The following is a 288,358-nucleotide window of genomic DNA, read 5'->3' on the forward strand; positions in this document are numbered from 1 at the left end:
CAGCCTCCCACTGGTGAGACCCTTAGGTACCCGTTGGCCCTCGCATGGGTGGCACAGCCCTCCTTGTTTTAGGGGAGAGGGCACCAGCCACAGAATGTGACGATTAAGCTACTCTGAGGCCCCAAGGAAAGGGTGTGCTTTTCCCCGTGACTAACATGCAATTATGGGCAAGTGGACATTAGCCACAGCTACCCTGGTGGAGCTCAGAGCTAAGAGTTGGTGGAAGGATTAAAACAGTGGGGGCAGACAATGCAGTTTTTCAGGAACCTCAGAGTTTATTCTTTATTTTGAGCCTTTTTCCTACCTCTTTATATGCCTTTTCTTTTATAAAAGTGACAGAATAGTTGTATTTTCTTGTCCCCAAAATTATTTAAAATGTTACTGGTGTCTGGGATCCCCTGGTCTGGGACTGACTGGCCTCCAGCACTGGATGAGGGTGCATTGTTTCTATCTCATGTCTCTAAATCGGGTTGACATACGGCCAGGGAGTCAAATCTGGCCCGCTGCCTGTTTTTGTAAATAAAGTTTTATTGGCATACAGCCATGCTCATTCATTTACACTGTCTAGCTGCTTTCAGCTGTGATAAGAGTTGGGTAGTTGTGACAGGAACCACATGGCCTACAAAGCCTAAAATATTTGCTGTCTGACCCTTTTAACGAACATTGCCAGCCCTTCCTGGAAATTGTACTCAGAAGAAGGCATGCATTTGGGGAGGCAGCAAGTTTAAATTAAATGATTCTCAGGTGTTAAAAGTCAAGCCCGTGGTGGTTGGGGGAGCTGTGACTGGCTCTTTCAGAGCACTGATGGCTTGTTCGGGTACTGATTACATGATGAGAGTCCACTGACCTCATGTTTGCATCTCTTGTGCCTTTCTACTTGTGTATTATGCCAGTGAAAACATAGTCAAACAGTGTTGCCTCCCATTGGAGCCTAAACTTAAACTCCATTTCTCCTAGACATTAATGAATGTCAATCTTCACCGTGTGCCTTCGGGGCAACCTGTATGGATGAAATCAACGGCTACCGGTGTGTCTGCCCTCCAGGGCACAGCGGCGCCAAGTGCCAGGAAGGTATGTGGGCCAGACCCCGGCTGCCCGTGTGTGTGTGGGGGGGGGTGGGGGGGGTGCTCCAGGCACTACAGTCACTACAGTCCCCATTTTGGCCATGAGTAGGCATTGTGCTCAGGGGGTGAGCACAGAAGGGACATGTGAGGACCAGAGGGAAGGGGACACTTTGAGAGCTCCCCGGAGCTGTGATTATGCTGTGTAATAAGCCATCTCTGAACTCAGTGGCTAAGACACGTGTTTATTTGTGTTCATGGGGCTGCAGGGCGGGCAGAGTGATAGGTGCTGTAGACTGGGCTCAGGTCTGTCCCTTGTCCCTCCTCCCTCCTCCCCCTCCTCCCCACCCCGGCACCATCAGCTGTGTCTGGGACACGTTATTTTTCTGGCAAAGGGCAGGCTTGCAAGAGGCAGTGTGCTCTTCAGCCAACTGGGAGACTCTGCTTACCACACATCCCCTGACGTTGCCTTGGCTACGTGGCCATGCAAAAAGCCGGTAGGGGAGGGAAGTATACTTGCTCTCCTGGAAGGAACTGTTGTCACGTGACAAAGGGCAGGGGTGTAATCGCTTCCTCACTGAGGGAGTAGAGAAACGAGATCCGTCCACCGGTAAGGGAAGTCCTTTCACTCAAGCGTCTCCGCCTCTCAGTTTCAGGGAGGCCTTGCATCACCATGGGGGGCGTGATCCCCGACGGGACCAAGTGGGATGATGACTGCAACACCTGCCAGTGCCTGAACGGAAGGATCGCCTGCTCTAAGGTGGGGCGCGGGGGCTGCCCAGGTCACCTGGGTCCGGGAACAGCGGGTGGGCGTTTCTCCTGAGCTGCCTACTCCCCTCTCTCCCCAGGTCTGGTGTGGCCCTCGGCCTTGCCTGCTCCGCAAAGGGCACAGCGAGTGCCCCAGCGGGCAGAGCTGCCTCCCCATCCTGGACGACCAGTGCTTCGTCCGCCCCTGCACGGGCGTGGGCGAGTGCCACTCCTCCAGCCTCCAGCCCGTGAAGACGAAATGCGCGTCTGACCCCTATTACCAGGAGAACTGCGCAAACATCACCTTCACCTTCAACAAGGAGATGATGTCCCCGGTACGGAGCTGCTTTGCAAGTCGGGGTGGTGTGTGGGCTGCTTGTCCTGAGCGGGGAGCCTCTCATGCTAGGATTGAGTTCTCTAGCCTCATGTCCGGTCTCACAGCAAGGTGGGGTGTGCATGTCTCCTAGGAAACGTCAGCCTTTCTCCTCCCAGTATCTTACTCGTGTGGACTTTTCAATATTGTTCCAGGGTCTCACCACGGAGCACATTTGCAGTGAGTTGAGGAATTTGAATATTTTGAAGAACGTGTCCGCTGAATATTCAATCTACATAGCTTGTGAGCCATCCCCTTCGGCGAATAACGAAATACACGTGGCTATTGTAAGTATACGATCCATCCACACTTCATGATTTGACTGCAAGGTAGCTAGCACACTTCATTTAGCCAGGAGCAAATAAATACTTTGGAAGAGAGCTTGCATACATGTGTGTTTTCAAGTAATTTTGAACAAAAGTACAAAATAATATTGAATGGAAGCTGGCATTGAAAGAATAAAAGGTTTTTAGTTTTTAAAAAAAAAATAAATGAAGAAATAAAAAATGTTTTATCACGTAGAAAGAAAAGCTCCTGTGGAGTTGTTCCCAAGCCCTGCAGACTGAGCTTTTTGTTTTTGTTTCTTCCAGTCTGCTGAAGACATACGGGATGATGGGAACCCCATCAAGGAAATCACTGACAAGATCATAGACCTCGTCAGTAAACGTGACGGGAACAGCTCCCTCATTGCTGCCGTTGCGGAAGTGCGAGTTCAGAGGCGGCCCCCGAAGAACAGAACGGGTGAGTGCCGGGTGGGAATGGTCCGCTTCCGGGATGGCTGCCACACGGATCTCCTCGCGCTGCCCAATCAAACCCCCAGGCTCCGAGTTACCTGACCTCCCCGAGGAGCTCCCGCCACCCCACTTAACTGGCGAGGAAACAGACCCCTGGACATGACTGAAGTCATGGGGCGATGGGCATGTGCCAACAGGCTGTGCTCTCACAAGCGGGCACCCCTGTCGCGCCTGCACTGTTCCCAGATCCCGCAGTGCCCTGTGCACAGAGCATTGCTGTGCTTTGGGCTCTTGGCTCCCGGTGTCTCTCCTAAGCCCCTGAGATACTGGCTTGATAGCTCGATGGCCTGCAGTGCGTCCAGACTGCCCTCCCCTTGGATCCTGAGCATTTAAGTTCTAGCGTGGCGAGGAACCAGGCTCATGACCACTTGGGATTGGAGCTGTCTGCGCTCAGATGGGCTTCTGATAATTCTGAAAACCAGAGTCCCCTTGCCTGAACCCTGCGCTGCTCTCTCTCACCAAGTTGGGGAATCTGTGGGAGCTGCTGCTTAGCTTAGTCCCTCTGGAGACACAAGTGTCGGGGTCTCCAGGGCCCAGCACGGCTGCTCAAGCTGTGCGTTGACAATATGCAGTTGGGAAAAGGGATGTGTCCCCACGGTGCCCCCCTGTAGGGACCAAGGTCAGAAGAACCAGTGCTGGTGGCCTTTTGTTCCGAGAGTTAACTGGTTTTGGGGGCCTGCCTTGCAGATTTCCTGGTTCCTCTGCTGAGCTCGGTGCTGACTGTGGCCTGGATCTGCTGCCTGGTGACGGCCTTCTACTGGTGCGTGCGGAAGCGGCGGAAGCCCAGCAGCCACGCCCGCTCGGCCTCCGAGGACAACACCACCAACAACGTCCGGGAGCAGCTGAACCAGATCAAAAACCCCATCGAGAAGCTCGGGGCCAACACGGTCCCCATCAAGGACTACGAGAACAAGAACTCCAAAATGTCCAAAATAAGGACACACAACTCGGAGGTGGAGGAGGACGACATGGACAAGCACCAGCAGAAGGCCCGGTTCGCCAAGCAGCCGGCGTACACGCTGGTAGACAGAGAGGAGAAGCCCCCCAACGGCACGCCCGCCAAACACCCGAACTGGACAAACAAACAGGACAACAGGGACCTGGAGAGCGCCCAGAGCCTAAACCGCATGGAGTACATCGTATAGCAGGCGGCGGGCGCCACTCCGCCGCTAGGTAGAGTCCGAGGGCATGTGGGGCTGTAGTTCTCTAACTTGTCTAGTCCGGGCCGAGGCTGTTGATGACTTAGAATCCCTGTGTTAATTTAAGTTTTGACAAGCTGGCTTACACTGGCAATGGTAGTTTCTGTGGTTGCCTGGGAGGTCGAGGGCTGCATCTCACAGCTATGCAAGACCCAGGCCCAAGTGCCCCCGGGGGTGAGGGCACGGTCCCCGTGGCTGACAGTCCTGGGACCAGGCGCCCAGGAGAAGGCCTGGCCCCGGGGCCTCAAGCTGCCACTTGCGCCAGGTGTCCCGATGGTGATGCAGTCTTAGGAGCATAGTTTTATTTATATTTATTGACTCTTGAGTTGTTTTTGTATATTGGTTTTATGATGACGTACAAGTAGTTCTGTATTTGAAAAGTGCCTTTGCAGCTCAGAACCACAGCAACTATCACAAATGAGTTTATTATTTATTTTTTTTATTGTATTTTGTTGTCGGGGGGCGAGCGGGGGGGAGGGGGGACTTTGATGTCAGCAGTTGCTGGGTAAAATGAAGAATTTAAAAGAGGAAACGTGTCAAAAGTAGAAATTTTGTATAGTTATGTAAATAATTCTTTTTTTTATTAATCACTGTGTATATTTGATTTATTAACTTAATAATCAAGAGCCTTAAAACATCATTCCTTTTTATTTATATGTATGTGTTTAGAACTGAAGGTTTTTGATAGCATTGTAAGCGTATGGCTTTATTTTTTTGAACTTATTTTCTTACTACGTGTTGCCTATAAGCCAAAATTAAGGTGTTTGAAAATGGTTTATTTTTAAGGCAGTAGATGGGCTTCTGTGCCTGGAATACTGGTGGAAAAAAATTTTTTTTGACATCAAGATGTTTAAAACACCTTCTAGAGCATCACTTTAAAACATGTTTTCAGGACTGACCGAGGCAGTTTCAGAATTAGTCTAGAACAGGTTTTTTGTTTTGTTTTTTTCTGCTTTAGACTTGAAAAGAGACAGGCAGGTGATCTGCTGCACATCCGTTTAAGGGAACAAGTTGAGTTATATGATGTAAACGTAGCCAAAATGTGAGTGGTTAAATATCATTAAAATGATCAAATTAATTGTGTGGAGTTGGAAGCACACCAATCTTATTTTGTAAATTCTGATTTCCTTTCACCATTCGTATGTAATGCTGAACCACCTGTAGGTTTGATTTCTGTTATCTACTGCATTTAGGGAGTATTCCAATAAGCTAGTTGAATACTTGAACCGTCAGATGCCCAGTAAGATCACTGTGTAGGTTGCCGTAGAGTACACTGCCTGCCTTAACGCGAGGAAATCAAAGCGCTCTTCCGAGGTTTAAGATCCAGAAGGCTTACAAAACAGTCATTTTGTTGGTTCACCATGGAGACCTTGAAGATACTTTGTATTGTCCTATTAGTGTTATGAACATAAAAAAAATGCATCTTTGATGTGTTGTTCCTGGCAATAAATTTTGAAAAGTAATATTTATTAAATTTTTTGTATAAAAACATGGAAAGTGTGGCCTCTTCTGAGCTTACGTGGTTTGGCTCTGCTGTGCCTCTGGCGGTGATAATGAGGGGCTCGGACCAGGAACCCCAAGCCTTTTCAGCCTCCAGATCCCCCTGCAGTGAAGCCTACCTGGGGGCCTTGTCATTCAACCACAAGCGTGAGTACTTCCTGAATAAACTACTGGGTCAGTGGTCTGCAGCGTGGAGGAAGCGTGAGCGCTCTGTGCGCCAAAAAGTTTTTTTTAAAAAAACTTGGAATTGGTGTTGGGGGCTGAAGAGGGAGATTTAATGCTTTTTCTCCGGGTGTTTGGGCTCCCTGGGCTAATTTAGTAACTTCCTTCCATCATGATAGACCCTTTGTGCACACTGATGCCTCCAGGATAGCTCGCTCCTGGGGTCACGGCCCATCTATTTAGTCATCACTGTGCCCAGGAAGTTGGCCTCGCCACACCGCTTTGGGTGCCAGGTGCCTGGCCTTCCAGAGGTGAGCTGTTCAACCTGGTAAGGGCAGAACTCGGGTTCTCACTTGTGGCTGCTGGGCCAGAGGACAACATGGCCCTGCCCCCGCCTCCTGGGTGGGGTAGGGGAAGCTTTGCCTCTGGCACCTGCAGCAAAGGATGAGCTGAGGTGATGTACCTGGACAGCTTCCAGCAGCTGCTCGGGAGTTGCCAGGAGTTCCCTGCTTCTGGGTAATAAGCCACATTTTCCTTCCTGTGGGGGGAGCTGTCCCCAGTGCTGCCCCGTTCAGGCCACCCACCCTCCAGGTTCCATAGCATAGCTCCACCTGGAGAAACCCACTCGGAATGGAGAAGCTGACAGGCATGTCTCTTCATTCTTGGGAAGCTGCTGTTTCCTCGAGGCCAGGAATCGTCTTCTCTGATGGGCATTAGGAGTGGGTGGTGGGCTTTACATACCCCGTACTCCTGGTGCCTGAACAGAGTCCTCCATCCAGGGCAGTGCATTTTGGCCAGTTGGGGAGGCAGCCCCAAAGGAGTGTGGATTTCTGTGACATCTCCCTGATCCAGCACAGCAATACTTCTGCCACTAATCTCTGCTGGTGAACTGCCGGTTTCTGCGAGGTGGGGTCAAGGAGGGACGTGCTTTCCTGGTACGGACCGAGTCTGGTCTCGCTGTGCTGAGCTCAAACCATCCTGGAGCAATACCGTGCTCCGGTGGTTTGTAAACTTGGAGCATGCAGGACCCCAGCATTCCTTGGATAGTTACCAAATGCTTTCGTGCCAAGAAGAAAAAAACACAACCATTTAATGAGCCTCTGCAATTCTTGATCCCAGGAGGGAAGTGATCTTGGAATGCACATGTGCCTTAAGGAGCCTTCTGTCTAGGACACACTACTCTGTGGGAAGGCAGAGATCAGGCCCCTCAAAGCCTGGGTCTTAATGGTCAGGATGTTTCTTCCCTTTCACCTCGTAGAAGGAATCAGACAAGGGAGCCTTGGTTATCGAGGATACAGGGAAGGGAAAGGATGGGACTCAACACCTTTCCTATTCCCCGCCCCCCACCGGATGTTCTGGGCCTTCTAAGCAGGCCCTGCAGGAAAACTCAGCTCACTGAAACTCCGCATGAGAAGAATACACCATGGAACTCCAGGAAAGAATAAGCTGGAAGACAATGGTTTTTAGATAGGAAACTGTCCCGAGGTTCCAGACTTCCATATGTAGAATCAAATAGAGAAGGGGGAAGGGTATATCTTAATTAACAAAGCCCAATGAGACAAGTGATGATCCTCAGCATAATGTGAAAGCAGCAATGCATTCCTCTTAAATGCAGATTCCCAGGCCCGGCCCGTGATTCACCAGGAGTGGGGTACAGTAAAATTTAAGCACAACTCTACTGAAATACTAAAGTACAAGCTCTTCATTAATTATAATGTTTTTCCCCCTTGTTAAACCGAATTAAGTAGCCTGGGAGCCAGTTTGTTGCTAAATTGCCACCTGACATCATTTTTAAGTAAAATAATTACACTGCCCCCTGAGCAAGTTGTGGTCTAAGTGCCTCGTGTTTATGGACTGATCTGAGGGGTCAGAGAGTCAAAGTTGTCTTATTTGGGGATATTTCTCAGGCAGCAAAGGAACCAGAGTGTGGGCTTCCCCCATTTCTAAATGGTGGACACCTGTCTGTCCAAAAATGCGCAAGCGTGCAGCTAAAAGCCAGTTGCCTTTAAAGAAAAAAGGATTGCAACTCGGGCTGAGCAGTGTCCCAGCATTTCCGTTTGGACTGTGGGTCTCTTCCTTGCCTCTACTGGGAATGAGAAAGGAGTTCAGAGGTTCCTGGGCTGGGAAGACACAGCCCGTGGGTTATGGGAAGCCTCCTCCTGCTAATGTGTATTTATACTTTGTGAGCTCTGATTCATCCGAGCACTGAAACAGAAATCTGCTTCCTGAGGTTCTGTTTTTAAATAGATAGTTTGCAAAAACAACAATTATTTTTCTTAACATTTTTTCCCCCACCCCACAAGCAGCTAAACATCCCAGCGCGGGCTATGTCAGTCTCCAGCAATGCCAACGGACCGCCTGGTATTCGGAGGAGGCAGAAGGGTGCCCCGAGGCACTTGTGTGGGGTTCTGGCTCTACCAGTCTTCAAAGTTTAGAAACCATTAGGGCAATCTGGTTGCGTCACTCCAAAACTGCGAGATATTTCTGGGAGATGTTCGTTAGAAATAACGAAGGTCCCTTTGTGAACAGTTGCCTCCCGCGGTGGTTAAAAGTAGCAGCAAGCGGGGTGATGCTCCCGGGGCCGCCCGCCGGCAGCAGAGGGCCCGCTGGCCTGCGTGTGCCCTCCGAGATCCTGTGGAAAGGCAGGGTGCCCGCACTTTGGACAGCTTCTACCTGAGTGACTTGCTCCTGCATGCCTGGCACCACGTCCTGGCTTGGAGTGTTTCTTTCAAGTCCCAGGCAGCTTTTACAAGCCTTAAATTATGTGTCATTATCGCTGGTCCGGTATTAACCTGTGATATGCAAGTCGGGAAAATTAATTTGGGGAGTAAAGGCTCTTAAATCCAATAAGAACCTCGAATGGAGGCCTGCCCTCCGCCTCCCCGCACCCTAACCCAGCCCCTCCCACTGCAAATGTCCACACCGGGGAACCCAAGGTTTGAAGCATCCAGAGCACAAAAGCAGATGCCAGCAACATGAAAGCAACAGCTTTGTTGTACAGAGAAGCCTGGCAGGCTGGGGTGGGGTGAGGTGGGGTGGGGGAAAATTAGGGGGGCTCCTCTGAGATGGAGGGGAGCTCGGGTTTGCAGCTGGCTTCCTAATGAGTGTGCAGGCTGCCACAAAGTGTCCTTGATCCAAGCCCTGCCTCCCCTAGGTTCTGAGCAAAAAGTGACATCTTTACAAATCTGAAAGCAATAGGTGTTTTCTGAACCAGAGGCAGATTAAGCCTGGCCCTTTGTAGGTGGTTCCTTTGTTCTTGATCAGCCTCACATTTTCTTTTTAGTTTCTGCTTCATAGAATGATAAAAACGAAGCGCAGGAAAAGGGGTTCAGAGAGGAAATCCATGGCCCCAACTACCCCGCCCTGCGCAGGTGCAGGCACACACCACACAGGCATGCTCTACAGGAGTGCTCGGGACAACGCACTGGCTCCAGGGAATCGCAGTTATAGCTAGGCCTCTTTCCCACATCCCATACCCACTCCTGCTTCCCCTGACAGGGTACTCCGGTCATCACAGGAAAGTCACCCGACCACTCAAAATACTAAAATCCAAGCAGCTTGAATGTGAAGCCCACCAGGTCCAGTCAGTGTACCAGTATGTGTGTGTGGGGGGAGAGGGAGGGGTGAAGGGGAGGATGGGGGCTGCAGATCTGGGAGTTCTGGAAATTGCCTGTGGGCAGCTCTACTTCCTCCACCCAACACCCCCAAAAGCCAGCTCTTCCACACAAGGATTGGAAGCGTGTCCCACGAGTCATCTTTGACCTATTGTCACGTCAGGGTGGGCCTGAGTTCCAGGGTATGCAAAATTTCCAATGCGCTGAGGCACCCACGCTGCACAGCTTAGGGAAAGAAAAAAAAAAAAAAAAAAAAAAAAAAAAAAGACATCCTGGAAACAGAAACAAACCCTGCAAGTTCAGGACATTAACAATCAGATACTCTCAGGGGGCTCTCTCTGGCTTTGCTGGGATGGTTTCTGGAAGTGCTTTTGAAAGGATCCACAGTTTAACACAGAAGAGAAGAGCGGCAATGGAAACTACCACAGGTTTGCACAAAACTAAAGCAAGCATGTCTGCGAAGTAAAGGAAAGGCAGTGATGGGGCTGGGGGCGGGGGGCCAGGCCTCGCTACAACCTCCGGCTTTCCCCTCCGCCAGAATCCTGTTATTTCTGCGCTTCCTGTGAGTCCTCAGGCCAGCACTCCTTAGGAGAGGTCCCGCACGTTTCCTCAGTGCGCCTGCCTCCACGTGGGCCCGGCCAGCCGCCAGGCAGCCTGTGCCCAGTGGTCAAGGGCACGCACCCTGGAGCCAGGCTTCCTGGAGTCCACTTGGCAGCTCTTCCTTCCAGGTCCCACCGTCGGTCGTTCTGCCTGAGCTGCGCTGGGCTCCCCCACGTGTGGCCCCGCAGGAGTTTCTGGGCTTCGGAGTCGGACAGACCTGGATTCTAGGCTCTGCCACTTACCAACTTGGGGAGGTTTTTCAAATTCTTTGCGTCTCAATTTGCTCATCTGTGAAATCTCGGTAGTGAGCGAGTGCCCCTGTTAGTGACCGTGAAGAGGCCTGGAGGAGGGAGACATGGCCGTCCTCAGCGTTTCTCCAAGCATCCTGTGATAGGATGGAGAGGCCGCTGAAGGATGGCGGAATCCAGCTAGATCCCAGTGACAGTGGCAGACAGATCCCAAGGCCCGGGCCCCATCAGAAAAGGGCTAAGGACTGTTGGATCTGGTGCTCATGGAATCCCAAGGTGTTAATTCCGCTTGGATACTCCCCATATTTTAAGGCCACTTGGATTCATGCCTGGTCTCTAGCTCTTTGACCAAGTATGAATCCAGGTGGCCTTAAAATATGGAGTGTATCCAAGTGGAGTGGACCTAATCACAGGAGCACTTTAAAAGCAGGGCATTTTAGCCCTGGCCGGTTTGGCTCAGTAGACTGAGGGGTCCGGTCAAGGGCAGTACCTCGGCTGCAGGCTCCATCCGCTGGGTCAGAGTGAGTGGGGGAGGCAACCAATCCACGTGCCTCTCTCACATTGATGTTTCTCCCTCTGCCTCTCCCTTCCACTCTCTCTAAAAAAATGAATGGAAAAATATCCTCGGGTGAGGATTAACTGCAAAAAGGCAGAGCTATTTCTCTGGTCACAGAAGTCAGAGAAATTCAGGAGGGTGGGGGTCTCCATTATCAAGATGCAGGGGCCAGTGGCGGTCTAAGAACAGCCTCTGAAGGCTGAGCCAACTCCCAGTCACCAGCCAGCAGGCAGGGGGGCCCACAAGGACCTGAATTCCGCCAACAACCTGTGGGAGCCTGGAAGGGGATATTCAGCTGGTAAGCCTCCAGATGAGGACACAAGTGGCTGATAGCTCGGTTCCAGCCTGTGAGACCCAGGCAGAGGACCCAGCTAAAGGGCGTCAGAAACTGATAATCAACTTGTATTTATGGTAACTTGTTAGGCAGTAACATCAGACAAGCACAGGCCTCTTCCAAAGAGAGGCATACCAGGCTGCGTCTTGTGTAGGCACTACATTTGGTTTTGACTCTACAGATGATTGGCTTTTCCCCAGATCATTTCGGTGCCTCCTCCCAGCTAGCAGGAGCTCCTTCGGGACAATCCTGAACTGCAGGACTGCAAGGAGACCTAGTACCCAATTAAATCCTACCACAGTGCAGACAGCTCTGTGAGTGCAGCTGGTTCTCTGAATGATAACAGGACGTAGTCCTTTCTTTTATAGCCATGCCTCCCAATAGTTCTATAAAATTCGGCAAAGTAAGGTACGCTCTGGTGGCTGGCCTTGAAGACCTCCAGGATACTGTCTCAGGCCAGGTTTTCCTCCTTAAGAAACATACCATGGCAGAAACCGGTTTGGCTCAATGGATAGAGCGTCGGCTTGGGGACTGAAAAGTCCCGGGTTCGATTCTGGTCAAGGGCATGTACCTTGGTTGCGGGCATATCCCCAGTGGGGGGTGTGCAAGAGGCAGCTGATCGATGACTCTCTCTCTCTCTCTCATTGATGTTTCTAACTCTCTATCTCTCTCCCTTCCTCTCTGTACAAAATCAATAAAATATATTAAAAAAAAAAAGAAACATACCATGGACTTCTGATTTTTTAATGATGTTTTCAGTGGATTGGAGACTTTGTAATCTCCCCTCCCCACCCCCTACATTGAAGTTCCCTCCTTGGTGGTCTTCACTGCACAGTGGCTACTTCCTCTGGGCTGCAAGGAGCTAAATGCCAAGCCCCACTTTCCCCCACCACCTCCTCTCTTCTAAGCTTGCCCTTGTATGATGGGCAGCTGGCCTTGATGGACATGCATAGCCGGTGTCAAAATGGAAGGCTCCTCTCAAGGTCAGTGAGCTCTCTCAAGGAGTTAGACCTTGGAAACGAGGAACAGTAGCCAAAATCATTTCTACCACCAGGACCCAGAACATGCGTTTTGATAAAGTGGCGCTGAGAAACTCTGTCTTCAAGAGAAAGCAAGGCCAGTTTGATACAGACAGTTCACAGATGGATGCGTAGTTTGTCATAGAAATCTGGAGTGAGACCCAGAAGGTTCTCCCAGCTGGAGATTCTTATTAGCATCAAAATAAGAGCCCCAGCAGCAGGGCCCCTGAATGTCGGACCCAGAGAGCCCCTCCTCCCAGGGGTGCTGTCACACCCGCTGGGCACTCCTCACTGGAGAGCCACTGAAGGGGCTTTCCCAAACCCAAGGTGCTGCCCGTGCGGTCGCCGCTCTGCTCTGGCTGGTCACCGCGCTGAGCAGGAGGCACTGGGAACAGGCTAGCCAGGGAAGCGTTTTAAGAATGTCTGCTGCCCAGGCCCCAACTCACTGCTTCATTACCGGAAGGTCCTCCAGGCTCCTCTGACCTGGACACAACCCAGACGTCCTGCCTAACCTGTCCCGTCAAGGCGGGAGGTCGCTGAGGTGCCATTCCGTCTTCTCCCTCTGACAGCAGCAATGGATGGCCGGTATTAATCCTCCCAGGCACCCACGGTGGGTTTGGGAAAGAGCCCCGTGCATTCTTCTCACCAGCTGAGCATGTTGAGGAGGAATGGCAAAGGCCTTAAGAGCCAGTGGGCCTAACAAAGTTCCCAGTCCATCCATCACCTGCCTCCTCCGCAGAGGGCCCGCCAGCCCAGGCTCAGGCCAGGCAGGTGGGAGAGGGCTGCATGGCAGTGAGGAGGTCAGAGCCGTGTCTGTGCTAGTCTCCTGGAGTCTGTGTCCATGTGTGCTGGTGTGTGTGTGTGCGCTGGTGTGTGTGTGTGTGGGTGCTGGTGTGTATGTGTGTTGGTGTTTGTGTGTGCTGGCGTGTGTGTGTGTGTGTGCTGGTGTGTATGTGTGTTGGTGTGTTGGGGTGTGTGTGTGTGTGTGTGTGTGTGTGTGTGTGTGTGTGTATGCGCGCGCTCGCGCGCCCTTCTAAGAAGAGAGACAGGACTACTAACGGAAGAGCCGGTGAGAGGGCGTGGGAGACTGAGAACTTATTTATAAAAGCTCCTCTGCCCTAAAGCAAGTCAAACTCCCCGCTGCGGAGCTGCTTTTTCTTCCTCCCTTTGAGTCCTGTGTGCTGAGCTGACCTCCCCGGCAGAGGTCAGCGCTCGGCTCACCCTGTGTGCACCCGGCCTTCTGGGGCTCGGTCTCCTTAGAAGCCTGAGGAGGAGAGAATTCTTCAGCTCTGATTTCTGAGAGAAAAGCTGTAATAAATCTCGAGAAGCTGGTCTTTTTTTTTTTTTTTTTTTTTTTTTTTTTAGAAACATATATGTTATGATCTTTTGGGAACTGGAGAAAACAAAAAGCAAACACGACTGTACATCACCAGAGTCCCCTCCCACAGCCAACCTCATCCCCTAAAATAAATCAGGCTGCGGAATGAAGGCGGCTTTAAGAAATGTAACTGAACTTAAAATACAAGGTCAGCATCTCATCCTAGGTAATCCTTCGGAGGATGAGAAATTCTCCTGGTTTTCCCACAGGGTTATTTCAGATGTGCTTTCTGAGCCAAACTATTTTAAAAGCATTCATTCTTTTCCTGCCCTGCCAAATGCAAACTTGAGATTCACATGCACTTTTTGAGAGCTTATTAATGATATTAATGATCATGGATCAAAGGCGAACCCCAGACAATTATTTAGGTGCTTTCAAAACTCATCTTCTGAGGGAGGGAAAAACTTCAGTGCTGCGTGTGGATGAGGAAGCTGTGGGCTGGTGCGCTGGGCCTAACGCAGCATAACTATGGCAAAACATAGCACATCTCTCTGTCTGGTTAATCAGTGCACCCATTGACACGGTGTCACCAAAGCCTTTCCTATTCGTGAAGCAGATACACTTCCAATTTACAGAAAGCACCCCTTCGAAGGGATACTCAGCTCTCAGCAGACCCTGCCTTTTTGAATGTCCAGTGTTCACACACACACACACACACACACACACACCCCACTACACTTTTATGCAATAGTTCAACAATGGCTTTTGATTAGAATCATTACTGGAGGATCTCTTAAAACTTCCAATACCCAGGCCATTATTTCAAGGATTTTGGTTTAAGCAGAAGCTACACAGGTAGCTCCAATGAACCTGTTTCTAAACAGATGGAGAAATTATCACGTGGGAGCTGTATGTTTAACTCAGAACTCCACAGTGTGGCGCTTAAAATGTTAGAGATCATTTTATTCGACAAGTGAAGAAACTGAGGACGTTTAATGATCTGTCCCCAAACACACAGGCCAATCAGCGGCAGAGGCAGCTGGACTTAGGGTTTGAGCCCATCTTTCGTGCTCTGATCCTCAGCCCAGGCCGAGGCCCTGGGCCGAGCATCTTCTCTGTGGGCGAGGCCACACGGCACGCCGCCACGCTCAATACAGGAGGAAATGGTCTTTGCGTCATCCATTGCCATGGTTCTCAGCATTCCATGCCGTTATTCAAATAGATTATTCCAACCTGATATTGAAATGCTTCTGAAACATTATGTACAGGACCCGAGGGAAAATATATTTACAAGCAACCAGAGAGGCCTGGGATCCTGTCATAAAAGGCAGTGGGGAGTCGGCCGGGACTTCACTCAGTTCTGAATAAGGACGAGACCCATGTAGAAAATGGAAATGAATCCCCTTGGGAAACGTCAAGATTCTCTGGAAAGGAATCAAGGTCGCATTCTTTAACCCCTCACACGAGGGTCTATCTTAGCTCACAATTGGGAGCAGAAGTGGGAAATCTGAGTTGTAAAGACCACCCCCAAATCTTAGAGGCCAATTTAATCACATCCCACGCAGGGCTTTTAAAATCTAAATCTTTAGGACCAATAGTTCAAACTCAGAGCTCCTTTAATTATTTTAACCCAGTATTCAAAATCTCAGACTTGCTTCACTGAGGAAACAAAATGTCTCCAGCGCATAGAATATAATTTTAAATAGCGTGCTCAGAAAAGGGTATTTTAGAGTATAGTCCTTGTGGTTAATTAACTTATTTTGAAGAAAAGTGATACACATAAATTTTTCTAAACAATTTTCCTTTTTATTCATAAAACAGGTTCATTTCCACTACATACTGCTTTCATCCCCTGGGCATGTACAGCTATTGAACTCATCTAAACAAGTGAGAGGACAAGGCCAATGTTAAAGACGAGCTCCCTGGGCTTACTGCAGTGTCTGGCTGTCTAAGTTGACTGAAGAAAGTGATTTTGGGGATCTGGTAAATCATTACCTACTGTCTCCTGACATGATGCTTGGGGGTCAAGTGTATCAACATTTTTGATAAGTGACTGTAATGGCAATTATAAGGTAGCACATGGTGATATCATGCTGCACATAATGAAACTTATTTAAATGTAATTAAATTCAAGCCCAGTACTGAGTAGTTCTCCACAATTAGAAGTAATAATTTCACCCACTCAAGTCTCCTCTGTCAAGTTACACATAGACATATATGTGTTCCTTGTCTTGTCGAATAAATACAAAACCCCAAATGAGAAGATTCAGCAGATTTCTGAGAATTTTAATTATATCATTAAATTGTAATTCCAATAACATATATGGTTAGATTTCTGTTCTGAATAATTAAACTGGATTAACTTCATGTCACAATGCTTAATTTATTTTGTACCATGGAAGGCTTTAAACCATTTAATAGAGATAAGCTTAATTTTAATTTTTTTTTTCTTGCGCCAATGTGGTTCAATTCATTAGTGTTTCAGTAACAAGAAATGAATTATCTCATCTTAACAGACCAAGCATGGACATTTCCTCATAAGAGAAATAGAAGTGACTTCCATATTCAAGTCATAGCATTGCTGAGCAGAGAATTACTAGTTCTTAGGAAAGCCACTTGTTACCTCAAAAGGAGGGCGTGTCACGAGAATTTTGTGGAAATATTACAGTGGGGCCTGCCAAGAAGGAAAGCAAGGAAACAGTGGCGACAGTGTGGGCCCAGGCCATTCTCCTGGGCAGAGTTTCCTTCCCTTCCTGCTCTGCCCTCAGCAAGTTCTTTCTGAATCAAAGACCACTAAGTGCACAGCAATTCACGCTAAAATCCACACATCGCACCACAAACAAACAATCACTTTGTTGTCCCCAAAATATATCTTGCGATACCTCGTGCAGAGACGCTATATTCTCCATAAATCAAAACATAGAGGGGTTCTGTGACTCTTGCTTTTTATAAAATGAGAAACATCTTCCTACTTTTTTATAGTAAAAATAAGAACAAAAAAAGCTTCAGCACTCTCTCTCCCAACATTTGCTCGTTGGCATTTAACAATTTATATGCATCTCTCTAAATTTATCAATTTATATGCAATCCCCCCAGTGGCAAAGAAAAGAAAAAAATGTGTTAAGAAAAATCACAGGCTATTCTGACATTTCTTGTTTATGGACATAAAAAAACAAGCACCACAATGTAACCAAACAAAGCAATACCTAACACCAATCTGTTAAAAAGTTATTTGAAAGCACATGGAGGTGACCTAGAAGTCACGACACTGAGAAAGTTAAGGAGTTCAAAGTCATAACATTAATCAAATTGGATCCATGTTTCTTCTAAGCATCAGAGTTACTATGGGAACTTGAACATATTCACACACACACACACACACACACACACACACACACTAGTGACCCAGTGCACAAAATTCATGCACATTACAAGGGGATTAATTAGAGGAAATAATTTAATATTGCTATTTGCCCTTTCTCTATAATAGAAATGTCCGAGATGAAAGAAAATTCGTAAAATGTATATGAAAACCTTCCTCCTGTCAGAGTCTGGGGCTCACCATGGAACCCAGAGTCAAGTCCCTGCTTACCCACATGCACCTCTAAATCATGTGAGACCAGACCCAGCAGCACCCCCAACCCCCAATTGGGCTAGATCCAGATCTGGCCAGTCCTACCCTTGTCAAGCTCTGCTGGGCAGGGGACATAGCCTCAAGTCCCCTAGTCCGGCACCAAGATGGGAGGCATGGCTTGAGGTCCCCCAGCCAGACTGGGGCATCAAAGACCTGGTTGGGGAACACGGCCTGAGATCCCCTGTCAAGCCCCACTGGATGGGGGATATGGCCTGAGGTCCCCCATCAAGCCCTGCCAGGAAGGCGAGGGGGCACAGCCCAGGTCCCCCAGCCCAGCACAGGGAAGGGGGTATAACCTCAGATCTTCTTTTAAACCCTGCTAGGTGGGTGTGCAGCCTGAGTTCCCCTGTCAAGTCCAGCTAGGCAGGGGGGCATGGCCTGAAGCCCCCTATCAAGCTCTGCTGGGCAGGGAGTGCGGTCTGAGGTCCCCTAGTCTGGTGCCAGGGTGCGGGGGGCACAGCCTGAAATACCCTATCAAGCCCCACCTGGTGGGGGTGTGGCCTGAGGTCCCCCGGCCTGGTACTGGGGCAGGGGGAGCAGCCTGAGGTCCCCTAGCCCGGCAACAGGACAGGAGGCGCACCTTCAGGTCCCCTGTCAAGCCCCACAGGGGCAGGGGAGGGGGCAGCCTCAGGTCCCTGCTGATTGCACGTGGGTGCAGCCATATTTGTGATGGAGTGATGGTCAATTAGCATATTCCCTCTTTATTAGATAGGATACACACACACACACAGACACACATTTAATCTGGGTTATTATGTAAGTGGTTGAAGGCCACTTTTTGACTAAGTATACTGATAGGGTCTCAGATTTTCAGTGGCTGAATTACTAAGATTATTACAAATATCAAAACACACACCACTCCTAGCAATAGAGAACTCTTCATTTCCCACCTAATATGCAACAAGAATACCTGGCAGCCATTTTCCCTTTTGTACTTCCAAATATCCAAAGAATCACATGGCCATTCTAGTAACAGGAGCCCCAGGGGGCTTTCAGACATGGAGAAGAAAAATGTTCAGGGGCAGAACTCCCCAAACACATGCTGAGGTGCGGAAGTGGAGGCGGCAGGGCCCTCTAATCCTGTTAAAACCCCGTGTGCACGATGGCAGCGAGAAAGACCATGTCCAACTGCCACCAATGGTGCCATTTCCCTTTTGCATCACAGTACCAGTTATTCACACAAATACACCAAACTCCAAAGCCAAGACTTGAAAGAAAACCATTAAAAATATAAGAATGGACTTTAATCATCAGGCCCGGATTAACTAATGAAATAAAAACTTCTCAATACAAACTTTTTCTGGTGCTTCGGGTTCAAACACCTCCTTCTAGTTCTAAAGCTACTGTTCTGCAATGGCTGTCTTTATTCTAGACTGTTCCAGGGAGCTTACTGTTTCCTGGCTTATCGCCTGGTCATTGGTGACACCTTTGATGAAACTGTCCCAAAACTTGTTTCTGTTTAAGAACTCTCAATAACACTGTGGTTTTGTCTTTTTTTTTTTTTAATATATATTTTATTGATTTTTCACAGAGAGGAGGAGAGAGGGATCGAGAGTTAGAAACATCGATGCGAGAGAATCATCGATCAGCTGCCTCTTGCACACTGGGAATGTGCCCGCAACCAAGGTACATGCCCTTGCCCGGAATCGAACCCGGGACCTTTCAGTCCGCAGGCCGACGCTCTATCCACTGAGCCAAACCGGTCCCGGCGGTTCTGCCTTCAATGAAGAGCAGGCCTAGCTTCCTGGCCACTCTGCGAGAGGCCTACAATGGCCACAGAAACCCACGCTCTACCATGTGCTCAGTTGTGCATTCTGTGCAGTGTACCCCTGTTGATGAGCAGAATCTGCTCACTGGGGTCCACATTCTGTTGGGCTTCCTCTTCTCCTATAGAATCCTTTCATTGGAATGAACTGGGGGGAGGAAATAAACTAGGAGGGAAGAGGAAAAGATACCAGTGGGCAGAGCCATGCTCCTAGTGGGGGTGGTGAGGATGGGACCACAGGAAGGGGACAGGTTTCCAGGGTTTGGAACATCAAAGGAAGAGCATCTATATCCATAGACAGGTGTGGTGACCATGACTGAACTTCATGACCCAAAATGGTTGCTGCTTAGTGAGTCTTCCCCTCCTATACAAGAGGGCAAGGAGATGTGGGGAGGATAGAATGAACCGAGAGAAACCACTGATTAATCTTAGACATGGACTTACACAGTCTGTTTCCATATTCTTACATTTTGTTGGGGTTTTTTCTGCTAATTCCAACACTTCTGGGAAGATACTGATTCTGCTTGTTACTGGGGAGGGGCTACTTCAAAGGACCACCCAATGTTGAACTGAAAAAAAGATGTAGTTGATGGGTGCTTTGAAGATGATTTCTTCCCTACTTTAGAATGAATTCAGTGAAGAAAATCTTGAGTAGGTGTCCATCCAAAGTTAAGTTGTGGCTATGAGTCATTACGTAACTTTTCAGCCAGCCCACTGTAGACATTAGTGGGTACGACTGCAAATCGAAGACTCCTGTTTTGAAATTTAAACTGCTGTGAAGACTTCCAAACGGGAAACAGGAAACCCTGGCCATGGAGTTCCCTGTGGGTTCTAGTCCATCCTACACCTAACCAAAATCTTAGAGGTAGTGGCAAGGATGGGCCTGAGCTACAAGCAAGAACAAGGCTCTGCCCGTGTCTTCTAGCGCTGGGCCAAATTACCTGTGAAAGGTCTTGAGATTCTTAGGGTAACAGCGGTCTAGGTGCTGTGGCAGCCATAACACCTAGGAACAGTGACTCATGCACTGAGTTCAAGTGCTTTACAAGTGTGTACGTGTCCGCATGTGGTCCAGCGGGTGAGCAGGAGGCCATGCTCACCAGGCTGGTGGAAATAAATGCTAGGGAGTCTCCAATTAGCATGGTGGGTCTGGACTGAGCATGTTTCAGAATCCCTCAGAAGGTCTGGGGTGGGGCCCAAGCTCTGCGTTTCTAACACATTTTCCGACAATGATGCTGGCGCGGGACTAGCTGCTGAGAACCACGAGCCTGCTCCTGCCCGGCCCCTCTACTCAACCAAGGAGCAGGAGGATACACTGCACCCAGTACCGACATGCCATTCTTTTTTTATTGATTTCAGAGAGGAAGGTAGAGGGAGAGAGGGATAGAAACATCAATGATGACAGAGAATCATTGATCAGCTGCATCCTGCACGCCCCCTAGTGAGCATTGAGCTGGCATCCCCGGGTTGTGCCCTGACTGGGAAATGAACTGTGATAGGTTGATGCTCAACCACTGAGCCACACTGGATGGGCTTTGTGGAGTTCTTCAGGAGTAGGGTCGTCTCTGACAGTGAATGGATGTTTATCATTAAAATAGTTTTCTGAAGGCAGTTACACAGTTTGATGGGAAGGCAGCCATGTTGTTAGAACAAGCAGATAGGCTCCTGGAAGGGACTTCTTTGAAAGCTAACCCCAACAAAAAGATACATTTTTCCTTTTTAAAAAGTCATTCTAATTCCTTTGAAATCACAGCATCTACACATACTTCTCATTTTTCGCAGGTTTGGCCACTATATCCCTGAACCACAACTTTGCAATCCTCTTTAGTAAGTCAGTGGCCTCTTTCGGACTTCTTCCTTTTTTTGCCTGGGCTGCCCTGGATTGTAGCTAATCTTTCAGTGTTGGTGGTTGAGCCGGTTTGGTCGGCCTTCCCTGGCTCACTTTTCATAAGATGTCTGGAGGAGAGATTTTCCAAAACATGCAACTCTTCATTAGACATGGCTTTTGCCAAATCCTCTTTCAAAAGTAACCCCGGATCTGACAGCTCTGATGTTGGCAAAACCCCGACAGCCTGGCTTGTTCCCACTCTCATTTCTCGCGGGAGGAATCGATCACTTCCAAGAGAAACTCTCTTGCAGTGGACGGAGCCCTGCGCAGAGCCGCGGGGCCTGCGTTTCTGCTGTGCTCGGGCCCCTCGTGGACTTTGTTTTGGACCCGGTGCTGCTGACTCACAGCTCCAGACAGCGCTCCCACTTCGAAGCCCCGTCTGTAACCACGCCCCAGGATGAGGTTTGTGCTGGCTGCCGGTGTCCTCTGGCTGGGTCTGAGGAACATGTTCCAGCTTTTGAACAGAGAGCTCCCAGTGGCTCTCAGCTGCCTGTGTGCAATCCTTTGCTTGCCCCGAGGACTCCAGAGAGGCACTGGAGGAAGCCTGGCTGTCACCTCTTCTCACTGCCATCTCTGCAACCACTGAGTCACTCGATGTTCCCACAATGTCCCTGCTGCCCTGTGATTTGCTCATGATGCTGCTTTTTGTTTCAGCTCTTTTCATGCTAAAAAAAAAAAAAAAAAAAAAAAAAAAAAAAGACTTTGTTTTGTAATGCTGTAATGGCATGGTTTCCTCCAAATTCCCCTACCACATTTCCTATGCCTGAAAAAGGCAGGCATGCACTGCCCCCTTCTCCCTATCTCCCGGCAAATCTAAAAGAATCCCCAAGTCTATGTTTGACTGCAGACTGGAACAAGCAATAGCCTCACCTTTTCCAATACACTGGGACACACCAGGGAACACTTTATTTAATGATCACTGGGTTATTGATAGAGTTCATATTTTAACGAAGGCAGATAGGTATTCATTTCAGATATTAAGGGTCAATTTGATACATTAATCTCCCTCCCCCAAAGTAAATGCTCATATACATCCAAAGCAGAGGTTGTGTTTATGTATGTCTCTATGTGTATGTGTACAAAAACATGCTTATACACGTATAGACACACACGATTTCTCTTTGTAAGTAAAATAATCTTCTGGAATTTCTCTCAGGCCATTTCAAGGTATTACTCAAATATAAGCACCATTTAGCTGGTGTCAAGGCTTGTTCATTAACCATTGGAAACAGGATTCAGTTAATAAACCTTGAAATGTACTGGAAGAAATTCCAGAGAGTATGGAAGGATAGAGAATGGAAACAAGGCAGACAAAAGAGAGTGTACACACACACACACACACACACACACACACACACACAGAGGCACACACCTTTTCTACAGCAGACAATGCAAATCTCACAGGTTGAAAATTACTTTGAGGGAGAGAATAAAAGCTTCATGGGAAGAATTTAGAAACTAGAGACTGACTTCAACATATATTTGCAGGCCTGTGAATGGCAAGAAATTGCTTAAACCACTGAACTCAAAACACTGAAGCTAAAATATTTATTTTGGCTAAGCTTTAGTCTGGAGAGAAATATATAGATTCATGTTCATACTGTTGCTTTCTGGGGCAGGAGGATTATGATAATTACGTTAGGGTCGGAACAAGCATCTTAGAAAAGGAATGCCTTTTTTTAGATCTGTCTGTAGTCACTCTGAAAGTTGAATGAAACACACCACCAACAGGTGCTTTTCATCTTCAAAGCGCTTGTAATTAATTAGTCCTTGCAACACACCTGTGAAGCAAGGCTTCGGTTCCTGTTGTCCAGAAAGCAGGAGAAAGGGAGTCAGGAAGGTGGAAGAACGAGTATGTGACTTAAGGTAGGCTTGGTGCCAGGGTCTGTGATTAAGTCCCATGTACTCTTGTTGGACTCTCCATTCCATGTCATGTGTTCACACACACGGACAGTCAGACACGAGGAAAAGGAAACACAGTGGACTCACATTTCTTTCAGAGCTCTTCTCTTGCGCTTTGCACTGGGAGGAAGTGGACCCTCTGCACACTCAGCAAAATAACCAGACACTCCATGGAGAGCTCTTCCCGTCTATTCAAAAGATAACAAAAGTTCCAACAGAAATATAATAGCTGAACATGAGAAAAAAGCCATTACACTCTCAGCCTCCCAGTGAACACACTTGTTTTTGTGAGGACTATATGAAACTGCTTAGTGTGAGGCTATTTGAATTTTTTAAAATCTAGAACTTTTTGGTAAGTTGTCACTTCTTTTGGGCTCTCAGCATGCACACTTCATACATTAACAGGCACCACAAACTTATAAGACTGTGATGGAAAGAATGTTGATTCTAAACCATCTGGGGACCCTTGGCCAATACACGGAATCTCTGAGCCCAAACCATGCTGATGCCCAGAGCCACAATGCCAGGCAGCAGCGTGTTTGTCGCTCTGATCTTCCAGGGAGACCTGGTGGTGCAGAGGTCTGAACCTGATTATATTATACCAAGAACTCCCCACATTTCCTCTTGCTATGAAAATACAGAATATGGCCTTTGCAAATACTCAAGAATGCATCACGAGGTAAGCCTTCTAACACCGGTCCTTTAAAAACTAGAGTTTGAGAATCTTGGCTACTAAAAAAACTGGGAGTTTTTTGTTTTGTTTTTTTCTTAAATGAACAGCATCACTATGGCATTATATAATTTATAGAGTATCGAGTATCTGTCTACCTATCCTTATATGTTCCCCTAGAAGCATCAAGAAGCAATTATAAAGTGTGAAAAACTCCCAACCTTCACCAATGTGGACTCGTTTCCTACTTTGGAATCATTTTCTTTTTGTTAGCAAATAGATTATTCAGACAAAGCATTAACCTCTCTCATTTTATGGGACACCACGTACCCTTCTCCATCAAATGCCACAAGAAAATGTTGCTGCCACAGGAACAGTTTTGGTAAATTATCATGAGGTCCTGGCTTTAGACTTACACTAGAATTAACCATGACAGCCCCATGGAGCCTGGGAGAGCCATTGGTGGAATGCCTGGGTGTCCCACATCCCATCACTGCCCTGCCTATGGTCTCAGGCCTGGACCAGCATCACCCAAAGTCATATCCAGGACAACTTACATCAGTTGAAAGAGTTAGTGAACAAATTATTACGGATCTTTTTGGATTATACTGCATTTTAATACTTCTCCCTTTCCCCCCTCCTAGGACTGACTAGTTAACCAAAAAGAACTACAGTTTGAAAGTTAAATGAGAGAGATTGAGATTTATGTGTGAAACACTTCTAAACATGCCCTGTAAGTACAGTAGATTTCCCCCTTACAACCACACCCTGTAAGTGCTGTATTTTCAGAGCTGAACAATTAACATAAGGAGCATGAGTCAGGCTTTGAACAACTCTGTGGGAACCAGAAAGCCTTTTGCTATTAGGAATGATGTAAATTCCCCAAGGCTGGAAGAAGTCCACAATGGAAGGCAGACAGGGTCATAAATAACAACAATGGATACTGCGGTGAGCACAGAGAGTTGGATGCGTGATCGTGACACTTCGAGCCTCACACTGGCTTCAATCACACTCACATGTATTTATTGTAAAACTTAGTTTGAAAAGCACTATGTATTTCCTATGGGAACTTCAAAAACTTCTTAAAGAAACAGGAAGATCCCCTCTCATCCCAAAGTCCTCAGATGACAAACAATGGGGGAAACATCCTAGAAAGAAAAAGGACAAGAGAAAAAGTGAGGGAGTGACAGACGGAAATGTCCAGTTCAAAAAGTGTAAAACCTGTATCTTCCTTTGCAAAAAAAAAAAAAAAAAAAAAAAAAAAAAAAAAAAAAAAAAAGGAAAGAAAAAGAAGAAAGAAAAGAGGCAAGGCAGGCTCACACAAATTAAAACCACATTTGACAATTTGTTGAAGGAGGCATATTTACATTTGTATGAAGACTGGGTGGGCAGGGAGAAAAAGATTAGGCTCCTTCTGCCCTTGAACTGTCAGGTCTCATTAGGAAGCTCTCACTCTTGCATGTCTAGGGTCAATTCATTCCCTTTGTCACTAACTCGCAGCCCTGGTGCCTCCCAGACAAATCCTCCAGAGGAAGCACTACCACCTGGGAACCGGACTTCCCAGGCCAGTCATCCTGATTACTAACAGCTTCTCACATCTGGCATCAAAATGAAATTCATGGCTTATCCAGAGGCAAAACTCTCAGGTGCAGACAGTGTGCTGGGGTTATAAGTGCCTCTCAGGCATCCCTGGGTGACACTGCTCCTTTCTGGATTCTGCCCTGACACCTTCTACCAAGAATACAGAAAAACACCAACATAATTAAAAAGGATACCAGTCGGCCACCCAAAGCACCCCATGGGTATTTAAGAAACAGGTTAACCAAGATGACCTTTTTGGGCCTGCATAAATGAGTCCTCACAACCTGGAAGCTAGCTTTGAGTCTGCCAAGGAATAAACTTCTGCAAATGTTATTTCCTAGGGCAAGGCCACCAGCCCCAGAAGGAATCCAATCTAGGCATACCCTCCGTGGCAGCTTGAGCAGAGCAGGCAGACTCCCAGACAAGTGATCAGGCCTTGCCCCCTGCTTGGGGATGCTCCGGAGACCAGGTAGGCACCCTGAGGTAGAGGACAGCCAAAGCACACGTATCCCAGTACAGGTCCAAGGGGGAGGTGCAGCAGGTTAGAATCAAAGTCTGATCATGGCTGACATTATCCCAGGGCTGTCTGGTCTGACCTGAGAAACACATTCTCAAATTTCTGAACAGAAAGGACCGCAAGGCAGCTCCACCAGGGTGAGCTGGGCAACTAAGACTCACTTCCTGCCTCTAGTCAGAGCATGAGCTAGGTTGAAATGTAATTATAAATACTGGTTGATACTCAAGTTACAAAGGCAAGTTGGAAATGTGGATAGATCCAGGCATTCATTCCACAGTGACTTACCGAATACTATTTTTTAACAGAACACTGTTGAATTAATGTGGGACTGGGGGAGAAGCTGGCCTAAGAAGACATAAAGCACCTGCTCTTGAGTTTATTACCTCCTCTCAGAGTCCATAAAACACAGCTGGGCTCCCAAAAGCTAGTGAGAAGACTGGCTAGCAGACTCAGTATTGGAGGCACTAACAGGTTTTCAAAAAAATAGATTCCCGGAATCCATCCTGGAAGTTCTGATTCACAAAATCTGGGGTGGGGCTAAGAGATCTATATGTAGGTTCCTAGGTAATTCAAGAACTGCTGATTCACTTGAAACAACACTCAACCGAGCAGAGAAACGTAACGAATGTAAAATGGTACAATGAGACAGCATTTGCCAAGTGTGGTCCAGTTACCTCAGACATCAAAATCAACTGGGGCGGGGGGGGGGGGGGGGGGGGGAGGAGGCTTGATAAAATGTTCTGGGTTCTCCCCCAAAATCCACTGTGTTCACCTCTCTGGGGGTGACTTCAGGGCAAGGGCATTTTAGTAAAATGCCCCAGTGATTCTGATGCCTAGCAGAATTAAACTTCTGTCCTAAAGAGACCAGGATGAGACCAGCAGAACCACTGATCTCTGCACCAGGCACTGTGAGGACCCTATGGAAAAGGGCACAGCCCACAGAAACCAGCCCTGCTCTCATGAAAACACCCTCCCAACGAATAAGATAAGAAACAAATAAGCCTGTGTTAGGTGATGGTGACATTAGGAAGAGAATAAACCTATCATGGGGTGCCCTTTTAGATGTGGTCAGGGAGGGTGGTGGAAGGTAACAAGGTGAGCTTTACCCAGAGACCCCAGTGGAGAGAACAAGCCAGGTAAACATATGGGGCAAGGCATTTCAGGCAGGGAGAAGCATGAACACTCATGCTGTGAAGACAAAGAGTGCCTGGAAGCAGGGAAAACAGGAAAGCAAATCAGAGGAAGGGGTCAGAGAGCAGGTTAGAGGGGTACGTGTGTGCGCGAGTGCACATTAGTGGTAGTGGGGGTAGCAAATTGTGTATAGTTTTTTTTAAGGATGGCACATTTTATTGTGAAGAAGTAATGAAATACTACTCAGCTGTAAAAAAAGAAAGAAATCTTATCCTTTACAACAGCATGGATGGACCTGGAGATTATTATGAATCTAATGAACAAAATAAACTAATAAAACAGAAACAGAATCATGGATAGAAAACGGACTGATAGCTGTCAGAGGTGAGGGGAATTCAGGGTTGGGTGGAAAAGATGAAGGGATTAAGCAAAGAATAAGCAAATAAGAAAACCCTCATAGACACAGACAAGAAGATGGTGAATATCAGAGAAAAAGGTGATGGGGGGACATAGATGAAGGTAAAGTGGGAATAAAGGGTGATGGAAGGAGCCTTAACTTGGGGTAGTGAACATACAATACAGATGATGTATTATAGAACTATATAATTTTATTAACCAATGTCATAAATCTATATCATTTTATTAACCAATGTCATCTAAAAAAATCAATAAAAAAAAGGGGGGAAAAAGGATTATCTTGGGTTCAGGAGAAAGACAAGGTGGAAGCAGGGATACCAGTGATGAGACCACTGAAATAGTCCACTCAGAGATGATGGGTCTTAGGGGAAGGTGGGGATGGTGAGGAGTGGTTAGATTGGAAATAAAATTTGAAGAGAGACCCAATAGAATGTGCTGATCTATCCTAAATAATAAAAGGCCAGTGACCATAACAGCATAACAATCAGAACCAACTGACCAGTCGCTATGAGGTGCATTAACCATCTCTTAGTCCCTCCCCCGAGCCCACAGGCTCCGATTGCTGGATGGCCAATGGGGAACCATGGGGAACCAGGGTGGGTGGCAGTAGGGTGGGACTGGAAACTGGCAAGCGAGAGGAATGGCCAATCTCTTGGTCCCTCCTCTGGGCCCATAGGCTCCAATAGATCGCCAGAGGGTGAACGGGGAATGGGGGTGGGTGTTGGCGGCGGGGCGGGACTGGGGACTGGTGAACGGGTGGAAGATGGCCCTGATTGCAGGCAAGGCCTAGGGACCCTACCCATGCATGATTTCATGCACTGGGCCTCTAGTTGAATATAAGAGTTGAGAGAAGAAAAAAGGTAAAGATGACTCCAAGATCTATGATTTAAACAACTGGATGATGAAAGTTACCCTTCACCAATCAGGAAGTATAGGCTCAGGGAAGTGGAACAAGATATCAATTTTAGGTATGTAAACAAAAGTTAAGAGTCCTCCTGGACATCCAAATGGAGAGACTGAGCAGGCAGTTAACATACAGGCTGCAGGCAGAGAGAGGTCTGGGCTGCAGACACAAAGCTGGGAAATAAGCACAGATGATATTTAAAGACATCAGTCAAAATGAGCTCCACTAGGGAGTGAGTCTGGACGAGAGAAAAAAAAAAAATGTTGAGAATGAGGAGGATTCGGGAAAGGAGACTGAGAAAAGAGAAAATTCAAGATAACAGGATGTCCCTGGAGGCAAGAGAAGAAAGTGCTTCATTGAAAGTGACAACTTGTGCCAAACTCTGCGGAATGGTTAAATGTAAAAACTGATCATAGAAGTTGACTCGACAAAGGGTGTTTTTGGTCAGCTGCTGGAACCCAAGCCTACTTGGATGGTTTCAAGAGTGAAGCAGAGGCAAGTGGAAACCAGAACTCTCCAGTGCAAATGTATCACGCGTGGTATATATAACTTTAAGTTTTATATAGACCCATTACAAAAGTAAGAGGAAACTCGTAAAATTAAATTTCAATAATCATATTATTTATCTCAATATATTAAATATCATTATTATAATGTATAATAAGTTTAAAAAACCGAGATATTTTGAATTTTATACTGACTTTGAAATCTGGTGTGTATTTTATACTCAGAGTATATCATCTCTGACTTGCAAAGTGGCTGGAGTGTTGGCCAGCACAGGTCTAGACAATACCTTTGAAGGGTTTGCAGTAAAAAGGAGTAGAAAAATGGGCTGGGAGCTGGATTAGAGGAGGTGGCTAATGGAGAGTGAGTCAGTGATGACTGAAACAGGCATTTGGAGAGATGTGATCAGCTACCGTGTGCCAACCTCTGACTGTGTGTCAGGCACTGTTTCATGGACTCACCAATGTTGCCTTCAAAACAACTTTGTGAAGCAAGTGATTTATTATTGCCACCCTCCAGGGACCTGATTCAACATAAACAAACAGCACGGGTGACAATGCCACGTTCATCTGACCAACAAGGCTTCTGCTGGGAAACTCTTGGGACCCATGCTGAAGCAACTGGCTGCAGGAGTTGAGACATCCAAGTTAATCTGGGTTGAAATAGAAAGGAGCATATCCTAAGGACCATGATATCATGCTGCTGGTCACTGCAAGCTCCCCGTGTGTGCCCTGTGACAGCTCACTCCAACCACCCTGCCTGCCAGTGTGGGGCTCCTAGAGCCTCTACAGCACAGCTAGAAGCTAATCCACCAAACGCTTATTCCAGGATTGCAGAACATCCTGCCTAATAGGAAGGCAATAAAGGGAGGAGGGGAAGAAAGCTCTTCAATGCTAGTGAAGATTTTTCTCACGGCAGTACTTAATGCAGTAATGCTGTGGCACTCTCAGCCCTTGTCTTTGGAGAATTGGATCTACTCATGGTCATGCACATGAGTTTCTTTTAATTCTGTCTTATTCAATTAAAAATAATTAATAATGCAACCAGAATATTTTAAAAGTAGGTAATTCACAGAATATTAGCCTTAGGTCATATTCATTACTGTTTCTGAATTCCTTATGATCACATCTGCTGAGAATGTTATACCCAGAGTTGATCAAATCAGGTTAACACCTGGGGGGTGGGTGGTGAAGCCCAGAGGTGAGGGGGTGGAGGAAAAGGTATGGCGCTCCTTGATTGTCTGTCCCAGAGCCAGTTTCTCAACCCCCTGATGGTTGGTTTCTCATCTACCTTTCAGGGTTCTTTGGGAAGTTTAAATGCGGTGAGGTATATGAAGCACACTTTGGAAGCTGGAAAGCACTAAATACATTTGAAAAAGAAAACCCAAAACCTACACAAACCATATGGGGTTTGTAAGAAAGCAAAGGATGCCTTGCATTTGTAGAGAACTTATATGATTAAAGTCCTTTAGCCCACATCTCAGCGGCGTCTTACTGAGTATTCGGCAACCAGGTATTGTCTCTGGTTCACAGACGGAGGAGACCCAGAGACTAGGTTTCAGGGCAGCACAGGCAGCTAGGGCAGCACTGAGCTGAGAGGCCTGACCCTGCACAGTGTTCTCCACTGTGCCCGGTGGGTCACTGCTGTGGTGGTTAGAGATGGAGCTGCAGAGAGAGCATAGGACTTAGTCGTCCATGGGTCCAGCTCCCTCTCAGTCACTACCTCACTGTGAGATATGGATAAGCCACTTATGTTCTCTGGGCATCAGTTTTCTCATCTATAAAAAAAGGAATGGTAATATCTTGGTAGTGGACACTCCTTCACTTCCTGAAAATAATATTCAGGCCCTAGCTGATTTGGCTCAGTGGATAGAGTGTATGCCTGCAGACTGAGGGGTCTCAGGTTCCATTCCAATCAAGGGCACATGCCCGGGTTGCAGGATTGAACCCCAGTGGCAGGTGTGCAGGAAGCAGCCAATAAATGATTCTCATCATTGATGTTTCTCTCTCTCTCTCTCCCTCTCCCTTCTTCTCTGAAATCAATAAAAATGTATTTTAAAAATAATAATACTAAGATTTTTCTTCTGGAGAATCATGTCCCAACTGTCCATTCAATGTCCACTCATTTCAGGAGGCCTTGTTTCCATGCCTGACTCCAGAAGTGGGGCTGTGACCCAGTCCAGGCCAATCAGAGTGCAGAATTCAGGAGCTACAAAGACATGCATGACCTACAGGTGGCATGGGAAGAGGCCCACTCTCTTTTCCCTTGGGCCTGGAGCTGCCAGAACGACTACCACATACAGGCTGAGAATGAAGCCAACACAGTAAAAAGCAAACCCAAAAGGTGGTGAGAAACAGTATTGGTGATATTCTTTGTGCCTCTGATCAAGCTATACTTGAATCCTGGACTTTTGAGGTACATGAGCCACAAACCTTCCTTTTTTGCTAAGCCATTTTAAGTTGGCCTTCCTGTCCCTTGAAAACCACATAGTTCAGGACTGATACAATCTCTTCTCAGGTTTGTTGCACTGAATAAGTTATTGTATGCAATGGCCCTCTGCAAACAATAAAGCTTTTACAAACAATACAAGCAGAGTAAAAGTAATATATTATCAGCTCACTTGGTGGCCAAAAATAATAATAAAATATAAAGCTGGAACTACTTTCAATGCTTTTTGACTTTCTATTATGGCAAAAAGAAAGTTATTTTTGAATGCTAGCGGGGTGCTTAATGATTTTCAGGAGCATCAGTGTTCTGAAATGTGGCGAACAGTTGAGTAACTTAGAGAAAAGCAGCCCAAGTAGAGCAAGAAATAGGACGACGACCTACATGTTAGATGGCAGGTGACCATGCAGAAGCCACACATCTTAAAATGAGGAAGAGGTCTCTTTCCCAAATTTCACTTCTGGTATTTTCTTAAATTATTTGATAATGAGTAAGTTATGGGATTGGAAAGGGCAAAACAGGTGGGACTGGATAATAATGAACAATGAAAAGAAGTAGAGAAATATATAAGTGTATCTACTCAAAAGAATTAAAGCAAAAAGAGGTAATGAAAAGGTAAGCGCTATCTCGTGAATTCCACTGTGAACTGAAGTTGTTTTCTCTAATGGCGATACCGATAGAGGACATTTGTACTGAGATTTAAAATAAAAACCATAATTCTTTCATAAAGATACCCTTTTCCCCAATAGGATAACTCTGAAATATAGTCCATCTGGTAAAGACAGAATGGAATGCTTATTTATTTTCATTTTATTTCCTTTTATTTCCCTGTTTTCAGGACAATGACTTATTTCCTACCAAACAAAACCCTCACAGTTTTTAAACGCGTATTATTTAAAAGGGGGGGGGGAGGGTTCAAGTACATGTAATATTTGAATACGTTACAATCATTATTTGTTTTGATGTTCTAAGTTAAGGTGACCAGACGTCCCCCTTTTCCCTTTTGGCGGGACAGTCCCAATTTCCAACAATTTGTCCAGCTTCAGCCTGCGGACTGAAGGGTCCCAGGTTCGATTCTGGTCAAGGGCATGTACCTTGGTTGCGGGCACATCCCCAGTGGGGGGCTGCAGGAGGCGGCTGGTTGATGTTCCTCTCTCATCTATGTTTCTAACTCTCTATCCCTCTCCCTTCCTCTCTGTAAAAAATCAATAAAAAATATATATATTTTAAAAAGTAAAAAAATAAAAAATAAAAAATAAAATAAAAAAAATAAAGTGGCTAAATGAAAAAAAAAAAAAAAAAAAAAAAAAAGCACTGGGTACAGGGACTAAATGAGTAAATGGGTAAATGAGTCCTCATTAGATTCCCATGAGGCAGATGTGACCTTCCCCATGTCAGAGACGAGGTAACTGGTGCCCTATGAGGCTGGGTCGTCTGCTCAGTTCCTACAATGAGGGGCAAGGCTTTCGGAGAGGAAGTGGAGCTCAGCCTGCTGAGGCTGCTGCCCTGTGGGTTAGTAGGTACTCTACCGGTGTTTTTTTTCTCTTTAATATATTTTTTAAAGTTTTGTTTTCTCCTGAATTGATGACTACAAAACTGTCTTGTTGTAGGTCTAGGGAAGAGCAAATAAATAGTTGCAAAAATGTTAATCTAAAAATCATATCAGTGAGAAAAATCAAGGAAGTTATTTTGTAGGAAGTACACATTTCACAGGGATTTTCCAGTTTATATTCACCTACCCTCAAAACCCTAAAAATAAATCCTCAACAACCTTAGGCCCCACAGTTGGGTCTCTTGTGCCATACAAGTGTGACAAAATTTGGGTTTTTAGAAAAATCATAGGTTTGGGGCCAGCGCTTCTTAAAGATGAGAAAATTTACTGGCCACTTGAGAACTGAATGAAAGCTATTCAACTTTGACTAGAAAAACATAAAAATACATATAACTTTTTTTTTTTCAGTTTCAGGGAATTCATGAATCATAGGTTAATAATGCGCAGTTTAAAAGTAGAAGGGAAATATCTGTGAGAAATAGAGAGAAACTTAATGGGAACTGCCCCGGGCAGAGCTAACCCACCTTTGGGAGGGAGGGGTCAACTTATTAAAAAAATAACGCCCTCACAGACGCCAGGGGTTGAAAATGCCAACACCTGCAGGAAGGTTGCCACCTTCATTCAGGTGATAATCTTTTCCCTAACAACTCCTGCTGGCGGAGCATGTAGGTCTGCACAGGATGGGAGAGAAGAGGTGGGTGAGTGTGGAGCCAGCCACACAGGTAGCAGCTGCTGACCTGCTCACCAGGGAAGAGCTGTCAGAGTTGGAGAGAAGATGTCACGGATAACTGTCTTATTTCAAAATTCTGTCCAGCGCTGGCCCGCTGCCCAGGGATGCAGAGGCAATCGCTCTTCTTACTCCCCTTGAACACAGACAGCAGGACCCCCCTTTTTCCCAAACTCCAATCTCACCAGTCTGGGAACCTCACTGCATTTATGAGACTGTTTCCTTGGGAAAATGAGTACTGAATTCTAAATCATCTGTTCACTAATGAACTTTCCAAACATAATCCAGTCGCATGCTGAACTCTGTGCTGTCACTGTGGGTGTTCCGATGATCACGTGTGCTTTGAGGAATTCGGGCCTGAGAAGTCTGCTGTCTCCAAATTCCTATGTACCTTAGAGAAGTTAGTGGGTCCTTCCTCCAAAGCCATACCTCACTGGGAATCCATTGGCAGCCACTGGAAATGAAAGGCATTTTAGCTGGGCGGTCTCTATTCTGCCCCCTCCTCTGGGTGTTGGTTAACAGAGTTCTCACTGAAGGTCACATATTTATGCTCTTAATATTATCCCCCTGGACTACTGCATTTCATCACCTACTTGCTGGCTAAATAGGGTTTTATCATTGAACTTTTTGGTTCTTCCGTTTTTATAGCTGCAAAAGGAATCTGAGCTGGCAAGTGAAGACAAAAAATGAAGGTGCTGAGCCTCTTGGTAAAATATGCACTGATGAATATTATTAGATATTTTTCTCATCTCTAGCAGGGAAGAATAGCAATCTGCTAATCTGGTATTGATGGCATTTAAATTAACCCCTCTTTGGAGATAATGGAAATTGTGATGATAATAATTAATACTGTATAAGTGCTTTAGAGTTTACAAAACATTTTTATATTCATTATCTCACTTGATCCTTAGAAAAAGCTGGGAAGGCATCACTTTCACCTTTGCTTAACAAACCAGGGACTAGTGTTCCAAGAAGCCAAAGGATTTGTCATCCCGTGGGGGAGAGCAGAGGCATCAGTGGTCAAAGCAGGCCTTTTACTTTGAAGTCTGATCTCATTTCCACTTGTTCTATTCCCCACAGTGGTTTTCCTAATTCGATCTATCAACCAAGTGGTCACCAAAGGGAGATTAGAGGTCTCTGCATAAGCAAAGGTACATTATGGAGAGAAAAGCACAAAGGAGTAAAAGGCTCAGATACATTCTATCCTATTTCAACTCAGCAAAAGGGCAGGTTCCTGTGGAGCCTAGAGGAGGCGACATGAACCATCTCTTTTAGAAATACTATTGGCTTAGCATTTAGGAGAATTTTATTATTTAAAAAGGAGAACAAAACCTTAGGTGACTAACATACAAGCAAAGGATAGTCCATCTTTAAAAAAGTGATTTCATCTGAGAAAATTTTCTTTTTATCTTCTCCGTCATAGCCTAGAAAAAAGGTTCTAGATAGACCAAGCCAACCAAGAATAATTTCGTCTCCACCACCAGCATTTCATTAAGATCATCCACCTGTACTGCGTCCACATAAGGGCAGGTGGGTGACAGCGGATGCTATAGCTCCATCCCTATTCAAGGAAAACTGCCCATCTATTGGCCCTTCTCGGGTGTGGCCCTAATCTGTTCCACAACTACTTGTTAACAGTGTGTTCTGACCCACAGCGCGAGCCACAGCTGACTGAAAAAGGGAAAGGCAGACAGCACAGGGAGGCAGCGGGCAGGATGGAGAACATCAGTGTAGTCCTGTTGCTATGGTGGCAAAGAAGCCTGTGTCTAGAGAAGCCCCTTGTCATGTGTACCCCAACACTGAGGCCCCATGAACACACTCAGAGCACGCCTAGTCCCCGAACCTAAAAACCTAATTAGTACAATCCTGGTCAATATGCAGAATAAAAAGGAGCTCGCTTCACACACTAAATTTCATGAAACTACCAGAAGAAAATATTAGTAAATATTTATCCAATTAAAAAAAAAACAACAACAAAAAAAAAAAACACAAGCCACCAAGATCATCTAAGGCAGTCATCATTGTGGAAAACAAAATTGAAAGCATAGACACTTACCACACAGCAATGTCATGAAAGATAAATTTTAAACTCACTAAAAGTCACTTTTCTTGCAATGTAAGAAGTTTTCATACAATAAGGAGTTTGTAGAATACAAAAATATGGATAGAAAAATGGATACAAACAGAATTCACAATGCAGGGGTCCTATTTGAATTAAATACACACTGACCTCAGTTATCGAGCACGAAGTATGGCAGGATACAGAATAGATCATTAACAGAGGCTATCTTTGGATTGGGAGTTGTGGACAATTTTTACTGTTTTTGTATATATTGGGATTCTAAACACTTTTGCACAATTAACATGTACAATTTTGGTAAGCAGTTATTAAGTAAAAACAAAAAAAACAAAAACTAAGTTCAAAACACTGTGGGAAATGTGAAATATGGAAACTGCCTCTTCCCACTCAAGGAACATTTCTTAGTGCTTCAGGCAGCTCCTGTTTATGGCTCCCATGTAATTTACCACCAGCATTGTTTAGGAAATACAATAAGATGAGAAGAATGGAATCTTGCAAAGACTATATATATATATATATATATATATATATATATATATATATATCAAGAAAAACCTGGGGGGAGAAACACTGCTTATTTAATTTTTTTAATAGAAAAAATGAGTTACTTTTTCTTGAATGATCTGATTTATACTTATGGAAAATTTGTCATATGAAAGTTAAATATTGATAATTATCTCATTATGTCATATGAAAGTTAAATAATTATCTCATTGGGGTGCATAAATTAGTGCATAGTCAAATTGGTTAAGTAGTTTATTTCTTGTATTCTAAAAACTTAAAGACTAAAATTTCTACTTGTTATAATTTCTATTTATCTTTCCTAAGGTAAAATATACTCTACTCCGATTTTCTTCTAATCACAGTTTCTTAATCTACAAGGAACGTCCTCTTTTGTGCAAAATAATTTTATGGGTTTTATTTAGCAACATTTTCATTGCTTCCTCTGATAGAAATTCAGTGTGAGAAAGGATTTTTGAGGTAATCTGACATCCTCCCCTTGACTGAGAAGAGGGCTAAGGCCCTCAGAGGCTCAATTACGCACAGCTGAAAAACACGAAAGCCAAGCTAAAAATAACCCAGGCCAGGGTAGTTTATTGCTTCTTTAGTCTCATTTTCATTTCAATTATATACTCCTAAACTAGAGAGAGAATTCTTTAGTGTTAAAAAGTAGTGTGACTTAAGAGATGTGTTCAGTTAAGTGCTGGTCAGGACGTGCCGGTAATCCCAACTACATGATGCCACAGAGAGGACACAGGGCTGTGTGGCTGCGGTACTTCTGCACAATCTTGACCGTTATTTTCACAGACTGGGCACAACACACATGAACCTAAATATCTTCTGTGCAGACTCACTTGTCACGTTTTAAATTTCCAGAAGAATCAGACTCTTACAGCTTAAGTTTAAAAGAAGGTAACTTAGAATTTTGGACTTGGCTTCTAAAGGGCAGACAGGAATCCAATTGAACCAGGAAGGTTCAGAATGGATACATCTTTAAGAAAAAAAATGAGACTCTTGTTTGAATTACATTTTTAGGTCACGAGGATAACCTTCAGTGCCCTTGATCTGCCCAACTGTAAGCTCCTTGAGAGTAAGAGCACTTTCTTATTTTTCTTAGTTGCCCCAGGGCCCACCCGAGCTCCTAGCATACAGCCAGTATTCAGCAAATTATGTAAAAGGGTATGGTAAGAACAGATGGGAAGGGTCTCAGGAGACTAGGAGTGGCTGTAAGCAATGCTCTGTGAGACAGTAGCTTTATGCTGAACCTGAAATGTTCCAGATATACACATATATAAATAATTTGTGGTTATTTAACAATAAATTATTACTTTGTAAAGTTACTGCTTTGGTTATTATTGGTTATTTATTTTAATAAAAAAGTAATGAAAATAATAAATAATTTTGAATTTCCCAAAGGTTCCTGGGCTTTACATATGAGAAAGAAGTTTCTACACAGGGACTTGGATTTGTGAATATGAAAGAGAATATTGTTGGAATAAAATAAAACTAAGAAATTCTATTCCATGCTCTTCATATTTCTAAGGGAAAGAAGGAGAGGGAGGAAAAAAAAAAAAAGAGAGAGAAAGGTACAAACTCCCGAAATGACTCCCCAGCTCCATTTCTAGCGATAGGTCAAAAATTGAACCTACAAGAGTTTCAAGATTTCTTATGAGAAACTGTAGTAAGAAAAATACAATGACTCATCTCATAATAATGCCCTTTCTTCCCAAAATACACATCACAATTCCCACATCCCTGGCACAAGAGCACGCGGTGTGGAGCTGTTGCAACATGAGGTAGCTCCCTGCACCAATGTCCCTCCGTGGACAGTGGGGAACAGACCTCCCTGGAGCTGCAGGGGTCAGGGGGCAGCAGGCTGTGCTCATTCTGCACCTCTCCCTCCAAAGATGGGGATCACTCCCTTTGTACTGCTTTGTCTGCAACAGCGGTTCTTTTGTGCAGCCGCCTTTTTAAGAATGAGGAGCTGTGTGCAGCTGGCTTCCTTGTGCACAGCAGTTCTGAATAGGCTCCCCCAGATTTCCCCACCAACTGTCACTTAGACACCGAGGACCAAAAGGATAGAAGAAAAAAAAGAAGGAAAGGGAATCTGCGACTCAAGGCTACAGCATGAGTGAGGTGCCCAGGCAGCGGCTCGGTACTGGCTCACGCCTTCTGTAGCTGGGAAGAGAGTTCAATAAGCAGTTATAGAAAAGTAACTGAAGCTTATTGCCAAAGAAGTACCTCCAATACGGCTCCTTAGGAAGCCAATCCCTCAGGCCTTGCCTAGTGAGATGTTCCTTGAGAATAACTACCAAGAGAAAATGAGGTGGATCCTGCCCTGTGTCAAACAGCAATGTAAACTGATAAAAGATTTCAAAGCTCTATAGAAAACGGAAGTTCAGAGAATACTCACAGGAGAGAGAACGGGGCATCACTGGCTTTGGGCAACTGAACTACTATTGTAGAATATAAGGGAATAAGCATGCCACCTCTGCACAGAAGGCAACTCTGGGAGGGAAGGGCTATTTATTGACCCTTAAATAGATGGGACAGGAGGGCTCTGCAGAGGCAAATATCAATGAAGATAGAGCTCCAAGACAAGTGTAGTGGAAGGACTGTTTTGTGGTTAGCTTGGTGGTCCATCTTCTTGACCTGGATATTTTATTGTTTATAGGGACAAGCTTGAAAGGTGGTAGACTGGAGGCCTGTGAGAAGGGAGAATGTACAGGTGAGAAGGCCAAGCACAGGTACACAGGGCCTGAGTCCAGGGATGGAGCTGCATCAGGCTTAGTTGACTTGTGTGGGTGCGGATGGAAAATGAGTGAAGGTATGGTCAGAGGTGGGAAGAAAGGGCAGCTGAAGAGACCACATCTAAGAGAATTACTCAAAACAGTGAAAGATCCTCATGATGTAAATGGCGTATTTCTTATAAGCTAACTTGGTGGACTCTGATAGTATTATCACTAGATGTCAGAACATTCTGAAGATAAAAACAAACAAACAAAACCTGTACTGGCTCAAGTAAAAGGCTCAGACTAGTCAACTTGTAAGAATGAAAATTCTTAACATTTAGAAAGTCCTTAAGATTATAGGACTTATATGACAGCAGCTATAGAAAACTTACATCTGTATAAATATCAGTGCCCCTAAGGAAGATAGTATTTCAGTTGTACTGAGATGTTTTAATTCAACCTTAATAATTTAAGTATCAATATCATATATCATACAAGATCTCATTTATTCTGTATCCCATCTAAAATAAATGATACTTTCTAGTACACTTAATTGTTTTCTTAAACCATAGGTCAATTTCTTCATTGCTTTGAGTTAGTTAAGTTATCCTAACATATAAAAACCCTGGGTCCGTCACAACTGGAGGCTCGACAAACTGGAAGTTAGTCTTGCAGTTGCAACCCAGCACTGACTGCTATGGCAGCAGGCGCGGTGACCCAGCACTGACTGCTATGGCAGCAGGCGCGGTGACCCAGCACTGACTGCTGAGGGGGCTGCGAATCAGGCCTGGAGAGAGGTCTGAAGAGATAAGCAGGTTCTGATCTGTAGCCTCTTTGGTAGCTGTTGATCAGCACTTGCCTCTCTCTTTCTCTCTGGGCATGGCCAGCAGCCGCACCTCCATTCTCTCTAGGCCTCCACCAGGGCTGATCAGCCTCATCTTTCTGATAGGCCCAGAGATGCTGACTGGCATAGAAACCAAACAATCAGAACCAAAACTGGGTGAAGTGTGAGGAGCCAATGGCTGCATAGAGGTGGAGCTTTTGATACTGGCATAAAAACTGACCAATCAGAACCAAATCTGGTCAACTGTGAGGATCCAATGTCTGCCTAAGAGGCGGAGCTTTTGACACTGACTGGCATAGAAACTGACTATTCAGAACCAAATTGGCCAGCAAAGGAGGGTAGTTAGGGGTGAGATCAGGCCTGCAGGGGAGGGCAATTAGAGGCAATCAGGCCAGCAGGGGAGGACAGTTGGGGGTGAGATCAGGCCAGCAGGGGAGGGCAGCTGGGGGCAATCAGGCAGCAGGGAAGCTGTTAGGTGTTAATCAGACTGGCTGGGGAGCAGTTAAGGGGTGATCAGGCTTGGCAGGCAGGTGAGCGGTTGGGAGCCAGCAGTCCTAGATTGTGAGAGGAATGTCCAAGACTGGAGCGGGTGCATGTTGGGCTAAGGGACACCCCCCCCACACACACATGAATTTCATGCACCAGGCCTCTAGTATTATAATATACTTGTTTGCCAATAGCATTACTTTTAGTATTTATTAATTTACTAAAAAATTAAAATTCTAAAAATATTACAAACTATAAAATTTTAATACTTTTCACCAAATTTGCTTCAGAGTTTTATTGATATATGAAGAAATTAGGGTCATGTTGGCTTTTCTGATGCGTGTATTTGCTTCAAATGAAGCACCTACATTTAAATATAAGTTCTCTGCCTTTTACTTTTTCTGGGTCTCCATTAACCCTTATTGCCTCTAAAATACTCTCCCTAAGTATTTATTTAAGATGAGATTAAGAAGTTGTTTTCAGACGGTATGGGTCAAATTTCAAATGTATTAGAAATAAACATAAAGGGTAAATTAATAATCCCATAAATTATTTTAGAAGCATAATCATGTCATATACTTCATACCCAGGTTAATGTCAGCTAGATTTTTTTTCATCTGTTAAAGTTTTACAACGTATATCCAAAAATATGAAAAGGTTTGTACAGAAGTAAGTTCAGATAGACTGGTTGTGTGGCCAGCAAGAAAATACACACACTCACATACAAAGAGACTCTCTCCAGTGCAATATTACTGAAGTTTTCTATATCTATAATACTTGTCTGAATAGTGATCTCCAATGAAAGAGTAACAGGATGTGATGGAGCTTAAAACTTAGCATGAGAAAAGAGGAAGAAAATGAACTCTATCAGCTAAGAAATAACACACTGGGGAAAAGTACTGGTTCTCATGAAAATGTCAGTGATTCACCATGGAATAAAATTCAAAAGCCACTGACCCCAATGAAAGCTTCCAGTGGAAACACGTGGATTTTGCTTCATTTCATTTAAAGACTTTGCTTTATTTAATTTAAATACTATCCTAAACACCATCACAGTTTTTATAAAATGTTGCTTTCTCATTTAAAATGGATATGGAAAAAAATATTCCTGATCAAACTAAATTTCCAAGTGGTCTTAGTAGTATCAAGCAAAACAGGTAGGACATATTGATCACTTAATGTATGTTCCTTAAGACATACATTAAGTGATCAATAGCCAAATCACAACAAGAAAAAATACTTAAAAAATATTTTACAATAATTCAATATTTAAGATTTGCTTATAGAATTTTTTCATACATACCAATTCTTCATTCTGCCTTGAAAGATCACAGCTGAATGCAAGCTGACTTACACAGACCACAAATCTATCAGGGAATACACGAAGTTCTGTATAAAATGAAGAAAACCAAATTACTAAAGGCATCAAAAACCTATGAACACAGAACTGGGTGATCCCAGCTTTGTAAGTTACAGCAATAAGCATATAATGTATGAGACACAAATATACCCTCCCCACCTTTCTGTGTTTGCCGACAATAGGGCAGGGCATGCACAAAGCTTTAGGGAATGCAGAGGAGGCTGCAAATAGGTCCATCTGAGCCCTTGGACCATTCTATCACATGAAACCCCCAGGCAGGGTGTGTCAGTTTGCTGTGTTCTGTTCAGAACTTACATTTCAGAAACAGGATCAATGTTTCTAATGTGTGTGCAGACTTACATAGAACGAGGAAGAATATTAGATAAAATCTGAAAATGTGACTTGTGAACATTCTTATTAGTTTGTCTATCATATCCTTGGTTAACTGGTCTTAGAGAAGCCCTAAAATGGAGGGCAAATCTCAATCTGAATCAGGCTATGAGAACAGCAGTTTCATTAATTGGGAATTAGTGATCAAATTATTAAAAGGAAGTGGTTAAATATGCAATAGTAAACATGATACAACTACACCAGTTACAGTAATCTAATTATTATAGCCTCTTAAAGCAAAAGACTTCTGGGTGGGGAAGGCTGAAAGAATCACAGAACTGAACTCAACATTCAATGAAAGGAATATAAAATGATAAATGCTATCTGTATCTCTATTTCTCTCATCTGTCCGTCCATCAGTCAGCCCATCCATCCATCCATTTATCCACCCACCTACCCACCTATCCAGCCTTCACCTATCTCTGGAGTGATGTCTGAAGTGATGTTTAGCTGAAACTAACGATGTATTTTCTGAGTGGCTGGGGAGGGTCTTCTCCTCCCTTCTCTCTACTTGGTTGTACTGCTAGAATATTTATAATACACATGTATCACATTTATGACAGAAATAAAGCCATTTTTCTAAAAGAGAAAACTTCCCTCTTTGATGTGTCCAATTAGTTTAAAAGACAGATGTGAATCAGATAAGTGAAGCCTTTTATACACATTGCACATTCCCAACAATGAATGACAATGTGAAGGCACTGACTAAATTAATAGCATATCTCAATCTGATGTACTTGGAAGCCAAGAAGGAAGGTGTCAATTATGCAAACACAGAACTTAAAACACAATTTACGCCTTTCACACTTCAATTATAGCAAAATCCCAATGAGCTGATATTCCAGTAACAGCTCTCTCTTTACCTCTAACCTGGACCACTGCTATCTCCCTGGTGACTACTCTTTCCTATCCCAATTTATTCTACTAAGTGCAAGCAAATTAACAGTTCTAAAAAGCAACTCCACTTACTGTGCTCAAACTCCTATCATGGCTCCTTAAGGCCACCACATACTATGAAAATATCCAAGACCCTCCATGATGGGACCTAACCTGTAGTTCTAGTCTTATCCCCATTAGTCTTGCTCCTATAAAAACCTCCATTTCTAGAATTCTGGGCATACTTTGACCCCTCATGGATACCATAGATGGCGAGGTGGCCAGAAATGAGCTTTGAAAAGCCAGAAAACCAAAATTATCAAAGCAGTTAGTATTTATTCATTAATTCTTAAAATATCCTATTGAAATAAGCAGTGTCTGGCTTCCCACTTTATGGAAAGGGAAACTGAACCATAAAATGTATTATTTGGCACTCTCCCTCTCCCCAATATCATAACACTGAAATACAACTTGTTGGAGGATCAGAATTAAAATTCAAAATGATCAGTTATATCAATTATTAGTGGAACAGAACCAGAATTCAAAGTTAATCATTCTATCAAATAATTCCTCTGTTCTGTTCTTCCCTTTCTTCCTCTGAAAAATAAGAAGGATAGAACATTTTGGTGCCAGGTGTTGTGCAAATAGAAAGCAACTGTATCCCTTTACTCTAATTAGGGCATATTTGAGATTTTCATTACTTTAATCCTATCTAATAAAAGAGTAGTATGCAAACTGACTGTCACTCCAACACACATGATGGCTTCCCCCAGTAGTCAAAGATGTTTGCCCCCATGTGAACACAAGATGGCCTGACCTCCACAAGATGGCCAGCAGGGGAGGGGAGTTGGGAGGCACCAGGCCTGCAAGGGAGGACAACTGTGGGCGATCAGGCCAGCATAGGAGGGCAGTTGAAAGGGACCAGGCCTGAAGAGGAGGGCAGTGGAGGGGGACCAAGCCTGCAGGGGAGGGCAGTTGGGGGGCAATCAGGCTGGCGGGGGAGCAGTTAGGAGGTGATCAGGCTGGCAGGCATAAGCAGTTAGCGGCAATCAGGAAGGCAGGCAAGTGAGCAGTTGGGAGTCAGCAGTCCTGGATTGTGAGAGAGATGTCTGACTGCCTAAGAGATGTCTGACGGGCAGTCAGACATCCCTCGAAGGGTCTCAGATTGGAGAGGGTGCAGGCTAAGCTGAGGGATACACCACCGGGCCTCTAGTATTTAAATAAAGTAAAGATTTAGGCAACAGCCACCCCTACCAGAAAGGGTAGCGAGGCTGCATTTAACAGATAGAGGTTAACTGGCATATATTACTAAGAGAATTGAGTAACATGGACAGCCCCATTAAGAGAGTAATATAGTCAAGTGACACTGAAAGTTGAGAAATTACGGATAATTATGAAGATTCCAAGAGAAAACCTCCATACAGTTAATTTTTAAAGTCCCTGTTTCATAGCTTATATACTAAAATCATGCATGGAAGTTGAACTAGATTTTCTTTCCAATGCTCAGATCAACTTTGAGAATAGTCGTTAGCATCTGACTTTATTGTTGTTGGCTGGATGAGTTTAACATCATTTCCTCAGTGGACATCTTGACTTGGGGAAAATGAGGGGGAAGCTGGCCTGGTCACACACCTAGGAAAGGCTGGGAAAGCATTTTCTTGTGCGCACACTTGCTCCACATCCCAGGGCCTCGGTGTGCACAGACAATGATGAAGTGATTCATAGTTTGCCTGCCGGTGAGTCACTCGGGAAGCTCAATGAAAGTGCTGAGATGCAGCAGAAAAGCACAGTGTAGTGTGGCCCAGCTCACTGTTCTCAGGCAGGCAATAAACAGCAAAAATGGAAAAAGAAATAATCACATATTTTGGAAATACTTTTACTTAGTACTTCAATTTCATAAAGATAACAAAGCAGGTAGGGATCATCATTCCTTAATTACATCCCCTTTCAAGGGCAAGCTAGCTGTGCAAAATGCCTGACAACCCAAGAAACCAGTTTCTTACCAGGACTCTGTGAACCCCCAAAGCAGCGAAGGCGGATCCCTCTCTTGAGGAAATAGGCTGTGATTTGAAAGCCATAACCTGTAAAGTGAAAGAGGACTTCATTAGGTTAGAAGCTTGTTTGCACTGAGTCCCCTGGGCCAAGTCCAGTGCCTGCCATCCAGTATGTATTCAATAATTATTTAGCAAATGAAAGAGTACAAGAATCAATAAAGGACCTCACTTGAGAGAAAGGAGTGAACATTAAAATCTTGGCTCTTCTAGGAGGCCTGGCCATAGCACCTGGGATGGTCCCTAGTCCCTGAAGTGGCTCAGTCACTTTTATCTATAAAGTGGAATAAATAAGGAGGTCTGACAGAGGCCTAAAAACCAGGCCCTTCACATGGGGCCATTAATTCAGGCTGAGTTAATACATAGATCTTGGCCACCTTCTGAAGCTCATTATTTATGAGCTCACAAAAAGAATCATTTAATACCTATTTGAAAATGTGTATATTTGGCTATAAATAAGTTATTCTAAATCAAGTATAGCAAAACATTTATATACTAGTAGGATGAGATGGAAAAAAAAAATGTGAGGGGAAAAAAAAAGTAAATTCTTTAATTCATTAGAATGACCTAAATGAAAAAGACTAAGACATCAAGTACAGGCAAGAATATGGGCAAACTAGATTTCACATACCCTGTTTAAAGAAGTACAAATTGGTACAGCCACTTTAAATATCTGCTTTAATATCTTAGCAGAACTTAAGCATGAATATACAGGTGTTCATAATAACACTTTTTATAATAGTCTCAATCTGGAACCATTATGAATATCCATCAATAGAAGTTTTTAGTAAAAAAGAAGGGGGAAGGAGGGGATAGCCACACAGTGAAATACTACACTGTCCCTAAAAACGAATGAGCTACAAATACAGGCCATATCAGAAATAAATCTCACAAGCATAATGTTAAGTGAAAGAAGCCTGGTCCAAAGGAGTTCATCCCATCTATGAAGATGGAGATATCGCCATTCATCTTATAGGGTGGCAATAGAATTTCAGGTGATGCACACACAGAAAATATAAGCAAGTCCTTCCCTCCCTCCCTCCCTCCCTTCTTCCCTCCCTCTCATCTTCATTCCTTTCCTCCCTCCTTTCCTCCTCCTTCCTCTCCTCTCTCCTCCACTTCGGTTCCCTTCCCTTCCCTCCTCTCTCCATTCCTCCCTCCCCTGCCAGCCCCCATCCAGTTATAAACTACTCTGTTCGATGACTTTACTGAGATTAAATAAAAATGTTCCCATTCACATGGTGGAATACTTGGTGGAAGAACCAGAAATGAAAGGCCTGCCAAAGAGGGGTAAGAAGCCTCAAGTTCTAAAACAACCTCAGAGATAACATTTTATCCACAAAATTGGAGAAGCCAGGAGTTGTAAGAGGTAGTTTCCAAGACCATCAGCTTCTCCAAAGTCCATGACTCTAAATGTGTTGAAATAACTTGTACATGATGAAGAACACAAAGAAGTTTCCACTTTTACATTTGGTAGCCTTCTAGCACTCCTGTAGAAAGATCAGGAACACCAGTGACCACAGACTTGATGTTCTGTCTACGTAAATATGGTTCTGACAGCACAATTGCTTTAGTCACAGGGATTACAAAATAATAGTGACATCTATGATAGGGTAATCTACAAATTAACTGAGATGAATTTTTTCCTAACACACTTCAAACAGATTGCATTTTGATTACATGTTTTCTCTGCTTACCCTGTCAAAATATGCAAACCGTTGGCATTATTCTGAGTGTTTCTAAACAAATACTTCATTCCTCAGGTCACTGAGAAAGTGGAAGTGACCACCATATCTGTTTATTTGTACTACTACTTCTGAGGTGAGGGATATTGCAGGAGAGAAGTCCTTTACAATTTGGGATTCACACACACATAGAAAACTTTAAAAGTGATCTAAAACATAGTGATCTAGTCCTGGCCAGGTAACTCGGTTGGAGTGTCGTCCTGTCAGAAGGCTACTGGTTTGATTTCCGGTCAGGGCACATACCCAGGTTGCAGCTTCAATCCCCAGTCAGGGCACATAAGGGAGGTGGCTGGTTTCTTTCTCTCTCTCTCTCTCTCTCTCTCTCTCTCTCTCTCTCCCCTCCCCTCCCCTCCCCTTCCTTCCTTCCTTCCCTCCCTTTCTCTATCCCCTTTCCACTCCCTCTAAAAATCAATAAACATGACTTGGATAAGGATATAATAATAATAATAATAATAATAATAATAATATCTATCATGTAAGTCTTCCAAAGGACGGAATAAAAAAAAAATAATACCATGCACCCCAATGTTTATAGCAGCACAATTTAAAATAGCTAAGATTTGGAAACAGCCTAAGTTCCCATCAACAGATAAGTAAATTAAAAAACTGTGGTACTTCTATACAATGGAATACTATGCTGCTGTAAAAAAGAAAGAACTCTTACCATTTGCAACAGCATAGATGGACATGGAGAGCATTATGCTAAGTGAAATAAGCCAGTCAGAGAAAGATAAATACCACATGATCTCAATCATATGTGGAATATAATGAACAATATAAACTGATGAACAAAAATAGATCCAGAGACACAGATGCATTGAACAGACTAAATCTCAGAAGGGAGGCAGGGGAGAGAGAGGGTGGGTAAGAGATCAACAAATGGACTTTATGCAAGCATATAAGTATAACCAATGGACACAGACACTGGGGAGGTGAGGGCATGTGCTTGGAAGTGGCAGTGGCAGGGGAGAGGTCAAGGGGGGTAAAGAGACATATGTAATACTTTAAACAATAAAGAATTATAAATAAATAAATAAATAAATAAATAAATAAATAAATAAATAGAGTAACCTGTTAAGTATACGTATATTTTTTAAAAGCAATACCTAACTCATTCTGCCTTTGTTGGCAGGTCATACTTAATGCTTATAGTTCTCAGTGATTAAGATTTAGATGACATGTTTGAAATTTTAAAAATATTCCCTGTACAAAATCTCTAACAATAAATATTATTATTAGGAAGAGGCTAAATTTAAAGGTGACTATAGAAGCTACAGCTATGAGTTCAGGAAGCCTGGTATCTGGAGATACCTCTTGAGTGATAACTAAATCTTACTTGGTCAGCTGAACAATAAAGTTCCAACATGGCACATTCCCCTATAGAACAATAAAGCAGTATAAGAATAATTCTAACTAAGTGATTTATTACTGGAATTACTAGCAGAACTGAATTTATGAAAACCTTCCCCCCTATACTCCTCTCCCTCAGGATAGAATTATGTTAAAAGGAATAATTCCTAAACTGGCCTCTTGGTTTGGGTTCCATGGAAAAACCTGCCTGGTGGCCCCTAAAATAGAAATGGCAAATTTAACATGTAAAAGAATTTTTGCACTTGCTTATTCCAAATTCCCATGGCCATAGGAAAGTTTATTGCTTAAAGAGAAACTTAAAGAGAGATTGAATACAATAGATCCTTGTGCCAGTTCTTATGGCAAACAAATCTATATATATAAAGGCCTAAGTAACTGCTATGACTGAACAGAACGACGGGTCGTCCAGTCACTATGATGCGCACTGACCACCAGGGGGCAGACATGCAACACAGGAGCTTCCCCCTGGTGGTCAGTGCACTCCCACAGTCAATCTCCCATGGTCCCTCCCCCCAGCCAGCCTGTCCCATCATCCGCTGTTGCTAAATCATTTGTAGATTACCAGCTCTTGAGTTGGGGTTTTGTATGTAGTAGAGCAGCTCTCTCCCTGCGATCTATTGAAAGTCAGCCTTCGACACAAGGGTCTGTTTCACTCCCGTCCTCTCCCTTCCCTGGGGGCTGCCCACCCACCGTGGTAGTGGTGCGGCAGTGGGGGGTGGGGGGGGCGGTGGCAGGGAAACACGTAGTGGTGGGGCACTGAGGGAAGCATCAGCGTCCATTCCTTCCATGCCCGCGCGGCATCACCTCTTCTCCCAATCCCGCCATGGCCTTCTGGCCGGGGTTGGGATGGGGAATCAGGGGTACGTGGTGGTGGATGCAGCCCCTTTCCCAGGGGGGGAAGAGGGCCAGCTCCTTCCTCATGGGCGGCGGCCAACCTCCCGTGGTCTCTCCCCTGGCTGGCCAACCTCTCACGGTCCCCCCAACCCCTACCCTGTGCACAAATTCATGCACCAGCCTCTCATTTTGACATAAAAACAAAGATAAATCACTGCTGGTGAAACAGACTGAAATGGAGTCCTTAGGGAAAAGTATTTCATTTATCTATTGATAATAGGCAGTGATATGTCGATAATCTTCTGTCTTTGCTCTTTAATGACAGTGCAGAGTTCAATAGGCCACTGAGATTTTGTACTTACTCAGGGCTGAAGCAAAGTTCCACTATTTTTTAAAGCTAAATAGCAACTTGGCAGAGAATACAGGAGACCCTTTGCTTTCCTTCTAGGAGCACCAGCTCCCAGCTTGCTACAATGGTGTTCCAAAGGCACAGATCTCCTATTAGTAGGAGATTGTGAGGCTGGTGATGATGGGTGGGGTGGTGGGGGAGCAAAATGAAAATAAAAAATGATAGACTTTTCATTTGAAAACACCTTGATAATGGTATTCCAAGATTTTGAGGCACTTGTAAATCATATTTAAGTACACATGCCTTCTTGCTAGTAATTATTGTAGTCCTCCTAAGTCTGAAAAGACTGGCTTTAGAAACAAAAGAGATTGAGGTTAAAGGGAGGACAGCTTTGTTGTGGAAGCATCTTTCCACCAAGAATCTTCAGGTCTATGTATTTCTAGAAAGAATTTATATTCCTGCACTGTTATTGTCACAAGACGTCCAACACAAGCAAGAGTCCATCCTCTACCCTGCCTCTAAGCATCCTCCAAAGTCCCTATGCTTCCTGCATTCCATGATTTGTAAAGCGCTGTTTCTCTCCACCTTTCTACAATCTCTCAACCCACCAAGAAGCCCAAAATAACCAGTTGCCACATTATCTTTCTTTCTTTTTCTTTTAATAAATTAACATTTTATTGGCAGTATCTTTTTGTTGTTGTTGCTGTTAATCCTCACCCGAAGGTACTTTCCCATTAATATTTTAGAGAAAGTGAAAGAGAAAGAGAAAGACAGAAATATATGTGTGAGAGAAACACATCAATTGGTTGCCTCCTCCACGTGCCCTGACCAGGGCCCAAGAGGAGCCTGCAATCAAGGTGCGTGCCCTTCACAGGAATCAAACCTGGCCCTTTGGTCTACAGGCCGATGCTCTATCCATTGAGCCAACCCAGCTAGGGCCCACATTAACTTTCTTCTGGCTCACCTACTTATTCACCAAAGAACTTTATCCAAGAAAAAGAAGAGAGGAGGGGGAGTTAGTAATACGCATGAAAGGAAGAAAGGTGATTCATGTATAAGGACAAATCGGAGTTCTTCCGATATTTTATTTCATATTCTAAAATAAATGACTCCAAAATGGCTTATGAAAAACTCAGAGCCTCTAAATAGACAGGTAAAAACAATAATAGCAAAAGAACACAGTAGATGGAGTTGAACAAATTCCAGCCTGGCTTAGCAAGGCAGTAAATTAGTTTTAAGTCATATTGTGCTCCAATGAACAGTACATTTTAAGGGAGTGGTCATTTGGGGGGTTTGTTATAGTTCATAATCCCAAGACACTGAGAGCAAACGTCCAACATGGTGATTTTGCTGTAAAGCTATCCATCTCACTTGTTTTCCAGGGGACTTATGGCCAAGGAGACCTGAGCCTCCCACAGCTGTGCGGGAGGTGGTGGTGGTGCGGGGGGAGTGTTGTAGTATGGTGGAAAGCCCTCTCCCATGGCTGTAATGAGGTCATTCACAGGGAGCCTGGGAAAACACCTCCAGGTGGCCTGGCAGGTGAGCACCCCTTCATAGTGTGCTCCACCCACCACCATGTGGTGATTTTCCCAACCACAAGGCAGGCTCAAGAAGACCCCCAGTGTCCCACAATACTTCTCTCCTTGAGGTGACTGTGTCAACAGTATCATCATTCACAATCAAGAAAAATTTCAAACATCCAGAAAAGTAGGAAAATAGTGCCAATAATACTCTAAAATTCACCATATAAACCCAATAATGGATAATATTTTGTAATATTTCTTAACATATTTGATAAGCCATTTCAAGACAGACATCATGACACTTTACTCCTAAATATGGAAGCATAGACTTCCAAACAGGAAGGACAGTCTCCTACGGCATCAAAATACTGTAATCACAAGTAAGCATGACATTATTGCTCAATCAAAAAACTAACCCATATTCAAATTTCTCTAACTATCCCCAAAATGTATATTGCTGATTTTTCTCCTGAACTAAAATCAAATGAAAAGCTATGCAGTGCATTTGGTTATGTGTTTTATACCTCCTGTAATGTTTTGTTGTTTTTTTTGTTTGTTTTTTTCATAACTTTGACATTTTCAAGAAGCTAAATGACCCCTCCCCACTCCAATTCAGGATTAGAATATATATGTTTAATTTCAGTGGCCTAAATATAAATGTTCAAGGTTGTCTGCTCTTTCTGAAGGCAGCCACTTATTAATTTTGAAGACTTACTTCTTTAACTACTGCAGGAAACTGGCAGATTTAGACTAAAGCTATAGTTATAATTCAAAGTCTAGAAAACAGAATTAGATCTTAAGTTTACAGATGCTTAAGTTTTTAGCAAAGGTAAGCTTTACCTAAGTGGACTGGGTTGTGGTCTCATACTTCTTTTAAGGAAGGCCACTTGGTGACAATCAGATGACTGGGTGCTGACCTGGAAGCAGCTTGGTACTGCATGCCAGACAGTTCAGACTTGTGACTGTGTCCAGTCTGAGGTCATGAGTCAGTTCTCATTCTCTATCTGAAGATGTGGGTGAGATTTAATAAGAAGGTAGGATGGAAGAAGCTGATATTTACCAGTAATATACAAAATATTTAAAAGATGAAGAATATGAATGTTTTAAAGCTATTTTGGTCAGAAAGAATGAAGTTATAACTCAGTAGTTTTGAAATTGTGTCCACTGGGAGAGTTATACCTGTCCTTATCAGGAGACCAAGGGTAAAGAAAAGGAAAGTTTAGAAAGTAAAGAAGGCTAAGTGTGATGCAGAACTTTTGAAAAAGCCTTGATGGTGACCTTTGAAACATATATAGGCACAAGTATGACCTTCGCCATTGCTGGTGATGGTGGGGTTGAAGGGTTGTTCTGGGAGAACCAAAAAACAAGAGTCCTTTCGTAAGTTTAAGAATACACACGCAGGATCCCAGTAGAAGGCCACAATTGGGAAACAATTTGGGTGGCTAAGTGGACTCTTTGGTCCTGGCCTAAAAATTTCACTTATTACCCAAAACAGTCAAAGATTCCAAAAAGGTTCCCTTGAGAGGGCATTTCATGTCCTTAAATAAGGACAGTACTTGACTCTGAGTCACAATAAAGCTATGTTTCTTTGATGCCAAAACAAATGGGGCAAACTGGTAAGCTCCATGAAAAAAAGAAACCTGTAAACAAAATAATTACTTGAGGCCAAATTTACTTAGAAAAACACATTTTCTGCCTTTCACCTCACTGACTTTGTATATAATATCACTGACCACATGTGCTATTAATTTTATTATCTATAGGATCCATCACAGAGTGATAACACAGAATGAGAAAGCTTCTCAGAGAAGACAAAAATTTGAATAAAACAAATTCAGAAATTGTCACTTCAGATTTCTTTCCCATATTACTTTCCTACTTTTTTTTTTTGTTTGTAAAAATATGCCCTTAACATTAAATATAAAAACCATGCTTAGATCATAGGCAAGCACAGATGAACTGATATTCAAAATGATGGTTCCCACTATCATAACTCTGCCAGACCATGCATAATAATGGGCATAATACTGTGTAATTATAAAATTCAAAATTATCTACAAAACCCTTCACTCATTTACACTAATAAAAGAGTAAGATGCAAATTGAATATACCTTTGTGACGCCCACCAGCCAATCAGGAGTGATATGCAAATTAATCCAACAAAGATGGTGGGTTAATTTGCATACACAGGCTCCGAGTGGCCAAAACGCAGGCGTTCTGCACCGCACTAGCCACTCAGGGCCTCTGGGCAGTGTGGGAAGTCAGAAAAGACCAATAATGGATAATATTTTGTAATATTTCTTAACATTTTTATTAAGCCATTTCAAGACAGACATCATGACACTTTACTCCTAAATATAGAAGCATAGACTTCCAAACAGGAAGGTCAGTCTCCTACGTCATCAAAATACTGTAATCACAACTGAGCATGACATTATTGCTCAATCAAAAAACTAACGCATATTCAAACTATCCCCCGATAGTTTGAGAAAGGAGGCTCTAGCCAGAGCTAAGGCAGTGCTGGCAGCCAGGGGAAGGAAGGCCCATTCTTGCACAAATCTTCATGCATCAGGCCTCTAGTCTTTAAATAACTATGCATAAAAGGAACAGCTTTTTAATTAAACTTTGTACATGAGGTAGCTGTTTGTTTTTAACTGCTGGCTGTTTAAGCAGGCTCCTCTGAAACAGCTTTCAAACTTCCTGTGCCTAAGATGGGGAACATTGGGTGAAACCCAGGTGGCTTTCCTGTCTTGCAGAGGTTCATTCCAACTCTGAGATTCTCTAACCGTGTGCAGTGAGAAAGGCCTCAGTTAACACTGACTATTCTAACAGAATCACGGGATTAACCATCATCAACCCCAATGAATTTAATATAATCACGGTGTTAACCATCATTACCCCCAATGAATTTGCATTAGTGAGTCTGAGCGAAAAGCAAAGGCAGTGCCAGCAGCCAGGGGAAGGAAGGAGAAAGATTTCAGGAAACACTGACTATTCTAACAAGAATCATGGAATCACAGCACAAAAAAGATCTTTGAGAATCATCTAGTCCACTTCCCACTTGTGAGCCAGGACCATATTTAAAGCATGCATATCCTATATAATAATATGCAAATTGACTGAACGGCAGAACGACTGATCACTATGATGTACACTGTCCACCGGGAGGCAGACACTTAATGCAGGAGCTGCCCTCTGGTTGTCAGTGCGCTCCCAAAGAGGGAACACTGCTCAGCCACAAGCTGGGCTCACAGCTGGCGAGCGCAGCTGCAGTGGCAAGAGCCTCTCCCGCCTCCACTGCAGCACTAACGATGTCCGACTGATGGCTTAGGGGAACGGGCCTAAGCCAGCAGTCAGACATCCCCTGAGGGCTCCCAGACTGTGAGAAGGTGCAGGCCAGGCTGAGGGATCCCCTCTTCCTCCTGAAGTACACAAATTTTGTGTACTGGGCCTCTAGTTTTTTTTGTGTGTTTTTTTTTAAATTTTTTTATTAAATTATTATCTCTGTATATATACCATTGCCTCCCTCCCCCATACATGCCCTCCCTCCCCAGAGTTAGTTTTTTAATGTTATTAAACTCAATGGGGGTGATGATGGTTAATAAGATTATATATGTTTCCAGTGTACAATTCTATGATACATCATCTGAATATTGCATTATTCATTCACCACAGAAAGTCAAATCTTCATCCATTACCATGTATATGACCCCTTTACCCTTTTCTACTTCTCCCCACACCCTTCCACTCTGTCAACCACCTTTTTAGACGAGATCAGGTGCGTTCAGGGTGGTATGGCCGTAGACGTCAACCACCTTTTTAAAAGCAACACTAAAATGTCAAATGAGAAGATGCCACACCTACCCGTGTGCAACTCCATTTCTCCTTTACCATCTGAATTAAGGGGCAAACTTCAAAGCTTCAGAGGTAACAGGAAAAGGCTATGTCCTGACTAGAAAAACTAGAGAAAGCACACACCTGGTTTAAAGGAGGTGGTGCTTTCTGAACTCCAGCCATCAGCTGATTGAAAACTAGGGCATAAGGTACCAGATTTGGGTCCTTTCCAGAAAAGTTGCAAATTTTTAAGTGAAACCTCCCAGATTTTAAATTAGCAATGAATTCAAATTTAAAAAATATACTGTGCAGTCCAAATAAAATATTTCTGAGGGTTGCTTTAGCTTTGTGCTGTCAGTTTGCAATCCCTAACCTAAATTTCTCTCAGTATAAAGTTCATTTTCTTGTGTTTTGTCCTAGACAGAGCTAAAGGAAAATTGGCCACTACCAAATGTTTGAAGATAGGTAATCAGTTTCAATCTAATCATGTAAACCTAGGTCCTTAATCTTACTACAAAGAACATGTAAATCTGTTTCTTTTATGCATAAATCTACATTTAATCATCTTTCTGACACTTCTAAAACCTGACAATAAAGATACACAGTTATGGAAAGATTATATACTATTTTAGAAAACATTTATTATATATGTGTAAGATCTATATTTTTTAAAAATCGGAAAACTTACATTAATAATAATAGGACTTGAAAAGATTAAGGAACATACCATGTTCTTGGTTACAATGGCAAACTGTTATAAAGATGTGAATTATTCCCATATTTATTTAACAAACATGTACTGGGTAACTATTATGTACCAGACAATACCAATCAAAATCACAGGAGGAGGTAGTAAAAATTCTAAAATTCATTTAGAAAAACAAATAAATAAAAATAGTTTATGGAAAGAAATTCAAAATAAAAAATGTTCTTTTTCTAATTAAAAGAAAAATAGACAAAAACAAAAAGGTATAAACAGAAAGTAAAATCATCAACAATCCAACCACCTGGAGATGGTCACTTTGACACCTGAACTTTTGATATCCTCCAGATCTTTGCTCAAGATATATAACCACACATATTATTATTTCTTTTTAGAAAAAATGGAGTCACATAATGCTGCATTATAATCAGGACTGGGGACTCCAACAGGGCTGAGAGGACGGGTGCCGCCATCTTTGTGATGGAGTGACAGTTACTTTGCATATTACCCTTTTATTAGATAGGATGGTGGCTGCTTTTTCTGCATCTAGTGAAACTATTATTGCTGTCCTTTAATTTATTAAAGTTATAAATTCTACTATTAAGCTTTCTAATGGTGAATCAAATTTGCATGATGTCATATTTTTTTTTTCTACATTGCCAAATTTGGTTTGCTAAGATTTAGTTTAGGATTTCTGCTTTTATGTTTGAATGAGATTGACTTGTAATTTTCCTCTTTTATTGTCCTTATCTTGTTTTAGTGTCAAGCTATATCACCTCATAAAATGTGTTGGAGGTGTTAACTCTTATTCAAATGTATAAAATTGGAACTATCTAGTTTTTAAATTTTGGGAGAATTCACCTAGTAAACTATCTGGACCAGATACTTTCTTAAGTAGTTGTCCAAGTTGTTTAACAGGCTTTATTCAGGTGTCCTATTTATTCTTAACTTTTGTTTATACTTTTCTATGAATTTTTTCTTTGTATCTAAGTTTTCAAATTTATTAGCATAAAGTGTTTTATTAGGTTTTATTGGTGTTTTAATTTCCATTGACTTTACATCTATTTCACTGTTAGTATTTAGATTTCTAATAATTCTCTTCACTACCTCCACCATCCCCTGCCCTCCCGCCCCTAATCTTGATCTGTTTTCTACTTGAAAATTTATTTTGAAGAATAACATTTTGACTAAACAAAAGAATCATTTTTATTATATATTTTCTGAATAACTAATTTATTTACATAACTTTATTTCCCTTCTCTATTTTCCTTGAGTTTATTCATTTATTCTTTATCTAACTTATAAGCTAGATTTTTAACTCATTCATTTTAAGCCATTCTTCTTTTATAATATGAGCATTTTAAGGTTACAAAATGCCCCGTGTAGGTATGCCCTGCAAGTATTGGAAAGTAGTCTTAAAATTATCATTCCATTTTAAATATTTTCTGGTTTTGATGAAGATTTCCATATATTGTATACAAATATGCTTTTGAATTTCCAAAAGTACATCTTTAGTATTAATTTCTAAGTTAATTTTAATCGTGGTCAGAGAATGTAGTCTATCTGTATGGTCATATCCTTTAAATTTTTTTGAAGCTTGCTTAAATTAACAATCTAATGTGGGCTAGTTTCATAAAAGTTCTCTGTATGTTTGATAAAAATGGGCATTCTCTGGTTGAGTTCAGTGTTCAAATTATGTTCATTACTTCAAGCTTATTATTTGTTTTGATAAAACCTTCTATATCTTTTTTATCTGCTTGATCAATTAATGAGAATGGGTTGAAATCTCTCTTTATAATGGTATACTTATCAATTTCTCTTTAGTTTTATCCATTTTGCATGATATTTTTAGAAATTGGATTACTTGTATATAGGTTTAGAATTGTTATATCTTCAATGAATTGGACCTTTAATCAATATACAGTGGTATTCTTTATCTTTATCTGTAATGTTCTCTCCCTTACAGTTTTTTATTTGATGCTAATGTATCTGTTCCAGCTTTCTTTTCAGTAGTATTTATCTAATAAATCCTTTTTCTTCCTTTCACTTTTGACCTTTCTTAGGTTTTACATTTTAGGATGTAAAAAGAGATTTTTAAATTGCCCACAAAAATTTTTTTTAACAATCTAGTCTTACAATATTTGTCTGTGATTATCAATAAATATGGGTTAATATCTAGTAATTATTTTGTTATTTCATTTTCTATGTGTTCTTTTTTAGATCTTTTATTGCCATCATTTGGGTTGGTTTATTTGTTTTTCCTTCCTTCATTCCATTTCCTACTTCTACTCTGAAATTTTTATCATCTCTTCCTATTCTTGCAGTGCTTACACTATGATTTTTTAAATATATATGTTTTGCATATTTTTATTTATTTCTTAAAGGAAGGGAAAGGGAAAGAGAGACAGAAACATCAATGATGAGAAACATTTATCAGCTGTTTCCTGCACACCCCACACTGGGGATCAAGCCCACAAACTGCACATGTGCCCTGACTGGAATCGAACCACAACCTTCTGGTTCATAGGTTGACGCTTAAACACTAAGCTAAGCTGGCCAGGCTATTATAACTTTGAACATTCATATTTGACCTAAGAAGTTAAAAATTAGTCTACATTTTTATCCCCCTGCAAAAAAGTCAAGAACTAAGAATGCTTTAATTCCATTATACATACCTTGGCCCCACTACATATCGGCTAATACTTTCCAGGATTTTAGTTTTATCTGATTTTTATAAATCCTACAAATTATTCATTTTTGTTTAGCTGCATCTATATGCTTATCTTGTTCTTCGTTCACCAACTGACTGTCTCTCAGTCCTCTTCTTTGAGAGCATGTCCTGCTTCCTGGAGAATATCCTTTGGAAGCTCTTCAATGAAGTTTGGTGACTAGCAAACTTTTCCAGCTTTCTATAATCTGAAATGCCTTTATTTCACCTTCAGTCTTAAAAAACAATTTCACAGAATATAGAATTCCAGGTTGACAACTATTTTTTCTCAGCACCTTGAAGAAATCGTTCTAATGTTTTGGCTTCCATTCAAATTGTTAATTGATTTTTTTTTTTTTTTTGGCAGTTTACTACACATGTTTAAGATCTTTTTAAATTTTTTTATTTTGCTGGGATCTGTTGAGCTTTCTTAAACCAGAGAATACATCCTTCACCAATTGTGGAGAGTTGTCAGTCTTTTTCATTTTGATTCCTGCCTCCAATGCCTTTTTTACTGTTCTCCTTAAACTCTGATTTTTCTTATGCTGGATCTGTTTTCTCCTCTCCTAATTTGCCACCCTGACAGATACAATATTGCCATATCCTATTCCAGAAAAAAAAAAATACAAGAAAACAACTCTAATTTAACAGCTCCAGGGGGGCTGTTAAATTAAAGAAAGCACATTGTGTGTTTCTCCCAAGCCACACTCCTGTGTTGGCTTTCTCAGTAGGCACCAGATTACAGATTTGTGTTTAGTACTTTATAGTGGCTCTGTCCTTCATGACATGCCAGCCATGCTTTCTGTTCTGATGTAAATGCAGCCTGTTTTCTGTTCTATATTTTTTATTCCTCATTTGTTTAATAAACATTCCTCTCAGTATTGTCACAGGTTTTTGGGATTTGAAACCCATTTTATAAGGTACTAGGTCAAGGTCTTTCTCCCATTTTTGATGCATTCACACAAGTCACAGATGAAGACATTAAATATTTCCAAAGTTTATCATCAATTCTACTGTCTCTTCCAGTCATTTAATAAACCACTGTGAAGTTCAAGTAACCATCTGCTAGTACAGTGTCTTCCCAATTCCAAATCATGAGTCCATTGCCTATATCTAAGACCCTTGGGGAGCTTGAATGTCCAGAGCTGGGGTCTTTTACAACAGATACCTGTATCCCCATTACCGGGGAAGCTGATGTAGATCTGGGGTAGGTGCCAGAGAACTGCATTCTTTTTAAAGAGCTCAAGGGATTATGATGTATATATTGTAGAAGTAACTGCTCTAACTCTTATTTATTCCTGGTAAAATAATAGGAAAATTAGTAGCAAGAGTCTTGGCTAGCGTAATGGTGGTACTTCACAGAGTTCTTATAAGACCAAAACAAAGTGCAAGCTCTGAAGTGAATGTAAGAGAGAAATTGCCCTAGTTCCTTAAACACAAACAAATAGGCCTTTAGCAAGAGTGCTATAGCAACAGTGAAGAAGCATGGGAAGAAAGTTAATTTCTAAGGCACTCAAGGCCCAAACTACCAAGGCAATTTAAGAGAAGCCAATGCATATTAGCTCAATTATTATTACACCTCTGGAGGATTTCAAAGAACAGGTCTCATGCCTTCTTTGTTTTCTTATCTCTCTCTCTTTTTAAAAAGCCTGTTAACCTTCCTTTTCACACACAAAAGAAATCACCACATACTTTTCGTTTTTTACCTTCCACAAGTCTTTGGATTTCATATAAATATATGACTTGCTCACATGTAAAATTAAATAGGAAAGCAATGACTTAGATCTTAATTAAGGTGCTAAATCAGCTCTCACATTTACTCACATTAATTCAGGTTTTACTATTTCCAAACACTACCTTGATATTCTTACCTGCCTAAAAGAGGCAAAGTTTAAAAGAATATGTAAAGGGGTCTTTTAAGTTTTGTTTTGCTTACAAAGTATTTACTGATAATATATCAATATAAAATAAACAAGTCTAAAATACAGATTAATAAAAAAGACCATAAAACAGAAACATCATTTTTATCAGATACAGATAATATGAAAGTAAAGAGAGGCATTATGTGCTGCCCAAGGAGATGCAACAGGAAATACACCCCATCTACCACAAAGTATTCTTGCACAAGAAGCAACAACAAGGGACCTGACCTCATCAAGCCTGTGGATCTAACTACAGTTTACAGGAAATACAGGGGCTGGAAGAATATGTTAATACCACCATGCAGATGCAGCCAGCCAAACCCCAAATGTGGGAAATTCCAGAGGACACTTGACCCAGTTTCTTCAATCAGTAAACAGCAAGAAAAAAAAAAAAATCAAAACCGGAGGGGCGTTCCCCCAGGTTCAAAGAGATATTCATCTATGGCAGCGATTTTCTGCTGGTGTGCTTCAAAGAATTTTAAAAACATGCAATACGTGGTTCTTTAGTCAGGGGCACTGACCTCTTCTCTCTTAGATTGTCAAATAAAAAAATGACAGTCAATATCACAATAGCTATCCTGTGTGAAAGAATCAAAATTATACCTATTTTCTTTTAGATCAGCAAAAATAATACATTTTTTTGTGTGCCACAGAATTTTAGTAATTAGTTTATATGCACCATGAGAAGAAAAAGGTTGAAAATGGCTGATTTAAGGTAAAGAGAATAAACTAAATAAAATAAATGCATGGACCAACCTTGTCTACACCGTGATTTGAACAATCCAACTATAAAAGAATTGAAAAGATATATTCCGAGAAATTTTTTCTCAGTGGTACTTTGATCATTGAAAAAAACTATATCCTTCAGAGCTGTATATATTGAGTCTTTTATATGTAAAATAAGATGATATCCATGATTTAGTTTAAACCGATATGGGGAAGAGTAGGCAGGAAAAAGCAGGTGAGAGTATAAAATGAAATAAAATTGGCCATATGTTAAAAATGTGACCCGAGGTGATGGATAGGTAGGGATTCATCATGTGATTCCATTGTTGTATGTACTTAAAATTTCTAGTAAGTTTAGAATTGAAAGTGAACATTCTTTTGAAGAGGGCTTAATTTTTAAAAAGAAATATCATCATTAGATGAAAACATTAAATGTGATGCATTTTTTTCTTTTAAATATTTGTGTTAATATCCTTCTTCCTAATTCTCAGAATATAAATCACAATTAAAGCTTGCTTTTCTAATTTGCTAACTTTGAAAATAATATTTTACAAGAAATGCAAAAGTATTGTTTGTTATGTTATGAATCATAATTATAATCTTTAGAATAATTTTTCAAAGTAGATAACAATGATAAGAAAACCTAAATAAGAATGATCAAATAAGTGGTTGTAAAGCTTTCATTTTTTTTTTTTTAAGCCTTAAGTAAGCACAGTATTGTCTTTTCAATAGAACCAATAACTTCACATTAATACCAATGGCATACTTCACAGATCTAGAACAAAGGCTCCGAAAATTCATCTGGAATAAGAAAAGACCCCGAATAGCTGGAGTAATCCCAAGAAAGAAGAGCAATTGGAGGGGATTACAATACCAGATATCAAGCTATATTACAAAGCCACTGTTCTTAAAACTGGCTGGTACTGGCACAAAAACAGACATATAGACCAATGGAACAGAACAGAGAACTGAGAAATTGACCCAAGCCATTATGCTCAATTAATATTTGACAAAGGTGGCAAGAGCATACAATGGAGTTAAGACAGTCTTTTCAAATAAATGGTATTGGGAAAATTGGACAGATACATGCAAAAAAATGAAAATGGACCACCAATCTTCACCATTTACAAAAATAAACTCAAAATGGATAAAGGACTTAAACGTAAGACAGGAAACCATAAAAATCAAGAAGAATCCATAGGCAGCAAAATATCAGACATATGTCATAGCAATATTTTTACTGATATTAGCTCCTAGGACAATGGAAGCTAAGGAGAAAATAAACAAATGGGATTATATTAAAATAAAAAGCTTCTGTATAGCAAAAGAACCCATCAACAAAACAATAAGAAAGCCCACTGCATGGAAGAACGTATTTGCCAATGTTATATCTGATAAGGGTTTAATCTCCAAAATTTATAGGGAACTCATACAACTTAACAAAAGGAAGATGAACAATCCAACCAAAAAATGGGCAAAAGACCTAAATAGACCCCTTATGAAAGAGGACATACAGAAGGCCAAGAGACATATGAAAACATGCTCCAAGTCACTGGTCATCCCAGAAATGCAAATCAAAATGACAATGAGGTACCATCTTACACCTGTCAGAATGGCTATCTTCAACAACTCAACAAATGACAAGTGGAGAAAAAAGGAACCCTCTTGCACTGCTGGTGGGAAGGCAGACTGCTGCAGCTACTGTGAAAAACAGTATGGAGTTTCCTCAAAAAACTAAAAATGGATCTCCCATTCAATCCAATAATCCCACTTCTAGGAATATATTCCAAGAAACCAGAAACAACAATCAGAAAGGACATATACATCCCTATGTTTATAGCAGCACAATTTATAATAGCTAAGATTTGGAAACAGCCTAAGTGCCCATCAGCAGATGAGTGGATTAAAAAAACTGTGGTACATCTACACAACGGAATACTACCCTGCTGTAAAAAAGAAGGAATTCTTACCATTTGCAACTGGAGAGTATTATGCTAAGTGAAATAAGCTAGTCAGAGAAAGATAAATATCACATGATTTCACTCATATGTGGAATATAATGAACAACATAAACTGATGAACTAAAATAGATCCAGAGACATAGAAGTATCAAATAGACCATCCAATCTCAGGGGGAAGATATGTGTGTGTGTGTGGGGGGGGGGGGGGGAGGGGGGCGGGGGGTTGAAAGATTAACCAAAGGACTTGTATGCATGCATATAAGCATAACCCATGGACACAGTCAGTAGGGGGTGGGGGGTGATGGCATGTGCTGGAGGGGGAGTGGGAATGAGGGAGGAGAGGTCAATAAGGGAAAAAGGATTCATAGGTAATACTTTAAACAATAAAAAATTAAAAAAAAAGAATACGTCACCTTGAGATTCTTTAACTACTAGTGACCCAAGTTGAAAATAAAACTAATTTTAGCTATAGGTATTGGTATACCTATAGATACAGATATGTACACTTTGCAAACTCAAACTATATTAGCAACCTGTTAAGTACGGAGTAAAAAGTACACCATTCTATATCAAAGACATTAAAAATATAATATAACCTTGTAGTAAAAAAGGCACATCTCTAAAAGCTGAATCTGGGGCATCTGGTAGGTTGAAATAAAGGAGACCTTCCTGCTAAAAACAAAGACTCTAGATAAAAGAAAAAACACATGTTTAAATAGGTACTTGAATTCAAGAGAAATTGAAATATCAAGAAAATACCAAGAACAAAGAGGAGCAGAGTAAGAAACCAACAGACCAAAGGTCGAATGATCTATAGAGAAGTGTCAGAGCTGATGCACACCAGTGGGGACTAAAGCTGGAGCTGCCTGTGTCCCCACCAGCCACAGGAGTAGACAGTGCTCTGTCACTCCATGAAAACCCCCCTCCCTCCACTTGCATATCTTCCTTTTTGCTGTATGCTGAGCATTTACCACCTCCTGAGGCTCAACAAAGTGTCTCATATATCATTACTGTGAATCTCCCAGCTTCCTAGATATACATCCCACAGAACCACTATTCTTCACGATTCTATCACCATCTTACAAATGCAAACATTTTCAAGGTACCACTCAGCTCTCAGTTACTTGATTGAAGCTGAATATGCTTCCAGTCACGGCTCCCCCTTCCCTTCATTGCTGCTCTCTCTCGTCCCTTGTTTCACTGGAAGTCCACACGGTATGAGGCCTTTCCATGGTATGAGGCCAAGAGACATATGAAAACATGCTCAAAGTCACTGATCATCCCAGAAATGCAAATCAAAACAACAATGAGGTACCATCTCACTGGTCATTGGAAACTGGACCCTGAAACGTATATAATTATATTAACCAATGTCACCCCAATAAATTCAATAAATATCGAATAAATAATAAAAATAAATAAACTTTAAAAAGATCCTTAACAATAAAAAGAAAAAGAAAATACTGGACACTCTGCACTGCTTTGGGGTCTCTGAAGGGGAGTCCTAGTGATGGTAGTGGTCCTGGAGCAGCTGTGGGTTTCAGCAATGCCCTCCCAAGCCAGAGCACACATACTGCATTTCCTTCCACCTCAAACACTACCTCCCATCCCCCCCGCCTGCCCTCCCTGGCATTGTGCTTATCTCCGTTTTACTACATTTTTGCCTTCATCTTTTCTCAGTGGCAGATTATTCCCTCCAACTCTTCCACCATGAAGGTTCCACAAAAAGCTAAATATCACTTTTTCTCAGGGTTTTTCTCAACACCAGCCTGCCCACACCCCCCTGTCATAACCTCATCCCCCAGCTTTCCCAGTCATCTACTCAAGCTTATGCTCTGGGCCTGTGTTCCCCTGTGCACCTGTTGACACCCTTTCATTCGACTGACTTCCATCATTAAACCCCTCCCCATGCATCGAATCAAGTCTCACTTTTTCTCAGCTTTCTTCTCAAAACACAGCTTTTCTACAAAAAACATATCTAAGCTCAGGTTAAAAAAAATAAAAGATTCCTCAGAATGTCAACGTTGTTAAACAAGTTTGGGCTGCACAACTTTGTCTGGGAATTACATGTTAGTCTTATAACATAAATTAAATACCACACTGATGATGAGCTGTTACTGAGGGAGCAGGTTGGCAGCATGCTGAAGTATTTCCATGTAAGTGAGGGATTGTACTCTTTGTGACCCTGAAAATAATCTCAGTGGAGGAGTTACAGGGACCAGTGCGCAAGGAAATGGTTACTTTTTTTCTTTCATTCTGTCCAAACACAGTCATCCAATCCATGTTAGCTGTGTACCTACTATGTACAAGTACTATGTGAAGCCCTGGGTGTGCCAAGAAAACTGCTCTGCTCCTGAGGCCTCACCTGAGGTCAGAGGGAGGGGCACAGGAGTTAAAGGATGATAGGTACAACGTAAGTGCTATAATAAAGGCATGCATTGGGGCTGTGGATGCCAAGAAAGGGCATGCCTAATTAACAAGGGAAAGTAACATGTGGAGTATGGTATAGGGGGATAAATGGTGATGGGGGGAAAATAAAATAAAGAAAAAGAAGACAACAAGGGAAAGGAACAAAGTAAATTGAGAGAAGGGAGAGCCCCAAGGAAGGGGAACATGTAAGCAGAGTTCTAAAGCATCAGGAAGATTCTTCCAAGAGGACTGAGGTTGGAGGGCACGCTAGGCTTGTCTGTGTAAACCACAGACAACTGCTGACTCCTAGGAACCCTGAAACGAAATGTGAGGTTTAGAGTTCTCAACGCATAGGAGGATGGAGAGAGATGGAGGATGAGGCTGGAGGAATAAGCAAAAAGGTTCAACTTTAAGCCATAATCAACTTCGCAAGCTAAAATAAAGGATTTTAACAGGAGCTATTGAGACCCACGAGCACCACTCATGATATTATATAAATACAGATAACTCACTGTTGTTTTTCTGTTAATGTGAAGACCTTATCTATAGTGAGGATTGGTTTTTCTCTTAATTGATTTGGTTAAAATGAAATAATTATAGCTGATACATTTCACTTAAAGCCTTAGGAGGGAAAATCTTTTGGAAGAAAAACGTTTGTATTTAATTACTTCGTTAAAAATCAGATGTTTATAACACTTTATAAAACATATTCTTCTGGGAAGAAAATAGAATAGTTGTGTTGAAAGAATGGGATGAGGATTTAAAATTTACTACAAAACCACAGTAATCAAGATAGTGTAGTACTGACATAAGGATAGACATCAGAAATACAAATGAGAATCAAGAAATAAATCCTCACATTTACTATCAACTGATTTTTAAAAATATATATTTTATTGATTTTTACAGAAAGGAAGAGAGAGGGATAGTTAGAAACATCGATGAGAGAGAAACATTGATCAGCTGCCTCCTGCACACCCCCTACTGGGGATGTGCCCAATCAGCAATCAAGGTACATGCCCTTGACCAGAATCGAACCTGGGGCCTTTCAGTCCTCTATCCACTGAGCCAAACCGGTTTCGGCTATCAACTGATTGTTGACAAGAGTGCCATGATAAGTAAATGGGTATGGAAGAGTTTTTTCAACAAATGGTACTGGGCCAACTGGATCTCCACATGCAAAAGAATAAAGTCAGACCCTAACCTCAAATAATATACAAAATGAACTAAAAATGGATCAAAGAGCTAGATATAAAAATAAACTTTGGGGGAAAAAAGGTGTAAATCTTCATGGCCTTGGATTGGGCAATCAAAAGCACAACAATAAAAGAAAAGACAAAATAGACATCATTGCCCAGCCAGGGTGGCTCAGGAGTGTCAACCCATAAACCAAAAGTTCACTGGTTTGATTCCTGGACACAGCACATGCGCAGGTTGCAGGCTTGATTCCCAGTAGAAGCATGAAGGAGGCAGCCAATTGATGTATCTCTCTCATCAATGTTTCTCTCTCTGTAAAACCAATTAAAAAAATATCATCAATATTAAAGACTTTTGCCTTTCAAAGGATACCATCAAGAAAGTGAAAAGACAATCCATACAAGAGAAAAAATTTGCAAATCATATATTTGATAAGGAGCTTATACCTAAATTATGCAAAGAATTCCTACAACTAAATAATAAAAAGATACTCCAGACCATGGCAGGGTAGGTCAGTTGGATAGAGCATCGCCGTGATATGCCAAAGTTGTGGTTTCAATCCCTGGTCAGGGCATATATAGGAATCAACCAATAAATGCAAAAATAAATTTAAGTTTCTCTCTCTCTCTCTCTCTCTCTCTCTCTCTCTCTCTCTCTCTCTCTCTCTCTCTCTTTCTCTCAAATCAATTTTTTAAAAGTTAAAAAAAGAAACCCTAAATATGGACAAAAAATTTGAAAGTCCATTTCTCCAAACAAGACATACAAATGACTGATAAATATCTGAACATATGCATTATCCATCAGCAAAATGGAAATACCACTTCACACCCACTAGGATGTCTATAATCAAATTGACATATAGTAAAAAATGTTAGCAATAATGTGGAGGAAATGAAACCATCATACACTTCTGGTGGGAATATAAATTCCTCAATATACTAAAACATGGAGGCACAAGATTACATAGAAATTCCATTATTAGGTATATAATTATGAGAAATTAAACATATATCTACTCAAAACCCTGTACAAATGTTCATAGTAGCATTATTCATAATAGCAAACAGTGGAAACAACCCAAATGTGTATCAACTGATAATGGATAAACAAAATGGGATTAACCATACAAGATCATATTATTTGGTAATAAAAAATAAAGTACTATGATAAATGGTACAACATGGACAACCTTGAAAACATTATCCTAAGTAAAAGAAAATGTTACAAAGAACAACATATTATATGAATCCATGTAAATGAAATGTCTAGAAAAGGCAAATTGATAGATAGAACATAGACTAGTGGTTGCCTAGGCTGGGGGGAGGGGGAGAGGGAAGAGGGGGAGTTGGGGGAAAAGAGGGAATAGCTGCTAATGGGTACAGGATTTATAGAGTGAAGAAAATGTCCTCTAAGTGCTGCTAGTGATGGCTGTACAACTTTGTGAACATATTAAAAAAACATTGAATTGTATACTTCAAATTAAAAAAAAAAGAATGGGACGAAATGTTTCTCAGCTAAATGGGATGGGAACTGTCAGTGTTCCGCATTCTTAAGTCAACACGGAAAATGATGCTTTCCTCTAACTGAAAATCTCTCTGAGACTTGTAAAATGGGATAATATGATCAGCTGATCACGCTGGCAAACACCATATAAAAAAGTCTCCTCATAAGAGGACTATTTATAAATTTTGTACACTGTTGTTATTAAGAAGTTAGTATTTTATTAAACTTAGATAAAGCTTACAAAACGCAAAAATCTTAATCTTCCAAAAGTTTGCATTACCTTGAAAGGAAACCCAGAAGCTGTTTTATTTTTCAAATACTAGTACATCTTATAAAGAAATATTTGCTAAGTGTTTCAAAAATGTTTTCTATTTAAGAAAAGCCTTTATAAGTCATTCTTGTAAATAATGAGAATTTCTTTTCCCTCAAGGGAATAATTTCTACTTCAGTGTTTCTAAGAATATACAGGGTTAAAACCCTGTAAAACAGATTTTTCTCACAGTTGGGGGAGAGCAAAACACCACAAATAGGAAACCAGACAGCTAAAAGGTCAAAACACTACACTTCCAGGTCAGACTTCTGGTTGCAATTAAGTAACATTCCTTCAAATATTTGTAAGGAAATCATATTTTGGGTGTCTCCTTTCAGGCCTTGTAACTGGTATTTTCTTTAGTAGCAACTTACATTTGTGGGTATATCCGTATTATTTATCAGTACACACAGAGATACACAAGCATACACATTTTTGTGTACATACACACCGATCTCTGACCCAGGAATTGCAAATTGATCTTGGCCTCAAAGCTAAAACTAGCATCTCTCCTAGGCATTCATTTCTTATGTATGAGATTATGGGGAGCTAGTGTGCTTTTTGCTTAACGTTGACATAATTTTCTCAAGACATTTCACAAAATAGGTTAAGTCAAGTTCCTCATTAAATAAATAGTTCATGATCAAAACGTTAAAATAAATTTGAAACTGATTGGCGTTTAGGCTCCAGGTAATAACAGCACTGTGGTAGAACAACAAATATAAACAAGCTCCACAATTAATGTACCTGAGCAGTTATTAAATATGCCTCTACTCAACTCCCTGGGAACAGCCCAGGGGCTCACACTGCTTCACAAACACCCACCTCACTCAGAAATCTGTGGCCAAATCACTGAAGAACAATATAAATGTCTACTGTACCAAAGGGAATGGAGGCTCCCTGCATAGTTTACAAAAGTTGTTACAGTGACTATAAATTAGTTTTGATTATAAACAATTGAAGTGGTGAACTAAACATGGTAACTTCAAAAAATATAATTTTAGATTCTCCACTTTTATTCTAAATAATTCAAATAATTAAGGAGCCAGGTTAGGAAATTTGAAAATTAAAGCTCTCTGGTTTTGAGTCATCATTTGGGTTGCAGCCTCCAAAATTCCCAAGAGATTTCATTAGCAAACCTCAGTCCCAAAGCATTAAACCAGTGTGTTCTCCCACACTAAGGCCTGTTCACTCATCCTCTGCACCCTTCAAAATTAAAGGTTCTTATAGATATTTACTCCGCTAGATAACTACTATCTATTTGCTCTCTCAAGCTCCCTGATGGCTATTAATATTAGCAATGTGAAACTCATTTATTACGAATTTTAAAATCTTGGCATTGTGACTGGAGAGGCTGGCCAAAGGAAAGGAATGTAAAGTATCAGACAAGCTAGTTAGTGCTATAGGGCTCTTCCAGACATGGAGGGCTATTGCTATAGTGTAACGAAGACAGACCTCTCGAGAAACAAGCAGTGCATGCCAAGGTAAATAGTTTCCACTATACCTTGTCATGCCACACATTAAAAAATTATATGCCACGCCTCTGAGAAAGGGCGGCAGCTTTATGAGTAGTGAATGTGGTGAGGAAAGCTTTTATCTTTGTATCTGTCAGATACAGGAGAGGTTTCCACTTCTTAAAACTTTATCTGGGATATGCCAAAGGAAAGTATAATCTTGTAGGAGGTCTATCTTTTTTGTGCCTCCTACCCCTCATCTGCCTTTACCCCCTCCCACTCCCCCCCAATCCCCCCCCCCCCCCCCCACACACACACACACAGGCACACACAATGTGGCAGCCAAACCATTCAGACAATATAAAGCCAGTGCCCCAGGGGACACATTCCCAAAATGCTGGAATAAACCACAATATTCCCTGGGTGAAGTGGGAGAATACAGGCCTCCTACCTGGCTGTCACCATTTAATTATCATGCTAAAACAAAGAGATCACCAATACAATGGCTTACCACAGCTCTGTGATCAATTTAATAAGCTGGTGACTTCCTCTCCATTACTTCTCCCACTTCCAGCAGGGCAGAGTTGTCACCAGCTCTATTTGACCACAAACAGAATTTGTCTTTGAAATATCTAGTAATAAATTGCCAATCTTCATTATGCTTCAGAGAGCTGTCAGGACAACTCCTAAAACAAAAAGTTTGCAACAATTTTAATCATAAAGATTTTTCTAGAATCCAAGTAAGTTGGATACTAGACATTTGGTGAAATTGTCCTGAAATTTCCAGTTATGGAATATGCAGAAATTTGGAAGCAGAGTTTGGATGTAAATGTGAACAAGCCCAAGCAAATTGAGAATAACTAGGGTTGCATCATCATAAAAGCCCCAACTGAATTGGCATTGCAATTTGAAACTAAGCAATGGCAATATAAATTTTGTTTTATGAGGGAAAATGCTTGTCTTTCTTATGTGTGGGACTGGGTTTAAGGGAGAAGGGTAGAACAGGAGAGAAAGCAGATTACTCACAGGTCAGCAGAATCAATCTAAAAAAGTATATACTAACATCAAAAAGGTCTTTTAGCTGCTTCAAATCGATAATCTCTTGGTGTGATGGAAAGAATCCTAACCTTTTATTTATTTATTTTTTTGAAGCTTTGTACATCAGGTTAGTGTCTCTGTGTGTTTTAATTTCTTGTAAAACTAACAAGTAAATAAAAAATCATTCTGCAATTCTGGCAATACCCATAACAGGTGACTATAACAGGTGGGAATCTTACCCCTAAAAGTTTAGGTATTTTGTTTGCATTTGTTGGAATAATTGGTTAGCTAAGTCTGTCCAGTTTTTGAGAATGCAAAGCACCTTGAGTTGTCATTGCTTCTTTAGCACACTTTTTGTAAAAAAGCACAAAACTTCAAGTTTTACAAATTGCCCATTCCTGGAAAAATAATCTTTGTGAAACTGACACATTTACCAGAGGGCTTATAGGCACTTGCTTTCATTATTGCCCTTTTAAGCTTCTCATGTGTGGATGAAAGGCTACAAATGTTTTGATTGAGTACATTATGGGAAGAAATGTAAATAATAACCAAAGCTATTAAAACAGATGTGTAAAGAGAAAACACATGTTTCCACTGTGCCCTAGGATAGGTCTAGTGCAACCCGTTTCTGTTTGCAAAGAACTGTGAATAGGAAAAAGCAATGTCTAAATATTAAGAATAGTTACCAGAACATCAGATAATTGAAAACCTGTTGTGCTGTTTTACTGTTTATAAAACCACATGAAGACCCAGTTCCTCCTCTCACAGCCGAACACGGCGACTCTGAGAGGCAGCGAAGTCCCTCCATTGCTGTGCCTGTGACTGGGGTGCAGAGCGACAGGGACAAATGCCAGCACTCCATGGGAACGGCGGACACACACCACAAGGGGCTGTTGAAGTTAGTCGTGTTTGTCAAGGGCTTTGTCAGGGCGACCAGTTGTTGAAGATACAGCAAGTTTCACTGCTGTTAACGTGGAAGAAAAAGAGGATACTGTGAATGGGTGAGGCCGGAGCTAGCTTTTCACTGTCCTCTTGGAAAATGCCTGATGGTCTAGGTGGAGGAAGGGCTGGGCTCCAAAAGAAAAGTGTTTCTCTTCCAAAATTTATTTTAACTAGGAAAAGGCCCTGTTTTCAGTGGGCTGGGAAAATAAATACAAACCAAAACCAACAGTCCATATACAACTCTGGGCCCAGGGGGGCCACTGAGGAGAAGCGCTCACAATCAGGCCTGTGTCTGAAGAGCAGAGAGAAAGCTTTCTTTGGCAGGTACCCGGCATCGGGTGTGGGGGAAGGAGGGGAATGTTTCGCAGACAGAGGGAAGAATAGGAAGAACTTGCTTGCTTTGGCAATTCTCATCTTTTTCTTCTCTTGTTCTGTGCACACCCACTGATTTCCTAACATGGTGGTAATGTGCCCCACCGCAGAATGCTGCGTGGGTGTCGAGGAAGAGAGAGGAAGCCTGGTAATTTAGGCCCGGACATTTGCAGAAGATACCTTGGATGCCACAAAGGAACGAGCAGACAGCTACACACTTTGGCCAGAGATTTAAGCTAAGATTTTAGAGGCGCTTTCAGAAGAAAAGCCAAGGGAGGGGGGGAAAGCCACTGCAAACAGAAACCACAGTACCCAGGAAAATTTAATTTATTTTATGGCATTTTCCAAAGGGCTGGGTTTCTTAGATGTTAACTACAAGGAAAAAGGTTATACAGAATAGGATAATAGGCAGTAAAAAAAATATACTGCTCCACAAACACAAAAATGTAGTGAACCCCTAGTATCTAGACAATGCATTAAAATAAGCGTTTGGAGCTGGAAGATGAGCTCTGTTTTGGAGTCCATTCTTCCAACCTGTGATCAGAAAACAGAAGCCATAAAATCTAAAACAAAGGTGCCCACATGGTAGCTCAAGCAGGACAATGTTCCTGGCTTCCCCGTGTTCATGGAAAGACAGCTTTGTCTTCCTGATTAGAGAAAAACTGTATTAAAAGAAAACATACACATACATTTTCCCATAATAGGGATATCAAAGCAGGGAAGACAAACCAGACATCAGACAGGCATGTTTTCATACTGCCTCTGACACTTACTAGTTATGCGGACCCTGAGCAAGTTGCTGGGACTCTGAATCTGATACGCCTCCTCAGTACAGGGTTAAGAATGCTGGCTGGAAAGGGCAGCCCAGAGTTCTGCCACGGCTCTGTGGGAGACCCAGCAACCCAGCAGGTTGAAGGCCAGTCACATAGTGACAGGTAAGTAATGCTCAAGAACCCATAGGATGTTCAGTCCCTAGCTGCAGAAAAGTCAGAAGGTATTAAAGCTAATCTTACACTGGGGAGGATGTGGTTTTGACTTTCTGAAACCAAATGAGAAAAACCATTTAAAAATCTGTAACTCAGAGGCCACTTTCACCTCTGACTGTTGTTAAAGGGGAAATAGATGTTGCAATGGCAGCATGCCCCAATGCCTTGGCAAACAAACATGTGACCAGTGAGTAGAAACTACCATTCATTCCTTTACTCTTCCAAAGTTAAGTGCGCTCCTCCTGAGTGACAGGCTCTGCATGGGGTGCTGGACAGGACAAGACCCTTACCTCGGGGAGTCAGGAACCATGAGTGCTGCTACTGTCCAGGGAAGACCAGGCAAGTGGGAAAGGAAGGTCCAGCTTCCTGAGAAAGACCATGTATGGAATCAGAATAGGCTCTTCAGGGTAAGTAATAACCGAGCTCTTGCCTGCAGGGTAACGAGCTGGCTCATTGGAGTGGGAGAAGACGTAGCAGCATGTACAAAGGTCCAGAGGTGAGATGACATGATGTTCAAGCCTGTCAGTTAGGCTCAGTGACAAAGAAACCCCTCCCCATATGGAAGAGAGGCTCCTCCTGAACTCAGCTGTCCGCAGGTCCAGGCTCAGAGCTGCCCCAGTCTCTGGGTACTGGGCAGCTGTTTGTCCAGCATTCTCCCGAACAGCCCGATAACTCGGTGACTGACCCTGGGACTAAAGTGTTTGCCACCTCCGTCCTTACAAGGTCATTTTTATGCTTGCTCAATGGGAGGGCTGTGGGGTCCCTCTGCTGGAATGCAGCTACAGGGTTCACGAGCTGTACCCCGGCCAAGCATACCTACCTAAAGGATGCTAGGAAGCAGACAATTGGTGTGCATGCTGATCTATGTAAGATTGTCAACCTGTGCCAAGTGACTGCCCTGTGTTCCCAAGGACCCCCTGCATAATGATGGAAGCCCACTGTAGGGAGAGCACTGCTACTCAGAAACAGTTCTGAGTGGACAGCCATCTTGGGAGTGAGGGACACCCCTCAGGGAGAGAGAACTAGTTGCTGTGAAGGCTGATGATTAGGACAGGTGGGTTGTCTAGAGACCACCAACAAGAGTGGGTGTATTACCTGGTAATGGAATTGCCCCAAATTTGCAGTCAATTAAAGCCCATGGCTGAATAAGACACTTGGTCCACTGGAGAACATGAGCCTATGGAAACCTTGGTAGAAACCTAGTCAGTGGCTTGACTCAAGACATTTTCAGCTTATTGGTTTAGTGATTATATCCACAATTCAAAATAAGAGGGAGAAGATACTTGGGTCCTACTCCAACTGTATATCATGAGCTGAATTATGTCTCCCCAAAACATGTGTGTTGAAGTCCTAACCCTCAGCGCTTTAGAATGTGACTGTATTTGGTATAGGATCTTAAAAGATAGTTAGATTAAAAGAGGTGACTAGTGTCCTTTTAAGAAGAGCAAATTAGGACACAAACATGTATAGAGGAAGAGTCATGTGAAGACACAGGGAGAAGGCGGCCATCCGCAAGCCCAGGAGACAGGCTGAGAAGAAATCAACCCTGCCAACTCCTTGATCTTAGACTTCCAGCCTCCAGAACTGTGAGAAAATAAATTTCTGTTCTGTAAGCCACTTATCCTGTGCGTGTTTTTAGTATGCTTTTATTGATTTTTTTTAGGGAGAGAGAGAGAAACATTGATGAGAGAAAAGTTAATTGGTCGGCCAAGTACCGCATTCCCCCTACCGGTGACTGAGCATGCAACTCACCAACAGGGAATGGAACCCGTGACCTCTTGGAGCATGGGACGATGCTCAACCTACTGGGCCACACTGGTCAGGGTGGTCTTTTATTATGGCAGCTCTAGCAATGTAATACACTGTATAATACAATAGAAAGAAAAAAAAATCCAGACCTGATGAACAAGGTCCTGGCTTGGACTACCAGAAGGAGAGCCATAGGCTCTCTCACCAGACCCTGGTTGAAGGCAGTTCTCAGACCCATGTCTCTCTGAATGAATAGAGCCAGGCATCCCTCAAGTAAGGAAGTGTCAATAATCCTGCAGGTACATTTATAAATCTTCCATTTGGGACCTACAGCTTTCCACCAGGGTAACTGCACAGTGAGAAAAGGGCAACACCCAGAAGTTTTGAGGATGGCTGGGCATTGGCTCTGGTAGAATTCTAATTCTTGGGGTTCCTCAATGTCACTGTGTTCCATTGAAATTTAGTTAACCTCAACATGTGTAGTTGTTTTCTCAGTTGCTGAGTATATACTTGGAATAGATTTATTCTGATAGAATCCACACTTGAATCCCATTTCTCCTGGAGGGAGTGCTATTATGGTAATGAAGGATGGGAGGGAAGTCTCTGGAGTTCCTCTCTGCATCAGAGCTGTAAAGTAGAAGCAGTACTAACCCCTAGGAAATCAAAGAGACTGTGCCACCATCAAAAACTCAAAATATCTAAGAATAGTTTTTCATATACTTTTCTTATTTAACTTGCCTCTTTGTCATAAGTAGAAGACAAATGATATTAGAGAATAATGATGGAGTAATGCAGATTTAATTGCACATCCATTCTTCTAGAGGTGGGTGGTCTCTCAACTGGAGCACTATAGTGCCTCACATCAGCAATACCGAGAGGGTAAAATCTGATGATTCTATCTCAATGAGCAGAGAACTCAGAAGCAGGTTGCTATCTATAGAGAGAATACCACACAGTTTCATTGTATGCTTCATTGCTCCATTAACATTCTGCTTCAGTAACAAGAGTAGTCCACAGGGACCTTGAATATCTATCTCACTACCTTATAGGCTATTGTTCTGGTCTACTACATTAAGGGCATATGGTAGGACTTACAGAGAAGGAGGCATGTATTCTAGATATCATGGTAGGACACAGGCATGTCACATGGTGATAAATGAAACCTATGAAAATACAGTTTCTAAATATCTAATGGTCTGGAGCATGTGAGAGAGTACATCTAAAAGGTAAGTCAAGTTTTTGCACCATTTTCACTACTAAGAAATAAGCACAAACACTGATGGGTATGTTTGCATATTTCTCTGACACATATACATGATCTGAAAGATTGGGTGACCAGTTTACTAACAGAGAAAAATCTGTGCCTGATTAATCCAATGGCTTTTCCCAATAGATGGCATCATCCAGAAGTGAATGAATGCAATGATATAACCTCACTTGGCACGAAGAAGGTAAATCTGTCAAGGTGGCAGAATAGTGAATAGTATATTTTGGGTCCACTGGGGCCCCTAAGGAGAGAGTCTCTCCCCCACCCATACACACACACATTCATAGGAAGAAACTCAGAAGAAATGGTGACAAGACGTTGAGAAAATTAGACAGAGAGAAAATATTTGTATCTTATGTAAATATTCTCCAAAAGGCTCCATTAAGGAGAAGTTCTTTTATGAGCTGAACAAGATGACCTGCCCTAGCCAGTCTTTTTCCCCAGCTGCCCACTTACCTGCTCAAAGGGCTCATGAGCCATGTGGCCACGGTGGAGAGAATGCTCGGGCTCAACAACATGGACTTAAACTCACTAACGCTGAGCTCTGCCAAGTGCTCAATTTTTCAGCAGCAGCAATTAATGTGATCCTCCCCACCAGCTCTCATATCACAGAGAGATGGACCAGTAGAAGTGAGTGGATCAGACTTTTTCATTACAAAGAAGGCACTAGAATGGAATCTTATTCAGGATTTGAATGTGCCCACTTTACCTGCCATGTTTATGTAAGCCACAGCATCCATGGACTTACTGCAGGTCTCATTCATCATGACCACCACAGTGCTTATAACCAAGAAACTCAATTTATGAGCTAAGGCAGTGGACTCAAAATTCAATGAGCCTACTGAGCAATCAAGTAAGGTTCAATGCAGCAAGGTCTACTGAAAAGTTAGTTATGATACAAATGGCAAGGCACGACCTTGTGATACTTGGATTAATATATACACTGAGTGGCCAGATTATTATGATCTCTGAACGCATAACAATCTGGCCACTCAGTGTATATCCTATGTAATAAAAAGCTAATATGCAAATTTCCCCCTCGATCAGGAGTTCGACCAGCAGGCAGGTCGGCCAACTGCCCATGTCCCTTCTTCCTGGCCAGGCTGGCCAGACTCCATCCATGAACAAATTCATGCACCAGGCCTCTAACACACACACACACACACACACACACACACACACACACACTGAGTGGCCAGATTATTATGACCACCTGACGTTTGTAGGCAATTAGCCATACACTGCATCGTATGGGACATGGAAGCCAAAGGCCTGTTCGAGCACCTTTGGTGTCTGCAGTTACCAAGATAAAAAATTTCCAATTCGCACAGGAACACAAGGATTGGACAGTCGAGCATTGGAAAAAAGTCATGTGGTCCGGTGAATCAGGTTTCCAGTTGCATCATGAAGATGTCAGAGTGAGAATTTCATGGAAACAGCATGAACGCATGCACCCCACATGCATGAGTACAACCCTTCAAGCTGGTGGGGGCAGTATTAATGGTTTGGGGCATGTTTTCCTGGCATGATTTGGGCCCTTTAATTTGTGTGGAACAACACCTGAATAGCACAACACACCTAAGTATCATTGCTGATCAAGTTTATCCTATCATGTTGATGGTGATGGCTTCTTCCAACAAGACAATGTGCAAAGCCATGGTGCTCATATTGTGCAGGAGTGGTTTCAAGAGTATGAGGGAGAGTTTACCTTGCTTAGGGTGGCCCCACAATCACCAGATCTCAATCCAATTGAGCATTTATGGGATGAAGTTAAAAGAGCCATCAGGCAGCTGGTTCCGTAACCATCAAATCTCACAGAACTGGACAGTGCTATTCATCAGGCATGGAGTCAGATTCCTCGCATCACCTTTCAACATCTCGTGGAGTCAATGGCAAGAAGAATCGCTACAGTATTGAAGGCAAAAGGTGGCCAACAAAGTACTGATGGGGTGGTCTTAATAATCTGGCCACTCAGCGTATTAACATACTGTGACCAACAGAACAATGTGTTCTCTTGGCTAGAGTACATGGTTCCTGGAACAGGGAATCAAAATGGGAAGTGACTAAAAGGTAATGAGAAAGATGACAACCTCACATAGGCCGGGCCATGAAGGCTCAAATCCCTCAGAAATAAAGGTCTGTATCACTTTGCCAGGTAAGGAATGCCAATTAGCAGACTTATTGGCTAAGGACAAAGGAAATATGAACTAAGTATTAAAAGAGGAGAGATATAAAAACTAGCTCTTTATTTTATGTGCTGGCTATAGATATTACAATGGCAGCATCTTCCTATACTGTCTTCCTTGCTGTATCATGTATATATTCATATATTAACTAAGTTTTTGACTTTATGTTTCCTTACTATTTTATTCAAGATATGTTGACAATCGTTAACTTTATGATCAGTCAATAAGTTAACAAATACAGGCTGTGAATGAACTAGTAGAAGAATAAACATCACTCAGAAACCCTAGACTTAGAGCTAGGACTTGGGACTTTGGGTTATCTCTCTTGGAGGAGATGTTGAGCACATTTTCTTGTAGTTAGGAGAGTTATGTCATTGGCAATAGTTTGCTATTGTTTTAAAGTTTATTAAAGAGGAAAACTTCTGTGAATATTTGTAACTAGTGGCTACTCACCTCAAATTTTTGACCATCCTCTCCCTGAATTTTGCTAACTTTCCACATTTGTAAGTCCCACTTTTCCTAAGGTAAATGACAATTTTTTCACATTCCCTGCATCATCTGCAACTAGGGTACAGCCATAGGATCTGGTTTTGCCTTCCTTCAGAAGGAGCAGCCAGGGCTATGGCACGTGACAGGCAGTCAATCTTTTGCTGACTGGGGGCAGCGGCTTACCCCTGGTCCTGAGCATCACAGACAGCAGCTGGAACGGTGCCTGTACCAGAGCTGTGTCCACCGTGGGGCTGAGGCTGTGCAGGCTGCGTAGCTTCAGAACGGAGCTGTGTGGCCCTCCCACAGGTTGATCCTGTGAGCTACCTAATACCTTCATCAGCTTCTTCTCTAAAGAGCCAGACCCATTCTGCTTAGTCTCAAGCAGAAATGAAATTAAATAAAAGATATTAGGCAACTAAGGTTCCTGACCACAAAAGATTTTAAGCTGGAGACTATCACATTTTGTTTTTTAAAGGACACTTTGGCAGCAGAGTATGTGTAGATGAGCTGGAAGGAAAATCAGGAGGCTGTGGCAGGAATTCAAGAGCTGTTAAGAAGGGCCTTGACCAATGGAGCAACAATGGGAAAAAGAGAAAGAGATTAAGAAGAAAAAGACAAATAACAAAATGCAAAGGTGAGCAAGGGCTATAAATATGCAGGCCAGTCAATTAATAAATAAAAACAGAAACATAAATAAAAATCAAAGAGTAAGATATCTTTTTTAAATTTTGGTGTGCCAGACTTGCAAAAATTAAAAATACTGGTAACACCCAATACTGGCAAGGCTAAGGGGGAAAATATTAAAGAGATGGAATTGACAGTGAAGTCTTTTTAAAAACTTTCTTACAACATTAAGTTTTGCTGAATCTACTGGAATAACATTTCAGGGGGCCTAAAACAGATGGGATCACTAGCAAATATCTGTGCTATGCTTTTGCTGATTAGTTTATTAACAGTCATTGTATTCCTTTAAATTATAAGACTAACGAAATGGCCTCACAGCCATTTATACTATTTTTTAGAAAGAAAACCCAGAGCATAAAAAATTACTTTTATGAGCGTCATCAGCAAAATTATCAGCCTTCAGCAACATGTGTTAGATATCTGTGCCATGATGAGTGAGGTATATTATTGTTACATGTATTTGCCATGATGAGTGAGGTATATTATTGTTACATGTATTTGCCATGATGAGTGAGGTATATTATTGTTACATGTATTTGCAAATGATAAAGGTAAAAAACACGTGGAAGTGAGAAAAAGATATCCAATTTATACAAAAGCATGAACCACCCACAATCATCCAAATCACCAATACAATAATGACAGCTCTTTCTAGTTTTAAGGATCATGAGACACAGAGCTGAACACTGAGGAGAAACAAGAAAGGCTTATGGTTGGCGGCTTTGAAATTGCTTTGAAAAAGACACTTAGGTAAGATCATTGAAGCAGCTAAGAAGAGGCAGCTAGATAAATGTTTAGAGATGTCTCTGGTCCTCTGAGGAAAGAGTAAAAGGATGTATTCAGTTCCTGTTTGGTTTTTTTGTGTGTATGTGTGTTTGTGTGCAGCTGTTAATAAACAATACAAGGTGGCGGTTTATTATTGTGTCTGTACACTTCATCCCTGTGAGTGCGCAGGGCCTATAACATGAGGAGCTTTGGGAATAGCAGCCTTGTGGTAGAGAGGGTAAAATAACTCATCTTTTACCTTTTAGAAATGAGTTACTTTAGTATGAGGTTAAGCACTATAACCAAAAGCCCAGTTATCTATTTATGCCCTTGAGTTACAGGGTGACAAATAATCCATCTTAACCAATGAAAGGGAGGAAGAAAGGCAGGTAAACTGCTTATAACACAATATGGCAAATGTTATAAAAGTGTTAAGTGCCAGAGAGGGGGAAACTGAAGAAGACTTTGGAGAAGTAATATCTGAATTGGGTCTTCAAAATTAAAAGAAAAAAAGTTCCAGACAAAGGAGAAACATGTAAGAGCAAAGGCATGGAGGGATAAAGAATGTATATTTGCAGGAAATAGAAAAGCAGCAGGAAGAGACAAAGCCAGGACAGGTAGGTTAGGGCAGGCCCTGACCTTACTAGGAAGAGGAAAGATATAACCATGTATGTAATATATCATCTGAACAAACACCAGGAAATGTGCTCCATGGTGGAGATATACTAGATAATATAAGAGACAGAATCTGTCTTTGGTGGCTCATACATTTGCGGAGAGATAAGGCAATAACCAAATAATGTGAACAAAAGTTCAGAATGCTCGTGGGCCTGGAACAAGAAACCTGTCAACAGGATAAGCTCCCTGAGGAATAGACTTTGAGCAGAGAGCTGAAAGAAGCATAGGGGAAGGAGAAGGGGAAGACAGGGAGCAAAGAAAGACCCCAACATGAGGAGAAGAATGAAGCTTTGGAAGAAAGAAATTACGTTTGCTAGAGTTGGATGAGGAACAAGTGGTACAAGATGAGGCTGGAGAGGCAGCTATCCCAGAGATCTTGGTCTTCATCCCGGGAGCTTTGGGGAAATCCTGAAGAGATGCACAAGATTAGACCTATGATTTTAAGGGATTACATCAACTGAAGTGTTGACAGCAGGAGAAGCACTGGCCACAGCACATGCAAGGAAGCCAGCTAGGGAGCTGCTGCAGTTGTCCGGGTGAGGCAGCACAGAAGGGGACTGGCTGAAAAATAAACATCAAAAGACTTAATTAAGAAGTAGGAAGGAGAGGAAAGATGATGATTTCATACAAAGTTTACTTTCAAAGAGGGACACTTAGCCATTTTTCTAAAGAGGGCTGCATTAGCATCATCCTGCCTCCTCCTTCTGGTAATCCGTACCTCACTACAAGGCAAGGCCAGCATTCATCATGCTGGTGGTCATTGATCTCAGAAGCCTCCATGAGGCAAATAAAGGTTTCTCTTTGTTTGGGGTTGTAAGTTAAGTAAACCAACCCCAAGGCAAATGACAAACTGAGAAAATCTTTTGCAATATATGTAACATGCAAAGTATTAATATCATTAAGAAGCTCTTACATGCCTATAAAAATATGAACTTCAAAATAGAAGTTTGAAAATATGTACATTATCAGGATGTTCATTGCACCATGGTTTACCACAGTAAAAATAAAATATCAGATGTATCCAAATGTTCAACCAAAAATTAGAGAATGAACACTTATACTATGCAGTCATTAAAAATGATGATGTGGCCGAAACTGGTTTGGCTCAATGGATAGAGATTCGGCTTGGGGACTGAAAGGTCCCGGGTTCGATTCCGGTCAAGGGCATGTACCTTGGTTGTGGGCATATCCCCGGTAGGGGGTGTGCAAGAGGCAGCTGATCGATGACTCTCTCTCATCGATGTTTCTAACTCTCTATCTCTCTCCCTTCCTCTCTGTACAAAATCAATAAAAATATATTAAAAAAAAATGATGATGTGGTCTTCGAATGGTCAAAACAATTTTGAAACACTGATAACTACATCAGAAGACTCATACTTCCTAATTTGAAAACATACTACAAAGCTATGGTACTAATAAAAAAGCTATGGTACTGGCTTAAAGACAAACATATAGACCAATGGAATAGAACAGAGAGCCCAAAAATAAATCCTCATGTTTATGATAAAATGATTTTCAATAAGGCTGCCAAGAATATTTCAAGAGGAAAAAGACAGGCTTTTCAACAAATGATGCTGAGGCAAGTGGATATCCACCTATGAAACTAGACCCTTACTTTAAACCTTAGCTAAACATTAGCTCAAAATGAATCAAAGACCTAAATGTAAAAGCTATAAAACTCTTAGAAGTAAAAATAGGAAGAAGCTTCATGACACTGATTTAGCAATGATTTTTTGGCTATGACATCAAAACCACAGGCAACAAAAGAAGAAATAGACAAATTAGCTACATCAAAATTAAAAACATTTGTGTGTCAAAGGACACTATCAAGGGAATAAAAAGGCAGCCCTAGTTGGTTTGTCGCAGTGGATAAAGTGTTGGCCTGTAGACTAAAGGGCCCCTGGTTCAATTCCGGTCAAGGGCACGTACCTTGGTTGCAGGCGCCTCCCAGACCCAGGCCCTGATCGGGCTCATGTGGGAGATAACCAACTAATGTGTTTCTCTCATATTGATGTTTCTCTCTGTCTTTCCTTCTCTCTTCTACTCTCCCAATGTAATCAATGGAAAAATATCCTTGTTTGAGGATTAATAAAACAAAAAAAAAAGTTAAAAGATTTTTAAAAAAGAGAGAGAATAAAAAGGCAACCCAGAGAATGAGAGAAATATTTGCAAATCATGTATCTAATTAAGAGATTAATATCTAGATTATATAAAGAACTCCTATAACTCAAAAACAAAATAACTCAATTAAAAAAAAAAAAAAAAAAAAAGCAAAGGAGCCCTGGCCAGTTTTTCTCAGTGGTTAGAGCATTGGCCGGGGGACTGAAGGGTCCTTGGTTGGATTCTGGTCAAGGGCACATGCCTGGGCTACAGGCTCAATCCCCAGTAGGAACTGTGCAAGAGATAGCTGATCAATGATTCTTTCTCATCATTAATGTTTCAATCTCTCTCCCTCTCTTTTCTGTGAAATCAATAAAATATATTTACACCATACACAAAAATAAATTCAAAATGGATAAAGGACTTAAACATAAGATGGGAAACCATAAAAATACTAGAGAAATCCACAGGCAGCCCAATCCCAGACGTATGCCGAAGCAATTTCTTCACTGATACTGCTCCTAGGGCAATGCAAACTAAAGAGAAAATAAACAAATGGGACTATATCAAAATAAAAAGCTTTTGCACAGCAAAAGAAACCATCAACAAAACAACAAGAAAGCCCACAGCATGGGAGAACATACTTGACAATGTTATCACCAATAAGGGTTTAATCTCCAACATTTACAGGGAACTCATACAACTTAACAAAAGGAAGATAAACAATCCAATCAAAAAATGTATCTCACACCTGTCAGAATGGCTATCATCAACAAATCAACAAACAAGTGTTGGTGAGGAAGCGGAGAAAAAGGAACTCTCCTGCTCTGTTGGTGGGAATGCAGACTGATGCAGCCACTGTGGAAAACAGTATGGAGTTTCCTCAAAAAATTAAAAATGGAACTTCCATGTGACCCTGAGATCCTATGTCTGGAATATACCCCAAGAAGCTAGAAACACCAATCAGAAAGGATATATGCACCCCTATGTTCATAGCAGCACAATGCACCAAAGCTAAGATTTGGAAACAGCCTAAGTGCCCATCAGCAGATGAGTGGATTAAAAAACTCTGGTACATCTACACAATGGAATATTATGCTGTGGAGAAAAAGAAGGAATTCTTACCATTTGCAACAGTATGGAGGAAACTAGAGAGTATTCTGCTAAGTGAAATAAGCCAGTCAGAGAAAGATAAATACCACATGATCTCACTCATTTATGGAATATAATGAGCAAAAAAAAACTAATGAACAGGGACATATCCAGAGACAGAAAAGCATCGATCAGACTGTCAAACCTCAGAGGGAAGGTAGGGAAGGGTGGGGGTAAGGAGGAGAGATCAGCCAAAAGACTTGTATGTATGCATATAAGCCTAACCAATGGAAATGAATACCAGGGTGTGGGGGGAGGGTAGGGAGGTGAGCACATGAGTGGGGAGGGGGTAATGAAGGGATGAGGACAAATATGTAATACCTTAATCAATAAAGAAATTTAAAAAATAAAAATAAAAATGGGCAAAGGTCATACACAGGTATTTCTCCACAGAAGATATACAAATGGCCAAGAAGCACATGAGGAGATTCTCAGCATCACTCCTTATCAGGGGAATGCAAATCAAAAACATAATGAGCTATCACTTCACATCTATTTGGATGGCTATAATCAAAATATAAGAAAATATATGTTGGCAAGGTTGTGGAGAAATTGGAACCCTCGTGCACTGTTGGTAAGAATGTAAAATGGTGTGGTCACTATGAAAAACTGTATGGCAGTTCCTCAAAAAAGTCAAATACAGAATTACCGAATAACCCAACAATTCCACTTCAGGTGTAGTATATACCCAAATAATAGAAAGCAAGGACTCAACCAAATATTTGTATACCAATGTTCATAGCAACATTATTCACAATAGTCAAAGATGGAAACAACCTAACAACCTAACTACTTCACTGACAAATGAGTAAACAAAATGAGATGTATATTATTATATACAGTCATGCAATGCCTAATGACAGGGATACATTTTGAGAAATGTATCCTTAGGTGATGCTGTCATTGTGTGAACACCATGGTGTACTTATACAAACGGACATGATATAGCCTGCTACTAGAACTACATGTGCTTTACCTTTGTATGACTGGCAGCACAGTAGGTTTGTTTACACCATCATCACTACAAACAAGTGAGTAATGTGTTACATTTAGAGGTTAGTGGCTATGACACCACCAGGCAACAGGAATTTTTCAGCTCCATTAAAATCTTACCAGAGGCGTGGTGCACGTAATTTGTGCATGGGGAGTAAGGGTGTCCCTCAGCCTAACCCTCTCCAATCTGGGACCCCACAGGGGATTGGGCCTAAACCGGCAGTGGGACATCCCTTTCACAATCTGGGACTGCTGGCTCCCAAATGCTTGTCCGCCTGCCAGCCTGATCACCCCCTAACCATGCCCCTGCCAGCCTGATCAATGCCTAACTGCTCCCCTGCCAACCTGGTCGCCCCTAAGTGCCCTCCCCTGCTGGACTGATTACCCCTTAACAGCTTCTGCCTCGGCCCCCACCACTGTGGCTTTGACTGGAAGGATGTCCAGAGGGATGCCCTAAAGATGTCTGGTCTAATTAGCATATTACCCTTTTATTATTATAGATGGGACCATCATCAGATATGTATATGTGGTCCACTGTTGATCAAAATGTCATTATGTGGTGCATGACTGTATATTTATATATTAAATATATATTTATTTACTAGTAGTTACCAAATATATATAGATTAGTAGAATAGTGGTTGCCAGGAACTGGGGAAAGAACTAATGAGTGATTATCATTTAATGGGTAAAGAGTTTCAGTTTAGAATGATGAGAAAGTTCTAGAGAAGGATGGTGGTTACAGCTGCACAATAATGTGAATGCACTAAACACTGGTATTGTATGTACTTGAAAATAGTAAAAATGATAAATTTTATGCTATGTATAGTTTACCACAATAAAACTAAGTTTTTTAAAATGGTGATATACATGTCTTAAAGGACTTCTATATTATGGAAAAATAGGTTATAATACTGTTTGTACAGTAAGATCACCTTTCTGTTTAAAAAAAAACTTCTTGCCCATATGAGCCCAAGAAAAGTTTTGATTTTCATCTTGGGGCTAGAGCTGTGTTCCCTATGTGTGAGGGAGGCTGGGAAACTGAGTATTTAGCTTTCTTCACTCAGCAGGAGAGGAAGGATGGGTGGCAGACCAAGCCACTTGCCACACCAGGGATGGATGTCCTGAAACCGCTGTCCCTTTTCCTTTTGTATCAGTTAGCAAGTGAGACTAGCACATCTGCTCAGTGCAAAGAATCCTACAAAGATTGCAAGCTCCTATGGCTTTTCTCAAGATTTATACTACTTCTAAGTGAAAAATCAGAAAGTATCATCTAAACAATGTTGTTTAGGTAAACTTAATGTCTGCCTACTTATAAGCTGTGCCAGGTAAACACTTAAGATCAAGTATCCCTTCAACGTGGGGTATGTAACACCATTCCTTTCCTAAAGAGACATGTGCAGTAGTATAATCCAGTTCACAGTGCTCCAGCAATGTCCTCTAACTGTACTTGTACCAGAAAGAGTGCTATAAAATGCCGACTTAGTAAAAATCTTAAAAGCACAACAATGACGGGCCGGAAAGAAGTGGGCTGGGAGTCAGAAGAACTGGGTTTGAGTTCAGGTTTTGCCACTTGCCACCCAAATATTCTATCATTCATCATGTTACTGAATCTATGTAACAGACTCTGGGCTATGTACTGGGAGGAGAAGAGAGGATGGAAGTGCCAAATATACAAGATAATCTGTCCTCAATAACAAGATCTTTTATTTGGGCAAGCCCCTTCATCTTGGAGACCTTCAGCTTTTTCATCTATAACTCAGACATTACCAATCTCAGTGTTTTTAGGAAATAGGGTAATGATATTTCAACCTTAGTGCCCTTGACGTTCCTGGCCACTAAGACTTTGCTGTGTGTGTGTGTGTGGACTGGGGCGGGGGGGAGGGGGGGGTTTTGAGGAGGGGAGAGGGAGTGTTCTATGCATTATAGGATATTTAGTGTATTTAGTGGCATCCCTAGCCTCTACCCACTAGATGCCAGTAGTTCCCAGGTCACCGCTCCCACCCAGTTATGACAACCAAAACTGTCTACAGACATTACCAAATGTCCCCTGAGGCAAAATTCACCCTAGTTGAGAACCTCTGAAAGCGGTGACATATATGAAAACATTTTAAAAAGCACAAAGCTTCAAATCAAATCAGCATTAATGTAAATCTATTTGTAAGATTACTTCTAAAAACAAAACAACAACAACAAAAAAAACCCTTTTAGAAATTTACAGTTTCCCTGGGAATGTTTTATTTTCTATTTTCATATATTTTGCCTACCATTAAAAACCCTTCAGGGCTTTTTGGCTAATTTTCTTTATCCAAACAAAGCATCTTCACTAGAACACATATTTTAAATGTATCACTTTACTAACATGACAGTCAGAGTCAAACATAATTGTCATTTCTACAAAGCAGACATTTTATCCAAAATTAAAGTGCTCTGTGCCTACCTTTTAAGGACAAGGGACTGGATCTTGTGAATTCTGTATTTGAAGGCCTGTGCTGTTTACGAACTTCCAAGTACTCTTTAACTCTTGAATTAATGGTTTCTTTTAACAGTAAACAGATTTCCTATAGAAAAATTAAAAATGAAGAGATAACTTTCTGATTTAATGCAATGCAAAAAAGTCAACATCATGCACATTAAAAAGTTAACAGTGAACATTTCATTTTGTTTGCTTTTTAAATTAGCTATGAATGCTGATAAGAATGTTTTATATACTCATAGACAATACTGGAGATGCAAATTTGCTACTGAGGTTTGTCGGCCCATTCTGTGATCTATGAAATTCATTTACTTTTTCTTTTCCTTAGTTTCACATTTCTAAAAGGAAGATTAAAAACACCTCAATGTAAAAATTAGAGTACAAGCCCTGTTCGATGTGGCTAGGTTGGTTGGAGTATACTGAAAGGTTGTGCGGTCAATCCCCAGTTGGGGCACACAAGAGAGGCAGCCAATTGATGTATCTCTCTCACATGGATGTTTATCTTTCTTTCCCTTGTCCCCTCTCTAAAATGAATTATAACAATTTAAAAAAAAAACAAACTATAGTGACAAGGTGATGAAATCAGTGAGGTGAAGACTATTTTCATGTAAATATCAACCAGTTCTAATGAGACACTGAGAGCCCCAAGCAAATGCTCACTATGGCTAGACAGAAGACTGTGGCAGAAGGAGCCAGGGAATATTCAGAGGGAACCCTGACACCAATCCACTCAACGGGGCAGCCCCCAGGGCTTACAGTGGGAATACATACAAGGCACCAGATCCTCCAATTTGTTCAATAGGAACCAGAAACTTCTATTTTATACAAAGTTTTTTATTTTTCAAATGTGGTTCAAAAACTTAAAATCTAAACACTGCCATTCATTAGTTTCTAGCCTCAGGTTTACAAATCTACCAAAAAAGGGAAAGGCATTGAGTAGTGAGTTGAATAGAGAACTGGAAATCAATAATCTGATTTTCTTCCATACTCTTGTTGATAATACTGTATATACTCATTTGCACTACATTCACCTATTAATGATTAAAATAATTTAACTTTTCATATTTCTCTAAAGTAGATTCATATTTATTAGGTAACAGAAGCTCATGGTTTTAATTCAATGTCAATATACCTTACCACAGCAAATTTCTATAGCTGTCTATTGTTTTATGTATCAATCCTATATAATAAAAGGCTAATATGCAAATCAACTGAATGGGGGAATGACCGTCACTATGATGCACAGTGACCACCAGGGGGCAAATGCTCAACGCAGGAGCTGCCCCTGGTGGTCCGTATGCTCCCACAGGGGGAGCACTGCTCAGCTAGAAACTGGGCTCCACTAAGGATGTCCGACTATGATGAGCAGGCCTAAGCCAGCAATAGGACATTCCCCAAGGGCTCCCAGACTGTGAGAGGGCACAGGCCAGGCTGAGGGACATCCCCTGTCCTCCGAAGTGCATGAATTTCGTGCACCTGGTGTTATTTATAAAAAAGAAAAACAAAACTTTAAAAGTATAACCATGCACTGGGAAGAAACTGTCCACATTAGCCATGCTAGCAGAAAAATATAATTTAATGTAGGAAAAGGGAAAAATGCAAACTAATCTAAATTTCTTAGATTAAGACATGATGCATAAGGACTGATGATTCTGGTTCAATTCCTATAGACTCTGAAGAAGGCTCAGAGTTGCCGAGGTCACCTCAAACCTGTTCCACTGGTTTCTTGCAATGCCATCTCAGATTAATCTCTTAGAATCTTTATAAATTAAAATAAGAACAAGGTTTTAAGTTGCTTCTAAGGGCAATGAGAGCCAAACTTGACTTTTACTGTAAACACATGTACTTCTCAAACAGTACAGAAAACACTAGATTTAACTCACACATGTGAGCTTTTAGGTAATATACAAACTGGTCCCCTCTCTCCTGCTCTCATTTTGCAGCCCAAAGATGCAGTGCCTTGTGGAATACAGAGATATTCGCTTATAGTTGAGTGTCTTGGCATTGTTCACCCAACAGAAAGGCTGTCTTGCCTCATACTGTTGTTTTAACAATTAAAGAATTTTGCTTCACATGCAGGGTTCAACGATGACTGAGCCTGAAAATATGTCAAAGACATACATGGAAATAAAGATTGTTAAAATTTGGCCATAAATGCCCTATAAGGCTAGAACTAAAAATAGCATGACAAAAAATAAAGCAAAGGCCATACACACAAACTTTCTCCCTATAGTTACGGGGCTTTCCTTCAATGAGTCAGGTTTGACGAATGGAAGGTAGACCACGTGCAATGTAGTCAAGATACCCTAGTAACTGACCACACCACACTTAGCAAAGCATTCTCTTCAGAACCAGAGCAATACAAGAGAAGACAAATTCCCAGTGAAATTGGAGGGGCAGATGAGAAGACCAACTTACATATGTATCTCTAGGCTAACAGGGGCTCATGTTTGTTTTTTCAAGTTTACACATAGAACAGTTTGAGTTCAACTGTTTGGGTACACAGACTACTTGTGCTGGACTCAAAATAAACATATGTTTAATACATGTAACTAGCTCCTTTTTCTGAAAAGGAAGTGCATATTCTTAAAACCTTTACTATATAAAGTGGCTGTTAAAATGCAATCAAATTGATTGCTCATGAAATCTCAAGCATGAGATAGATGACCTAATGATAAAAAAATGAGAGCACTGAGACACTGAACATAGGCTGAAGCCATATGGTCCTTTTCTTGACTAGCTTTTCTCCCTACCACCTTCATCCCTCCATGTTTGTCTGTGTCCGTCTGTCTCTCTCTCTACAGACACACACACACACACACACACACACACACACACACACACACACACACATTATCCCAGAGCAACTTTTAATGTCAGGGAACATACATTAAAGGGAACATACATTAAAGAAATTTAAAGGAAGTTCACTTAGGGAGCAAAGCCCGGCTTGTTGGCATGACTTGCCTTCTTGCAGTTGCCACTGCAGCAAGGTCTGCAGGTCCAATCGTGCCCTGAGCATCTTTGCTAAGTCATGCCCTGCTGCCCGGATATAGGTACTAGGAGGAGTGGCACAGCTGCATGTGGCACCCTGGAAAAATCTAGCCTCACGCTTTGGTGAGGAGGTGATTCATATACCCACAGCTTTATTTTAAAGCCTTCCAAATAAACTGACTCTTGGCAAAACTGACTGAATATCAACAGAAATGTCTAAGGCTGAGGTGGTAAAGTTGGGAGGATTATAGAGGGAAATATGGATTCTAGATTGTTGTTAATGTATGTCAAGTCAGAAGTCTTTTAGGGGAGGTCCCCTCAGTCACTTTGGTGAATGAACTGTTTTTCATTGAATCATGGGGACATGCAAAGCTTGGAATTATATGAAGGTGAGATGTAGTAGGAGATGCTGGCCTACTAAATATTAAGTCTGGATGAGAACAGTACACAGTTATTTACCTGAAGGGTAAATCCCATCACTCAGGATCTTGTGCCTTCCTTCTCCCAGTTTCAGACCACTACATATTATGAAACTATGACAGCAAAGTCCCCTGATAATTTTATCATCTTTTGATTGAAAATGTTCTTTTAGGGAGATTTTTCCCCCTCGTGATCTCCAAAAACTAATTGAAAAGTTATCACAGTAAAGGTGTGTGTGTGTGTGTGTGTGTGTGTGTGTGAGTGTGTGTGTGTGATTAGCACTAGTGTCTTCTCCAGGCACCATCTTTTAATCAAACTTACTTTTATTTCTAGCTCTAAGGAGCTTTGTGACAAATAAATACCATTACACAAACTGTGTATGTAATAATTTGAAAGTTACTTAAAGGCCATTGATTGCTTCGCTGTCCGGGCTCCAGTAACCAGTGATCTGAAGAAGGAAGCACAGCACGGGATGAGAGTTGATGCACCTTCTGACCCTCTTCCCAGGCAGCACTTGGGTGGGGAGCATATAAGAGCCTGGAGTGACTCAGACAGCTCTGTGGAACCCTTTCATTGCAGATGAGGAGGCCGAGGCCAGGGAGGTCAGAATCATGCTCCCAGTCAAACAGCTATTCACTTTTCTGCCTCACCATCCCTTAGCGACTGAGTGTGGTGAGAGAAGGAACACTGTGAAACATCTCTGCACTTGTTGTCACAGGCTCATGCTAATAAGAGGATAGTGGATGATAAAAGTGCACTAGACTGGGACTTCGCACAGGTGTGACAGATCAGCCTTGTGTGAGCCCCCACACCTGCACCAGGTGCTGGGTCCATCTTGCATAACCAGTCAGATTAAAACCCCTGCTTACCTGCAATAGTTACTTTAACTTCTTCTTGTAATACTGAGTAACCCTTCCCTCAAAACAAAGAGGTAGGAACTTTATGGATTAAATGACAGAGTAACAGATGAAATGTATGGACATGTCAGTGTCTGAAGGAAAATAAAACAGCAAGCATATGTCTGCCATTGGGAAGTTAACACCTATTTTTCAAGGGTAAAATACCACTCAATATTCTCGCCCACCAATTAAAATAAAAGCTTAAATATTTCTCCTAGCAATGGCTACTTGCATTTAGATAGTGAAAAGTCTTGTGGTACCTCTTTGTTCTGTTCAGAAAACCAGCTGGTGTCTTTGTTTGATCCTTGCGGTGAGATGTGAAGATCCACCAGGACAGCAAAATCCCCGCACTGAAAGACAGTGATGGCAGAGTCAGCGCACACCCAGCAAACGATGAGAGGAAACCACACAAATTCCTATGTGGCTGCTCATGAAATAGCAACCAAGTACACTACTAGACAGAAATGTTCAGAGCGGGCAGGGCTACCACTCATAACCTATTACTCTTTGCAAGCTTAGTATTTATGGTAGGAATGCTAAGGAGAAGTGTCATTTTAAATCAGGATAGAAAAGACAACATATTTATCTCTGGGCCACGCCTTGAGGGGGATGCCTAGGCAGCCAGTGGCAGTTGGAAGACTTTCAAACACTGAGAAGTAAAATAGGTCAGAATTAGGTGGGCTCCAGGAAAGAACGAGTCTGTGGACAGCCAGCAGAATTCTTTCTTCTAGCTAGGGGAGAACAAATATGTAAGCTCCTATATTTTTAGGCAGACAAAAGGATTGGCAATGACAATGAATCTTGGAATAGAAATAGAAGCCCAAATGGATGAAAAGAACCAAGGAGAGGAAGGCAGATGATGAATGACAGTTATCAAAACTACAGAGGTTTCATTCACACCCTACAACTGTGCACAAGGCCTGTCTTCTTTCTTATTCTACTAGAGGCCCAATGCATGAAATTCATACAAGAGTAGGCCTTCCTTCCCCTCTCCCCCTCGCCCCCTGCTGCCGGCACCAGCTCCCATCTGGCACCCACAACAAGGGCTTCCCTTGAAGCCCCGGCTTAATCCAGAAGGTCGTCTGGGAAGGACAGCTGGTCTAATTAGCATATTATACTTTTATTATTATAGATAGGCTAGGGCTGTGTGGCACTTGTGAAAAAAATGGAAATATTGTATCTGCATTGGTTAACAGGCTAGCCAATAGCCATACGTGGCTACTGAGCACTTGAAATCTGGTTATTGTGACCCAGAAGCTAAATTTAAAATTTTTATTTGGCTTTACTTTGGACAGCCACATGTAGCTAGCAGCTCTGTGACATAGCTACAGATTCTGTGAAGAGCTGTAGCCTTAGAAATCCTCAACCTTAGGAATAATTTCTGAGAGTCTCAGGATAACTGTGGAAGGCCTGCCTTAGAAAGGAATTGAAGACCAAGACTATATAGGTAGAGGGTAGTCTAAGAGGCCCAGCGGGTCTGTTTATGTCCCACAAGAAAAGAACACTTTTGTACGTCTTTGGTTAACAGGTTTTATTTGTTTTTATTTTAAATGCTGTGTGATAGGTGAAAAGAAAGTATTTTCAATTAATGGTGTGAGAATACCAACTACAAATATGGAAAAAAATAAAACGACACCTACCTCACACCATACACAATAATTAATTTGAGATGGATCACAGACCCAAACATAAAAACCAAACTATCTTCCTGACTTTGGGGTCAGAAAATATTTCCTAGACAGGACTCTGACCCAGAAAGCACTAAATATAGAAAACAAAAGGGTTCAATTAGACTTGTCAAATTTTAAAACTTTTGGCCATCAAAAGACACCATTAACAAAAGAAATATGTGTGTCATAGACTGGAAAAAATACTCATAAATACATATATCTGACATAAAAGATGGGCATTCATGCCCTGACCCCTGTGGCTCAGTTAGTTAAGTATCCTCCCATACACTGAGAGGTTGCTGGTTCGATTCCTGGTCAGGGCATATGCCCTGGTTTATAGGCTCAATCCCCAGTGCAAGAGACAGCCAATCAATGTTTCTTTCTCTCCCTCTCTAAAATCAATAAAAACATATTTAAAAATTTTAAAAGATGGGCAAATAAAATATGTAAAGAACTCCTACAAATTCAACCAACCAACCAACCAAACAAAAACCCCCACAAACAACACCAACTTTAACAAACACTCCACAAATAAGAAAAACAAATGGCTGATAAACAGATGAAAAAAGTGTTCAACATCAGTCATAAGACAAATGCAAATTAAAATCGCCAAGAGATAAAACTAAATACCTCTGAGAATGACTACAATTAAAAAGACTGACATACCAAAACTTGTTAATGATGTGGAACAACCCAAACTCTAACACATTGCTATGGGAAATGTAAACTGGCCAACAACTCTAGAAAATAGTTGGTCAGTTTCCTATAAACATACATTTATTGACTGACTGAGCCAGCAATTCTATCCTATGTATTCACCAAGAGAGATAAAACATGCGCGCACAAAAAGACTTGGAAGAAAAGACTTGGAAGTGTTATTCATAATAGCTCAAGTCTATCTACAGGAGTAGATTCATTCAATGGATATATTCATTCATTCAACTAAACTACTGAAACACTCAACATGAACTAATCTCTAAAACATAATATTAAGCAAAAAAAGCCAGGCTAAAATATATATTGTAGGCTTCCATTTATATAAAGTTCTAGAACAGCAAAACTAAATGTATGATCAAAGCAATCAGAACAGTGATTGCCATAAAATATACACAAACACATAATGAAATACATTAAAAAACAAAACAAAACAAAAATCAGAGTGACTGCCTAGGTAGAAATTGACTGAGAACAGGCACAAGAGAACTTTATATGGTGATGGGAATGTGAAATATTTTGATAGCATATGTGCCTAAGATCAGTTCCTTCCCTTGTATAGAAGTAATACAACAATAATAAACAATGTTTTAAAATGCTGAGTAAAAGTATGTTCATATTTGTTAACAGTTATTTAAAATATAAGTATTATGTCCCTGAAAATGTGTGGGTATTTTGGGAGAAACCAAAGTGAAGCTCACTGGGTATATATCATGAGGTATGCTGAAAGTTGATCTCCCCTAATGTCAAACGGTACAGTGTGACTTACTGCACTGCAGTTCAGGGTGTTGCAACAGGCATTTTAGTTTAGTGAAAGAGAATCTTGAAATGGGATTAAGAAATATCAGTGGGTCACATGGTAAAGTGAAGTATTGTTTTGTGAAACTTCTGTAGGAGTGTACTGAGTTATGATGTAAAGCCCATTTCTAATTGTGGGCTGTGGTCAAAACTGTTTGAAAACCATACTCAAATATACTGTTATTTTAAAAAATTCCTTCACAACAGTTGATTACACATTTAACCTTTCAGGAGTATGCTGCCACCAGGTGGAGGTCTTTTGCCACAACTACATGATCTTAGCAAAGGGTTATTAACCTTTCATATGCCGTGAACCTCTTTGGCAAGCTCCAAAGCTGATAAAATTTGCTCTGAAAAATGTTTTTAAATGCATGAAACACAATGAATAGAATTTAAAAGAAAACCAATTTTACTGAAGTATGATTATCCAAATAAAAAAAATTTGTGATATAGTAATGTATGTAGTTATTTAAGGCATTGGCTCTTGTGAGCTAGAGGTGGGTATAACTACTATAAATTCAAAGTATAAACATAAGCTATATATTCAGACTAGAGGCCTGGTGTATGGAATTTGTGCACTGGAGTGGGGCAAGGGGGAAGAGAGCTCCTGCTTTCAGCAGGATCTGGCTGAAACCAGCTCTCTGTCATCCCCCAAAGGGTCCCAGATTGTGAGAGGGTGCAGGCCAGGCCAAGGGATCCCACAGATGTACGATCAAGACCAGGGAAGGACGTGGGAGGTTGGCCAGCTGGGGAGGGACCCAGGGAGGGCTCTAGGGCGTGTCCAGCCCCTCTTGCTCAGTCCAGATCTGCCAGACCCCAGCACCAAGCTAACCTACTGGTTGGAGTGTCTGTTCCCTGGTGGTCAGTGCACATCATAGCAACTGGTCAATCGGTCGACTGTCTGCCCACAGGTAGTGAGTGTACGTCATAGCAAGTGGTTAAGCGGTTCTAGCATATAATTAGTATACTAGAAACCCGGTGCATAAAATTCATGCACAGGGAGGGTGTGTCCCTCAACACAGCCGGCACCCTCTCCAATCTGGGACCCCTCGAGAGATGTCCAACTGCCTGCTTAAATGGGCAGTCTTTCCTCTCACAATCCAGGACTGCTGGTTTCCAACTGCTCACCTGCCTGCCTATCTGATTGCCCCTAACTGCTTCTGCCTGCCAGCCTGATTGACACCTAACTGCTACCCTGCTGGCCTGATTGCCCCTAACTGCCCTCCCCTGCTGCCCTGGTTCCCCCCAACTACCCTCCCCTGTAGGCCTGGCCACCCCTAACTGCCCTTCCCTGCAGGCCTGGGTCCCCCCAAACTGTCCTCCCCTGCTGGCCTGATCACTCACAACTGCCCTCCCCTCCTGACCATCTTGTGGTGCCCATCTTGTGTCCACTTGGGGGTGGCCATCTTGTGTGTTTGAGTGATGGTCAATTTGCATATTACTTTTTTATTAGATAGGATTACACTTTCAGTGGTTGAACTGGAGACCAGATGACTGACGTTTAACATATTAGGCTTTTATTATATAAGATATGTGCCACAACTATGTGCCATATAATATGAAAAGAGATTTGGTTTCTAATGGTGATAAATATTGCTAATACTAATGTGTTCTGAATACTTAACTCATAATAAAAAATACATTTATTAGAATTTGGTCAAAATAAAGATGTTAACTTTCTTTCCCACCCAAGTTCATGGGCCCTGTGAATTCTACCACAGGCCTGCTGAGGCTCCATGGGTTGCCGACCGAGAGCCCCTCCAAAGCAGTGAGGTGTGCCTCAGATTTTGCTAGTGGATGCAAAATGTAATGTAACACATTGTAGGGGTTGCTTCCCCTTCTTCATTAGCAAAAATAATTTTTTAAAATAGTAAAAACAAACAAACAAACAAACAAAACACAAACGTGATGCTTCAAAAATCTCTACTAATACTATGTAATAGTAACTTTCTAAAGAATTAAATAGCAAGATCCAATTTGGTGTTTTCTCATCATTTTGTAACTTTGATCACAAATAACTTAGTGTAGGTTTGATCATAAACAGACTGATTAGAATGGCTTTTTAATTTTTTTAAAATAAATCATCGTCTTACTCTGGTGCTCAAACTTTCCCAGGATTTCTGCCAGACTCCAGCGCGGGGCAGGCATGCAGCCCCTCCCCCACAGCAGGCTCTCCCTCTGCAGCCAGTTCTGAGTTCTCCAGCAAGCTCTCTCCAACTCCCACACTAATCAGAGGTATTTTGCCTTTCTAAAGTTCCTGCTCTCAGAGCTTTGCTGCTGCTTTTCTCCCAGGAGTAAACAGAAGTTGGGGAAGAAAAAAAAAAAGAAGCCTCTTACTATTGCCAGGAGCACAGCCTCTCCTCCTTCTTAATTAGGAGGTTATTTCTACTCTCAGAAGATAAACTCTCCAGCTCTCTTGGGGGGGAGGGTGGGGGAGGGAGGAAGCGACACACTAGGCATCACTTCTTTCTCAGGCCAGAGCTGCTCTTTAACACATAAAGGCCACTCAAAAGAGCTGCACCTCCCAGGCCCTGGGTTATGAGTAAGCAAACCAGGGTCAGGTCCAGCTTCTAGCCCCCTCCACCCAGAAGTTTCAGTCAAAAACCTGGGTATCAACCCTAACTCCTCCCTCTTCCTAACCCTCCATACTTACCAAGTCTTCCAGATTTTACTTCTTAAAGAGTGTAACATACCCCTCCTCTCTTGTTCTGCATTATCTCCCACTTGGAATACTAAGGCTTCTCTTAATGCCCAATCTCCCACTGTCTCCCCCTCCTCCTCACTGCTCTTGGGCACTTGTTGTTTTGCCCTTGGCTTCCAAAGCACTGCAATGCTCCTGTGCTTAGTGAATTCCTATGCAGCCTTGAGCCCTAGCAAGAGTGGGGAACTTTTCTGAGTGGCCTGCCCCGCTCTCCTCTGAACAGGCGCATGCTTCATGTGCTCATTTATTTCCCCATTTAATGGCTGTCCCTGTAGGGGCTTCCCCTACTAGACTGTTACCTTCTTAGTAAAGATCAGGTCCACACCTCAGTCAACTCCACATTCCAGAGATTAGCACAGAATGGACTCAGACTAAGTGCTTAATATTTAATGAAAAGGCCCTGGTTAGTGTTTCTCAATGGTTAGAGCATCAGTCAGCTCACCAAAGGGTCTTGGGTTTGACTTTAAGTCAAGGGAAGTTACCTGGGTTGCAGGTTAGTTCCTAACTCAGGTCAGGGCATGGGCAGAAGGCAACCAATCGATGTGTCTCTCTCTCACATTGATTTTTTTTTTCTCTCTCTCTCTCCTCCTTTCTAAAAAAAAAAAAAAAAAAAATATATCAATGGAAAAAAATATCCTTGGGCAAAGATTTTTAAAAATTTAATGAAATTGAAAGGAATGAAGGAATGAAAAAAATGACAGGGCAAAGGAGCTCTGAATTTTGGGCAAACCACAGCGTTATCTGCAAACCGAGGGCTCTGAACTCATTCTAGTGACAAGGCCATTCTGATTCAGCCCAGGACACTGATATGTCCCAGAACAACTTCCTCCCTCCTCATTCTGGAGTGGCGACAACTATGTCATCACCAGTGACAACCAGTCATTTTCCATATTTTGAAAAAAAGGAATACAAGAATCCTAGGATTACCTCATCCTAAATCCACGGCCAACCAAGCATGTTGGTGATTTTTTTCCTACCTCTTCCCTAAGAATTTCAAAGCTGCAACTTAACTTGAACTATTTCCAAGTCTTCAGAGGTGGACTTGTCTTCTGATTTTACATTAGATGTAAAATGAAAGTAAAATGCTAACATGTAGACATCATGAAAGCAGGTTCAGGACTCTGAGATATATGGAAGGTTTCCCATAATCTCTCATTCATTCATCATTCATTCACTCATTCTCCATTGACCTTCATAGGGGCTCATGGCAAGACCCCAAGGGAGGTATGGATAGCAACAGAGCACTGTAGAAAGTGTGATCACAGCACACACCCAAGGGCCAGAGGTAGTCGAGTGGCAATGGTGCCCAAGGGAGGCCAGGGAAGAGGGCCTGAAGTCTCAGCTAAATCCTGAGGAAGAAGGCAAATGGTGGAGGAAGAACAACAAATAGCACCCATATAGGAAAAGAGGTCCTAATAGCTTGGGGTACTCTGGGGACAGAAGAGTTTGATCATGCAGAAACAGAGCAAGAGAGAAAGCCAACCGGGCCATAAGGAGCCCTGGACAGGCCAAGGGGCTGATAATACCTATGTGCTGTAGCACACTCTCAGGTAGGGGTGTGGAGCATGGTCTAGTGGGATGAAATCACTGGAGCAGCCATACAGGTTTAAAGCCACCATAAGAACCCAAACAAGAGTCAATGGAAGGTGATCCTGAAGTGAAGAGGAAAGGGCAGATATGAGGGATTCTCAGAAGAGAGAATCAGAGGATGTGGCTGGGTGTGAAAGGAGGAAGAGCAAGGCTGACACCCAAGGCAAGTGAGTAGTTTCAGCCATGCCCATGCGGTTGTCCACAGGCAGCTCATCCATATGGGTCTGTTACAATTGTCACTGGCATTTTACACACACCTGATCTAAGAATTTATGGCAGTTTATATTTAAAAGGCAAATATTACAAAGGAAATAAGAAAAAAAATAAAACAGGGTAAAACCAAAATGAAGCCAGTGATAGGTTTGCACAAAATCCCAACTGTAATCCTAAGTCTCTGCAGCATTTGGCTCTGAGTTTGCTAGTTACAAATGTAAAAAATGAAAGGCCAATTGGAGTCCATAAGATGAGAACAACCTGGTGCTAAGAATAACTCAATAATTCTTTTTTTTTCTGTTTTAAAATTTTTCTTTATTAAGGTATTAAATATGTATCCTTAACCTCCAATTGCCCCTCACCCCCCACTCATGCCCTCACCCCACTCCCTGTTGTTTGTGTCCACTGGTTAGGCTTGTATGTATGCATACAAGATCGTTCTTAATACTAAATCTAGAAAGATACTTCTTCTGAATGGCTTCATGACTTTAGAAAGAACATGAAATACTTTCATAGCAAAACAAGAATGTATATTAGGGATTGACATTAAAAAGTCACATGGTCTTTAAAGAAAATTTAGTACTGTTGACAGAGCACCTGTGTTCCAGGCTTGTGCTAAGCTTTACCTATAGTATTCAGTTTAATCCTGGCCACTAGCCTGTGAAGGAACACAACTACTACTCATAGTGGAATCAGAGAAGGTAAGGACTAGACCAATATTACATAAGCAGTAAAGGACAGGTCCAGGACTCAAATCCAGATGTTAGAATCTAAACCTACTGCCATGCTTTACTTTGAAGAAATATTCTCTCTGTGGAAAGAGACTCAAAATTCCCTTCCAGACTCCATGGTGGGGGCACTCTTAAGGCTGTACTTGGGAACTAGCCCCTATTCCCTCTAGGGGGAGCAATGGCAGCCATGCTTGCCCATTAGCACCAGGTGACTGAACCAAGGATTCTGAACAGGGTCCCTCAGCTCCCTGAACTGGGCAACTTGACTGCATGCTTGACAGAAGGCACAGAGACTTCAGGTGCTGAACCTGCCACTGTGGGGTATTCTGTTGGAATAAGAGTGCAGTGCAGTGGCAAGAGCCCCACCACAGAGAGAAAGGGGTGAGAAGAGTGGTCAGAGAGAAAATGAGAAAGAAGAGGGGGGAAAGAATGCAGAAGAGGCCCAGCAATACCACCTGGAAGGTGGGGTAGGAAGAGAGGTCTCCTAATATTAACAATACTGCTCAGAGAGTTAAAGTCAATGCAAATATTTTGCCAATTTAACCTCCTTGGCCTGTTCCTCATTAAAATACTTGCCCAAGAAATCCAAGCTTGGAGTTTATATTCAAGAAAAAAAAGAGAGAAAACCAGCATACCTTTAGGATGACATATACAATAAACCAGCTGACGGTCAGGGGATGGAAGAATAAAGAGTCATTCTATTGGAATACACTATATCTACCCGCAAAAACTTGCTAAAGGTGAACAAGTTGGCAATAACAAGAGTTAAGATTTCTTGAGCACTTGTGTACCAGATACTGTGTGTCAAGCTTTTTCAGTACCTTATTACATTTCATTCTCATGACAACCCAGAGAGGCACAGAAGATGTCCACTCAGTGTTCTGGAAACATTGGGAGACTGAAGAGCTCTCTTTCTCTCTAGAACAGTGGTCGCCAACCTTTCGGACCTCACGGACCACCAGTTGGCGACCACTGCTCTAGAAGATCCCTGGTGATCAGGGATGACTTTTGTTTGATGTGGTTCCTTGTCAACCTGGCAAGGCTTGTCAGGCTAGGTACAAGAAACACTCTTCAGTCTTAGTAACAGAATCAGACACAGCCTGAATCTGAGATCATGGCACCTAGAGAAAGCCCTCTGATGACATACAGGAGACTGGCCCGGCACAGAAAGTTCAAGCGGTGAATCTCTTCTGGCCACTCCATAGTTTAGAAGGGATACACCACCTCCCTTCTGGGGGTGTCAGTTTCCCTCTGTGTAAAAAGAATGAACACAACGAGATCTCCTTCCACTTGCCTTCCTCTTAAGATCCTGGTTGTGCTTTGGTTTGCAACCATTTGCTTGGATTCTCTTTGTTCACATGTTTGCCCTCTTATCTATACTAATAAAAGCCTAGGTGGCATCTCGCCCTAGGCATCGATCAGGCCGGCAGGGGAGCAGTTTGGGGGTGATCAGGATGACAGGCAGAAGCGTTTAGGGCACTCGGGCAGGAAAGCGAGCAGTTAGGAACCAACAGTCCCAGATTGTGAGAGGGATGTCTGACAGTTGGACATCCCCCGAGGGGTCCCAGATTGGAGAGGGTGCAGGATGGACTAAGGGCCACCCCCACCCAGTGAATTTTTTGCACCGGGTCTCTAGTAAAGATTATAAAAGAGCCACACAGAGTCTAGCCCCTTGTACTGTCTTATATTGGTTCACTATGGGGCACCCAAGCACAGTAGTAAAATCCATCATTGTTTGGAATAGAGAACAGGAAGGCACATTTCCTGCTGTGCTGATTTCTGAGCATGATTTAGACTTTGCAGCCAATGACAGCAAATGCCTATCACATGGCAAAAAATCATGGTATAAGCCTGTGGTCGGCAAACTGAGGCTCGAGAGCCACATGCGGCTCTTTGGCCCTTGAGTGTGGCTCTCCCACAAAATATCACGGCCTGGGTGAGTCTATTTTGAAAAAGTGGCATTAGAAGTTTACGTTAAAAAATTTGGCTTTCAAAAGAAATTTCAATCGTTGTACTGTTGATATTTGGCTCTGTTGACTGATGAGTTGGCCAACCACTGATATAAGCCATGAAAAAGGAAAACAATGAAGTTGGCTGAGGCAAAAATCTCAGCAACCGGTGGGCTCTTCCAAAGCATCCTCCAAAACTGGCAGGCAGCACTAGGCTCTCCTGTGCAGCACAGATTTTATTCGTGCCTCCACTCTGGAACTCCTCACAGGTCATAAACATCCATCTCCATAAGCGGCCTTTGGGGAGACTCTGCCTTCTGTTACCTTTGGGCTGTCATTGCCTAGAACGGGACCTGGCACACAGCTGGCAGTGAAGAATGTTAAGTGAATAAAACAATACAACAATGAAAATGACTTAAGTGTCTGCCTGGCCTCTCTCTAGGAGGGATTACCACTACCCTACCTCCACCCTGTCCTCAGAACAAAAAACACTGCAGCTTCAAGCTCATGGTTTACAACTAAGGTTGCCTCGCCTATGCACAGAAGGCTTTCACCCCAGAAAATGGGTAACGATGTCCACTGCTCCATACCATATGGTTATTTCTCCACCTTCCCATCAGATGGGACAAGCTGCAAAACCTGGATGACAATGTGAATTCAGATCTATTAGAGGAAACCTGTGGGCTTCTTTGGTTGCAAATAGGTGACTATTTCTTTGAGCTCATGCCTTTTCTCGTTGAAAGGGATGCAAGGGGAGGGTGTGACTTGTCTGAACAAAAAGGAATCAAAAGGGAGTGTCTCTCTCTTGTTGGTGCCTGGTGTAAGACTTGACTACAGGTCAGGGATGTATACTTTTCTAGTCCCTTGTTTGTTTTTCTTAACAGATTTATTGCTATGGTTGGGAAGAGATTCTACATGGGTAAGGAGCAAATCACAAAGGAATGGGTTTGATGACAACTCCTAAAAGGACAAATAAAGAGTGAGACTAATGCCCTTCAGTAAATGGTCTCTGGTTTCCTACTACAAGGGTTTTGTTTTGTCGTCACCCCCCACCCCCACCCCCGAAGATGCATTAAAAAAACAAACACAAAAAAACCTGATTTTTAGAGAGAGAGAGGGAGGGAGAGAGGAAAGGAGGGAGAGGCAGATAGTGAGTGAGGGAGAGAAAGAGAAAGGGAAAGGGAAAGTGAAAGGGAAAAGGAGAGGGGGAAGGGGAGGGAGAAAGGGAGAGAGGGGAAAAAAAAGAGAAACACTGATTGGTTGCCTCCCATAGGCACCCCAGGAATCAAACATACAACCCAGATATGTGTCCTGACTGGGTATTGACCCCCCAACCTAGGTACGTGGCCTGACTGGGAATTGAACCTGCCACCTTTTGGTCTATGGCAGGACACTCCAAGCAACTGAGTCACATCAGCAAGGGCAAAAGTTTTTTGTTTGTGTTTTTTTGTTGTTTTGCCTAGAGTGCTCATAATGTGGCTCAGAGTCTTATGTATAAGATTTGAGAAGGGAATTTAAATGCTGCTAGAAATAAAGCAGACAATTAAGTGGTTTTATGAAGGGATGAAAATTGAACATATGCCACTGGAACTTTGGGTAGAATTTGAGACTGGCAAAACCCAACCCTACATCAGAGTGTAGTTAGGACCAGGCCCTCATTCCCACCCTTTTAACATAAGAAGTGGCTTCATTTTTTCAGATACTTTCCCTAATGATTTCCGAGACATTATTCTTTTAAATTAACCCGAAAGACATTGATGCTCAGGAGATGGGCCTGTGGGTGTAGAGAGCATGTGCAGCACTATGGCTTGGGGGCAGGATACACCTGATTTCAAACCCTTGCCCAGCACCTCAGGGCTCCAAGTCACTGGAGCAAAGTAAAATTGTAAAATGTAAGTCCCTGCAATGTTAAATAATGAAAACACCTAATGGAATGTTGGTGTTTTTTGTTTTTTGTTTTTTGTTTTGTTTTGTTTTTTCTCTAAAGGTGTAATTTGTCTCAAATTCTAGGGCATTTTAAATGAACTCTGAATTGTCAGTTCTATAAGATTTACACACATATGGGGCAAAGGTTCCCACCTATTCCTACTAAGAGCTAATAAATGCCTCATAATTCTTTTGCACAGTTTTACTCTGGCTACAAACTGCTTCTTAGAAGAAGAGCAGATGGTTTGAAATCACACCAGATTACAAGGTGAAAATATAAATTTTCCTCAGATATTTCTGCAACAGAGAACATGAAATGAAAAGATAACCTGCTTTTCAATTATGATGTACTTGTCTATATAGAACTTGTGCTGACAGGGTCTTAAGTGGCTAGAAAAACAAGCAACATTCAGACCAGTCGGCCGCATGTTCAGGACCAATTAGGACCATTTAGAAATCTGAAAATGGAATTTGGTTAACAAGAGGGATGTCAGTCCCCACAAATTCTACTCCCAATTTTATCCAGCATTTCTTATCAAGAAACTTTGGGCTGTGGGTTTGAATTGTAAGAAAATATTCTTTTATATCCCTCAGAATCTTGATATGCTTCTATGTTAAGAAGAACAAAAGAAAAGCAGTACAGCCTCTAAGTTAAAGAAATTTATGACAAATTATAAATGAATCACAGTGAAAAAGAAAAACTAAACATCCCCCCAGTGATCAATGCTTAGAATTCATGGACTGTTCAAAAGTCTGGTCAGACTTGAGGAGAGATTTCTTAAAAAAAGAAGGGGGATAAAAGACAGGTAGCACAATTTTTCTACCTCCGAGGGGTGGGTGAAGTGGGAGGTAGGGGAGAACCCGAGAGTCTTTGGTGCATACACTGGGGATTCTGTGTAACGGAAAGAAATCGTTTTAAATGTAAAATAATTTAAGGAATCCCCACATCAGTAACTGTTCTCTGGAATCCTCTCATCTACTTTCAAATATACCAAAGAAACCTTGCCAGGCAAAGCTGTGACAGGCACTCTGTTCAATCCAGTTGTCTTTTTTTCTTTTTTCTTTTTTTTCTGGAGCATTAATATTGTGTAATTACTGTTGATAAAGGGGCTATATGTGCTCTTCTAAACTGGGTAAGGGCAGCGCTTTGATAGGCCAATGGAATCGGAGGGCAAATGGAATCGACATACATGGCTGCAAACCAAAACACAACTGGAGTAAAGGCTTCTTGGGGTCTATTACACATGGAAAGTTTCCACTTCTGCAGGGCTTACAGTTACCAGACCCTCAAAGAGACCCAGCTCAGGCAAGTGCCAGCCCCCTCTCCATCCCTGGCCATGCTATCATCCTGACTCTGTTCAAGAAAGCCCTGTGTGTGCTACCTGACAGGCTTTCTGCCTGGGAAGTGATCTGCCATGGGAGGTAGTGTGCTCACCACTCAACCAGAGGATCAAACTGTACTGACATAAAACATGTGAAAATGGACAATCACATCAATACTGCAGTGTTACCACAAAACACTGGTCTAGTTGTAAGGAGTGAGAAAAAACACAGAAAGAACCTGCTACTGACTTAGCTGCATTTTAATGATAGCCACCTGGTTACTGGTTTTAGTTTTTCAGTGCACTCCTAATAATGTTGGCTCAGTGACCTCAAGAATCAGAGAGCTTGTCTTCTAAGAGATAGTTTAACGTATAAAGCATGGGCTTTAGAATCACACAGATGTGTGTTTAAACCCTGGCTGTATCTTGCACTGGCCATATGGCTTGGGACAGTTTCTCAGGCTCTCTCATTCTCAATCCTCATGTCAGTACAATGGAGTAATCATGCCTGTTCCCACAGCGATGTTGTTAGGACTACATTCAAAGAAAAAAAAAAATTAGAGTGCAGTAGTAGTTAACAAGTAATAAATAACTAATAAATTGGGAGTAGTTAACAAATAATGACACGGTCCTGGTTAGCCCACTAATGAGGGTGGTAAAATTGACCAGCGCTGTCCACTAACTCTCTACGGTGAAGGAAATGTTCCATATTTGCATGCTGCCCAATACCTCAGCCACAAGCTGAGCACCGGAAGTGAGGTTATGTGAATTTTGAATTTTGTTTCATTCTAGTTCATTTAAATTGGGTTATTAGCAATTTTTTGTTAATTAATTTAAATAGCTACATGTTGCTAGTGGCTACTATAGCAAACAGCATAGGCACTTCCTTAAAGTGAGTCTGCTTCAGAAATCCTGGTTCTACTATTTTGGTGAGAAAATAAAACCAAAAGAGCAAACAACATTGGGAACCCCAAAACAGGAAGTGCCGGTGATGCAAGGGGGTTCCCCTCCCTCAGGGAATTCCAGAAGCCTCCTCTGGACTGCATGTGAGGGAATGATAGGGACTTAACCTGGGAAAGTTCTATGAACTTTACCATGGACGCTGCTGATCCAATAGAACTGTTTTATTTAAAGGTGTTTTCCTTGTAAAGAGAAAATGAAGCAATAAAAACTGTTACTGCCAATTAGAGGATTACGAAGTTTAAGTTTCCCTTCACCTTTCACCCCTTTCACCACAACCCTGCTTTATCAAATCAGAACACAAAATTCAAGAACTCCTGAAATTATTATTGCAGCCACTGTAACTACTGCTAATCCCTTGGCGTGCTGAATTTCCCTTCCACTCTGCCGGGCTTCTCCAAGCTCAGGAAACAGACCTGTAACCACTTTCATCACTGCTTCATCAAGTTTCTACAGAATGAGCAGGAGTTCAAAGGGAGTTTTAACCAATTCATGCCTAAGGCAGGAAATTGAAATGCCAAGTGGGACAGAAGAATGTTAGACAAACACAGGTGAGGTCAGCTGGTGAGCGCCCAGAGTTTCTTCCCCTGACCCACTTCTAGGGAACTACAAAGAGCAGTACAGGGAGGTAGCTAATGGGTCACAGGACTTGTTTAGAGCCACCTCTACTTTCCTTTTCTAATTGAGTGCTGGGAATAACACCCTCTTCAAGGACTGCTCAAAGGGGAACGTGCTGGGACAGGAGACCACTGACGAAATAGCTTCAGAAGCTGAAGATTATTAATTAAGAATATTGTGAGTGAGGTTGAAAGCTTAGGTGGACCGAGTGGGAGGGACACCTCCGTATCAGCTGCTACCTACACACTAGCAATTAGGCCTCAAGACGGCTCTCAGTGGAAAGTTACAGCTTGCAGGCATTCCTCCTTGGATCACTGAAGAGTCTCCTGAGGCGAATGAACTCTGAAGATGGTATCATTAACTTTAGAGTAATATTTCCTACCTCCACTATGATGTACCCTTGATTCTCAGGATTCAATGTCTTTAAGCGCCCCTACCCACTGCCTGAAATAATGTTTCTCAGCCTTGAGCGTGCATGAGATTCATCAGGAGAGCATGTTACAAACACAGATTGCAAAGTGTTACCCCCAGAGTCCATTTCACAGGCTGGAGGTGAGGCTGAGAGTGCACATTTTCTAATAGAATCCCAGGTGATTGCCGTGCTCCTAGTTTGGAGACCACATTTCGAGAAGCAATGGCCTAGAAATAAGTTTGGCAACCATGAGGCCTATTAGAATTACTTGGAGAATTCTGAAGAAACACTGGTCACTCACCAGCTGACCTCACCTGTGTTTGTCTAACATTCTTCTGTCCCACTTGACATTTCAATTTCCTGCCAATTAAGTCAGACCCTGGGATGGGGCCTGGACATCAGTACATTTTTATAGCTCCCGACCTGAGTGTAATATGCTGGCTGGGGTGAGTACCACTGTAGAAAACTAGATCACTTTCAAACTACTTAAATTTAGAGACTACACATACTCTTACAAATTAGAGATAGGGAGGCAGATCCTGGCATCTGCTTGATTGCACTCACCCTTGGTGGCGATATTTCGCTAGTTATTTTTCTCCCACAAACCAAAATATAATGATCCTCCTCAGACCAGCAACTAACTATTCCCCCCTCTCCAAGAATTTTCTGAAGGATTACTAAGAGCAACTAAAGATCTATAAACTGATAAATCCACAGATCTATTAGCTGATAAATCCACTAATCTCTTTAAAACGTGGTAGGTAACAAGTGTTACATTTTGAAATGAGAACCCTACAACGAGATTAGTAGCAGGTAACAACGATTTTTAAAACTTTTAAAATCACCTAGCTTCTTTCTTCCTCAATCTTTTTTCTATTCTTCTCCAATTCATTTTTCTTTTTTCCAAATCAGATTCTACTTTTCCCCGTATTTACACATCTTCCACTGGCCTGCTTCTATCCTTCCTTCATCATCTCTCTTTTAATACTACAAGTATGAAGTTTAGAGTTAGTTATTCCTATGAAATAGTTTTATGATGCCTGTTCCCAATTTAACAAATAGGGTAACTAAATATTTTTCTTCCTGAGAAACAAGAAGCTAAATTAAATTATTTCTGGTATGTACCTCCTGAAGAACTATGCCTTGGGCATTAGGCCTCAATAGGAAACCTATTCCTCACCCTGAATTCCTCAAATTAAGGAATCTTTAGGCTAAAATACACCATGTGCCACATATCAGCACCTATTGATGAAGTGTGACAGTGCAGTTTACCTCGTGTAATAAAGCTAAAGAAATATATATTACCATAATCTAGAACTGTGGTTCTGAAGCAAAATCACCCCACCTTTCCCTCTCCCTCCCCCAACCCCTCCCAGTCCACCCCAATGTGCAATGTCTGGAAACATTTAGAGTTGTCAAGACTGGCATCTAGTGGGACAGATTCCTGGAAAGCTGCTAAATACTGTACAATGCATAGCATAGCCCAGACAAAGACTCATCTGCTCGATACTGTCGTTAGTACCTAAGTGGAGAAACCCTGCTCTAGAAATTGCTACATGAAAGCTGCTGACTTCTCAGGTACTGGAGAATTTGCAGGGATCAAAGGCCAGCCACCAGGAGGAAGAGCAACAGCAAGAGGAGCAAATGCTCTAGAGTTAAAATAAATAAATAAATAAATAAATAAATTTAAAAAAATAAAAATAAAAAACTACAAAATGCCCAGCAGAGGAGACATTTGGGGCTGCTGCACATCCTCCCAACACAAAAAGGGTCCTCTTGGCCTTGACCTTGCCAGACAATATTAATGAGGGCCTTTTTCTTGGGGTTAAAGATTCAATTTGGTAACAGAAACAATTTCATTCCATGATTCACCACCTGGCCTACTGACAGACTATACCCACTCTATAAAGCATTTTTTAAAAAATATATTTTTTAATTTTTTAATTTTTTACTATTGTGATGAAAAACATAGCATACAAGTTTCCATCTTTTTTTTTTTCAATTATAGTTCATAGTCAATATTATTCTGTAATAGTTTCAGGTGCACAACATAGTGGTTAGACAATCATATACCCTACAGAGTCCTCCTATATTTCAAGTAACCCCCCTAGCCCATAAGTAGCTATTACAATATTATCTCATCCCTCCTTCTCCCATTTATCTCTCCCAGGCCACTCCCACCCTCCCAACACATGCCCTCACACCCCCCCCCCCACCTCCCGGTGTCTATGTTCATTGATAATGCTTTTATGCATGTATACAAGTCCTTTGGTTGATCTCTTACCTACCCCCCTAAACCCTCACCACCACCTTCCCTCTGATGTTTGACAGTCAGTTCAATGCTTCTCTGTCTCTGGATTTATTTTTGTTCATTAATTTACATTGTTCACTATATTCCACAAATGACTGAGATCATGTGGAATTCATCTTTCTCCAACTGACTTATTTCTCTTAGCATAATGCTCTCCATGTCCATCTATGCTATTGTAAATCGTAAGAGTTCCTTCTTTTTTATAGCAATGTAGTATTCCATTGTGTAGATGCACCACAGTTTTTAATCCATCTGTCTTCTGATGGGCACTTAGGCTGTTCCAAATCAAACACAAAAATATACTCAAAATGGATAAAGAATTTAAATGTAAGCATCAAAATATCTGACATACATTGTAGCAATATCTTTACTGATACAGTTCCTAGGGCAATTAAAATTAAGGAGAAAATAAACAAATAGGACTACATCAAAATAAAAAGCTTCTGCATACAAAAGAAACCATCAACAAAACAACAAGAAAACCACTGCATGGAAGAATATATATGCCAAAGTTATCTCCAACAAGGGTTTAATTTCCAAAATTTACAGGGAACTCATACAACTTAATAAAAGGAAGATAAAAAACCCAATCAAAAAAGGGGGGAAAGGACCTAAATAGACACCATTTGAAAGAGGACATAAAGAAGGCCAAGAGACATATGAAAATATGCTCAAAGTCACTAATCATTCAAGAGATGCAAATCAAAATGACAATGTGGTACCATCTCACACCTGTCACAATGGCTATCATCAACAAATCAACAAATGGCAAATGCTGGTGAGGATGCGGAGAAAAAAGGAACCTTCTTGCACTGCTGGTGGGAATGCAGACTGGTGCAGCCACTGTGGAGAACAGTATGAAGTTTCCTCAAAAAATTAAAAATGGAACTCCATTTGACCCAGTAATCCCACTTCTAGAAATATATCCCAAGAAATTAGAAACACCAATCAAAAAGGATATATGCATCCCTATGTTCATAGCAGCACAATTTACAAAACTAAGATTTGGAAACAGTCTAAGTGCTCACCAACAGACAAGTGGATTATAAAGCATTCTTATATCACTTTTAACTTTTAATAAGGACTAAACCAATAAATGAAGGGAGGAATGCAGAAATTCTGAACAGATATTATAGAAACAGACTATATCATTCATTCTTTTGTAAAAATCTAAATGATAGCACTGCCCATTCTCTTAAGAGACAGTTAACTAAACATTTTTATTTCGGCCAATTTGCATAGAGGTCTTTGCATAGAGGTAGATGGGTAATACTTAAGGAATTTTCACATGCATATTAATATCATAACAAGATCATGACTATTAGATGTATGACCTGTGACTATTAAATTCCTAGAAAAATTAAACTGATTAATAGAACCATGATAGCAAATTGATACATCTTAAAAAGATCAACATTGTGTTTAGATTTTTCTTTTTAAAAGTATGGTAGCCAGCTTTCATTTATGATATCTTTCAGGTTTTAAATGCCAAATAGTTACTTAATGGCACATTAAAATCTAAATTTTAAATGGAGTTATATTTTAAAAGTGCTTAAACACATTATAAAATAGTGTTTCCATTCTAAGTATTAACTACAGGGTTGATTTAAATAGCAAAGCCCACTTTGCTTTTGTGTCTTCTTAGTGTTTTCCCAGTTAGGGAGGGAAAGAGGGATTGGTAATCAAAGATTAATTAGAAAATAATGAGCACCAGTAGGAAAAGGGGAACTGTTCTTTAGTTATGGTATAAACCACCATGGCAACCCTATATTTCCATTGCCCCTCACAATGGAGATATCTTAACCTATTCTTTTTTTTTTTTTTAATATATTTTATTGATTTTTCACGGAGAGGAAGAGAGAGGGATAGAGAGTTAGAAACATTGATGAGAGAGAAACATCGATTAGCTGACTTCTGTACAACCCTCACTGGAGATGTGCCCGCAACCAAGGTACATGCCCTTGACTGGAATCGAACCTGGGACCTTTTAGTCCACAGGTCGACACTCTATCCACTGAGCAAAATTGGTTCCGCTGAACCTATTCTTAAATGTTACCATGTAACATAACATCTCTAAATTATAAATTGTGTAAATATGCCACCAAGAAACGCTAAAGTGCCCCTATTGAATATGAATTGTTTATTCCAGGCCTATAACGTTCTGTGCCCTAATTCTTCAGATATATTAGATACTAAAATTTTATTTAAACCACATTCCTGACATTTGCTGCCATTATCAATAATGCAGTTTCACACATATTAGCTAATGAAGCAGCCAGACAGGGTTTCATAGGCAGAAAAATGGCTGAAAGAAATCCTTTTTGCCAAAGAGAAAGTACCCAAACTGTGGAAAATGATATGAATATTTAAGGTAGTCCCCACAAGCCAAAACTGGGTTAGACCCTCACATGGTTCCAAGGTCTGAGTATGCATTACACAATTTTAAATAAACATTCATTTCATTATAGGGATTTATGCCAAATGGCAAAGCATGGTTGACCAAAATGAAAAATGAGCTTGAGTTTTCTTTCCTTATAAAACTCAATACATTTGTAGCATTAGCCCCTTACCAGAAGAGGGCAATGGTGGCCTGGCTGGCATTCCTCACAGCCACGTCAGTTACCTGCAGTCAAGGTAATCCTCCCAAGAGAATCAGACCTTGGGAAACTAAAGACTGCTGGTTTCTGAGTATCACACATGCAAAGACACTAGGCTATTTGCTTTTCCTTTTTCTTAACAGGCCATCACATCATCATTCCAATATTTCCAATTGATTATGTAGAAGTACCCCTCATTCTAACCCAAGCCACACAATTTAAAGTTACTATCTCCTCCTGGTCATACAAGTGATAAAACTCTTTACATTCCCAAAACAAGAGTGTGCTTTTGAGATTTCCGAGTGGAGAAGACTATTATGTAAAAAGTACGCTAGAAGTCTGCAAATCGGAGATACCATAAGGGCCATTCTAAATTCAGGATTCAAGTTCACTTTGCAGACCCCTTTTGTGTTCCAAGTTCATCTTCCCAAACAGCACTTTTCCAGCTCCTTCACCCTTTTCTAAAGAAAGCATACTCCAGCCTCCTCTCTCTGACATACCATTCACTCTCTTACAGGCTTACACAAAATTTTCTTTTTAAATACATTTACTTCTAATGAAGGATTTTGTTTTTGGTTAATAAAAGTTCAGACAAGTAGTGAATGGGAGGGGGCCAGGGGTTGTTGTAATAGGAGTTGGGAGGAGTGGGGGGGTAGTGCATGAAACACCGGTGGGGTTCTAGTCTTCTCTCCTAGTTTGCGAATCTACAAGCCTGAGGACAAAACCTCCTAAGTTCACACCTTGATTTCTCAACCTGTCCAAAACTACACATCCTCCCAGTCCCACTCCTTCTCTGTTCCGGCTCAGCCTGTCCATTACTGAGATCTTGACATGTCCCTTTCCTCCACAGCCACATACAACCCATCACAACAGCTGTGTTCTCCCTTCTCTCACTTCTGCCATCCTGGCCTCCTGTCCAAACCATGGCCTTTTCCCTCCTGGTCCTTAACAGCAAGTCTCCCATGATCTCCTAAGTCAACTCACCTTCAATCTGTTACCAGCATGGTCAAGCTGATAACTTTTTGATGGGCCTTCCACTGCTCTCAGAGAAAAAGATAAATTCCTTATAGTGGCCTGTAAGAGGCTAAGGATACATCCTCGTTTGCTCAAGTCGGACTCATTTTATGCCTTACTGTCCAAATATAATTATTAATAGCAGCCCATTTTATTCTGAAAACGGTTCCAATTTTCATGATAACCTAGAAGGTCTTTTTAGCTACAAGCCTCTTGAGGTCTGGCTCCTGCCACCTCCTCCAGCTTCATGTCAATCAATCTACTGTCACCTGCACTCTTTTGCTGGCCTTCATCCATTTTCTTTTCTTTTTTTTTTTTTTTTAAATATATTTTATTGATTTTTTTACAGAGAGAAAGGGAGAGAGATAGAGAACTAGAAACGTCAATGAGAGAGAAACATTGACCAGCTGCCTCCTGCACACACACACACCACCCCCCACCCCCACCCCCACCCCCCCGGGGATGTGCCCGCAACCAATGTACATGCCCTTGACCGGAATAGAACCCAGGACCCTTCAGTCCGCAGACCGACGCTCTACCACTGAGCCAAACCGGTTTCGGCCATTCATTTTCTTAAAAGCACACCAGACACCCACCCTGTGCCAGAAGGTGAACACAGATCAGAAAACAAAACAAAGTGGACATTGGCTCCGCTGGAAGGTGCTCCCCACTCTACCTGCACCCACCTCCCCCTGCTCTCACATAGGGCCTTCCTTTGGCCTTGCCTCAATGCCTCTTCCCCGTAGAGCCATTCTGAAGGCTCCAGAAGAGGGTGTCCTACCTTTTACCTTGCCGGCAGCATCACATGCCACTCTTTCAAACAATGGTTCAAGACTGCAATTTTTCCTGCCAGATTCTTCAGGAGATGAAGAGGTCTATGTCTATTTTAGCTAATTACTGAAACCCTGATTCTTAGCGGTGTGTGTGGTCCACAAAAGGTGCTCAATGAGTGTGCCGCAGGAAGAAGGCAGGATGTGCAGGCCCACACCTCAAATGGGCCAGCTCTCCTTCCTGGGCTCTGGTATGGCACTGATGGTGCCTATATTCTCAAAAATCCCCTATGATCTCGGTTTCTGGCCCTGCTCACTCTAGGCCCGAGGCTCAAGCCTGGTCAGAAGGGTCTGGCAGGGATCAGAAGCCCCCACCTGCTCCATCACTGTCACCCCTGCTCAGCTGGGATGCACTGTGTGCTCTGCACAAAGACCTCACTCCCAGCAAAGGGCTGGAGGAAGTTTCACATGGCAAACTAGAGCCAAAGGAAAAAGGGAGGACAAGGTGAAAACTGGACAAAATAGAATTAAAGGCTAAAATGGTTCAAAGGAATGGGGGAGGGGGGTGTTACATATAAAAGGATCAAGCCATCCAGAAGACACAACTCACAAAGCTTCATGTACCTAACAGCCTTCTTCCCGCTGGAGTGACCTGTCCAATCCCCTCTCCTTTTCAAAGGGGAGCTCTGCTTTATTTGCACAAATACAGGGCTTATCTGAGCAGTTTCCCCAGCGGCTTTGAAATATTGATGTTTCCTCCTCTTGACATAAAGTTGATTGTGGCTTATAAAAATCCATTTTTCCCAGCTATACCCACCTTATGGGGGCAGTAAAAAGGTGTAAGTCCCTATTCGAGACATCAGTTATTCTTGTTATTCTTGAGGGGGAGTGGGGTGAGGTGGGAACTAAAGACTGCCGTGTTTTATGAAAGAACTACACTGACAACATCCTGAAGCATGCGAACACCATATCCTGGCCTTACGTTTGTGCCAGCAGGTGAGGATGCCACTGTCATGCCTTTCCACCCGATCAACTTTCCCCGACAGAGGACCCTGGGATGTACTCATTTACTGGGGATGCTGACAGCAATCCTTTGACTCTTTTTTTTAACTATTTTAATCAAACTAAATATACATAAAAGTTCTAAAATTCTTTCACAGCATAGTGAATTACTTAACTCTTCCCCTCACCTTGGCACACATGACTTAGACCGTGGTCGGCAAACTGCGGCTCGAGAGTGTGGCTCTTCCACAAAATACCACGGCCTGGGCCAGTCTATTTTGAAGAAGTGGCTTTAGAAGAAGTTTAAGTTTAAAAAATTTGGCTCTCAAAAGACATTTCAGTCATTGTACTATTGATATTTGGCTCTGTTGACTAATGAGTTTGCTGACCACTGACTTAGGAGTTCACTGCATTCAACTAGAGGAACACCTGGATGACTCAGAGGAGACATGGAGTTAAGGGGGGAAAAAAAAAAAAACAAAGGCAGGGACGCAATGCAGGAAACTGTTACATGGCAATAGGAAAATTAAAGGAGACATTTAAAAGAGAGTATTTTAATGATTGAGGATAAAAGCTATAAACAACATAAAATATCCTGAGAATCGAATGTAACAGGCAGCATACAAATGCAGATAGAAAAACACTGCAAAACCCGCTCCTCTAAAATGCCCCACTTGTTTCTGTTTCAAAGCCTTTACACCTGCTACTACTTGGCCAGAACTCACTTTTATTAGATTCCTGGAGATGTGCTTCTTCTCTGCCTCTCTTGGATGTCCAGTAATTTTACTTTATTTTTCAATTATAGTTGACATTCAACATTATAGTAGTTTCAGTTGTACAGCATAGTGGTTAGACATTTATATAGCCTACAAAGTATGTCTCCCAATAACTCCAGCACCATACGGTTATTACAATACTAGAGGCCAGATGCATGAAATTCGTGCAAGGGGCTCAGCCTTCGCAGCCCCAGCTTCGCCCAGAAGGTCGCCCAGAGGGTAGTCCGGAGGGTTGTCATTCTGCTGTGTGGTCTAATTAGCATATTAGCTCTTTATTATATAAAAGGAGTATTGAGTAGGTTTCTTTTGCTGTACTTTACATACCTGTGACTACTTTATAGCTGCCAATTTGTATTTTTTAATCCTTCACCTTTTCACCCAGCTCCCCAGACCCCCTCCCATCTGGCAGTCATCAGATTGATTCCTATATCTATGAGTCTCTTTCTGTTTTGTTTGTTCATTTATTTTGTTATTAAGATTCCACATATAAGTGACTTGGAGTTCAACTTGAATGCTGTTCCTCGGAGAGGCTCTCTGACCATCCACTTCCAGTCACGAGTCATCAAATGACCATCTTTTATTTTCTCCAGCACACTCTTCGGTACCTAAAATTACCTTTTTTCTTTCCTGTGCAATATCTGTCTTCCCTGACTAAAATGTACCTCCATGAGACCAGGGACCGTAATAGGCTTATTCAAAATTATATCCCCGCAGCTGAGAACTTCCTGGCACATGGGAAGCAAGCGATAAATATTTGTTGAATAAAAAATATTTAAAAACAAGAAGAACACAAGAGTCACAGAGGACCGAACCCACTTCTTTCAGCCCATATCAGATCAAGGAGGCAAAAATAAATACAACACAGAGGACACATAACAGATGATGTTGAGCTACCAGCTACAAATCAAACTGTACACTGAAAACAGGGTACATATCATCTACCATCTTCTCAAGCACTCATGAAACAGTCTCTGTATCTCTCGGTCTAAACATCCAGTTTCCCAAATGAATCTGAACTTCCCTGAAAAGGCAGAGCAGGGTGAGGGTCTGATCCCATGACATGATATAGCAGCCAGGGTGGGGGGCCTGATTCCAGAAAAGGAGTCAAACCGCAAGCGGAGTGTCTGCCCAGCATGAATTTAATAAGCTCCTCATCTTCACATCAATCACAGTGCTCAGTGGATTCTCATGTGCAGTTAAAAAGAGACATGATATAGAGAGAGAAAGAAGGACTTCTGCAATACTTGCAACAATAAAGATACATTTTAAAATGTTTAAAAGGGAGAGAGATGATATAACCTAGTTGGCCAGGAACAAACCTAAATACGTGTTTAAAGCTGAGGACTCCATAAATATGTGCTCCTTAAGCCATTGATGTACTCACTGTAGAAAACATGACAAACTGTGTTAATCAGGGCTCTGCCTTTTTATTTTTATGTAGAATCCAAGGCAACATTGGTTCTTTTGAAAAGTATGAGTAATTGTTCTTTATTTTCTCCCTTAGAGTAACTTTAGGAACTTAAACCTCTCCTTTAAAAATGTGTTTCAATAACAAAATTAGTGATTTTATCTTTCAAATCAAAGTAGTTTTTGAAACAAGATGAGAAAAGGTTTATAGCTTCTATACCAAACACTTACTACACTCATGACATAAATAATTTATAGCAAGATGGTTGCTTCTCAGCAGCAGGCTCAAATTCCTATTTTAATCAAAACTGATTTTCGAATCTTATTTCTCAATTTACATGTGGTCAGGGAGCATCTTACCACGTGAGCTCTCAGGCTCCTCCATGGAAATGGGCACTCTTCCCAAACTCCTAAACTCCAGGACGCTATTAACCACTGGCAATCATTTTCTTCTACCCTCTGATGCTCTTCAACTCATCAAAGGTTAACGTCATGGCGGCAGCTTCAGAGGGAAATCAAAAGCACAAAGCCACAAAACACCCAGGGTACTATGTTCACTGATATTTCCAAATGTGTAAACAGACCTCACAAAGCAAAAAGCTCAAAGATCCACTGAAACATCTCAACAAATAAACTTACACCAGAAACATAAAGACTAAGCAATAAACGAAAGTACCAAATTTCCAAAGCAGTATCAGTAAGACTGCTTTGCCTGAGTCTGGGATTACACCGGAAAGCCTTTCCACACTATTTTTGTTTCCAAAAACAGTATTTACTCACTTCCCTGCAGAAATTTTTAAAAAATAATTTTCTTTTACTCATTTTTATTGACTTCAGAGAGAAAGGGAGAGAGAGAGAGAAGCATCAATGATGAGAGAGAATCATTGATCAGCTGCTTCCTGCATGCCTCCCACTGGGGATCAAGCCTGCAACCTAGGCATGTGCCCTTGACTGGAATTGAACTCGGGACCCTTCAGTCCTCAGGCCGACGCTCTATCCACTGAGCCAAACTGGCAAGGGCTCCTGCAGAGCTTTTAAACATTTTTTTCTTTACAAAGTGGCTTTTCTTAAATGTTAACAGTGTCTTAGCCTCTTATAACTGGCTCTCCAAAATGGATTCCTAAAACTTCAGGTAAGCATTATTCTCTAGATCAGGGGTCCTCAAACTTTTTAAAGTGGGGGCCAGATCACGGTCCTTCAGAGAGCTGGAGGGCCGGACTATATGAACTACTAATTCCTACTGTAACACCTCGGCTGCGCTCACTGCCCAAAAAACCTGGCGGGCCGGATCAGACTCCTCTGTGGGCAGCATGTGGCCCGCGGGCCGTAGTTTGAAGACCCCTGCTCTAGATGGACTGAGTACTGATAGGAAGCTGGCTTGCAGCAGAGAAAACTGGCCTCTTCACAGTGCCAGCTCTGCTGGTCCACATCCCACACGTTGCTCCGTAGGTGGGAGCTCTGTAGACTGCGCATGGTTTTGGCCTTCTCCATTAATGAGAAATAAAATAAATGCCAGGGGAGTCTCTTCTGAGGGCAGAGACTCAAATGGCTTCCCAAACTCATGAAATTCTCCTGGCATTGAGAATAGTGCTAATTTTGGCTTAAGTCCGTTTATATCCAGGTGGACTAGAATTGAAAAGAATATTTTATATGATAGCAATTATGGGAAAGGGGCCTTAAATTTTCAATGGTTTTGGTGTTCCTCTTTTCTTAGTGATGTGGAATTCTAACAAAACTAGGATTTAAAAAAGTGAGTGATCAGAATCAATTTTCAACAACAGGCCATTGATTTTATTGTGTTCTACCACAATGCTGAAGAATGAAACATACAATCAAATTATAAAAATTCAGTATCTCTTATTAGCATGATAGGAAAATTACATCTACCCATTCCTCCTAAAACTGAACTTTTAATAAAGCTGACGCAGTGAAAAAAAATTGAAACTATTTTTGTTAGACACCATATCTAACCTTATTATTACAAAGCAAATAGCCCCAGAAATCCTTCTAAACAAATCACGAATATAGCACCATATATTTTCCTTGCATAGGTCCAAATGAAGTAACAAATACTACCATGTTTGTAAGTCCTGTACATAAAGGAAAGTTCCAGGGGTCTCTAAGAGACTCAAATTTGAGCTAGGTTGCATTTGGTCACATAGTTAGAGGGTGTCTGAAAAGTTTGCATCTATGTTTAGAAGAAAAATGCCAAATTGCGAAAACATCTAGCATGACCAGTCACACATGTCAGCCCTGGGCAACATGACTAGCAGGCTGCATACTGGCCAGCCACTCCAGTTGAAATGGTCTTCATGTGGATTCAAGGGTATTTTTCTTCTGAGTCTTCAGACAGGGACTGACAGGTCTAAGTCCCCTTCCCTTGTCCTGGTAAATAAGGAGACAAGTGGGCTTACACCAAAGACCTAGTGTTGTAAAATAATATACTTTTCCAGGAGTTTTTAAAAAAAGAAAAAGTCCACAAATATAGCAAGGCCAATGAAGCTTAAGTGCACAAGCTCCTTAACTCTCCCAAGTAACCTAAGTAAAATAATTTTCTACCTCACAACTGTTAGTTGGTTTGTTATTACTCATGAGCATCAGATGAATGGGAGGAAAAAGAAGGAGCAGTAGGATGAGTGACTACGGAAAGTACAAATCCCACTTGAATGACTCAATCACACCATGAAAATTAATTACATTTAAAAAATGATGATGTTCCCATGAAGAGCCCAGCTCTTGTAATAGGCACAAAGCTTTTAAAAATCACTTCATGCTCTTTTGTTTTGAAATCTTTTCAAACTTCAGAAAAATTGTGAGAATAGTACAAAGATGGGGAATTTCTTAACACATTTTGAATTATCTTCTAAGCCTAAGGACTTAAAACTATTTTTAATTAGTTTCAAAGGTTAAAAATAAAATCTACTTTGACCTGATAAATGAATTACAGCCATACGATGAATTATTTGGGAAAGGTAGAACCACCACATCTGTCAACATTTTCTTTTTTAATTGAAACATGAAAGATAGAGGGTGACATTTGCAACCCTTCCCAGGAGTGCACAGATAAGGCAGCTGGAAGATATGTGCAATTGTAGAGGCACCAGCTGTATTTCCACCCTCTCTTCCCCACATGAAAATACAAGATGAAATGCAAGCAAAAAAATGTTATTATATTAATGGATAGTCTTAAATGCGTTGCCAATCTTTTCTTTTCTTTTTTCTTAGTAAAGAAATCACTGTCAAATTTAGGTCCTTTATTTATGATAACAACTTGTCTAAAACACATTGCACTATAAAGAAACCATGGACCTCTAACCGAGGTGGTAAGTATGGATTTGTAAATTATTATTTCTTATTACTAAGTCCCAGAGAGACTTATAAGAACACCCTAAAGAAATCATTTTTAATGTAATCAAGAACCCTAAAACAAATGAAAGCAATAAAGCATTTCCGAAGCCTGAAAGAGTACCTTCCATTTGCTTTGCACCTCATTAAAGGGGATGGAATAGAGTAAATTTTTAGGGAAAAAATTAAAGGGGCTCATGTTGAATAAATTGAGAGGATTTTGTAGAGAGTTCAACACCTGGCTTTACCAAAGGGTTTGTATTTGTATCATAAAGCCACTGACACACTAAATGTCTGCTCAAAACACTTGTGGTTCGTAAAGCATGAAACTAGTCCTTTGCCTAGCCCTCACTGCACTTTTCGCCTCTCAGTGCTGGCCCCATTGTGCATATCCTAATTTCCAGACCCTGTGATTGTCATCCTATTTAGAAAAAGAATCTTTGAATATGTTATTAAAGATCTGGAAATGAAGAGACCATCCCGGGTTATCTGGATGGGCCCCAACCAATCGTAAGTGTCCTTATAAAAGGCACACAGAGAAGGCAGACACAGAGATGAGAAGGTGATGTAGAGATGAAACAGAGGGATGTGGCCACAAGACAAGAGAGCCAGCACACACCCGAAGCCAGTACATACAGAGACTAGGTTCTCCCATAGACCTTCCAGAGGGAGCATGGCTCTGACTGCTTCAGACTTGATTTCAGACTTCTGGCTTCCAGAACTGTGAGAGAATAAGCCTCTGTTGTTTTAGTAACTTGTTATGGCAGCCTAGGAAACTAATACAGAGGCCTAGTAAAGACATCTCAGATTTTTAAAAATTGATGTTTCAACCAACAGAGCCATCGAACCAGAGCTAATAACTTTTTATCATACAGGATAAACATATACATGTACCCACACTCTCACTCACACACATCCCCACACATACATACGTACATACATACAGATAACTAACAAATATCACCCTGGGTCCAATGGGGAAGATGAGTGCAGAAGGCAGAAACTAAAGGCATGAAACCAGTTAAGTGGCTATTACAGAATTTGGCAATTTATTAGATAGGATTCTTATTTGGATCTGTTAAACAAAAGGCGATGACCTGAACAAAGACAATGGATGGCAGAGATGAAGAAGGGAGAAAGGAGGAATGTCCAAGAAACTAGCAAGTGTGACAGGGCAGGAAATCAGAGTTCTAGACACACCGAGCTCCAGACACTTGATGGAAAGGCTTCCCCTGAGAATTTAGACTAGATGTACTTATTTGAGGTCATCGGTGTACTGGTAATGACGGAACTAGGAAGGAAAGACACCTGGAGACAGTATACAGAATGAGAGAAAATAAAGGTTTGGGGCTAAATGTTACCTAATCTTTACCAGAATCTTAAAATATGGGCAAGCATGAACCATAATCCCATTTATGAGAGCAGTAAACTGAGGCTCTGGGAAGATAAGATCAAATGGCGAGTAATTGGTGGATGCCCATTCTCCTTCTCCACACAGTCTTGCTGTCTTCTGAACATATATATCTTGCCTAATGCTTTTATAGCTCTACTACCATTCTGCACCCCCACAGGTCAAATAAAAACTTAAAAGCAGCTCACAAATATATTAATTATTTTAAACATCAAAGACATTTTTATGTGTATAGTAAACTGAATTTCCAATTAAATGTCTTTCCTATGACTATTTTCTCATCACCACTGAGTGGGCCCCTGGGAACCCTGTGTGTTCTGACTTCATCACCAGGCTTGGCCATAGCTAATGGAATAGTCATTTCATGTTTCTCAGCGATGTGGAACTACAGCAAGGTGGGTGGTCGAGAGTGTCTCCCCCCATGGCCACGCCTGTAACGTGTAAACCTGGGAACTGTGGGGGCTGCATCAATCTGAGAAGAACCAAGCTGATGCCTCTAGAGGAGCAGACAGGAGGAACCCTGCAGAGGGCCTGCTCCCCCCCCCCTCCCCTGGAGCTCTGTGAGCCATCCCTGTAACTGGGTAATAAATGCCAATGGACACAGCCAGTCCACTTTACCGACCCCATGAGGCCTGCAGCTTTCTTCCCTCCCACAGCACTGGGCCTACCCAGGCCTGCTGCCACCAGGCCTTTCTATTTTCTCCATGTTCCTAACCAAGAGTCTTTGGGCCATGGGCCTACTGGCCCCCCAGCCAGCACTGCAGGCTCTATGTTAGACGAGCCAGACCAGCCCTCCCAGGTCCATGCCAGGCGGGAACAAAAACAAACCACCAAACACCACTGCCTCATGCTGATTCATTAAAAAAAAAAAACACACACACAAAGAAAACTTCATGTTCTGTCCCATCCTTTAAAAGCTGATTTAACAGATCCAAATAAGAATCCTATCTAATAAAAGAGTACTATGCAAATTCCCAGATTGGAGAGGGTGCAGGCTGGACTGAGGGACAGACCCCCCTCCCCCGTGCATGAATTTCATGCACTGGGCCCCTAGTTAATTTATAACTAAATGATAATGTGAGTTTTTGGTTTATATAATGAAAGGTAACTCTTATTAAGATGTCTTAATCTGCTCATGGTTCTAAAGCTCAACATGAGCTTTGCACACAATGCATCTTCCAGCAGACAGTTCCAAAGTATCATCTGCAACAAATTCTGCACCCAGTCAGTAAGGCAGCACTGGGCGCTGGGGCCAGGCACTGTGCAGGTGCAGGTGCTGGGGAGGGTGATGGGAATAAGCAGCTGTAGTCACCATCTCCCTTGAGAGTCTCACTTTAGAAACAATTTATTAGAGTTTAATGTAACATTTTAAAAGGTGAAGGGACTATTACCTTATTTAATCCATAATTAATTAAGCTCTCCCCATATAATCACATCTCTATAGATAGGAAGACATAAATTCAAAAGTACTTCACTATATCCACACAAGAGATCAGTTGAAGGGTGCGGGGAGAAAAATTTAGCCAATTTAACAATTATCATGAAAACCAGTTAAATGTGATTTAAATGAATTCAACTGGCTTAAGTGCCACTTTATCATTAGAAACAATTTAATATAAATCTCTACCAGGAGGAGGAAGCTATCAACCATTCCCATCTCTCAGGAACTATCACACATCTGTGGCAGTGTTTCTTCCAGGCAGATCTGAGCTTAAGATCTGTCTGGCCAAGGAGGCAGTGACCGTGGGCCATGGATGCATCCAGTGCCAAGAGGTCTGATGCAAAGGAAGTACTGGACCTCTGTATGCACTTGGGGTTCAGACACATACATGCAGGCACATCTACCAACATCAGGGGAGGACACTGGGTTGGAGACTTATAAGCTAAATGGCTAGTAAAACTGCAGGGTGATTGGGTCCAGTGAAAGTTTATCAGGTTTAGTCTGGTGGCTGTGACCTGCCATCCTACCGAACTCTGTATTCACAAAAGGCCTGAGCAATGCTGGGGTGTGATCCCTTCCCCACCAAGGGAGTGTGCCATGGGGAAAGAGAGAATTTCCCATCATGATTTTGCAGCTGGGTTATTGTGACACAGGTGGGTTTATGGATTAAGAGCTTCCGTCTCTGTGAGGAAAAAGACCAGTAGCACCTGCCAGGGCTCACAGGAGAGCACAATGTGAGACCCTGCCCCCTAAGGAACCCACATGTGAGTGGGGGGATGATATTATAATTGGGGTGAGCCATGTGAGGAAAAACAGGTCAATTCTGAGCAAATTCAGAGTTTAGTTTTATGCACTGTTACTGGTACCCACAGGCCCAGGAGGCCAGGAACCACGTATCTCCTTCCCTCCTTCATACTCTCCTTGCTTCCTGTTGAGTGGCCTGGGGGGTGGGGAGGGGGAAGGATGGGCTCCCGCTAACAGGACATCTCCATTCTATGGGGTGGGGGCTTTAATAAGTCTTGAAAAAAAAAAAAAAAAAATCTAAAAAGGTAACACTAAGGGAGAACTAATAATTCCATCACATTAACTGTAACCCAACCTACATGTTCTACTGACAGCAGATCAAAACAGACGTTTTACAGTTTCAGCTTCTTAATAATTATCTCTAATGACTACATGTCACAACACATTTAATCAAACTTCAATTCAGCCTCCCTGCACTGCTGAGCACACCTATCCCCCCTCCAGCTGCCACTCAGTCTACCTTGGTGATCTCCATCACTTGCCACAGGGGCTTCTTCCTGTTCATGACTATGATTAGTGGAAGATCTAATTAGTCAATTTACTGCACAAGGACTTGATCAGCCCCCAAATAAAGCTGCTCCTTCTTGATATCAAACTTGCAACCTTTTGGTGTACCGTACCACCTTCCAACCAACTAACCCCCCTCCAGGGCTATGCCATCTCTCGATATCAAGAAGGAGCAGCTTTATTTGGGGGCTGATCAAGTCCTTGTGCAGTAAATTGACTAATTAGATCTTCCACTACCTCCGCAGCAGCACTAGAATGTTGGACTGCAGGCTTTCACATTGATTGGTTGCCTCCCGCATGCTCCTGACCAGGGCTGGGAGCCTGCAACCAAGGTACGTGCCCTTAACCGGAATCATACTCAGGAACCTTCAGGCCACAGACGGACTTTCTATAATAGCATTAAATGATGTTTATTCTTCAGGTCTTTGCTAATTATACAGGCATTCCTCAGGTTACGTCGGACTCGATGTATTTCATTTTGTGGTTACGTCGCCATCCCCCACTTATTTATAAAAAGAAAAACAATTCTGGCATTTTGACATATGTGTTTTATGTTTTTTATTATTTATTTACAAATAAAGGTCAGGAATTGTTATTTTTATTTTTATTTTTTTTAACCATTTCTTTTCATTACTGCTGTGTATGTGCTCCATGTGAGTGAGATAGGTGCTTATGTAGGTGGATTCCAACTTAATGCGAAAATCGTGTTAGGTCGCACCGTAGGAAAGGATCTCTGACATAACCCGAGGACCTGCTGTATATTTATTTTTAAAAATAATTTTCTCATCTCTTCCCTTAGCTAACTGGCACTTCTTACTACTTACAGTGAGCCTATCTCTAGCATGCCCCCTGCTTCTACTTTTAAATGTTTTCAGTTTAATTGTTGTGGCCTACCAAGCCAAATAATTAAGCCTTTCATAGAGTTGTATGTAAGTGAGGCCAACCTGAATGAAGACAGATGTGGTGAGGAAAGTGCCTGAGCTTCAGTGGCCATATTTTAGGATGCAGCATCACTTTTGGTCTTTTCCTGGTAACTTTGGTTTCTAGGGTTATAGTCCTAATGAATAAGACTGTGTTCTGGGTATGTAAGCTATTCTTAACTTAAAATTCTTATTTGATTTTAATTCATTTTCAGTAGCCATGAGCAAGAAAATGAATACAAATTAGCTTAAGAGAATTCATAAGGGAACTTATTAATCTGGCACCGGGTTCCTCAATTGTACATAATTTCTGAGAGAAACATTCATGCTGAACTAGGAGGAAGGGGATCCAAGGCAGAGGAAAGGGGAAGGAAACGCCTAAAGAAGAGCCACAGGAAGTCTCTGGAAGATAGTGATCCTGGACAGCAGCCAGCCTGGAATGAATGAAGAGAGAAATTCAGGAGAGATGACTCTCAGAACAAAACAAAAAGAAAGAAAAAGAGGGAAAATAAAATAAAGATTATCTGTGGGGTCTGATTATTGGGAGAAATGGAATGACAGGGACTTTATAATGACCATTTCTTAAAATTTTTCTTGATTTTTTTCCTTAAGAGAGGAAGGAAGAGGGGGAGGAGAGAGAGTCAAAGAAAGAGAGAAAAGGGAGGGAGGAAGGGAAGGAGGGAGGGAGCAAGGGAGAGAGGGAGGGAGGGAGGGAGGGAGGGAAGGAGGGAGGGAGGGAGGGGGAGACCATTAATTGGATGCCTCCTGCACACACCCCAATCAGGGACCAAACACACAACACCTCAGTATATGCCCTGACCAGGGATCGAACCTGTAACCTTTTGGTGTACTGGAGGACACTCCAACCAACTGAGCCACACCGACTGGAATGACAGGAATTTTAATGAGCTACTGGAGAGTGAAGGATGGATAGAAGAGAACAAGCAAATGAAAACAAAAAGGGGAAGGATAGGAATTAGCTCAAAGGAAAATAAAAATTATACCAAAAAAAAAAATGAAATGTAATCAGAGCCTACTACTTGGCTTAGCAGTAAATAGTCATAATAATATAAAATATTATCATAACAAAAACACAATGTGGATTTATATAAAAATATCAAAACTAAATATATTGAATTTGATCAATACTCAAGAAATCACCATATAAGCATGCTATTAAGAAATATGGCAGTAGACAGTTTTGCTCAGTGGATAGAGCACCAGCCTGCAGACTGAAGGGTCCCAGGTTTGATTCCCTGTAGGCGCACGTGCCTGGATTGCCAGCTTGATCCCCAATAGGGGGTGTGCAGGAGGCAGCTGCTTGATGATTTTGTCTCATCATTGATTTCCTATCTCTCTCTCCCTCTTCCTTCTTTTCTGAAATCAATAAAAATATTTTTTAAAAGAAATATGGAGGTTAAAATAAATAAAAAAAAAACTGGTAAGTGTTTAGAGTGATCACTTCTGGGAAGCAGGAACAGAGGATCACTTCTCGTACAGGAAACTACAGTCTTTCTTTCAAAGTCTATAATGTGATGCCAAGACACTTAAATGGGGGAAAATTAAAAAAGGAAAGAAAACATATGTTCATACAGATGTGCTGGGACAACTGGGTATCCACATATAAAATAAATGAAGTTGGACACATTCCTTAAACCATATATAAAAATTAACTCAAAATGGATCATAGACCTAAATGTAAAAACTAAAACTATGGAACTCTTACCTCCATATCTAATGGTTCATAGATATGCTACCAAAATGACAAGTGAAAAAAAAAAAAAATAGCCGAAACTGGTTTGGTTCAGTGGATAGAGCATCGGCCTGCAGACTGAAAGGTCCAGGTTCGATTCTGGTCAAGGGCATGTGCATTGGTTGCGGGCACATCCCCGGTAGGGGGTGTACAGGAGGCAGCTGGTCGATGTTTCTCTCTCATCAATGTTTCTAGCTCTCTATCTCTCTTCTTTCTTCTCTGTAAAAGATCAATAAAATATATTAAAAAAATAAAATAAAATAAATTTAAAAAATAGACTTTAGCAAAATTAGAAAACGTTGTGCTCCAAAGCACATAGAAAGTGAAGAGACAACCCACAGAATGGGAAATAATATTTTCAAATCATATATCTGATACTAGAAGCCTGATGCACAAAATTCATGCACTTGGGGGGGGGGGGTCTCTCAGCCTTGCCTATGCCCTCTCACAGACCGGGAGCCCTTGAGAGATGTCCAGCTCAGGGCTTCTGGCTGAGCGGCGCTCCTGCTGTGGGAGCACACTGACCACCAGGGGGCAGCTCCTGCATTAAGCATCTGCCCCTGGTGGTCAGTGCGCATCATAGCAACCGGTCATTCTGCCATTTGGTTGATTTACATATTAGCCTTTTATTAAATAGGAAGGTCCTATATAATAAAAGCCTAATATGCTAAGTATCCAACTGTTTGTTTGACCCTTCAACCAGTCACTATGATGCACACTGACCATCAGGGGGCAGATGCTCCCACTGGTAGGTTAGCTTGCTGCTGGGGTCTGGCCAATAGGGACTGGGTGAGATAGGCTGGACATGCCTAAAGCCCTCCGGGGGCCCCAACTGTGTACTGGTGGGGTCCCTAGCCTGGCCTGCACACTCTTGCAATCTGGGACCCTCAAGGGATGTTGGAGAGCCGATTTTAGCCCAATCCCCACAGAACAGGCTGAGAGACCCCACAGGTGCACAAATCTGTGCATCAGGCCTCTAGTCAGAATATAAAAGGAATTCTTATAACTCAACAATAAAAGGACAAACCAATTTAAAAATGGGCATTAAATCTCAACAGACAGTTCTCCAAAGAAGATAAACACATGGACAATAAGCATATGAAAAGATGCTCAACATCATTAGCCATTAAGGAAATGCAAATTAAATTCACAATGAGATACCACTTCAAACCACTAGGATAACTATAATCAAGAAGACTGACAATAGTAAATATTGGCATGAATATAGAGAATATTGGAACTTCCTGTATTGTGGTAGGAAGGTAAAATGGTACAGCCACTTTGGAAAACAGTTTGGCAGATTCTCAAAAAGTTAAACATTCAGTTACCATATGACCTACCAATTCCACTCCTAGGTATATAACTAACAGAAATAAAAACATACAAGTGTACATAAAAACTTTTGCACAAATGGTTAATAGTGGCATTATTCATAATGGACCAAAAGTAGAAATAATTCGGATGTCTATTAGCTGATGAATAGGTGGTCTATCCATACCATGGCATATTATTCAACTAGAGACCTGGTGCACAAAATTCGTGCACTGGAACGGGGGCGGGGGGTTGGGGGGGAAGAGGGCGTCCCTCAGCCCAGCCTGCACCTTCTCCAATCTGGGACTCCTTGGTGGATGACCGACTGCCAGTTCAGGCCCAATCCCACAGGAATCCCACAGAGATTGGGCCTAAACCAGCAGTTGAATATCCCTCTCACAATCCGGGACTGCTGGCTCCCAACCACTCGCCTGCCTGCCTGCTTGCCTGATTATCCCTAACTGCCTCTGCCTGGCAGCCTGATCACCCCCTAACCACTCTCCTGCCAGCCTGATTGAAGCCTAACTGCTCCCGTGCCAGCCTGACTTCCCCCAACCACCCTCTCCTGCCAGCCTGGTAACCCCCAACTGCCCTCCCCTACTAACCTGGTTGTTCCCCACTGCCCTCCCCTGCTGGCCCAGTCGCCCACAACTGTCTTTCCCTACTGGCCTGGCGGCCTCTAACTGCCCTTCCTTGCTGGCCTGGTTGCCCACAACTGCCCTCCCCTGCCAGTCATCTTGTGGTGGCAATCTTGTGACCACAAGGGGGCGGCCATCTTTCGCGAGGTGTGGCAGTCAATTTGCATAATACCTCTTTATTATATAGGATAACACAAAGGAATGAAGTACTGATACATGCTACAACATGGATGAACCTTGAAAACAATATGCTAAGTGAAACTACCTAGTCACAAAAACCAAACAAACACATTTCTGTGTACTTGAGATGTACAAAATAGGCAAATTTACAAATAGACTGATGTTTGCCTAAGGAGTGGAACTGCTGGACTAGGAGTGGGGAAGAGGTGGGACAAAAAAATGAGGAGTGACTGGTAATGGACACAGGGGTTTTTGGGGCGTGATAAAAATCCTGTAAAATTACATTGTGGTAATGACTGTATACATATGTGAACTAAAAACCACTGATTATACACTTTTCATGAAAGAACTTTATAGTATATGAATTACATATCAGTAAAGCTGTTTGCAAAAGTCTGTAAGGGAGTGGTTCTTACACAGATGTTTGTCAAAGCTCATGCATCTGTACACTTAAATGGCTTCGTTTGATAGTACGTCAATTATACCTCATTAAAGTGGACTTTTAAAAAATGTCTTTAAAGCAATCTATAATAATAAAAGTGTAATATGCTAATCAGACTGGATGACCTTCTGGAAAAAGCCAGGGCTGTGAGGAAGTCCAGGTTCCGGATGCCTGCCGGCAGTCAGAGGGAAGCCTGGGTCCTGGGTGCCAGAGGGAAGCCGGTGTGGGCAGCTGGGGGAAGGAAGGCCCACCCTTGCACAAATTTCGTGCATCGGACCTCTAGTAATTTTATAACAGTGAATTTAGACAAATGTTACTTTCAGAACACCAAACAAGAAAGAATGTTAAACTACCTTTCCATGGCCAGCATTTATCACCTGTGCTAGGCAGATAGGCCTCTACCGCTGGTTGAAGAATAGCCATCTGTCAGAGGGACAAGGCTCAACTTCTAGCATGAAAGTAACCATGTCAGTTTAATTAACATTTTCCTAAAATTAGCAAGTGCACCTACCTGGCAGAACTTCTATTTTTTCCCCCTGAATATAATTATTAATTATTAAAGTACTACTATTTATTCTGTTTGCTTTTGGCAGGAATATAATTTCAGCTTAAAACCTTTTAAAGTTCGGTCAGGAAGGACCTTGGGTATCAAATCCCTTACTTTGCAGATGGGGAAACGACTGAGGCCTAGAGTAGTTAAATCATTTGCTCAGGATCACATTGGTGGTGAACTTACAAAGCAATAACCAGACTCCGAGCTGATGAGCACCTTACAGGTCACTTAGCACCTCCAGAGACAGTGGCTCCATAGTTAGCACATATTGAGGGCCTTTGAAATGCCAGGCACTGCACTAGTACATGAAATGCTCTCCCACCTTATCCCTCCTATCAACCCTATGAAGCAGGGACTATGTATTACCCATCTGTACCTCCTGAACTTACTGATGAGAAATTAGGTGCTAAGCAGTTAGTGAGCAATCTACAGTCAAGAGACCAGAAAGAACAGTGCCAGGATTCCCACTCGGGCTTGTCTCTCTCCAGAACCTGAACTTCTCACCAGAAGGATATGCCCACTCCCTTAAAGTAAGCACTTTACATTTTCATTTCTATTTAATAAATGCTAGCGTTTTGCATTTCTAATATTGGAAGATACTTACAAGCATATCATTTCTGTTTAGAACATCCTGTTTCTCCCTACCTTGCATACTATTCAATAGTAAAGTTCTGGCATATGTCTATCTTTTGTTTGAATCTAGTCCCTTTTCTTCTCTCTTTCTCTCTGCATTTCCCCTTGTCAAGCCAGACTGAGGGGCACAGCAGTACCCCTGGCCTTTGACAGTGCTGGGTGTTAGAACCTAGCAAGGCATGGACCACATAAGGACAGACATTACAGAGCAGTCTCTTTTGTGTGGTATATATGGAAGCAAAGAATCAGTAATAGATGATGGCACAGCACTGAGAGAAAAGATTGGTTTAAACAATTTTATAAATTCTTACAAATGCTCTCTCAATGGCTTGACAATTTAAAGTGATCAGAATGGGCATATCCATCTCCTCCCATGCTTATTCTCAGTTATTATTTTACTTAAACACATTAGTCTATCTGGTTTTAAGTTGCAGGCTGACCTAAAAGATAATCTTAACCTCAAAATAAATCTATTAAATATTGTATAGATTGAAGGGAAAGAAAAGAAGAGCTCTCTGCGAAGCAATACCATATTTGGTCTCAGGAATCCACTGGGATGTAAAACATAGACAAAATTATGGGCCACTTTAGAGCAAAGCTGTAACTGCCCAGACATTTTTCACTGTTAAAGGGAAAGGCAGATAAAAGGCAATGGAGACGACCTAAACTACTCTGGGATTTTCTTTACTAATGCCAAAAAATTCCTTCTAAAAAACAAGGCAGCAAACTTACTACTTAATGTTTGTCTCACGGCTGTCTTCAGTGGGGGGAGCTTTGGAGTTTTTCCTTCTTAGAATCATCTTGATGGCAAAGAGCCATTAAGCAAGAATCTGACTTGTTATAAAATATCCCAGAAGTGACACATGCAAACAAACACACATCTTAGAAGGCATAATGTTCATTCCTGAATGCTGCCAATGTATGGGAATTTCTCTTCTGGAACAGGCCCCAGAGTCAGTTTATAAGCCTCACAGTCATACCTCACTTTTGCGCAGTAACATTAACTAATCTATCTACTGTAGTCAATAGCTTGTTATTTTCTCTGAATCAAAAATCTAAATCTCCCCTTGAAGATTAAAAACTTGCCAATATCTACATGTTGTGTGTATGTGGATGTACATGTGCACCCACCCATCCAAACAAGGCACTTCCAAGGCCAGGTACCACAGTGCAGATAAACATAGCCTCAAGTAGCAAGAAAGAGATCTCAGGTGACTAACACCAAAATCAGGTGTAAAGACTTTACTGCTCTTAAAATATCGGCTTTAAAGAACAAACTGGCCAGGTAGGTAGCTCAGTTGGTTAGAGCATCATCCTGATATACCATGGTTGTGGGTTCAATTTCCAGTCAGGGCACATATGAGAATCAACCAATGAATACATAAATAAGTGGAACAATAAATCAGTATTTCTCTCTCTCCCTCTCCCTCCCTCCCTCTCTCTCTCTCTCTCTCTCTCTCTCTCTCTCTCTCTCTCTCTCTCTCCATACTCCCTCCCCTTCTCTTTCTAAAAATCAGCAAATATCCTGGGTTGAGGATTTTTTAAAAAGAGAACAAAATCATTGATATTCTGACACCAAACAGAGCTGAAATGATAATATGTGCAAATGTCTTACATTCTCAAGTACACAACATAGTTTTCAAATTTTTTTTAAAAAAAAGATACCATTCAAGTATAGTAATCAGGAATGTGAACTGATGAGCTATGCTTATGATATGAATTTTATTCAGAAGACATCATTTCCTTCCACATAGTTGAGAAATATCAGTCTCCTAAGTCCTTAATTTATGCACATTATAATTGAAAGTGTTTTGACTGGAATTCATTTGGAGTAAAGAGCCAAGACTATTTTAAATACACCAAAACAAAAGAAAGTGGGTATTTACACTACTGGATGTGTCCTTGGTTTGTTTGTTTTTTAATATGTTTTTTACTGATTTTAGAGGAGAGAAAAGAAGAGAGAGAGAGAAAAAGATAAACATTGATTGGCTGCCTCCTGCAAGTCCCCTACTAGGAATCGAGCCTACAACCCAGGCATGTGACCTGACAGGGAATCGAATTGGCAACCTCTCAGTGCATGGGAAGATGCTCAACTTACTGAATCGCACTGAGCAGGGGAGTTCTTGTTTTAATCAGTCTTCTGCACTTCTGAAAGCAACTGTATCATTTCAAATGCACACCTGTTTTACCAGGAACAATTCCTTTAAAAATGCTATAACTTCGAAATAAATGTAAATTCAATTTAATACAATACACATCAACATTTTTTCCTATAAAGATAATGGTATTTTAAAAAACATGTCAAGAGGCATCAAATTCAAACAACCTACATTCCCATTCCTAATCAAAGAGCCACAAAGACCTGTGTTCAGATGCTGATCTTGCTGCTAACCCCATTCATAATCACTTAACCTGTCACACAGCGGATGCACCATAGTGGTGGATGCTTCTCCCCAACCTAAAAGTATTAAAGTGCAGAAATGCACAAAGCTCTAGGCTAATAGTCCCCTTTATTTCTATTGCTCTTTTTTACATTAAAAATTACTTTCAGAAAATGCTCTTTGTTTTTAAGCTTATAAGCTTTCAACCCTTCAACGCTGCTTCGAAGAATTTCTCTCAATTTGATGAAAGTTAACTTGACAGTGAAGAAATATTTTTACCACATTAAGGCCCCCGTGTGGCCCATTAAAAGTGTTCAGGATTATTAGTACAGTTATTAAATGTTTAATGCATTATACAGAGGGTGATCTTTCCATGCTATGAAAACTTTAACTTTGGTATGCTCCAACCAGAATGCTCAAACATGAAAGCTAACTGTTTGCAGATTTTTGCACTTGGTGCCCCAACATCACTTAACATGTGGACTACAAGAGAAAACTCAGCTAAGAGCTTAGTAGAAGAGAGAAAAAAAGTTGGGCAAGAGTCAGGCAAACAGGAAACATCCTCTCATTTGTCCTGATGCCAAAATGAACTTAGACAATTGTCCTGGGGCAACGCTGAAAGTCTGGGAAAACACACCAACTCTAATACACCTCGAAGAATACATGTTAAAAAGCTGGGGCCAGGGGGCATACCCACTGGGTCTCCACTCTCATCTCCCACTCCTGGGAGGCATTTTATTAGCAAACCTACAGGCACCATTCTTAGTACTTTTTTTTTTTTTTTTTCCTGAGTGAGTAGTTCCCAAAAGCTCAAAATGATTGTCCATATTGTGGTTAGGGTCACTGCTCTGGAAACTATACAAAAAAATACCACCCAGAAATAATAAGAGTTGATGGGAATTATTTTTAAAGATTTCCTTTTGGCACAGGTTTATCTAAAAAAGGCAACTCCCTTTAAAAATTATATGCAACTTGATGTTCTCTTTAAATCACTGAGCTAGAAATATAGGGGTCTAACCTATAAGAGTCCAGAGACGGTGGACTCTCTCCACTGCCCAGGGAAATGCACATCTGTATTCCCAGGCAGATGCAATGCTGAACACTAGCTTCTTTACTCAGCTGCAGAGGAGCAATAACCAGTGAGAAACAAAGCCAGGATTCTCTTGTCCTCACCCTTCAGCCCTGAGTAGGCCAGAGGCAGTTCTCATGTAAAAAGTAGGCTCTAAGCCCTCCTCAAACCCTTTCTCTCTCAAAGTCCAAGGATGCCCTAGGTCCACCTGGTATCTTTTCCCTTCAAGTTCCTCTAATGCCCCGAGGCTTCTGCCAACCAGAAGCCTAAGGATTTTGCATTTCTTTTACTCCCACTGAAAGGTCCCACCAAACACTCGCTGGCCTCTGTAATGTTCATACTTAAGATGAACAAGGTGGGAGGTGACCTCTGTAAAGAGCACAGTTCCACCTCATCCCAATCTTGTCCTGCTTACATTTGACTGATTTATTAGATTTACTATTTTATACTTGACCATCCTTAGCGCTTGGGTTCTGGGGTCAGACAATCCAGGTCTGAATCCACATCCAACAACAACCATTAGCTCTGTGACCCTGAACAAATTTCCTAATCCTCTGTGCTTTAGTTTCCTCATCAGTAAAGTGGGGATAATAACCATATTTAACTCATGGGATTAGAGTATATTTCCTGAGATAGTGTAGATGAAACCCTCAGTGCAGTGCCCAGCAATAGGCACTACCACAAAAAGGTGGGCCATGGATACTCCTCTGGGAGGTCTCTGTACCCCTCCCTCCCGGTAACTCCTTCCATCACAGGAATCTTATGGAAAGGTCACCTAATACAAAAAGATTCAAAATAACTGAAGGACAGAAAGCAGAGTTTCTATCTCAGCTTAGTCTCATTAATAACCTTAAAGTAACATAACACTAGGGTAACAAAATATTAATTTATTGACCAAGACACTTTTGAAACTGAAAGGGGGTGCTGTTAATAATTATTCCAAAATTACTAGGACTGCCCTACTTAACACTCACCTGGAAACACTTTCTCATCCTCAAGGAAAACCCATTAAATGCAAACTATGATCCAGGTTCCAAATCCAGCTGCTGCCTGTTTTTTGTAAATAATTTTTTACTTGAACACAACCATGCTCATTTGTTTACAGACTGTCTATGTCCGCTTTTGTCAACAATGGCCCAGATAAATTGATGCAACAGACTATATGAGCTGCAAAGCCTAAGATATTTAGTATCTAGCTCATAACAGAAAGAGTTTGCAAACCTCTCTTCTAAGCTCAAGTAATTCTGAGACCCTGCCTTCCAAGCCCACAGTCCTATTTGTGTGTTATTCTCTGACAAGAATAATATAGCAAATGATTTCTCTTCTGATAAGCATGGATTTTTATGTGGTAACTCCATATTTAAAGTGAAACTAAAAAATTTTATCAAAAACACAGCTTCCTGCCAAAACCGGTTTGGCTCAGTGGATAGAGCGTCTGTCTGCGGACTGAAAAGTCCCAGGTTCGATTCCGGTCAAGGGCATGTACATAGGTTGCAGGCACATCCCCAGTAGGGGGTGTGCAAGAGGCAGCTGGTTGATGTTTCTCTCTCATTGATGTTTCTGGCTTTCTCTCCCTCTCTCTTCCTCTCTGCAAAAAAATCAATAAAATATATTTTTTAAAAAATACAGCTTCCTCATGGGCACCAAGTTTTCAGAGGATTCTGTCTAACTAGGAAGAATCTGAAAGTAGGAATACCTGAGCATCACATTTAGGAATATTACTGTATGTGGAATGTTCAAAGGAACTCAACTATTTAATATGGTTGTGCTGATAATAATAAGTATATTAATTAATAAATCTGGTAGATCAGATTTGGGGTTGGGAAAGACAGGACTGTGGCTTTGGGACGCAGGAAGGGCAGTCACCTGAAGCGCTGGAGCCAGCATGCTGTGGTGACTCCGTGCTCTGCTCCTGGGTGAGGCCCCTAACTGGGGTCCTCACCTTTTCCGAGTCTCATCTCTGAAACTGGGGTATAACCAACCATCCTCACAGGCAGGTGCAAGCAACAAATGAGATGGAAAGTGCCCAGCTGCTGTTGCTGCTTTAATTAAGTTCATAACTTGTTTTACTGTTATTGTTGAAGAGCTAGGAGACGTATTCTGTTGACAAAATTAAACCAACCAAGACTAGATTTCTGGTATGCAGATTTCAGCATCACTTAAGGCAAAGTCTTATCAACTTCCTGCCTGCCTGGTAGTCAGATGAACAGATGTTCTCATAACGTGGAGAGTTCCAAATCCCTGACACTGCCCCCGAATTGGCGTGACACTAAATAGAGAGGATGCAGAGGGGACCACAGAAGCGTGATTCATTTGTACTGAATGACCTCAATGTTTCTTCCTCTGTGACTATGTTTAAGAAAATTTTAGCTGTGCCTGAAAGATGAGTGCATATCATCTTATTGATAAGGAACTATGTCAGCAGATGGTTGCAGATATTTTATGTTTTAAAGCAGTGTTTCCCAAACTTCTCTCATGATGAGAATCACCTGGTGGAGTTGTTAAAACACAGATTCCTGAATCCCAACTAAGAAGTGCTAAACTAGAATTTTTGAGAACATATAGGTAAAATTGCATACCTAACTTAGTGCTCTGTATATAAAATCTGTCTTAGAGCACTAGTTAACTTAGTGCTCTGTATATAAAATCTGTCTTAGAGCACTAGTTAAGTATACAATTTTACCTATATGTTCCCAAAAATTCTAGTTTAGCACTTCTTAGTTGGGATTCAGGAATCTGTGTTTTAACAACTCCACCAGGTGATTCTCATCATGAGAGAAGTTTGGGAAACACTGTTTTAAAGGATCATCAGCTACTCAAAACAGAATAAGAAAACAAGCTGGTTCCATTTTGCCAGAAAGGTGAATGGAAAGACAAGAACGCAGCATCAATGAGTGCCACAGTCCTGGTGGATTACCACAGGAAGTGTTCTGGTCCCGCACAACAGACCCCGTGGTTTTGGCTGGCAGGATCCTACAGATGCACACTGTGCACAGTTCCTGCTGGGTCCATTCAACCTGGGCCCATTGATAATTTGCCAGGTGCCTGAGGGTAGGCCTTGGCTCCCTCTTACCACAGCCTGCCTCATCGATAGTGGACCTGAACAGGCTCCGACTCACTGATCAGGGCAGCTGGGAAGATAGCCCACTTTATAAAGGGCCTGCAGCCCCAGCTGTGTTAGCCAGGATGAAAGATAAGTGTGGCCGCAAGGAGTCTAGACACATGCACTCCTCAGTGCCCTAAGGGATTGAGGGTTATTAATTCATAATTTTAATACAAATCAAGAGGTTTATTTATTTTGTTTAATGAAGGAGCAGGAAAAGGAGGAGAAAGCATGAGCTTGCTATAGAAAATCAGCTGAAACACTGAAAATAAAGCCACTGAGGCTGGTGTGCCTAAGTAGATAAAGGTATGTGGACTACTAGCACACACACACAGTCTGTGTTTTCTTCTTGAAGTATTAGTATAGATGTATTTTCATAAGGTTACTGAACCTTCCATGCCACCCATCTCAAGCCCTCTCCCCCAGCTTGGACAGGCACTGGAATATATATAACTGCTACTCCTTTGTGTGGTACTTGACAGTTTAGAAAGCACAGCCGAGTACAGAAACTAGTATGGTGAGTAGTTCTACCCCCATCTTGCAGATGAGGAAACAGGCTCAAAAAAGGTGAGTGACTTGGCCTATGACTCATACTGAAGAAGGTAGCAGCCTGGGCTCAGTGGTTAGTGTCACCCCAGCACAAAGGCTCCAGGGTTCGATGCCCAGTCAAGGGCATGTACCTGGGTTGCATTTTCCATCCATGGGCCCAGTTGGGGTGTGTGTGAGAGGCAATCAATCAATCAATCAATCGATGTCTCTTAGTGAACATCTTTTCAAAGCTGGAATCCTCAGAAAGGGTAGGGGAAGAATGAAGTGGAGAAAGAGGGAAGCAGGAGCGTTAGGCCCTTTCCCAGACTTAATTTCCTCATGCTATTCTCATGCCAAACCTGCTGGATATGTATGATTTTTCCTCAGAGTAGCAAAATGGGGTCAAGTCCAAGATCATACCAGAGCTGGCTGACAGCAGGCTATATTCCCTACTCCAAGGTTGTCTGAAAAGCGGATATGGAGGCATCCAAGTAAGAGAAACTCTAGGCAGCTCTGCACAGGATGAGGTGCTCACCAGCTTTGAAGAATGGGGTGTCAGAGCCCAGGCAGAAGCAGTGGCAGGGGACACAGTGAGAACTGACCAGGGAGCAGTCAGTGGGATGGGAGGAGAGTGAAGGGATGAGACAGTCAGGAAAACATAGCACGGTCTCTTAACAAGTGACCTCAGACACAAGCTTATCCACTGCAGCAGGCGGAGTCAAAGTTCTAGAAAACCAATGTGAAAGCAGTCACAGGGAATATACTGATCAGTGCCTTGCAGTTCAGTCTTTGATTTGATGGAAAGAGGAGGGAGGAAGATGTTCAACCCTAATGAAACAAAAGCAGCTTAGCTTCTGAAGCAGCATCTGCCTCCTCTCCCCCTCCAAGCCCAGCCACCCACCTGCATGGCCATGCTCTCATGCCACCTGATAGTACTGATCCTTCTGAGCCCCTTTCCATGTGCTTCTCAGCAGTTTCTAAAAGTCCAGCTGGAGGCAAAGATCAGAGTTTGAATCTCTGTTGGAGATTCCATGTCCCCCTTCCCAGGTGACATTGGCTGCGAGGCCAGCAGGATGGGACTACAACGGCCATGCAGCTCCTCTGCCGTCTCCCTGCCATGCTTCCTGGTAACAGTGGCCACCTTGCCGCATCCCTGGGCCAGAGGCTCTCTCTTGATTTCCCTGCAGGTGCTGTCTGCAGGTGCCATCTGTAGGAGTCAGAGAGAATGAGCTATGCAGAACTGGTCATTAATTCCAACTCTACCAAGTGATAGCAGAGTCTCAGTTGCCCTATCTAAAAATGGAAATACTGATTCTTATCTCAAAAGGTTGTAATAAAGATTCAATGAGATTGCATCTGCTAGAAACTGGTACTTTCCATGTAGCATGTAGCAGTCATTGAGTAAACATTATCTCTGAATTTTCTCCCTCTTCACCCAACATTGGGGATGTGGACTGGCCTGGCATGACGTGGGGCACACAGGTAACAATCATCTCCCTTCCCTCCTTCTCCAGCCCTTCACTTCTGTTCTGCTCTGTGTCAGACTTCATTTCAGAACCTGATAAATGAACACACAACACTCATCAACAGCAACCACATTCAATTATTAGGCACGCAGTGTGGGATTACAGCTTAAACAATGACTGTGTTCTGAGCCCACTAAGAATGACTGTATTAAAAATTAATTCTAAAAATATTTTAAACAGAAAAAGAATAAAGCACAGTTTAGTACTGTCTCTATATAAATCAATCTGATGTGGCCAGTTTTTCCCCCTCCAGCACTGGAACAATCACTTTCTTTGGTTAAGCTGGCTTGCATTTAGGGGCCAAATGGTTAAAAAAAAAGTGACCCTATAATATCTCTTTGGTGGCGCCATACTCAGCCTTGTGAGGTGTGTGGTATTAGAGTGGGCCATGCAGCATCTGTCTATTGTGTCCAGGGAAGTTTACATTTGGTTTCTTATCTCGCCTCTCTGACCAGAATTGCTTCTGCCCTTACCCCTGCTGTCCCAACACCACCACTGATACTATTACTCCCTCCACCTCCTCTCCCTTTCATCATCTCGACCATTAGTAGTAATGGCTCTGAACTCAGACTAGGTTCAAATTATGACTCCAGCATTAATTATCTGCGACCTTGAAAAAAATGAACTATCATATTTGACCTTGAATTTCTTCAAAAGTAAATGCATAACACTTGCCTCGAAGGATTACCTCATGATAAACTCCAATAGCAGCATCAAATACATAACAAACTGTGAAATCCACTACAGGGATGGCACACATCAGGAAAATGACAGTTAACATTTTGACTATTTTCTTCTTTTGAAAAAAAATACATAATTTTTAAAAATATAATTTTAATATTTAAAATTTTAAATAACTTAAAGTGAATACTAATTTGTAAAAATAATTTTATCAGCATTCTGGAAATTTTATAAATTACAGAAAGAAAATAATAAAAAGAAAAAAATGGAAATCTCATTTTGGAATATTTCCTCTCCAGTCTTTTTCTCTTTAAACTTTTTGTATAGTGCCGGAACCGGAACCGGTTTGGCTCAATGGATAGAGCATAGGCCTGCAGACTGAAAGGTCCCGGGTTCGATTCAGTCAAGGGAATGTACCTTGGTTGCGGGCACATCCCCAGTAGGGGGTGTGCAAGAGGCAGCTGATCGATGATTCTCTCTCATCGATGTTTCTAACTCTCTATCCCTCTCTCTTTCTCTCTGTAGCAAATCAATAAAATATATTTTTTTAAAAACTTTTTGTATAGTTAAAATTATATTGTATAAAATTTTTATACTTTTTCCCCCTCGCATTTAAATTCTGCCCGTTTGAGTTAATTTTGTGACATTAGGCTCAAAAATAACCAGTAACTTTATCAATACTCTTGTTATTAACAACTCCAGGTATATCAGATATATTTTAATGGCTCGATAATACTCGATTACATGGCAGTATCAAAATTTACTCATCAAACCAACAGTGGACTAGCTGTTAACTATTTTTGGATAAACCTTTGTCTACACTAGGGGTGTCGAACTCAATCAGAGAAGGGGCCAAAATCTAAAATCCAGCCTAAATCTCGGGCCGAATGGTTTACTGAACAGTCATAAACTGACAATGTCATAAACTGACAGCGGAGTGCAGTGATGACAGCGCGGTGCGGGCCACATTGCAAGGCCTGGCGGGCTGGATTTGGCCCGCGGGCCTTGTGTTTGACACATGTGGTCTACACAGTAACTAGGTTCCAAACCACTTTTTCTAACCAGTAAAAATCTGGTGTTCACTAAGGTGATAGCCCGGCAAGCTTGGGAAACAAGGCGAAAGCTGTGCCACTCACCAGCCACCATGCTCAGATACGTCTACCCAACCGGAGAGCACCTTTGACCATGGTGGCTAGACTGTCCCACGGTGGGAACACTGCTCAGTCACACAGACTCCGGGATCATTTTCCAATCAAGGCTTTGTTTTCTTCAGCTGTAAATCTAGAAGCTGGAATGAGGTTATTTCAATGTTACCCACCACCGTTATAACTGGTTTGAGACAAAAAGAATAAGCTTTAGAGACCCAGCAGTGACTTCCCTCAACAATTTTAGTCGGATTTCTCTGATGTTGAATCACAACCGGAGGCCAACCATCGCAGTTACTGAGAGGACTGTGGCCTGAACCCTCAGTCTGACCCTGTGGGAAGACTCTCAGGGAAAGAGAAATGAAGGCCAGCTTGGCGTGGAAGGGAGAAGATGAATCTAATGCAGAGAGTACATAATGCTTACAGAGCCACACGGCAGCACTGCTTTTAGCATGGGCTATCTGTTAGAAACCACATGTCCAAACGTGTTTGCTGGTCAGCATCAGGCTGTCAGGCTGGGAAGTCTAACAGACTCCTTGAGTGAGGCCCCGAGGCCCATAGAGAACCCTCAGCTGAGAGCTACTCACTTGAGTCTTCTTTGGCCTCACCCAGAATTTACTTAATTTGATTATCTGCTTTCCCAGGCCACAGCAGATGGGAATCTCATAAGTTAGGAATGAGAAGTGGGACAGAAAAAGAGTTACAGAGGCAGACTGACCGAGAACCACAAGGGAGAGTTGGTGGCTGATGGAGAAGGAGGACTGCAAAAGTGAGCAAAAGCAGGCAGGAGGGTAATTTTAGCAAAGCAGTCCGGGGTCACACTGTGTGACAAGCTGTTGGTGGCCCCTGGGAGCATTAATGGATATAGCTACTGGTGTTCAAAAGAACATCATTTAAGAAGATGGGGAAATCTAAATCTGCAAGACATTTAGTTTAATTTCCATCAAAAGTGTTTCAAATAAAAAAGGATAAGCTTTAGTTATCTGGAAGAGTCGCCCATATTGAGTATCTTATCTAATGATGATACCAGGAGAAAAAAACAAATTGATTCAGGACAAATCATGTTAAAGGATGCCCGTACAAAGGAGGGTTTTTAGTAGCATGGGGGAGACTTGGGGTGAGGTAAAGGGGGGCAAAAAAAAGAGAAAATGGGAGACATCTGTAATATTGTAAAAAAAAAAAAAAAAAAAAAAAAAAAAAAAAAAAAGTAAAGTAAAATATAAAATAAAATAGGAGGGTTTTTCAGGGCTGGATGGTTGGAGGCTCGGCCCATATTGGCATTGTGCCCAGCACTGTGTTAAGCCCAAGCTGGGAGCTCGCTGAGCAGGGCTGATGCTCCACAGCAGGATCCATATGGGCAAGCACTACTGCTCACTGGCCAGAAAGTGTTAGGCCACTGTGCCTGCCACTCAGCCCCTTTGAACACATTGGCTCGCCTTCCTATTTTCCCCTTCCCTAGATGCAAACCAGAAGCACAGGATCTGCTGTAAAATTATTGGGCCAATTCACGACATGGTACTTGGGAAAGCAAATGACTACTGTAATTAAAAAGAACTTTCACACACACACACACACACACACACACACACACACACACTAATTTTACAAAGGCTGGGGAAAAATATGCCAAAATGGTAAGGGCTGTAAACTCTTGGAGTTTGGTATATAAGTACTATTATATTATTCTTGGGTATGTGTAATGTGTGTGTTTCCCAAATATCTAAAAAAAACAAACAAACAAAAAAAACAAAACACCACCACCAAAGATAATAAGCTTCTGTCTCCTAGAAGGTACGACACTAAATCATTTGTCCATGTGTCCATCTATTCCAGCGATTTTCAACTTCTTTCATCTCAAAGCACACATAAAACAACTGCTAAAATTCTGCAGCACCCCAAAAAAATATATTATACTTTATGCTGATCTGACCAAAAAAAAAATATAATTTTAATTCATTCACACCGAACGGCTACTATGTTGGCTGTTGTCCTTTTTTGTATTTGAGGGAAAAGAGGTCAGTGCCCCTAACTAAATAGTCAAGCACTGCATGTTTAAAAAAATTCTTGTAGCACACAGGTTGAAAATCAGTGATCTATTCAAATACTTCCTGCTTTGCTGTGCCTCATATCAGCCAGCGCAGGCTGAGCCGCTAGGGCTCAGTGGTGACAGAGCAGATAGAGTCCCAGCCTTTGTAAAACTTCGGTACCTCCATGTGGCTTACTCTGCATTCTTCTTCCACGTGAGATCTGAGTAGACAGGTAGAAGGGAGTGTTTCATCTCATTCTACATTTTGTTTTACTCAGAGTAAAACATACCCCTAGCCCCAGCCCACAGGACCTTACCTGAGAGACCTCCTCCCTCTCCCACCCACTCCCCGCTTCTCCCCACTTTCACATGCAGCACAGTGGCCTCTTTCTTGTCTTAGGCCTTTTGTCTTTGCCTAGCACTCCCTTGCCTAACTCTTCATGACAGCCTCTACAGACCCTTTGGGTTTTCATTCAAATCTCACAACCTCACTGAAAGGCCTTCTCTGCATATCTATGTCTGAAATGCCAATCCTGTCATGCTATCACGCCATCAGGCATGCTCTCGTATTTATATCCTTAGTATGTGCTGATGTCCCCACACTCTCCTCCCCTTGCCCACTCCTCTCCAGCCACACTTAACCTTCCTGCTATTCTCACACACACTGGCCTCCCACGGGCCTAGAATATCTCTCCCAGACACCGGGGAGCTGACTCCCTCCCCTCTCCAGCCTTCTCACTGAAGCTTCCCTGGATTACGGATTTAAAACTGCAGCCTGTCAGCTCCCCCTGCAAGTCACCCCTTTCAGATACCTTTTATCTTGTTTTACTTTACTAACACACTATATAATTTAAGTATTTATTACTGTTATTACCCATTGCCTGTGTCCTGCACTAGAATATAAGACCTGCAAGAAAAGAAATTTGTTTGTTTTGTTCACTGACCTAAATCTCAACATTGCCCTCAGTAAACATCCGATGTTGAACAAACCCATTTCAGAGCAATCACAAATATCATCCTTCTTGTGTACCTGATTACGCATTTACTGTTTTCCCCTGAGACAGCCAGAGAGCAAAACCAAGCACCGCGAGGCACATCCTGTCTTACTTAATCGGCATGCCCAGAAAAGAAAAAAGAAATCTGACACACTGAGGTGCTCAGTAAATATTTGAAACAAAAGACGATTCTGTTAGGCTGGATCCAATGTAAGTTTTTCTATAAAAGGACTTCATGGCAAATTCAGCTACCCATTTTCCTCGATTCCTTGGAAGAATCTAAGCCATCTGAGAAGGAACCATTATTTTAACTAGCATAATCATGACACAAAAATAATTATTTCACTTATTCCACATCCCAAATTTGGAAGTCAACTTCAGACTGTAATTGCTGCCTAAATCCCAGTAGTAAACAAACCAGCTTTGCATTTTATATGTTACCATGAGGCTCTCCAGGTTTGCTCTTTCCAGCCAAAGAAATGTTGACACAGTTGCACACCAAGTTTCAACATGCTGATCATGTTAAAATAGTGCACAAGAAATATTTTTCCACTTTATAAAAAGCCAGACTGTTTACATGCTTAAGTGGCCAGAGACTTTGCTATCTGTGTGTGGTCCTGAAGTTTCAATATCATAACCAGGAACACCAAGTGGAGCAGCATGCAACAAACCAGTTGATGTAGTTCCACGGCCAAATTCGGAATCAAGATGTTACTAACATCATAAATGGGCAGGATAAATTAGCAAGAACTAACTCATAAATGGGTAGATTAAAGGAGAGAGGGGGCTTTAAAAACCTAATTTCTAAAGAACAAAAATAAATTTATATAACTGGGTTGTTTACACATATGTAATACAGAAAAAAAAAACACATATATGTTTTTAATATATATATATTTTACTGATTTCAGAGAGGTAGGGAAAGAGAAATAGAAACATCAATGATGAGAGAACCAATGATCGGCTGCCTCCTACATGCCCCCTACTGAAGATCGAGCCCACAATCCAGGCATGAGCCCTGACTGGGAATCAAACTGTGACCTCATGGTTCATAGGTTGATACTCAACCACTGAACCATGCTGGCTGGGCAGAAAAACATATACTGAGAAGAAGAGGTAAAGAGAAAGAGCACGAGAGAGAAGATAGACATAGCTCCCAAGGTCTTCGGCCTACAGATTTCTAGTCAAGATCATACTCAAATATGGTGAGCACAGTATTAACTACAAGCCCAGAGTCTAGTGACAGACAGATCTAGGAAAGGGTTCCCAAGCACAGGCCTTCACAGGAACATTTGGGAAGTGAGAGGCATTACTCAGGCTTGGCCCAGTAGCTTCACCCCAAGGCCATGTGCTACATCCCAGGAGCACTCATCAGAGGAGGGGCCAGTTCCCAGCCCGGCCAGAGGAGAAAGAAGAAAGACAAGCCCTGCCTCCTCTGCCTTCCCCACTTCCCAAGTAGCACTAACTTTGGCCTACAATAATTCAGTCTTTCTCTAAGCTAGAAATAGAATTTAAGCAGGGGCTCCACCCTGTCCAGACAAGATATAAGTGAAAAAAGACCTCACAGAAGGAAAAATTATCTACATTTGACAAGCTGAAGACATGCACACATTCCCAGAGTTGAGGGTTCCTGGATTCTGGGCTGTCTGCATTTATCATTCCTCTAAGTTCCCAAATGCTTCAGGTTAGTGAGGACTGCTGGTTCTCACATTTTTAAAATCTCTCCACTTGAAGAAAGTTCTCTGTACACTTTGTCTAAACAAAAAAATAAATCACTTAATGTAAGCAGGTTCATGTTGCAACACGAAATGCCATTTCCCATTTGATTGCCAAATGTACGAATTGTTATTCTCAGTTGACTGAATAAGTAAAAGAATAGTACTTTATTGCAATCCTTTCCCCCCACCCCGGGGAATTATTATTTTTCTTTCTATAGTCTTCCACCATTACACGTCAGAATAGTTTTCCTGTTGCTATGACAATGGTGCAAATAAGTCAACTTTAAAATTCATTTTGGGGGTATGGAACTGCCACATTTCCAGCTACCTAAGCCAGGCGGGGTGTGTGCTGCAAGCTCTTCCCTGAAGACAGAGGATCATGGCCATTTAACTGACTCCCCTCCATTGTAGTCACCATCCTTCTGGCCAGAAAAATCCCACAAGCCTCTCAGAGATCCCTTTCTACCTGCTGAGACTCCTACATACAGATCCAGTATTGGTCTCCTGCTGTGTAAGATAGGTGCCTCTCAACTGCACCAAGTACCTGTAGTACCTCCCACTTGCTACATAGCAATGCCTCAGGAAAATGATTCCTCTAAGGTAGGGGTGTCGAACTCAATCAGAGAAGGGGCCAAAATCTAGAATCCAGCCTAAATCGCGGGCTGAATGGTTTACTGAACAGTCATAAACTGACAATGTCATAAACTGACAGCGAAGTGCAGTGATGACAGCGCGGTGCGGGCCACATTGCAAGGCCTGGCGGGCTGGATTTGGCCCGCGGGCCTTGTGTTTGACACATGTGCTCTAAGGAGTCCTGAGAACACCTCCAGAGGGGCAGGATAGAGCACATGTGTCAAACACCTTTCTACCACTTCCACTGTTCTGCTGCAGCCTTCCCAACCTACCTCACTGGATACCCAACATCTCTCACAAGGGACCAGTATTACACCTGCAGGAGGGTAGTTCTACCTGTATGTCCAGGGAATTCTCCATTCACAGTTAATCTGCCCATTCTCCCAAGGCTCCTGGATCTCAGGAATAGAAAATATACATGATTCACTTAACTGAATCCCACTCCAGGGTCTGAAGATGAAAGACCAGAGTCTCTGGATAAGCCAATCAATAAACACAAAAAGTATTTAGAGACTCCCAAGGCTATAAAAAAGAGGTCAACTCTGCTCTCTTCTCTTACAAAAGGTGTAGACCTTCTTCCTCATAGTATGGTGGGTTGAACTCTGTCCTCCAAAAAGTTATGTTGAAGTCTTCATTTCCAGTACCTGTGAATGTAACCTTTTTTGGAAATAGGGTCTTTATAGATATAATCTAGTTAAGATGAGGTTAGAAGGCTGCGCTCTTAATCAAATATGCCTAGTGTCCTTTGAAGAGAAGATAGACACACACACAAAGAATACGGCTATGTGATGACGGAGGCAAAGATTAGAACGGTGTATCTACAAGCTAAGGAATGTTAAGGATTGCCAGCAAATATCAGAAACTAGGAGAGGGAAGAAAAGATCCACCTCTACAACCTTCAGAAAGAAAGCATGGCCTTGACTATACCTTGATTTCAGATTTTCTAGCCTTCAGAACTGTGAGACAATAAATTGTTGTTTTAAGCCACCAAGTTTGTGGTGCTTGGTTATAGTAGCCCTAAAAAACTAATACAAAGAGCAATCTCTGCTTTGAGCTACAAAAAGAAGTCACGACATTTGTGAATAGAGGACACCTCCATTCAATGGAAGCAAAGCCTCTTGTGAAAACATGTGGCATATACATCAGATCCTCCAGAGGAATGGAGTCAGCAGCCTGGCCTAAACGTCACTTTTACAGAAAATAGCATGTGTGGTTTCTTCATAGCACCCCAGCACTTTCTGGCTCACACTTTCTAGATTGTTTCAATAGTTCATCCAGCCCAGCCCGACCTGTAGGCTTCCTGTATTTAAAATCCACCCGTTAGTCACCTGCCAGCTGTTAGGAGACTCAGTAGCTACTTCTCTCCCCTGAAGAGCTCTGGAGGCAGCGGGCCGGGAGACCGAGGAGCTCCCAGGAGGAGTGCAACATATACAGCCGTGGGTCCCACTTAACCCTTGGCACACGGAAGGGCCCCATAAAACCAGTGACCCACGGTTGTATTAATGCTGGCGGGGCAGGAGGAAGGGGATGTCTATCTGAGGCAGTCCAAGGCACTGTAACTACAAGGACCAAATGCATAGTCACCAATGCCAAGGTCAAACAGCAATTAAGGTAATACAAACCATCCAGTGTAAAGAGCTAAAAGCACATTCTGAAGGGCTGCTAGCACACTATGGCAAAATCACCAAATATTTACTGAGCCCTTACTATGAAACAGGCATTATTTTAGGTGTTAAGGATACAGTAGTGAATAAACCAAGTAAGAAAATCTATTACTTTTCATTATAATGGGACAGACAAAAAAAAAAAAAAGTAAAATACATTCAGCATTAGATGACGCTGGGGATAAGGATATTATCAGATTAAATGGGATGGTCAAGAAAGGCCTCAGAGAGGAGGATATATAAGGAGGGTTATCTAGGGGCAGCGCATTCTAGGTAGTGGGAGTAACACAAGCAAAAGCCATGAGATGTAGACTGGAACCTGTGAAGAATAGCAAGAAGGCTGATGAGCTGAAGCCCAGTGGACATGTGGGCACGCATGCTCTTGCATGCCACAAAGAGATCACAGAGGGCTTGAAGACATGGGTTTTGACTGGGGGAGTAACATGACTGATGTGTTTAACAAAATCATTCTGGCTGCCACATGGAGGGTAGGCTGAATGGGAGGCAGGGGCATAGGCAGGGAAATCAGGTATGAGTTAGTGTGACAACTTTGCTAGCACCAAGGATTATAACTTTTGGCCAATGTGATGCAATTATTTAGCTCCCCTTCTGAGTATCTATACTAAAATAATTATAATAATAATAATAACAATAACAATAATAATAATCTGCTACTTCATCTTCATCCTATGAAAAATCTGCCCATTCTTTGATTAGTGAAACTACAGGCAAATCAAAGATCACAACTATGTTTATTTAAGGAGAAATGGCCTTGCTTATTCATCAGAATTCTGTAAGCAGTTGTACCCATTACATTTTTAAGAGAAGTCAAAACCTTCAAAAGCAGAACATTTTCTAAAATAACAAAACATTAATTTTTTTTATTTAAGTTCTCTGGGTTTCAAACAGAAATGAGAAATAAACTTTTCTTCACGGTGACAACAATTCTCACTTCACCATCAGACCTTGTAAGTCTGCTTGCCTTGTAAGCAAGTTATAACCTGCCATCTGACATGACCACCATCTCTTTGTGGCCATATACTAAGTCTTAAGCCCTTTGACAAAGATGGTCTTTGGCAACCCTGCCCGTTAACCTCAAGAACAAGAGGAATGGCAACAATGAAGAGGAGGTAAAACAAGGAGCCTTCTGTGGACAGAAGTATGTCTCAATGAGCAGTTATCCCCCAGGAGGAAAGCCATCATTGTGGTACGTGAGCACTTCATCCCTAGAAACTGAGAAAGGGTCTGCCCTAGCCAACTTGTAAGTCTTCAGTGATGGCAGACTCAATATAAGGATGAGGTCAGCTCCTTTTTAAAGCTCGAGTTCCTTCTACTTACTAGCATCTTTTTTGACAGGGCAGACCATGTGGGGGAGGGGAAGGGGAAGATAAATAAAATTCACATGTAGATAGAACCATTAATAGAAATGTTTCTCCATAGGCTAAGAACATTAGCTCTGAAACTGACAACTAGGAGAGCAAGGGACTGTCTTAGTGTATTTGTCAGTGTTCTTCAGAGAAAAAGAACCAATAGAATGTGCATTTGTGCTTGTGAATAGAGCGAGAAAGATTTATTTCAAGAAATTGGCTCACGCAATTGTGGGGGCTGGCAAATCCAAAATATACAGGGCCAGCCGGCAGACTGGAAACCCTGGGAAGAGTCCATGTGGCAAGCCTGAGTCCAGAAGACAGTCTCCTCAGGAGACCGCAGTTTTTTCTCTGGAGACCTTCAAGTGACTGTAGCCCACCCACATTACGGAGGGTAATCTGCTTTACTCAAAGTCTATGAATTTAAATGTTAAGCTCATCTAAAAAATATCTCCACAGAAGCACCTAGAATGGTGCTTGCCCAGACACTGGATACTATGGCCTAGCCAAGTTGACACATATAATAAACCATCGCACACAGTTTCTCATCTTAAAAAAAAGGTCAAATGTCACAAGATGACTGTGATTGTGGCGCTTATATGACATTCAGTGCATAAAAAAAGGTTCATATATAGTCATGCTAGCCACCGTTATCATTATCACTGCTACCACTACCACCAGTGTTTATATAGCAACTGTACCTAGTAACTGTAGTAGTTTCACCTCTTTTGCCACTAACAATGCAAGTACATATGGTAACTAGTATTTTATGTAGAAACTTTATATATATGTGTGTGTGTGTGTGTGTGTGTGTGTGTGTGTCTAAAACATATGTGTGTGTGTGTATATATATGTGTGTGTGTATATATATATATATATATATATATATATTTATATATATATATATAACAGTAATCTACCCCCCCTTATCCATAGGAAATATGGTCCCCAATGGATACCTGAAAGTTTAGATAGTACCAAATCCTATGTATACTGTTTTTTTTCCTATAGATACATATCTTTTCACTTACAGGAAACATTTTACGGCATCTCTTTGGCATATCCAAGTTGCCAGCATCACTAATTTTATGCTTTGGGACCATTGTTAAGTAAAATAAGGGTCACATTTATACAAACACTGTGATATTCATCTGATAACCCAGATAGCTACTAAGTGACTAACCGGTAGGCAAAGGCAAGATTCACATCCTGGGCAGGATGAAGCAGGACTGCATAAGATTTCATCATGATACTCAGACGGGCATACTATTTAAAATTTATAAAATATTTATTTCAGGAATTTTTCATTTAATATTCTTGACTCACGGTTGTCATTGTGTAACTAAAACCACAGAGTGTGAAACCATGGATAAGGGGGGACTACTGTAGGTATAATTCATGTAAACCAAACCACCAACTGACCTCATCACACATCCTCAGGCCAGTGAAGAAGAGAGCTTAGGCCAGTGGTTGGCAAACTGTGGCTCTGTTGACTAATGAGTTTGCGGACCACTGTCATATACTACTCTTTACCTCTTTGCACACAGTTGCCTAATCCTCATAGCTTTCAACTACATGGTAACATTTAGTCTAGCAGTGGTTGGCAAACTCATTCGTCAACAAAGTGACAAACCACGGCTCATGAGCTACAATTTGCCCACCACTGGCCTAGGCCAAATGAACTTGTGAAAATACAGACTGGTTCCAGTGCTATGCTATACTATCTCCCCCTTTCCACTCCCCACTCCCCACTCCCCACTCCCAGGCATGACCTTAATCTGATGCCAGGGTTTGGAAGCATCTTTATCAAAAACATGACACCATAAAATAAAATTGGCTATAAAATAGAATCTTGAAATAAGTACCTGGTGTGCAGGGCAAGACAAAGGATATACTGGTAGACCCTTAGAAAAGTCCAGCATTTTCTCACACAGAAGAACATCATAGATGCAGGCCTTCGCCTTCTATCCCAGAACTCAAACAATAATGTCTAATAAAGGGGCAATTTTTTAAATAGTCATGTGGTCTCCTGACAAAGAAGTGTGCATTTCTTAAATTAATCATCTAATAATTGTACAATAACCATGCTTTAACCATGGTTTTCTTTTTTCATTTCTGACATGTGCCATTTCCTGAAATCCAGTTACTGAGTTTAACTGTATCTTTGATAGAAGTCATCATCCCCATTTGCCATATTTACTCTTTGAGATCCACTTAAATCAGATTATAGTTTATGATGACAGTGCAGCATTTGCTTTTCATTGTTTTGACTTTTAAAGAGTTTTAAAAATTTTAAATATATCTATCTCAAATCAAATAAATTTTATGCTACCTTCTGTAAAAGGGGGTAAATAATGCCTTTGTTCTCCTATGCAATCATGCTGTCTAGCATTTTCAGAGAAAGCAGAAAATTTATCTTGTCCTTAGGTGACATGAACCCATTAAGCCTTGAACAACATGGGGATAAAGGGCAATGACCCCCACATAGTCAAAAATCCATATGTAACTTTTGGCTCCCACAAACTTAACTACTAATAGCCTACTATTGATCAGAGGTCTTACCAATAACAAAAAAAAGTTGATTAACACATATTTTGTGGTATATGTATTATATACTACTAGAGGCCCAGTGCAGGAAACTCGTGCGGGGGAGAAGGGGGGATTGGTGATAAGAGGAAAGGGTCCCTCAGCCCAGCCTGCACCTTCTCCAATCTGGGACCCCCTCAGGGGATGTCCACTGGGATTGGGCCTAAACTGGCAGTCAGACATCCCTCTCACAATCCAGAACTTCTGGTTCCCAACCGCTTACCTGCCTGCCTGATTGCCCCTAACCACTTCTGCCTGCCAGCCTTATCACCCCCTAACCACTCCCTTGCCAGCCTGATTGATGCCTAACTGCTCCCCTGCCGGCCTGATCACTCCTAACTGCCCTCCTCTGCCTGCCTGGTCACCCCCAACTGCCCTCCCCTGCAGGCCTGGTCACCCCCAACTGCTCTCCCCTGCAGGCCTGGTCCCCCCAACTGCTCCTCTCCCCTGAAACCTGGTCATCCCCAACTGCCCTCCCCTGCTGGCCTGGTCATCCCTAACTGCTCTTCCTTGGAGGCCTGGTCACCCCCAACTGCCTTCCCCTATAGGCCTGGGCGCCCTCCCCCCCCGCCAAATGCCCTCTCCCGTCAGCCTGGTCACCCCTAACTGTCCTCCCCTGCAAGCCTGATTGCCCCCAATTGCCCTCTCTTTCAGGCCTGGTCCCTTCCAACTCCCCTCCCCTGCTGACCTGATCACCCACAAGATCACCATCTTGTGGCAGCCATCTTGTATCTACATGGGGGTGGCCATCTTTGACCACATGGGGGTGGCCATCTTTTATTTTGGTGTGATGGTCAATTTGCATGTTACCTCTTTATTAGATAGAATATTCTTATAATAAAGTAGGTTAGAGAAAATATTTATTGAAAAAAATCTGTGTATAAGTGGACCCACACAGTTCACACCTGTGTTGTTCAAAGGCCAATCATACTTAAAATATGTTTGAATGTTTCCTGTGTCAGTAATACAATTAAGAAGATAAAAAACATTGATTAACTTACATAGAAATTATCATATATACATAGAAACTCTTTTTTAAACAGTAAATCATTTAATGAGTCCAGAATCAGATTATTGATTTACAATCAATATTTTGTTTTACTGAATGAAATTAATCATCTAGAATTAAGCAAAGTATACTACATGTTTAAAAATATTTTAAAACAAAAGTTAAATATTGCTTGTGACATCTTTGTTTGAATTTTGTACAAAATGTGTGGGTGCATACAAGTTGTGTATATATGTTTGAGTACCATAAATAGCGTAAAATGTACTTTATTTTAAGTAGAATCAAGACTTAAAGATGGGTAGTGTCTCTTGCTTAATTAAAGACAGTAAGTCTCAAAGGTCCAAGCCACATAAGATATTAAGAACCAAGGGAAAAAACTTATATTATACCCACATTGCTTGTCATTAAAGAAATTAATAAGTTCACTAAATAGTAAAAACCAAAAAAAAAAGTGTTCATAGATATATCTAGTTAAGATAATAATGATTACTACAAAGATACAAACTAAGAAGCAACAATGTCTTAACATCTAAAATATGTACTTCATTTTTAGCTGTAATCACCTCGCTAAGAACCTATTGTCCAATTGCTTTCTTTTTGCTACTTAGAAAAAAAAGAAGCACGTAAGAATAATCATTGTTGTAGTCTACATATACCAGGGAAAAATTATATGATCACAAACCAAATGTGTCTAAAGCAGGAAATTTTAAAAATTAGATAACTTTTTAAGAAGAATCTTAATCGTCAATAATATTGTAATAACTAGATATGGCACCAAATGGATACTAGACTTATCGAGGTGACTCACTGGTACGGTATATACATATCAATCACTATGCTATACACCTGAAACTTATATAATACTAGAGGCCCATTGCACAAAATTTGTGCAAGGAGCTTGGCCCTCGCAGCCCTGGCTTCATTTGGAAGGTCATCCAGCTGTCCAGTCTAATTAGCATATTATGCTTTTACTATTATAGACTGTATATCAACTTAAAAATAAACTATAAAAAATTTGATATAGACTCTTAAAAATGTGAATCCTGACAGAAAATCACTAGAATTAGTGGGGTGATCATAGTGTAAGGTATAAAAATGACAAATCACTATTATCTACACAGGAAACTAATATTGCAAATATAATATTGTATATCAACTATATTTAAGTTAAAAACAGTTACAAAACAGAATTATTGTATGATCCTAATTTTAATTTAAAAAATATTTATGTTATTCCTGACCAGTTTGGCTCAGTGGATAGAGCGTCAGCCTGCGGACTGAAGGGTCCCAGGTTCGATTCCTGTCAAGGGTATGTACCTTGGGTGCGGGCATATCCTCAGTAGGGGGTGAGCAAGAGGCAGCTGATCGATGTTTCTCTCTCATCGATGTTTCTAACTCTCTATCCCTCTCTCTTGCTCTCTGTAAAAAATCAATAAAATATATTTTAAAAATTAAAAAATAAAAAATATGTTAAATATTAAAGACAAGATGCTAAGAATAATATATCTAATTAACACATATGCGTTATTTTAATTTTCTTCCTTGAATTTTTAAACTTCCAAATTGTTTTATAATATACATTTGTGACTTTTGAAATGATAAAAAATAAAATTTCTTAAAAAAAAATAATAGAAAAATAAATAAATAAATAAATAAATAAATAAATAAATAAATAAAATAATAATAATAGGGCTCTGGCCAGTGTGGCTTAGTAGCTGTGCATCAACCCATGCACCAGGAGGTTGCAGGTTCGATTCCAAGTCAGGGCACATGCCCAAGTTGCAGGCTTGATCCTTAGTAGGAGGCATGCAAGAGGCAGCTGATCAATGCTTCTCTCTCATCAGTTTCTATCTCTTCCTCTCCCTTCCTCTGTCTGAAATCAATTAAAATATTTTTTTTAAATATAGGAATTAAAATGTGAATCCTGAAAATTAGGAACGTAGCCTCAATCACAACATGGTGCAAGGTTCAACTGTGAGTTCTGACTTAAAAAAAAAAAAAAGTTTGCTTCAAGTTTCAAATAACCTCATATAAAGATTACACAGTAAGTTCTAATTTTGTAGCATACCTGCGGCAATGATCAATTTTTTAAAACCATCCAGAAATTATGACAATGATAAATAAGGCCAAGTTCAAAACTCAGATAACAATGTCATGAGCCAGAATGGGTGTGAAATAAGCAAGAGGTGGGGTAAAGGCATGGACTTCCTCCATGAACAGTGGGAAGTTTCATTCTGCAGAGTAATGGGAGAGAGAACTCCTGAGGCTAGATTGGGTGGGTTGGGGAGGGACTACTCAGAAAGAAAAATGCTAACAGATGAATATTATCTACTTTCATAGGGAGTCAGGAGAACACGAACACAGCCTTGGCAGTGGAACAGCGGTTCCCACTGGCTCAGCTAAAAGATTAACATCTATTTCACTGCAGGATAGATGGTCTGAAATTACATTACCTATTTCATAAATCTAAGATGCCATCAATTATAAGGTATATTATTATTTTACATACCACTAAGAAAATAGTATTGCCAACTAAAATTAAAAGGGCTTACCATGAATTATAGATGTATCCCAATCTGAAAGATTTTAAAACATGAAATTAATGAAACATACTCTATGACCTGGTTCTAAAACTCTGCTGGAGAAGTCAAGATAAGAGAGAGCTGGTTTTCAGGGAGAAGAGGCAATTTTTTAGAAAATGCAAGTTGAGGGGTAAGGATTTCATACAGAGGGCAATGAAGGAAAATTAAGCGAAGAAGAAGAAAGAAGAAAGAAGAAAGAAAAGACGAGAAAGAAGAAAGGAGAAAGAAGAAGAAGAAGCCATCATTCACACCCATTCAATCTGAGCCTACAAATCGAAATTCCAAAATATATGCAGAATTCTAATGTTAAGAAAATTAGGCAACAAAATTAAAGAAAAATAATTTTCTACAAAAGTCCAGTAGACTTAGAAATAAGTATGTTTGAGAAGTTTAAAAAGATAAATAAAAGCAGTTTTCATTAAAAATATCCTACCTAATAAAAGAATAATATGCAAATTGACCATCACTCTACACAAGATGGCTGCCCCCATGTGGACACAAGATGGCCACCACAAGACGGCAAGAGGGCCGTTGGGAGGGATCAGGCCAGCAGGGGAGGGACTAGGTCTCAAAGGGAGGGAAGTTGTGGGTGATCAGGCCAGCAGGGGAGGGCAGTTAGGGGTGACCAAGCCGTCAGAGGAGGGTAGTTGGGGGTGACCGGCCTGCAGGAAAGGGCAGTTGGAGGGGACCAAGCCTGCAGGAGAGAGCAGTTGGGGGGGACCAGGCCTGCAGGGGATGGCAATTAGGGGTGAACGGGACAGTAGGGAAGGGCAGTTAGAGGCAATTAGACTGGCAGGGGAGCAATTAGGCATCAATCAGGCTGGCAGGGGAGTGGTTAAGGGGTGATCAGGCTGGCAGGCAGAAGCGGTTAGTGGCAATCAGGAAGGCAGGCAGGCAAGCAGTTGGGAGCCAGCAGTCCTGAATTGTGAGAGGGATGTCTGACTGCCCGTTTAGGTCCGATCCTACCAGGATCCCAGATTAGAGAGGGTGCAGGCTGGGCTGAGGGACACCCCCCCTCCCCCTTGCACAAATTTCATGCACTAGGCCTCTAGTTAAAGTATAATAGAGAACAAAACAAAGAAATACCAAAAATACAAATTAGAAATCTTAGAAAATATTTTTTTTAAATCTTCAGACAGCATGAAGTCTGGATTGAAGTAAATTAACAACAACAGTGAGCTAGTAGACAGCACTAAGGAAGTTCCCAGCATATAGCACAGAAAAAGAGAAATATAAACACATATGTTCAAAGAACACATATATCATGGAAGACAATTTGAAAAACTGCAAAAAGGCAGGAATGATTAAATGATAAGGGTTCCAGTAAAGGGAAATGGAGGGAATGATTAAAACACACACACACACACACACACACACACACACACACACAGAATACGGTGAAGAATGTTCCAAAATTGAGGAAATGATTCCTCAGATGAAAACACCTTTGGGTACAAAGCAAAAGATAAATCCATATCCCAATACATTGCAGTGACACCAGAAAATATCACGGATTAAAATAAGTTGTGAATCTTAAATGTTATCATGGTCTTATAGAAGATTTCTAATCAGTAGGCAATGGAACAGTACCTTTATAATGCTCGTGGAAAAATCATGGTTGACCTAAAATTTCATACCCATGTAAAGTACCATCCAAGATACAATGCAGAGTAAAGGCATGTCTGACATCAAACAGTTAAAACAATGTACCATCCACAGACCCCTACAATTTCTCACTTAAAGGAATTTTAATAGATACCCATCAACTAGAGGAAAGGCATGAAATACCTGAAGCAATGAGTCCAGATATTGATTTTGTTAATAGTTTATTAACTTTTAGAGAGAAGAAGAGGGAGAGGGAGAAAGAAGTATTGATATAATTGTGCAACAGCAATTGGCTGTCTCCTGCACACCCTGTATCAGGGATCGAGCCTACAACACAGGCGTGTGCCCTTGACTAGGAATCAAACCAGCAACCACCTGCTGCATACGATGATGCCCAACCAACTGAGCACATCAGCCAGGTTCAGATATTGATTTTTTAAAATGAAACACACACACACACACACACACACACACACACACACACATATTCATATAAACACCTTCTGCTTGAAAATATATATATATATATAAATTTAATTCATTTTGTATTAAAAAAAACTGTGAAAGTTGCCCAGTGTTTAATAAAATGTATTAAATTATGCTCAAATATACAAAAAAGATGGAAATGCTGAATAACTTTAGAATTTATTAGAAAATTTTAGAATGAAATATGAGTGAGAGTCATTGTACATGGTCTGACCTCAAACCCCATTCTCAATTTCTCTCCAGTTTCCTTCCAGTTATGAAAGATTCAAGGCCCAGTTCTGGCCAAGATGGAAGTCCCTTACACAGTACGCCCAGAAAAGCGTTTGTTTTTCTGACAAAAAAAGGACTCCTGTGTACACACATCTTTCTTTGCCTATTTGCCCTTACCCAATTTTTCCCTGCCTGGTACATGAATGTGATGCCTGGAAGTGCAGCAGCCAGCTGGCAGCCATGAAGCAGCTAGAATTAGGAAATGCCCATGAGTTAGAATGAGGGACCAGAAAGCTGGAGTGAGTCTGGGTCCCAGATTTTGTGTTGTGCAAGAAAAATAACTCCTATTTGTTTATGCCTCACTAGTTGAATTTTCTGCTACTTATAGCTGGACATTATTTTAAGTATTCGATATAAGGAATTATGAATAACTGTACAAGAATACAACTACTATATCTGTATTCCAAACCAGAAAAAGGGACTTCAAAGGGAAGGAAACATGAAAAAGTTTTGATTACTTCAGCAGAAAGGAGAAAAGGGGAAGATATAAAGAAGTTTTAAGCAAAAATATGCAGGAGTTGAAATAAGTTGAGATATATCAATATTTGCAATAAGTGTAGCCAATGTAAAGGTACAGATTATTACACTCCACTTGACAAACAAAACAAATAAATTAAAAAAGCTATATGCTTCTTACAAAAAAGAAGATGCAAAGAAAAAGTAAGAGAAGCAATGCTTAGCAAATTTTAAACAAAATAAAAACTGATAAGAATATTAATGCCAAATAAAATATTATCTTACAGAAAAACCATTAATTATCACTGAAGATTAATATGTGATGGTCAAAATAGAAAAAATACAGAATGATAATAAAACAATCATGAATTTATTTGTATTTAGCAGCAAAATATATGAAACATAAACTGACAAAATTATAAGGAGAAAAATGACAAGACTATTACCACAGTGAGAGAGATACTATCAGAAACTGAAGAATCAGGCGGAATATTTGAGTAATAAAATTAATAAACTTGATCAGCCATTTAAATAAGACCCTGCATTTAATAAATGAAGAATGCTGATTATTTTCAATTATACATGAAACATTTACAAAAACTGACCAACTACCAGGTCAGGAAGGATGTCTCAACAAATTTCCAACAATTGCTAACATTCAGACTGCATCCTCTAACCATAATGTAGGCAGTTAAATAATAAAAAAGCACTTGTTTGAGAAATTTAAGATGTAATCCTAATGAATCAGGAATTAAAAAGGAAATAACTATGAAAATCACAAAATTAACAATGATGAAAGTACTACATTATCAAAACGTATAGCATGTATTTAAAGTGATACTTATATGTAATTTTATACCTTTACATGAAATTTTTAAGAAGGAACCAAATTTTAAAAATGAAATAAAAAAGGAACCAAAATAAATTCAATCTACAACTTGGACATTCTTCACACAGAAAATCTAGCTGCTGGGGGGAAATCTGAAGTGATTTAAAATCTCGCCACACTGGTTAATGGTGAAGACAATGGGACAAAGTCCAAAAGCTCTCAGGGAAAGATAGACCAAGAACGTTATACCTATTGAAGTTGCTGGTTCAGAATATACACAACAGGAAGGCATATGTCAAAAAGGAAAAACTAGAACTCTCAGGGAAGATGGTACCAGGAGCCATTCTTGAAGATTATTCTATGTGAATAACTACAGCTCATTGAGAGGTAAACAAAGAAGGTATAGTAAAGGTGAAGGGACTAGTGTCAAGCATGAAATCCATCTACACAAGATTAAACAATGCCATAATTACAGGGGGTAAACATTAACATGCTTAGCTGCATAAAATTGTAATATAAAATACAGAGAAGGTGAGAGACAAATAGGAGAAAATATAAAAGCATCAATTCCTTCATTTTCTTAAAGAGAATGATAGATACTGTCTATGTTTGGCAAAATGGTATGAAATGTCCAAATTGGAGAATGAGTGTCACTAACCATTTTATTAAGCATTTCAAATATAAATAATTTGTTTTTAAGAGTCCATTAAATGTACAAGTGATTAAAGCAATACAATAATCAAGTGCCAAAGTCTAAGGATTTGCTATTTTTCAAAATGGAGTCAACTGACGGCAATGTGACCACACATTCTATTTCACCTGCTTTCCACTATATCGTTCTGAATGGGAAAGAAAGGGGTGGAATTACAAGTAGCTTGCTTGGAACTCTCCATAACCCTGGATACACCCCTGTGAATGTGTGAGGCATGTGAAAGACATCTGTGTTATAGCAGAAAACAAGTTGAAAGCCACTGAATCGGAGCATTCAAATCAAATAATGAATGCAAACTGGACTCTTGCCAGGAGAAGCTATGTTCCCAGGAAGAAGGAAAATTGACAGAAACATTTTAAAATAAACAACCAAACAGCAATAAAAAATCTAAGGCACTATTAGTCAATAACTTAAAACTACAGATCCACCAAGCTTTTTAAACATCTATTAACTAATAGCAACACTGATGGGTTAGGTTTCAAGTCCTTCCATTCTTTTTGGGTCCTTTGGAAAAGGCACAAAGGAAGAAATAAAATGCCAAAACACTATGTCTCCAGGGAAAAGGCACTGGAATTAACAGAGCTGGCAAATTCACAACATAAGTGACCAGCCCCACCAATGTGACCAGCCAGAAGAATCTATGAGACTGTGAATCTTAATCTAAAGGGGGTAGTTTTATTTATTTCCATCTAAGTTTGACACCATAGGGAGAAATGTTATAGGAAATCACAAGGGCAAATTAGCTGAACATCTTCTTTGTCACCACTGTTGTGCTGAAGCCAGTGCAGAGGCCTAGAACCAGCATAAAGACAGACCAGGCATAGAACCAAAAGTGGAATACTTTAATTACTATACTTTGTTCAGGAACAAAATAAAATTATAAATAGTCATAAATGATGAATGCAAATATTTACACAAAGAAAGTTTTAATCTTTAAATAAGATTTTCACTTTTTAAAAATATGTTGATATTGATTTGAGAGGGATAGGGGAGCGGGGACAGGAAAGGAGAAGAGGGAGAAACAATGATGTGAGATACATTGATGGACTGTTTCCCACACACACCCTGATAGGGGATTAAGCCTGCAGCCTGGGCATGTGCCCTGACCAGAAACCGAACTGTCAACCTTTCAATGAATAGGTCAGTGCTCAACCAACTGAGCCATATTGGCCAGGGCAAGATTTCATCACTTTAAATAGTAAAAGCATCTCCTTTCAAAACACAAGATGTTTTTAGGTTCACTTGATAGAGACCATTTCTTTCAGCTTCTTACAGAGATACTTTTCCAAGCTGTGCCATTCTTTATGATCCATACAGTGATTCATTGGAGCCATTTTAAAATGAATATTAACACTAAGGACAGTTTTTAGGCCCTTCCCTGAGTTCTAAGCTATGAAAGAGAAATGGGTGGGGTAATATTAAGAAGGAAAAAAAAAATTGAAATCAGACTGGATTTCCAAGAGTGAGACATCATGCATGAAAACACTGCATGTGTTAAAACATCTTCAGAAGATAGCACAGTAATTCTTGAAGAAACAGATAAGCTTCATTAAACATGTGATTAAAATTATTACCTTTACTTTGACTGAATATGGTCCTCAAGTTAACCTATCCTTTTCATTAAGGGGTACAAAGAAAATAAAAGAACCATTAAGGTCCACCAAGCCCACATTCCACCATGGTTAATCCCATTGTTTTTAAAATCTCTCTTTAGACCTAACTTTACAGACCCCTTGGTCTTTTTGTCCCAGCAGATGGAGGAGAGGGAATATTCTAGTAAATGAAAAAGATATAAGAGAGATATGAAGAAAATAGAACATGAGAGAGCCTCAGATAGAAGTCAAGCGGTATCAACCATTTCATTTAACATGTTTTAAAGATTTCCTTTCTGTAGTCCAATTAAATAATAATGTTGTTTTTTTGTTGTTGTTTTTAAGAAAGGAGAGGTATTTTTATACTAGAGGCCAGATGCACAAAATTTGTGTGCAGCGGGTAGGGGCCCTCAGCTCAGCCTGCACCCTCTCGCTGTCCAGGACCCCTTAGGGGATGTCCACCTGCTGGCTTAGGCCCAATCCCAACAGTCAGACATCCCCCTCACAGTCTGGGGCCCCTCACCCATTACTCCCCACTTACAGCAGAGGCGTGAGAGGCTCCCGCCACCACTGCTGAGCTCACCAGCCATCAGCCCTGTTTCTGGCTGAGTGGCGCTCAGGGTGCACACTACCACCAGGGGGCAGCTCCTGGGTTGAGCGTCTGCCCCCTGGTGGTCAGTGCGTGTCATAGTGACCTGCCATTTTGCTATTAAATCCATTTGCATATTAGGGTTTTATTATATAGGATTACTTACCTTTCTTAAAAAGCTTAAGGCACATTTTTAAAAATTACCAATCTAATATATAAAAATCCTGGGTCATAATGACCAGTAACAACTGGAAGCTGACTAACCAGAAGTCAGTGCTGACCCCACTCCCAAGCAAGCAGTAAGGGGCAATCAGGCAGGTGGGCAGAGGGGTTAGGGGTGATCAGGTAGGCAGACCAGCAGTTAGGGGTGATCAGGTAATGCAATGTAATATAGGAACTAAGGGAAAAGAAAGAGAAAAATAAATCTACAGAGAAGGTCCAAAGGTAGCATTATTTCAAGTGCATCTTATAAGGAAAGATAATGATGAAAATGTGAATGAATATTTCCTCACTCTATTCATCTAGGACAGTGGTCGGCAAACTCATTAGTCAACAGAGCCAAATGTCAACAGTACAACGATTGAAATTTCTTTTGAGAGCCAAATTTTTTAAACTTAAACTTCTTCTAATGCCACTTCTTCAAAATAGTTTCGTCCAGGCCATGGTATTTTGTGGAAGAGCCACACTCAAGGGGCCAAAGAGCCGCACGTGGCTCGCAAGCCACAGTTTGCCGACCACAGATCTAGGATAACACCAAATGCAGTCTCAATGTTGATGCATCAGTGGACCCCGCTGTAATCTACTGACAAGTCAAAAAAGAAGACCAACTCCATGAACACCTTGACTTGACTGAGGTCAAAGTCTGGTATGAAGAACACTCCACAGTGCACAGGAGAGCTACTGTTTACTGAAGTGAGGCATCTAGCAAATACCTGAGGGGCCTGTATCTATGTGGCAGGTTCCTTTGGGAAAACTAGAATAAACTGGTAGATGTCTAAAAGAAATCATTCTAGAAATCTAAGGAAGAAATGACACCCAAAATATGCTAACCCCCCAACCAGAATATATCTATGTGCTTTTAAGTGATAATGTACTTTGGTTGTACATTATACAGGAACTAGACATGCTGTCACTTGTTTAGTGTGTTAATTTGGAAGAGACAGCCTTGCCCAATATTTAACTTAAAGGAAGTATAACCAATGACTCCTGAATGAAAAGAGCAAAATTGGGAACTGAAAAAAAAAAAAAAAAAAAAGTACTCTGTGTATTTTGGCTATATTTGGAAATTTAACAATAACTTTGCTGGAAAGTGTTTTTTGAAATATTATTCATCAATTTTATAGCAGGAAGATCCTGACATCATCTACTCTCAGACTATTTTACAAATGAAGAAGCAGAAGTCTAGAACATTAAGAGGTTAGCTCCACGTTTTGTGGCATTTTGGGGGATCAGGCCTATATTAATTTCTTGGGGCTACCATAGCAAAGTACAAAATCTGTGTGGCCTAAAACAACAGAAATGCATAGTCTCACAGTTCCTGAGCCTAGAAGTCCAAAAAGAAGGTGTCGCAGGGTGGGTGTCTTCTGAGGATGTGAGGGAGAATCTGCTTCATGCTTCACTCCTGGTTTCTGATAGCAACACACATTCCTGGGCTTGTAGAGAGCTTTCTCCCAGTACCTTCACATAGTCTTCACTCTGTGTGTTTTTGTGCCCAAATTTCCCCTTTACATAAGGTGACGAGTCATATTAGATTACCGCCACCCTAATGACATCATTGAACTTAATAACCTCTTTACAGACCCTATTTTCAAAAAATGATTGCATTCTGAGGTACTGGAACTTTGAACTTTGGCATATTTTTTTTTGTGGGGGAAGTAAATCAACCCACATAGGACTATGGGAGAAATCTGTTCAGAAACTGAACAGAAACCAGGCCCCCCACCTCCACGCCAGCAGCCTTTCTTATTTACAACATTCTCCCTGCTTCTGGCACATACTGCACATTGTGGGGTCCACAGATGACCGGCCCTATTTAGAAAGTCAGATATGACTTCTCTCACCCACAATAAACTGTTATTTTGCAAAAGCCAATGACACCTTCAAATGTAAGCAAAGGGAAAACATCATCCCACTTGGTCACTAAATGTTCACCAATGTATTTTACCTTCTTCCCTCACAAAAATGCTGGAAATATTTCTGTAGTAGACTGGTCCTCACCTCTGAAATGTCTACTGTGCAGAGGAGAAGATTACATGGAAACATGACTGGAAGAAGAACAAATTAAACGTATTCTCCTATCTTATGCAAGCCCAACCCTCTTACGCATCTTTGCCTGCACAGAAAAGGAAATGCGTGTAGAATTTCCTTTGGTGAGAAGAAACCTCAAGGGCCTTGGATTCCCAACAGGCCTCGGTTACTTTCTGCCACCCAAGTTACACAGCCAGTGGCTGGCTAATTAACAAAGCAGGTCAGAGGCAAGGAGGCCCCAGTTCACTCTCGTTAGTGCTTCATCCTGGTAGTGGCATCCTGCAGTGGCTCTGTTCTAACTATTCAATCATCACCCTGCTGCCTAAGCATTCTTGAGTCTGAAGGTAATTGTCATACCATCTCACCAATTTTCATTATAAATTAATGACATCTGTATTATGGAGTCATAAAAATGTCTATCCAAAGAACTGTTCTGACAATTACATGGAACTGATTTCCCTAAGTGGCCCCTTAATAAACACACGCCCGCCCTTTTCCATTAAGGATCCTGATCTACAGCTGGCCTTAGAAAACTGGGAATTATATGTTTTACTGCACAAGATCTAACAAGTTATTACAGTTTCAAACATTTTTTGAATAATTACGGGCTGACAGAATTAGACTGGATGTTGTTTTTGCTGTTGTTGTTTTTAACCCTCAAAGAGCTATTGCCTTAAGGAATAAATATTTTTCTACAGTACAGGACAAAGAGTTCAGTCCAGGCTGGAAGGGCGTGGGGCTGCTCTAATCCAAACCTTTTTGCTAACTAGGACACTAAGGCCCACACTGAAGTGAAATAAAAATCAATGATGAAGCGAACTAAATCAACACTTTATTATTCCCTTCATTTGATTATTCAAAAGGAACAAAGAAAGTTCGAACACAGAGATTCAAGCATGACTCTGTTTCAATAGAATTTTTTTTCAGACTAGAATCCTTTCAAATTTTTAATGTTCTGAAAAATACTAGGGTTTAAATGTTCTGAGAAATACTAGGTTTGAATGTTTAGTGTAACTAGCTTGATGCTAAACACTATTTAAAGGACTATTAACTATCTCCAAGTTTAACATTTTGTAAACAGTAACATTGAACGGCACTGTTTAAACCTCTCCCTGATCATTTATCCCAGGAAAGATGCAACAATTCTGATTTATTTTATAAGACCTGATCACCTTTCCTACCAGCATTCCCTCTATCAGCAAATTCCTACAAACCTCTGACTGTGATGCTCATGTCCATACACATCAGCCCCCCAGGCCTCATTTCTCCTCTGAGCATAGGGATTAAAATTTTTACCGGGAAATTGCAAGGATTAAAAGAAAACACATAGAAAATGCCTGGCACACAGGTTATCTGCCTTTTAGTTTCTCCCCAAACCTTTTCCTCTCCACTCCAGCAGCATCTCATTGCTACCTTTGTGACTGTCTAACCCCAACACCCGGGAGGGGTATTTCTTTGCCTCTTAACTGCATAGCACTTGGTATCCTACATACAACACACCCTCAATGAATTTCTACCTGAGCATTTCAAATAAAACATTTGTCTTATTTGTAAGACTCTGTTAGACTCCCTATCTAGTAAAATAAAAAGTGAGGAGTTGATCATTATGTTGCTTACCATACAAAAAAAAACAAAACAAAAAACACAAATATATAAACCTTCTTGAATATATATGTTTCTTGCACATAAGAAATGCAAAAAAACAGCCAAATTATTCACATGGTCAATCAATAACTTTAACGGTGAATTTGCAAAATTTTATCTAATAATTTATTGGTTCAAGAACCCACTGATTCTGTGATGCCCAACAAAAGAAGCCCATTCTCTACTGTTGGGCTTAAGAGCTCATGGGCAATTGGAAGCCACTCTTTTCATCCAACTCTATTTCCAGTTCTTCCCTCAGCTTCAGTCAGTCCTTTCTCTTCATAGTCCCACACACAAGCCATTCCCAAGTACAAAATGCTATTGGTCGGGGATTCAGTATACCCACTTGGGTACCAATAACTCCACAGGCTTTTCTGAGCAGTCCTAGTTACCACCTTCTTCAGTTCCTCCTCAGACACTACGTGGACAATGTGAACACTTGAGATTTTACATGGGGCCTGTGTTACTAGCTATCTTTTTCATATGTGGCTTAATCTCCTAACTAGAATGTACGGTTTTGAGGCTAAGGACTACATCTTACTTATTCTTTCATTCAGTTATGTATTAAATATGTACAGGGATAGCCACTATGGAAAGCAGTATGGAGTTACCTTAAAAAATTGAAAATGGAACTGTCTTATGACCCAACAATTCCACTCCTGGAGATTTATCCGAAGAAACCCGAAACACTAATTTGAAAGAATATATATACCCCTATGACTGTTCGCATGTTTTTAAAATAAGAGTGTAGGAGCCAATGTTGCAAGATATTAAAAGTAATGGGAATATGGAATTTGAGAGTGAGAATACGGAAATTTTTTGTTTTGTTATGTGTTTGAGATTTTTTTATAAATTTCCTAATGGGGTAAATAAAGAAGTTTACAAAGAGTCTGTAAGTTATATGGTATTGATTCTTATTTTGCATCCATAGTAGCTGACTACCCAGATTGTCCTCAACTTTCCTGGGAAGTAGCCATAGTCCTACCCACTTGTTAAGGTCTCCCTAACTTCCAACCCCAAAACCAGGTCAAGATCTGGGCAGAGGCCTTAGGCAGGGAAAATATATATCTCCCTAATCCTAGTACTTGGGTGGTTTTCTCTTGCTTCTACCTGACTATGGAGGTAACATACTTTTTCCTCCAGGATTGACCCCTCTTCCTTCTTTGCATACACTCTCACCTCACCACACTTGGTAAGCCAAACGAGTTCAAGAATCTCTCCCTTGACAGGGGCACCCAGCCTCAGAAGAGCATGGATCATTAAGGTTCTACAAAGGGCAATGGGGCCCAGAACTGACCTTTGACTAACAGTCCTCAATGCATCTTTTTCCCTAAAAAAACTTTTTTTGAGGGCAATAAAAGAAGAAGAATCATGGGTTCCAGGATCCTCTCTTTAATCAATACACCTGCCCTGGCTACTTCCCAAGATAATATGTTTTAATATGGTTAGTTATATAGTTAATAAAACTTTAAAAATTATAAATCACTAATAAGTAGTCATTACTGGACAAGGGCAATTCGAAACCAGTCTTTTTATAAGACTGCAGCTAGCATTTTCAATCTTCATCAAAGTATACAACCTTCAGTAAAAGATCCCAGGCTTGAAACCTGCCTTTTCCATTTTCTACCTCCAACTTGAGCAAAATACTCAATTTCACTGCCCTTCACATCCACGACCCGCCAACAGTAAGGTGTAGTTAACAATACTGAGAGAATTAAATAGGATGTGTAAAAACATATATTAAATAGGAATATTAAATAGGATAATATGTGAAAAACTTAGCAGGTAGCCAGTAAATGTTAGTTTCCCTCTTGGGCTGTCACAAGATCTTTTAAAAGAGAACATATAATTTTAAAAAATCACAACACATTATATGCAACTGAAATGAAATACCTGAAAAGAATAGGAGGGAGCCTACATAATCTTAAAACTGGTTTGCTTCCCAATCTGATTACTGATAACTAAGTTTAGTAAATGTTTACTAATTACCAGGCATTGGGTTAGACACTTTTTATGTAGCAATATTATAAAGGTTAACACTTATATCTCCAGCTTGGAGAGAAAGAATCAAGAGCCCAAAGGTAGAAAAAGTGGTGGGGTCCATCTGACTACTGTGTAAAACCCCAACAAGAATTCCCTGCAAAATAAAATCAGAAATCTAAGGCATACTGGTGGTATCTTCAAATCCTAGGTAACCAAAATCAAGTTTTCCTGACAACTTTTTGTCATGTGAAAATCCACATTAAAGCCCTAATAAGTTATTTCTAATAATACTGCTTATAACTTACACTGAAGACTAAAGAAAAGAGCTAGGTTCTTTTGGATTGGTGAAGGAGGATTACTAACAGTGCTGAAATTTGGAAAATTCAGCTTAAATTCACTTAAAGAATGCCAATTTCACATAGTACCAACCATTTTTTTCAAATTGGCCTTTAGCTGGTTTAAATTACTTAATTTAAAGTTTCCCTCAATATTGAAGATGGGTGATGACTAGGCACATCAATGTTCATTATACTCCTTCCCTTTAATAATTTTTAATTTTTCCATAAAAAAGATTTTAAGTCTATATACACACTTCTCCTATGACCCCTACACAGAGAGGCTGATTCATGTAAATTTATAGACACCCTTCTCTGGATAATTTTAACTTTTCCTAAAAATAAACATTCCAGTCACCACAAGTGAGGGGGCAGCAGCTCAGAACGCACTGTCATGGCAGATGGCGAATCAGTCATTGTGGGAAGTGAAACAGACTCAAGCAGCATTGGAGCTGATACAGCGACATCTGATTCCATCAGGCCATCTTTGAAAAAGTAAGCATTTCATCAGCTGTTCGAAGACTTTGCACAGTGGCTAGCAGCACCACTTGGTGACAATCAAACATACTAAAGCTACAATGCAATTTCTGTTGTTTCATACACTTGAGGAAGTACAAGTGGAATGCTGAGTCAAAATCAAATATGCAGACTCATAGCTAACTAGTGACTTGCTAGAATGGATTCAGGGCTTCAGAATTTAAGATTCAATGTCAGATTCATGCTATTGAAGACTGGGTTCCCTCCACACTCTGAATGTAATGTATAGGTTAGATATTCAGAGATTCTAGTAGAATGACATGCTCTTTGATACTTTTCCTGATTATTGCAATATTATATTATGGTTTAATTACCATAACATACACACACTAAAGAATGTGAACAACCTACAAATGCCTCAACATGCACACCAACAATAAAACAAGTTGCCAACTGTAAAGTAAAGCTATAATTATGAGCATCCTCATCCCCAGTAACCCAGAGAACCTTCTCAAGGGTCAGATTATTTCAGCTACCTCTTGAATGCCCCTGAGGCCTCCCTACAAACTTTAAGTACTCATTATTATGTTCTGTAAGAAGACTTGTCTATGGGATTGCCAAGGAGAAACTGTATAGCAAAGTCTCTAAACCATAAAACACTACTGTATTAACTTGTGGGGTAACCTATGCCCCTTTTTCTGACAACTGCTATGCCCAATAGTGGGCATGAGCACAGAGAGCCATTTGTGCACTAAGGGACACTGCCCGTGCCATAGTCATTAGAACAGTCACCTCCAGAAGTTTGCTTATTGGGGCAAGGTACAGCAATCTTGTAAAATATGTAATTGAAAGGTGAGGAGCCATCCTGATCTTTGTACAATGTGCACAGGAGAAACCAGGAGAGAAAGAATGACAAGTAATACTTAGAGACCAGGACTCTGCTTCAAAGAGGCACACAGTGGAGCTGCCATGGGCAGCCAAAAGCTGTCTCTAGGACTTCACAAAGCTCAGTGCCAAGGTACTCTGGGATACTCCCACTCCCTTATCATAAAGTATTCTGATCTAGTTCTGGGAGTTTGCACAGGTTTGTTTCTTCCTCCAAAGAGTCTTTACTAGTACCAACCCAAGAGAGTTCTTATGTCCCTAAATAAGGTACTAAGTTCTCTTGGGCAACTTTTCAGATTCTCACCTTCTACTCCACAGGAATCTTCACCCATTCATGAAGGAGCTGGACTACATCAGCACTTTTCAATGTATTCTATGCTCCTTATAGAACCCAGTTAAACTCTATTGCAGAATCTCAATACATCAAAAGAATAGATAGCAACTGAGCCACTCAGGGATGGAGATCTGGCTTGGGTCTTCATGGGAACCTGGCTTTCAGGAAACACTGCTGGAAGCCATGAGGGTGATGCTCTCTGGGGCCCATGGCTCTGCCTGAATACCTTCATTTTAGAATTGAATAAAAAAACCAACCTGCAATTAATGTCTTCCACTACTGTTATCTCAAATCAGGTAACAAGGACAGTAAAGGAGAAAGATGCTATCACTTTCTGAGTGATGACTCATTGCTAAAATGAACAATAATCTAATAAGTGAATTTATATTAAAACTATTTAATTTACCCTATATAACATAGATACAAAAGCTCAGAATGACTGTCACTTCCCAAAGTGCATGTCAATGTTAAGGCCCTGATTCAAACTCAGGCCTTTCTGCCTCCAAATTATTTCTACTATATAATATACAAAAAAATTCTTCAAATAAAAATTCATAGAATTATAGAAATGTAGGACTAGACAGATCCTAAGAAACTCCATAATTCAAAACGTCATTTAATAGATAAAGGAACTATCTAGTAGATAAAAGAACTATTGTAAGACAGTCACCAACAATTCCTCCTCTCCCATTAAGAGGTGGAATCTATTTCCTTTCCTCCCGACCTTGTTGGAGACCTAGATCTCCTTACTGACCAAAGAATATGTTGGAAGAAACAGTTTGCCTGTTCCAGACACAGCCTCATAGCTTCCACTGTCATGTTCTCTGGGGAAGCCAGACACCATGCCATACGGGAGCTCAAGCTAGCTTCTACTGAATGACAAGACAGTGGAAGTCCATGTTATAAGTGGACCTGTGAAGAGACAAAAACATCATGGAGAAGAATGGAACATGTGAGTGAAATGTTCTTGAGCTCTCTAACCCAGTAATGACTTGAATGCATCCAAGCAAGTGACCCCAGCCAATGCCGTGTACTAGTAAAGCAGAAAAACTACCCAGCTGGATCTTCTGATCCATACAATTATAAACAGGCTGGTAACACAACAATAGATCACTAAAACAAGAGATGTTAACTGACCTGTTCATAGTCAGGAACCAATATCAAGCACTAACATCTAACCCCCTGACTTCCTTCCAGCCCCAGCCACCTGCCACTGTAGCCCACTGAGAAAACTGACACACAAATAGGGCACCCAACAGATTGATGCCTATGGCTTTGCCACAACATTCAATTCGGAAACAGATCTGAACAAAGTTACTATATTTGTTTGTTTGCGCCTCAGCTATGCAGGGCACTCTGGCACCTCTGTTCCATTAACTTACTGCTATTTAAAATTTGACACATTAATTTCTCATTGCAAATCCCCCTAAGGATAAGAACAGACGATCATCAGCCTTGTCTGTGTCTAGTGCCTAACCCAGGGCCCTGCATGCCAGGGATAAATGAAGATTTGCTAATTGACACCTCCCACATGAAAAGAATTAGACTAGTCTTCACTCCAAAGAATTATGAGGCCATGAACAAATAAGATGCTAAGGCCAAGTCCCTCTAATACTATACAGAATGTCACCATAAAATAATTACTGAGGGCCTATAACAGGCACAAAATGTTATTTTCCAAAACACTTCAGAGCAGTATGTCTTTGATTATTAATCTGATGCTCACAAGAAACCCTGTCAAACATATGGTGCTATTATTGAAGAAATGGATGTACAGAGAGGTAACAGGATTCACCCAAAGTCATAGAGTTTTCACAAGTAAAATCAAAATGTGAATTCAGGAAACCTGACTAAAAGTTTGATGTTAACTCCATATTATAGAATTCTTCCCTCAAAAACCTAATAATCCAACTTTCAAGTACTATTTTTAAAAATACACAAAAACCTAGAGCAACATCAATGAGATATAGAGAATCGCAGAAATTTAGAACTACACATGATCTCAAAATTAATCCATAAAATATAGAGTTGGTCCTTGAACAACATGGGTTTGAACTTCACAGGTCCACTTATAACATGGACTTTTTTTTTCAATAAACATGTAGTGAATTTTTCTGTTAATGAGAACTGTGATGCTAGGCCGGGCACATGCCTTTCCAGAACCTATATGATGCTATACCTTTGTGAACCAAACAACATAACATTCTTTCTTAGCTCACAAAGTGAATGTGTAGGACCACTATTAAGAATTCATTACCTGTCCAGCCAGTGTTGTTCAGTGGTTGAGCATGGACCAATGAATCAGAAGGTCATGGTTCAATTCCCGATCAAGGCACATGCCTGGGTTGTGGCCAGATTCCCCAGAGAATCAGTGATTCTCTCTCATCATTAATGTTTCTAATCTTTCTCCCTCTCCCTTCCTCTATGAAATCAATAAAAAAAATATTTTCTTAAAAACAACTCATTACTTGATGTTTCTACTAGTCCTAAAATCAGAATTTATTGTCACATGCTACTCACATTTGTCACATGCAATAAAGTAGTGTATACATACACACAGTGGCCTAGTTTCCAATATTACTTAATCATGGATATTCCAAGGTTACTACCAGAGAAGCATCTGAAGGACATAGGTGAACACTGTGCATCATTTTACATTAGTTAGCTAACATATGCATTGCTGCACACACAGGCTATTTCAGTGGAATATTATTTCCATGGAATTCCCAGCGATTGTACAATGCAAGGACACTCTGTCAGTCTCCAACCCCACCTCTTGATTCTTAACCTAGCATCCCCTAAACCAGTGTTTCCCAACCTTCTCTCATGATGAGAATCACCTGGTGGAGTTGTTAAAACACAGATTCCTGAATCCCAACTAAGAAGTGCTAAACTAGAATTTTTGGGAACATATAGGTAAAATTGTATACTTAACTAGTGCTCTAATACAGATGTTATATACAGAGCACTAAGTTAGGTATGCAATTTTACCTATATGTTCCCAAAAATTCTAGTTTAGCACTTCTTAGTTGGGATTCAGGAATCTGTGTTTTAACAACTCCACCAGGTGATTCTCATCATGAGAGAAGGTTGGGAAACACTGCCCTAAACTAACAGTAATGATATAATAATAATCAGAAGAGGTGAGGAAGAAGAGCAGTAACTAATAACACTGACTGCAGGAACTTGTCCCAGGCCCCCTACAGACTTTACTGCTAGGACCAGGGCTGGAATGGGGTCCCAAAGCTTTCTAAAGAGAAAGGGGATCCTCACTGTCAGCCCATCAATTCTGGTTCCTGAATCTGGAAGGAAAGAATGCCAGAGGCTGTCTGGGTCACTCTGAGAATGCTTTCTCTGAGGCCACTTTGGTTGGTCTGGGTTGTTGCGGATTGTTTTTTCCTGCTGCAGTTAATGGTGTTGTTTCCTGGTGAGAAGAACTGTCAGACAGAGCAATCTAAAAATTCACAGGCATTACAGGCTATGGATGAGAGCATGCACACAACTTCCTGGCAAACAAACACAGGCATTTAGGATATCAGGATAATTTACGAATGAGCCAGCAATTTAAAAAGCCCTTCAGCTGCTGTGCTTCCTTGCATCACATTGTCTGCAATTACTTTACAAAACATGGAACAATGACGCCCTCTACAGCCCTCAGAGAGAATGCAAGGAACTTACTGAGTTCCCCTATCTGTGAAAGATCCTGTCTACTTTCCAGCTAAAAATTATCTTTTACTCTAGAATAAATTAAATAACATACAAAGTACATGCTTTCTATAAATGTTGGAAAAAATTAAAGTATCAAGGTCTAACACTAAAGTGCTAATTAAGATAAAATATAATAATGCCAAATAGTTAACATTATTATACTGAAAAAATTTACTTTCCTAAAGGACATAGGGACACAAACTCTACACATTGTCATTTTCTATCAACAGAAGCTATTTTCAAAACTATTACTTAAAATATTTTCAAAGTGGCACTGTGGACTCCTAAAAGGAGAAATAGTTTCAGATGGAAAAAATTTTTTTTTAATATACCACAAATTGAAGATTACAACATTCTCTGTCTGGAAGTGGGGGAAAAAAAAAAAAAAAACAACCAGTAAAAATAATTCTAAGCCTGAATGACTTCCCTGTTCTCCATGAACCATGAGGGAAGAAACTTCTCAACTTTGTAATAATGAAAGTGGGGGGTTCTGACACCTCACAAAATGATTACACAAAGCATATGTGGATACAAACGAAGCAGCAGCGGTCCTTTTTCTCAGGGAATATGGTTGGGACAGTGTGTTGTAAAAGCTTATGTGCATGTGTGTATATACTGGAGAATATACCTAAAATATGATAACATAAACTGTACATAATGGGTAAAGGAACAAAGTGAGAGGGTAATAAATGTGGGAAAAGTTTGGATCATGTGTCAAAGGGAAAGTGAGTCATTAATCAAGCCTGGACAAAGCTGATGGGCAAAGACTAAGAAGAAAAAAAAAGAAAAGAAAAAAAAAAAAAAGGGCGAGAGAACAGGAAGAGAGAAAACCACAGGTCATATGCTGCAGGAAAGGCAAATGTACCAGTTTCATAGGAATGGGTGGGCCATGTTCCCAAGTTGCAATTTGAAAACATGGTCAAAGTTAAAGAGGGGAGGGTAGTTTGCAGAGTACTTTAAATTGAGCTGGAGAGTCTGGATTAGATTTGATTAAACAAAAGGATTTACTCTGAGAATGTAAGCAAGAAAGCAACATGATGAAAATGGTGTTAAAAACAACACATTATCCTGTCACTTGTCTGGATAAACTAAAATGGCAGGACAAAAAAAAGGCATAGAGTTTAATGCAGTAATACAAGCAAGAAGTATGCTAAAGGCTGGGTTTGTAATAAAGGAAAAGCAGCAAGACCAAGATACTCTACAAAGAGTGGCTGCATTTGTTAGATTATGAATACAGAACGACGACACACCATAATTTGGCAAGCCCAGGCTGTCCGAGGATAGTACCAAGACGTTCAAAGCAAAAGTCAGTTTAGAAGAAAACTATGCCAAAGTGAATTCTTGGTTTGAGGTTTTAGGGATCAATTTAGGCAGAGACTTCATGGTGGCAGGTAGCAAGTTGAAGCAAAAAACAGAGTGAGAAGCCAGAGCTGTAGTTAAACACTTGCTCATCATGCAGAAAAAGAATAGATGAGCTTATACACATAGGAAAGAAGTGAAAAAATAAAAGCCCAGAAAATTGCTTGTCTGGCCAGAAAGGCAGAGAGAACACTTGGAAAAGAAAATTTCCTTTCAAGTTCAACAAGAACTTTGTTTTAAAGTCATCAGCACTCAGAGCAAACACCCTATTGAGTGAGAAGGTACCTAAAAGCTTCATGCCTGAGGCAGAATTAACTGGGTAACTATTGGTAAACTATTATGAATTGTATTTCGATTCTATCAGGTAATCAACATACCTGTAGTTGAACAGTTTCCAGGCTGCTTAACGTCACAGAACAGGTAACATAAAGTTGGGGAAAAATACCAGCCTACTTAATTTTGAGCATGTCATCAACAACTAAGCAAATTCTTACTGGTTGTGATGTCTTTAAAACTCAAACCTCTCCAAGGAACACACAGAATTAAGAAGTAACTGGAATATGAACAGTTTAATTACTGGGAAAATAAATACAGAGGTGCTTCTTTCACTTTGAAAAGTTTCACAAAGACATGTAGTGCCTTTGTAAAAACAATCTTAGGGATAAAGACAGCAAGCTCCTCAAACTCATTTCTATCTAGTAAAGAATTAAACCATTTAAAACTTTTATGGCTTATTCTGTTAGGACACGCCAGTCTTACTGTCTTAAATTTTAGTAGAAAGGCATTACCTAGAACTCAACTGATATAAAACTATTTGCATAAATCTTTTTTCAATAATAATACGCAAAATCAATGCCTCTATTTTCAAATGAGCACAGATGACAAAATCACATTCCCCTTTAGGTAACTGAAAACCTAGGACACAGGATTGAAGTCATTCATTGAGACAAACCAGCAAGACAAAAGCTCATTTGCCATTCAACTTTCTTTCCGTGGAAGTTCAAAGCATTGCTTTTCACTTTTACTTTTATTATAAAGGGGAAATCACTGTCAATTCTTGTGCATATTTCTCTTTTTGTGGTTGTTCTAAGGAATGCAAAGACTAAGGTTAACTGGAATTCAGAGCAGAACATAAAACTATAATTGCTGCAAAGTAGTGGAAAGAAAAACATAAATAGGAAAGATTCAGGGAGATTTTTAAAATGTAAAATCTCTCCTCTCCTCATTAACATTAATAAAATCTGAAACCTGTTATTTTAGATTTAGAAAATGACTCACCCTTCCTACCCCAAAAGTCCAGCTCCCCACCCCATCCCAACTCCCATCCTCTAATAAAAAGTGGACAACTATCAACAGCAAAAGTTAAAGCTCTGAGTCTCCTGGAATGGGTGGGAAGGAAGAGGAGGGGGTCATTACACATTCCCTGTGGAAGAAGACAAAGCCAGTCCACATTCCAGGGAAATCTGGCTGGTCCGAGTTTTTCCTAAATACAGATTGGCCTGTCACTAAGCCAGGCTCTGTAATCTTCCCAGGCTGCCACAGCTAGGAGCGCCAGGAATCCCTTCTAATTAATCAAGCCCTCTCAACAAAAATTTTCCCACCCACAATAAAGTGGACTGGGGGGAGGGGGGAGGAGGGAGGGAAGCAGCAGAGCAAGCTTTGTAGCCAAAAGAAATTTAGACTTTGGTATAATACCTAACTAATCCAAGAAAACAGATGCAGGAAGCAAAGGAAATGATCTGCAGAGAGAGAAAATGAGGCAGGAACCTTTCATATTACTGCTTTGCTGGAACCCAAGTTGAAAATTTAAAATCATAGGAGTGAAACCTGGCAGCATTATATACTTTTAAAAATACCTTCAAAGCAGGGAATGGACCCATAAACTTTTGAGAGGTAGACACCATGCATATTAATTTGACACTTTTGACAGTAATTTATTACTGAAGTTTATTTTCTTTTCATTAAAGCTTTGTGTTTTAATGGATAAAAGTCCATAATTAAGATTATTATATGTCACGTCTATTTCTTGCTTCCACTTGCAAAGGAAATGACCTTGCCTTGGCCTTACCAATTTACCCGCCCTTGCAGCCACTTTAACCCAAGGTAGCGTCATTGAAAGTTTACTGTGACAAGGTGCAAGAAGGAAGGTGTCCAGAAGGATTTTTGCATACTTGTGATATAAGGCTATGTCCAATAAAGCTGATACTAGCTATGTGCATCACGAGATATATTTACATAATGAAATCAGCATTTATACATAAATATTTCAGACTTGGAAGACAATGAGGTCTTTGTTGCTACTATTTAATTCTGCCATTGTAGCATAAAAGCAGCCTGAGACCATACCAACAAATGGGAGTGGCTATGTTCCAATAAACCTGTATTTACAAAACAAGCAGCTGACCCTTGGCCCCTTATCATTTTGGAAAATCTAAAACACTACAGTGGGTATAGGGCTAGAATTAAGATCACTAAAGAGCCTTGGGGAGACTTGTCTGCTATCACCACTACTTTCAACTGAGAAAGGAGTCACTAAAGCACGTATAGGATATCTCCCTGTCACAGCTGCAGTGGCTCAGAAGTCAAGAGACCCTGAAAGCTATGGTTCCAAGGATACTCTCTCATTATTGCCATTTCCTGGAATTCTGGCCTAGCAGAGTGGAAAGCCAGAACCAAAGCAGTTTGGGGGCAGCGGGAAGGGGGAGGGGGCAGAAATGAGGGAAGGAAAGCCCTCTTACTTGCAAGAAGGTCAGAAGACCTTTCTTCATTTGAAGGATTTGAAGGGTAGATAATTAATCCCATTCCAGGGAAAGAGAATAAACAACTGAGATGCAAGTGACAAACTATTTGGCATTCACCTAGTTTTCTGTTACTTTGGGAGCCATGCTGTAAGTAGTTTTGAACTCAATCAAAAGTAGATGAATCTATCTATATGCAAATTTGCATAAGTTAATTCCATTTAAATTTTATTTAGCCATTTAATTTTTTATCATAGTAATGCATAGCAGATTAAAATGACATCAAAAATAGGTTTTGCCTGGCCGGTGTGGCTCAGTAGTTGAGCATGGACCTATAAACCTCGAAGTCGCAGTTCAATTCTCAGTAAGGACACATGCCTGGGTTGCGGGCTCAAGGCAACTGACAGATGATTCTCTCATCATTGATGTTTCTATCTCTCTCCCTTCCTCTCTCTGATATCAATAAAAGCATCTTTAGAAGCAAATGAAAAACGAAAGTTCAGCAATGAAGAGAGTTCTGGGTTGGAAACCATTATCCTTAGTGGAGAGGATTGGTCCACACCCCCAGCGGCTGCTGTTGAGAAGGCTGTTCTGAATCTGATCCTCTGTACATGATCTGTTTTTCCATTGGGATCTTCTCTGTATTCCCAGTGTTCTGAAATGTTAGGATAATGTGCCTTGGTACCACTCCTTTTCATGGACTCTGTTGGAGTCACACTCACAGCAACTTTCAAAGAGAAACTCTGTGTCCATAACAATGGAAATTTTTATTGTATTATTTCTTTCATGATTTCCTTTTCCATTACTTTGTTTTCCTTTCTAGAACGCTAATTTTCATATCCTCTCATCTTCTTGTGATTTCTCCCCACATTTTTATCTATAATCTTTTTGTTCTACTCCCTGAGCAATATTCCTCAACCATCTTCCCATATTTAACTGAACTTTTATTTCTACTAAGCACTTTTAATTTTCAAGAGCACTTTCCTATTCTCAGGAATTTCCTTTGTTTACAAAATCCTGATCTTGTTACATGGTTATAATTGTTTCCTTTATTATTCTGAGAATACTAATTATAGTGTTTAAAAGTCTTCTTTTGCTCCCTAGAATCTCTCTTACCCTCTGAATTTCCTTGTTCACTTTTTCCTCTTTCTCAAGTTTTCCTTAAATCCTCTGGTGGTATTCATTTGAACATCATAATAATAATAAGCCAAGAGAGCCAAAACCGGTTTGGCTCAGTGGTAGAGCGTTGGTCTTCGGACTGAAAGGTCCCTGGATCAATTCTGGTCAAGGGCATGTGCCTTGGTTGCGGGCACATCCCCGGTAGGGGGTGTGCAAGAGGCAGCTGGTTGATGTTTCTAGCTATCTCTCTCCCTTCATCTCTGTAAAATATCAATAAAATATTATAATAATAATAATAATAATAATAATAATAATAATAAGCAGCCAAGAGGTGTCATGACCAAAAGGACAAAACGACCGGTCACCAGGAGGTGCATGGAGCACCTCTCAGCCATAACGACCTAACAACTGGTCACTATGACACCCATTGTGGCCGGCGAACTGCCCAACCTCGCAGCCCCTCCCCAGTGCCAGCCTGCCCCTGATCAACTCTCCCACCCCATCAAGAGCCAGGCCTGCCTGCCAAATGCCCCCTTCTTTCCCCCTGCCCCCCCAGCAGTGCCCCATCAGCCCACCCCACCAGGATAGGACTTCAGCCCCTACCACCCCCCTGGGGCCGGCCTGCCCCCGACCCCCCCTACCTCAGTAAGGGGTGGGAATGGGTGACTAACCTCCTGCAGCCCCTGCCTCTGGCCACCCCACCCCTGATCACACCCCACAACTCAACAGAGGGCAGGGCTTGCCAGCCAACCTCCTGCAGCCCCTCCCCCTGGCTGGCCACACCCCAAATGGGCCTTACCACCCTGATCAGCCCAAAGCCCCTCCCCTGGAAAGCCCCACCTTTGATCCCAACCCCACCTCAATAGGGGGCAGGCTGGCCGGCCAATCTCCTGCAGCCCCTCCCCACCTGGCTTCACCCCAGATCAGCCCCTGTACCCCGATCAGGGGCAGGGCTGGCCGGCCAACCACCCATGGGACCTCCCCCAGGATGCTGGCCCCCAATAGGCACCCCCCACCCACCCCATTCAACCAGCCCACAGTCCACAACCCTTCCCTATGGCTGGCCCTATCCCCAATCCACAGTGGTCGTGGGACAGCAGTGGCCAGCTGTGAACCCTGTGTCTGGCACCCGTCGGTCAGCTGAGCAATGCTCCCACCAGGGGGCAGCTCCTGCACTGAGAGAAATTTATAGCTTTAAGTGCATATATTAGAAAATAAGAAAGGCTAAAAATAGATGATTTAAGTGTCTGTCCCCTGGTGGTCAGAGCATGTCATAGCAACCAGTCGAGCCAGTCCATCAGTCACTTAGGCTTTTATATATATGGACTAGAGGCCCGAGGCACAAAATTCATGCAAGGGGCTCATTCCTCACAGCCCCGCCTGCCTCAGCCAGCCCTCACAGCCCCAGCTTAGTCCTGAAGGTCATGCAGAAGATCGTCAGGTAGGTCATCTGGATTTTGGACAGCTGTTCTGCTGTTCGGTCTAATTAGCATATTAGCTCTTTATTATATAAGATGATTTTCTAACCACTATGCTATATACCTGAAACTAATATAAAATAATATTGAATATCAACATTAACAAAAACTACAATTTTAAAAAATAAATAAAAACATTGAACTCATAGAAACAGAGTAGAGAGATTGTTGGCAGGGGCTGAGCAGTGGGGGAAATGGGGAGATGTTGGTCAAAGGTTACAAACTCCCTATTATAAGGTGAATAAGGATCTAAATGTATAGCATAGTGATTACAGTTAACAATGCTGTACTGTATATTTAAAAATTAAAAAGCTTCAATATTCTCAGCATAGCAACAAAATAATTATGTTAGGTGAAGGATGTGTTAGCTTTATTGTGGTAAACACTTCACCATATATATGTTTATCAAATCATCACACTGTACACCTTGAACTTAATATTTTATGACAATTACATCTCAACAAAGTCATCACTTCTTTGAAAGTTTCAAGCCTGGCCTTCAGAATGTTTGAGAACCAAGATAGCTTAGAGCTGGTATCCTAATGCCCCAAAGGGACAGAAGAAAAAAGGGAGTTGGGAATGAACCCATTCTAGTTAAGCCCAAAGTTGTAAAGAACTTCAACTTTCAGTTCTTCACAAAATGCCCGACACACAAATAAGTACTCAATTTGTACATATCCTCCTATACTCTCTGGTTCATATGGATGTTTGTCCATAAATTCTTAGATTAGGAACTATTCGATAGAGCTTCTTCCTTCATTTTCTTGAGAAACTGCAGCCTTCATGGAAATGAAAAAAAAAAAAAAAATATCTCTGCTCGCTGTCCAGGGGAAGCAGCATGGAAGCTTGCCATCTATCCAGGGCCTTGGGAGGAGGGAGGGGAAGGGAGAAGACCCAAAAATTACTAAAACACCAAACTTGTGCCAGACTCTGTTTTGAGTTGTAAAGTTATACTACACACAAGGTGGTGAAATCCAAAGCCATGAAATTAATATAAAACCTAGTCCAAAATCATAGAAATGCCAAGGGCTCTAGCAGAAGTAAACTTGAAACTACTCAACTGCTCTGTGGGGCCAATAGGTCTTTCCACCCATGTGTGTGTGTGTGTGTGTGTGTGTGTGTGGCTGTGTATGTGTGTATACAATTAGAAATTACACAATAAGCAAGCCAATAACTTCAGTGACCAATTTATTCCACACTTCATAAATAACAGTGAGAATGATAGAACAATCCCAAACAGACTATGAAATAAATTTAAAATTATGAAGGACTTAAGAGGAGGAAATGGAAATATGTTGAAAAAATAGAACAAGTATATAAAAAGAATTAGCAGATTTTGAGTTATAAAAATAACCAAATACATTCTGAAATGAAAAAATGCAGTCACTAAAAATAAACAAGTTAAAGAGTAGATTAATAGATTAAATACAGCCAAAACCGGTTTGGCTCAGTGGATAGAGCGCCAGCCTGCGAATTGAAGGGTCCCGGGTTTGATTCCAAAGAGAAAATGATCAAGATTTTCCACAATGAATAAAAACTTGAATCTTTCAAATGAAGATGTACTGGTATATCTCACCCCAAGCCAGATAAAATGCAAGTCTTTATCTTGATATTTAATAGTAGAATTGCAGAGTATCACAAAGAGAAATAAAATCTTAAGAGCAAACAGAGAAAAGACAGATAACCAAGAGATGAATCACAATGAGGCTGACAGCAGATTTCTGTGGTAACTAGTCTCCACAGATTACCCCACCAAGCTTCCCCTTCCCTGTAAGTGCATACTGCTTCTCATATCAAGAGGTGCAGCTTCCCTGGGGCTGGGTTAGAATGCGCTGACCAATAGAATGCCGCAGAAATGGGATCTGAGACTTTGGCTGTCATAAGAGGACTGGCAAATTACACTTCTTTCTTCTTGCAACTCTTGCTGTGGGACACCATCTTTCAAATCTCGGCCACCAAGTTAGAAGAAGCCCAACTCATGCAGAGTAGCCACACAAATGAGAACTAGAAGGGCAACAATTTACAGCCCCAAGTATGATTCCACACACAGCCAAGTAATAACTGTGAGTAGTCATCTTTGGTGGTCTATCTGAATTGAGTCCCCAGATAATTGTAGCTACAGGCAACATCAACAGGAGAAACAACCCCACTGATACCAGGCATCTTATAGAATCATGAGAAAGAACAAAATGGCTCATTTTTTAAGACACTAAATGTAAATTTTAAATTTATAATTAAAACATTTTTCAGTTGCAATAATAGATCTCAGAAGATAATGGAAAAATATATCTAAAGTGTTGAGGAAAAATAATGCTCAACCTAGATTTCTATAACAAACTACCTCTTTTTCTAGAGTAAGATCAAAAGGTATTTTTAGACAAATAGTGTAAGTTCACCACTTAATAATCTCTCACAGAGACAAATACTACAGAACAATTGGTATAAGAAATGACTATAAAAAATGACTATAAGCAATAAAATTTATAAGTATGTTGTAAATCTAAATAAGCACTGACATGCTAAAAAGATACAATTATAATTTTAAATAGTACCTGACATGGTTAACTAATTTGACTATTTTGGTGTTTTGAATTCATACTAAATAAAATAGTAGCATTGAGAAAATGCCCTAAAAAGGAACCAATATATATGAAAGCATCTCTGAGACCTTATACCCACTATTTATCAGTTCTTCCTGCCTCCTTCCCACATACATGATCCTCCCACGCCTCCATACCTGAGAAGGTCTCAGCCCCAAACATTAAGGGATAGAGAAGAGACACTTGTAAGAAGAAAGCAAAAGAGGGCAGCCAGGCAAGAGAACTCTCCCCTAGCATTCACCGGGTGCAAAATTTGATGCCTAGTTTTTCATTTTCATCTGCTTTGTCAGAATAAAAAATTATGTAATGGACATACAATGTGAATGATAATTTTTAAAATTAAGGACCAAGTAATGCCTTTTGGTCAGAAGCCGGCAACTCCCATAATCATATAAACTACAAATTTTCTCCCCTCTTCTAATTCTATACATGAAAATTTTCAATCCCCTATTTAAGGTTTTCAGTAGAGAACCAAATGTAAAGAGTAGAAAAAAAAGTTCAGAGCTTCTACTTCCAATTAACATAGAACTTAGTTATACTAGAAAGTGATTAATTGTTTTAAAGAAGACTATTAAGCATTACTTACTTTAATAGCAAATTTCTTTGACGCCATGGCTTACTGATTCCAAAGTAATTAAAGACCTTTAACAGAAGAAAAAAGAAAGTTAAAAGTAAGTATATAAAAAAATCTGTCTATTTAAATATTACACAGGAGAAAGGTTGGCTGAATAGTCAAATATCAATAGGTATTTGCAAGATGAATGTTCACTGATAATTAGTCTTAACAAAAATATTACATTATATTAGTAATTTTAAAACTGCCCACAAAGAAAAACACAGACCCAGATATGTTCTACCAATGTTTGAAGAAGAATTAATATTAATCCTTCACAAACTCTTTAATAAAACGGAAGCATAAGAAAACCTTCTCAAGTCCAAGAGGAGCAAGTGAGCTGATTGGCTATGTGGTCATGTCTTGGAGACCAACAGAACTTGCAGCAAGGCTGACAAACTGACAAAGGAGCAGATTGCAGAATTCAAAGGAGATTTTTCACTATTTAATAAAGATGGTGGTGGAACTACAACAGTGGAATTGGGAACTATAATGAGGTTTCTTGGACAGAATCCCACAGAGGCAGAGTTATAGGACATGATTAATAAAATAGATGCTGAGGGTAACAGTACAACTGACTTCCTGAAACTTTTGACAATAATGGCGAAAAAAATAAAAGGCGGTGAAGAAAAAAATCAGAGAAGTTATCTGTGTTTGATTAGGATGGCAATGGCTATGTTAATACAGCAGAGCTTCAACATATGATAGACACCTTGGAGAGAAATTCACAGATGGAAAGGATGATGAGATGATCAGGGAAGCAGATATTGATGGTGATGGTCAAATATACTATGAAGAGTTGTACAAATGATGTCAGCAAAGAGACAACATCTGTACAGAATGTGTTCAATTTATTGTACAAAATTATTTATTTGCCTTTTCTTTGTAACTTATCTGTAAAAGGTTTCCCCCTACTGTCAATAAATATGCATGTATAGTAATTAGAACTTCATTCCTCCATGTTTTCTTTGTTTATTTTATTATCATTGTCCTGAAATCTTATTTTAAAAATGTAAAATCAAGTCCTGGCCAGGTAGCTCATTTGGTTTAGCGTGTCGTCCCTACAAGTCAGGGTTGCAGGTTCAATCCTGGATCAGGGCACATACAAGAATCAACCAATGAATGAATGCATGGGTAAGTAGAACAACAAATCAATGTTTCTTTCTCTTTTTTCCTTCTTCCCCATTTCCCTCCCTCCCTCCTTCTCCACTCTTCCCTCTCTATCTAAAAATGAATAAACAATAAAATAATTGATCAAATAGCATGATTCTTGTGACTTACTCTGGATATACCTAAATCCTTCTGCACACCTAAACTTAGGTGGAGTTGGTCAAATGAGGGAACATCTGGGTTACCTTTTTCTAAAGTTGTTTCTTTAGAAACTGCCAGCATGTTGTTGAAGTGTAGGGTTGTAACTCTTCATGGACTATGGATGGTCAACAATATGTACTTAAATGTTGCACTGTTGCAACAGAGGTGTATTATCTAGGTACTTGCATGCTATTTTTTAATACTGTGGGCCCTATACCAGAAACATTTTCTTTTATTGTTACCTGCTTTTTAAACTTTTTTTAGCCACTTTAAGAAAATCTGCTTATGGCACAATTTGCTTCAAATCTCTTTCAAGTTGTATATTTGTTTTCCACTTTAAAATTTTACCCAATTTTACAGCTTCCTCCAAAAAAAAGAAAAACTTCTCAAATCATTCATTCTATGAGACTACTATTATCCTGATACTAATACCAATCAGAGACATCACAAGATTATATACCAACATTTCCTCATAAATAATTGCTTGGGGTTGCAAACAGGCCCGTGGCATCCCTGCCCTGGGCTGCGATGAAGCAGCCCCCGGTAGAAGTGGCCACCAGCAGAGGCACACGCAGGCCTGCCCAGTGCTGACATCATGCTGCCTGCCTGCATGGTGCTGTCTGCGTGCGTCCCCGCCCAGTGCTGAGGTAAAGCTGCCTGCCCGTGTCCCTGGCCAGGGACATGACACTGCCTGCCTGTGTCCCTGACGTGGGATGTGGCACTGCCTGCATCTGCCCCCCACCCTCACCAGCACTGAAGTGAAGCTGCCTGCCTGAGTCCCTGTACAGGTACGTGACACTGCCTGCCTGTGTCCTTGACCTGAGATGCGGCACTGTCTGTGTACACCCCCCCCCTCCCCCCCAGAGCTGAGGTGAAGCTGCCTGCCTGTGTCCCTGACAAATAGCAATATTGAAATCTTTCTTCTAATTAATTCCCTTTCAATGTGCATGAATTTTGTGCACCAGGGCACTAGTATAAAATAAAAGCCTAATATGCTAAGTGTCTCATTGTCTGGTTAGTCATTCAACCAATTAGGTGTAATATACTAATGATATGCTAAGGTCGCTCAACCAGTCACTATGGCGTGCACTGACCACCAGGGGGCAGATGCTCTGACTGGTAGGTTAGCTTGCTGCTGGGGTCCAACCAATCAGGACTGAATGAGATGGGCCGGACATGCCCTGGAGACCTCCCATGGTCCTTCCTTGGCTAACCAACCTCCCACACCCCTCCCCAGTCCTTATTGTGCACCGGTGGGGTCCCTCAGCCTGGCCTGCACCCTCTTACAATCCAGGATCCCTCAGGGAATGTCAGGGAGCCAGTTTCAGCCCGATCCCACAGGCCTGGGTGAGGGACCCCACTGCTGCACAAATTCGTGCACTGTGCCTCTAGTCATATATATATATATATATATATATATATATATATATATATATATATATATATATATATATATATATATATATTGGATGGAAACGGAAACAGATCCATGTTGGGGCATATATCACAGTAAAATTTCAGGCATTGGTGACAAACAGAATCTTTAAAAAGTGTTGGGGAGGTGTAAGGAGAGAGGTGGGGACAAGAGAATATTTGGCTCCAAATTGCCCAAAGCACCTCTGTAAAAGGACAATAAATAAAATATCTTCAACTTTCTGAAGAAAATTGTTTCCAACCTCTGATTGTATTTCAACATGGGGGGGGGGGCATTTTTAGATATGCAAGGTCTTAAAAACTTTAAGACTCAGGCTCCTTCTCAGAAAGCTACTAAAGATGTGCTTCACAAAATGAGAAAATTAACCAAACAGAGAGGAAGATTCAGGAAACAAGAAGGCTGAGACAGGCAAAAGGCAGAGGAAATCCTAGGATCTCATGGAAGCAGATCGCTGCATGAGACAGTGGGGCTGGACCAGGAGAGAACCATCAGTGTAGGCAAGAGCAAGCTGCAAGGCTCTAGGGAGGAGATGCATCTTCAGAAGTATCTGCATGCCTACAGATGCATTTTAAATAACTGGTAAAGAATATAAGATTGAATTAGGCCAAAACCGGTTTAGCTCAGTGGATAAAGCGTCGGCCTGCAGACTGAAGGGTGCTGGGTTCGATTCTGGTCAAGAGCATGTACCTTGGCTGCGAGCACATCCCCTGTAGGGGGTGTGCTAGAGGCAGCTGGTCGATATTTCTCTCTCACTGACATTTCTAGCTCTCTATTCCTCTTCCTTCCTCTCTGTAAAAAATCAATAAAATATATATTTTTTTAAAAAAGATTGAATTAGGACAGCTGCATGGAAAGCTAAGCAACTGAATAATAACAGGGCAATTATTGATTCCAGGATAAACAAAAATTGTACAGAAACTAAAATGTAAAGAGTACTTCATACACAGCTACATTACAACCAGCATTTAAAATCACGGTAACACTAAATTTTGACCTAAACAGTATTATGAGGATAGGAAATAATGGTGTGCATTTGTGTATATATGTGATGGGGCACAGGAATTAAACTGAACAACAGCTCCCTTTGATGTTAATGGAATGTTTCAGAGGGCCTAAAACCAATCAAAAAACAAAACTAAAATAAACGATAACCACAACAGAACTAATAAGGCAGAAATACAGCAAGTGAATTAACGATATGGAACCAACTCTTAAAGGCAAAACTCTCCTCTCACTTGAAGAGCAAGTTGAAAAGAGCTGATATGGAGGAAAGAATGGGGTGTGAAGAATACCATAACTCATAAGCCTTGTGCATGGAACTATCTGCCTGTTTAAATTGTGTGCAGATATTTTTAAAGCAGCATCGTCCAAGAGAAATACATTGCAAGCCAGAGACATAATTTTCAATTTTCTAGTTATCTGCAGTTGATAAAAAGGTAAAGAGAAATGGTAAAATTACATTAATACTTAATTTAATCCAATAAATTCAACACATCATTCTAGCATGCAATCAATATAAAAATATTTACATTCTTGGTGGTTTAGCTCATTCTCTGGAATTAAATGGGCATTTTATATTTCAAGTATATCTCAATTTGGACAAGACACATGCAATGTGCTCAATAGACACTTGTGGTTAATGCTACCATAATGTTTGAGAGCATTTGGTTTAAGAAAAGCACTTATTTCTGTGTCCCAGATTACTTACTTACGGAACAGGAATAGTAATTTTTAACTCAAAATTATTAAAAGGATTAAGTAAAATGACAAATGAAGACCCAAACATAAGCATTTATAAACACTAGCCCTGGGCAAATGTTAATAATTACTATTACCTAGTCAATGATGATTTATTTTTAATCTAGTAATAATATTTTATTCTAATTCTTTAAGTGGAAAAAATATTTTTATCTAAGCCCCAAATCATTTTAATTATTTATTTCTATTCTCTAATTAATGTATCTGATTTAGAAAAAAACTTGTTCAACTTAGCAAGTCCATTTAGACACAGGACTCAATGGAAAAACTAAGTTCCTGGGAAGTGGAACATGTATTTGAAAACCACTTATGAAGGTTGTCCTGAAAACTTTAGATAGATCCTTAAAAGCATATTATTTGAGCCTGGTAAACATGAAATTAATTCTCTTAAATATATTAAACTGGGTTTAAATAACTTCTGCTAAGAATTTAGGGAGTTCATTACAGGGGGCACTTGGAGGATACAAAAATGGTTCAGCTAAAAACAGAAGAGTTTTGTCAACAAGTACCCAACCAAAGCTGAAACATGTGTGATCTAATTATTTTAAATTACATACTAGTTTTCCCATATGTCCTTCCTCTTCCGAAGGACAGGTTGACCACAATCAAGGCTGTGGCAAGGCTTTCAGACCATATCTACTGTTAGATAAATCATGGGTCATGTTATAGTGAAGGTTACATTTTCAACTTTCGAGAAGGTTTTAGTAGACTCTTTAAAGTGCACTTCTTCTTTTTTTTTTTTTTCCTTTTTTTTAAATTGGTAAAGAGAAGCTGCATTTACTTTTTAAGAAAGGGATCCTTCAAAAAATATCGTCCATTTTTAAAACTGTAATCTGTAGGAATCTAGGACCTAAAGCATATATTTTATACAAATTTACATGGTCTGCTAATGTAAAATAGGCTGCATGAGAAAAAAAAAATATATAATACATTTGCATATTTTAAGCCATTTTTAAATATTATGTGGCATTCCACCTCTCAATATGTATAAATTTTTTCATTTCTTTCTATAATGTCTGGAACCTCAAAAAAAAAAACCCCACAATTTTAGGACAAAAAGAGGCCTTATAACTACTTCTATTCCAAGTCATGCCATCTATTCCCCAACTGAAAACCTGGGGACCGGGCAAGGGTCTCACAACTGAAGACCAAGGGCGAGAGAAGATCTTGTCAACTCTCTGAGTACAAACTAGCACCACCTGTCACCTGCAGCACTGCCAAGGTCAATTAGGCACCACATTAAAAAAAAATGAAGTAGATATCTACCTAATGCATCTTTTACTGTCCCCAAATCTCACATTAGGACTTCTTAAACGGAAGTCAAAGCACTGAACCTATTTCTACGTATAAATAACATTTAAGCCACATGTATCATGAAGTCAAAGTAGAGAGACATATAAACATGCAAACAGAAGATCAAAGTGCTTTGTATTGAAAATAATAGGCAACAGATCACATGTGTGGTTTACGTTTGGGCCATAAATGTGAGTTCTTCAGTATATAATTTCTTTCCTCTTTAAAATACTGATATTCTAACATTCATTTAATGAAAAAAAAGTTATTATTAGCTTCTGTATTAGGTTTTAAACCAGGGAACATCTTGAGATTTTTCTAGACTTGTTTTACTGATCACTAGAAAGTAAATGTACAAGCAAGTATGCGCCTTAAAAAGTTACTTTGCTAGGCCCTTAGAGTTGCTTTCAGGAGGGAGCAGCATGCTCAGTGCCTGGGGTTAAAAAGCCTTGCTATCAGAGCTGCCAGTTCAAGTCTAAATTCAGGGAAATTTTTATTTTATTGCATGTTTTTCAGAGGATCAAGACAAACTCCAAAAAGGTGAATTTTCCAAATATCTAAAAGCAAATGACTTTCATAAGCATGCTGACAAGTTAAAGTATATTATAAATCTCATTCTCTATTTCATCATTCCTGAGCCCACGTTCTCTGGCCAGAAAACAGGCATTCTTTCACAAAGAGGAGACTTTGATAGCGTATGACCCCACCAAAAATATGTGTGCATGCGTGTCTTTAGTAGAAAGGGAAAGATCCTAAGATCCTTGAGAAAATTAATTTGGGGAGGGAATGGAAGTAGATTAAACATCACATGATTATCCTGTCATTTAAATACAAAGCAAAGATAAATTCTAATAAAGAAAGTCAATGACCTTCTAGATTATTTGGTGGGAAAATCCAATGTACTCTGAAATTCACATTTGTCTTCTTCTTAGCATTGCTGGCTTATGTAACAAAAGCCAAAGCAGTCCAGAAAATAACTTCAGATTTCTAATCTCTGGATTTTAAATTTTATCAAGAAAATTATTATATTTCCGCCAATCATCTTTAAAAATACTTTCATTGGCTATGGGAGCAGAAACTGAAAACAACAAAGGCACAGGACTTCTGAAGAAGTAACTATAACTCAAGAATGAGAAATCATTTCATTCCCTTTTCCCTATCCAATTTTATCACCAAAAAAATAAAAAACAAAAGTATCAAGGAAGGAATTATAAACTTTAACAAAATATCAAGGAAAAATGACAAATGAGCAAAGATCTTGCTGGTGACCGCCCAGATAAAGTTTGAAAAGGCAACTTTAGTATAAAAAAGAACCACCTTTTCCTATTATTCTCATGGTAATTTTGAAAGCCAGCTTATAAAAAAAAAAAAAAAAAAAAAAAAAAAAATAGAAACAAAACTGAGAAGCTCTAACAATGAAGCAGGATAATGCAAAATGGCAAAAATAAAAATTTTAAAATTTGGTCTTTTTTTCTTTTGTTTTTAAATGTTGATCAAATATTGAAATACCCTATCATGATTAATTCCACAGAATAGTCCTTTTAGTCACTCTAGACCCTTTACCCAGTCAATTGACCCATGATCTGGGCTTTCCCTTCCTGATGTACCCACAGAAAATCCCCACCCAGAACTGTATAGGATGCTTCATAATAGACAATGTCTACTTTTTAATGTTTGTCAGAAACAAACATAGGAACCACCATGAGGGACAATAAAGTCCTCAGACTCTAGTAAAATAGACATGTGTTCAAATTCTGCCCCTTCAGGTGACCTCTGACAGGCTATTCAACTCTTTTAAGTCTGTGGAATTTTTTATCTAAGGGGTCCTGTGAGGATTATGTGAAATCTGATATTAATATTTGGCCCAGTGCCTGGGCTCAGTGAGTGCTCAGTCTCTGTTAGCCATCCTATATAATCCTATATAATAAAAGGCTAATATGCAAACTGTCCCCTGGGTAGTTTGAACGACAGGGAGTTTAACTGCTCTCTGTGATGTGCACTGACCACCAGGGGGCGGCTCAGAACAAAGGAAGGCCCTGGCCAGTAACAGGCAGCCAGGGGAAGGAAGGCCCCGATTGGCCCTGATCACCGTCTAGGCCTAGGGGCCCTACCCAGGCACAAATTTCATGTACTGGGCCTCTAGTAATCATCAACACTGAGAGCACAAGAAGACAGTACATAACCAATCCAAACCCCACTCTGATAACTTTTCCAGTCACTTAACCACAGCAAAAAGTTTCTAATAATCAGTAATGCAACGGTCTTAAAAATCTAATCCTTTCAATGCAAAAACTCTAGAGATGGAGAACAGATCATTGATTACTGTGGGTGGAGTAGGGGCGCGGGGGGTGGGGGGGGGGTGTTGATGGAACTGTTCTGCATCCTGATTGGTATGGTGTTTATACAAACAATGCATTGGTCAAAACTCATGAAATTTATACCTAAAAGAGTAAATTCTATTACATGTAAATTAAGAATATTTTTTAAACTGCAAAACAAAAAAATCCCAATCATTTTTAACTATATATTAAACCAAAATAATAACACAATTGAACTTTTAAGTACCCAAAATACTGTAACTGCAATATTCTATATATTATCCTGTAACTAACATAAGGCCTATTCAATTTTAGTTACCAGCTGTGATTTATTCAAGCACAAAATGTGAATACCATAATAAACACAAGGCATTGCTTTGCTAAAATAACAGCAAAAAGACTTTGGAAATGTACCTACATCAATCAACATTAGATATAAGTGGTACTCTCCATTTACTGACAAAAGGGAGTTTTATAGCATTAGGCTTAACTTCTTAAGTAGGTTACTTAAGGTACATGAGTTATTATTATCAATCCCTAAATAGTAATATAAAAATAGTAAACTTTAAAGATTTAATAAACCTTAAAATGATTAGAAATGTACACATCAAGAGAGACACCCACTAAAAAGTCAATGCATACATTTCACATTTTCAAAAAGGCCATAACATGTTTCACTCAGAAAACAATTCATATATTGCGCCAAGGTAAAGTCCCAATACAAACACATTTTAGCCCTATCATCTTCTGGTTACATTGTAGGTCGAAGATTTGGCCACCAAATAATTACTTTTTCCCCCCAATTCAAATAAACTGGAGAAGAAAAAGGCAATGTGAAATTAACACTATGAAAAGTAAGAACCACCCCAGTGCCCCTTAACTGGTGAAGGTATAAACAAATTATGGTATATCCAGGCAATGAAATACTGCTCAGCAATTAAAAAGGAACGAACTATTGATACTTACAAAAACAAAGATGGCTCTCAATTATGATGGGTCAGAGAAGCTCCTCCAACATCCAACCACCCCAAAAAACAGCTTCTACAATAAGATTCCATTTAGATAAAATGCTAGGAAATGCAAACTTATCTAGTGACAGAAAGCAGATTAGTGGCTGCCTAAAAGACAGCAGCCAGATAAGTAAATAAATGAATGAACAAATGAATAAATAAATGAATGATAGGGGCCTAAAGGATTACAATGGGCAAGAGGAAACTTTTGTGGGTGACAGATACATTATTTTGATTATGCTGATGGTTTCACTGGTGTATACATGTAAACCACATAAAATTGTACAATTCAAATATGTGTAGTGTACTGTATGACAATTATCCTATATAATAAAGATGTAATATGCAAATGCTCGTTATCTTTTACATGAAACGTAAGGACTGACCAAGTAACAACCGTAAAGACTGGATCACAGATCAGGAGGAGGGTGGGGCAGTGAGCTACAAGAGTGTGGTAGAGAGCTACAGGAGGGGGCAGGGCAGCAAGCTATAGGGGCGGCGGGTAGAGGAAGTTACAGGAGGGTGGGGCAGTGGGCAGAGAGCTACTGGGGAGCTACTGGTGCATGGATTTGTGTGCAGGGCTACTAGTAGCTCAATAAAGTTGTTTAAAAAGAAAACCATTAAAAAAAAATACATCTTCCTGGCCTGGTACAAGAATACCTCAGAGATAACACAGGTTAAGTTCCAGACCACCGTAAGAAAGCATGAATTACAATAAAGCAGGTCCTAATCTTTCTACCGATGAAGGGTATTGTCTTCCATTTGTAAAAAACCTAAGATCTGAAGCAATGAATACTGCACGTATGAAATATTGTTCTTCCCTATATTCACAGCATGTAAGTATTCAGTACATTTTGCAACACTCAAATGTGTCTAAATAAAAATAAAAAATAAAAACAGGGTCTTCATTCTTCTTTTCCCAATGAATAGATGGAGGAAGAGGAGACAGAAAGGCTGGACAACTTGCTTAGGACATAGAAAAATAAAAGCAAGTTGATTGATTACTGAAAAGGTGATTTACCACATTCCCAGTCCAATTATCTTAATTGCCTTCAAATTCCTAATTAAAGTAAAATCACGTAAGGGAGATAAAAATCTAACATACAACAACATGGAAAATGTAAAAGTCATTTTCAGTTTCTCTAATACCTTACAGGTTCCTTAATTCCATCCACAGGTCTCAACCTCTGCTGACAATGGGCTGGAATCTTTAAAAAATAATAATAATAATAATCTACAAAACTCCCCAGGTGATTTTCATGAATAGCAACATTAAAGCTCGTGAGACAAATCAGATTTAGACTTCTCATTAAAGCAAGGCAGAAAAAAGCAAGGAGCCACAAAAAATATTTGATAAACCATGGCCCAAAGTTTTTCAAATCAATATTGAACGGTTGAATAGATGCAGGCCAATATTTAATAAGTTAAAAGTAAAAATGTGCACATAGGTTTTGTCAGAACAGAATTTACATAACAACAAATCAGACAGACAAATTCTCTTCAACTTTTTAGAATGCTAAATTGATATATATTTGAAACATATATATATATATTTTTTTTTTTTTAATTGATTTCAGAGAGGGAGAGAAAGACAGAAACATCAATGATGAGAGAAAATCGTTGACTGGCTCCCTCCTGCAAGCCCCTGAGGATTGAACCTGCAACCCAGGTATATACCCTGACTGGGAATCTAACTGTGACCTCCTGGCTCATAGGTCCACACTCAGCTACTGAGCCGCTCAACTACTGAGCCATGCCCATCGGGCTAACTGGGTATCTTGACATTTAGTTGATGAGCTACAAGCACTAAGAATGTGCCATATATCTAATGTAATGAACTGACAATATATTGTGAACTGTTTAAGCAGCACAGGTTGAAAAAGGCTATCTGTCCACATCCTGAATGAGTGCTTCCTGCTCTTTAGGATGCACTTTTATATATATATATATATATATATATATATATATATATATATATATATAGTATATTTTATTGATTTTTTACAGAGAGGAAGGGAGAGAGATAGAGAGCTAGAAACATCGATGAGAGAGAAACATCGACCAGCTGCCTCTTGCACACCCCCTACCGGGGATATGCCCGCAACCAATGTACATGCCCTTGACCGGAATCAAACCTGGAACCTTTCAGTCCACAGACCGAAGCTCTACCACTGAGCCAAACCAGTTTCAGCTAGGATGCACTTTTTTAGGGAGATTCTGACTCAGCGGGTCTCAGGATAAGGTCTAAGACTACATTTCTAACAAGTGACGGTGATGCTGCTGGTAAGTAGACCACATTTTGAGCAGCAACTTGATTACTGGTTGTAAAATTAACCAATTGGTCTACAATATGGTTATGCCTAGGTTCCAGGAAATAAGTGTCAATACAATTTATTCCTAGAAAAAGATGGGAGGGGAGTTGCAAGGGGGATGGATAGGAGAAGGAGCAAGTGAATACTTAAATACTTGTCTGGTCTAGCAGTGTGAAGAAGGGCAGTATACAGGCACCTCAGTTCATTGCACTTCACAGGTGTTGCGTGTTTTACAAGTGGAAGGCAAGACCTTCCACCTGCAAAATGATTATGGCTTTATTACGGATCTGGAATCAAACCCACAATGTCTCCTAGGACCTAGGTAAATCTGTAGTATTACTTGCCCCAACACAGTAGCTGTCAAGGTTGACAGAATGTAAACTCCATTAAAGAAAATGTTATTACTATAGCATTCTTATGGTACTCAATAGAAGTATTAAATGAATGAATGAGTATGTACAACCTGAATTTATGTCACAACCCAAAAACGTTTGGGAAGGGGACTATTTTGTACATACAGATATTTGGCACAGTAAACTGACCCACTTATTATAGTCCATTTTGCCCTAAAAAAAATAATAATAATAATTTTCCAGACTAATACTTCCAACTTTAAAGTCCAAGCTTCCTGCACCCTAATGTTTAACATCTTTTTAGCTCTTTGAACACAATAAAGAGAGATGGAAGCACAGGAAGAAGGATTCAGGGAAGAAAAAAAAAAATGGGAAGAAAGGGACAAACAGTTCAGTTCAAGTGACCTAACATCTTAGGTTGCCAGGAGTCCCAGGCTCTTACCTATAATGGTGGCAGGGTTTGGGCTCGGGCTTTTATTGGTTTTGTTACTGTCCAGGGTCACTCGAGAAGTAGGGTCTGGCTTTGGGAACTCAGAGTAAAGAGGCAGCAGGCTCTGAAACAACCTTCAGAAGCTCTGGAGGCTCAGCTTCGGGTAACTTTCTCTGCCCAGGGTCCCCCACGCGACAGGGACCGCTGCCACCGCCCCAACCAGCACGGTCTGCGCAGCCGCGCTGTGGGCTTGAAGCCACTGCCAGGACTTAAGATGGCGGCGAAACACCAGCCGACGAGCCTGGGTATCGCGAGGAGTCTGCCCAAAAGAAACATGGCCTCCGCTCTTGATCTCGCGGCTTTCAAGAAAGAGTCCAAAACAACAACAACCGCTGCAAAGACTGGCTCTTTAGAGCCAGGGAATGATTGGCAGGTGATGGGAATGATTGGCAGGTGATGAATCACGGTCACCCACACGGCTGGGAATGATTGGCAGGTGATGAATCACGGTCACCCACACGGCTCGATAGCGGAAGTGATTGGAAAAAATAAAGGGGGACATTTCTATGGTAGTGTTTCTTGGCAACGGACGCTCAAGGATGGAAAGATTCTTCGGGATCTTTGGGGAAGATTATAGAGAAGACAGGTTTGAAAGCAAAGGTGGCTTTTACAATGCGGGATACACTTTAAAATAACCATAAACGTAATTTCCTTAGAATGGTAGAGAGGTAAAAGTTTTGGTAAACGGAAAAGCAACTTCTCTAAAGCCCTCCATAGGAAGGGATGAGGTTAGAAGCGGCTGCACCGCGCATGCCCGCTTTCCAACCCAATCCACAGAAATGGTGATTAAGTCCTGTTCTCCTGGTTTTCTAGGCAGCCGTACAAGAAGGCGGGCCATGGGCTCTGAACGACAGAATCAGGAGCTTTGTGTTTGGTCAAACCAGGGGGAGGGGCACTGAGAATCGTTTACTACTTTTTTTATTCATTCAATACGTGCCTCTTAACCACGCGCCGTAAAGAAGGTGCTGTGCCAATTTGCTACGATATTTAAGTTTCTCAATTTCAACAATCTGCTGAGATTGATGCTGACTAGGCCACGCCCCTTGAGAGTGCCGCTAAGAAACCCGCCCTCCATTCTTTCCGGCCAGGGCCGCTGCTTTCTTGGCTGAGAGCTTTCACTAAAACCTGGAGAGCGGAATCCCGGGGGAGCCGGGTAATCGCAGAGCTGCGCATGCGCCATCTCCCGGCGCGGGCGCGGGTTGCCTGGAACGGTGGCTGCTTCCGCGTGCGGTTCGGCCTCTGGGGGCTGCGGTGGCCGCGGCCCAGCGAGGCGCGGCGGCTGGCGGGCAGGTGAGAGCAGCGCTGCAATCTTAGGTGGAAAAGCCAGCTTTCCACCCGGCGGAAGAGAGGGCCGGGGGGCGGACAGGTGCCTCCTCCCCGCTCTCCGAAAGGTCAGCGGTGACCTCCCGGAAGGATATTTGGGGGCGGGGATAAGGACGGAGCAGGCTGCACCGAAAGCTCAAGACCTACCTTTAAAAAAGCCACAGGCTGTCAATGCTCCTCGGTGGCTGGAAGGTGGATGGGAGGCGTGTCCCAGGGTCCTGGGAGAGCTCCCGGTGCAGAGAGAGCCTCCCCGGCCTCCTGTCTCTGCAGGGCCGCGCCGTGAACGAGGTGGAAGCACCCGTTGCCCCAGCGCTGCCCCCTGCCAGCTGCACCCTGTGCCCCGGTCCCTCCTCTCTCGCTGGGACGGCGCTGTAAGCCTGTGTCTACCTGGGAGGTGGACGTGGACCTCACAACTGTGGTACAGCGAGCGTGGCGGTGCCAACCGTGTGAAAGCAGTAGCAGCACTCAAGGCGCTTTGAGGTCACAGGGATGGAAATCTTTTCGAGGTGGAGACCGCCTGAGGTCGGCTGCTGCTTTTCCTCAAAGGGGACCATGCCCCAAATCCTGAATACCGGCAGTTCCATTCATTCATTAACATTGCCAGTTTATCTGTAATGTATATACACACTTTGAATAATGACAAAGGCAGTGTTTACTAAAATGCATTTCATTTTCAAAGTTGAACTGTCACTGTTAAAGTGTGTATACATTTTGGGGGGACACTCTGTATATATAGATTATGTAATATATGTACACTATAGTATAATTTACATATACTTACTATATACACTAAGTGGCCAGATTATTATGATCTCTAAATGCATAATAATCTGGCCACTCAGTATACATATTTATTTATTTATTTATTTATTTATTTATTTATTTATTTGAGGCCCAGTGCATGAATTTGTGCATAGGTGGGGTCCAGCCAGCCTGGCCAGGGGGAGGGGACATGGGCAGTTGGCCGGCCTGCCTGCTGGTCCAACTCCTGGTCGAGGGGACAATTGGCATATTAGCCTTTTATTATATAGGATATAACTGAGTGGCCAGGTTATTATGCTTCAGAGATCATAATAATCTGGCCGCTCAGTGTACATAATGCTGAGTTAGCAGATACAGCAGGGACCAAGACAGGCATGGTCCCTGACCACGTGAAGCTTATATTCTAGTGATGGGAAAAGAAACAGTCAACAAGTCCATTGATAAGTGAACGAGATATTTCCACGTTCTAGGTTGGGTTACCTAGGAAGCAGGCTCTCGGGAGACTTGAGGGCAGGACGTTTATTAGGAAGGGCTTCTGGATCATTAAGAAGAAAGCAAGCAGGATGGGGTGGGTCGGAAAAGGTGAGCTGCAGTGCAGTCCCTAGGAAGGCCTGTCTCACAGGAACACTGGTGCTGCGTTGGCCCTTCAGAGTTGTCCCAAGTTGGAGGGACGGGCTAAGGCTTTCTACCCCTGCGTTGATTGGGCAGCCATTGCCCTGGGAAGGGGGCATAACCTCAGGTCTCTTTAACCTAGTCCCATGGTCTGCAAACTGCGGCTCACGAGCCACATGCGGCTCTTTGGCTCCTTGAGTGTGGCTCTTCCACAAAATACCATGGCCTGGGCCAGTCTATTTTGAAGAAGTGGCGTTAGAAGAAGTTTAAGTTTAAAAAAATTGGCTCTCAAAAGAAATTTCAATCGTTGTACTGTTGATATGTGGCTCTGTTCACTAATGAGTTTGCCGACCACTGGCCTAGTCAATCCTGGAAGAGGACTGGCCTCCGGGGGCTACCTCAGCACTCCAAGGAGCCAGGGAAGTGTCTCTTTCCTAAGGGGGTCAGGGTGGCACTCTAAAGGTGGGGCTTTAGAGAAAGGTTCTTTTTTTAATCCTCACCCAACGATATTTTTTTCATTGATTTTTAGAGAGAATGGAAGGATAGGAGGAGGGGGAGAGAGAGAAACATGGATTGATTGCCTGCCACACAAGTCCCTACCGGGGTTGGGGAACTTGCAATCTGTACATGCCCTTGACTAGGAATTGAACCTGTGACCCTTTGGTGTGTGGGCCAGTGCTCTAACTACTGAACCAAACCATCCAGGGCCAAGTAGGTAACATCTGAACTAACAGCTGAAGTACCAGAATGAGCCATCTTGTGTAGAACAAAGGGAACAAGACTCTCCTTCTCGCTATGCACTGAGAATGTAGCAGAGAAACAAAACATGGTTGCTGCCTTCTGTTATAGTGGGTGGCAGTTACCACTTTTTACAGATATTGACTCCCTGCTGTAAAGATGGAGTAAGTAAAAAACGGATTGGGACTAATTCAGAGGAAGATAGTGACGCTGAGAAGTAGAGTTCTCAAAAGTTAGTCAATTTGGTAAAGACTTTTAATCTACATTTTATTTTCTCCTTCTATACAGCACTTAATTGTGTCTTATTAGGATTGTGCCTTTCTTTTCTCAAACCTGTATTCTCTGAGGGTGGGAACCATGCCTTATTCATCTTGGTAGTCTCTTTCTCCCTCCCCCCAGTTTAATGTCTTGCTAACACCTAATAGATACTAAGTAAACATTTGAATAAAATTAATCTCATGCATATTTGAAGTGAAAATTAGTAGTCCCTAAATGATAAACACTGTAAGTATGACTGTACTTGGATCTGTCTTTACAGTATTCCCCAGTTTTATAAGTTATAACTCAATATTAATTGAAATATTAAAAGATACAGTAGCTTTAGTCAAACAGGAATCTCCAGAAGTACCTATTTTTATAAATGATTTGTATTGAAGGTAATATACTTCCAATAATAATAATAATAGCTGCCATGTATTTAATACTTCCCACATAATAGACACAGTACTAATAAATACACAAGTATATATGTAGTAGTCTTCATTGTGTAGCCCTATATTACAGATTATAAAATTGTGGCAGCAAAGAAGTAATTTGCCCAAGATCATAACTAATTTGTGATGGAGATTAGACCCTGATTCCCTTCATTACTCAAAGCTTCATTACACTAGGACTCTGATATTTAATCAGTAGGCAGCTTTAACTTTATCAAGGTTTATCAGAGAAACAAATATGAAATTATTCACCATCTTTGCTGTGCCCTTGAGTTTTCCTGTTTTCTTCACAATTAGCTTTCCTGACTCTCACTTTAGAAGCTTAGATCCACCTCACGCTAATCAAAAGAGCCTCAAAGACCTCAGAAGCTCTCTCTCTCTCGAGAATCTGGGTGTTTTTATTGACATCTAGACTAAGTGAAACTATGCGGAGAAGTGGGCCTCCTTCATGGGGACCACTTCCCTTAGCCATTTCAGTTCTCTCCTGTTCTTTCTACACTCCTGGTTGACCCCGTAATATTTTTTAATAATAATAATAGATAACATTCACTGAGTTCAGACTAAGTGCCACATATTGTGCTAACTGCACAACCACCTCATGATTAGGAAATCATTCTCATTTTTTCAAATGATGGAACTGAGGCATAGTGAGGTTAAGTGGACTCATCCAAGGTTACACAGCCAGCTGTTGAGTGGTAAAGTAGAGGTTGAAAGCCCAGGCGGCAGGATTCCACAACTCGTTTTAACCACTACAGGACAGTGCATTCTTACTAAAATGTTTGGTTGTGTCTTACCTTCTGACGTTGGTATGCAGGAACTATTATAGATCCTGATGGGTGTTTATGCTGTACTAAGAAATTTAGAGTACAGTTTCTAGTCAGATACATCACTGAAGGCCTTTAAGCAAAGCAGAAACACAATCACATTTGTTTGGGGGGAGGCGGGGGAGAATGGTGTTTGCAAGATGGCCGTGTTAATAGTGTAGAGAGTGGATTAGTGGGGAGTAGGCTAAAGCAATGGTTCTCAAACTTCGGCTTCAGAATTACCTAGAGAATTGGTTAAAAGACAGATTACTGGACCCCACCCTAGAGTTTCTGATTGAGTAGGTCAGGGGCAGCCCAAGAATTTGTATTTCTAATGAAGTTCCCGGCTGATGCTACTGCTGCTGGTGAGGGGGACCACATTTTGAGAACCACTGACTAGAATTAGCCAGGAGGTCATGTGAGGTAATGAGGACTGTGGCTGTGGGGAGAAGTTACATAAAAGAAATGCCCTGTCAAGTGACAGGACTGTGTGACTGATTGGATGAACAGTATAAGGAAAAGGGTAGAGTTCACTTTATCCAGATTTCTGAATTGAATGGCCTGGTAGATAAAGCCTTTTTAAAAAAAAAAAAAACCACACAAAAAAACAACAACAGGAAATGCAGATTAAATAGCATTTTGGAAAGAAAAGAGATTCATTTTTACATAAGATGAATTGAGACTGTTGGCACAGTTAGGTAAAGGTGAACAGTAGCAGTCGGAGATGAGAACCTATGAGCTGGAGCTGAGGATTCAGGACTCTTAGTGGACGTGTGATAGCAGAAGCTTTGGGTGTGACTGAGCCTACCCAGGAAACCAGAACACGGGGACAAGACTACCAAGGAGGGATCTTTAATAAGTGTGAATAGGTAAACGGAAGCCAAGGGTCCATTAAAGGAGACTGAAACAGAATAGACTAGAATCTTAAGTACTTAAAGGGTTTCGAGAACACATCAAAATTCTTAGATCAAATAAGGGGAGAGATTGGTGATCTTTACCGTAGTAATTTCCATGGAGAATGAAATGAAAGCAGATAACTTGGGTTTGAAGATAGAAGGAGGAAGTGACTGGGGGAAAAAATCCCTTATTTGAAAGGAATCAGAATCTATAATAGCTGGAAGGGAGACAGATAAAAGGCAGCCGCCTTGGGGAGTCTGTGCTTGGTTCTTTTCAGGGGAGAAAAATGGTCAGGTTTTGCGGAGGGGGAAGACCCATTACCAGTGGGAGGTGAGGGCCACAAGAGAGGATGGAGGAGTTAAAATCTGTAGACAGGAGTAGAAAGTGGCACTGACTGGAGCATAGGTAGGATAACAGGTTCTTCCTCTGACACAGCGAGGAAGGGGGTTAAGATGAGAGCTGAGGTGGGTGGGTAAACTGTGGGGACAGGAAATTGAGGATGCTAATACCTAGTAGCCACAATTTCCTCTGATGGCTGGTTATCTGCAGAAACAAAGGTGAAAAGTACAATAGAAATCTCAAAAATGACGAATACAGAAATTAGCCCTTTAGAAAGTCAGAGCTGACGAGGGGTACATAAAGTCCCTGCTGTAGCATTATGGGCCCAGTCAACTGCACATTTAATCTGGAACTGTCTGGATATCTGCATGATACCCACTCTCCTTTCCCCCACCAACCCCAGCATCCAATAGCAGCTAGATATAAAAACAGGGAAGGGATAGAAAGATTCTCATCAACTCTGTAAACTTTATAAACTCTAAAAACTCTATAAAGAACACTTCAAGCTTTTTGATAAGACACTGGCTGCCAGTAAACTGATTTTCTCTACTTCATTAGTTGTTAATCATTTACTCTTTGTTCACATTATGAATTGTCAACTATTAATAAAGGTCCCATATAAAATTCATGATGCTATTTGTTTTAAATACATTGATTATATGGTAATGGAGGAGTGGGATAGCAGAGACCATAAAATACTTATGCACAACTGTTTTGACCTGTACTGTACTCTGTGACTATCCCTGACCCACTTCTGACTAGGCTGTGCTGTCAACAGCTCAGCTACTGAGTGAGGGTCAAACTGACCATGGATGGAGGGGTGGAGAAGATGGTTAGATTTTACTGAATGTAAACTTTAGAATTCAGGTATGATCCATTTAGTTCATCAGGAGTTGACAGTAATGTTTTTAGTGTGTGTTTGTAGACGACCAGGAAAGTTCAGCAAAATATTTTTGGTGATGTAGTTAGGGGAGGAAGGAAACTTGTTCTCTAGCTGTCAGTTGAATAGACATGAGACAATATGTAGTCCTTTCTAATGTGTACATACATACACACACACAAAATTGAGGATAAAAACTATTTTTAGCATCGTCAATTGAAATTCAGGAATGAAGAATTCACAAAGTAAATGTTGTTGTAAAAGAAAGGAAGAAAGGCATACAATTTCAATAAACCTCATCAGATATCACAAGAACTGGGTTAATTGTTTAACAGTCTGTCTGGTGTCTTCATAATTAAAGTACATTGGGTGGAAGTTTTTAAAAATATTCAAATACTTGAAGCAGAGCAGCCATGAAGACATAAAAAAAAAAAAAAAAAGAATCTGACAATGTGTTAAAAAGACCAGCAGATGGCGCCCAGCAACCCAGTAGGCAAACAGACCCTTTTACAGAGTATTTCCTGCGTCCAGGTTGTTGTAAACTAAACGTAATTTAGTAATGCTAATAGCAATATGTGGTGGTTTTACTTGACTTAATGCTACATAGGAAGAGTAATCTGATAGTTAATGTCAGGCTGTTCAGGGAAGCGTAATTGTCTTTTTGCCTTTCACCTTACTGTGCAGTACTATTACCAATAATAGAAATAATAATATCTACAAAAAACCCTTCATTTAGCTTGGAATGTAACAAGTTGGAGAAAGCCTGTCAGAGGCCTTAGTGGTGGAAATTGAGGAGATAGTAATCTCTGTAATACAAATTAGGGGGAGAGAAAGTTGCCATTGTAGACACAGTAATGCCTTAACTTTAGAGAGTATTCGTGGTCAGAAGCATATGTCTCAGTGTTTTCCTTTCTTGGCCTTCATCTGTACTCAGAAAGATCACAGTATGTTAGTGAGGGCGTATAACAAACTTCTCCCCTTTCTGTTCATTAATCTGGTGCTATTCTGAACCAAGAATTAAGCTAAAGAAAACTGAACTGAATTTAGTCCAACTAATCAAAACTATTAGGAAGTCCCAGATGTATGTTTGGGGGAAAATAGACTTTTTTGCCCTCTCATTTTGGACAAAGTGGCACAAGATTACAGTTAACCTCTTTTATACCGGACATAAGAATCAAAAGAACAAGCCAGACTTAAAGCACTGGAGAGCTGACCTCCGTGACAGTCACAAGTATGCATCATGCACTTAGAATTTTCTTCTGGTCCATCATCAGGCACTGGAAATTCTAATTGACTCTTTCTGCCAAAATTGAGACACTGATTCTTAACTTTTGAAAGTTACCCAATAGAATATCAGCTATAACCTTTCGGACTCGAAATCTAAGCCCAGTGCCACAATTAACTGAACATTAATCTTGCAATCAATCATTTAGCATTTCCTCATTTCTAAAATAGTCTTATAATTGCTAGGAAAACAAAATAAAAAATATTGAAAACTTTTGAATAATGTAAGGTATATTTTTTAAAGAAGAGTATAAGCATAATCTGTGTTAGATTGCCTCTAACATTTTCTAAACAAAGGGCATTTCAATGTATAAAACCATAAATGTTTTTCTATTTTACTTATCTAAAAATGCCTAATTTCATTTGTTTTGGTGCTCTACATCTTCCTTAAAGAGTCCCATACCTTCTGTTTTTATTTGTTTGTTTAGGAGAGTGTTGAAAGAAGATAAAGGGGAGTGGCAGATACACTACCAGAGGGTAAGAAGGAAAAATTATCTTTCTGCTGCCAATTCTGTTGCTGCTTTACTCCAAGAAAAGCTCAATGTATGAACTACAAGCACTAACGTTAGGGACCAGCCTGCCATTGCTCATCAAACCTGATTATATTGAGAACCTTCTTGAGAATGTTTGTTTCAGACTCGGGAATCTCTGGTGCCCATAAAATAGTTCTATATCACTTGGAATGACTTGCTAAGTGTTTTGAGGGAAAGATCATCTCAAGATAAATTTTATAGGGTGTCCCCAAAAAATGTATACACACACTTTGAATAATTATTAAGTCAGTGTTTAAAAGATACATTTCATTTTCAAAATTGCTACCAGCTACTAAAGTATATATACATTTTGCGGGGAACACCATAACTTAATTTTCCATTCCCACATTGGATTTTCCAGTTTCTTTGTTGCTCTGCAACATGAAACTTTGCAAAAGTCAGCGTTTTAAAAATAAATTGTAAGTTTATTTGAAAAATGAGTTGTTAAAAAATCTGGTTGGTTCTTATATTATCCTAAGAAGCAACAAACAGAGTCTATGAGCCTGGGCTCCAAAGTGTTTACAAAAATAATTACCGCCATAATGTATTTAGCAATAAAACATTGAAAAAAAAAATCTCAAATGTCTATCAATCAGTGACCTGTCAAATTAGCATATCTCCATACAATCAAAGGCTTACAGCTGTTCTTTGGGGTAGAAAAGATTACAAAACAGTGTGTATAATATATTTTTGTTAAAACCAAAGAGATTATAGATGAGTTTAGCTTTCTTTTCCTATTTCTATATTTTCTAACTTTAAAAAGTAAGTTTGTATTATATTTATTAGAAAAGGGCAGTGATGCTAATGTTCATTTTGAAAAATCTCACAGAAGAATTGAAAAGTAAAAAAGAGTTAAATCAAAATTGTATCCCCAAAATGTATTTAAAAGCTCTGTAAGAGGATATGACTAAAACAAGGAACATATTATCTCACTGACTACATTAAATGTCAGATTTCAAACCTTTATTATCTTTTTCTTAAAACTAACAGTGCCTTGTTTAGTCAAGTCTATTGTGTCTAGCCCTGGGAAGTTGGTTATTTAAGCAATAGAATACATGTAATGTCCTGGAAAGCTATTACATGAAGAAAACAAAATAAATTAAGACTGCTGTCTTATTTTAAGAGTGCATCTTGCTTGGTGGAGATGGGCTGTTATGGTGTGAAGACTCTAAAAGTACTTTGTAAAGTAAACCTTATAATTTTCCAAGACTCTCAAAGGAAAACAGAATACTTCTCAGAAAATAATTACCAGCTCCCTCACCCTCATTAGCCAAATCAATGTGAGATATGGAGAATTTGAAGAAATAATTGATTATGCATTCAAGTAATTAATCATTAAATCAGTCCATTATTTATTAACCAGAAAGTGCTGTTCTGGGCCTTAGTGATATTTGGCAAATAATGAGTTTTCAACCAAAATAGGTACTGATTCCCAGGCTTTCCTAAGCCTAAATCCTGAAAAAGATCATTAAGTTATTCTAAGGTATAAGAAGAATAAACTCTAAATACAATATAAATAAAATGGAATGCCTCCTTTGTCCTTAACCCATGGATGACCCAGAGATTCACTGAGCGCAGGAAAATAATTTGAGACTCTTCTCCAGGAAGGTTCGGAGTACATCACATTCCGGGGATTTACATGGAGAGAATAGTACCACTTTCCCAAACATTGCTGTTTAATTTGTTGTGGATTTTAGTTATTGAGTTATCCCAACTTTGACATTATAGCCTTTTAACCAACTCACTCTTTTCTATAAGCTATTTCCTAAAAGTTTATAATTCCTGATAAAGCTGACTAATAGTATGTTAGTGATCATGGAGAAGTAAATGGTGCATAGCAGAAATGCTATCTATTACAAGTACTGTGACTCAATAGCCTCATGTTGAGAGTGACATGTTAAAGTAACCTCTTAGGTATTGAGAAGACTAGATTTGAATGACAGTCTCTTCTAAATCTTTTATTCAAGGTATTTTGTGGACAAAAATGCCACATATCATTCTACACAAGCCAGATGACTGGTGTAGCACCTGTCTCTGTCCTCTAGGAAGTAATCCTTAGAATACTCCCCTCATTGGTTCAAACTAGAGGCCTGATGCACAAAGATTTGTGCAAGAATAGACCTTCCTTCCCCGGCTGCCGGCACTGGCTTCTCTCAGGCATCCAGGACTCGGGTTGCTTTGCTCTGGCTGCCGCCACCACCCACCGGACCCGGGCTGAGGTGGTCAATGCCACCTCATGGCGACCATTTAGTCGTTTTGGTTGTGATGCCTCTTAGCCTTTTATTATTATGATCATCCAGTGCCTCCCCCAGTTGTATTATTTATCCTCAAACATCAAGTGCTCCAAAGGCTTTTACATAGTGGCTTCAATGAAATGTAATTATGACACAGTTTATTGTGATTGACTTTCTCCAAAAATAGGACATAAGCATGTTAATAAAAGGTGTGGTCTCTAAAGGTTGCACCAAGTGTGAAGGCTACTAAAGTAATTTAGAAAAGGAAAAGGCCAGCCCAGCCAGCGTGGTTCAGTGGTTGAATGTCAACCTTTGAACCAGAAGGTCACAGTTCAATCCCAGGTTGCAGGCATGATCCCCAGTGTGGAGCGTGAAAGAAGCAGCTGATCAATAATTCTCATCATTGATGTTTCTATCTCTCCCTCTCTGAAATAAATAAAAATATAATTTTTTAAAAAGAAAATAAAAAGACCATAAAATACTTTCAGTTACAAAGTAGGCCATGCTTTCTCCATCTAATAGTTTAAGTTTAGCAACAAAGTCCTTATAAAACTGGACTTTGGGGAGAAATGGTTTGGAATTTGGATCTTGGGGAGAAATGGTTTCTAATGGTGGGAATAATATATGTACATAGATATTAACTCCTAAGTTTTCTCTTTATTTTTAATATATGTGCACAGAATACAAAGATAGTTCAGATATTTAGCTCACTGGTGTTATATTTTATAATCTGGACTAAAGGGAATAAGTAAAAATTGTGTTCAGATATTTTTCTAATCTCATTCAAACAAATTACTATAAGAGATTTCATGATACTGAAATTTATATACATGCAATTGAACCTAATTCTTGATATATCCCATAGATGGTCAAGCAGTCCTTATTGTTCTGTGCTCAGAAAAGAACTTAGAAAGTGGGTTCCTTCACATCATCCCAAGTTTCTAAGCTGATCACTAAAACCTAATGAGTATCTCTGAAACAGTGGTATAAGGAGTCTTTTGAGGTTGTCTAGACTCAAGTTCCCAAACCCAACAGATTATCAGAAACAGACTACTGGCCTCACGCCACACTCCAAATCAAAGGCAGGCAGGAAAAAAAATCTATTTTAAATACTAACAAGCTTTGTAACCACAAGCAATTTACTAACCCCAGTTTCTTCCTGTAAACTTGAGTTAACAGTAACCTCTGTAGGGTAGAGTTATTAGTAATGAAGGTAAACCACCTAAAATGCAGTGGTTCTGCATGTAAATGTGGAAATGGTATTAATTCATCCTAATTTATAGAGTGCAAGCCATAATTTTTTGGCTGCAGTTGGAATCCACGAATGACTATCCCAGTCTCAGTTGAAATACCGTCACTCACATTTGTCAGAATGCAGAATCTAAACTTTTATTGCATACGTAAGGAAATTATATAAAGAAAATTATGTCCATGCATGAATGACTCAAAAGATTCATATCACTTTTCCAACAGGTAATGATGCTCCTTTATAACTGTTGACTAAAGTTTAGTAATGCTTTCTAGGCTTCCCAAATCTAATTTCTGCTATCTTTTTAGGTCTATAACATATCTCAAAAGTTAATTAACATTGCCGAAACCGGTTTGACTCAATGGATAGAGCGTCGGCTTGGGGACTGAAAGGTCCCGGGTTCAATTCCGGTCAAGGGCATGTACCTTGGTTGCGGGCATATCCTCAGTAGGGGGTGTGCAAGAGGCAGCTGATTGATGACTCTCTCTCATCGATGTTTCTAACTATCTCTCTCCCTTCCTCTCTGTACAAAATCAATAAAATATATGTTTTTTTAAAAGTTAATTAACATTGCAGTATATTGTAATTAAAAACATTTAAAGTCAGCTTTTATTAGAGTATAATATTCTGCTTGTGGTCGTTTATAGATGTAATTTGAAGGAATGTTTTGGTTTGTTCGCTTTTAACTCTTAACCTTTCCTTAGGTTCACTGATGCTGAAGTACTATGGGCGTTCAGAGCTTCTGGAGAAACTACAAAGTTCTGATTGTTATGGTGCCTTTAATTGGGTTCATACACTTGGGGTGGAACAAAATCAAAAGCAGCCCTATATTCCAGGTACCTAACAAGGACAACCTTCCTGTGCCAGATAGTCTGGCACTTTCAAGCCCTCCGAAGGACCACATCCAAAAGAAATAACAGGTTGCATTCTTCAGGTAAGACAATTTAATCTGTAACCGAATAGTATGTTTCAACCAATGGTGTGTTCCAACAATGGGCAACATTATCTTTTTAAAAGTATAGAGTTCTGTCAAAAAGAGCCTAAGTTGGTAAGTTACCTGTTGATTTTATTATCCACAGGCAAATATTATTCTGTAGTTGCTTCTAGAAAAGTTTCTCCCAGAGACTTTTGACACTTATCTGGCAATTCATTTAGATGAAAAGAGAAAGGGCAGTCAGTCCATTACTTGTCCTGACCTTTTCCCTAGCAGTGTCACCAGGATCATGAAAAGAGCAGTTGTCTTCTTGCCATCAATCCATTCCAGAACATACAAACCTATAACTTGTATATTATTTCTTTTCTTTACTATTATTATTTTGTTTTTTCCCAAGACAAAACTAATTGTATTCATTCCTTAGTATCTAATGTTTTTGCTTCAAAATAAGTTGTTCTTTTGAGAGTCAAAACACTTTCAATGATTTCTTTCCATTTTATAAAGATATTAACAGCCAAAAGATGTGGTTATGGTCTCACTACCACAAGACTGTTGATGTAGCTGCTAACTTCATTCCACTGAAATTCTATAGTACATATCACCATTATGTACTGAAAATATTTTCACTGGAGAAATTATTTTATTGATCAAAATTTCTGTTGTGATGTGGTGTGTGTGTGTGTGTGTGTGTGTGTAAATAAATGTATGGAAGTCACTTCACTAAGGTTTCTTATAAACTTATTTCACAGATATTGCAGACTCTAAACTAACCATTGAAATAGTTAAGTACCTTAGCTGTTCCTGGCATAGGATGAACATAGATTTTTTTTTTTCCTCTCCTTATACAGTAATAAAAAAAAGATGACTGTAACTTTATCACAGGGAGAAAGCTGGCCATCATTGTCTTTACTTTATTTGGGCCTAGTTGCCATGATTACAGCCTTTAACTAAATTGGGAGGTGTGGTAAACAATTTAACACTCCACATTAATATTCTTTCATTCTCTTCACCTCTTCTTTGCGATCTTCACATTAACCTTTTTGGTCTGTGCTCAGAACTTCGATGAGTTTTATTTATGCTAAATACTGTCCAAATGGTTAGCATAGTTAGCATGTTCCTGAAAATAATAATTGGCTGAACCTTCCTTCAAAGCACCAAACCTCGACAGATAAGGTCCCATGGCCTGAGATTTTGATTTAAAGTGCCCGATTTTATGCCTCACAGCACACTACTTATTGCCTTGTTAAGGAAACTGGTACACTTGGAATATAAAACATTTTATGGCATTTAGAGTCTTTGCTATTGAATTGCAAATCAGAGCCTATTTTTCTCTGTGATCTACACATTTTCTGGTTTTTGTGCTTATTGTAATTAACCAAAGTTTTGAGAAGGATTAGTTGTAGGACATTAAAATTGAAAATCACTGATTGATAGGGTAAAACTGCAGAAAATTAGCTCTGACTATAGTCAGATATTTAAAACATGGTTTGTTCTTTGATTCAATATGTTGTGCTAAACATAGACTATACATTGGAGCCTCTGCAGTAGGAATACTAATAGTTACCTTGTCTTCGTAATTATATACAAGCAAGATTGGATATAAATAAATGTACTTCTAGTGAGACCCAAGGTTTGCAAGGAAACCAGAGTTATAGAAAAAAACAACAACACACCATATAAGATCTAGATATAATAGAATAAGTACATTTGGGGCTTTTTTTAAGATTCAGAGATCAAGTTCTATGAGTTTCATAATGTAACTTTTCTCTTTTAGAAACACATCATATTCAAAGTACTGTAAGCTTTCTAAGTGTGTTGTTCCTTCCAAAATCATTTAATGTCAGCACTTTTTTCCCCAGAGGTTTTCATTGAAAAATAAAGGAGTGGATGTGTAGTCTAAGTTGATTTATCTCTTTCATGTTGAGCCTTGTGCCAGTTGGTAATTTCTTTCTCTAAAGAAGCAACAGAGTTTAAAATAAATGATTAAACTATAGCCTATAAAGTGTTTTGGAGTCATTTCTTTAAAATGCTTTACTTTTATATCCTATAGAAAGAAGTTTTGAATCGGAGTTTGATATTGAAAGAAGAAATGAAAACCACCAGTTGGATTAGGAAGAACTGGCTTCTTGTTGCTGGCGTCTCTTTCATAGGTGTCCATCTTGGGACCTACGTTATACAGTGGGCTGCAAAACAGTCTGTAAAATCTCAGTCCGGAAGCAAACAGAAGAGTATCAAAGAATGAAGTAAAATAAAATTTGAAATTACTATGTCATTCAATCATTTCATGCTGATTAGCTTCATAAACCTGAAGCTATGTAATTCTATAATCACAATGCATATCATTCTCGAAGAATACTTTTCTAAAATGTTAAAATAAATAGAAAGTTATGGTTAACAAAATAAAAGCTGTCTTCACCAATTACCGCCTGGAGTGAGATGTCTCGTTTAGAAGCTAAAAAGCCATCCCTGTGTAAAAGTGAACCGCTGACAAGTGAGAGAGTCAGGACCACGCTTTCTGCCTTGAAAGGCATCGTAGCCTCATGCTATGGCCCTTTGGGTAGGCTGAAGCAGCTGCACAACGGCCTTGGTGGCTCTGTGTGCACCACCTCCCAGTCGTCCACCCTGCTCGCTAACCTTTCCGTCTCTCACCCCATCTTAAAGATCCTGACAACTTCTGTGCAGAACCATGTGTCCTGCTTCAGTGACTGTGGCCTATTCGCAGCCATTCTCTGCTGCAACCTGATTGAAAATGTTCAGAGATTAGGCTTGACACCCACCACTGCCATTAAATTAAATAAGCATCTTTTGAGCCTCTGCACCAGTTACCTCAAGTCGGAGGTCTGCGGTTGTCGAATCCCAGTGGACTTTAGTAGCACTCAGATCCTTCTCTGTTTGGTACGCAGTGTATTAACGAGTAAACCTGCCTGCATGCTCACCAGAAAGGAAGTAGACCACGTCAGCACTCTGATCCTGAGAGCCTTTTTGCTTACAATCCCAGAAAACGCCAGAGACCACATCATTTTAGGAAATAGTATAATTGTACCTTTAAAAGGTCAAAGAGTTGTAGACTCGACTATGTTACCTGGAATACTTATTGAAATGCCAGAAGTTCGATTGATGAAGATACTGCCTGTCAAAAAGTCAGATTCCCTCAAGGTGGCCCTCTTTCGTGTGTCTTTATCTGGAGACCTTTCCGATACTGGAGAAGGAACTGTGGTGGTCAATTCCGGGGTTTCTCTTGAAAATGCAGTTCTAGACCAGTTACTTAACCTAGGAAGGCAGCTAGTTAGTGATCACGTAAATCTTGTCTTGTGCCAAAAAGTTATCCACCCATCTCTGAAACAGTTTCTCGGTGAGCATCGTGTTCTTGCCATAGACAGAGTTGGAGTGGCTCTGATGGAACCCCTGAGTAAAGTGACAGGTAAAACACTCAGTTTTTGTCCCTGATAGTAAATAAATCACACTTTTGGGGGGCAGAGATATTTCTGATATGTGTCACTGTTAACATCATGAAAAACTGTAGAAGCTGCCAACCTCACAGCATATATTAGTATCATTTCTGGCAGCAAACATTTCTGGAAAAGATCTTATATGGTTCACTTATTAAAGATTGAGTGATTACGGTTATTTTCTATGTATTGCCCAGCTCTAAAATGTACTGCAGAGTCTGTTAAAGTCTAAAACTTAACTGTCAAATATTTTACGGATTATTGGGAAAAGCAACATCCTCAATCATAAGGTCTCTCACAATTTACACAAAATTCTTCTGTTTGAGTTTTACAAAGTTCTTAAGTCACATTGTAACTCAGAAGGTAATTTTTCAACTAAGATATTGCTTTTTCTTCCTTCTTATGTAACTCCAGCAAACAACTGTACTGCCTAAATAGTGGTGCCTAATTAAGGGTGTATGAGTTCTAGCTTTAAATATTTCCAGCTGAGCTCCTTGAAAGCCAGGATCATCATTTACTTTTAGAGCTTATAGCAGGTCTGGTACACAGTAGGTGTTCTAAAATGTTTGTTGAATTGACTGTGATATAGTAACTTGCAGAATTATAATGGAAAAATTCACTACATTTCACAAACTCAGTCAATTCAAAGTATTTCACAAACTCAGTAAATTCAAATTCAAGGTTGACATTTACTTACTAGAGCCAAAGAAAAATGACAAACTGAAAGTTCCTGATTCAAGCCACTTTTCATATATTTCTTCAACTACATTAGAATCTGTCAGAAAGATGGTCATTTTATTCTGATTGATTGTATTTTTTAAGGCATTAGATAAACCATTGTTAAAGTTCACTGGTTTTTCTCTTAAAGTCATCAAAAAGGAGAATTATGCATGTCAAGTAATGAATATATAACATCTCTGGGTTACTACCCTACCTTTGTAATACTGTCAAATGCTTGTCAAAGAGGAAATTTTTAAATAATGGAAATAGTTCTCTGGAATTCATTGTTGATATGAGTCAAACTCATATTTGCTGGATTTTCATAAATGGGTAATTTCCAGTTATGAATATTAGATATTACAGATTATTTAGTCAGTATAAAGCATTTTCCCACAAAAAATATCATAAATAGGCAATGAGTTTCCACATCAGCCTACAATTGTTATTTATTCCATATTCAATTAGAACATAGTATTAATAGCCAGAGCTTTAGTATTAGATCTTGGGATAAGAAACCTTTTGAGACAGAAAGGTGAAATACATTTGGGGCCTAATTCATCTTCCAAGATATATCTAGGTTAACATTACCTCCTTTCTCCCACTATGTAGCTATTTACATAAAAGCCCTCTACTGATGATCTGGGTTAAATAGTGGGGATATTATGCATGAGCAGATAGTGGAGTTAACTGTGCATGGGTGATGTGTGTGAAGCTTGTTATGGCTTACAGAGCATTTTTAACATTGGGTTTATTTGTGAGATAGATATAATTCCCATTTTTACTCATATGGGCAAGCCCACTCTGAAAAGTGGCATGAGTGGCTTATTCCACCTCCAGTGGAGTAAGCAATAAAGCTAAATCCTTTCACTATAGATTCTCTGTTGTGTTCACCATGAGAAATCATACAAGATGAAGGTGTTTTATTTTCCCATAAGTTTTTGTGTTTTTTTTTTAATATACGGTAATTCAAATATCCCTTATTCTTTGAGGCTTCAGAAGTGTTGAAGAAAGGATATTCAAGAAGTTAAATTACTCAGAGATTATTTTCTGGGTTCTTACAAATTTTTTGAGGTGGAAGTGTTATAGACACTATTGTTTTAACCCTATTGGTTTGAAAGAGGAAACTGAGCCAACGGAGTACGTTGCTCAATTTTAGTCATGTTAAGATTTTAAACTTGAGTTGTTATTTCTTTTAGAAGTTTGATGTCATTTCTTTTCTTATATAACTTTCACTACATTTTAGAGACTTTGGAAAACTTCCAGTCACCTTCTCATTCTATTTTTATTAATTTTTGTTTTGTAAAATTTTACTTGTGCAGGAGGGCAGGCAAAATAATATATCCAAGAATAACAAAATGAAATTAGAATGTTACATATTTTATTTTGGCACAAGTTAGGTAGCTATCTATAATAATAAAAGAGTAATGTGCTAATTAGACTGGACATCTTCCATATGTCATTCCTGATGTCCTTCCACATAAAATTGGGGCTAGAGGGAAGCCAGTGCCAGCAGCTGGGGGAAGGGAGGCCCTACGCTTGCACAGATTTTTGTGCATAGGGCCTCTAGCTTACATATAAAGAGTTGGGGCGGGGGGGGAATTCTGTATGTTTACTAAACGGTGCCCCAAACAGCTATTTGGATGGGTTAATTTATGTGATTTAAGGTGAAAATAATTGTCTTTTAAAAATAATAGCCTATGCATTCGCTTCACCCTATTCCAGAGTAGTGGGGTTCTTAATTTTAGGTCTCTAATCTGTGAATGGACCTCCAGAGTTTCTAGATTCCCAGAAAATACATGCAACATTTGTGTCCCCTTTTCTAGAGAGTACAACAAAGCTTCTAAAATATGTTCAAAGAGGTCAGTGAGCTAAAAGAACCTCTGTTTTACTACATTTGTATATCATTTTAATAGCAGAATATTGCTTATTTCATGAGTTTAAGAAGATCCATCTCGTTCTTTCTTTGTTCTCTATGTCATAACTTAAATGACATGTTTATGGGGCTTACATTGGCTAGGCAAAAAAATGTTATAATTTTAAATGATTGTACTAGTATGCTCCATTTCCACTCATATGTTTTGTGTTTTCAATAGGATCACAGCCTATTGGTTCCCTTGGCTCAGTCTCTCCTAGTAGTTATGGAAGTGTGAAAGATCTGTGCACTGAAAAATTTGGCTTCAAATGGTTTTTTCATCTTATTCCTAATGAAGCAACTGTCTGCAGCTTGCTTCTCTGCAACAGAAATGGCACTGCCTGGGATGAGTTGAAGGTAGGTAAAGAACTTTGACTTCCATATCTAGGGGCTGAGGCAGGAATTAAATAGTTATTCAGAAAGCTATAATGTCACATTGGTGAGCAGTTTCCCCTTGCCCCCATAACTTCCCTAGGTGCTATAGAAAGCAAAAACAACAAAAAGTGAGAGAATTAAAGCCACAAGGAGACACTATAGTCAACCTGGCATATGTTACCATTCATTATTTCTAGTATTTTTCATAAGAAATTAACTTGAATTATATACTCTTTAATGCTAAATGTGTCTGAATAATTCACTTAGATACTGAGTTCTCCAGTAATACCCACCTCTTAATAGAGTTTGTTCTCTTCCAGCAATAACATCAATTTTTTTTAAAAAACGGTATTTTTATTGATTTTAGAGAGGAAGAGAGAAAGAGAGAGAAACATCAATGATGAGAGAGAATTATTAATTGGCTGCCTCCTACACGCCCCACACTGGGGATCGAGCCCACAACCCAGGCATGTGTCCCTGACGGGAATTGAACCCAAGACCCTTCAGTCCACAGGCCAACACTCTATCCACTGAGCCAAATCAGCTAGGGCCACATGCAACTTTTATATAAGGAAAGTGATAACGTATGGTATTGGTCACAAACTAGAAGATTCATGTATGCTCAAGGTTCTATACCCTTGATAAATACTAAAGGTTTTTGTATTTTTTTTTTTATTACTGCTGGGTCGCAGCTATATTATCATTTCCATAGCAACTTGAAATAAGTTTTACTAGTATATCAGCTATTTATTTAGACTAAAATAATTTTTTTAGTAAAAGTACTAACGAACCTTGCTTGACCCAGTTACTTTGAGGCCATTCATTTGTGAATCTCAATTTGCAGAGCTAAGTATGGTATATATGAAAGGTGATATTAATCTGGCCATGAAACCAAACATTTGGCTAAGGTATTTTTTTAAAATCTATTTTATTGATTTTTAACAGAGAGGAAGGGAGAGAGATAGAGAGCCAGAAACGCTGATGAGATAGAAACAACAGCCAGCTGCCTCTTGCACACCCCCTACTGGGGATGTGCCCGCAACCAATGTACATGTCCTTGACCGGAATCGAACCTGGGACCTCCCACTCCGCAGACTGATGCTCTACCACTGAGCCAAACCAGCCTCGGCTGGCTAAGGTATTTTTTAATCTCTAATCTTTGTTAAACCTAAAATGTATTCATCTCATTATAACCTTGGACACACAGATTTTATTCTTTTGCAATTAAAATCAGGCTCTTTGAATTTACTATTTAAGTTGCCTTGAGGACATGGCTATATTTCTTTGTGTATCTGATGTCACTGTCTGATTCTGGTTATTTCTTTGTCTTGTAGCTCACATGTCAAACAGCACTGCATGTTTTGCAGTTAACAATCAAGGAACCGTATGTCTTGTTGGGAGGTGGCTGTACTGAAACTCACTTGGCAGCATATATCAGACACAAGGTAAGTTCAATAGTCCTTCTCAGATTATCTGTTTTCAGCAGTATTCATTTTATGAGATGATAAGCCAAATTAGAATACCCTGGAGCCTTTACTGCTGAATTTCTCTACAATCCAAATCAGATATTGTATTAGAAAACACTTGAGGAAAACAACACTTGCCAATATAAGATAAAATCTTTATCACAATGGTTATTATTAATATAACCCATTACCAAATGATCACATTCTTTGAGTATTGTCTAAATATTGCATGTTGAAATAAGCATTCTGTTAATGACAGTTGTCATATCAGGGATCCCAGCTGCTGTGGTACAATAGTAATTTATATTCAAAGGAAAGTGTTAAGATTCTACAAAATACTTCAATACTTTTTGGATCATCAGAAAAAGATTTCATTAATTTTATTTTTTAAAGCATTCCAAATATTAAATTCTATTATATTTTTAAATTGGTATCCATTTATGATATTTACTAGAAGCCCAGTGCACAGATTCGTCCAGAGTATGTCCAGCCTGTCTCTCCCAGTCTTGATCAGCTGGATCTCAGCAACAAGCTAACCTACCTACCGGTCAGAGTGTTTGCCCTCCTGGTGGTCAGTGCGTGTATGACATAGCGACTGGCTGAATGGTTGAACAAACTGTCGGACACTTAGCATATTAGGCTTTTATTATATACGGTTACTTCTATCAAGAAGAATTTTTTTAGCAATCTAGGAAACCATTTCCTAACAACAGATAAATTTAGTGCATAATAGTTCTAATTATTTTGTAAATAGAATCTTAACACTTTCCTTTGAATATAAATTATTTTATTTGAAAGTGGATACAAACAGATATGTGTTTTTTAGTTATTTGCATCTGATTCTTTGTTTGGTCATGAGTGTTATCGAGAGGCTACAGAGTTTCTAGTGGATGATTGGGGCTGGAGATAGTATAAATGTTTCCTGCTTCCTTACATAATTTAAAATCTATGTGATGATAAAGCCCATTCATGGAAAGTTATCAGAATATCTATTATGAAAAACAGTTCCCTCCTGTTAATGCTGACTGGATAATAATATAGTCTGCAAATAGGACTGAGTAAACTAGAAAAAGTTTTTTGCAAGAAGAAGGTATCTTAAATAGGATTTTGAGGAAACAATACAGCATTGAAAATATAGGTGTTATTGCTGGTGTGGTTCACTCGGTTGGTTGGTGCATCATCCCAAGCACTGAAGGGTCTTAGGTTCAATTTCTGGTCAGGGTGCAAACTTAGGTTGCGGATTTCATCACTGGTAGTGGCTGCTCTGGGAGGCAACCGATTCATGTTTCTCTCACATTGATATTTCTTTCTCTCACTCACTCCGATATTTCTCTCCCTCTTTCTCTCTCTCTCTTTCTCTCTCTCTCTCTCTCTCTCTCTCTCTCTCTCTCTCTCTCTCTCTGGCTCTCTCTGTCTCTCTCTCTTATTCCCTCTCAAATCAATAAAGAATATATTTTTTAAGGAAGAAAATATGGGAATATAATATTCTTAGAAATGATCTCATCTGGTTCAAATCTCCTGGATTAAAAAAAAAAATTAGTCTCTGATTTTAAGTATTTAGGATATAAATTTTTACAAATCATTCAGTTATTAATTTGATAGTTATTATTTTTTGTTCTATCATGGAATTTCTAGGATAAACTAGGGTGATGGAATCAAAAAACAATTTAAAGTCATATTAATTTTCATTAATGTAAAGAGAAAGAATATTTTTAAAACATTGATGTAAAAATTGCATGCATTCCTAAATCATCTTTGTCTTAGTAATATAGGTGTTCTCATTTTATTTTTTTATATACTTTTATTGATTTTAGAGAGGAAGGGAGAGGAATAGAGAGATAGAAACATCAATGATGTGTGAGAATCATTGATTGGCCGCCTCCTGCATGCCCCCTAACTGGGGATCGAGCCTGAAACCCAGGCATGTGCCCTTGGCTGGAATCGAACCCGGGACCCTTCAGTCCACAGACTGACGCTCTTATCCACTGAGCTAAACCAGCTAGGGCTGTGTGTTCTCATTTTAAACAAATCTCAAACATTTTGCCAACTATAAATAAGTACTTTATTTAGACACAGTCTTCAGCAATTTTTTCCTGTGCCTTATTTTTCATATATTAAGGAGACACTACTGGGCATCCATTCAGGATACAGTGATTATTCATTCATTCTGATAACATGACTGTAGCATACATTTTTATTATAAACAATCAGGTGAAGGCATTATTGTCTGGCCAGCAGACTCATATATGCTCATTAGATTAGCATTGTGCCAAACCCTAAGTAAATTGAAAGTAAGTAGTAACTTTATGAATAAGGGTTTAAGCAAGCATTCTATTTTTCAGAAACATTTTTATAGTACTAATTGCTCTGTATGTGTTTTTAATTGTTTAATTACTCTTTAGACTTTTAATGATCCAGAAAGCATTCTCAAAGATTGTGGATGTACTCCAACAGAACTTCAACTAATTGCTGAAGCATTTTGCAGTGCACTAGAATCTCTCACTGGCTCTTTAGAACATGATGGAGGTGAAATTCTCACTGACATGAAGTATGGACACTTTTGGTCCGTTCAGGCAGATTCTCCCTCTGTTGGTAACTGGCCAGATTTGCTTACAAGATGTGGCTGCGGATTACACAATAGCCGGGAAGAACTCGGCTGGTCTTTCTTAAAGACTGCTCAGCATCCTTTTGCACCACTACCATGCCTTCCCCATGAAGCTGTGGGCTCAGCCAATAACCTGACTTTGGACTGTTTCACTGCTAAGCTTAGTGGCCTACAAGTGGCTGTGGAGACAGCCAATTTGATTTTGGATCTTTCATATGTCATTGAAGATAAAAACTGATATAAGGGAATAGCATGTGTATATTAAAAAAAAAAAAACTAGTCAGTTGTTAATTAAGAAATACTGATTTATTTGTTCTCTCTGCATTTTTGGATAGATGATTCACAAAATTATAAATTTATTTATATAAGGAAAAAATGCATGATTCTTGAATAGAAATACCATAGAATAATAAAAATGTGAAGCATTATTAAAAATATTGCAGTTATCTTAAGGATTCCACAGATACCACTGTATGTTGCTCTAAATTTTTGCTGTTGTTATTTTGACATCATTCTAAGAATATACAGAAATAAAAAATTCCTAATCTGTCCTAATCTATGCCTTTGTTTGTATATACTTATTATAGATATTTTCAGTTATTAAAATTAGATTTCAAAATATCACAAAGCATCCAGTACATATTGCTCAATCAGAAGAAGTACTCAAACTGTACATTTAGCAAAATTTCAGTGTTCTTTATCTGAGACTATATTTATTCCGTGTTTAAGTAATTGAAGTAGAACCTGATCTACCAGCAACTGCTCATTTTTATCACACTTCTTCATTTTTGTTATTTTGAGAAAATGTGTGATTAGGAAAAAATAGATTTATATAGTAACTAAGCAGCATAGTGGAAAAGTTATTTCTCTAGTTCACTCAGTAATGCAAAAAAGAAACTAGAACAGCTTTTGTACTCAATTTAGAGATACTGATGTTTCACCACGGAATGTAATTTGATTTTTATGCAAATGCAAGGTGCATTGATAAATTGAAGAAGAAATGCAGAATCCAACTAGAGGAATAAGTGTGGCGCTGTAAGAGATGCTAAATTAACCTTTAGGAAAACATTTAGAAAATTTGTGGAAAATTGAACAACCTGAGAATTAATGATTAGGTCTATAGTCATGACAAAGGAAGATAAAATTTTTAAGCAATTTCCTCCAATAATCTTTCAATCCAAATGAATTTTTACCCTGAGACAAAGAAAAAAATTGCAGTACAAACTCACAGCAATTCAGTATATATTAAAAAGTCAGCAATACCTCAAGCTTCATAAAATATTTATCTAAAATCTTACTACTTTTATTATTAGAGTCAAATAGAAGGGTAGTGTGGTAGGCAGCCTCTAAATGGCCCCCAATGATCCCACCTCCTGGTTTTTGAGCCCTGGCATAATCCCCTCCCCTTGGGTGTGGGCTGGATGTAGTGATTCCTGTGAATCTCCATTCCTCTCTTTGTAAACAGGAATGTCTTATTGTGGTTATTTATACCCGATCATCATTATTTGTTAGGAGTGTGAGACAGCTTACTTGTCTCATTACCACCAGGGGTCTTCAGATGGAGAGGGACTGTGCTCCAGGAGCTATACTTGGAATTACACTGAGGAGCTTCACCCCAATCTGATTTCAGTGATGAGATTTTAGACTTCCAGCTGATGTTGCAATGCAGTAAGACTTTTGGAAATCTGGGAGGGTGTGAATGTATTTTTGCATGTAATTTGCATGTTGTCTATAAGACGACTGCCAATGATCTCATCTCCTGGTAGTCCATCCTTTCGGTGTGGGAGGGACCAGTTTCTAATGAGTAGAATACAGCAGATGGGATGGGGTGTTACTTCTGATGTTAGATTGTAAAAGATGGGCTTCTCTCTTGATCTCTCACTTGCTCACTCTGATGGAGGCCAGCTACCAGGTTGGGAGCTGCCTTATGAAGAGGTCCACATAAGGTAAGTGACTGAGGGAGGTATTCAGCCAACAATCCACAAGGAACTGAATCCTGCCAACCACAATAGAGTGAATTTGGAAATAGATCCTCCCTAGTGGAGCCTCAAGATGAGTGTAGCCCTGCCATTGCAGCCACATGAGAGGCCCTGAAGCAGAGGATCTAGATGAGCCATAAAATAATTAACAGCATTATGCTGTAATAGAACATTTGAAAAATATAAATCTTATACATACACACAAACACACACACAAAAAAATAAAGTCAAATGCAGTCCTACTACTCAGAGATAGTCACTGTTTACATTCAAAATGCATCTTTTCAGCCCAGCCAGCATGGATGGCTCAGTGGTTGAGCGTCAACCTATGAACCAGGAGGTCGCAATTCAATTCCAGGTCAAGGCACATGCCTAGGTTACAGGCTCAATCCCAGTAGGGGGTGTGCAAGAGGCAACTGATCAATGATTACCTCTCATCATTGATGTTTCTATCCCTCTCTCCCTCCCCCTTCCTCTCTGAAATCAATAAAAAATATTTTTAAAAATACACCTTTTTCAGTGTGGTCTGTTTTGTGAATAAAAAGAAAAGTAATATTAAAAGTATCTGTCCCCACTGGCTAGGTGATCAGTTTCTTGAGGTCAGGGACTGTGAACATACCTTTTTTTTTTTAATTTCTAATATCATTGAGGATTGTCTGGCAGATAAGAAGAGGTCAACTGGACATCATATCAAGGCAACAATGGTAGCAGCTGCTCTTCCAGTTAGACTATGCCACTCAAGGATGACAAAAAGAAGAAAAATGCAGTGGTTAATGGGGGGGAAAACCTATGTAATATTTTCAACAATAAAGATTTTTAAAAAGAAGAAGAATAAAAATGCTGGACAGTCAGCCAAGAAAGACAAAGATCTAGTGAATGAATCTGGGGGCAAAGCCAAAAAGAAGACATGGTCCGAAGTCAAAGCTCAGGACAAGCTCAATAATCTAGTTTTGTTTGACAAAGCAACATATGACAAACTCTAGGGAAAATCCCAGCTATAAGCTTATAACCCCAGCTATTGTCTCTGAGAAACTAAAGATTCAGGGTTCCTTGGCCAGGCCAACCTTTCATGAGCTCCTTAGTAAAGGACTTTTAAAACTAGTTTCAAAGCAGAGAGTTCAAGCAATTTATACCAGAAACACCAAAAGTGGAGATGCCCCAGCTGCTGATGAAGATGCATGAACAACAGGTCCCACTAGCTCACATTTTGAAAAAAAAAAACTTTATTAAATCAATTTAAAGAAAGAGATCAACTAACACTTTTCAAAATCAAATGACAACACTTGAAACAAAAATTGGAGGGCTACGGAGCAGCAGCAGCCAGGCTGGGAGCGGCCAGGCCCGGAGCAGCCGGACCCAGAGCAGCCAGGCCGGGAGCAGCCAGGCCCAGAGCGGCCGGGCCAGGAACAGGCAGGCACAGAGCAGCTGGGTCGGGAGCAGCTAGGCCCGGAGCAGCAGCAGCCAGGCCCGTGCAGCAGCAGCCGGGCCCGGAGCAGCAGCGGCCAGGTCAGGAGCAGCCAGGCTGGGAGCATCCAGGCCTGGAGTGGCCGGGCCCGGAGCAGCTGGGCCCAGTGCAGCCTGCTCGGAGCAGCTGGGTCAGGAGCAGCTCGCTCCTTGCCTGCCCATACCCCAGGGCTGCTTCTCAGACATGGCTGGAAACTTTTGGGGGAACTTGAGGGTCTGCTGAATCAAGTGATGAAGGCTTAGATCTGGATGTGTTGAGTTGTTGTAGCACTGGGGTATTGATCTGTGAGTGCCATATGTGGGGTCTGGATGAGGTTGGTTGATCTATTTGGATGTGTCTTTTGTTTGAAGTGTATCCTTGGGAATGTGGAGGTATTATTGATTTGAGAAAATGCTAAGTAATTGATTTGCTACCTGAAAAATTTAAAGTTCTGAAAGTTTAAGGTCTCTTGCCAAAAAGAGGTTTTAAAGCTAACACCTTAATTTTAATGGAGAAAGGGGAGGACAAGCCCTTCCCACCCAGAACAGGTAATCCAATTCCAACCAGCAGCTAACTTTAAACAATGTGTTCATTTACATTTGAATGGCTATGCCTTTTGATAGCCCAAGGGCAAGTTTACATGTAAACAAGTTTGCTTCTCAGTTCCCAGAGCAGAAAAAAAAAGGTTTAAAATTATTAGATTTTAAAATTCTAAAAAATATAAAAGTTTATTAATTTAAAAAAAGGAAATTAAAAAATATAATGAACAATATTAACTGTTGATTATAATAGAATCAGAGATGCGGGAAGGGAGTGGACTGACAATTCTCGAGGAAAAGGGAAGTGATGGGTAGGGGAAGAGACTGAACATAAACTGTGCACCTATGGATGAGGACAATGGGGGGTGGGGAAGGGGCAGAGGGTGGGGTGGGAACTTGGTGGAGGGAGAAAAAAATGAGGAACTTTTGTAATAATATGAACAATAAAGATTGATTTAAAATAAAAAATAATAAAAAAAACTTCAGGGCTAAAATAGGATGTTTATTATAAGTATTTCCTCAATATGAATTTTTATTTTTTTCATGTGTCATACATAAAATTATAGTAAAAAAATTACCATAAGCAGATGTAGCACCTCCATTTCCATGATCAGCATACTGCGTTACAGTAACTAAGTTTATATTCCACCATCAAGTGTAGTTCTTTCATTAGTTCACTTTGTGAATTCCTTCAAATCCAACAGTCTCATCATTACTCCTCAAAATATCCAGAGAAAGGTTTGAACTTGGAAGAAATGGAAGATTCTGAACCTGTTGCATTGCCTTAAATTCCATTTGCAATTTTAGTGGGGTAAACAGAACCTAGATGCTTTTCAGTGTGGAAAAAAATCATTTTATCTTGATCAAACTGGAATTTTATTTTTATTTTTTTCTGACAATTTAAGAGGCCAACTGGGCAAAAGTTCATTTTTCACACAAGGAAAATCTTCAAAGAAGATTATGACTTTCAAAGGGTCCATTTGTTGAAAGTTCAGTAACTCCAACATTGTCCTATAGCTGAGATCCTTTGATATTTGTCTTCAGCTAACTCTGCAAACATCCTTTCAGCTCCCCTACCATCAGTGAGCCCTGCAGCTCACTTGCATTTTCCCTCAATGTGCATTTTTAATAGGAGATTGTCAAGTTGCTTTATATCTCTCATAAGCCATGATTTATTAAGATACTGGCATTCTGCTGCTTTTAGTCTACCTAGTCTACTAAATTATCTCTCCAACAAAAGGCATAACCCACATATAAAAATAGTTTTCAGGGATTGCATTCTGTTGTAATACTCATACAACAGAATGCAATCCCTGAAAACTATTTTTATATGTGGGTTATGCCTTTTGTTGGAGAGATAATTTAGTTATCTCTTATTATCTATACTAATAAGAGAAATGTGGCAATTGGCCGTCACTCTGCAATGCCCACAGCCAATCAGGATGGAATATGCAAATTAGCAGGACAAAGATGGTGGCAGCCATGAAGCCAGTCTGAGCAGGTAGGAGGTTTGGGTTGCCCCAAGTGACAGCAGCCACAAAGCTGGCCTGAGTGTACAGGAAACTTGGGTGACCCAGGCCTGTCGCGGAGGGAGGGGCCTGCAAACGGCCCTCAGCCGCTCATTCAGGCTGGCCATGCCATCATCGGGATGAGGATCATTGCTGGGGGACATGGCCAGCCTGAAAACTACCCTCAGCCCCTCACCCAGGCTGGCCACACACCCCCAGTGGCAACCCTCCTGTAAATGCCCCAGCCCCTCGTCCAGGCTGGTACTATCTCCAGTGGGGACCCTCACCCCAATGGGGGCATAGCCGGCCTGCAAACCACCATAGGCACCTCACCTGGGCCTCCCCAACCCCTAAGGGAACCACCCTGATCTGGGACACCCTTCAGGGAAAATCAGCTGGCCCCCACCTGTGCACCAGGCCTCTATCTATACTAATAAAAGGTAATATGCTAATTAGACTGGGAGACCTTCCAGGAGACTTTCCGGGCAGGGCCGAGGTAGAGGCGGCTAGGGGCCAAGAGGGGACAGAAGTTGTGGATAATCAGGCTGGTGGAGGGAGAATGTTAGAGGTGATCAGGCCAGCAGGAGAGGCAGTTAGGGGTGAGCAGGATGGCAGGGGGAGCAGTAGGGGGTGAGTAAGCTGGGGGGGAGGGGGGGAAGAGGGCAGTTGGGGGTGAGCAGGCTGGCAGGAAGAGTGGTTAGGGGCAATCAGGCAGGCAGACAGGTGAGCAGTTAGTAGCCAGCAGTCCCGGATTGCAAGAGGGATGTCCAACTGCTGGTTTAGGCCCCATCTCTATGGACCTAAACTGCTGTCAGACATCCCCTGAGAGATCCCAGATTGGAGAGGATGCAAGCCAGGCTGAGGGACACACACCCTGTACACAAATTTTGTGCATTGGGCCACTAGTCCTATATAATAAAGAGGTAATGTGCAAATTGACCCTCAGGCCCTCTCACAAGATCGCCTCCCTCATGTGGTCAAAGATGGCTGCCACAAGATGGCTGGCAGGGGAGGGTAGTTGTGGGCATTCAGGCCAGCAGGGGGGGGCAGTTAGGGGTAACCAGGCCAGCAGGGAGGGCAGTTGGGGCAACCAGGCCAGCAGGGAGCAGTGAGGGGTGACCAGGCTGGTGGGGGAAGCAGTTGGGGGAAACCAGGCTGGTGAGGGGGCAGTTAGGAGAGATCAGGCCGGCAGGCAGAGGTAGTTAGGGGTGATCTGGCTGGTGGGGGAGAGGAGGAACATTAGGGGAGATCAGGCAGGCAGGCATGTGAGCATTTAGGAGCCATCAGTCCTGGATTGTGTGGGGTTATGTCCAACTGCCGGTTTCCCCTGAAGAGTTCTGGAATGAAGAAGGTGCAGGCTGGACTGAGGGGACCCCTCTCCCCCATACACAAATTTCATGCACCACACCTCTAGTATTCTCAATAAAGAAGCAAATAGACCAATTTATAATCCAAAAATACAGGCTAACATTGGATTAGATACTTCTAAACTCATATTTTGTAGATAAGTGGTAAAAAAAAAAAAAATTCCAAGGATTATGGGATACCAAAGTTACTAAGTGGGAACATTTAACTACATGAAAAATTATAAAGATATCAGATTTTCAAACTTGCCTTTTCCTTCAGATTAAGAGATAAATTTATTTAGACAGCTGAAAAGGGCTCTGTAAGAGATGTTTAGTCTTCTTGGCTATTTCCCAAAGATTATCAGAAAGGAATAACCTAACTAATTTGATGTTTTGACAGGGTCTGCACTGATTATGGGAGAGATTTTTGTACTTGATATGCTTAAATAATAACCTGTATGCTTAATATGACTGTAAACAATATGGCTTATTTTAAGTTATCCAAAGAGCAGTTCATCAATATAGATGAACTGAGTACATTGATGGATTTTATAGAGGTACCTACAATTTCTCTTATATCATGTGAATGCCTAACTAGGTTGATTATATAAACTGAATGAGTTCAAGGATACCTATAATAATAAAAGACACTAACAATATGTAATTTAAAAATCCCATGGAAAATACTTTACTAATGGTTGATTTAAAATGTCTAACATATGAAGATCCTCTAATGTAGTACAAATGAAAGAATTAAGGAATTGGGGATATTTATAAGACCAAATAAGTATTTTGGCTTAAAAGGCTCTTTCAATTTGCATTAGTTCTCCGATTTTTTTCATGCTGCCAAAATACTAACCTCCTTTGATTAATAGATGCTAATCCTGTTGGACTTCTATGGTTCAATAAACTTTAATGTTATATGTCCTGTGAGTTCCACAAAGGTATTGAGCAGCTGTCACTGATTTCATTCTCTTCTGCATTATTTTTCTTTTCCTTTTTTGTAGCTATCAGGGTTCCTGTTCTGTATCCCAAGGAACCTCATAATATAATTCAGACCTCAATCTTACTTTAAGTCACAAAACAGTGCCTGAGGCTTAACTTAGTTGCTGTTTCTTTCTTATAATTTATTTCTGTCAAAATGAGCTTCTCTGAAATTATTTTCAAGATCTTTCATCTCATATTTTACCATCCGAGTTTGAATAATAACTTTCTTGAACTGTTAAGGAAGTGGTTTTAAAAATTATTTACAACTGCAGCATAAGGAATGTAGTCAATAATGTTGTAATAACAATGTATAGTGGCACCTGGGTACTGGAAATATCAGGAGAAAAACTTAGTAAAATATATGATTGCATATTCACCAGGCTGTACATTTGAAGCTAATAAAAATAATATTGAATGTAAACTATAGCTTAAAAGCTATTTTAAAAACTACAAAAGAAGCCTTAGCTGGTTTGGCTCAGTGAATAGAGCGTCACCCTGTGCAATGAAGGGTCCTAGGTTCAATTCTAGTCAAGGTCACGTGCCTGGGCTGTGCAGGAGGTAGCTTTCTCATCATTGATGTTTCAATCTCTCTCTCCCTTTCTCTCTGAAATCAATAAAAGTATATTTTAAAAAAATAAATAAAAATAAAAACTACAAAAGCAATGTCTGTTTAAAAAATTATGTATATTTTTTTCTAGTAAGGATTATACACAACTTCAGAAAATACAAATTTATTTTAAATTTTCAACATGATGGAGGTGAAATTCTCACTGGCATGAAGTATGGACACTTTTGGTTAGTTCAGGCAGACTCTCCCTCTGTTGTTAACAGGCCAGATTTGCTTTCAAGATGTGCCCAGGAAGAACTCAACAGGTATGTTGCTTTATAATGTTTCTTTTATCTAATATATCATGAGCATTATAAATAGTACAATCATTACACATTCTATTCCTACATCATTTTTAATGCCTGAAGGAATTTTAGTTGTAGAAATTATACCATAATTTAATCAATGAACTTTTATTAATATACCCTTATGCTGTTTTCAATATTTGTGTTAATGTAAACAAAAATGTAGTGAATGTCTTATATATTCTTTCCTTTCTCATAGCCCTTTATATCTCCTCTGAATGAATAAATAGAATTAAGATTTATGAGTCCAAGTGTATTTAAAATGGAAAGGCTATTAATATAGTATGTCTCCCAGAACTGTTATATCAATATACTCCAACCACAGTGTGGAAAGTGCTCAGTTTTCTGCACTTTGACCAATACTAGTTATTTGTCTTTTCCAATGTAATGTCTGAAAATAGACTTATAATTTACATCTTTTAAATTATTGGTATGGCGGATACATTTTTATTGTTGGTTATGTATTTTTTCTTTAGTCACATGCTTCTTAACAGGCATGTGACTGTTAAGTTTTCTTAGTTTTCTATCAGAAGTTCATCATTCTAATATACATTTATATATATATATATATATATATATATATATATATATATATATATATATACTAGAGCCTAAGTGCACAAAGTTCATGCACTAAGGAGTGGGGGTTCCCTCAGCCCAGACTGTGCCCCCTTGCAGTCCGGGACCCCTCGGGGGATGTCCATCTCCCAGGGATAAGTCTTACGCTGGCAGTCGGACATCCCTTTCACAGTCCAGGATCCCTCACTCCTTACCGCCCACCTGCTTGGTGCTCCTTACTGCTTGGCTCTCTGCATCTGCCCCCTGGTAGGTAGGGACCATGGGAGGGCTCCAGGGCATGTCTCATCTGTCTCGCTCAGTCCCAATGGGCCAGATTCCAGCAGCAAGCTAACCTACTTTTTGGAGCATCTGTCCCCTGGTGGTCAGTGCATGTCATAGCGACTGATCCACCACTCGACTGTCTGCCCTCTGGTGGTCAATGCACATCATAGCAAGTGGTTGAACGGCCTTAACATATCATTAGCATATTACGTTTTGATTGGTATAACAGATGACCAGATGACTGGACACTTAGCATATTAGGCTTTTATTATATACTAAAGTCCCAGTGCATGCAAAGTCATGCATTGGAGGGAGGTCTCTCAGCCCAGCCTGCCCCTTCTCACAGTCCAGGAGCCCTAAGGGGTGGGAGATGACCTGGCGATCAGGAGAAGGTGACACCCCCATCACACCTCTGCTGCTGCCCTGCCAGCAGCACAAGCCTCAGCCAGCCCTGGTTACCTGAGCTTCGGGCAGCCCTGGCAGCTGGGCAACCACCACCGGAGGCTTGCCTGCACCTTGGGCATCAGCTATGCAGCTGCCATCTGAGGCTTGCCTGTGCCTCAGGCTGGCCCTGGGCAGCTGGGGGGCTAAGGGAGGGTCCGGCCACACCTTGCACCTACTGCCCTACTGGCTGGGCTAAAAGGACTGGGGGACTTCAGTGGGACTGAGGGGACTGGGCACTGCCATCTTGTGTCTATGAGTGCCACCATCTTTGTGACAGCATTTTGTTCAATTTGCATATTCCCTCTTTATTAGATAGAAGGATATTTTTAATTTTATTGATTTATCTATTTATTATTTTTTTTTTTAGAGGAAGGAAGGGTGGGGGAGAAAGAGAAACATTGATCATCGGTATGAGAGAGAAACTTCTATTGGTTTCCTCCCACACATGCCCTGACCAAGAATCGAACCCACCATACAAAAAAATTATTTTACAGACTATTACAGCTTTGAGGAAATAATTATATCTATGCAATCTACATAAATCAAAGGGAGCATAGGTTGTTTGAGAATTCTGGTGTCTTGAAGACAGAGAGACCTTAGTTTCAATACTTGAGTAAACTATTAACTATCATGAACTTTTATTATTATTTTTTAAATATATTTTATTGATTTTTTTTTTTTTTAGAGAGGAAGAGAGAGGGATAGAGAGTTAGAAACATTGATGAGAGAGAAACATCGATCAGCTGCCTCTTGCACACCCCCTACTGGGGATGTACCCGCAACCAAGGTACATGCCCTTGACCGGAATCAAATCCTGGACCTTTCAGTCCGCAGGCCAAAGCTCTATCCACTGAGCCAAACCGGTTTCAGCTAACTATCGTGAACTTTTAACTTCATCTGGTTTTGTGAAGAATAAATTAAATAATGAATTAAAAGCTCTTACCACAGAAGTTGGCATATAATCAGAACTCAATAAATGAGAACTTGGCAAAATCTTCCTGTAGACTCCAATGTTAACAATCCCAAATTATTTTAGAAGTTCCAAAAAAGAGAGAATGTGTTAAAAATTTAATTGGGATAAGGCAAAACTACAAATGTATAAAGTTGGGTGGAGATACCCTTTTATTCAATAATTTTCTTCATTTTGAAAACTTCTTGTAGGCTTAGTAATTTAACTGGGTATAATCTTATAATTCTCTTACGTTATTTTAGTGACTACACTATTTATTAAATCTCCCTGACAGTCTTGGTTCACTGAAACATAGATTAATATGCTGTATTTTATTTTTTATCAGTGCATCTGATAAATCTATGAGCATTGAATATGTGATTTCTTTGCAAAGGAATTTAATATTCCTTCACTTTAAGAAAACATAGATTGAATTTTTGTCAACAAATAAATTTTAGAAGCAGCTTGACAAGTTCTATGAAAACCCTTCGGGATTTTAATTGAGATTTCATTATTTCTGCATAATAGATGCCTATGTAATATTTAAGCTACTTATTCTTAAAAATGGTGTGTGTCACCACTTGGGTTTTATTTAGTATTTTAATACTTTTATGTTTATTTCATTATATATCTTGAGATATTTCCTAGATATTTTATAAGGTTTTTATTTGTTTTGTTTTGTTACTGTGAATGAAATCTCTATCACCTTTCTCTAGTGATTATAACTGACCTACAGAAAGAGCATTGGGTTTTGTATGTTGAGCTTCTATTCAACTTCCTTACTGAACTCTCTTTCTTGTTCTAATAAGTCAGCTAAGTCTTTGGCCTTAGAAGCTAAAGAGGTATATTGTCAGCAAATAATGACAGTTTTGTCCTTTCTTTTCCGTTTTTGGCCTCATTGCACTGGCTTAGACTGCCAGTAAGTTGAATAGAAGAGGGATAGTTAGAAATTTTTTATTGTCTTTTGTGATGTTCTAAGTTTACAAATTTTTATCCCTACCTACTTGCTAAGAGATTGTATATTTTGGGATATAGAACAAAGGAATGCATATAATTCAACCGTGTCTTCAAAATGCTTGAGTTTACATAGAAAATGAGTAATTTGTAAAATAATTTCATTTATAGGCTTTACCATCATTATCATAAATTTTTAAACATTAAGTTTTACTACTTAAATGGATTTCCCAATAAACTATTGTTATAACATTGGCAATTCCAAACAAGGAACAATTTTTTGGTTTCCCTGTTTGGGATCTATTGTATATCCTAAAATACATCAATGAGCTTAGAAAATAGCAGGAGTAATGAAGCCAAATTGGAGTGTATGTCTGGAAGGTTGCACAGTTAATGATGACCCTATTGCATGTGTTGCAAATAGCTTTTGCTTCCTGTTAATAACAGCTTGCCATGTAAATGGACTGATGTAAAATATACTGAGTACTATTCTTAAAATAAATGTTGCTTTTATTTTCAGTGAAGAGGAAACCACTTTTTTTTTTTTTTTTTTTTTTCTTTCTTTTCTTTTCTCTTCTTTTTACATTTCCAAATGCTACAAAAATAAATCTCCCTAAAGGTACATCTAACAGCCATTGTACAACTCTGGATTTAGAATGCAGTCAACAGGTTAATTAATAAAAACCATATATATCATTGCTAATCTGCAAAACATTTGTTTTTTTCAGACCTGCCCATTAAATTGCATAATTTTAATGGAAGTTTAATGTCAAAATAAATAAAACTATGATGAGTTTGGCATGCCTGCTCTGTCAATAAGAGGAAATTATTTTTTAAAAATACATTTTTATTTATTTCAGAGAGGAAAGGAGTAGGAGGGAGAGAGAGAAACATCAATGACGAGAGAGAATCATTGATTGCTGCCTCCTGCACACCCCACACTAGGGATCAAACCTACAACCTGGTCATTTATCCTGACCAGGAATCTCCTGGTTCAGTGGTCAATGCTCAACCACTGAGCTACCCAGGCCAGGCAATAAGAGGAAATTATTTACATACTTCCAAAAAAGTACATTTTCTAAAGAGGAAAACATTTAGACTAAATGGTCATTGCCAATATTTTCAGTTAGGTTATGAAATAATTGAGACTGTTATCCAACCTTAACTAGACACAGAGCAAGACTTTCATTTTGTCCACTTGTGCCATTCTCTTAGAAACCTTGTGTAACACTGAACAACCCCACATCATTTATTGCCTTTCACATAATATAAGAGCCTGAAAATTTTAGACATAAATTTCAATTAAAGCAATGTGTAGAGTTTTATTCCTAACTGCAAATAAAAAATTACATAAGAAATATTAATCATGATTTTTTTGGGGGAGTAATGGAACGATGGATGGTTCTATCTTTCAACTTTTCTGTATATTTAAAATCATTATGGTGAGCATATATTACCTTCATAGGGAAAACATAACGAGTATTTTTAGAAGTTGATTTAAGGCAATAGGAAATATGTTTACTAGAGCAAAGCTTCCTACGGGTAAAACTTTTTCATGTGTTACAGAACTAGAAACAAATCTTGTGCTCAAATCTTGTATTCCTCTGTCCTCCATTGTCCCCAGTCTCCTTGGGGTGAAACTTGACCAGAGGGACAAGCAGAATATGCCCCTTGAATCTTGACGAAGTCTTAACAAAGAGGTTGTACCTCTCTTTGCCTTGATGGAAGTGCCTTTTCTTATCTGACACGTCGTCATCTGCATTTGGTCTGGTTGGCTACAGCAATTATCAGACCATGATGCTTGTGCATTTCTCTCTGTACCATCAGAGATTGGGCCTGCAGAGGAGGGAAGTTTGGGGCACCAGGCCTGCAGGGGAGTGCAGTTGGGAGCAGGTGGGTCAGCAGGGGATGGCAGTTGGGGGCAATCAGGCAGCAGGGGAGCACTTAGGCATTGATGAGGCTGGCAGCTAAGTGGTTAGGGGGTGATCAGGTAGGCAAACAGGCCCATGGTTAGAAGCCAGCAGTCCCAGATTGTGAGAGGGATGTCCAACTGTCAGTTTGACATCCCCCAAGGGGTTGCAGATTGGAGAGGGTGCATGCTGGGGTGAAGGACATCCTCCCTCCCCCAGTGTACAAATTTTGTGCACCAGGCCTCTAGTTGGTTAATAAAATTATATAGGTTTAATACATCACCACCTAAAGTCTAGTCTTCTTCCTTCACCATTTATCCTTACTTTAACCTCTTTTATCTGCCCCCAATCCCTTTTCCTTCAGGTATTGCCTGTGTCTGTGAGTTTTTGGTTTTTTTTGTTCTTATTTTGTTTGTTTTTTGCTTAATCTCTTCACATATTTCACCCAGCCCTCCAGCTCCCTTCTCTCTGACAGCTATCAGTCTATTCTCTATATCTATGACTCTGCTTCTGTTTTGCTTATTTATTTTACTAATTAGATTCCTTATACAAGTGAAATCATATGGTATTTTTTTTTTTTTTACTATGTTATTTAACTTAGCATAATGCCCTCAAGGTCTATACATGCTATCACAAAAGGTAAGATCTCCTTTTTTTTTTACAGCTGAATAGCATTCCATTGTGTACATTTACCACAGCTCTTTTATCCATTCATCTACTTGGACATTTGGTCTGTTTCCAAATCTTAGTTATTTTAAATAGCTCTTCAAAAAAAAAAAAAAAAAATAGGGGTGCATATATTTTTTTTTGAATTAGTGTATCAGGTGTCTTCAGATATATTCCCAAAAGTGGAATTGCTGGGTCATGAGGCAATTCTATTTTTATTTTTTTTATGAAACTCCATACTATTTTTCACAATGGCTGGACCAGATTGCATTCCCACCAACCAGTGCATGAGGCTACCATATTTAAAATGTCAACCTTCCTTCTCCCCAGATATTCATATTTCATGATCCTACCCAATGTTTCTCAGTAGTTTGTGTAACTATCTAACATACTATGCATTTTACTCATCCAATAACCAATAAGGAAGGAGCCAAATTAAATACTTTAAGCAAATTAAGAGTATGGAAAAAGGCATTATAGCCAGGAAAAACTTAACAGAGCAGGAGGATTTGAGTTGACTTTTAAAGGGATGGATGGGGTTTGAATAAGCATTACATGTGAGGGTGGGGGTGAAGAGATGAGCAATTTTTCAGATTTGAAGTGCAGAAAAGACTTACCTGTTAATAAGTAGGGCATTGTAGGTTTTTTTTTGGGGGGAGGGGGGTCTCTTTGAAAATAAGGACTCTCTCACCTCTGTTTTCTCAAAGTTTATTCCAGTATCTGGCACAGAATAGAAATTCAATAAGCCTGGCCCATGTGGCTCAGTGGTTGAGTGTCCACCTATAAACCATGAGGTCACAGGTTCAATTCTCAGTCAGGGCACATGCCCAGCTTGCAGGCTTGATCTTCAATAAGTGGAGTGCACGAAGCAATGGATCAATAATTCTCTCTCATCATTGATGTTTCTATCTCTCTCTCCCTCTCCCTTTCTCTCTGAAATCAATAAAAATATATATTTTTAAAAATAAATTCAATAAATGGTGGATGGGTGGATTAAAGGATTAATGAATGGGTAGACTATACAACCTCATGGATCCAACTACTTTCTATTTAAATGTCACTGGATTCTTATGCATTATAATCTTCACCCAATGGATCAAATGAGTATTTAGTTTTGACCCACACATGAAAGAACCTTTGTAAAAATTACTATAAGAATTTCTTTTTTTGTTATGGTAAAGCACACACAATATTCACACTTGAAACTCTATATCCACTAAATACTAATTACCTCACTTCCCTTCGCAGCTCTTGATAACCCCCTTTCTACTTCCTATTTCTATGATTTTGAATATTTAGATATTTTGTGTGAGTGAAATCATACAGCGTTTGTTCTAAAAATACTGTAAGAAAATTCAACCTCCCTTTACTCTACTTTGTCAGGAATAGTCATTGGAAAACATCCCACCTTGGAAGCTAAAATTCCCTGTTGTGCAATTTAAAACTAGATTGAGAAACAAGCTGATTATTAATTTCTTGGTCTGATCCCTATTTGTAGTCCATAAGAAAAATGATAATTATTCTCATATAAATGAGGCAAGTCAAAATATTATATTTTAATTCTAAGAAATTCATTTCTCCCCCACATTTTAATAATTTCTGAAATTAAGATAAGCCTTATAATCAATAGTGTTTTTGCATTGTGTCATAGTTTAGTTGGCAGCATTCTTTCTTTCCTGGTGGCATTTTTAAATGTTTTTATTAAATATTTTTTGAGAGAGAGGAAGAGAAAAGGGGAGAGAGATAGAAACATTGATGAGAGAGAAACATCAATCCACTGCTTCTTACATGCTCCCTCCTGGGAATCGAGTTTGCAACCCAGACATGTGCCTTGATGGGAAATCTCTTGCTGCAGGGGACAACATTCAACCAGCTAAGCCACACTGGCCGGACATGAGGATACTTTTTATTGGTATACTTTATAAGCATTGGAGTTGTAGAACTATGAAATAAGGTAAATGATTAGCTCAAAATCTCACAACCAGTTCATGGTAGAACTAAGACTGAAACTAAGATTTCCATGGTTTTAAACTAGTCTTTTAATCTGTAATAATCTGTAATAATAAAAAAAGCATAATATGCTAATTATACCGGCCATCCTTCCAGATAACCTTTTGGATGAAGCCAGGTCTGCAAGGGAAGCCTGGGTTCCGGGTGCCAGAGGGAAGCTGGTGCTGGCAGCTGGGGAAAGGAAGGCCTACTCCTGCACAAATTTTGTGCATCGGGCCTCTAGTGTTTAGATAACATTCCCACTAAAAAATGGAGCTCTTCCCAAACTACTTTTATGTCAGATCTTGTGAATTTAAAGAAAATACCATTCTATTCCAGATATTTCCCATTTAACGTTAGAAGGGAAGAAATAATGAGTTTCAGAAGCACTCTCTTATGACAAGTTTCTTGCAACTGGAGCCTCAGCTAATATTTCCACATATCTTCTACACTAATAAAAGAGAAAGATGCAAATTGACCGTACTTTCACAATGCCCACCAGCCAATCAGGAACAAGTATGCAAATTAACCCAAAAATATGGTGGGTTAATTTGCATACACAGGCGCTGAGTGGCCAGAGGTGGGGTGGGACACTTGCATCATCACCATAGTGATGTTCTGCACCACCCCAGCCACTCCGGGCCTCTGGGCAGCGTGGGAAGGCAGAAAGGCAGCTCTGGGGCCAGAGTGGAAAGGCGGCTCTGGGGCTGGAGCAGAAAGGCAGTGCTGATAGCCAGGAAAGGAAGGCCCATTCTTGCACGAATGTTCATGCATCAGGCCTTTAGTAGCAAATAACAACAAAGGAATGTCTTACATATTTCATGGGACAACCTTATGCTAAAAAATAAATCATTCTTTATCTGAATTTCACATTTGACTAGGTACCCTGTAATTAATCTGGCAATTTTAACCTCACCCAATCTTTGGAGGAAGGGAGATCAATAGCTTGGTTTTGACTTTCTACAAGATTCTCAAGGCAGGGAGGTGGGCAGGGAGGCGTGGACTGCTCCAGTTAATCAAGAACCCTCTGGATAGTGTCAGACTTAGGATTTTTTGGAGCTCCCTGGATTCAGCTCCTAAAATTCATGTTGGAAATGTAGCAAATACTAATTTGGACTGAATGCCAAATGGTCTAGTGATAAAATATATATTAGGTTGAAGCCAAATATCACCAACAGAATAAACTTCTAGAGCAAGTTGTTTTCTTAAAGAACTAATAGCCTAAATGGAATTAAATAACAAAATTAAAATATGGTTTATGAAGCTTATTTTGTTTAATGTCATAAATAATATACTAATAATTTTGCAGACTATAAATATGATTTATATGAAATTTTTATCATTCTGTTTTTCATCTTATTTAAAATTACACAAACATTTGTTGACTCAAAAAGGACAGTATATTCTTCCTAAAGTTATCTAAAGGCATTTTTGTCTACTATCCTTATTATCTGCTGATTTAACTATTTGAAAGTTTTTAATCCTTTTTAATCACAGTAGCAATTTTCTCTTATAGTAATAAATACATATACTCATATTTCAACTGACTGATAGAAATCTAATATATAAAACTCATAAGGAGCATTTCATTTCACATTATGTCTATATGCTTACCCCTATTTGAAAATGAATATTCAGATGTTAACAATAAATTCAAAGAATGCTAGCCTATTTTATTTAACTGATTTTTATTTTTGGTTATTTATTTTTTGTTCCTTTTAAAAATAAATATTTATTGTTGAAGTATTATATAAGTCCCCTTTTTCCCACATTGATGCCCCCTTCTATCTCCCCTCCTGCCCCAGGCCCCAGGCCTTCAACATCCTATTGTCTGTGTCCATATATACATAAAGTTATTTGGTTGATCTCTTCCCACCTAACCACCCTCCCCTGCCTTCCCTCTGAGATTTGAAAGTCTATTCCATGTTTATATGTCTCTGGATCAACGTTTGGTTCTGGATTAGCAGCATCACCTGAGGAACATGCTAGATTTTAGGCCAACCCTAGACTTACAGAACCAGAATCTCAGGGTGGGATTGCATTTTAACAAGCCCTCCAATTTATTCAAATGCACATTCAACTTTGAAAAATTCTGGCCCTGAAAAAAAATTCTTAGCCACTGGCTAGAAATGTAGGATTTCAGGCTTATCCCATACCTAGGGAATTAATATCTGTATCTTAACAGGATGCTCAAGTGACTTTTGTGCACATTAAAGTCTGAGACCTGATGTCCTAGAAGATTCCTAATCTGAAGGGCCAAAGGCTTGGAGTGGTTCCTGTGCCCCAGACCAACAACTAGACCTGATTGAAGACTCTATCCTGATGAATGAAATACTAGAACTATTTTAATCAACAGTGACAGCTGTCAATCTTGTTCTACTATTTCATTCTATCAACAGTGTCCTTTATAAATCCCTAATTAGCACAATTACCACAAAAATTTCCTACCTTCCATTAGCCTTTACTCCTGTTTTTGTTGTACAGCAATAACTGACACAGTGTTCCTAAGATAGCTTTATCAAAGTCATTAGAAAGGCTTACTCCAAAGATGTATTGGGAAATAGTCCTATATAATAAAAGCCTAATATGCTAAGTGTTTGGTTGTCCGGTCATCCATTCAACCAACCAAAGCATAATATGCTAATGATATGCTAAGGCCACTGAACTGCTTGCTATGATGTGCACTGACCACCAGGGGGCAGATGCTCTGACTGGTAGGTTAGCTTGCTGCTGGGGTCTGGCCAATCAGAACTGAGCAAGTCAGGCTAGAAACACCCTGGAGCCCTCCTGCAGTCCCTCCCTGGCTGGTCAACCTCCCACATCCCTCCCCAGCTCTGATTATGCACCAGTGGGGTCCCTTGGCCTGGCCTGCACCCTCTCGCAATCCAGGACCCCTCAGGGGATGTTGGAGAGCTGGTTTTGGCCCGATCCCACAGGCCAGGCTAAGCGACCCCACTGGTGCATGAATTCGTGCACCAAGACCTCTAGTATACTATAAAGGTCTTCTAATTTGTTAAGAGGCTTCTTCAAAGCAGGATTTCCAGCCTTGGCTGTGTAATGAAATCACCTGACAGCTCTGATAGTGAAGGATCCATCCAGACAATTGTATCTGATTCTCTGAGGATGAGATGCAGGCATTAACCTTTTTGTCAAAGCTTCCCAGGGGATTATCTCAGTATGCACTCAAGATAGAGAAACAACGATCTAACCTTTGGTTTGATTACCTAACTCCTACACCCAACATGGCCTATGTAGCTAAGCCTGATGCTCATGGTATTTCAAGTTCAAGCAAATAAAACACAAATATTTTTTAGTTTGAGAAGATCTCTTTATTGTCATACAGAGGAACCTTTTAAGCAGGAGGCAAATGGGCTTTACCAAGATCATCACTCTGAAAAAAACCCTATTAATTTTGAATCCACCTAAATGCTTCATACACAACAAACTTGGCACATCAAAAGTTTGCCATAATTATTTACATCTTATTTTCTATTCTTTCTAATCTGGTGACTTCCCCAAATGCGTCCAGTGGCATTCCCCTCTACCCCCTTATCTTATAAGTAGAAAAGAAAAAAAAAAAAAGATTTTTTTTTTTTTTGTGAGGGTCAGAGCCCTGTAGGCAGTTTGGTGCTAACTTTTAAGTTTAAAATCCATGTTAAATATTGGTTTTGATCACTCAACACAGTCTTTTTGGACAAAATATCCATTTTTAATGATTCTTCTGGTCATAAGGCTATTGTTTTAAGTTTCCCTCCAATCTCACCAGCAGCTGAGCAATTTCATCTCTACTCTTGAAGAGGAATTTTTTTATTACAGCTCCACAATCCCAGAAGAGCTTTGGAATTTTAAACTTTTGGAGTGTAGAAAGGTAATGCAATGAATATGGCATATTGTGTTGTATCTCCAGGGAAGCCTAAAGCAGCATCCTGGAGTAAACACATTTAAATCTATACAATGAAACATAAAAATTCATTGTAAGCAAGATAAACAGACATTCTAAACAGTCTCATGTGAGCTCTGGTTTTGTCATTAAATTTGTGAGAAACTTTTAGTTTTAGAAACTTTTTTTGGGGGGGCGGGGAGCCCCAAGTAGGAGAACTTGCAATAAAAAAGAGACAGATTCAAATTGGGAGATAGGTTTTAAAATAATAAAATCCTTTGGGAGCACCCAGAAATGGCATCTTGTATGTGGGCTTATTAGTTTCAATGATGATTCACTCCCCAAGCAGTTTACAGCTGCCTCCCCTTTATTTCTCACTTTCATTTACTTCATGTACATCAAGGCGCTAGTGGTAGGTGGTTCGGAATGTCCTGGCCCACCCTTGGGCAGACTCATTGTTCTTGTAGATTTTTAGAAATCTTATGGCTTGTCTTCATATCTTTTAGTTCTGCATTCAAAATCATATGGGCCCAGCCAGCCTGGCTCAATGGCTGAGTGTCAACCTATGAACCAGGAGGTTGGACTCATGGTCAGGGCACATGCCCGGGTTGTGGGCTTAGAGCATGCAGGAGGCAGCCAATCAATGATTCTCTCTCACTATTGATGTCTGTCTCTCTTCCTCTCTAAAATCAATACTATTTATTTTATTTTTAGAAAAATCACTTGATCTTCTCTGCTCCTAGACTATTTTTCTTGGAAGGGGAGAGGGAGGAATCTCTTACGTCTCCTTTGATTATTTAACTGACTTTTGCTCAAGGAACATTACAGGTTAGTGAAAAGAAGATGGAAAATAGGAAACTATAGCCCTCTTTCAGAAATATACATTGCTTTTCTTTCTTAGAATATTCCTGAAGATTTTTCTCTTGGCATTGCCTTTTAAAGATGAATCCAGTCCTGGCCAGCTGGCTCCATTGATTGTAGTGTTGCCTGTACACACACACACACACACACACACACACACACACACACAAAAAAAAAAAAAAAAAAAAAAAAAAAAAAAAGGTTATGGGTTTCATTCCTGGTCTGAGAAAGTATGGGAGACAACCTCTGGGAGGCAGGTGATCAATGACTCTTTCTCATCATTGATGTTTCTGTTTCTCTCTCCCTTCCTCTCTTTCTAAAATTAATAAAATCCATATCCTGAGTAAGGATTTTTAATTTTTATTTTAAAGGAATGAATCCAGCCCTAGTTAGTGTTGGTTGAGCATCATTCCATACACTGAAAGGTCATAGGTTTGACTCATAATACTGTTTCCAAAGAAAAATGCCTGGCTTACTGTTTTATGAACATTTTGGCACATCATGCCTTTCCCATCCTCTCCTGATTGATCTTCCTCAGCGAAAGCTGGTGTACTATTTTGACCATTTGTGGACTTTCAGAGAGCATTTTAGAAGATTTATAATGTTGGGAGCAAGATTCAGTGTTAAAACACAATTTATGAGTCATTAGAGAGTTAGCTGAGAAAGTGTGCTCAAATCTTACAAAATGGAACACTGACCCTAACCTGAGTCAGCAAAGTTACCAGGGTGATTTTCACATGTGGTTTCCACATCTTATTACTCTTTAGCTGCACTTACGGACATTTATAAGGCAAAGAATATATAGTCTATATTTAACTTTCCTCCAATAGTGGTCTTATTTTAAGTACAGGTGTATAAGCTAATAAAAATAACTCCTATGAGGGACTGAGAAGAAAAAAACCAAACACCTATTTCTTAACAGCTATGTGTGGGGCAGAATGATTCAAAGCCTCAAAGCGTGGTGGAGGCTCTGTGGCAATGGCATCCTCTGGAAACTTGATAAAATGCTGTCTCAGGCCCCACTGAGACCCACGCCTAAGAATTTCCATTTAACCAGATGCCCAATACTGATACACATTACAGTTGGAAAAGAGCTGTTGTAGACACCATCAGAATTAATCCTGATTATGACCTCGTGAATATGGGAGGAACAAGAGCCATATTTATTGATTGATTAATTTATTTACTTTTAATGTCTTCTTTCCCCAGCTTTATTGAGATATAATTAACATAGCATTTTGTTAGTTTAAGGTATACAACATGTTGATTTCATACACATATATATTGCAAAGTAATTACCTTTATAGTGTTTGCTAACACCTGCATTATATCACTTATTTATCATTTCTTTCTGGTAGTGAGAACACTTTAGATCTACTCTTTTAGCAACTTTCAAGTATATAGTGCAGTTTTTTAACTATAATCACCATGCTGTACATTAGATCCCTTTGACCAAAATTTTCTCGTATCCCCCATCTTTGGCCCCTGGTAACCACATTTCTAGTCTCTGTCTCTATGAGTTTCACTTTTTCAGTCTCCACATACAAGTGATATACAGAATTTTGTTTTTCTCTAACTTATTTTGTTTAGCACAATGCCCTCAAGTTTCATCCATGTTGTCTCAAATGTTGGGATGTTCTTTCTCATGGCTGAATTGTGTGTATATACTATATCTTCTTTAGCTATTCATCTGTTAATGAATATGTAAGCTGTTTTTATATTTCAGCTATTATGAATAATCCTACAGTGAACACTGTAGGATACTGTTTATACCCAGAAGTGAGATTGCTGGATCATGTTGTAGTTTTATCTTTACATTTTTTAAAAACGCATTTTTATTGATTACAGAGAGGAAGGTAGAGAGAGAGAGAGAGAGAGAGAGAGAGAGAGAGAGAGAGAGAGACATCAATGAGAGGGAATCACTGATCAGTTGTCCCCTGCACGCCCCCTACTGGGAATTGAGCCCTAAACCCAGGCATGTGTCTTGACAGAATTGAACCATTCATAGGTCAACGCTCAACCACTGAGTCACACACCAGCCTGACTATCTTTACTTTTTTGAAGGAAACTCCATATTGTTTTTCATAGTGACTGCACTAACTTACATTTCTGACAATATCCTGTTTTAAAGATGAGGAAGCAGAGGCACAGAAAGCCCTTGAAAATACAAATTTAGAAAAAGACTGACAGGAAAGCACAGACTTATAATCATTATACTATGTGACCTCCAACTCATTTTGATTATGAGTATATAAGCATTTGATTATGTGTAAATTTTTAGAAGCTTACTTTGGCATAAATAAACCGATAGCAAACTCACAAAGTGAACAAGCTTAATAATAAATTGAGCATCTGGTCTCTTCAGTATTGACATTGGGAAATGCTGATACTTTGCTGGCGAATGATTAAACAGGGAGAATGTGATGATAGAGAATTGGTTTTGTTCTTAGGAAAGGTGGGCAGTTTTGTGTGGGTGGGTAAGACAATGAGTAAATGAGCTGACAATGTTGAACTTTACCTGGGCCCTGTGATAACTGAACAGTTAAGATATCCTCCCAACATTTGTTCTCCAAAATTCCACCACCTTCTCCTATGCCAGGAAACAATTTACTGAAAAAAAAACACCCTCCCTAAATGACTTAGATAAGACTGGTTGTCTACTCTTTCTCACGACTCTCATCAGATTTGCAGATGACTTCCTTATTTACCCTGTGAGGCCAAACACAGACCTTTCTCCTTTTACTTGAACTTGCTGAAAGGCCAGAGGCAGACCTTCCACTTCCAGCTCTTTGTCTTATGAATGATTAGCTGAGTTAGAACTATTTGTCTAACTAGACACAGAGATAAACATTTCCTGTTCAGCTCACTGACATCAACTGATTGCAAAATAATTCAACTGTAAATTGCTCCACCTATATAGCTTGTCTACTCCTCCCTATAAAAGTCTAAGGCAAGATACCCTGCTGAAACAATGTAGGGTGTTCTCCCCATTTTGTAGCCTTAAAAAAAAAAAAAAAATCAATGGCCTTGCTTTTTCAGTTTTTGTCTTGGCAGAGATCATTGTTTAATGACCAAGGTGGTTAACCTGGTAAAAGTAACCCTTTCCTGATTATATCTGAGCTTGGTAATATCAAGGGGGAAAATTACATTTTTAACCTTGCAAGAATGTCTCACCAATTCACTGTCATCTTGCCCAGGTTTGATAAGTCTAATAAACTCTCATCTTCTCAAGGTTCTCTAGGGACCAGAACAATACCTGGCTCTCTATCAGCTTGTAATAAGTCCATCCTTAGCAGGCTCAGCAGCCTCTGAATTTCATCCTGAGATGCTGAAAATGTTTGGGGAAAAAAAATAAGGATTTAAAGCAGAAATCCTCTAAATGTTTATGTGTGTATGAAGTTACAGAGATGATCTGAAAAGTATTGGAAAGCTCAAACTAATATCCTATATAATAAAGGGTAATATGCCAATTGACCCTAATGGCAGAATGACCGGTCACTATGATGTGCACTGACCACCAGGAGGCAGATGCTCAACACAGGAGCTGTCCCTTGGTGGTTAGTGTGCATCCACAGGGAGAGCTTCTCCTGCCTCTGTGGCAGCACTAAGGATGTCCAACTAAGGACTTAGGCCCTAGGTGGACATCCCCCTAGTGCTCCCAGGCTTCCAGAGGGATGTCTACTGATGGCTTAAGGCCAATCCTCTGGGGAGCAGGCCTAAGCAGTCAGTGGAACATACCCTGAGGAGTCCTGAACTACAAAAGCGTGCAGGCCAGGCTGAGGGACCCTCCCCACTTCTAATGCATGAATTTCTGTGCACCATGCCTCATATATATATATATATATATATATATATATATATATATATATATATATACTTTCAACATTTGCATTTCATGTAATATCATTTTTCTCTTCTAGAAGCCTGGTTAAATTATGAACACAAAAGGTGTTAAGAAAGAAATATGTATTTATTCAATTTCATTTGTCTCAAGGAAGAAAAAGCAAGCAGTTTCCTATACTTGACAAAAAGACATGACTTTTACAAGATAGAATTCTAGAAATGAAAGGGGAAGGAAGCTTTCATTTACTCTATCTTTCATTTTTACCATTATAGAATCAATCCTGAGATTAACAAAAGCTGATCTGAGCATCCTTCTTTGCATTGCATCTGTATTGGGAATTCAACATTGAATGATTAAAGAATCTATACTAATAATATCTATGATAATAGTAGAGGAATATGCAAATTGGACGGCAGTAAGGAGTGACCAGGCTGGCGGGGGGTGGGGGCGGAGAGGGGCAGTTAGGGGTGACCAGGGTGGTGGCAGGGGGCAGTTGGGGGTGACCAGGCTGGTGGTGGGGGGCAGTTGGGGGTGACCAGACTGGCAGGGGGAACAGTTAGGGGCAATCAGGCAGGCAGGTAGATGAGCAGTTAGGAGCCAGTGGTCTGGATTGTGAGGGGGATATCCCAAGGATCGGGTCTAAACTGGCAGTGGGACAATCCCCCAAGGGGCCTGTATTGGAGAGGGTAGAGACTGGGCTGAGGGGACACTCCCCCTCACCCCCCTGTACACAAATTTTGTGCACCAGGCCTCTAGTAGAAAATAAAGAAGTCCAGTTTAACAAAAATGGTTTTTGACTTGAGTTTATAATCCTGACAACTGAATGTGTTTTTTGGTAGTCTTTTAATATAAAGTGTAGATTGCATTTAATGAATTCAAATTAGAAACTTTTTTAGGTTCTCTTAAAATCTGGACTACAGCATAAACAGGAATTTAAAAATCTATTAATAATTGTTCCTGTAAAACTCTACAAAGCTATTAGAATTCTTATAACCAAAAGTGTCATTATATAAATATTTATGATTATAGAAATTTTTTATTTTGCATATAGACTGTGCAGAAAGATCACACACTTTTTTCTCAGACATTTTCACTGCCTACTACCAATCTGTTTTCATAGAAATATCAAGGTTTATTTTCATATCTGTGTGTTCTAGTCTGCCTCTGGAGAATAATTAGACAGAACCAGCAACACTGAAGATAACAAAAAGGTTGCAATAGATTTCAGAGGTAGCAAGAAATAACATCAAGCAAAGCATAAACCTTTATGCATTATGACAATAGAGTGGCTGCATTTTGAGCCTGGGCCATCTGAATGATTTTTGTAGTTTGAATATGCAGTTAGGTTTTGCAAAGTAATTTTAGTGTTTTTTACAAAATAATTTCTTTACTCTGAATCAATACATAAGATCTAGTTGGTCCAAAGATTGTGGGTTATTGTCAAGTTGAATCAATACATAGGATCTCAAAACCATTATTTATTACTACATGGCCAGTACATGAAATTCGTGCATGGGGGGCAAGGGTGTCCCTCAGCCCAGCCTGCACCCCCTCCAATCTGGGACCCCTCGAGAGATGTTCAACTGCCCGTTTAGACCTGATTCCGTGGTGAGATCAGGCCTAAATGGGCAGTTAGACATCCCTCTCACATCCAGGACTGCTAGTTCCCAACTGCTTGCCTGCTTGCCTGCCTGATTGCCTGATTGCCCCTACCTGCTTTTGCCTGCCAGCCTGATCAATGCCTACCTGCTCCCCTACCAGCCCAATTGCCCCTAATTGCCCTCCCCTGCCAGCCTGGTCTCCCTCACCTGCTCTCCCCTGTAGTCCTAGTCCCCAAACAACTGACCTCCCCTAGAGGCCTGGTTCCCCCCAACTGCCCTCCCCTGTTGGCCTGATCCCCCCCAACTGCCCTCCCCTGATAAAAACAATAAGAAGAGCCCAGCCAGCATGGCTCAGTGGTTGAGCATTGACCTATGAACCAAGAGGTCATGGTTTGATTCCTGGTCAGGGTATATGCCCAGGTTTTGAGCTCAATCCCTGGTGCAGGGTGTGCAGGAAGCAACCAATCAATGATTCTCTCTGATCATTTATGTTTCTATCTCCCTTTCCCTTCCTCTCTAAAATCAATAAAATTTTTAAAAATAATAATAAGAGGATAAATTATTTAGGATAACTAACTACTGGATTATTGTTAAGATAGAGACTGCCCTCACTTCCCCCGCAACCCAATAACTCCCGCTATGTATTATGAGATTTTGCTGGTTATGGTGATGGGGTCAGGGGATGGTAACTCATTGCATATTGTGAATGTTGTGGGGTCGAACCCTGGGTTCAAAATATGACCACCAGAGGCTGATGATTTATTTAAAAAAAGCAGGCAAAGATTTATTGAAATATCTGGCCAGGACAGCCATAAGAGCACCACACGCAGGCGGACTCCACACGACTGCACTGCTTCAGGGGCAGGTAGTTCTTTTTAAAGGTTCTGAGAAGGAAAACCCCTACTTTGCAACAAACTGTTGTTTGGAATTTTCTGCTGTTCTTCCTAGATAAAATGTTGCTTCCTAGTTGGCTTTAGCCCGTTTGAAGAATGATGAAGATAAACTTAGCTGTCTGACCTTATAGGCCAGAGACCAGATATGCCTACAATCTCAACACCATGCCAGGTGCACTTTTTCAATTGGATAGAAGTGTATTGTTTTCTTTTATTTATTTATTTATTTATTTATTTATTTATTTATTTATTTTTAATTTATTTATTTTTTTTTTTTTAGAAGTGTATTGTTTTCAAGGCCAGCATTGAGATAACCACTAAGTGCACATAGGACTGGCTCTTTAATAAAAAAAAAAAAAAAAGGAAGTTCTGCCTGTAACCTTGCTTAGAATTTGAATTCATCCTTCCTAAGCCCATGGAGTGATGAATGAAGCAAGTCTCTCCAAACTCTCCCCCTGCACCTTCTGACTGCTCTGGAACTCTGCAACAGTTCAAACCACAGGAATTTTTTTTTGTTCTAAATTCTAAATCCTAAAGACTATATTCTAAAAACTGGGGTCAGACGGCAGGGTCGTTCCCAGTCACGTCCTGCTGGACATTGGAATGTGGCCCTATCTTGCAGAAGCAGAACTCAGGGGTTAATCTCCAGCTTCTATCTCTGAAGGTTATCTACAGTTTCTGTCTCCTGTGATCCTGGTCCCAGGCAAGGGAAAATTGCCTTAGCCTCCAGGTCTCCACCTGGAAGCTAAGGTAAACATTCTGTGCAGGAGCCAGACTTAGCAGGGTTAAGATTCAAACAGCAGTTTTTACCAAAGAATGGTTGCCACTATATTTCATTGCCACTATATTTCAGTGAAGTTATATTTGGTATAATTTTAGCAATATTCCAAGGAGATAAATTATTATCATTCTCATTTTCTTGAAGATGAAACTAAGGTCTAGTTGTCTATCATCACATCATTGGAAGCAATAGAAACAAGATTCAAATGCAAATCTTCTATTTAAATTATTAGTATCACTTTTTTTTTTTTTTTTACACAAGAGCTGCCTTCATTACAATGGTACTCAAGTACAGACTATTTGATTGATGGCAAAACACTTTGTATTGACTTTGGTCTTGTTTAAGACAGGTTCTCAGAACGTTAGAAAATTTTATTCTTCACACAACAATTTCATACACTATATTTATCATTTACAGAATGTCTGCCTGTAAAAATTATAATTGTTGATTCAGGCTTCCCATTGTCTATGAAGAAGAGTTATGTTTTAGTAAATTAGAAATGACAAATAAACCATTGATCAAACAAAGCAAAATAAAATAATATTTGAAGGAGTAAAAGGTATAGTATTAGACTTCCTGAGGGATGATTTGGGCCTCTTTGTTCAAGTTCTAAATGTACTAAATACAGAAAACAGACTTAGCAAGTGTTTTATGAAAAGTATTCACGGACTATATAGAAAAATGTTAATTCATAGTGCGGATAAAAAAGGGGCCACATGCTAACCTGACAAGTCTGCATGGCAGTTCTTACAAACTTAGAGATCTAAAGTAACCACACAGGATGGTCTGAAATTTAAACTTCTTAATTAAGAACGAGTCATAGCAGGTAGCCCTGTCCTAGGCAGGTATCTTTCTTGACAAAGGTCAATCTTTACCTTAATTAGACCTATTGTATTTTTTAAAAATACGTTTTATTGATTTTTTACAGAGAGAGAGGGAGAGGAATAGAGAGTTAGAAACATCAACAACATCGAGAGAGAAACATTGATCAGCAACTTCCTGCATACCCCCTATTGGGGATGTGCCTGCAACCACAGTACATGCCCCTGACTAGAATTGAACCTGGAATCCCTCAGTCTGCCGATACTCTAGCCACTGAGCCAAACTGTTTAGGGCTGTCTATTGTATTTTTGCATCTATCATAACATACCTTTGAAATAGCAGAGTAACCCCCTTTTTCCAGATCCCTCAGGGCACAATCTCCCACCTGTGCCAGAGACCACAAACCCCCTCATGGTTTCATTATCATGTTAATTGTTAACTGTTAACTATCCTTCACCTGTTTAAATAAAAGAAATATGTGTCTATTCTGTTTACTTTTTATTCAATCCTAGAGATTTCTCACTTTGCTTTCTCCCACTTTCCTAATCTATCATCTATGGATTTCCTGTAAACCCTTAAGTCTTTCCCTTTGATCCTGATGTATAAAATAAGTGGTAAAACTGCCATTTTCAGGAGTGTTTTCTCAATCTGTTGAGATTTTGCTTCCTAGTAACTGTTGTTAGTTTGGCTCAACTAAACTCATAAAAATTCTTACAGGTTTGAACCTTTCTTAGGTTGACAATAAAAAGCTCACAATATTGTTTCTTATAGTCAGAGCACCTATGTGTTTTGTTTTTTGTTTTTAGAAGACATATCACTATTAAAATAGTTTAATCTTTCTGGAGCTCAGTTTTCCCATTTGCAGAATAGGAACAAGAAATCCTATTCTCATCCTTTGGAGTTGTGAAGGTCAAATGAAATGATATTTGTGAATATTGACTTTTGTGCTATTCCCACAACTGTCTCTGGGCAGGCCCAATCTTCTTGAGTGAGAGAGAATTAAGGGGCATGGGCTGCTGCAGTTACTGTGACCCTAAACCAGCCTTCTCTGGAAAAAAAGAGTAAACCTGTCATTTCTCAACTTAAGTTTTCTTCCTTGTAGAACTGTCAATAGGAAAATAGCAAGGCCCTGTGGGCATTTGTCATCATTTGACTGACATTGGCCAAGGTCAGGGAGAGAAATATCACTTGGACCCAGAAGCTCTCAAATAGGTTCCATTTAGCCCTTCTATAAATAACATCAGAGTGTTTTCCTGTCACCTTCAGCCTTTGTAACCTAAACCCCAAATTAGCGCTACAGAGATCACTGCTAGTTCCACCTCCAGTTATTATTTACTTCACTGGGGTACGCTTTTTATTAGCAGATGCAGGAGGGCAGATCCTCACCAAGGCAATCCCAGTGGATATGTGTTTAGGCTCTGTGGGACTCCCTGCCCCATTAAGTCACATTTCAACTGTGTTCTTAGCTAATTCACTCATATGATTTCAAGAATGTAAATAATTCATACTTTTCTCCTCCTCATTTTATTTAGCTCTCCATAAAGTCTCGATGATCTGAATACATCCCCCTGCATCCATTTCTATAACTAACCTTAATATCTTTCCCTCCTTTGATGCAATAAACTTCCCAACGGATCTACATAAGCTTCTCATAGTGAAAAGGCCATAAATAAACCTAAGACCCTTTATAAATCTGATATTGCTAACATTAAATTTGTATTTTCCATATCAAACCTAAAACAGACAGTTTGGACAATATTTAGAATACAGTCTGTCTTTCTTATTTCAGGGTTTTAGCTTTAGCTCTTCTGTCTCTTTCAAAATCCTCCCTCCTTCCCCAAAAAGGTTCGAATTCTACCAACTCTGGTATTGAAATTTGCCTGTAAACACTTCCTGAATCTCTCAGACCTGGAGTCATTGTTCACTCGCTTTTATTGTTTGTAGAACATGTCTGTTAATTTGTTCAATAACTGCCTTGCAACATTTTCTTTGCTAGCTCTCTTGACCCAGTATTATCTTTCATACTGATTAGTTTTATGTTAATGTCACCTATCCCCACCAAGAATTTTAACTCCTTGAGAACAAGAACTGTTCATTGTACTTGCAGATGATCCCACTGTCAGCTGCTTTCACTGAGGAGGCTCTCCAGAAATGAGTGCTTGTATTTTCTTTTTTAAACATATGCTTTCTACATTTTTTCAAAAAAATAAAATTGGGCTGTCATTTTTTAAAAACTATTTCCACATCTTTTACTCTGAATATATATTTTAAATGTAAGATTTATATTATTTTTTTAAGTGAAAAGTTAATAGAGCACATTTGTTATGGGGGTGGTGGTGATAATGGTGATACATGGCAAATCTACAAGTTAGGAATAATTATTATCAATGTTCAATGAGCACTTCCTATGTATCATGCTGCAGTATACTACAAAATAACACATTTGATCTTTGTCCCTAGTTCCTGGCACAGAGCTTCAATAACCCTTGGGATTTTCTCAGTGCAAAGAGTATGTTTTGTTATTTACAATGAACTTCTTTTCACCATACCTGAATTTATGCTAATGAAATTATTTAAGACAGGGCCACTTGGCTGGTGGCTGGGGGAAAAAGTTGAAAATTTCAGCCCCATCCCTCAAACACTGAGGAGAGAAGAGAGGCTGGAGATGGCATTCAATCATGTGGTTAATTCTTTAATCAACTATACCTACACAATGAAAACTCTGAACGGTTGGCAGTAAGATGGGCCCCAGTGTTAGATGGGTGAAGTCAGACCAGACCTCCGTTCAGCAGCCTTAGTACTTGAGTTCTGCCTAAGAAAGAGTTCAGAGCTAAGACTTACACTACAAGAGAAAGTTAAGTTAAATTTGGCTAGGTAGCTCAGTTGATTAGAGCATTGTCCCAATAAGCCAAAGCTGTGGGTTCAATTCACAGTTGTGCCACATACAAGAAGTAACGAGTGAATGCATAGATATGTGGAACAATAGATTGATGTTTCTCTCTCTCTCTCTCTCTCTCTCTCTCTCTCTCTCTCTCTCTCTCTCTCTCTCTCCCTTCCTATCTCTAAATCAATAAGGTAAATTTTATAAAAAAGAGAAAGTTTATTTAGAAACTCACAGAGGTAGAACTGAGCCATAGAAGAATTGGACTCAGGAAACAAGTTAGAGGGGAAAGGGGGAGGGCAGGGGTTTAGAGGTTAGAAGAAGGAGAGAGGCAAGGAAAACTTGCCTGGGAAAGGAGGTGGGGAAAGATGGGAGAGGGTAAGAGAGAGAGAGAGAGAGAGAGAGAGAGAGAGAGAGAGAGAGAGAGAGAGAGAGAGAGTGCTGAGCTGGTCCTCTGTCCTAAGCGCTTTTAAAGATTGAGATTTTAGAGGTGGTCCAAGGGGAGGATTTCAAAATAATATTAATCAGCTTGCTGACAGGTTCCTAACTGAAACCCTCTTGTTTACCATATTTAATTCAAATTAGGCTAAATTGAACATCCTAAGATTTCCTTCCAGAAGCAGGTTTCTCTGAATCTCTTTGTAGGAAACAGTGGAGGGTTAAAACTTCAGAGTTCTTTGTTTCTTAGTAAACAGCTTAAAATCTGTATCCCAAAAAGTAGGTTCAGTGTGGCAGACTTTTAGTCCCTTCACTTTCCCCATCCCACCTTCCTGCTTCCTGAGATTATTTCCCAAATTAACTGTCTACATTTTTGCAATTTCTGTTTTTCAAGGAAACCTGGTGAAGGTGAACTTCAGCCAGAGGGATATTGATGATACCTTAAAGATAAAATGGCACCATGGTAAATGGTCTCTCACAGAACTTAATGCTCCTACACATCTCTGATTAGTAGTGAAACAAAGTATGTTGAAACTAATTAAAATTGTTTCACATCATGGAATTTTCTGAAAGGGACAACCTTGAACTAATAACATCTGAAATGATGAATGGTATGGCAACTGAAAATTAACATCAGTAAAGAGTGTTCATTAGAATTTGTGGAAAAATTAATAGGCAGAGACTTTAGAGTAGATAAGATATCCTTTTATGTGAGTTTGGAATGTATTTGATTTGAAATAAAATTTCAATTTTATTTTATTCTAAATCTGAGGTATTTAAATGTGAAACTTCTGATAGGCGTTATTTAGCTGAAGAAGACTAGAGGCCATATCATACTAATATTTGCATTCTTGCCATTTGGTGCCTGATACATAATAGACATTTAAACAAAAATGTGTATTGAATAAATAGAATCTTAAGATTGGTAATCAGAAGTTCTAGGGTTGAACTGAGGCCACACAAAAAAAAAACACACCAAAAAAACAAAACAAAAAAAAACACACACACAAAAAACACAAACATATGCCCAGGGTTTTATCCACCCCTCCACCCACTAACCAATGACTATAGCCTTATTTGCAAAAAGGGTCTTTTGTAGATCCCTAGCCTGTTTGGCTTGATTTGGCTCAGTAGGTGGAGCATTGGCCTACAGACTGAAGGGTCCTAGGTTCAATTCCAGTCAAGGGCTCATGCCTGGGTCATGGGATCGATTCCCAGTAGAGGGCATGAAGGAGGCAGCTGATCAATGATTCTCTCTCATCATTGATGTTTCTGTCTCTCTTTCCCTCTCCCTTCCTCTTTGAAACCAATATATATATATATATATATTTTTTTTTTAAAGGGGTCTTTGTTGAAGGATTTAGAGATAAGGAAATCCTAAATTAACAGAGTGGGCCCTAAAGCCAATGGCAAGTGCCCTTAGAAGAGGAGAATAGACCCAGAGGGAAGTCCACATGCAGATGGAGGCAGATATTGGAGTTAGGCTGCGATGAGCCAAGGAAGACTTGGAGATGTCAGAAACTGGAAGAGGCAAGAAGGGTTCTCCCCTAAGGCTCTTTGAGACGGTGCAGCCCTCCAACACACTTCATTTCAGATGTCTGGCCTCTGGAACTATTAGGGAATACATTTCTATTGTTTGAAGCGACAAAGTTTTCGGTCATTTGCTATGACAGCCCCAGGAAACACATACAGAGCTATTAAAATAAAACAAAACATACAGATAGCAAAAGCTACTGAAACAGAAAACATGGTTTCAACCCTAAAGCCATTTGACAAATATTAATTGAGAGAAATACTGGGTGCCAGGTATTCCTCTAGGAAAACATCAGTAAGTAAAATAGATCAAAGACATCATAGGCCAAAATTTGAGATCTCTGCACTTATGATCCTTACATTCTAGCTATATTCTGATAAAAGAAATCAAGTTTTTTAAAACCTGTTTACCCTTTATGAACATGTGTTTGTGTTTGTTCCTGTATCAGAACCAATTATTAGACACAGGTAGTGGTAAAGACATCACTCAGAGAATAAGGATTGCATAACAACTTGGAAAGAGCTTACTCCTGATGGAGATGCTAGTCCTAGATTTCCAATAAAAGGCATGATTTAAAACTATATATTTTTATTGATTTCAGAGGGAACATGGGAAAGGGGGAGAGAGATAGAAACATCAATGATGAAAGAGAATCTTTGATCATCTGCCTCTTGCTCACTCCACACTGGGGATTGAGCCCACAGTACCCGAATATGCCCTGACCAGGAATTAAACTGTGACCTTCTGATTCATATGTCGATGCTCAACCACTGACCAAAGCCTGCTGGGTTAAAAGGTATGATTTTAAAAATATATATATTGTATTGATTTTGTTTTTTTAAGAGAGTAAGGGAGAGGGATAGAAAGCTAGAAACATCGATGAGAGAGAAGCAGCGATCAGCTGCCTCCTGCACACCTCCTACTGGGGATGTGCCCGCAACCAAGGTACATGCCATTGACCACTCTATCCATTGAGTCAAACCAGTTTTGGCAAAGGTATGATTTTTTAACAAGGAAAATGGAAGGAAAACATCCAGGATTTTATGATCTCCAGATTTCTATTCAACCGATGGGATAGGTTGGGATTGTCTACTTGGCTGCAATAGAACATTGACCTTCTGTGAATACGCACAAACGATCCCGCTAACATGGAGCAGTATGAAATTTAGAAAAAGAATAAATAAATGAAAAAAAGTTTTTCTTAAATTTGTTTCTTTACACAGTTTGTTAAAATATAATATTTCTTAAACTTTTGACAGTTATCATTGATTATCTGCCAGGGAAGACTAGCTAATAACAAGACCAATGAGCATGTAATAGACCACTATTAAAAGACAGGTTTGTTTGGTTCAAAAGCTGTGTGTGTGTGTTTGGATTTTGTACTTATGACTGTGATATTCTATTGCCTTTCATATTGTATGAATTTAATGATTTCATTCAATATAAACAAAGATAGCTAAACATACAATTTTGTGTTAATGTATTATTTATGTGATTGAAGGGCATGTGCTCTGACTGGGAATCGAACCTGACCTCTTGGTTTATAGGTCAACATTCAATCACTGAGCCACTGTTGGCTGGGGTGGTATATAATTTTTCATATAAAATATCTCCTGATCCCAAGTTACTGGCTTTTTCTGAGGCCTCTAATTGTACTACATTTTTTTAAAAGAATGTCTTTAAGGGTAATTTGAGGGGCTTTTCATAAGTAAATTGATGCTGGAATTTCTGTCTCTTAGAGAATCTAAACTCAAAAAAGGAAGAATCTGTTGAATAATACTATATTGAATGCCAGTGTAAGAAATATTCATACCTGTAGAGAATTTTTGTGAGTTTATATGAGCCAAACTGTCCTATATACCTAATATTGTCTCACTATCTTTGGTATTTTCATGGAATTATCATGCCTATGTGAATTCCCCATGTACATATATTAAACTTTGATTTTCTCCTGTTAATCTGTCTCTGCTAATTTGGTGTTAGCCCCACCTAGAAGAATTTAGAAGTTGGGAGGAAAATCATTAATAACTTTTTAGCCCCCACATACCAGATAAGGAACAGTTAGAAATTGGCCTACCTAATTGTACATGCAGCCAGAGTAGAGAGACATCATTTTTGTATGTCAAGAAGGGCTGAAAAAGGTCACCCACAAATAACTCCATCATTGTTTTGTTAAAACACCTACAATTCCTATGATTAGAGCCATTCCTTTTGTTTTTCTGCAAGGCTTACTCCTAAAATGTGCATAGATAAAGGTTACAGGATCAGAAAACAAAACACCAACAAAAACACAGACCCAGGGACTCCAGTATGAGCAAGTCTGCATAAATAAGCCCCTCTCCTCTTTAATTACTGAAACCCATGCACAATCCTTCAAAAGGCATCCCCATAGCTTCTATCCTCATTAAAGAAGGAGACCATGATTCATCGACTCTAAAATAAAGCAACAGAGAGGGGGCAGCAGCTGAAAAAAATAAATAAATAAAGGGAAGGAAAAAGCAAGGGATTAGTTTTAAAAAATCCATAGAAAAACAATTCTCAGAAAGCACTGCCATACACTTGCTGAAGGTGTGGGGCTTATCCTGTAGTGACTATGGGCAACATAGAAATGCCACAACTTAACACAAATTGGAGTGAAGATAGGAGTTCGAATAGATATGCCAATTGTCCCATCTACGTATAATAACTCTGATTCAAATGACATCATTAAATGCTCAGTAATTAAGTAATAGACAAAAAACACATCATTTTTAAGTTTGTTGTTGTTGACAGTATTGCAGATGTCCCCTATACCTTCCCTTCCCCCTACATCTCCTTAAACACATCTTTATAATACAAAGAGAACAGTAAGAAAGGTGATATTATTGATTTAAGTTGGGTGGTAGAGGAGAGAAATGGAATGGGGGAAGGAAGAGGAAACACTATTTTTATTATTTCCCCTTATTATTTTCATAGCCGAGAACTATTGTACACTGACTAAATGCATTAATAAGGATAATTACCAGACCTGAACTGCAGTTCTTTCTAGAACTCAGTGCAACACTCAGAGATCAAATGAAAGGAAACAGACTTCCTTAAAGAAAGCCTTTAAAATATGTAAAAACAGGAAATGTGGGACAATATGACAAAAGCAAAACTGAACATATATGCCATCTCAGTACACATAAGTGAGCTTAACCTGCATATTAAAAGAAGTTTAGATTAGATTGACTTGTAAAGTAAATACAAACCATATGTCATATATGAGACACACCAGAATGATTTAGGATGGTCAAAAATAGGAATGGCTCCCCACTGCCGTGGCTCAGTGGTTCAGCGTTGACCCAAGAACCAGGAAGTCACCTTTTCAATTCCCGATCCGGTTTGATCCCCAGTAGGAGGCTTGCAGGAGGAAGTTGATCCATGATGTTTCACTCCCGTTGATGTTTCTATCTCTCTATCCCTCTCTCTTTCTTTCTCTGAAATAAATAAAAACATATATATTTTTTAAAAATTTAAAAATATATATATTTTATTTTAAAAAGTTTCTGATTCAAAAAAGGCCTTCTGTTGTTTATGCACACCAGCCGAGCAGAAGTATAAATCAGGCTTTTTGCAAAGCTCCTCTGTCTTATTTTTTATTTTGTCTTGTTATTTTCCTTTAGGCTTTTCAGACAGGAGCCACCTCTGCCAGTTGTACAAATGCCCCAGTCATTTTCACTAGACTAGGCTGTATAGTTCTTCAATACTCAGTCTTGGCTTGATGGTGTCTATAGCCTTTGCTAGAAAAGTTTGCAAAGGTAGCATTGGATGTATAATTAAGTTGCGTTCTTATTCTAGGATTGTTCATCCTATTTTTTTTTTTTTTTTTTTTTTTGGTAATTTGCCTGTTGTTGTTGTTGCTGTTCTTTTTAAAAAGAGATTTGCAAAAAAAAAAAAAAAGATTTTTGGCATCATTTAAAATACAAATATGACTGGTGGGTACAAGGGGTTACTTAACCAAAAGCGACTGTGAACAATTCTGTAATGTGGAAAATATAACACAAAGAGTAAAATGTAAAATATTTTGCACACAATATAGTTTAGACACCACCCAATCCTTATGAACTCTTGACTGAATGCTAGGTCTCCTATCTGTGCCAGGGTTAACCCTTTGATAGCTGATTCTGGGACTTTGAGGGGGAGAGGCTAATATGACTAGAAATTATGTAAAGGGCTCATAGCCATGGCTAGTTACCAACTGGTATTTCAATATCATAATATTGTAACAAATTGTGAGTACTGGCTGAAACTTAGCCCTGAAGCCTAGATAAATGTTGTCAATATTTACTCCTTTGAATTGGGTTTAGGATGGCATTTTGTCTATACCCGCTTTGCAGATGGAGAACAGGGAGTCTACAAAATCTCCCAGATGTCTATAATTCACACTGGTTGTGATCCAGTGATTGTAGGAGGAATAATCTCCAAAAAGGCAACATGAACCGGATTAGTCAGGACTGATATCTGAAGTCCTTGTTCTGTTACAGAATTTACTAGGCGACTGGGAAATATGCAGGAGTACCCGGAGACACAGGAAAAACCCATTTATTTTCAGAAGTTTCACATGTGCTAGTACCGCAACTCAGGGGTCAGTTGTCCAAATCCTGAGTCTGACAATATGGAGGAAGCTTTCTCTTTACACCTTTTGGTTTCTTTGTTCCCCAAATAAGGATCAGACTTCTGGACCTTTCTCAGGCTTTGCAAAAAGCCCCGGGTGTTGGGATGGGGGTCGTGAGACCACACCTAAAGGCCTGGCCTGGCACCAACACTGATAACCCCCTCTGGGGTTGTGTATTATATTCATGGTTTATGGCCTCTGTAAAAAGTAAATATTTAGGTAAATAGGTCTTGCAAAACCAGATACTTAAGGAAGGGGCACTGACTAGACTATAGGCTAACAGGAATATGCATTAGGGTTTCAGAGTCAGGCTGCAAGCAACCCCCTCCCCCCCAAATGTCTTATTTCCTCATCAGTTCCAATACTATTCCTAAACAATAATTAGTTGTGCGAGTTCATCCATCTACTTTTGTATATAGGGTTATCAAGGTCACAAGCCACTTAAAATTTTTATTTAAATTTATTTTTAGAAAGAGTCAGAGGAATGGAGAGGGAGAGAAAGAAACATTGACATGAGAGCAGAACATCTAATCGTCTGTGTTCTGCATACATCCCCACCTGCTGCCAGGGATTGAACCTGAAATCCAGACATGTGTATTGACTGGGAATTGAACCAACAACCCTTTGGTGCATGGGATAACACAAAAATCAAGCTATACAAACCAATGCACAAGCTCCTATTTTAAAAAGTGCAATCCCCTGATGTGGAACACACATAGCAAATTCCTGAAGGAAAATACCAGGGTATCAATGGGTTTAATAGCAAAATCTGAGTTTAGTTTTTTAAATTCAAAGAAAGTGAGTAATTTGGATTTACTAGTAATGGGACATGAGCTTTCTTCTTTGAAAAAGGGGTGGTTAATGGCAAAATAGCACCAGGTGATACCAGTGATTGTTATCGGGTTAACTATTAACTATCTTATACCCAAATATGTAAAAGAAGTATACGTCTATTAATTTTACTTTTTTATCCAATCCCAGAGCTCCCTCGACCACCATTTGCTTTCTGCTGCCTCACTGATCCCCATTTGTCTCCTCCTTTGATTGTAACGTATAAAATAAGGTGCAAAACTGCCATTCTCCGGAGCGTATTACAATCCTTTGTGATTTTGATTCCCAGCCATTGTTGTCAGATTGGCTCAAACAGACTCATCAAAATTCTTACAGATTTGTATGTTTCTTTCAATGACAAATAAATTCTGGAGTAGATTCTGAGAATCTGTCATGCTTTCAAGCTGATTAAAATGTACAGTGTGCCGTGCACATAATACTCAGCCATGTATGCATTTTATGTTCAGTCATGTATTTAAATTACTTCTGCTGTGCCTTTTCCCTGAAGAAATTTCCGGTTTCACTCTCATTTTGCTGTTGTTAATATTGTTGCAAATAAAAAATAATGTTATTCAAAACTTAGAAGGGTGCGGGGAGAGGGAGGGTTTCGTCACCTGCCTTTCAATACCCTGTTCCTAGATCAAAGGTGGGCAAGTTTTTGTTTTTATTGTCTTTTCTGTAAAAAACAGACAGTCAATATTTTCGATGGTGCAGGTAATCCGTTCTCTGTCACAACGATTCAGTTTGCAGTGAAAGCGGCCATCTACAACACACAAGCAAAATGATTGTGGCAGTGTTCCAACACATTATTTACAAAAGCAGGTGGTGAGTTAGGCCTGGCTTTAGTTTGCTGATCCCTGCCCTGGAGGCAGATAACATGCAAGATTGTTTCATTTACCTTTATTATCAAAGGCAATACCATTGTAATTAGCTACTTATTAATAATAGGAAAGGGGCAAAGGGAAGGCCAGACATCATAGGCATGTCATGTGGGCAGCTTCACCAGGAAGCTACCATTTCACACTCTCCAGGCAACCCGCAGCCCCACCCCTGCAGATCCCTGGGGCATGGGGTCCCACAAAGGGGAGATAGGTACATGCACAGTAAAGTCAGGGTGGCTAGGGGAGGGTGCCCGTCAGTCATACCTGGGAGCGGAGGTTGTTGGCCAGAATGGGTGTGGCAACTGCAAGCCTGCAAAAGTTTGGGAACACATAATCCCCTAAACAGAGAAGCTTACTCTGTTGTAGTGCTTGACTTTGGCTCTTTGGCTCCTCCTTCTTTGCATTCACCCATGTTTCTTCCATAGCCATGTGGCCCTGTGGACTCCACATGCAATGGACTGATGGACTGCAGCAGGAACACAAGCTAAGTTAGCCTGATGCTGGACTGGACACTGCTCCAACATAGAAAGGAAACTCTGGACACGGGGTTTGGTTTTAACTTTGCTGAAGCCCCAGCTACACTTCTTTCATGACTAGACAAAGGGAAATGGAACTTTGGAAACTCGGATTTATTTTCTATTATTTTTTAAATTTTTTATTGATTTTTTACTGAGAGGAAGGGAGAGAGATAGAGAGCCAGAAACATCGATGAGAGAGAAACATTGACCAGCCGCCTCCTGCACATCACCCACCGGGGATGTGCCTGCAGCCAACGTACATGCCCTTGACCGGAATCGAACCGGGGACCCTTCAGTCCGCAGACCGACGCTCCACCACTGAGCCAAACCGGTTTCGGCTGGAAACTTGGGTTTAATTCCACAAATATAAAGCTGTCTACAATATCTCATGCTCCCATGGGGGTCTCCAGGAATTCTTACTCTAGCAGTACCTAAGAACCCCACTTCCACCAGTAATAAAGGGACCAAAATTCTGCCACCCTGAAGATTGATTTTATGCTGTTTATTAGAAAACAAAAGACTCAGAAAGAACCTTTGACCCTCCCCGCTTTCCTGCCTCAGAGATTCAGAAAGAGAAATTGACTTCAGGAAGGAGAATTTAGGGTGCTGCCTTAGCCTAATTTGAATCAAGTATAGTCAACAAGAGGCATTCAGGCAGGTGCCTGTTAGCTGGACACCCTGCTATTCTGGCTTCTGTAAACATTTGCTTGCTTAAATAATAAGGGAAAAATAAGACTGCTCCCCATTCTAGAGAGGCCATAAACTATGCCTCAAACAGAGTTGTCAGTACTGGCGCCAGGCCAGGCCTTGAGATCTGGTCTCACGGCCTGTCCCAGCACACAGGACTTTTTCTCAGAAGGTCCAGAAGTCTCTTTCCAAATTTGGAAAACAAAGAGCTGCAAAACATATAAATAAGAGAGACTTCCATCATATTTGGCCCCAGAATTTGAGAAGCAAGATTTCCTCTGGGCCCGCTAGCTCTAGCAAAACAGTACTCCAAATTAATTTGACTTATTGATTATGGCGTCTTCTGATTTACAATATAAAACAGATTATAACTTGGTTCCCCTGTGCCAGAAACCAATTTCAGCATGTCAGCAGGGCTGAATCATCTGGGAATGGCTAAAGGCATTTCCCCAAATCTGAAAAGGATACATAAATTGATTGCTTGCTGCCAGACAGATGAGGGATCTCAGTCTACATGTTATTGCCTCCTGTTGGCCAAACACCTGAACATCAGAAGGCAATTCCCCACTCTGACAATGGATTCTATACCTAGCCCTACCCTTTGATGTGTATATCTCCACCTTGCCTTAGGACACATTGTGTTAATAAAAAGCAAGGGGTCCTAAGACAAAGAGAACTTAGTTCCTTTAGCTAAGTCTTTTCTGAAACTCCTTTCAAAATTATGTTTCCTCTCTGAACTCTCGATTAATTTACACACAGCAGATTTCTGAATCCTTCTTGATGCCGGATACCGGCACCCCTGAGTTCATTGGAGATGTACAGTTAAGGCCCTTGACTGATGCATAGAAGGTCAGTTCAGCTATGCTATTCCCCAACTATCCCTTGCTATTCCTCACTCCAAAAGAGTAACTCACTTTATTTTGTCCAGTTGAAACTCAGGTTAGGACTAATATTCAGCTGGGCTCTTAGAAGCTTAAAGACTATCAATTTTAAAAAGTTATAAAAGATAATTTTTTTTTTTTTTAGAAAAAAGAAGCTCATTACTGTGATGCATATATAAAATAGGCACATATCAAATATTTTATTTAACTCATTAATTAATGAGGAACCAATAAGATTTGCAACAAGTTCAAAGGAGAATCCAAAGACAATGCACATATGTGGGCCATCAGGAATGTTGTAATACATTTGAATTTGCTTAACTGGTGGTAAAATGTCTTCTGCCATAGAAAAGGAGGGGAATTAATTGAACCTTCCTCAAATTCATTTGCATATTTGTGGGCAATAATTGTTTGCATCTTCCCCCCCCTTATCTACAACCTACAGATTTGCATATAACATCAACACAAAAAAAGGTGTAAAGACCCCATAGAATCAGATAACCTGGAGTGGTATGCTGCTCAATGCCTCATTTCCCACTGGAAACATTTAGTAATATTTTTGGTGTACTCCTGTTCTTTGAAATTTTTCTCTACAAAAGAAAACCTAAGCTTGGTCCCTATGGCTCAGTGGTTGATTCCTGGTTTGATTCCAGGTCAGGGCACATGCCCACATTGTGGGCTCAATCCCAGTAGGGGGCATGCAGGAGGCAGCTGATCAATGATGTTTCTCTCTCATCGATGTTTCTATCTCTCTATCCTTCTCCCTTCCTCTCTCTCTCTAAGAATCAATAAAAACATTAAAAAAGAAAAGAAAAAGAAAACCTAATATTATATTTGTATCTTCAGGGTTATATAAAATGGAAAACGCAATGTAGTGTTTGCCTCCTGCATCTGTTTGCCAAAAACAATCAAAATAGGACAACAGATGGGCTGAGCAGCAGCAGATACTTGAAAGCTGTAGAAATCAAATGGAAGGAAAAAGTAAACTTTACAAAATGACCTTTGCTTAATCATTGTCTTTATATTGTGTTTCACATTGTGTAAAATTTTAAGAGAAACATAGTAAATAGACTGAGCTGTCTTTTAAGCTATAGAGACAGTCCTTGGGTTACGTCAAACTCGACATATATAGTTTCATGGTTACATCACCATCCCCCATTTATTTATATATAAAAAAAGTCTGTCATTTCGACATATGTACATATGTGCTTTATGTTTTTTATTATTCATTTGCCACAAGTAAAGGTTAGGAATTTTTATCTTAATTTAAATTTTTTTTTTTTTTTTTTTTTTTTTTTTTACTGTTTCTCTTCATTACTGCTGTGTATGTGCTCCATGTAAGTGACATAGGTGCTTATGTAGGTGGGTTCCGACTTATGGCCAAAATCATGTTACGTCGCACCGTAGGAATGGATCTCTGACGTAGCCCATGGGCCTACTGTCTTGTTTTTATTGTAGGCTGCAGGAAAGGGTGCCAGGGGTCTGACCCTTGGAGTCAGACTTGACCTGGGTTCAGCAACCTCGGTATCTGGGTTCTGGCTAGGAAAGAATTCAGAGCAAGACCCAAACCATAAGAGAACATTTTGGTAAATCCCAGAAGCAGAAGAAGTAATTCCTAGAAGGGCTTAGGAAACAAGTTATGGAAGAGCCTTTGGAGCTTGGGAGTGAAGAAGCTAATGGTAAGTGCCTGGGGCAGGGAGGGGAAGGGAAAAGGGAAGGGCAGGAGCATGATCCTATGAGGGAGAACACACTGGGTCCTCTGTCCTAAAGGTTTTAAGGATGGAGATTTTAGGGGCGGTCCCAGGAGCTGATCTTAATATTCAGCAGTTTTCCAGGTGTATTCTTTCAGGGTCTATGTCTCCACTGATTGATTGGGGCACCAATCAGTGATTATTCAATGTAGCTGGTCCTGACTCAGGTTTTATTGCTTTTCTGAGCCTGGAGCTGAGGCTTAGGTGTTATCTCTAAGGAGGAAAGGTCAAGGGGTCCAAACCTCATGACCATCCATATGCTAGGGGAGGGAAAGTCACCCTGGGGGCAACTTGATTGATTGTCCATTGTTTGGCACCTGGCACTTTCCTCCCTGGTGACCCGTACCTGGCTCATTGTCCTTGCTCTGCTCATGCGTGTGTAACTGCCTACCACATTTCCATTTCACAAGCTTTTCAACGTTTCGGAACATCAGTGATCTTGGAGCCCTGAATCAAAAGCCTTGGAAAATAATGTGAAAACATTAATGACAATTTTTCATGGAGAAATTAGGAGACACTCACTGTACTGCATCCCATCCAGCAACCCCTCCTAGCAACCCTTTTACATGCCTCTCTTTCCACCCTAATTTCTGCTATGGGACAGCTACTGGCCAGGAGCAGGTCTGCCTCAGGCTGGGCTGTTGTGTGTGGGTTCCTGATTTCCTGTAGAAGAGATTTCACAATACGAGTCCAGATGGATTTGAAAGTATGTTTATTAATGCCGGGGACAGTGGAATAAAGAAGAAACAATAAAGAGAGCCTAGGCGATGCTCTGCTTTGGCTCTAGAAATGTTATCGAAAAGAAATGAGCCAAGGTGGGGCTGCTTCAGCTCACTGGAAGTCAGAGAAAAGGGGGCCTTGGAGATAGGATCAGAGGGTGAGCCTGGGTGGAGCTGCCACTGTCCATTGTTCCCCTGGTTGTGAGTCCTTAGAAAGTTCATATCCAGGAAGGAACATGGGGGATGCTCTAGAGTGAGCCTGCATTGAGCATTTGTCCTGAGGCCTTTTCATCCTTTCCTTTTCTGCCAGAGATAATCTTAGGGGATGGTTTCAGTACAATATCCATCCTATTTCTGGGTGTATTTTATATAATTTTTTTTTCTTTTTATTGATTTTTTACAGAGAGGAAGAAAGAGGGATAGAGTTAGAAACATCCATGAGAAAGAAACATTGATCAGCTGCCTCCTGCACACCCCCTAGTGGGGTTGTGCCCACAACCTAGGTACATGCCCTTGACCAGAATTGAACTCGGGATCTTTCAGTCCACAGGCTGACGCTCTATCCACTGAGCCAAACAGGTTTCGGCCTGGGTGTATTTTTAATATGCTAATGCATCAAAATGAGAGTAGAGGGGAGTTTTGGATTATTCCTTGGTCTGTTGTACTGTAGTATTGTTTTACTTTTATTTTAGGTCTGTCTGGTGTTAATGAGGTTTTCGTTATTTGTCCTTGGGTGTAGCTGGCACCCATGGCATTAATTGGGTGTTTGTTCTCTATTTTCCCAGGCCAGGGTGATTTAAGCTATGCATTTTCTGATTAGGGAGGAGGGTATAAACTCTTTGCTTTCAAGTGTGATTGGCTAGGGAAGGGAAGGTCTTGTGATTCACAAGCTGTCTGTAAGTTGCCCAAACCGTTTAGCCTTGTTTAATTTTCTTGTTTCTGTTACCCCATTCCACTTGCCCAGGAATTCTCCTAGCTCCTTTTAGTATCCTGCCACAGTTCTACTCCTAATGGTTGTTCCCGAGTCTCCTCTCTCACTTAGGCTCTAATGAAAAGCAATGCTTTTATTTCTGTCTTTAAAGATATAAATAATGGACCTATGGTGACTTTTTAAATACTTTCAGAACATCTAGATTGGCTCTTTCTACAGTTGATCTAATTATTTATACAAAAACATCATAATTACTTTGTGTCTTTTTTATAAACTTTATTGAAATATAATTTACATACTATAAAGTATATAATTATCTTAAGTACTTATATGTGCAGTTATGTGGGAAACTATTCTGCAATCTTTATGTAGATTAATTATAATCTCTATGATAACTTTATAAGGTTGACATCATCCTTATAGATGAGAACATGAGGCTTACAAATGGAAATAATTGTCTCTGATTCACCCAGCTAAGGAGTAGAAGCACATATTAATCAATCCTGGGTCTGTGTGGGTCTAAAATCCAGGGCTATGCATCATACCACCCAGCCTTTCCCTCCTTATTTTTCCATAGGTAACATATTCTCATTGTATGGAATTCAAAGAGCACAGCTAAATAAAGAAAGAAAAAATTACTTATTATTCCATTACTCAGTTCACCAACTATGATCATGTTGATATATACTCTTAGATTTGTTTCCCTGTTCATGTGTATCAAGCACGTGTGACTTCATATCCTATATATAATATCCTATATGCTAAGTGTCCAGATGTCTGGTATTCAGTTCAACCAATCAAAATGTAATATGTTAATGATATGCTAAGGCCGCTCAACTGCAAGCTATGATATGCACTAATCACCAGAGGGCAGACAGCTGACTGGTTAACCAATCGCTATCATGTGCACTGACCACCAGGGGGCAGACACTCCAACCAGTAGGTTAGCTTGCTTCTGGGGTCCAGTGATCTGGACTGAGTGAGATGGGCCAGAGATGCCCTGGAGTTTTCCCAAGGGAGGTTTCTCTCCAGCTGGCCAACCTTCCATATCCCTCCCTCTTGCACCGGTTGGGTCCCTCAGGCTGGCCAGCACACTCTCACAATCTGGGACCCCTTGGGGGATATTGGAGGCTGGTTTCAGTCCAACCCTGCAGGCCAAGTCAAGGGACCCCACTGGTGCATGAATTCATGCACTAGGCCTCTAGTATATATATATATATATATATATATATATATATATATATATATGCACACATATATATACATATATATACATATATATATATATATATATATATAGAGAGAGAGAGAGAGAGAGAGAGAGAGAGAGAGTCAGTTTTATTGGTAGTGTCATACTTCTATATTTTTTTTAAATAAAATTATCTTTCTCTGACTTTCAACCTACCAGATTGTCAGGAAATCCTTGTAAGTATTGGAGGTCCTGATCTTCCTTGGGATCAATGAGGAAAATGGGAGACTTATGCACTGCTAGAAAGTGGAGGAGACCTTTGATTTTCAGTCCAGCAGGGCAGTCTTCCTCACTGCTCTCCAAGGGATCAGGAAGGCAGGGACTCGACTGCTTCAGGGCCCAGAGGAGCATAGAGTCTTGTCCTGGATGGGAGGTCAGTGTTGGTTTGAGGTTTCTCTATGATCTTATACTACCTAAGGGTACTGTGAGCCATGGGGCCCAGGTTCTCCAGCTCACTGTGCACTGCTCTCCCATTTAAAGACCACTCCCCTTTATCTGACTGTCAATCTTTCCTTTAATTCCTTCTCCCATAGTATAATCCCTTTTGCTCAAGTTTTAAAAGCAGGAGTTCAGAAGGAAACTATTTATGAGGACATGAGGCTTAGAAATGGAAATAATTGTCTCTGATTCACCCAGCTAATGAGTAGAAGCACATGCTATTCAATCCCAGGTCTGTGTGAGTTTAAAATCTAGGCCTATGCATTGTACCACCCAGCCTTTCCTTGCTTATTTTGAAAAAAGGGAAAATAAAGACTACTGAAAATTATTTTTCCGATTATTTATTGTTATTACTAGAGGTCTGGCGCATGAAATTCATGCACTCAAGGAGGGTCCCTTAGCCTGGCCTGTGCCCTCTAGCAGTCCTGGAGCCCTTGGGGGATGTCCAACTGAAGGCTTAGCGCTGACGAGAAGGTAGGAGGGCTCCTGCCAGTGCTGCTGCGCTCTCCAACTGTGAGCGGGATTCTGGCTGAGCAGCACTTCCCCTGTGGGAGCACACTGACCACCAGGGGGCAGTTCCTGTGTTGAGCATCTGCCTCCTGGTGGTCAGTGTGCATCATAGTGACCATTGTTCTGCTGTTTGGTCGATTTGTATATCTGCCTTTTATTATATACAAAATCAGAATCACACTCTAGCTGCCTTTTTAAAAAAATTAATTTTGACAATATACATTTTAGCTAGATCTCCTTTCTTATTGATGAATTTTAAGAATTCTTTGTATATTTTGGATACAAATTCTTTATCAGATATTTGGTTTGCAATAATTTCCCCTCATTCTGTCATTCATTTTATTAGCAATGTCTTTAGCAGAGCAGAGACTTTAATTACATTTTAATAAATCCAACATATCAATTTTTTCCTTTCCTAGAGTGTGCTTTAACCCCAAATCATATAAATTGCCTTCTATATTTTCTTCTAGGAAATTACAGTTGTGCACACTTTACTTTTAGGTTTGTAATTCATTTTGAGTTAATTCTTGTGAAATGTGTGAGTTAATTTTTCTGAAAAGGTATTATCTAGGTCCTAGCACCATTTATTGAAAAACTGTCCTTTCTCGTTGAATTGCCTTTGAGCTTTTGTCAATAATAAGTTGACTAATATTTGTGTGGATCTATTTCTGGGCTCTCTATTCTATTCCATTGATCCATGTGTCTATTTTTTTTTTCACTAACAACATGCTGTTTTTCTTTTTGTAGCTCTGTGGAAACCCTGAAATTGGGTAGTTTGAATCTTCCAATTCTGATCTTTTTTTCTTCTACTAGTATTGTGTTAGTTATTCGAGGTCTTTGCTTTTATATACACACTGGAATCTGTCCCTTCACATTTACAAAATAATTGCTGGAGTTTAAAACAGAATTGCATTATACCTATAGATGAAGTTGGGAAGAAATGACATCTCTGGACAGGGTTGTCAAGCAATGACCAATGAGTGTTGCCTTGATAAATGCCCAAGCTTCCCAAACCCTCAAGTAGGACACTTCTGTGCATGTTCTACAATGTCTCCCAGAGATCCCAGGTAGCGTCAAGCACTGGTTGCCCACAGTGGCAACTTCTCATCAAGACATCTTTTGCTGACTGTCTTCTCTCCACTGCTCATGTCTGCAGTTCCCTACTGATTTGGGTTGATTTATTGAGCAGGGTGATCTGTTTCCCCAGGTTCTTGTCCCGATGGATTTGAAGAAGGAAGCCACGGACAAAAGGAGATAGGTGAAAAGTACAGAAACTTTATTGCAAGCAGACACTACCTCTAAAACCTAGTTCTAAATTCTAAGCCTAAGACTCTGTCCCTCCTAGATGGACAGAGGGGCCACTGAGAAGGGTGGCCTCCACTTTCTTTGTCTTGAGGCATTAAATAGGTTGCAGTTCTTTGTCTGAACCTGACCCCTTCTTATTGGTCATTCTGTTACATAGAATTAGTTTGCAAAGTTCAAAGCCCACATGGTTCCCCCTATTTTCTCTCCCCCTTATCTTACTGGTTGGAGTCACTTTTGATTTATCTTATAGCTCTTCCAATTGTGCTGGCAGAGAAAGCCTTATCTTATGGCCCTCCCAGCAACTCAGGTCAGGGCTACTTTTGGCCTAACTTACGGTCACTTTAATTGCTCAGGCCAGAGATACCCATGTCTTTGGTTTATAGCTGTCTTAATTGCACAGGCCAGATATATTTCTATTTTCCTGTGGCATTTCTGTGCAAATAAGATAAACACCCTGGCGTCTTCAAGTCTTCATTATGTATTCCTACCCCCTTATCTCTCTGGCTCCCTAAACCTGTTTAATTAAGCTAGCTAACTAACCCTTTCACTACCAGTGTTTCTTGTAATCACCTCCCAAATAAACTACTTGTTCTCAAAACTTCATCTTACTTCGTTTCGGAGTGTGTGTGTGTGTGTGTGTGTGTGTGTGTGTGTGTGTGTGTGTATGTTTGGGGGTATTTAAACTGAGACAGACCTGTGACAGCACTGATATAGTAAAAGGCAGGTTCAATGAAGAAACTCCATTTCCTATATGTTTCCAGTTTCCCATGTAGGATCAGGCTTAATCAATCTATATAGAAAACCTAGTCAGGTAGCTTGAAATCTACTTTGGGTGTTCATATTTATTCTTTAAAAGGTAGAAAACGAGTGCTGCTCTCAAAACTGCTGTCTCTCCAGGAGGAAAATAAAAAGGAGAAAAATGAAATGCATTTAATTTCAACAAGCATGCATGTGCATGAAACTGTTCCGCAAAAATAGCTGGTAAAAGATGTGTTGCTATTTTAAAGTCAGAAGATTTGGATTTGCTTCAGGCAGCTTTTAGTATGTAGGGTTTTATGGTATATTATTTCAGGTTAGAAATTTAGGATTGCCAAGCGTACTGTGGTTTCAGTCTCCTCCATCCTTTCATAAGTGTGTAGTACACGGGTACCCAGTGTGGGAGATGTGGGTTGGGTGGGAAGGTAGGAGGAAGGAATGAAAGGTACCACGAAAACAGGTCCAACTCTGTCTTCATTTATAACAGCCTTCAAAGCAGGCCTGCATGCTCAGCGCTGCAGAAACACCAGGGATTTGTTGGGAGTGAGCGGGGAAGGGGGAGGAATCCTTTGGGAATACAGTCCTTGAGGGGAGAAATAGCTTCATAAAGAAATGATGCAAACACTGTCCATTGCCCTGCCAGCAACTTCTCTCTTTTTTTGCAGTTGTAGAAGGAAAACATCCACCACACTAAAGCCTCAGTCAGCTGTAAAAACAATGTGTTGTAACCTGATATTTATTTTTGTGAAAATGGAGCCACATCCCTAGCAGTCCGGATTCTGCAGCCTTACAAAGCCCCCAGAGAGCCTTCTGTGACCTTGGGGGAGGGCAGACCGCTAATGAAACATCCTCACTTTCACAATTTAATTTTTCTTCACGAACCCAAGCCAGAGTTAGATGAGTTTTCATCCAGCTTTTGGCGGGGAAAACAAAAAAAAAATGAATTAATGAAGCTTATCAGACAGTCTTTAAAACATGTAACATCAGCCCTTTATTATGATATAATATCAGCCAACACTCGCTTCATTTTCCCTGGGAGGAATTGAATTGGAGATGCTGATCATGGGAGAAGTAGTTTGTTGTCTCACCCACACACTCAAGCAATTTAAATCTGGTCTCTGAGAGACCTGACATCATAAAGGGAAATTGTGTTCAGGTCTTCTAATCAATGAAAACATTACCTCAACACTGCTCAGCTTACTCACTACCATGATTGCTCCCTTTCCCTGAAGCACCAAACTTTATGAAAGAGAAATTATTGTTCCAGTGCTCCACCAGCTAATATTTTCTTCACACTAAGATCTGGTCTCATAGACACTGTTCTTTGGAAGGTCACCAAGGACCTCTTCTTCTCCAACCATTAAGAATTTTTTAGTCTTGATGGCAGTACCACTAGATACCACTTACCCACCTCTCCTTCTATTTGAAGCCTAGTTTTCTTGCCTTTTGTTGACATGGCACTTCTATCTTTTCTCTGCATCCTCTCATTTTCTGTGGTTATTTTTCTGGGCATCCTCTCATTTTCTGTGGTTATTCTCAAAGTTTTTTTCTTCCAACCTCCCATTCTTTATATTCAATCTCTCAACACACATCCATTTCTATATTTTCAGCCATTACCTCCCTGGTACCTGGAGGGTCAGCACCGTCTTGACTAATGACTTACCCCTGAGGATGGAATTCCCCAGTGCAACATGGTGAAGCAGGACATTAAAAGGAACTTGCCTACCTAGTGACTTTGTTGTAGCCACCATATCTGTTTTGTTCTGCCCACCTCCTGATTTCTTCTACATGCTAGAATAAACCATTGTTATTGTGGATTTTCTGTTATATGCAACAGTATCTATTATAATTTACATAATAAAAAGGGCATAATAATGCCTTTTCATAAAGTCAATGTAAGGTTTACATGCATAATATAGGTCATGTACCTAGTTCATGTGCCTAGCCAGGCATAGCCTAGGTGGTCAAATATTATAGATATTATTATTAGCTCTGTGCCTACATTTTCAGTGTCACAAAGCATCGTGCTACAGAATTCCAGCTATGTTCAAAACAAATCCCTTCCAAAACCAACTCCTACTCATGATTGCCTTAGTCTTTGGTTTATGACATGCCTAATCTCTTATTAATCAAGGTTTTGATTCTCCTCATTCTTTTCCTCCTAATATTGAATCAAATTCTAAATTCTATTGATCTAATCCTTCAAATTTTCTTCAATTAATTCTCTCACTTTTAAATCTCCTTCACAAACTTCCTAGGTGAAACTTTCATTATTACCTACCCAAAATATTGCAATCATCCACTCAGTTGTTTCCCTACTTCCTGGATACCTTCCTACTCCTAGTTATCTTATAGAAACCCTGACATGAATTTTCTAGAAACACTGCTCTAATCCTGGTACTTCTCTGATTAAAAACCAGAGTGGCTTGTCATTACCATTGGGTTAGACAACACACTCCTCAGCCTGGCACTTGAGACCCCAACCTATCTTTCAACCCTCATCTCCACTTTCTTTTGTGCCAATCAATCTAGACTCTTTGATTTCCTTCCTTCCTCCCTCCCTCCCTCCCTCCCTCCCTCCCTCCCTCCCTCCCTCCCTCCCTCCCTCCCTCCCTTCCTTCCTTCCTTCCTTCCTTCCTTCCTTCCTTCCTTCCTTCCTTCCTTCCTTCCTTCCTTCCTTTTCAAAACAAAACTTTTTGAAAAGGATATGTTTGTATTGATTTTCTTTTTTTAGAGGGAGAGGAAGGGAGAAGGATAGAGAAATGGAAACCTCAATGAGAGGGAAACCTGGATGGGCTGCCTCCTGCACACCCCTCACTGGGAATAGAACTGGGGACCTCTTGGTTCATGGGTGGATGCTCAACCATTGAGCCACATTGGCTGGGTCAGTTTGCTTTCTCAATTCTGTTACTTGGCTCATGTTTTACTTACCAAGAACATTCTCTTCCTACTCTATCCCCTAAATGTCAATATCTTTTGTAACTTTAAAAGCTCTACAGCAGTACTGTCATTCCTGGAAGTCCTCCTTCCAAAAGAGACGTGATTTCTTCTTTACTCTGAGCACTTTGTTCCTCTCTTATGATGCTCATGCTCTACTGCTTTACAGAGGTGCTTCTTAAATTCCAGGGAGCATCATAGTCATCTGGAAGACGTACTAAAATGCAGATTTCTGGGCCCAACTCCCAGAGATTCAGCTTTAGAAGATCTGGGGTGGAATCTGAAAATCTGCATTTCTAGCTACATCTCAGTTGATGCTGATGCTGTTGGTCTGAGGACCACACATTGAGAACTACTTTCTAGTTATGGGGACTCATTCTCCCTCTACATTGTAAACTTTTTGACAATATGGCTTATTCCAATCTTTGTATTTTCTGAAGCTCCCAGCACATAGCAGATACTTAAATATTTATTTAAATGAAATTGAATAGAACAAGAGGCCAAGTTTCTGCTTTTGAAGTTGGCACTGACCCTTTGGAATTACGTTCAATTGTTGGCCTCTATCACCCAGAAAGAACACATTTAAGTGCTTTTGCTGAGAGCACAGCCAAATTCCTCCTGGTCTTTGCTGTCGTCCTTTGTCTGGCTAGGGAAGTGGGATGTGCTAATAGAAATGGCAGGCGCTGAGGGCAGTGACAGGCCAGGAATTCAGGAAAAGCAGTAGTTGAAGGGCTCTCCCAAAGGAGTAATATGAAAAAAATTCAACATCTGGGAATTTAAGTATGAAGATTGCCATAGCAAGGCAACAACAGATTTCAAGTCTCTAATTGTACCTGGAGAGAGGCAGGTAAGAGTCCCCTCCACACACTCTTATTCCCTTTTAAGCTTTTAATGCTTCAGAAGCAAGTCACTCTGAATTCAAATTATGCTTCCAATTACCCTTCTTCTTATTCTCAGAATGTTCTTTAGGAAAAAAAAAATTAATTGCAGCTTTTCTTGGTTTGGAAATGTGGGAACTGGCTATTCTGGCAAATTCATGTCCTGTTTTCCTCCTATGTGTAGATAACAGATGATTTTCTCCTTCTGCTGTCTATTCACTTATGCAGTCAGGGCATATTTTCAGGAGAGTGAAAGGAAATTTTGCATATGGGAAGTGTTGTTAAATGACAAGAAAATAAAGAACAAGTCAGCCAAAGGGAAAAATAACAAACACGGCAGCCATCCCCCAAAGACCTTTTCTCTTAACTTTCATATTTCATCTCAATATGTCTCATGAAATAAGTCTACAGGAAAAAAATGAAAGATAGATGGAGAGCTTTATAAGAAAGGATCTATATCAAATATGGCTATTTCTTATTTATTTTTATTTTTTTAAAAAAATATATTTTATTGATTTTATACAGAGAGGAAGGGAGAGAGATAGAGAGTTAGAAACATCGATGAGAGAGTCATTGATCAGCTGCCTCTTGCACACCCCTTACTGGGGATATGCCTGCAACCAAGGTACATGCCCTTGACCGGAATCGAACCCGGGACCCTTCAGTCCCCAAGCCGACGCTCTATCCATTGAGCCAAACCGGTCCCGGCTATTTCTTATTTTAAAGAGGCAAGTTTATTAAACCCAGATGGAGCATTAAAAACGTCACACCCATGCATCAACATTTTCCAGCAGAGGCACAGATGGCACCTTTTCACGTGCACCACATGCCAACAGAGTTGGTGCATTCAGCTAATTTCCCAGCCCCATGATGATTCCAAATTTACATGGAAGGGGGCATGTTGGTTGAGTTAACCCAGAGATCCTTGGGAAACTGCGTCGTGTGGGGCCTTGACATTACAATTTTGTAATATTTTCTTCCTCAAGGAAGCAGATGGGCTTGCCAGACCCTGATTTTTATCTACTGTTTTTGAGTAAGGTACCCCAGAACTTCCTGCCCTTTCCAAAGGCAGGCCACAGACCTATGGTGATGGAAAGAAGCACGCTATACCTGTAGACCTTCTGCTGCAAGCTCTTGTTCATTTCAACAACCTGTTTCCTTGTTTTTATTTTTTATGTTCCTGGAAATTAGAGAGATGTTTATCTCCTTTTGTTCCAATAAAGTTAAAAATTATGATGGATGTCATGAAGGGCCCACAATTTATGTCCTGAGTAAAAAAACCCTACAAACAAACAAAAAAACTAGAGCGAAAATACACTGTGACCACCACCAGCTTCACCCTCACCTGACTGTTGGAATGGATGGCCTGGGGACAGTAGCAGAAATTCTGCTTCATCCAAGGAAATTACTGTGGTCTTCTGGGGGCAACATACCTGCTGGAGGGCCCAGCAGAATCCCACTCAAGGAAGGCACCAGGTAACTACTAACTGGGAAGCATTTATAATTAAACTAAAGGGAGAATGGAATTGCTTGCCAGCCTATCTTGTGTTGTCCTGCAATGTCTGCTTCGCTGTGATAAAAGAAAACTGGCCAGAGAACATACCCTTGGGCTCTTCATAGTCTAGCATTTATTTGCCACTTTAATTCTTGCTTCCTAGGCTTACTGATTTCTCTGGCAGTGATAGGCACTTACCATTTTCAATAATTCACAGCTATTCTAACCTCTGGCTGTTAACAAAGAGCTGTCAGTTATTTGAAAAGCACTGTCTTCTCATTTCTCAGCCCTTCCTATACCCATGCCCTTCGTAGTGTGCTCTACAGCTTCCACCATCAAGAGGTTGAGCCTATTTCCCTGGCCTTTGATTCTGATTTAATCCATGTGACTTGCTTTGACCAATGAGATATGGACAGATGTGACTAAGCAGAGGCTTGAGAAAGAGCCTTCATGTTTCCACGGTAGTTTGGTCTGCTGTGTCCATGCCCAGTAATCCAGCTACAGAATGAGTGACATACAGAGCAAAGATGAGTTAATACATTTGTTTGAGGCAGATCAGCAATTTCAACTTTCCCCACCTCATGGAACACATAAACTAATTACTAAAGTTCTGTGCCACACCAAAAAATTACATTTTTGCCAATCTGACAAAAAAATAGGTATAATTTTGATTTATTTACACCGGACAGCTATTGTGTTGGCTGTAAATCATTTATTTTATTTTATTTTTTTTACCATCTAAGGGAAAAGAGGTCAGCACTCCTGACTAAATAGTACAGATATTGCATGTTTTAAAAATTCTTGCCGCACACTGGTTGAAAATCACTGGTGTAGATCAACTAACAGCCAGCAGATTCCCTTACCAATCCTTTCTTTACCTTTCAATCCATTGTCCAATTCTAGTTTTATCTCCAAGGTAATTCTCAAGTTTGCACACTTTTTCTCTACTTCCACAGTCATCCCTTAGTCCAAACCACTTACCCCATATTCATCTGGATTTTGTGTTGGTCTTTTAGATGGCCCCTGCTTTCCCTCACACTTCTTGCAAATTGTATCAATTCAGTAGCTAAGGGATATTTAAAAATATAAATGGGCAAAAATACATACAAAGACAGAGAAGCACCGATCAGATCATCAAACCTCAGGGGGAAGGTAGGTGGTAAGGGGGAGAGATCAACCAAAGGATTTGTATGCATGCATATAAGCCTAACCAATGGACACAGATAACAGGGGGGTGAGGACATGAGTTGGGGCGGGGGTTGGGGAGATAACAGTGGGATAAAGACACATATGTAATACCTTAATCAATAAAGAAATTTGATCATTTATGGATAATAAAGATGAACCAAAAGATAGATATAGAGACAGTAAAGCAACAAGCAGACTGTCAAATTACAGCAGGGAGGGTAGGGATATCTGGGGGAGATAAGAGATCAACTGAAGGACTTGTATACATGCATATAAGTACAACCAATGGGCACAAAACTCTGGGGAGGGAGGGCATGTATGGGAAGGGGAGGCAATGGTAAGATATGTACACAGATAATAATTTAATAAAGAAAAAAAAAGAAAAAAAAGAAATTTGAAAAATCAAAATAGAAATGGGGTGATGTTAGTTCCCTAGATAAACCCTTACTCTAGAATAAAATTCTGTATATTAACACAGTTCTGAAGGTTTGCACACTATGCTTTCTCACCAGAACTTACAATATGCTGCCTCATCCTCTTACTAGACTCCTATTGCACTGGTCTGATCTTTTTTGTCTTCAAATAAACCAAGCCCATTTCCATTTTAGGGCCTTTTCGAGTGCTTTATGCTCTGCCTGGAAAGCCCTTTCCCCAAGCAGTGCTGGTCTCCAGCTCCATGTCTTCCGTCAGCTTTTGCTTAAACATCACCTCCTTCTGGAGATGGCCCTGTCCTCTAACAGGCCGCTCCCAAGGTGCACTTAGACCATTTAAATTATTTCTTTCCTAGCTGTAATCACAATCTGTACTTAGTCTATTTAGTGATTTGCTTCTTTGTTAGCTTCCTTCCTACTTAGAATGTAAAATTCTCATAGACAAGTTCTTGATTTCCTTATTTTCACTGAGAGGTTAAAACTGGAGGACTCCTTTACGCACAAACACACACACACACACACACACACACACACACACACACACACACATATACTACATGTAATAAGTATTTGTGTGTATATGGCAATGAGTCCTTTAACTTCACATACATATGTAATACATATGCAATGTATACCTATGTGTATAATGTACGTATATATGTAATGAGTCTTTTATTTGTAATCTAACATGCATATTTATCCAATTTACTTTTCAGAATCTTGCATTATATAAAAATATAAATTAAAAATCTTTTTATAACCTCAGGTATAGGTTTACCTCATCCCTAAAGTTGTATAGTATCCCTTTGTATGAATGCACCATAATTTTTTTAGCCAGTGTGACTTGTACTAAGATTGTTCCCATTTTTCTGAGGAGGAAACAGGAACTAAGGGAGACAGTTTGTCTGAGTCCCAGTGGTACAATGGGGCAGTGTGGGCCTGGCGCTCTTGGGGGAGATATGCATAGGTGAAGGCGGGCGTGTCGGGGTTCAGTTCCTGTTGCTATTGTACTTCTTGACCTGTGGCTTTCTGTTGATGATCCTCTCTCCAATCAATCTTTCTCCCAACAGTTGAATGAGAGGATGTATGTCAGTGGTTTTCAGAAGGTAGTGCCCATAAAACCACATGGACGTCTTATTAACATGTCGATTGCTGGGCCCCATCTCAGAAATTCTCACACAGCAAACCTTGGCTAGGGCTGATTTCTGCATCTCAAACAAGTTCTCAGGAGGTGCTGATGCTTCCAGTTTGTGGACCACACTCTTTGGGTGTGCAAAGTGCTCTGTAGACTCTGAAGCCCACACAGAGGCAGGAGAATGTGAACTTTAAGTCTTTATATAACCTCTACTGAATGCCAGCTACATGACAGGCATTATGGGGGGGAAATAAACACAACGTGGGTGTTTCACTCATGAAGACTTAAGAATTTAGTTGGTGAAAACTACAAGTGTCCCAAAAATACAAATTTTCAGTGCGGGAAAACTGAGATAAGTGCCAAAGGAAGTCTTTAATTAGAAACAAGTTCTGGGGGAAAAACACACACCACTCTACTTAATGCAGATGATAGGATTTTTGGCATCTACTTATTGAGTATCAATTTTGTTAATATAACATTCTTTCCTCGTTTTAGCTGGTGCAGAATTGGCATTCTCCCAGAACTGAGTGATGGCTGACTTGAACTTCTGCTTGATGATCTATCACTTAGCCAGGACTGTTTTGAGAGCCACATTGGCATAAAGGGAGGCTGTCTTAGGTGGGGTCCTTAGAGATGAGTCTGAGATGAGGATTCTTGTGTAGCTGATTTTTTTTAGGGAGAGCTCTTGGGAGGAACCTGTGACAGGGTGAAGGAAGCAGAAGAGGGCGGGGTAGGAGAGGAAGGAGAATGTGGTTTCAAACATAACCTCAGCCTGGGGCTGTTCCACCTTGAATCAGGGGGCTGCCCTCTAGTACCCCAATATCAGTCAGTCATTGATGGGGTATTGCACTTGAGGGTGAGCTTCTTTGGCACTTTCAGTAGAATTTTGCAGTCCAAGGGCCCCTCCATTGTGGTTCACTAGTTTTCTGGCTTTCCTCCACTTCCACTCAGATTCCCAGAGTCTTTGTAAAAACACGTTTTTCTTGTTTTACATACCAAGCCCACATATCCTAGGCTCTAGGTACTTGTGAGGCCCTTTTAAAACCTTAACTTCTCTGTTTCAAAGCCTGCAGTGACATCGTTTGATGATGAAATGTGACCTGCTGGCTACAGGGACAACCCTGGCACTTTCTCTCCAGGGTAGCTCACCTGTTTTAGCCAGTGGAGATGTAACATTGGGCTTTAGTCTAGCCCCTCCAACCTTACTCTACACTGCTGTCAGGAAGATCTCCAGCAAGGGAAGTCTGACCACTTCACTCTCACGTAAACTCGTTAAGGTGTCCAATCACTCACCCTGTTTTGGTCTGCAAGATTTTTCATGCTCACATATCTGCTACCTCATCTCTCACCCCTCCTTAAGCCCGAGTTATGCTTAAATGCCCAGGTCTTAGTCTGTTGCAGTACACTGAATAACGACCACCCAGAGATATTAGTTCTATCCCTGGAAACTGTTAATCTTACCTAATAAGGAAAAATGGACTTCACAGATGTGATGGTTAAGGGTCTTTTTTTTTTTCTTTTTCTTTTAAATCCTCACCTGAGGATATTTTTTCATTGATTTTTAGCGAGAGAGTGGAAGAGAGAGGGAAAGACACAAAGAAATATCAATGTGAGAGAAACATTAATTGGTTGCCTCCTGCATGAGCCCTGACCAGGCCTGGGCTTGGCAGGAGCTTCCAACTGAGGTACGTTCCCTTGACTGGAATAGAACCCTGACCCTTCAGTTTGCAGGCTGATGCTCTACCCATTGAATCACACCAGCAAGGGTCTTAAGATAGAGATATTAGCCTAGATTATCCAGGTGTGTCTTAAATGAAATCACAAGTATTTTTGTAAGAAAGAAGCAGGGGGAAATTTGATACACAGAAGAGAAGGTGCTGGCTGTGAAGATGGAAGCTGAGGTTGATTTGGCCACAAGCCAAGGAATACTGGCAGCCACCAGGAGCTGAAAAGGACAGATTCTTCCCTAGAGCCTCCAGAGGAAGCCTGGCTCTGTCAACACCTTGATTCCAGACTTCGAACCTTCAGAACACTGAGAGAATGAAATTCTGTTGTTTTAGCCACCCACTTGTGATTATTTATTACAGCAGCCATAGAACTAATGTAGTTGTGGTATTACCTCTTCCTGGAATTACCTGGCCTCCTTCTCCTATAATACATACTGAGCAGGATGATTCCTCTACTTGCAGCTCAAATGCCACTTCCCCCAGGCCTCCTACTTCTCCTCTCACCTCCTCTCACCTCCTCTCACAATCTGAGGAGGCACTCCTTCTCTGCTTCCTACTGCTCTTCTCTCATTGCTTCTTCCTGTTCTTCTGTATGACCCTTTGTAGGTCAGTCTCCAAGTTGGATTCTAGATCCCCAAGGGCCTTATTCATTTTTGTGTTCCCTGGGTTTGGCACAACGCTGAGTGTAAAGTGGCTCCTTGGTATTTGTTTCTTGCCATGAAGAGGAGGTAGATGCTGCCGTTCAGTGGTTAAAGGGGACATCTGGGCGCCTGTGAAGCCTCTCATCACTGGCCAAAACCTGCGGAATCTAAGAGGATGGCAGCTCTCTTGGCTGGGTGCCATGTGCAGGCTTCTCCCCTGTGAACCTGCTTATTAAACCCTCCGGCCCAGCCAGCTCTGAGGCTTCCTGAGGCCTCAGGCCTCGGGGGCTCCCCTCGGCTTTGTGTCTACAGAGCCTGATCATTCTCTGCTGGGTCTTTAAAAATATTCTCCTCCTCTCTCCTGTCTCCTCTCCTGCCTCTCAAACAGCAGTGACATACAACCTCAAACGCTGCTCCCTTTTCTCATTATTTTTAGGAGCCGCATGATTTCCCTCATTATTGCCTTAGGGCTAGACGGGAGTTGGCCTTCGGCGTTTTACTCTCCTCTGGGCCAAGCTGGCAGTGCAGGACAAGTGGCAGTTCAATAAACTGGGAGTTGTGTTAGTGTCCCGGTAATCTGGCTGGCTGCTTAGAGGAGGTAGTGGCTAAACATGGAATTTGAAAAGTAGGGATTGGCTTTAGCTAGAGTTTTTTCTTTTAATTTTTCTGCAAATTTGCTTCCCAACTCAGACTTCCTGGACATTTTCAGTCAAATTAAACAGTTCCTCCTAAAGCCTGACCATTTTATGTTAGCCTCCAAGGAAGGTAGATAATCATTTTTGTCTACTATTATTATTTTTTTAATGAAATTGATTGGGATGACATTGATTAATAAGATCATATAGGCTTTAGCCGAGATAGGTTTGGCTCAGTGGATAGAGAGTCGGCCTGGGGTTCGATTCTGGTCAAGGGTATGTACCTTGGTTGTGGGCACATCCCCGGTAGGGGGTGTGCAAGAGGCAGCTGATCGATGATTCTCTCTCATCGATGTTTCTAGCTCTCTGTCCCTCTCTCTTCCTCTCTGTAAAAATCAATAATAAAAAAAAGATCATATAGGCTTTAAATAAACTTTTTTTTTTTTAAACACTAGGTAGAGGGTTACAAGGTGGGGTTGGTGCTGTATCTTCTCCCTTTTATACTGTATAGAAGACACTGTGATGTTGTAATTATGAAACCTGGACTTTGGGGGGAGAGCTCAATGATGTATTAATAAAGAAGCTGAATTAGTTATTTATTGCTGCGTAGAAAACAGTTCCAAAGCTTAGCAGTTTAAAACAAGCATTTATTATCTCCCAACGTTTCTGAGAACCAGGATGCAGGAGCGACATGCTCTGTTTCAGGGTCTCTCATGAAGTTGAGGCAAAATGTTAGTTGGACTACGACATTCTTCTGAAAGGACTGCAGCAAGCATGTCAAACTAATGGCCCGCGGGCCGCCTGCCTCATTAATTGGCCCAGATTAGCCTTTGAGTTTGACATTCTTGGGCTGGAGGATCTGCTTCCAAAAAGGCTTATTCATAAACCCATTGGCTGGAGGTCTCCATTCTTTGCCACATAGACCTCTCTACGGGGCTGCTTGAGTGCCCTTAGGACATGGAAGCTGGCCTCTCCCACAGCAAGTGATCCCAGAGAAAAAAAGGAAGAAGTACAAGGCTTTTGATAACCTAGTCTGAGATTTTGCACACTGTCACTTCTGCTGTATTCTATTCTTAGGAGTGAGTCATTAAGCCCACACTTAAGGGAAAGACAATTAGGCTTCACCTGTTAGAGGGAGTGTCAAAGAATTGCAGAGATATTTTAAATCAACCGAGTGGCTTTTCTTCAAATAGCTCCGGAGAGGGCAAACAATCATTGTCACGCTGTAGATAAAATACCGCCTGCTATTTGAAAGTTCTGCTGAGAGGTTGTAAGACAAGGAAGTCTTACACTATAATCACTGGAATAGTGAGAAAATAATAGCATTAATAGTGAAAAATAACACTTATGAGGATGGGTGAGGGGGTAATCTGCTCACTTGGGGAATAAGAGGAAGAATTTGGGAAGAGGAGGGAATACCACTGGCTTCAGTTTAGTACCTTCAGTTTATTAGGATATACAATATTAACTAGTATTAGATACTAGATATTAACTAGTATCTCATTGTGCTCCTAGATTCAACAATTCAACACCAGTACCAGACAAAGTCCTTGCTTTAAAAAATGTGAGACAGATTGAGCAGAGATATCCCAGTTAAGCTGCCCCAATCCAGCCCAGCCCAGACAGAACCCCACTTAGCTGAGCTCTTCTGGGCTCTCTCATAGATTCATGAGAGGGCCCAGCAAAATTTCTCAGCTGAGGACTGCTGAACCCTGCAGAAATGTGAGACATTAATATTTATTGTAGGCCACTGAGCTTGTGTGACTGCTTGTGATGCAGCAATAGTAACTGATACAAGTTTACAGTGCCACGAAAAAGACAAATATAATTTTTTTTTGCAATGTAATATGATGCATATCACGCTTGAAGATTGAATGGAGTGTTCTGAGAAGAATGAAAAGGAAGTGCTAATTCTACCTTAAGGTGATCAGGGAAGTCAAAGCTTTCAGCCGATGCCTACCTAAAGTCCTAGGGAAGAGCAGGTGCTTACCAGAGTGAGGTGGAGACTCAGTTTGGTATGGAGAAAGCTTATCTTTTTCACGTAATTGCAATCATCTTAGTAAACTAGGAAGCAATTGTAATACCCTGTTTCCCCAAAAATAAGACAGTGTCTTATATTAATTTTTTCTCCTGAAGTTGCGCTATGTCTTATTTTCAGGGGATGTCTTATCTTTCCATGCACTAGGTCTTATTTTCAGAGGATGTCTTATTTTCGGGGAAACACGGGTAGATGGGTCCCAATGGTTGGCAACATAGGTTCACATGTCCTGCTAATGAGTTTGCTCCTGATCTTTTTTGTTGTTATTAATCCTTACTGGAGGATATTTTTAAAATTGATTTTTAGAGAAGTTGTAAGGAAGGGGGCGGGGGAAGAGAAACATCAATGTGAGAGACACATAGATTGGCTGCCTCCTTCATGTGCCCCTGACTAGGGGTTGGGGATCAGACCTGCAACCCAACAATGTGCCCTTGACCGGGACTAAAATCAAAGGAGACTGAGAAAGAGAAACCAGAAAGTAAGAGAAGAGCCAGAGGTAAGTGGTTTCACATAAAACAAGAAAGCATCTTATGGCCAGGCTGCCGCAAACTGTCAGCAGTCCCCAGTCCCACCATCACTCTGCTCATGCTTCTCAAATCCTCTCTTGGGCTGCTGGCCTGCTGAGCCCTACAGTGTGTGTGTGTGTGTGTGTGTGTGTGTGTGTGTGTGTGTGTGTGTTTAAATACTACTAAAGGGGAAGAATATTAACATGTGCCTACTCTAAGACACACAGAGGATTCACCCTAACCTTTTCTTTCCATAGGACTCCATGGGCATGGCCACAGAGGAAAGAGTTTCCATAGGCCTATTTAAGGTTTTGGTAGATGGATTGTAAATATAGTCATATTATTCACCCCTCTCTGTATCCACATCGTTAATCCGAAAATAATGAAACTAATCCCTCCTGTTGAAAGCAACAGGGTTTCAGCACCATCATTAACCCCTAAACATCTGAACTTGAAAGAAAACATTTCAAAATGTTCAAAATAGAACTGGATCCTCAACCAGCACTTGACAAATATCCTTATTCTAGACTGTGGTTTTTCCCTGTCATCTTTTATTTGTTGCTATTTTGTGGGAATTTACTAAAATTTCATGGAGTCGGTGTGGGGTGCTTTCTTTTATTTTCCTTTTCTTCCAATATTTTATGTACAAAGATATACTGTTCTCTTTGCTAGGAGGACTAAAAAAGACCAATTGCTCAGGGGTGAAATTGAAGATGTTGACATGAGAGTGGAGGGTGTTGTGTACCATGGCTCTAGGTGACATTGGGAAGTTGGATTTACTGAGAGAAAACAGGAGAAGCAACTAGAAGTTTAGATAAGTTTGAAAGGCATGGGCAGACATTCCCCGCCCCCCCCTCCCCACCAATCTATTCTTCAGTTTGTCCTTCCATTGGGCCACCAAAGGATTTTAAAACAATGGCTCTTAAAGTTGTCATTTGTTGTTGTTTTTTATTTTCTTCTTTAGCAGGAAAAACTCTTTCAAACTGAATCTATTTCCTATATGGAGCAGGAAAATATGAAGCAGCTGTTATGTGAATAGCGCCTTCTAGGGTTGAGCAGCAGGTAACCTGCACAACTGTATGGAGTGCACATCAGATGCTTCTGAAATGTGCCTTCCGATGCTCTTATCCCTGTCTCTCACCCAGCCACACAGCAGTGGCACCCAGCTTCATGCAGACTTCCACCAGCCTCCCACAATCACAAACTGACGCTGCCCTGGTGCCCGCCTCATCCTCACCTCTCACTTCTGGCCTGGGCTGCTTTGATACACGAATTCAGGGCATCTCCAAAGAGAACCCTTTGGTATTCACGCACACAACCCAAAGTACAGGGAGTTACCACCCTGCCCTGCTGGAACCTTTGACCAAAGGAATATGGGATTGGATGGATAACTCTCCCTGACTTGTTCCAGGGAGATGTTCCCATGGGAATCAAACTCCCAGGTGCCTGTAGCATTAATTAATTCCATAATGTATTCTCTCTCTCTCTCTCTCTCTCTCTCTCTCTCTCTCTCTCTCTCTCTCTCTCCTTTCCATAATGCATTCTTGTACTGGCTCTCCCTCCTTCTCCATTTCACCCTCCCATTCCTTTTTCCTGCTTCCAGGATCACACTCCCAAATAGACCACTTGGACTTATGCCTTTATCTCAGGCTTTGTTTTCTGAGGAGTCAGCCTGTAGCACCCCCTAATTCTGCCCCTGGAGGAGGGGAAAGCACCTCTAAGGCACACCTAAGGTTCTCCTTGGCTTGAAATCCTTGCTCTGGAATAAAGTTATGTTGAGATAGTTCTTTGAGATCTCTTGAGCTGAGCAGGCTATTTGCATTTAAGGTGCATAAATGAAAGTTCAGTGGGCAGAAATTCAAATGGGCCATTGTCATGTCCAAATCAATAGGTATGGGAAGCAAAGTGGATTCTTAGTGGAGAGGTATAAAAGCTCCAGCCACTTAGAGAATCTATTTGGCCTAGTTTGGAGTCTTGCCTTTCATAACAATTAAGAGTATGAGTTTAGGTCTCCAGGGCTTTCTATCTCCACAGCCTCTGAAAGTTTAAAAATGCACACCATTAGCACTTGTCTCATCTCTCCTAAACTGGGGGGTTGTCACGGCTCCTTTAAAGAAGTAAGACAGTGCCTTGGAAGACAGCAGTCACCTCCCACACCCCCACTCCCCCACACAACCCAATATACATCTTGTGTATACTTAAGCTGTCTCTAACACACATAATTTCTTTTTCATCCCATGAGTAATCAGTCTTTTTTATCCTCCTAGCAAAGAGAACAGTATATCTTTGTACAGAAAAGATAGGAAAGAAAAGCAAATTAAAAGAAACCCCCTCACCTACTTCATGAAATTTCAGTGTAAATTCCCACAAAATAGCAACAAATAAAAGATGGCAGGGAAAAACCACAGTCTAGAATAAAGACATTTGTCAAGTGCTGGTTGAGGATCCAGTTCTATTTTGAACATTTTGAAATGTTTTCTTTCAAGTTCAGATGTTTAGGGGTTAATGGTGCTGAAACCCTGTTGCTTTGAATAGGAGGGATTAGTTTCATTATTTCCGGATTAAGGTCAGTTATGGAGAGACTGCCACAAACTGTCAGCAGTCCCCAGATCCACACTCACTCTGCTCATGCTTCTCAAATCCTCTCTTGGGCTGCTGAGCCCTACACTTTTCCTTCTGAATACTACTGAAAGGGAAGAATATTAGCAGGTGCTCACTCTAAGACACACAAAGTTCCCCCTAACCTTTACTTTCCATAGGACTCCAAGGCCACAGAGGAGTTTCACTGGCCTGTTTGAGGTTGTGGTAGATTGATTGTAAATATAGTCATATTGTTCACTCCTCTCTGTATCCACACCCTTGATAATAAAACTTTGAAGCTTTTTTTTTTCCTTCAATAAGTGGTGGAGAGTATTGCTCTGTCTTGAGTCTGACTAGTATTGTCATTTATTTTGGCCACTAGAATGTGGTAGGCATGATGAGCTTAGAGAAGGTTTTGCATGCTTCCACTATCTTCCTTGGGATTTTCCTGACTTTGCCACGAGAATAAATGTAGGTTGGACTGCTGAAGAATGAGAGTAAACAGAGAGAAGAGGTGAAGGGCTTTGGCCGATGGCTGGCGAACTCCCACAGGATAAGCTGCCCAGCTGACATGCAGATGACTAAATAATGTGAAGAGCTCAGCCAAGATCAAAACTGCCAGCCAAGCCTAGCTCAAAACACCAAACTATAGAATTGCAAGCTAGATAAACGTTCATTGCTTTAAGTCACCATGTTTTGGGGTGGTTTGTTTCATAGTTATAGCTAACTGTTACAAAAGTTTCATAGCTCCCACTATATTTCTTAGATCATTTGCCTGGTTTGCCTTATCATTAACAATATTGGCAACAGTGGAAACAATAGGTAACATTAGGATAGAACTATAGAGTGTGCAATTCATTTGGTTCTCACAATATCTAGGGAAAGATTCCTATTTTAGACATGAATGACAGCAGAAACAGTGTTAATGCCCTTGACTTTAATGACATTAGGGTAAAAGTCAGAGAGATGAACTTTAATGGTGACAAATTTAGCACATCAACTGCTACAGTTTGGTACATGGAGGTACTTGGGTTGTTGATTGGTAGATTTTATTTTAATGCATTTTTTTTTTGTTAATTCTCACTGGAGGATACTTTTCTATTGATATTTAGAAAGAGTGGAAGGGAGGGAGAGACATCAATGTGAGAGAGACACATCAATTGGTTGCCTCCTGCTCATGCCTCAACTAGAGCTGGGGGTCATGCCTACAACTGAGGTACAAGCCCTTGACCAGAATTAAATATGGGACCCATCAGTCCATGGGCCGAAGTTCTGTCCACTGAGCCAAACAGGCTAGGACAGTTGATTGGAAGATTAACAAAGGAGTGAAACATATTGGATGTGGAAATAATGTACTTAAACTTAAGATGAAATTCAGTGAGTACATCTTGTATGCATGTATGCAGTGAGTGAATTCTCTCATTAGAAGTGGCAAGGAACATCTGCTTCTATCTCTGATGGTGTTGATTATGTTTTCTTTCACTTTAATTGTCATGTTGGTGGCACATAAGATTTACAAGGAATTTTAATGAGCATAATCCTAGTAGATTTTCTTAACTGTCCAGTGAAATAGGCAAGGCAAGCATCATTATAAACATTTGCTTAGACATATATAGACTAAAGCTCAGGAAAGTATCAAGATTCCTGGTTGAATTCTCTTCCCATAGCACATGGTTGCTACCCTTTAGTTTACAATTTTGTGGGAGGCACATATTGCCTTTTACTACATGGTTTGTTTCTCCAACCATGCATTGGGGGTGACGGAGGGGGATATGTTGTGGTGCATGAGGGGCAGAAGCTGGAGCTCACAGATGAAGGTCAATGGACTCAGGCAATAGTTGGTATTTGCATGCAGCTCCTTGCTCACCACTGAGGAATGCCAGTTTTTAAATGCAGGTGGTAGGAATAAAGGAGCATTTCATTGACTAAGGATGGGTCCAAATAATGCTGGAAAGGAGGTGGAAGGCAGCACATTTCCCTATGTTGGTGTTTGGGGGAGATGCTCAGAGGCTGGCCTCTATCTCATCAGAAAATATTGCCTAAGGTAAGGCTTCCTCAGAAGCAGACCTTCAAGCAAGAATTTGGGAGCAAGTAGTTTGAGAAGAGATTCTAGAAAACACAAGTAGTGAGGTGGTAATGATACTGGAGAAAAGACAGATGATAAAGACAATGATAATCATCAGGCAAGTTATCACATGAGAAACCGGAGATTGAGTCTGCTGGAGGCATTCTGGGAGAAAATGTAGAATACACAC

The 288,358-nt window shown here is 40.6% G+C and overlaps 4 protein-coding genes and 2 pseudogenes across 6 annotated transcripts in view; 5 read left to right on the plus strand and 1 right to left on the minus strand.

The window, feature by feature from the left end:
- JAG1 (jagged canonical Notch ligand 1) overlaps positions 1–5,671 on the plus strand; it is a 35,894-nt gene extending 30,223 nt beyond the window's left edge. The window contains exons 21-26 of the mRNA XM_084887669.1: positions 958–1,071; positions 1,712–1,821; positions 1,910–2,143; positions 2,337–2,468; positions 2,772–2,922; positions 3,663–5,671. Coding sequence (XP_084743795.1) covers positions 958–1,071; positions 1,712–1,821; positions 1,910–2,143; positions 2,337–2,468; positions 2,772–2,922; positions 3,663–4,120 — 1,199 coding nt within the window. The 3' untranslated portion in view covers positions 4,121–5,671. The remainder of the gene's footprint in view (positions 1–957; positions 1,072–1,711; positions 1,822–1,909; positions 2,144–2,336; positions 2,469–2,771; positions 2,923–3,662) is intronic.
- Positions 5,672–20,264: 14,593 nt separating this feature from the next.
- On the minus strand, positions 20,265–196,198 carry SLX4IP (SLX4 interacting protein). The gene is made up of 8 exons (XM_084887670.1): positions 195,942–196,198; positions 183,683–183,738; positions 91,479–91,568; positions 86,870–86,990; positions 44,432–44,509; positions 41,106–41,191; positions 22,799–22,899; positions 20,265–21,474 (listed from the first exon to the last, which is right to left on the minus strand). Exons 2-8 carry the CDS (start codon positions 183,707–183,709, stop codon positions 20,754–20,756), a joined length of 1,224 nt encoding a protein of 407 aa, XP_084743796.1. The 5' UTR covers positions 183,710–183,738; positions 195,942–196,198; the 3' UTR covers positions 20,265–20,753.
- LOC311624802 (calmodulin-like) lies at positions 183,854–204,889 on the plus strand (annotated as a pseudogene). Its single transcript has 4 exons — positions 183,854–183,859; positions 184,079–184,565; positions 197,078–197,279; positions 204,769–204,889. The product of its transcript is annotated as a calmodulin-like (transcript).
- Positions 204,890–211,379: 6,490 nt separating this feature from the next.
- On the plus strand, positions 211,380–211,712 carry LOC311624654 (uncharacterized protein; the record flags this gene model as incomplete). The annotated part of the gene is made up of 1 exon (XM_084888176.1): positions 211,380–211,712. One exon carries the CDS (start codon positions 211,380–211,382, stop codon positions 211,530–211,532), a length of 153 nt encoding a protein of 50 aa, XP_084744302.1. The 3' UTR covers positions 211,533–211,712.
- Positions 211,713–211,726: 14 nt separating this feature from the next.
- Positions 211,727–220,376, plus strand: MKKS (MKKS centrosomal shuttling protein; the record flags this gene model as incomplete). The annotated part of the gene is made up of 4 exons (XM_084888175.1): positions 211,727–212,711; positions 215,553–215,728; positions 217,081–217,191; positions 219,615–220,376. 4 exons carry the CDS (start codon positions 211,727–211,729, stop codon positions 220,053–220,055), a joined length of 1,713 nt encoding a protein of 570 aa, XP_084744301.1. The 3' UTR covers positions 220,056–220,376.
- Positions 220,377–222,349: 1,973 nt separating this feature from the next.
- Positions 222,350–223,017, plus strand: LOC311624120 (small ribosomal subunit protein eS25-like; annotated as a pseudogene). Its single transcript has one exon. The product of its transcript is annotated as a small ribosomal subunit protein eS25-like (transcript).
- The last annotated feature ends 65,341 nt before the right edge of the window (positions 223,018–288,358 follow it).

The sequence above is a fragment of the Pipistrellus hanaki genome (assembly GCF_964339955.1).
Source record: "Pipistrellus hanaki genome assembly, chromosome: 6".
NCBI classification, from domain to species: Eukaryota; Metazoa; Chordata; class Mammalia; order Chiroptera; family Vespertilionidae; genus Pipistrellus; species Pipistrellus hanaki.

Coding starts and splice junctions, on each gene's coding strand:
- SLX4IP (XM_084887670.1), bottom strand. CDS start 183,709: ATGGCGTCAAAGAAATTTGCTATTAAA. Junction 86,991..91,478: donor TTTCTGAACAGAACAAAGAG/GTACCACAAGAC, acceptor ATTTTTCTATAG/GAAATCTGTTTACTGTTAAA. Junction 22,900..41,105: donor CAAGGCAGAATGAAGAATTG/GTATGTATGAAA, acceptor TCTTTTGAATAG/ACGGGAAGAGCTCTCCATGG.